The 285,391-nt window shown below is 38.3% G+C and overlaps 4 protein-coding genes across 14 annotated transcripts; 2 read left to right on the top strand and 2 right to left on the bottom strand.

Annotated features, from left to right (window-relative positions):
- Positions 1 to 4,295: 4,295 nt before the first annotated feature.
- Positions 4,296 to 91,860, top strand: fa2h (fatty acid 2-hydroxylase). Its single transcript, XM_057836320.1, has 7 exons — positions 4,296 to 4,744; positions 68,463 to 68,585; positions 76,664 to 76,806; positions 79,625 to 79,725; positions 79,845 to 80,017; positions 84,677 to 84,929; positions 90,505 to 91,860. The coding sequence occupies exons 1-7, from the start codon at positions 4,451 to 4,453 to the stop codon at positions 90,576 to 90,578; spliced, it is 1,161 nt and encodes a 386-aa protein (XP_057692303.1). The 5' UTR covers positions 4,296 to 4,450; the 3' UTR covers positions 90,579 to 91,860.
- Positions 91,861 to 100,228: 8,368 nt separating this feature from the next.
- Positions 100,229 to 139,935, top strand: ano10b (anoctamin 10b). The gene is made up of 16 exons (XM_057836355.1): positions 100,229 to 100,363; positions 100,448 to 100,536; positions 108,695 to 108,939; positions 112,254 to 112,427; positions 114,996 to 115,133; positions 115,438 to 115,554; positions 120,171 to 120,287; positions 124,563 to 124,901; positions 125,112 to 125,294; positions 125,454 to 125,509; positions 125,592 to 125,666; positions 130,713 to 130,877; positions 133,037 to 133,228; positions 133,301 to 133,438; positions 133,514 to 133,630; positions 138,376 to 139,935. The coding sequence occupies exons 3-16, from the start codon at positions 108,702 to 108,704 to the stop codon at positions 138,397 to 138,399; spliced, it is 2,073 nt and encodes a 690-aa protein (XP_057692338.1). The 5' UTR covers positions 100,229 to 100,363; positions 100,448 to 100,536; positions 108,695 to 108,701; the 3' UTR covers positions 138,400 to 139,935.
- Positions 135,907 to 186,333, bottom strand: snrkb (SNF related kinase b). Of its 3 annotated transcripts, none has more exons than XM_057836357.1 (6): positions 186,185 to 186,326; positions 179,446 to 179,622; positions 179,040 to 179,326; positions 178,563 to 178,957; positions 153,983 to 154,124; positions 135,907 to 144,669 (listed from the first exon to the last, which is right to left on the bottom strand). In XM_057836357.1, the coding sequence occupies exons 3-6, from the start codon at positions 179,258 to 179,260 to the stop codon at positions 143,661 to 143,663; spliced, it is 1,767 nt and encodes a 588-aa protein (XP_057692340.1). In that variant the 5' UTR covers positions 179,261 to 179,326; positions 179,446 to 179,622; positions 186,185 to 186,326; the 3' UTR covers positions 135,907 to 143,660. The 3 variants fall into 3 exon arrangements, with proteins under 3 accessions (XP_057692340.1, XP_057692341.1, XP_057692339.1); XM_057836358.1 differs by lacking the exon at positions 186,185 to 186,326 and adding an exon at positions 184,341 to 184,420; XM_057836356.1 differs by lacking the exon at positions 179,446 to 179,622 and having other exon boundaries at positions 186,185 to 186,333.
- A 21,597-nt stretch (positions 186,334 to 207,930) lies between these two features.
- wt1a (WT1 transcription factor a) lies at positions 207,931 to 262,484 on the bottom strand. Of its 9 annotated transcripts, none has more exons than XM_057837535.1 (10): positions 262,247 to 262,484; positions 261,635 to 262,121; positions 257,529 to 257,651; positions 250,170 to 250,272; positions 239,081 to 239,164; positions 229,960 to 230,059; positions 222,259 to 222,403; positions 218,341 to 218,430; positions 212,888 to 212,971; positions 207,931 to 212,692 (listed from the first exon to the last, which is right to left on the bottom strand). In XM_057837535.1, exons 2-10 carry the CDS (start codon positions 262,107 to 262,109, stop codon positions 212,571 to 212,573), a joined length of 1,326 nt encoding a protein of 441 aa, XP_057693518.1. In that variant the 5' UTR covers positions 262,110 to 262,121; positions 262,247 to 262,484; the 3' UTR covers positions 207,931 to 212,570. The 9 variants fall into 9 exon arrangements, with proteins under 9 accessions (XP_057693518.1, XP_057693517.1, XP_057693520.1 ...); XM_057837534.1 differs by having other exon boundaries at positions 212,879 to 212,971; XM_057837537.1 differs by lacking the exon at positions 239,081 to 239,164.
- Between the last annotated feature and the right edge of the window lie 22,907 nt (positions 262,485 to 285,391).

Here is a 285,391-nt window from a genome sequence, read left to right on the forward strand (position 1 = left end):
CCAAATGTGTTAGTCCACAATTACAGCTATAATCTAACAAGTATGAGTGTCACTTTGAGTATTATGTAATGTGTGGCAAAGCCCTATATAATCATATGTGTATGCTAATCTGACAGAAGACCTGGTTTGGCCTCCTGATCCCCCGATGTTATTTCTTTCATCATATCATTTACTGAATGACATTTAATGACATCTGTCATACGCGATCATTCATATTCATGACAGGTTGTCATGATTATGACAGTCTTATTACAACATCATTAGAAACATTTGTAGAAGGCAGGTATTATTTGTTGAGAATATTTTTATTTATTCAGTGCATCCTTCCTGCAAAGTGTAGTGCCACAATGATGAACATTTATGGCTTCGAATGTGCAAACTAAATTTGTATAAATTTACATATATGCAAAAATACAAATCCTTGTTCTTAATGGAACTTTTATGGAAACAGCCTGGCAGTGTGGATAAAACCAACATGTAACAGGTGCATATAAAAAGAGAAAAAAATCACAACACAACACTTAAGTGATGTTTTTTTTTTTTTTTTTTTTTTTTTTTTTTAAATTGAGCGGAAAAATATTTCACGGTATTTAAAATATTTTCAAAAAGACAAGTGTCCAGCACCAACAGTTAGGGCCAAGTGTAACGTGATAAGCGGTTAACCACTAATTTGCTAAAACAAACACAACAACTAGTGCAATGGCACCAATAATTTGATAGCATATCAGATGTTAAAGTAAAATATCACTTTTCTTAGTGATTAATGTTGCCTACCTGTAGCTGCTTTTAATGCAGCAAGCATGCACAAACAAACTCGAGTGTGTTGCGTCTAGGTCGAACTCCTAATCATGCACAAACAAACTCGAGTGTGTTGCATCCAGGTCGAACTCCAATAAGGAGGACAAATAAGTGTCCCGCTTGAGAAAGTGCAAGATGCAACTTGAGGTATTTAAATAGAGGATTGTCCTGCTTAATGCAGGACATAAGGCCACCATAACAGATACTGACTTGAGCATTTCCATCCCTTGCAAACAAATGTAGCAAAGGATATGTTGCACGCGATATCTCACAAAACCATTTTTCCGAGAGATTATCCCATGGTGTGTTGAGCAGAGGTGGGTAGTGTAGCCATAAAATTGACTCAAGTGAGAGTAGCGTTACTTCAAAATTATATAACCTCATTCACTCCCAGCCATTTTCACCGGTGCAACCCCCTTCGCTCCTGGCCGTTTTCCTGGATTTTGACTGATTTTGCAAGGCCCACAGAAAATTCTGTTCTATTGCTATATAAACATGGAACCCACAAAAAGAAAGATTACTCTCTCTTCTTTTTCCATTCTTTAGTAATTAGCATTAGAAAACAACTTAGTTTGAGCAATTTTCCAATTTCTGATGAAAAAAACAGAGAAATTGAGCATTTTGTAAAAGCATGCATTTCAAACATAACTTTAACAAAGCTATTTTTTGCTTTAGTGACATCCCAAACATTGAATAATGTTTTCCTTCTACAAGATAACATAAACAAAAAGACAAATAGAGCTTTTGTTAGCAAAGTAACAATTTATTTACACATAACTAAACTATTGAACTGAGAGAGGACGCTTTTGTGGCCGCGACAGACGGGTTAAACTTTTCCCTCATCGCTGTAATATATTGATAGGATGATCTATGTCATCCTAGATCGATTGGTTGGCCCGGGGAAGCACATCCTTGTTTGACATGTCATGTCTGGGTCTGCGGGGAATATATGTTTATGTTTGATGTGTGAGGCACAATGCAAAGTAGTGAGATTAAAGACGTGTGCTACACGGTGTTCACCCACAACGGCCTGAAATAAAATACCTGAAACAAATACGCAACAATCGCCGCCCGTCTCATCAAGATAGATTTTTTTGAGTCTTTCTTTTGTGGTGACCATTGCCTCGTGGCGAGTTCGCCTAGTGAACTTGTGTGGGGCATGTTGTGTTTCTGGGGGGGAACTGGTTTGGCCGTGCGCGTTTCTGGCTGAGTCGTGGGACACTGGAGTGTAGCGGGGGACGCGAGTGGCCGAGAACGGCAGCGCGGGCTCTGCTCAGCGAGCAGCACGGACTCAACGGCATCGTCCGCTGCACTGGTGGTCCTGGTCGTCCTGCTCGGACTTCCTGCGCCTGGCGTCCTGGTCGTCCATTCGGTCGTCTTCCGCCGGCGCCCCGGCCGTGCGGCCCGGCCATGCGGTCCGGCCGTTCGTTCCGTAGGTATCGGATCTTACAAAATGCGCTACTGTTCTCCAGTGGCCAGTTTGATTGCTTTAAAATGGATTTTCAGAATTGTGCTTTGGCGCTAAGTTGCATCAGAACCTAGAGATGTCTCTTGCGAAAAAAAAATGTAAAGACATATAAATACGTCTTATGGACACTGAAACAATTAAAAATAGAATGTATTTATACGTTTTTGGGAGCAAATGAGTTACTCAAGTAAAAGTAAAAGTAGTCATAAAAAAATGTAAAAAAAAAGTAAAGAAATATTTGGTGAAAAGAATATTCAAGTTTTGGGTTCGTGAGTAACTGCTCTCAATGTTTGATTTTTTTTTTCAAACAACAATGGTATTTTTTTCCCCTCAGCATAAAGGTGTCTATATGAACTGGTATTATTATACTTTGAAAAAGAAGAAGACTATAACCAACTACATAACCACATGAAACAAACAAACAAAAAAAAAAAAAAACCAAAAAAAATCATTGAATTGAAGGGGGGAAAAATACAGAAATGTAGCATCATTCATCCAAAGAGCATGAGTGCCCTCTTAAGAAGAAAACATATTTCCTATTATGAAACTAAAAGGATCATATCTCTGGTATTCCACAGACAGTTGGTGCCAAATAAAAACTGAGAGGGTTAAAATGCTATGTAAAATACTTAATTTATACAGTGCTTTGAAGATGCCATATGATTGAGCAGGCCAGCTGGCCATTCACGAACGGCAAGCTTTAGTCTGATTGGTATAATGGAGTCATGTGATTATTACTGTGTTGTCTTATTGGTGAAACTGGTAGCGCCACTGTTGACGTCTCAGATGAAAAAAGTAAACTCTAGTATGTAGAATAAAGAGGGAAAAAAATGTAACGACTAGAGTGTAACGCAGCGTTTCTTTTTCACAAATCTACTCAAGTAAAGGCAAAAAGTATCGGGTAATAAAACTAGTCTTAGGAGTACATTTTTCTCAAAAAAGTACTCAAGTAAATGTAACCGAGTAAATGTAATGCGTTACTACCCACCTCTGGTGTTGAGAGTGATTTTTCCTCACACGTCTACATGGAAACCGGTTAACCAGAAACTTTCAACATCAATATTCAACACTTGATTATAATGCTAAACGGGACGAAAGACTTTTTGGAAAACACCCAACATAGCCAGGAGGCGCTGCTAGACCAGTTAATGCATCCCAAAACGCTGTTCTGCAGTGCCAGACAACCCGCCATGGTAAAATAAATTTAAACAAATTGTAATAAATTCAAAAGGAGAAGAAGAATAAAGACATAAATACGTTTGGCCCGAGTTTATTTTTGCTCTGGGAATTTTTATTTATTTATCCAATTTATTTAGTTTTGTAAATCTCTTGTGACCTCACATATCTTTATTCTTTGGTTGCGTCCAATCCGTTTTAACTGATCATTCGATCGCTTCCAGCCCCTTAGTTGAGATGGATTGTACTCTTATTGTCGTCAATAGGTGTTCTCCAAGGTCAATTTCCATTTTTTCCCTCCACACCACATACGCTCTGACCTGAGCTGGCAGCGAATAAGTTCAACTATTGATAACAGATGTCCATTATAGTGATCACTGTGCTTGACAGTGTTAAAATTCCCATAGAGGGCAAAAGTCAGACATGGATTTTGAAGAAAAAGCCTCGTTGGCTTTCATAATGCAGCACAGTACACACTACAGTGCTGAATCCACAATGGGTGCTTCTCGTCAAACCCGACGAGCTGCTGCGTGACTGGATCATCGGTTGCCTCCTGAGCAACAGGTGCGGTTAGGTGTCATGCTGCATTCACTTACAAATGGGAATTAAGGGGAAAACTATCTATTGCGTAAAGAGGCGCTTATTCTCTTAAATACTTTAAGGATAGCTGCATTAAAAATACAAACAAATTTGTAAAACTCATTATTATAAGCTTCGGAAAAAAAAAAAAAAAAAAAAAAAAAAAAACATCAGCTAGACAAAGCGTGCACTTTCGAGTCATACTTTGCATCGAAAGTATATTTTCCGATCAGTGAACGCCTCACAAACCCCGCCTCTCTGCTCTGTCCTTCTATGTGTACTTTTTGTCTTGGAGCGACTGGGTGTAAACTGCCAAGTTGAACTCTGCAAACAGCAGGCCCTCGGTCAGGCGTGGAGGTCTTCCCCCCTCTGCAAAGTCCCTCTAGTTTTCCCCCTGGAACAGGTGGATTCTTAATACGCACCGACAGCATGTCTCCTTCCACATCTCCCCGGTTCTTCACGGAGAGGGAGGTGACCCGACACTGTACCAAGGACTCATGCTGGGTACTACTGGGGACCCGGGTGTACGACGTGACCGCCTTTTTGCGGATGCATCCTGGAGGGGAAGCGCTGATACTTCGCCGGTCGGGAAAAGACATAAGCAGGGAGATGGAGGGACCCCCGCATAGACACTCGGAGAACGCCCGACGGTGGATGGAGCAATACTACATCGGAGAGTTGGCCCGAGAAAGCGACAAGGACAACGACGCACTGGAGCTCACGGTAAGACGCAGCTGTCTTCAAAGAGCGAGTTTGACGACATCACTGGCGTTATAAAAACAAACAACGTCACAGCATATGCCTGACAGGTGCATTGTACATTTTCAGCCATGTTCCATTGAGACAACCAGAGCACATCCTACTTTCTTAAACTTAATTCCATCACCTTTTTCCTGCTTCCTTCACTCTCAATACGGAAATGCTGTATTTAGCATTCGAAACCAGTATTACCCAACCTCAAGGGCGTAGGTTTGGTCTCAATATTATACTCAATAATATACTGTTATAACAGCATAACCTGCATGTACACTGTTTGCTGGGGACGGGACTGGGGCCACTTCTCACCAATATGAACCGAATTAATTAATAGGCTAAATGATTAATGCAAAATAAATCTGTATTGACCTATCCTAACTTTCACACTGCAAATTTATAACGTCTTAATCTGATATATATATTTTTAAAAATCTAGTCAAATAATTTTCTCCCATCTTGTTTTGAGTCTTAAAGGCTAGTTAACAAATTAATGCCTCAGATTCTTCCACTTACTTTGAGTAAATATTACTAAAATACATCTAAAAATTGGGTCATTTTTCACCTAAATCAAGAAAAAAATGCTTTCAAATAATGTTTTGAACAATATTGTTGAATTAAGAACATTTCTGTCGAACAAGTTTTTCTTTTAAGATTACATATACAAACTTTTTGCTTAAAACAAGTCTATTAATCTTATTTGCAGCTAGCTGTTTTTCTTATGTCAAATTTAAGTGACTAAAATTGACTTGAAGCACTGTAGCAGATGCAAAATTAGTGGTGTGTTCCCCACATCCACAACATTGACTTAAAATTTTTTTTTTTTTTTTTTACATTACTTGCAGTGGCTGCTGCTGGCAGAAAAAAACTTCTAATATCCCTCGTCTTCGAAGGGGGCGGGGGAGGCGGCATGTTGTCTTTCTGTCGGGCTGTGATTGTGTGTGTGTGTGTGTGTTGGGGGTTCAAGTCATGAGACACTCAAACGTGCGTGTGAGGGGAAAAAATGGACTGGCACATTCAGTATAGGGGTCAATGTAAGTCTGAACATAATGGAAGTTTAGTTTATTTCTTTGTTAATATGAGGACTAGTTACATAGGGCGGACAGATATAATTAAGGAATAGAAATGGGGGGTAGGTTTTAATAAGCAAATGCTTCATACTACTCCTTTTGGACACAATGAATAAATTCTGATCTCGTTTATTATAATAATTATTATTGTCTTAACTATTGTTGCTGTTATCTCGAGAATATCATTGGTTCAGATTTTTTAATTTTGTTTTTTGTTATTTTTGTTTGTCTATTATTTTTATTTTCTTATGTCCAAATAAAGCATTCATTCATTCATTCATTCATTCATTCATTCAAAGTACTGTAATTCACTTAATAATGGTAGGATCAATTCTATCCTCACAACATATAGGAAGACAATCTAAATGCCCTATATAACTGAAGTCATAATGCAAATAAGGTTGCTTGAAAGTTGGTGGGGATAATTTCAGCATCCTGAAAAGTTGGTAGTGTTATGTCCCCACTGTCCCTGTGCAAATTTACGCCCTTGCCCAACCTTCACAGACCCAAGGCACTTGTTTAACAGTAGACAAATAGTCTTTCCAGACAGTTTTTTCCCCACCTGAAAATGTAAAAACAGTGGATACTCATTGCAGTTTAACCAACATCTTGTGGAAGAAATTAGAATTCTCTTCTTCTCAGATAAATGAACAAAGATACTATAACTTATTTGTAGGCAATTTTCAGATCAATTTAGGGGAATTGGACAACTTCCCACAGCGCACCTGAAGATCGCTGATGGCAGACTGGTTGGGAATCACTGCTCTATATCAAGTGGACCAGCTTACTGAGACCTGTTGGCAAAGCCATCCACCTTACAAGGCCAAAACTCAATCCTCAATTGAGACCACGTCTGCTTACTCTCTTGAATTATAAACTACAGTACTTCATTTAATGATCTGTGATCTTTCCATGTGCATGCAGTCAGGGTGGACCACACACCATAAGAAAATTTTAGCCGATCAAAATCAAGGAGCTATTGTACAAAGTATATCCCCACAAAGCAGGCCGACATTCAATAAACGTAGATTTTCCATCAAAATCATCAGTATGGTTGACATAGAAATTTTCGACGTCAAGTGACGTCGATACAACGTTGTTCTATGGTATGTCAGGTGATGGTTAGGTTATCATTGTTTTATAGTTGATGAACTAATGTTGACAAATACTTGATTTACAGTATGATTGACTGGGAAATATGATTGAAAAGTCATTCAATTATGGATGAGCGGGCGTTTTGATCGAAAACATGACATTGATTCAGCGTTGTTCTAATATTATTAATAATCGAAATGACGTTTAGGTTTTGTAAGGATTTCAACGTAGAAACAACATTAATTGAGGGTGCAACAATGGTGCGTTAATTCAACGATATAAGATCAACAGCAGAACGTTGCTCCAACATCTTTTCAATGTTGGTCTTCCCACTGGGTCTGGAAAAAGACACAATAGAAAATTTGAAAATTAAGGTCAGGAATGAAGTGATTATGTTAGTTTATTTCTGATTACAATTCAGGTTCTGCAACTAAAAACTATTTCTTGTAATTAATCAATCACTTGATTATTTTTACATTTACAATAATCAATGAAAATCTCGATAATACTTGTTTTGGGTTTAATTTGCCAGCAAACTATATAAGAAATGGCATTACAAATAGACCATGGACCACATACAAATGTACGCTATCCATTATATTCGAAATATAGTTGGGATTTTCTTTAATTAGTTACATTTTGTGGTGTGTAAAAGGCACCTGAGGTGTCAAAACAGTAGATGACAAAAAGGAAAGCGAAAGGAAAAATTGTTGAGCATGAGATGCTCAAAAGACTTACAACTAACCTAAAAACAGGCATGAAAATGGGTCAGGGGTTAAAAGGGTGAGAAGGGTGTAGAGGAAATATGTTCCAGTTCACTTTACAACCCAACAAAATATTGAGCTCAGTCGACCCACACTGTGTTTCAGTGATCTGCAGGAGGCACCCCATGATTCGATTCGATTCCGATTCAGGGTGCAACGATTCAATTATTGAACGGTGATCACGGTATTGACGATGATCACCATTATCATGATTATCGATGCATCATACATTACTAATTAACAAAGTAGCCAAATTCATGTCCATTATTTATTTAAAATATCCTAATGATGCAACAAGAACGATGGAAACATGCTCATACAACAAAAAGCTTCCCTTAAACTGCTTTGCTTAAAAAAAAAAAAAAAAAAAATCTTACAAGAAAGTGCAAAAACATTAACCATTTAAAAGGCAGTACTTATTTCTCTACATGCCTATTCAACACACAGCTGATCTTGAGATGCTCTTTTTCACAAGAAGGTGCAAAAACATTAGCTGTTTCAAACAGCAATACTTATTTCTCTCAACAATACAATAACATTTACACTGGTGGAATGAATTCTACATTTTCTGGAAACAAACAAAGTGTCTTTAGAAATAAGACTTCTTTTAACCAATATACCTTGTTTTCCCTTTGTTTGTTGGGGTGGTGTGGCTCAGTGGTAGAGTAGTTGCCACCCAACCCAGAGGTTGCGGGTACAATTCTCCGCTCTGATGAACACGTCAAAGTATCCTTGAGCAGGATCCTGAACCCCATGTTGCTCCTGGTGCTGTGTCACCAGTAGGTGGATGGCGATATAGTGTAAAGTGCCTTGAAATGTGGAAAAGCACTATATAAGTATAACACCATTTACCAGTTCACAGATTTCTGTACTATTTCGCATGTTTGTAGTGTTACCGCTGTACTTAATCCTGGTTTTACACGTACTGCATCTGGAATAACTTTTGTACACCACCAAACAAAGCACAATTTGACATGGAAATACATGTTTGCGAAGTCGCTAATTAGCATAGCGCTCGGCGCTAACTAGTAACATCTCAAAAACAACAGTAATAAAGGCTAAACAGTACAAGTTGGTTCGTGTACTTACCTCTTGTAGACGCACATGGGACTTAGCAACACACTAGGGACATTTTCCAATTAACACAATTTGAACCTACTGCTGGACAACTGAAAGGCAATATGCAACGAGTTATCTCTGTTCTACTCTCGTTCTAAAAAAAAAAATTTTTTTAAATCGAGCACAGAAGAAGAATCTAATCGATTTTTGGCACACCCTTACTAAGTGAATCACATGATAATAAAAATAGTAATAATATAAAAAATTTCACCCCCCCACCTAAAAATGTTCTCCTCGGATCTACACAATTCACGTAGGTCACCATTTTTTACTTCGAAACGGTGAATTTCGAGAAAGGTGCGAGATTTTCATGCCCACAAAAATGAATGTTCCAAGTATCCATGTCTGAATGCAGTCTGTTCAGTAATTTCTCCACTCTATCCTATATACCAACAGTAACACTTAAATCTTGAAGTAATAAATGACTATTATCACCATTGTAGGGACATCAAAAACAATGTTTATTAATGCATCATACACAATTTAAAATCACTTCAGAAGTATCACAGTCACACTCATCTTTGCAATCTAAAAAAATGTACATTGTCGAATATGTTGTGACATGAAAGTGTGAAAACGTGACAAGATAACCAAAACACATATTTGAAAAGCAGCACATATATTTATCTTTGCTTGACTGATTTTATGGACAGTTTGTAATAGCTTTGTTAGAAAATAAAGTTTACTTTTCAGAGCATTGATTGGTGATATGCCTGTTTTTAAATATGCTAGTATTGAGCATATGTTAAACTCTTAAATAGTTGTTCCATACTATAAATTAGGGGTAGGAACCTCTTGGTACCTCACGATACAATATGATTTGCGATGCAAAACTCACAATAACGATGATCTCACAATATGGCCATACAACGATTATCGATACATCGGTCAGGAAATCATTTTACGATATTCGACAAAACAACTAATAAACAGAAAAAATGTATCATTAGTAGATTTCCAATCCATTTGATCTGGAAGGGTGGCAGCGAAAGAACCCATCCCACTTCAAATGGGCCCCTCCCTCTTCTATGGCTGTCAGTGGCAGCAAATTCCAGGCAACAAAGTAATTTTGGGCCATTTCAGCTCATTTCCTGTTGATTTTCAGTCACCTCAGTTGATTTTGGGGCATTTTATGGGTCACCTCCTGTTGATTTTGGGTTACAGAACAGGAGCCGACCCGGGAATGAGTAGGCAGTGACTGAAACTCAACAGGAAGTGACTTGTAAATGCCCCTAAAATGAACAGAAAGTGCCTGTAAATACCCTGAAAATCAGAAAGAGTGACTGTGAATGGTCTGGTTTCAAATGAACGAATGTTCATTTGCCCTTCCCTGTCTTAATGGATTGGGTGTCGAGTGCTGTCAATGGCAGCCATAGAGTTAACTGAGACACTATTATGGTAGAAGATTTTGGTAGGAACTTGTTGGTTCCTCTTTTTTTTTTTTTTTTTTTTTTTTTAAAGATTGACACATTTTAAAAAACAATATCTCGATTCTTGGCATGAGCATATCGATCCCCATTTGGGATGCAAACTATCACGATATATCACCATTTTTGTATTTTGTCACACTCCATTATAAATAATATTGATTAATTTTCCAAGCTGCTTATCCTCACTAGGGTCATGGAGGTGCTGGAGCCTATTCCAGCTAACTACGGGCAGTACGGTAAAGAGTAGGCAGAGTACACCCTGAATTGGTTGCTAGCCAATCACAGGGTAGAATGAGACAAACAACCATTCATGTACACACGCATACAGTACCTATGGACAAGTGTTCAATCAGCCTACCACACGTTTTTGGCATGTGGGAGGAATCCAGAGTGCCCCAAAGGCACAGGCAGAACATGCAAATTCCACACAGGAAGGCCAGAGCCTGGGATTGAACCCTTTATCTCAGAACTGTGAGGCAGATGTGCTAACCACTTGGCCACCGTGCGGCAACTATGAATAATATATATTTTTTAATTCCCAGTTATAATGGCGTACGTAGCTATTAGTACATTCGTAGCTATATTTCTATTTTTTATTTTATTTTATTTTATCAATCCATTTTATGGCAGCGTTTTGCAGCTGGTATAAGGCAGAAAAAACTCAGGTGACTTGGAGTTCCGCTTTGAGACCCCCAATTTGGCCAAATTTCAAAATTGTCCAATATGCATGCGTGATACATCATTGGGAAGCTTAAAATCTCAATTTTCTGGGGGAAGAAAAATTTTGAACAGGAGGGCATTTAAAAAAAAAAAAAAAGTTAAACAGCAAAACCCTAACTGGAGGTGAGAGCACGCGAGAGCATAATTAAAGACGCCATGATTTTAACAAGATATTATCGCGTACTTACCTCTTTTCGATCCAAAAACTCCATGTAGCATGTATCACCGAGTGTCAAGAGTCAAGACACAGCTGTGAATGGCCACAGCTGGATTTCTGGGGGATTTTATGGGTGAAACATGGTAATATAACAAGGGTCGTGATGCAGAAATCGCAGACATGAAGGAGTAATCGAGAGTTTCATTTTCATATATTTACACTTTTAAAAGTTTTTTTTTTTTCAATTTTTCTTTGTTTGGATCGATTATTTATCATCTAAAATACTGGGGAAAATGCGACAGTCACGAAAAAAATACAATTAAGCGATAGTTATGAGGTAGATATCCGTGACTTTTTTACAGACGGCAATTTTTTCATTGTGACGTAATTTGTTTAAAAGTTTAAAATATGCGAGTGAATAAATTTTTTAAGTCTTTTTTTTTTTTTTTTTCAAACTAAATATTAGACATCAATTAATGATTCTAAGCAAAAAATGACAGACATTTCGAATAATAAATATGATTACTTACCTTCTTTTTGTGGCTAGGTTGAAACAAAAGCAGGGGTTTCCAGGGTAAAACGGACAAATTAAAAATAGTTCTGGGGCTTATTGCGCCATGAATCTGCAATGGCAGCATATAGACATTTTGTTCTATCAAACAGAACAGTTCTTTTGGCTTATAATACAGCAGTTTATTTTAAAGAGCGGTGCAAGAGCACCCCTCAGCCTTGTCTGTGCTTTCCGCCATATACTCCCCAGTTTGACAGGTAGTTAACGGTTCCTCGAAAGGATCCGACTTGACTTGACAAGTTGACAGTAAAAAAAAAAAAAACTGAGGGAACTCAATACGTTTTGCATGTAAACACAATAGTTAGAACTTTGTTTTACAAACATTGTCAGGTTGTACTAACTTTACAGCACATTGTAAAACGCCACTGATGGGCTAAAACAAATTTGTATCAAAGTATGAACATAGTAAGAACATATATAAGTAGTTAATATATTAATACTAACAGGCACATTCTTTCTTCCCTGTCAAAATGAGTAATATTTGTGAAATTAAAATAGGTCATGGGTTCTAATCTGGGCTGGGCTGCGCTGCTCTCTGTGTGGAATTAGCATGTTCACCCGGTGCTTGCGTGGGTTTTCTCCGGATACTCCGGTAAAATCCCATATTGAAAAATAATGCATGTCAAGCACACTGAGGACTTTATTTGACATAAGACTTGAAACACTGAATAAAAAGTTAAGAAAAAGTTACAGATCAGCCTAATGCCCCTGCCGCTCAACCCTAATCCTTTTTTGTTTTGTTTTGTTTTTTTAATGTCATTGACTTTAGACACATGACTTTAGTGGGCGTTTCTGCAAGGCTGCAGGGAGGATGTACATTACCTGTTTTCCTCCTTTTCACAGCTTGTATTGATTGTAGGGGTGGGAGTGGGATGTCGGCGAAAAGGCACTCACAAGGATAGGTCTGGTTTAAAACTAACGTAGCTTTAAAAAGGTGCAGGGAGGGGCGCCGAAGTGATATGGTAAACCTGTCGGGTGGGGGATGGGTGCTTGGATGTGTGGGGGAAGTGGTGTAAATGATTCAGGTGGGGTGTGTGTCAATGTGGGTGAGAGATAAAGAGTAAACGAGAGGAAAAAACTGGTTTGTCTTGTCCCAATGAGAGGAGGACAAAAAAAAAATGGATACCCACATTATGCTATTCAGTATGGCCTCAATGGTAAACAGATTGTTACTTTGTGTGTAATTTTTGAAAGGACAGTTTGGCAGTTTGAATAAGTGTGAGGGAATGATAACTAGGAGCTGGAAGTGGAAATTAGGAAACTAATAAAATATAATCAAGGAGGTCATGACGATTTTTTCCCTCCTTGTCATTTATCTTATTCCCTTCTTCTGAATTAATGAATGAAATTGTATCATTTTTGCTCAATAGAGTTACGTCCCTTGTCTAGTGTTGCATTAGCAATTAGTGACTTGCCAAGTCAGGTGCCTGAATCTTGAATTTTCTCCTCTCGAGTTTGTGCGGCAAAATGCCTTCCTCCCTGCTAAGTCATGCCAATAACGGCTGAAGCTCTCAGGAAGTACAAAGTGTGTAGTCATTGTTTAAAAGGAATGTGTTACACACATGTTTAAAATGATTTGAGCGCGAAATATTTGTGCCATCAATTACTCGGGAAAAATGGGTATCAACTGTTGTTAAAATGCCAGGTTTTATTGATATAAAATTACAACCGAGAAAAAAAATTAAAAAACATTTTTTCCAGCACTATGACGTGGACACTTGAATTGAAAAAACAAATTGAGAAGATGGGATCTCATTGTCCAAAGGTATCAGTTGGAGAAGGGTATAAACGATCTAAGACATTAAATATACATTGAAACACAGTTACATTGGATGACAGGTAAAGACAGGTACTGTCGCGTGAAGTTAACAAAATATGGCACAACAGTGATATTACAATGAATGGCATGGCACCTGAAATTGGGAAGATGAGTTGTCAGGTAAGCTGTCAAGAGTTCAACACCGAAGGAAGTGCAATCATTTCTAGCGAGTGCCGCTGTTTAGTACACTGGCCAACATCTCCTGCCTACTTCTTACGTCAGGGTTATCAGTGATGGAGGCAAGACAGAAGCCTTATCTTACAAAGAAATACATTCAAGCCTGGCTGCATTTTGCAAATTCACACCTCAATTCTGCCCTAAAATTTGTGATGGTGAAATGAAACCAAAGAAAAGATGAACTTTTTGGCCTTGCTTTGCCTTCATTTTGTAGGTGGCGTGATGGTGGCAAGACAAAAGCCTTATCTTACAAAGAAATGCATGCAAACCCAGCTACATTTTGCAAAATGACACCTCAATTCTTACCCAAAATTTGTGATGGCGGGTGAAATGAAACCAAAGATGAAAATTTTGGCCTTGCATCGCCTTCTTTTAACAAGTGGTGTTGTGGTGTAAAGATAAGTATTAGAGGCGTGCGAAATTTCCAATTCTTAGATTATTTGCGATTCGGCCGTGGAAGATTCGCGAATGATTCACAAACATCCAAGTTCTGATTATTGAATTATACCATGTAAAGGGGAACTAAAAGACAGTCAGCGCGGTCTTCGGGATGCAATGTAAATAACATGTTCAAAACTCATGCCGCTAGATAAAAAAAAACAATAATACCTGACTGTGGCCAACGCCCAGTTGCTAGTTGCTACAAACATACAGCCACATAATGCTGCAGTAGATACCACATATATGTAGAAGTACATGCAGAATGACAGACGGCGGCGTTAGAACATGTATAGAGAACTGGATGCGAAATGACACTTGCTGGCGTTAGTAAAGAGCCACCATCTTAAAGCTGTAGTCTTCTCTGGAAGGCTCTGTTGTAGCGAACCTAATTAACTTTTTATCCAAAATACTCCTAAATCAGCAAAATTTTGACTTGAATCCATCTTTAAATGATGAAACAGCTTTAAAACTTTCACATGTCGAAAATAGACAAAAGGGAAATTATGGAATAATGGGAGCAATTTTAACAACTTTAATGGTAGAGTCATAACATTAAATTAATTGAATGTATTTTATTTACATTTTATTTACTGTTTTTAACTGTTAACTTGATACTGAAATAGTAGTTTGGTTTAGCCCAGTGCTTCTCAATTATTTTCTGTTACGCCCCCCGCCTCAAGGAAGACGTAAACGTTCCGCGCCCCCCAACTCTCTGCCACCACTGTAAATATACCGTAGTATCATTTGTATACAAAATTCTTCTTATTATAAGTACAACTCTGCATAACATTGTGTTCTTTTTACTATTAAAGAAAAAGTAATATACTGTAGATCAACTTACATTAAAGCATAAAAAAAAAAAAAAAAATCTCCATTCTGTAAAAATACACTCAAGATACATTTTTTGACCGTTTGATGCTGAAAAATAAAATTTAATAACATCAATAAATAATAATAAATTCAAATTGATTAGCAAAATTAACTCATTAGGACAATATGTCGAACAAATAGACCAAAAAAACAAAAATTACGAAAACGAAAGGACAGTGTCATAATGTAATGGGACAGAGGGACAGTTTTTATTTTTGCTGCAGGCAGTATTAGCTCCTTTGCTATGGTGTGGGGTTATTTTGCACTGAGCAACTTGGTATGCCACCTTATATGATGCTTACAGTGCTCGCTGGTTTACTGATGTAACACTAACAAAGCGGGAGGATTGTTAGCAATATTTGGCACTCGCTGAAAAAAATAACTCCTGCTGTCCGCTGCGAAAGTAAACAGTCTGGTCTTTCCTCGTCTTCCACTGTACTAAAAGTCAAAGCCAAAAGCTAGATGCTACATATGCTATGTCATATTTCCTTGTCTAAGCTTTGCATATCTCCAGAGCTCTTTGCTGTGTGCTCTTGTTTTGTTCAAAAATACTGCGCACACGCTGAAAATGAAAGCGGCACTGCCAACCACAGAGTGGATGTTCAATTACACTTTATTCTAGTAGCCTATGCCAAAAATGTATGTTCCCCAAGGTCACATGCGCCACCCCCAGCATTGCTCTGTGTCCCCCTGGGGGGGCCCGCCCCACTGTTTGAGAAGTACTGGTTTAGCCTGAGAGGATTTTTTAACAATTTTGGAACTAATGTACGAAACATTAAAAGCAGCTAATAGCCTATATAACATGTAATTTTTCATGTTGTATCATACATGATCTATAAAAATTTTTGGACAGCACTAAATTTATTCAGACTTTGTACGAATAAATAAAAAATACACGTGAGTAAGCATGTGCCGCTATGATATTCTGACGTTATGATAACCTTAAACCAAAATATCACGGTTTCACAGTATCGCGGTATTGCATTTACAGCTCTAAAATGTGTTACTTTGAGATATCTGGGTTACAAAAAAAAGGAAAACTTTTCCATTGAAGAGGATTTTTAATTTTCAAAACATTAGCAAATTGAAACATAAGTATAATTTTAAGTTAAAAGAAATAAAAAAACAAAATATTCAAAATAAAATTAAAATAAATGCAGTCCAGTTCTTTTGGGTGGTTTGGTTGGTTCCAATACACATGATTAAAATGAGAGAACTGTACAGCGAATTGATGGATTGGTACGCTGTAAATCGCATAAGTCAGCGAATTTTAATGTGAATTTACTTTGTCCAGAGAAAACTCCAAGAAACAGTCCTGGTGAGAGTGCAAGTACGATTTTGCTTTCCCTGGCTGGATTCACCCCAATATGTCAGCCTCGGAAGTTGCGGCCACATCACCGCCAGTAAGTTAAGAAGGAGCATTCAGCAGCATTTTCTACCCCCCTAAAAAGGGGGTAACCAAATCATGTGTCTGTGTGACCAAAAGCTTGGTCGCTCTGAGTGGAAACATCCACGCAACCCAGTACCAAAGTCGCGCAAATGTTCTTTTACACCCTCACTGGCATGCTTCAGTTAACCGGTCACTGGCTCGGAAAATGAATGAATGAATGAATGAATGTCCTACATAAATTGATGGATTATATTTTTAAGCTTCGCCATTGAAAGGCAGAGCATGACGTCAGATTTCCATTATAATATTGGGTGCCACGGCCTGTTCATTGTTTCTAGCAGCTTAGGTTTATAGTTCTATCTGCTGTACCTCAACTTGCATGTAAACTGAAGAATTTTCAGCCCAGTAGCTCATGGTCTTTGCTGACAACCCCGTGATCTAGCGGAGGAAGTAGATCGCTTACGCAATTTTGACTTAAAGATGACAAAGACAAATTGAAAATGAGGAACTCAGCCGTGATCAGCTGCTGCATTAACGACACAATGCTGGTCATGACCATGAGTCACCGAAACATTCCAGGTTTAATAAGATATTGACCTTTCATAACTGTGGTGCTATTCTTCTGTGGCACACCTATATTGTTCATGAAAATGTTACTCCAAGATTTTTCAGATGACTTTGATGCTTATCTGTGAACTGTGTGGATTGAAAACAGATAGTTATAGTTTAGAAGGAGGATATAAACACGTAAAGCACTAATGCTTGCTTGTTTGTTTTACGATAAATTAGAATATGTGTTGAATTATACAATGAAAAGGAATTGATACAGAAATATGATCCCACACGACAGAAGAACAGCTACAATCACTGTTATTTTTTTAATTCTTGATTTGCGAATGCTCTTCTTTTAAGTAATACAATGTTGAGAATTGGATGTCTTTCATTGCCTTTGTGGTAAGCTGTATCATATGTAATAGGAGTGTAACGACATTATGTGTCCGTCACAAATCGAGACAATACGTACCCTATGTCACATTGTGGTGCATTCGGTATATGCTTGAGTGCATTGCAGTATTTGCGCTCCAAACCAAGTGGCGCTAATGCATCTAAAACGGTTTGCCAATATGTCAAAATTGTACCGAACAGTGACCTCAGAAACAAGGTATGTACAGGTACTGCAACTTACTTACTGTAACTCAGGAGTGGGGAACCTTTTGACCAAGAGAGCCAAAACTTCCAACATATTTTAAAATAAGATTCCAGAGCCATACAGTATGTGTATATATGAGGGCTGTCAAACGATTAAAATTTTTAATCGAGTTAATTACAACTTAAAAATTAATTAATCGTAATTAATCGCAATTAATCGCAATTCAAACCATCTATAAAATATGCCATATTTTTGTGTAAATTATTTTTGGAATGGAAAGAATAGACTAGATGGATATATACATTCAACATACGGTACATAAGGACTATATTTGTTTATTATAACAATAAATCAACAAGATGGCATTAACGTTATTAACATTCTGTTAAAGTGATCCATAGATAGAAAGACTTGTAGTTCTTAAAAGAAAAATTTTAGTACAATTTATAGAAATTTTATATCAAAACCCCTCTTAATGTTTTCGTTTTAATGAAATTTGTAAAATTTTCAATCAAAAAATAAACTAGTAGCCCGCCATTGTTGATGTCAATAATTACTTACACAATGCTGATGGGTGGCTGAAACCTATAAAATCAGTCGCACCCAAGCGCCAGCAGAGGGCGGCAAAATTCCATAAAACACAATTAACAAGTGGTGTTTCTCTGTACCGTCATTTAAATCTGTTTGAGCGGGTAATCTGCGTTAATTGCGTCAAATATTTTAACGTGATTAATTAAAAAAATTAATTAACGCCCGTTAACGCGATAATTTTGACAGCCCTAGTATATATATATATATATATATATATATATATATATATATATATATATATATATATATATATATATATATACACAGTGGTACCTCGACATCTGATTCGATATGACTTTTCGACGTCCGACGTAAAATTTGACACGCCATTTGTTTCTGCATCCGACGACATGCTCGAAATCCAATGATTTATGACAGCGCAGCAGTTTCTTTGTTTTCCCGCATGATCATTGAAATGAAGATGGAAATGATAGAAAAATATGAGCGTGGTGTGCGCGTCCGTGCACTGTGACAATACGGTCGTAGAATGTCTACGATCTTGACGGTCCTCCTCTCTCGTCTCTCCGTCTCTTTGCCATTCGTTATAAGTTAGGGTTAAAATTATTATTATTGTAAGATCGCCAAAGAAATCGCCAGCTTCGTCAGGTTTTTAATCATTTATTTCAGAACTCGTGCAACACAACACACCTACTGTCCGCCGCAGCTGACGCCAACAACAGAACATGAAAAGTGAAAGTAAAACCTCTACCGCACCTATTTCACTGTCACATCAGCCACACCTTGCATTCAGGTACACCAAGCAAAACACATCCGCCACATTAGAACCCAATTCGTTACATTATTGAGGAATTATTATTATTATTGCTATTATTATATTATCATTCCGATTTGTATTTATAATGTATTTGTTTTGCTCTGTGTAATTGCTATTTGCAATAGTACCAGCATTATTTATTAAGGATTTAGTGTAGGTTTTCGGGCTGTGGAACGAATTAATGGAATTATAATGTATTCATATCGGAAAATCCTGCTCGACATATGACCATTTTGACTTACAAACAAGGTGCTGAAACGAATTAACTTCGTAGAGGTACCAATGTAGATATATCTTTATAAACTGTATACAGTATATACACATGTTCTGTTGCCAGCTTGTCTGAATCCGTTTTGTGAGCTCTGGTCTGTTTGTGAGCGCATTTCAACGCATCATGCGGGAGCGAGTGTGAGGGCACGCTCGGCTTTTACGAGTAGTCGCCGAATTGTGATTGAAATAAATCTTTAGAAAACAACAACGAAAGCATGACATTGCTACTTGTGATTTCACAATCGTTGCTCAGGTGCGCACTCACCACTTGGAAAATAACAAATAGAAACATGGTGTGGCCCTGCGTATATTTCCTGGAAGAGGAAACCCCAACGGGGCGTGTGCATAACAGTGGCCTAGACAGATGGAGCCTCTCAGGGCAGCCGTTTCGTGAGTCTCGCTCTTCTAGAAGTGGCGATAATTTTGACAGGCTAAAAAGTTATGAAAGTGAAACTGAATGAGTGCCTCTGTGACTTGGGGTACCATGCAGTTCACTTTCGTGGTTTAATTTTCCCCTACGCATTTTTTTCATATATTCCAGTTCGCTCGGCATTGAGTTGGGAGGGGCTAGCCCCGCTGCTGGCTGAGTGGAGACTTATGGCGTGAGACGAGCTCTGTACTAATGCCAGTCTCTGTGCAATCCGCGACGGGAAGACCACCAATGAGCACTGAATTGAAGCATATTATTGCAATGTACGTTTGAAAGTCCAAGTAAAATGTGTGAATGCTCCATCAGCTCATTACAGCTCGTTCATGTCAAGTGAGCCGTCTGGTTCCACATTTAATATTACTGGTTGGCGGTGAGCCAGATGCACTCATCAAAAGAGCCAGATATGGTTCGCGAGACATAGGTTCCCCACCCCTGCTGTAACTGTTACACCCCTAATATGTTACAGTATTTGAATACATTTTGAATCAATATTTACAAAGGTGTTTCCTTGTGTACATAACTCAATGCTGAACTAAAGTACTTAAAAGATTATCAGTAAATTTGTAAAATATGCAATCAATTTTCCAAATGTAAGACCCAGAAATGTTTGTCGAGTGCCACGCCAACATACAAAATCAGTTGCATTGAAATTGATTTATTGTATGAGGAAATCAATTGTGCTGTTTACACAGATGCTAATTAGTTAAAGATTCCCTAAAATAGCATAAATTAATACATTTATTTATTTATTTTATTAGATGCAGTCATATTGATTAAAAATACATGCGGTGCCTTGAGATATGAGCGACCTGACTTACAAGTTTCTTCACCTACAGTCATGGGCTGGGAGTCGTGGTTGAAGCGGCTGAAATGTGTTTCCTCTGCAGAGTGTCCTAACTGTCCGTTGGGTGACAAGCTTGCTCCTCTGGGAAGGGCTTTGAGTAAAACCACTGATCCTCTGCATTGAGAGGTGCCATGTGGCATGGTTTGAGCATCTTATTAAGATGCCCGTCTCCCTGATGAGGTACACAGAAATTGTCCCCCCGGAGGAGGCCATGGGATGACCCAGGACACGAAGGAGGGACTACTGTGTTTCCCGGCTGGCCTGAGAATACCTTGGGACTCTGTCGGAAAAGCTGGACAAAGTGGCTGGGGAGAAGGAAGTCTGTCTGTCTTTAACCTTTAGAATTTTGACCTACTAATACTAAGGATGCAACAATACTCGGTTTTAAATTGAACCGTTCGATACGCCCTCTTCGATTCAATATGCAACATTCCATCCAAATGAAAAGCATTCCATCCAAATGAAAAGCTCCCAAAATATATTTTCCGAATTTAATTTTGTCGTTTCTCTCGCTAAATGTCCGACACAGCTTTGCCTTGATAAAACAAACTCTGCCGCTTGCAGCACCCCTCCTCCACCAACCTGCATGAAAGGTGGGAGCTGTGGCACATGAGGATCATTGCTCGTGAGGGAGGAAAGACAGAAACTTTAAGTAGGCGGCTTGCCGACTTCTATATCGTACAGATCCGTTGTTTGACAGCATTTTAGGTGAGCCGATATGCTATCCCCACTTGTATATATTAAACAAAGACTGTCTTTACGGATACGTATAACTAAGTCCGCCTATATATTGTAGCGACTTGGCTGCTACGAACAACCTCACTTTGACAAAAGACGGATTAAGACCGTGGGTCACAGAGCGCTAACTCACGGTTACATGATGAACAATGAGTGGTAAATTAAGGAGCAGTTTACATGGCGACTCTGCGACACAAAGACGCAATGACTGGGTTGCGGACTCGTCTTGCGTGCATATGGTGTCGGCGAAGACGAAAAATTCTGAATCCTGCCTCCAAAGTGGAAGAATCCGATTGTGGGGGATTGAGGGGGGCTTCCTCGGCATGCATATCAAAGGCTCCCGCGGCGCGAGACCGTGCCGATAACGTCAGCACTTGTACACGTCACATTGGGCGTGCGCAGCGGTGCTACCAAACATTAAAAACAGAAAATATGGCGGAATGTCGGCTTTAATTTACTTTATTAATCATATTTTAAAATTAAATATGTAGAATGTTTCCATTTTTGTGCCTTTTTGAACAAAAGAAAAATGCCATTGCTGCCATCCCTCCCACTTCAAACAGATTGAACATCTATGGACGTCAGTGGCAGTCAATGCCAGGCATTGAGGTGATTTTGGGCCATTTAAGGTGGCCAACAGGTTTAACCTGTTGATTTTCAGTTACTTCCTGTTGATTTTGGGGTATTTTATGGGTCACTTGCTGTTTTTTTTTTTTTTTTTTTTTTTAAAGTTACAGAACAGGAAGTGACCTGGGAATCACCCAAATAAATAGGAAGTGACTCAAACTCAACAGGAAATGACCTTGAAATGCCCTAAAATGAACCTGTTAATGCCCCGAAAATCGGACCGAATGACTGTGAATGCTCTGATTTCGAATGAACGAACGTTCCCAGTCTAAATGGGTTGGGCGTGGAGCACCGTCAATGCAGCCTTAGAGTTAACTGAGACACTATTATGGTGGAAGATTTTGGTAGCAACTCAATGGTTCCTTTTTTTTTTTTTTTTTTTTAAACATTGACACCTTTATAAAATGATATCTCGATTCTTGGCAGGAGCATATTGATAACCTTTTGGGATACAAAGTATCACGATATATCACCATTTCGATATTTTGTCACACCCCTACTGCAAATATTGTTAATTAAGCACGTATCAAAGATGGACTCGGACCACAAATAGGATGTTTTTCTCATGTGGTAAACATATCTGCCTAAGAGAGTAATAGCAATCAACAGCGTGCCCCGCCTCACTTTATAAACAGTGAAGTTCTCAGCACTTTTATACAAAATTTCTTCAGATCAGTAAGAAGTAAGCACATAAATATTATGCACTATAATGCATGTTTATATGATGGCATTGTTATTTTTGCTTGTTAGCAAAATAAAAAAAAATAAAAAAAAAATAAAGAAAAACACTTGTATTTTTTTTTTCAGAGCATTAATTATATTGAATTGAATCTAAAATCGTGTCCCTCGTTTCGAAAATTGTATCGAACCTTGACTTAACTGTATCGTTGCATCCCTAATACCCACCTTTTAATACAAACGGGATAAAAAACAGAATGGCTGTGTTTTATGCTGTCAATTTTAAAGGTGACTTAACGTCTACCAGCCCACTTTTTATCTGTTCAAACGTGACATTTTTTGTCTTTGTAGAGTATTGAATTAAATATAGTAGTTTGAACAGGATTTGCAAATCATTCTATTCTGGTTTTATTTATGTTTAACACGACGTCCCAACCTCATTTGATTTTGGATTTTTAAAATTTTTTATTTATTTTTTATTTTTTACAAATATTTGATCCAAAAACAGCTTTTTGAAAGGTAAAAAAAATGACAAAGTATATGTGACCTTGCATTTCTATAAGACCTGACAACTTCATGTGCAAAATCATCTGTGTCCTTTCATCTGATATGTCAGCTCTCGAGTTAAATCCCATTTTACTTCCATGATTATTTTTACAGCAAAGAGTAGCTGAATAAGTCACTGAAAATGTGATTAAGGAGCATTATGGCTGTAATGATAAACTTTTACTCCACCTGGCATCTCATGATAGAGTGGGGATTTGGACAGAGTGGCTGTTAACAGTGCATAGATAAGGAACTATTGTTATGTATACGGTTTAACTGTTTTATGGCCAAGGGGATGAAACTGTCGCTCAATCTGGATGTCTTGCAGTGGATAATGCATGATCTCCCGCCATAGGTTGGGGTCTGAGGAGATAATACCTGGGCTTGATGGAAAAGGCTGTGAATACTTATGTACTTGTGATTTCTTTACTTTTGTTCCCATTTCTTTTAAATTTGTGCTTAGTAACCAGTGTCATCAATTATTGGACAAGGGATGGAAGACTCATTTTCTATACTTTGCATTAAATATTTGGAAGTCATTGGTTTTACACGGTCAACACTGTCAGTTATTGCTATCATGATCCTCAAAACCGAATTTGAAAACACCCGTCGCATTATTTGATTTTAATTTACTAAGAATTATTTCAGTATTGTCCATTTCCTAAAATTGAGCGTGAGCTTTGCATAGTGTGTATGCATTCATGTACCCTGCTGAAGTTTACAGTCAAAAAGTACTGTTTTCACAGCTTACCACATGAGTATCTTATGATAAAGAGTAACCATTTGGAATATTCCCTCTTGCACATACTCAGCGCTCAAGAAAATCTATGCAGCACACAAAATAAAATTAAACAGAAAAGTATTGTGGCCTCACTAGGACTACTATCGGTGCCGCAGTGATGTGTCAGCACGATACTCCTATTGGTGCGTTTTATGCGACAATACGACGCTCCCATTAGTGGGTTACTACAACACGATTGTATATAGTTGTGAGGTGCATGACCTGGGTGGGTGCGGGGAAAAATTACCAGTAAAAAAGTTGTCACATTCTGCTGATGGTCAGATTTGGTTTGTTGCAGAGTGTGGGAGTGTTCCGACATTGTACCTGCAGCTAATCCCAGCTCATCAAACAGTAGTATATAAATGCAGGCCTCGCAAGAGAACGGCGGCAAGATATTGTCTTGCTGATCGCCATTTGAAATCTTGCACTATAATCTCGTTACATTTGCTTGTCACGCCCCTGCCTAGGGTTTTTTTCTGTTCGTGCGCTGCCCTCGTTTGTGAACCTCTACCTTGTGCAGGTATTCGAGTGTTTTATTTTGCCTTTTTCGGCTCTCTGCCTATCGTCTTAGTTTACCCTCGAGTTTGTTTTTTTGAGCCCCGTCGACCTATTGTCATGGAACCCTTTTGTTGTTTCTACTTTTCCGGGATAGTGTGTTTTTTTGGGGTTTTTTTTGTAATTAATAAACCCTTGTACGCATTCCCTGTTTGTTGTCTGCTTCGAGGTCCAAGGTTGTTTCCGCATTTGTGGACGCTAACAAAAGTGAGCTAGACTCCTGTGCTAAGTGACTGAAACAACACTCCGCTGCCAATTTTTTACAACCGCTACAGTATTGATTAATATCTAATATTAGAACTGATATGATCTAGTTAAATAGACCAACAAAATTGTTTTCTGTAACCATTTCGCAGCGTAACTTAATGAGCAACGGGTGTCTAGCCAATAATACGATACAGTTCACTTCACTTACGCTACGCAGCCAATTATAACATTAACATTGTTGCGCATATGTGCCCTGCGTATACGCGCCGCGCAGGTTAGCAAGCTAACAACAGTGCAGCGGAGTAAAATTAGTAAAATGCTAACTCGTGATCATGGCGAAAGGAACGAGCAGCGATACTAAACTCATTAAGGCAAAGTAAAAAAGAAATGTGGTTCTTTTAAGATGGAATGAATGGCTGTCGGAGTATGTGCAAATAGAAGAACAAGCGGTGAAACTGAGTGAGATTTTTTCTCTGTTTTTTTTTTCCCCTTAACCTGTCCTGTATTGCTGCTGAGACACGGAGAATAGGAATCTTGAGTGACCTTTATTGTCCGAACAGTTTTAATGTGTTTGAGTTTGATATACTTCTATTGTGGTTGTTCATAATGTTTTGTTTGTTAACTCACCCATGCCACAACTGGACCTTACCCAGGCAAAAACAGGACTCTTCCTATAGCTTAAGCAGAACTGTCACCTATAACATAGTACACTTCTTATGAACAATGGGATTTTTGTCTTTTTCATTTTAAGTGGGCCAAATTGATTATATTAAAAGTAAACAAATAAAAATTGCTGATGTAAGGTCATTCTTTTAATAAGCCATAGAACTTGCTATGATCCAAGGTTTTGAACAGGCGTGGTACTGGTGTGTGGCTACAGTGTACTCATCTGATGTTGCTCACAGTGGTCCTAAGTGTGGTCAGGGAGCTTGTGTGTCTGGTCAGACACATGAAAATTTAGAGGGAATATTGATTGTTTGTATTCACAATCAGAATGACCTAGTTGGTATATGACAATAAAAGGAGGAGGGTAACGTTCATTCGATTGTTCATAATTTTTTACTCAGTGTAAATGTTTACTATAATCACCGACACGCCCATTTGCCAACAGTCAAGCAAAGCAAAGAATTTAAAAATGTAAACATTCCTATTTTGTAGTGGACTAAATGGACAAAGAAATTCTAAGTAAAGAACTCGCAAAAACTGAAAAACTTGTTCGCCCTTTTTGTGGAAAACGACTGATGGAACAAACTTAGTTGTAAGTGGGGGAGTGATTCCACTTGCTGGACGGCAAAGTTTGTCATTCTGTGCCAATTTATCCAAGCCAAAATAATACAGGGAGCTGACATGTTGACAAAAATGTTTAACCCTTTAGAACTAATTATCCATTTGTGCTAGTTTTCAACTATTTTATTAATTGTTTACAAATGTTTTAAACTACTGTATCAAAAACCTTGGCATTGGAGAAGTTTGGTGACGCCAGTGAGATCGGCTCCAAAAAATTAAAATGTGGTTCACCATCAGTCTCAGGCTGGGCACTGCTGACCTCAACTCAGGATGTTGTCAACTCCACCGACACACCTTCCCATGAGAAAGCAAACCCGGGGACTCTTAGACGCGTTTTCCTATCTCTGGGCTGAGGTGCTTAAAAAGCTCCATGGTGGCAAGTGGATGAAATCTGCTCGGAGTTTTTAAAGGCTAAGGATATCTTGGGATTGTCTTGGTTGAGACACTTCAGCAACATCGCTTAGACTCCAGACTGGATGGTGTTTGTACTAAAGGGGATCACATTTAGCCTTCCTAGTCAGGTCTATTCAGGGAGACTGTAAAAGGTGGGTCTGTCGGGAAGTCAAATCTCAGATTTAGAAGGAGCAGTGTGATCTTCATCATGGTGGTGGAGCAGTGGACTAGGTCTACATCTTCACCAGGGTTCTTGATGATGGGCTGTGTGTAAATGTGATAATAACCAAATAAGAAGGTTAATTTAAATAGATATGTTCCATAACAGATTTTCTTTTTTTCCAGATTGGATCCTTTAAGTTCAGCTAAATTGTCGATCTGCGTCATCTGTTTTTTATTGGCTTCCTCTAAGTCAAAGGAAATGCGGTACCTGATCGAATGTGGACAATGTCATAGCGTTTCCACTTCATGACAGCCTTGATTGTTCTTTAGTTGTTCTTGAAACCTTTGACCAAAAAGAAAGACGGACTCAAAATTCTTTAAATTCTTTACAGATGTTTTTTAAACCCAAAAATGTTACATAAAGAGGTAAAATCAGTCAATAAAAGCCCCCTGATTGAAGCCCCCAAAATGATTTTTGCACACATACTGGACTGTCTCAGGAAATTAGAATATTGTGTATTCTAATTTCCTGAGACAGTCCTGTATATATACACAGGACTGTCTCAAAAAATTAGAATATTGTGTATTCTAATTTTCTGAGACAGTCCAGTAATGTAAGCTGCTCAACATTAAGCTTTGTAAATAATGAGGTAATGTACTGATACAAAGAAAATTTGATTTACGACAGTTTAAAGAATGTCCCAATCATTAGTGAGTAGTTATCATCTCCTGGGGAACTGTAGATATGCTTCACTAGCTCGATTCCTTCAACTCGATGCTACACAGCACAAACAAAGGTGTGTCTACGATGGACACAAGGATTAAGGAAACAAGCATATCTGTCGTCCATGAAAAATGCCTGGTAACACATAAGCACAATGCATGATAGCTGTATTTGTCTTATACTTTATCAGAAGCAGCATAGGTAAGTCCTGCTGAACATATCCTCACAGTCAGGAAATATAGGGCTGTACCCTTACAGGAACGTACTGTATCTGAGTGGCGTTTCCATGTTTTTGTGTTTGCATGTTTTGGCATGGGTTGCCTCCAGTTGCTTTGTTTTTCCTCCAGGTTAGTCAAAGATTAAAATTGCCCACTGGCATTAATGAGTGTCAATTGTGAGAAATACATTATTGGTGTCTTCACACACATTAGCTGAATACAGTTCATATATATATGTAAAATGTTGACCTTGTATTTGAGAAAATACTAGGGATTAGTGATGCACGATAATGCATTTTTCAGCCGATACCGATAACCGATAATTTCCTCCTCGTTCCAACCGATAACCGATAATGTGAAGCTGATAATTTTATTAAAGATTTATGTAAAATTTTAAAGTATACACACGAGAAAATATTGCTGTGCAAAAATAATATTGCTCTTTTTTTTTCAACATCAAATGTGAACAAGTAGTAGTAGTAGTAAATTCCAACATCTAAATAAAGACAGATTGTCTGACACTGTGTAATGTTAAACTTTTGGCAACAATTACTTACAGAGTAAATACATAAGTTGCACAAAAATGGCTTTAAAAGTATGCCATTCCTAAAGTATAACATTACTACACAGCAAAAACACAGCTCCTTAAGACTAGTTAAAGTCCCTTGTTTTCAGTGTAAATCTATTGGAAATAAGTTAAATTAACTGCCAGCACTTCAAGTATATTTCACTCAGATTTCTTGAAGAAAAATGGCCAGCTGAAAATAAGATTAACAGCCTTATTTTAAGCAATAAATTATTATACATAATCCTAAAAAAAAAAAAAAAAAAAAAAAAAAACTTGTCAGAAATGTTCAATGGTTCAAAACATTATTTGAAAGCAATTTTTTCTTGATTTAGGTGAAAATGACCTTATTTTTTTAGATGTTTGGGCTTAATAAGAACAAATTGCAATATTTAGTTCAAGTAAGTGGAATAATCTGGCGCATTCAACTAGTCTTCAACACTCAAACAAGATGGAGAAAATTATTTGACTAGATTTAAGAAGAATGATCTGGTTAAGACGTCATAAATTTAAAGCGTACTGAATGCATTACTGACTGGATGACATCTTTGTGTCGTTTGGTGCATGTTACAATTATCAACTAACCACTGTGCCGTCATGATAAACATGGTTTGTTGACATCACCTGTGTAAATGTCCGTGGTAAAACTGATGTGATCGGCATGTCTTTCACGAAGAATCGTGGTCGTATAAACTGCATTATTTTTTCATCCAGGGATTTGGCTATCGGGTCATTTCGGGAATTTCCTCCCGCCTGTGCCCTTCAGTCCGCCCGGCTGCCAAATTAGCACCCGCGCCAGGCCTCTGTCTTGAACCGGAGTGGCGGCGGCAGCTAAGTTCGTACCGGATATCCGCCCGCCCCGGCCGGCTCGCTGCGGCGCATTCGGTGCATGGCTCTGCTCTCATCCTCTACCCGCCTAGGGCGAGGTGGCGGCGGCGGCCTGCCGGCCGGCGGACATACAAGCTCCATCGGAACACAGCTACTTGTCAACTATCGATCTCGTGAGGTGTTTAGCCATAGATGGGAGTTTACCACTCGCTTTGGGCTGCATTCCCAAACACCCCGACTACGGGAGGACCGCAGCATCTCTGTGTCGTCACAAGCCCCGTAGCTTCCTTTATAGTTTATTTGTTAACAATAGCTTTAGCATTCGTGCTAGCAGCAGCCTCATATTCGTTCCAAAAATCATTGTGATGCAGTTTTAAATGGCTGCTGGGTTAGTGCTAGTGGTGTTCAATGAGGACGCTTTCTTTAGGCCTTGAGGAACTGTTTTGTAGATGGCGAGAACATCGTTTATTTCATTTCACACACGGGAAAAGCAACGCACGCTAGTGAGAGCGCCTCAACACTGATGTGTAACACCGCCTCCTCTATGACGCCGTACTCCTAAACCCCTCCTCCCACAGGGGCTTCAGAGAGGGGAGGGGTTGAGCAGGCGGCAGTGAAGAAGTAGAGAAAACTGCTTGGTTGCGCACATTTGGAGGCTAAATCAAGTATATAATTATCGGATTGCATTATCGGTTGATTTTTTTATTATCTGTATTATCTGTGTGACGTCATAATTGCCATTATCGGCCGATAATTATCGGTAGCCGATATTATCGTGTATCTTTACTAGGGATGTCCCCATTCGATCATGTGATGGAAAATCGGGCCATTTTTCAGAAGATCGGAATTGGATCAACAGGATCGGTTAATTAAAAAAAAGTATATTTACCGTAATTTCCGGACTATAAAGTGCACCGGATTATAAACCGCACCGGCCAAATTTCACAAAATTTTAGAAGCAAATCCACATATATGCTGTACCTGACTATAAGCTGCAGGTGTCCTTGTCTTAACATTGGACATTTACTTAGATGTTACGCAAAAAATTTTGATTGATCAAGAGTATAATTATCAACTAAATAAACATGCATCAACACCACCAACTCGTGTTGTCTGGATGCTTAAAAACTAACTTTAAAAATACAGGTCACTTGAAGATATACAGTGTAATCCACTTCACCTTGTCTTTTAAACTTAAAAGTGGATGAAATTCTCTTAAAAATGGCGCTAGCCCTTATGTAGCAGCTTTGTTGTAATATACTGTGGAAATAAAGTCCTCCAAGAGCCAGTTGAAAATGGCTAATCAACGCTAGCATCGTGTCTTCTTGTCTTAGCAAATAGTGGATGCCCATCAGTTTAAAACTGTTCTTTTGTAGCAGCAAATAGTATCAGATGGAGCCATATTCATCTATAAAATGCTTAGTTTTTTAGTAACTCTGACAAGTTTCTGGCAAGCTTTATCAGTGCAAATGTAACTGAGAGCTACAGTATTTCATGGCAAAATTTGGAAAGCCTTTTTTTTTTTTTTTTTTTTTTTGTAATGTCTAATCAATTTTTTCATTTTTAACAAGAAAATATGAAATTCGTTTGTCCCCCTCCCCCGAAAAATCAATTTATAAGCCCCTTCCTTGTAAAAAAAAAACTGCGAGAAAAAAAAGTAGCGGCCAGTAGTCCAAAAAATATGGTATGTTTTTCTGCTTCATGCTCGAAACGCTTCTCACCCTCTCGCCTTCTAAGCTGAACCTAGCGAAGCCTCAGTAGTTCCACGACCAAAGGCACAAGTGTGTTAATCACCCTTTAGCTTGTTCCTCGAGCTGTAGCCCAGTCTGTGGCAACTCATTATGTAAGTGAAAGGCTGTTCTCGGCAGCCTGAGCGTCAAAGCGTGAGTGAATTTCAGTGAACTCACTGATATGAATGATATGAATGTTAAGGAGACTGATTAAAAGTATGGCGTTTAAGGTGATGCAATGAAAAATGTGTGTGCGCCTACATTGTGTGCTGGTGCACCTTAAGGAAAAAAGTGCACAAAAGTACAACCCATGTAAGTGTGGATCCTTGGCAAAATATATCGCAATGTCAATTTTTTCCAATTTCGTATAGGCCTACAACAGCTATTCAAGGTATCTGGTGAAAATTCTTCTAGTTTTAATATTGCAATATAATTTAGCAATGTATCAAAACCACCCCAAAAGATCGCAACGATAGTTTTTCCAATATCGTTCAGGCCTAATTTATATATATATATATTTGTAATTTTTAAGGGCTACAGTGCTGGCCAAAAGTAATGGCAACCCCTGCAACTCTGTCAGATAATGCTCCATTTCTCCCAGAAAATGATTTCAATTAATGAATGCTTTGGTAGTAATATCTTCATTTATTTTGCTTGCAATGACAAAAACACAAAATAAAATAAAAAATAAAATAAAATAAAATCATTATCATTTTACACAAAACTCCAAAAATGGGCCAGACAAAAGGCACTGCCTATTGGCTCCCTCAGCCTAATACTTGGTAGCATAACCTTTCGACAAAATAACTGCGAACAGCGGTTCTGGTATCCATCATTGAGTTTATTATAACGCTCTGCTGGAATTTTAGACCATTCTTCTTTGGCCAACTGCTCCAGGTCTCTGGGATATTAAGGGTGCATTCTCCAAACTGCCATTTTCAGATCTCTCCACAGGTGTTCTATGGGATTCAGGTCTGGACTCGTTGCTGACCACTTTAGAAGTCTCCAGTGCTTTCTCTCAAACCATTTTCTAGTGCTTTTTGAAATGTGTTTTGGTTCATTGTCCTGCTGGAAGACTCATGACCTCTGAGGGAGACCCAGCTTTCTGACCCTGGGCCCTACATTATGCTGCAAAATTTGTTGTTAGTCTTCAGACTTCATAATGCCATACATACGGCCAAGCAGTCCAGTGCCAGAGGCAGCAAAGAAGTGGGATCTCCCTAGGTATCCTACCATAGAGTCCCTTTTCATTCAGACGCTGACGGATAGTGCGCGTTGACATTGTTGTACCCTCGGAATGCAGGACAACTTAAACTTGTTTGGATGTTAGTCGAGGTTCTTTATCCACCATCTGCACAATCTTTCATCGAAATCTCTTGTCCATTTTTCTTTTCCGTCCACATCTAGGGAGGTTAGCCACAGTGCCATGGGCTTTACACTTATTGATGACACTGTGCACGGCAGACACAGGAGCATTCAGGTCTTTGGAGATGGACTTGTTGCCTTCAGATTGCCCATGCTTTGGTCTTTTTTCTTTTCTCCATGCTCACACACAAGGACACAGGACAGAGGTTTAGTCAACTTTAATGCATTTTAACTGGCTACAAGTGTGATTTAGTTATTGCCACCACCTGTTATGTGTCACAGGTAAGTAACAGGTGCTGTAAATTACACAAATTAGAGAAACATCACATGATTTTTCAAAGGGTGCCAATGCTTTTGTCTGGCCCATTTCTGGAGTTGTGTGTAATGATAATGATTTTTTTCCCCATTCTCTTTTGTGTTTTTGCATTGCAAGCAAAATAAATGAAGATATTAATACCAAAGCATTTATAATTGCAATCATTTTGCGGGAGAAATTGAGTATTATCTGACAGAATTGCAGGGGTGCCAATACTTTTGTCCAGCAGTGTATAAAGTAACCAAATAATCCGGAGTTATAATAGCATTGCCAAAAGATAAAAAAAAAAAAAAAAAAAAAATACACGTTTTATATTCCCAACACTCCTGGGAAAAGCGGAAGAGGAAGTACTGTAAAAAGTATAGTAGTGTAACATGTTTAGAACTTTTGTTCGAAAGAAAAAAAAAAAAAAATTTCGGTATCGGATCGGGACTCTGTATCGGCAAATTCTCAAAATAAGGTGATTCGGACCCGGGTGCAAAAATATGCGATCGGGACATCCCTTAAAAATACCATACCAATTTAAAACTTGGGTCCCAAATTATTGTGTTAAAACAAAATTGAATTCATAATTCGTTCTATAAACATTCCCATTCCGGTTTTTGAATTGTTTGTCAAAAGCCCCAAACCAATGCTAAATTTGTCTAATGTAAGTTTTTTTTTTTTTCTCCACGATTCTATCTGTAATTACTATTTGCCCCTTGAGATTCAGAACATCTCTGCTGTCAGTGCATCCAGACAGCGTGGACATTGTGAAACGACCAGAATCACAAACAACCAGAATCACAAATGGTTAACTGTTTGGATGATTGAACAAATGACATAGTATGGAGAGCACAGCACGCATGTTATTAGGATGTTTTCAGTAAAGCACAAAAGATTGATTTGTGATGTGTTACATTCGCATTGTATTATATTTGTACCATCTCTTTAAAAATGACAAAAATCAGCAATTAACTCGGCAAGAGAAAAGTGTGATAAACAAAGTATGATATATTTGCAACTTTACCGCACGGGGTCAAACATTGATGTGTTGATGGTGGGTGTTGATATGTTAAGTAGATGGAATGTTGGGGGGCTAATGTGTCATGGAATGGAATGCAGACTTTCATCTGCAATAGCTCTTGTCAATGATGCAATTGTCTCTTGCACTGAGAAGAGAGACTGCTGAGTGTGTGATAGTATCCAAGTTTTAAGAATTTCACAATGAGCATCAACAGCCTTACACGAAATGCTAGTTATTGCCCAGTATAAATCCTTGCACATTGCAATGAAACATAGCTGGATTTAGAGCAGAAGCTGCAGAGTTGAAAATTAATGATTAATTGCGGTAACCTCGTAAAAATGTTAAGTCGAAAGGGAAAAAAGACTGCACAATTGAGCATGTCTTCAGCATTCATATTTCCCCTAGTAATGTGAACTGTCTCTTACAAGTCTAAATAGCAGCTCAGAGTTTGCGCCGTGGTGATACATTACCCATTGTATTGTTTTCCTTTGCTACTATGGAGACTGCAGACCTGACAATTAGCACTCAGGTGAAGGCCTCAGGTGGCTCAATTCACCGCCAGAATTAACACCTGGTCAAGGGAGAGAGGCTAAAAGCTGAGTGCAGTCTAACTAGTGGGGATGTTGTTATATTTATTTAACATATGTCGTTCAGGTGTAGGTCTTGTCCACATAGGAAGATGCCATCACTTCTTTAACATTTGTCCCTTCATGATAAATATTGTTTTGACTGCTGTATTTTACAATTCATCTTGATGGAAATTTTTCTTCGTCACAAATATAGACTTCATAATGTATGTATGTATGTGAAACCATGCTGCCTGCACCAAAGTCAGGCAAATGTACCACTTTTCCACCAGGTATTATCATTTTCTATTTTCAAGTTTATTGAATTATAGAGAAGGGAAACTTTTTTGGTTGGCTCAAGTAGTAAACAAATTGGGTTAAATGGCTGTACCGTAAAACTGAGCTTAAAGGCGTCATATAGAACTGGCTCAGTTGTTAAGGCCTGTGTTGTAACTTGACACTTTGCGCTCAAATTGGCTGGCTACAGACAGCCTCTGATTCTTTTACGTGTACACATGCAAACACATGCAGTGCCGGCTTTAAATCTGGAATACTGGTCATTCAGGTCAGATTGGTTTTTTCAGGTATGTGACACGAGAGCTCTTGTTATCTTCCTCTCACGTGCAGACTAAACCATGTTCTTTGTCAGCCCACATTTGGGAAACTGACATAGTACTGATGATTATACTAAACCTCATATACTCTGTAGGTTTTTTATTTGCAAATATCTACTTATTTAGAAATTGAAGTCTGTGAAATGTTCCTAAAAAGTGTAGACAGGGGCATGTTTGCCACTGTATTACATCACCTTTGCATTTAACACCATTCCCTTAGCGTTTAGGAACAGGCGGTAATTTTTGAATCTTTATTAGCAGGATTTCAAGCAATTCTTCCTTGATGTACAAATACATTTCCTTGAGCTCCTGTTGTGGTGTTCTGCGCTTCATAATGCACCACACATTCCCAATTGAAATTGAGTGCTGGCAGGCCAGTTTAGTACTCCCTCACTTTTAATACGAAGCTACGCAGATGTATCACGCGCAGAATGCGGTTTGGTAATGTCTTGCTGAAGTAAGCAGGGATTTCCCTGAAAAAGACATTGTTTGGATGGCAACACATGTTCCTCCAAAGCTTGTATGCACCGTTCAGCATTAATGTTGCCTTCACATTTGTACAATTCAGATTTGTACTAATACACCCTAATAACACAGTTGGTGGCTTTCAACTTAGCGCTGATAACAATCTGGATGGTCCTTTTCCTTTTGGCTCGAAGGACATAAAGTCCATTATTTCCTAAAACTATTTGAAATGGCGAATCATCAGACCAGAGCACACTTGTACTCTTTGTGTCAGTTCATCTCACATGAGCTCAGGCCCAGAGAAGCTAGAGGTAGCAGTTCTGGGCATTGTTCATTTATGTGTGCTAGATTTTTAACTCTCATTTGTAGATATGTTTATTATCTGTGTCAACTGACCTTGGTATTCTGATGTGTTCCTGAGCCCACGAGGCAATATCCTTTACACCAGTAGTTCCCAACCCTTTTTGAACCACGGACCGGTGCGATGTGGGCCGTTTTTCATGGACTGGCAATGTGTAGCAGAAAAATACAGTAGGGCTGCAGCTATCGAATATTTTAGCAATCGATTATTCTACTAAAAATTATATCGAATAATCGAGTAATCAGATAAAACATATATTTTTTCTTAGGTAAAGAACAATTACCGTAATTTTTGGACTAGAAGGCGCGCCTGACTATAGACCTCAATCACCAACGTCACACAATCACGTGATCGCTGTATTGTGCCGCCATATTGTCCGTCATTGTGTGTACGTATTGTCAATGGTAGTAGTTTCTAAAGGTGGATTCACTTGCAAATTATGGAAGCCCCGGTGCTTTCAGACGCTGTAAACTCATTGGATGAGTTGCATAAAAGCCGTTATTTGGAAAAGCTTCGGTCGATCCAGTCGCCAGATCCATATTTGATGCCCAAACCGATGTTTCCTCCCGTCCGGTCCCATCCCGTGCGTCAGAGCTCGTCCTGAGACCAAAAAATTTCCAATCATACTCCAGTTTATGTCACGATGAGGAGCCGGGTACCCAAAATCGGCACCGGCCCAAATATCAACCGACATTTGGTCAGCTGAGCGTCACCGTTGTCACGACTGTAAAATGAAACTTGATCGACAACGGGCCGGTGTGTGCCGAAAAATAGCTGCCCCTTGACGGGAGCGCTTATCTATAACGCTTTATTGACGTGAAAACATCAAATGTTTTCATGGACGCATTACAGTAATGGATTTACGACTGTAAGATCAGTTTTAAATAATTAAATTACACAAAATATTAGTACTGTATTTTAGTAAGAAATCGTGGACTGGGCCACATAACCATCTTTGAACAGAAATGTATTAGTCTACAGGTTTTCACGACTATATCCCAATGACAATCACACAGGTATGACATTTATTAGTTCAAGCAGAGTAAAATAATGCATGTTCACGGTACAAGAAAGTCGTTTCCGTATGGGCGCTCCCGTCAGGGGGGACATTTCACGCAGAGCGACTATTTTTCGGCACAACACCTGTTGCTGCGCTCACCTTCTTGCTGCGCGACCGTGGCGACGAGCTTCGTAGTCTCCGTCTGATGATGTCTCGTGTTGGCATCATATTGATGTTTTCGCCGCTGTCTGACGGCTGTCGACACAAACGCATAATGGACCAAGATAAACAAACTGTGCTGCTTTAGAGATTTGTCCTTTTAACTATGGGCACACAGCAACTTCTAAAATGACTGTTTATCTTTTCTGTTACTGCAACCAACCGCCACACATGCCTTCACCTTTTTGATTAATCAGTCAGATCAATCAATGTTAACGATTGTCAGGAAGGTTTTTGGGTTCGTTTGATTCCTTAGACAAGCAGAAAAACACGCATAAATAGGAGGAATGTACGTAGCGGTAATATGTAAACACGACGAGCTGACGGACAATATGGCGGAACCAGTCAGGGGGGCGGAGTTGTGACGTCACGTGATTGGGGTCTATAAGCTGCCACCCACCAAATTTGACACAAAAATGGCATTTGTTCATACAGTAGATAACCCACACTGGACTATAAGCCGCAGGTGTCCTCACTCATATTTACACCAAAATATATTAACCGGGAACATTTTATTTGACAGCGGCATCATAATGCTGTCATAAGACCAAATGAACCCCCATGAAGCTCTGAACCAATTGGCTGCAAAGCTTCATTGCTTCAAGAAGCTTCATTTGGCCATAACTACTCCCTTGGGGGAGACTATCAACCTCTGCTGCCACCTGCTGTCAACACTGTTGTTGTCCAACATGCTTCCTAGCATGTATTGCAGCTTACAGATGTAAATAACAATTAAAATTCAATGTTCTGTCCTAATTATTTCTTCAGTTACTGTTCCAGTTGTTTCATTAATAGCTAGTTATGGTATTTGGTAACACTTTATTTGACATAAGTACATAAGACTGTCATAAGAAATGACACTGCCATTAGCATTAATGAATGCTTATGACAGTTGTCATTTTGTGTAATCCGGCAATTTATCTCACTTTTGAATGGATGTAAAAGATCCAAGATGGACATAAATGGAGTTAGTGACATAATTTGCCGTATGACATACGTTATAAGCATTCATTAATGCCAATGATAGTGTAATTTCATAATTATGATGGTCTTTTGGCAGTCTTATGACGCCGCTGTCAAATAACGTGTTACCTATTAAAACAAATAAATTAACAAATAAGCCGCAGGATTCAATGCGAGGGAAAAAAGTAGCGGCTTATAGTCTGAACATTACGGTACAAATATACATGAGAAAACAAGACATTTCACTTAATATGGAACCATTTTTAGACAATATCTTTATCTTAGATGTATATTAACAGCCAACAATTGCATCTCAGATGTCACTAGAGAAAAAAAGGACAAATATAAAATGAAAAACTTTCAACTTTGTGTATTCTTGTAAGTACCAAAAACATTTGGCCTTAATAAAAATAGAAAAGTAAAAATACTTTAGATACAAGAAACATAATTTAAAGGCATAACAGTCTTCTCCTTTACAATTCCTTGTACGCGTGACATATACAGTAGGAAGCAAAACCATTTGAACTTAGAACAAACTTATACTAGTAAGGTACAGTAATGTTAATCTTACATATTAGCGCTACATTAACTTAATTTTACAATTTTTACCTTGTCTCGGGTATCGGTCTTCTACTCTCGCAGTACACAGGATGCCTTCAGAGAAGATGCTATAGCATTGAAGACGTGCTGTAATTGTATGCAAAGCACTGTCTTACAGTGAATACATGCAACAGTGTTCGACTTGGTGTCCAACTTGAAATGCTTCCACACCTTTGACATTTTCTGCCTTTTTTTGGTGCATTTGTCTTGGCTTTTGTCGGCTTCTTCGTCGTTATATTGATATCCATGCATAGTTGAAATCAAATATATCCGCTGGCTGTTTTCTTCTGGTACTTACAGTATGTGTCAGCGCATTGTGCCGGGCAAAACGTGATGCTTTGACCTGGCAAAATTAAAAGATCCCTCGAGGCGAATAAAATTTCTCGATGAATTTTTAAACTTGAGTTACTCGAGTTTTTCGAGTAATCATTTCAGCTCTAAAATATAGTAAATGCAAAATAAAATAACTGGACAAAAATGAACATTAAATGGAGGGAAGATGTAACGTAGCAGATGATTTTGATGGCGTCAACCTCAGCAGACAGTAGGCGTGTTGTGTTGCACAAGTTCTGAAACGAATGATTAAAAACCCGACGAAGCTGGCGATTTCTTTGGTGATCATGTTTCCACAATAATAATTGCCATCTTAACTTATAAAGAGGAGGACTGTCATAGACCGTCTACGGCTGTATTGTTTAGCGAGCCATATCACGGATGCATACAACACGCTCGTAGTTTTATATCATCTATTTTCATGTCAGTGGTAACGGTAAGCATCACCTTTTCCCTTTTTTTCCCACCACCTGCACTAACATTGTTGGAACCTATGATGATTTCTCTCACAAGAAAATCTGCCATGCGTCCGTCTTGCGGGAAAACAAAGAAACTACGGTGCTGTCATAGATCGTCGTATATAGAGCATGTCGTCGGATGTAGAAACAAATGCCGGATCAAATTTTACGTCGGATGACGAAAAGATCGCGCGTCGAAGTGATCGTATGTCGTGGAACCACTGTATATTTAGCCGTTTTTTGTGGGAATATATGTTTGAACGATTTGTTAAGAGCTATGTGAAAAAACGTTAGCAGTTTATAGATTTAAAGCTAGCGGACATTTGCTATGCAAATTAGCCACTTGGTCTTTTTTTTTTGTACTTCGCCGAGCCTCAATTATCCATTTCTTTTATACCATTTGAGAGGCGAAGCTCAGGTATTTTAATTTAGTTCTAAATGCATTTATTGCTCTTCTGAAATCAAAGTGCAATTCTAAATAGTTTGAAGAAACACTCTGGAATTTTATTTTGTATTGCATTTCATGCTCTTTTGCAAGTGCAGTTTTAGCAAGCCAAAGTAAATGTTATTGCAGGCTAAAGCACTTGTTTATTTGTTTTACATCTCTTAAAATTTATTCTGCTACGCATTAAATGTTCGAAATCCGATTACTCGATGATTCGAACTAATCGATAGATTAATTGATTACCTAAATAATCGATAGCTGCAGCCCTAGAACATTTTCCATTTTTATTGAGTACTTGTATTGTTTTATTTTGTATTCACCATTAATTGAAAATCAAACATTCGACAATGCTGTTAATTTAATGCAGCTGTTGCACAAACCTCAGGTGATGGTCTAATTAAAACATCATCCTATAGTCGACTACATCGTCTTATGGTCATAGTGTAATTTCAGGTACGCAGATGCTGGTTTGGAGATTTTCGATGTGTACTTTGTTGTATTGTTTGACTTTTCAGTACTCATTGATAAATTCATGCATCAAAATTCTCTCCTCCTCTGCTTTCAGTGGCTAAACTGCAGTGTCAGTGTTGTGATGGTACCAGGCCTCATCGCCACACTGTTCTCACTAGCGCCTTTGTTTTCTTTTTCATTCTTTTATATTTGTACGCCTTCTCCTCAGACAAAAAACAGTGTTGTTTCTCCCTCCACCCCCTGTGTAAATCCTTCTCATTGACCTTTTTCTCATCGGTGATATTATCATCCATGATCATTCAGTCAGTGGTTATTTCCTTCAACTGAAACATACACGTATGTTCTAAACTCGCCGTTATGTTGTATTCATTTCTTAGTCATTTATTAACCAAACATTAGACACATACGCGCGCGCGCACACACACAACACACACTCAGGAATGAAGTCAAGGTTAAAAAAAGACACTCACACACTCACACAAAAAAAAACATTGAACCTTTTAATAAGTAAGGACTAAAATTTGCTAAAAGTGTAGTACAATGATTGCTTTCATCCCTAGCATTACAATGGGTCTCATACGGGTATATGTGGGGTTTTACCTGTTGCCACACAAATAAAAAGTGTGCACAAGCACTCCTTGGATGCCAACCATTTGTTACTCAACTCCCTCCACCTGTTTGCCTAATGACAAATACTTGGCTGCAAAACTCAACTGGACAGACACTTTCACTCAAATATTATTTTAAGATACATTTTAAAATGTTTTCACTGTATTAACTGACACAGCTTTTTGATGTATTTGATATTTGACCTCATGGGCATTTGGAGGAATATTATAAATACTGTACAGTACCTGGAACACATTTAGTTAGTTAGTGCATTTGCAAATGTGAATATAAAAATTAATGTAAAATTAGCAGCCTTTCACCAACAACTCTTCTCTTATATATATAAATATTTGAAACTGCAGTTCCAAAATTGAAAACATATGTCTTGTCCAGGGAAACCAAGACAATGAAAGCTTTTTATAATGATGAGATTTCTTTTTTACAAACTGCAGTTGGGAGAAAACTTTTCCTAAAACTGCTTGTTTTACCTGACTCTATTTTTTATTTTTTTTTTAATTGAAATGACTCCAAAAAAATGTCATTTGAACATCATTTTAGCCCAGTGAGTGTTAACATGCGTCATTCACACTTGCCAGGGCGCATCCTGTGAAAGACAGGAAATTCACAAGTTTTTATGGTAAGATTAGCAAATGCGATTTAACAGTCTAGACTCAAAATTTCCATCACACATACAAAGTTAATATAAATTAAATAAATAATTAAAAAAAAACATTTAATATATAAAATAGGGAATTCACTCAACAATGCAAGGAATCTGATTGGTCCAGTAGCCAGTGATTATGTACAGAGTTTATCATCCTGACAGATTGATGGATGCTGGTGTTTTACTGTCTTAATTGCCTGGAGGCTCTTGTACCGAACCCCCTAAGGCAGCAGGCTCAAGAGGAGGTGTGAAGTACTGGCAGTATCAGCAGCTATTGTGAAATAAATGTCTGTTGTGGAGGACAGACAGGCACCTTGGATTTTGCTCGTTGTATTTACTTCGTGCCGTAGTCTTATGACGGGAAGTACGACATACCTGAATATGAGCCAGCGGGGAACTTTCAGGTCCTTATATGCCATCAGAGAAAAACCGAAAATAACTCTGTGCCATTTAAAAACGTTTTATATATAAACAAGGCAGGGCAAGGCAAATGGATTTGTCTTGCCTGATGGGAAAAGATAGAAAGAAAGAAAGAAAGAAAGAAAGAAAGAAAGAAAGAAAGAAAGAAAGAAAGAAAGAAAGAAAGAAAGAAAGAAAGAAAGAAAGAAAGAAAGAAAGAAAGAAAGAAAGGAATTTATTTGTATAGCACAATTCAACACAAGGCAATTCAAAGTGCTTTACATCACATGAAAATCCACGAGCAGAGATAAAATGATTTGTAAAAATCACATAAATCAAAAGAAAGTTAAAACAAAGGCAATCGAAACAGGAAATAAAATTATTCATAAAAATCACATTAAATCATCAATAGAATTAAAAAAAAATCTGAATGAATATGAATATGCGGTGGTTAACAAAAGGGTTTTTAGCCCTGAATTAAAGGAGCTAACAGTTTGAGGACACTTCAGACCTTCAGGTAACTTGTTCCAGAGGTGAGGAGCACAGTAACTAAATGCTCCCTCACCCTGCTTGGTTCTTGTTCTTGGAACATACAGCAGACCGGTTCCAGACGACTTTAGGGGTCTAGATGCATCATAGGGATCCGACAAATCAAGCATGTATTTTGGTCCAAAGCCATTAGGTGTTTTGTAGACAAGCAGTAGTCTATCCTTTGACTCACTGGAAGCAAGTGTAACGATTTCATAACCGGTGTAATATGGTCCTGTTTCCTTGTATTTGTAAGCACTCTGGCAGCAGCATTCTGTACTAGCTGCAGCTTCCTTACTGATTCATTATTAAGAGTTGCAAACATACCGTTGCAATAAACCAATCTACTGAAAATAAATGCATGCAAGTTTTTCCATGTCTTGTTTAGTCAGAAGCCCCTTAATTCTGGTGATATATTAGGAGTTATTATTACTGGCGAACTTTAGATGGCTGGCAAATTTTAGGTCTGGGTCTATTTACGCCAAGATTTCTGACTTGATTTGTAGCTGTAAGTGACATTGTGCAAAGGTGCATGCTGATTTTCTACCTTTCCTTTTTTAGGCCAAAAATTATCACCTCTGTCTTCCCCACATTTAGCTGGAGAAAATTCTGGCACGTCCATTTATTGAATTGATGAATGCATTTACTCAGGGAGACTAAGGGACTATAATCATATGGGGACACAGAAATGTAGAGTTGGGTGTCATCTACATAGGTGTGATAGGAGATGTCATACTGTTCCATGATCCATAATACAAGGACATAGGACCAATAATACATTTCAAATTTTGACAATTAAAAATGTATATTGCATTTCATATAATGAGAGCATCAACGTTATTTCCTCTTATCTGTGATTTAGTCATGTCTATTGTCATGTTTAAATCAGCAACGAAACGGTTAGGATCCTGAAAGAATATTGTCCGAACAGAATTGTCAACCTTTTATAAGACCAGGTTAGCAGGTTCATTTATTGGTTAGGAGTTGATGAATCTGAAGGAAGGCTAAGGGGCAGTTTACATGGCGACTCTGCGACACAAAGACGCAATGACTGAGTAGCGGAATCGCGTTGCGTGCATATGGTGTCGGCGAAGACAAAACATTCTGAATCCTGCTTCCAAAGTGGAAGAATTCGATTGCGGGGGATTGAGGGGGGCTTGCTCCGTATGAATATCAAAAGCTCCCGCGGCGCGAGACCGCGCCGATAACGTCAGCACTCGTACACGTCACATTGGGCGTGCACAGCGGTGCTACTAAACATTAAAAACAGCAAACATGGCGGAATGTCGACTTTACTGTTTTAATAATATTTAAAATTAAATATGTTGAATGTTTCCATTTTTGTGCTTTTTTGAACAAAAGAAAAATGCCATTGCTTTGAGTGGGCGGGCATATTTTTTTCCGGGCTGAGGAGCTTGTTGGGGTCAAAGTGCATCATTCGCTGTCGCCTTGTAAATCTGCACTGCCCTCTACGGCCTGGCATGAATACGACATCGTTTTCATGCGGAATTTCGACATTTTTCGAATGGAGACGGGCCCATATAAATGCAAATTTGAAATTTTTCGTCTTCTCGGAGAGTCACCATGTAAACGGCCCCTAAGCTATATGTGGAGAGTAATGGGGCAATCAACTAATCAATTACAAAAAAAAAAAAAGTGATTTGATTTTAAGTAGGCAGGACTAAAACCTAAACTAAGCGAAGTTCCAGATGATTTTATATTATATTTTACTATATATTTATATATCTATTTTTGTCTAGCTATCTTGTTGATACACCCTTCCCTGTACAAAACGCATGATCAAAAGCAAGATAGTGAAACATTCACAAAAGTTTCATCATCGGGTGTTTTGGCCATTACCACTCTTCATCCTCACTTAAGGCTCACTGGGATTGATCAAGTCCTAGTGCTTGTTCAGTAGCAAATGGACTTTTGAAAAACTCCACATACAATTGTCAGCACGTCAGTTTAGTCCACCAGTAAGACAATCAAGAAAGAGAGAGATCCCAAGACCCTTCACCTAGCCGCTAGAGCTGGCCAGGTGAGTCAGTGTTAAATCCTGGTTATCATGCAAAACCTAAATTTTAATGGCCAAAGGGTGACGAGCACGAACCCGCCTGGCTGCTCGGCGTGATCCATTATGGTTGTTTTTAGACATTTTTGGGATGAAATAAACCTCTGGGCATCCAAGCACTGCACAGCGCCTTGATGACCACCCAAGACACAGTATTTTCAGGCAGACACGTGGTGGATCCGTGTCAAATCCTGGTTCTCCGGCGAAACGTTCGTTAGCGCTTTTAGTCCATAAAGTGGCACTTTCAGATGGTGTGATGAGGACAAACCTGCCTGACTGTTTGGTGCGACCCATTATGGCTTTTATTAGGGATGTCCCCGATCCGATCAAGTGATCGTAAATTGGGTAGATCGTGCCATTTTTCTGAGGATCGGAATAGATTAAAAAGGATGTGGTTTTTAATTTTAAAAATATTATTTTAAAAAACATTTTAAGGGCTAAAAAGTAACAAAATAATCCAGAATTACAGTGGCATTGCCAAAAGAAACAATAATACAGTATATATACGTAATAGGTTTTATACTTTGCAATGCTCCCGGGAAAAGTGGAAGAGGAAGTACTGTAAACAGTACAGTACTGTAATATGTTTGGGACTTTAGTTAAAAAAACAACCAAAAAACTTTTTTTTCCCCCGTAATCGGACCGCGACTCAGTATCGGTAGATTCTCAACATCAGGTGACTTGGACTCAGGTGCAAAAATATGCCATCGGGACATCCCTAGCTTTTACTGTCATTTATTGAAGTGAAACAAACAAATAAACTGTCCAACCAGTCATTTAAGTCTTTTTGAAAAATCGAAGGAGAATGGATTTTGTTTTGTTTTGTTTTGGGGACAGCCGTTTTGGTTTGTGCAGTCTAACATTCTTAAAATTTTTCAAATTTATATTTTGTAATTTTGTTTCGTGAATTTATATTTTTCTAATACTGTTTACATGAATGTGACCATGACACTCAAATTTCAAATGAGTTTTAAAAATGTGGCAAGTGCTTACTGAGATTACAGCTCATGTGGTAATACAAAATCATGTGTCAAGACACGATGATAAACAGAAAAATGCTTTGTAACATAACTCTGATCTTACTTTCCCTGCTCTACTATTTCTGGTCTACACTGTTGCTATGGCAATGTATTTTTTGGACCATGGAAGCCCTGTTCTCGGTTTGCCACTGCTGTCAGCATGTTATTATTGTTGCCCCCGGTAGGACCAACACAAAATCTGAAATGGAACAGTGCATTTCTCAATTCACAATAACCGGGCTATTTAACGACTGGGCTGTGTCTAGGCCAGGGGTGAAAGTTGGGCATGATTCTCTTCTAGTGTGAGCCATAGACTTAAAAAATCTATTGACCTGACCCTTAGTCTTTCTTTGCGTCACGCCTTATCAGAGGGGGCCAAGCTTCATTTGGTAATAGCCGAAGACAGCACACGCTCATGTCGGATTTAAGGTTGGATATACTTACGGTTGGATTTAACTACGAAATCTGTACCGCATACAAACAGGAAGGAATGTCTCAGGAGTGATTTGTTCAAGGATTCAAGGGAAATATTATATTTTTTGTACCATGCATGCGTGATTGAAGCATTTTTTCGCAGGAATTTTCTTCTTTGTTTACACATGGAGGCGGCTAATTTTCGTAACTGACGAGCCTCATAGTTGGCAATATTTACGAGAAATAAATGCTACCTACATGGTTTCTTTGCTTTTAACCAAGAATCGAGATTGTTTTACATCCATATCTATGAAGAATTCGGGGATTTACGCATTTATTCACAAGAATTTTCGCCAGGAAAGCTCCTTTTACGCCAGGTGGCCGCTAGCCTCTTTCGCTAACAATATACAGGTATAGTGTATAATGATAATAACGTGCTATTCTATTCTATAATAAGTTGTGATTGTATATATAATTTATTAATAATCTATTTACATATTATTAATAATTGATTCTGCATGTTTTCCTCAAATATTAAGTTTCTGATGTGAAATTGAGTGATTTATTACCTGTTGAAAACTTGCAGTAAATAAAAAAAAAAAAATTAAGTTGTTATTTTGGTCAAAAACTTATATGATTATTAGAGGCGTGCGAAATTTCCGATTCTTAGATTATTTGCGATTCGGCCGTGGAAGATTCGAGAACGATTCACAAACATCAAAATTCCGATTATTGAATTATACCAGGTAAAGTGGAAATAAAACACAGTCAGCGCGGTCTTCAGGACGCAATGAGGAACGGACCGAGAGTAAATATCTTGTTCAACTCATGCCGCTAGATAAAAAAAAAAACAATAATCAAACAGCGCCCAGTTGCTAGCTGCTACAAACATACGGCTATGGTAGATATCACATATATCTAGAACTAGATGTGAAATGACAGACGACGGCCGTGTTAGATCATATACAGGGGTGCACATAATTTTTTTGCCCAGGTTCTCAGAGGAGGACCTGGAGATGTGACTTGGTCTTCATTGAGCTTGAGAGGCGACCCGCCTGATGCGATAAATTTATGACAAGCTTTACTTAGAGTCAATTAACTTTCATTAATTATATTAACAATTAATGCTTGATTAACATCAACTGGCACAACAAAATTGCCATTACTTTGAAGTGAAATGTAAAGAAATAAAAAGCACCAATTCAAAATAAAGGGAATTATGCGGCTCCCACATTAACTCCAAGCCTTTTTAAAAGTGGGATGTCCTCCTCATAAGACCTCATTGAACGTGCATGTTTAGCTTTGTAAAATGCGAGCAAAAACACGTTTGTCAGTGCATCTCGCTGTTTATTACCTTTATTCCGCCCTATTCCGCCACTTGTCCATAGGGCGAGTGGGGTCCTGTTTGACATCGATAGTTTGCTTAATTGCCACATGCTCTCTGTTTTTTTCGTGCTTTTCAAAGTTTGGATGGCTGAAATTCTTTGACCCTACATAAAATGCGCTGCTCTTATCGGCGACATTGGGATTCTCACGGCACATTTTGTACCGCATTTCCGTGCGAGCATCATTTGCTTCTATCCATGGTACCGCCTGTAGCCACTTTTCAGCAAAAGTCCTTTTTTTTTCGGTAGCTCCGGTGACGTCTCTGTCGTCTGTCTGTCTTTTGACGGGGGTGGGGGAACACGGAAGTAATTACTCAGTGTGGCCTGCCTCTTCGACATTTTGAGACGTTATTTTCTCGCGTCCGCCGCAAATACAGTGGTCAGCCATTGGTACGCAAAAGCATATGGAAGCCGTTGAGGGCCAGCGCGTTTGTCTACGTCCAGTACGCATGCGCGCATGCGGACCACTTATATGCACCCCTGATCATATACCAAGAACTAGATGCGAAATGACAGACTTTCCCGCGCTAGTAAACAGGCGCCATCTTAATGCAGTAGACTTCTCTAGAAGGCTCTGTTTTAGCAGAGATGGAGGGGTTTGTGGTGCATCAATAATCGATTTATAATCGAATCGGAGCCTCTGAATTGTAATTGTAATCGAATCGTTAGGTGCCCAAAGATTCCCACCTATAATGATTATATATGATTTTATATTATATGATTAAACATTGCTATTGATCCTGAAAATATAAGTGATTGTCTCTGCATTTGGTGATTTTTGTGGATCTAGTGTAAAATCTGAGACTTTTATAGCCATTTTTAGGATCAGGATTTTATAAGGAAACCACTTTGAATTTTTTGATGCTGCTGCGCATGGAGTCTCATATATGGCTAAGGTTGGTGCCTGTTTTGGTTTTAGGTCGGTAGCAGCTTTGGTTGTGTAAATATTTGAATTTGAAGTTTTTGAAAATAGGCCCTCTACAAATCGGCCCCGTTTCACGTGTCATGTCAATAAGTTACGAAGTCTATGTGTGAGCATAAAAAGATTCGATTTGAGCCTTGCCAGGTTGCTTGCTAAATATTCGGGACCTTTCAAGGATGCTCTGATCACTTTCAAAAATGTTTGATATCTACAGTATCTGGATCAGTCACTCTTGGAGCAGCGTAGTGGGTGACCAGGAGAAAGATAGTCGCTATTCAAAAGTATGGCGCAGGGATTGGATTGCTGACGGATGTTGTTTGTACTAGCTGATGGAGTAATTCCACGCAGTGAAAGCAATATTAAATTATTTTTTTCTCAGTCCGTTGACTGCGCAACCAACCAGTTGTCCAGATGACCATTTTGGAGTCATTTGATGGTGTATTTGATTAACTTAGAGATAGCAAGTGTCGTCCACTACAAAAAAAAACAAACAAAAAACAAAACAAGAATGAACCTCCTGCGGTGATGAAAGTGAAAGCACCATTTACAGAAATGTTGAACTTCTCCTTTAACGTAATGAGCGAATATCATCCTGTTCCTATATTTGCAGGCACCCGGATCAGAGGAGGAATGGTGAGGAATTGCCAACGATTACAATTGCCCGTAATTAATTTTTTTGTTTGGGCCCGACTGGATAGAATCATGTAGTGCTCGGTACGCTCACATCGCATATTTTGATTATCTGTCAAGAGAATGTGAAACGTTTGTCCCATAGTATCTCCTGCTACCAGATTTCAATGCTGAGACTTTCTTGTGGTTTAAAGGGATCCTCGATCTTAAAGACATGTAGGCCACAATTGTTCTCTTTTACTAAAATATGTTGTTAGAAACACATAAAATGTTAAATTAATGGCAATATTTTATAATGTTTAGTACATATTTTGACCGATAGTTGGCGCCATGTTTTGCGAGCTCTGAGTGATGACGTAAATGGGACGTTTCCAATTGTGTACAACAATTGTGTATTGCTGCCTAAACTCGCTAAGTAAAATGCCACGATGTGCTGCTTTTGGATGCAATTTCCAGTCAAATGAAAACAAGGAGAGTCTCCAAAGGTTTCCTATTTACAAGAAGAGGAGAAAGGTTTGGGAAAATGCCTGTAGACTGACAAAATTTCCCAAAGACCCAAGGCTTTGTTCACGCCCATTTTTAAAGTGAGTTGGATGTACAAGACATGGAGGACACTCGATCCCAGGATTTGTTACCGTCAGACAGGGGTCGCGTTAACCGGATATTTTCCGTCGTTGACCGGTTTTTCTAAAACGGTGACGGAAAAAACTGACGTCCGTCCGTCATTTTGACAGGTTGCAATTCACACCCCAGACCACAGGGTGGCGAGTTAGCATATTAATTAGCTATTGTCTCTCTTAATGCATGACGTCGTTGGCTCTTCTGTCAGAATATTGTAGCGTCACCGGGGTCTGGCGGCGGCACCGTGATTGACACATCAACGCGAGGTTCTTATTGGTGCACCCGGTGTGCCAGCGCGTCATCCAATTGATGGACAAGATTGCCGCCCAATCACATGACGACACAACTCCGCCCCCCTGACTGGAGCCGCCATATTGTGTGTCAGCTGTTCATGTTTACACATTACCGCTACGTACATGCCTCCAATTACGGCGTGTTTTTCTGCTCGTTAATATTAATAATCAAAATGGTGAAGGCGTGTGGCGGTTGGTTGCTGTAACAGAAAAGATAGACGGAGAGACTTGAAGCTCTACCGTATTCTGAGAGACCCGGGAGGATGAGAGCGAGATGGACTGCTGTAATTCGACAAGAAATCTGGGCACCAAACGATCACCACAGACTATGTAGTAGTCATTTTATATCTGGTAAGATGCATTTAATATATGTTTAGAAGATTTTGAGCTGACAACCACAATTAAGATCATTGTGTGACGTTGGTGATTGGGGTCTATATCGTTGGCTCTTTTTCTTTGGGGGCGGAGTTGTTGGCGGGAAGCAGAGTAAAAAGGGAGAAAAATACCACGACTCCCGTGTCTAATTTTTCGCCGCCAAGCAAGCGTTACAGTATTAATTAAAAATGAATGAAAACTAAATACTATTGAATATGTCATCATTATCATTTTAAAAATTTAAGTGACCGGTAAAAATAGACTATGACCGGATTTTTATGACCCTGTCAGTCAAAATGACAGACAATGAAAATGTCTAGCGCAACCTCTGCCGTCAGATGACGAATTTAATGAGGACAGTCAGCCACAACACAATTCCGATCCTGACTATCTCACGTGTGCATTCATAGTTTTATTACCTACAGTGACAGTTTATAACGTCAATAGTCAAGAAAATAAAAATGCACGATTGACAAGGTGTGTTCAAACTTTTGGCCTGTACTGTTTGTAAAGCACACGACAGCTCTGGATTCTAACAATCTACATAATTATATTGGAATAAGTTTGATCTCGCAATAGCTCACCTTGAAGGTCTGCTAACAAAAACCGGAGTTCTCGACAGCATACACTCTCTTGCTCCGTTGTCATTGAGATGCACTTGCCGCAAGTACACCACCAGTTTTGCCCAACTCTTGTCTCATCAGGTATTTCCTGCTCTACGTTTTGCCTTTGCTTGTGAACGACCGACAGTGCTGTCCTGCTCTTCACTGTTCCGCTCTGGTTCATATTGGAAGGGCAGAACCGACGACATGTTGTGGTAGCTAACGAGTGACACGCCGGAAGTTCAGGAGCGGGCCATGTGACGTCACCGCACTGCGACGTCAACAAGAATAAGAATAATTTTACAAATGTTATTAAAACGAAAACATTAAGAGGGGTTTTAATATCAAATTATTGTAACTCATACAACATTTATCTTTTAAGAATTACATGTCTTTAAGATCGAGGATCCCTTTAAGGCCACCCTTACTCTTCTTAATGAGTGATGTGAATTTCATATTCTAGAAAAGGTTCTCCGAGATTTGTACACCCATTGGCTTGGTTCTCCTCACTGTCTCAATGCCACAGCAGGCTCAGCAGCTCAATTTATTGACAGTAACACCCTCCACTTTAATTGTCTTCTACACTGAAGAAGAAATAATAATTTTGCATTTCTGAACCAACCTCACTTCCATCAGGTAGTCATTATTAGTAGCCCACCACTTTATGATATACAGTGGTACCTGGACATACGATCACTTCGACCAGAGGTTGCGCTAGACTTTTTCGTTGTCTGTCATTTTGACTGACAGGGTCATAAAAATCCGGTCATAATCTATTTTTACCCATCACTTAAATTTTTTAAATGATGATAATGACATTGTGGTGACCCTTTGTTTGGCATAATTCACCTTCCGTACTTGTGTGTCCATTTGGCCGAGCACGTTAGCGGCTACGACACAGTCACGTGACAGAGACACTTAAGAGCAGAGCTACAGCGGCTGGACACAGCAATTCGAGCTAACAAGACTCTTAACATTGCATACCGCTTCAACATATTTGATAGTATTTAGTTTTCATTTATTTTAAATTAATATTCTGTCCGAACAAGCTTAACAGAGAATCCACACCGTGCCATCACACATTAAGCAGATGAATATGTAACTTTTTCTCTGCAGTGACAAAAACAGCTGACTGTGGCCCTAGTAGGTAAGGCTACATGGAACAATGAAATTAACAGTTCACCTGCTGTGGCCTGAACGGAGTCTTACGCCTTCCTCCTGGTGCGCATGGACTTGAATTGCGTGCCCGCTTGTGCAGTCCCTGTTTTTTCACCTCTTTTATCAACACCATCGTCGTTTTGGGGCTTTTTGAAGAAACTTCGGACACTCAGTTGCCTTGACATTTTTCAGAGTAAGTCCAACGACGTCATGCATCAAGAGAGACAATAGCTAATTAATATGCTCACTCGCCACCGTGTGGTCTGGGGTGTGAATTGCAACCTGTCAAAATGACAGGTGGACTTCAGTTTTTTCCGTCACCGTTTTAAAAAATCGGTCAACGACGGAAAATATTCGGTTAACCCGACCCCTGACTTCGACACACGATCTTTCGACATACAATGTAAAATTTAACTCTCCATTTGTTTTTACATCCAACGACATGCTCGAAATACGACGATTTATAACAGCGCAGCATTTTCTTTGTTTTGACACAAGACGGACGCATGGCGGAGTTGCCTGTGAGAGATATCAACACGGGTTCCAAAAAGGTTAGTGCAGGTGGTGAAAAAAAGAAAAAGGTGCCACTTACCATTGAAATGAAGATGGAAATGATTGAAGAATATGAACGTGGTGCTCGCGTCCGTGAACTGACTCGACAATACGGCCATAGAATGTCTACAATTTTTACGGTCTTCCACCGACCTCCGTTTGCCAGTCTTTATAAGTTAAGATGACAATTATTATTGTGGTAACATCGCCAAAGAAATGTCCAACTTCATCAGGTTTTTAATTATTTATTTCAGTACTTGTAAAACACAACACACCTACTGTCCTACAGCAGTTGACGCCAAAAACAAACATTAAAAGAGAAAATAATATCCCTCCCGCACCTTTCTTACTCTGTGACGTCAGCCACGCGGTGCATTCAGGTACAGCATGCAAAATACATCTGCCACATTAGAACCCAATTCGTTACATTATTACAGGAATTATTGTTGTTATTATTATTCCGATTTTTATTTATAATTTATTTGTTTTGCTATGTGTAATTGCCTTGTGTAGTAGTACCAGCAGTATTTATTAAGGATTTAGTGTAGGTTTTCGGGCTGTGGAACGAATTAATGAAATCATAATGTATTATTATGGGAAAATCCTGCTCGAGATACGACCATTTTGATTTACAAACAAGGTCCTGGAACGAAATAACTTCGTATGTAGAGGTACCACTGTAATTGTCCTTGTACAGACCCGGGCTGGCTCCCCCTTGATTTTATTGCATCATACACCGAGAGTGGCGGTACCAACTTCCTATTTTCTGCGTTGTCCAGCGCAATCTAGGACTGTTGGCAACCTTAGTTTCAATTCAATATTGGGAAAGCAACAAGTGGACAACTCGAACACCGTATTTCATACTGTAACAAATCTAGTTTTGTGTGAACTGGTTGTTCACTGCTGTTTCCTATTACTATGCAAGGCAATTGGGGGGAGGTTGTGTGAGAGGGAATTGAGAGTGAAAGTGTTGTGTGCCTTCGTGCTGATGGTTAGTGGTTTTGGCACGAACAAACTTTTGGTTTCAAACACTTGGTTGGTTTGGAACTATTGACATATTTAGGATAAGCATAGAAGGAGTGATGCTTGAGTTTAAATTGACTTTGTGATTTATCTGGAAACCTAATCTGAGTGTGCTTTGCTGGAGGAATGTTGTTTGTATAGATATTGCACGGATTTTCTTAGACCACAGAAAGCCATGCTTATCATACATTACACATACATGAACGGAAGCGATTCAGTCAAGTTGGAGTTTGTGCATATCATAGTCAGATAGATCAAACACGTCAATAGATAAGATAAAAAATCCAAACGTAAGAGACTGGTAAGTATTTCCAGTGTGTCTTTTATTCATTATTGATTCTGACACTGTAAGAATTAAAACACAATGTAGCCTTTTCAACAGTTTTTTTATTGTCAAAGTGCATATCTGACGTGAAACTTTCTCCTGAAGTCAAACCATAGTACACGGCTCCCTAAACTAAATTGGCAAGAGTATCAGATATCAATATCAGACAATTGTCCAGGGTCCAAAAATGGGGAGGTGGGGGTCTAGAAATACTAGTTAAAACAAACAAACAAACAAACAAACAAACAAACAAACAAACAAACAAACAAACAACTTTTTATTGAATTAAAAATATATGGCTGAATTAGCAATTATACTTTTATCGTATTGTTTCAGCCGATTTTGCTGAACATTACTCAAGTACAGTGTTCATTTGTTTGTGCAAACATTAACACATCACATCCTAAAGAAATAACTGCACACTTGATATAGTAGGTGCAAATAATTCATCTGCACTAATAAAACAGGCAACAGGCAGCAAATAAGGTCCCTCAAAAAGCATACTTTACATTGTTTAACAATGACAAGAGAATCTGACATACTGTACCTTTTTTTTTTGAAATGCTGTCCTTTCCCCTCCAAAATCTGCCAATGCCTCCATACACTCATACCAGAGTCAGTAAAAGCCTTTTTGTGCTTTGCTTTTAACAAGCGCAACAGACTCTGTGCATATAAGACACACAGGCCTTGTGAAACTAGCTGATAGCAAAATGAAAGCATAAGCTTCACTCAACTTAACTTAGAGGAAGCAGTTTTCAATGCCATAATTCAGTCAAGTGTCTCACTGCATGTACAGTGTAAGGCTGTTCGATTAATTGTTTTTGAACCGAAACCGACTTTTCGCGTTAAAATGATTTTTAAAAAGTTCAAATCGTTACATAAAATTTTCAAAACCACAGACTTTTGGTTGATCTAAGCCACCATGGACTTTGCCATGCTTCCACCCACGAGAGGGTGCCGTCTTAAACAACTAGAACAACCACTTTTGCCAAGCCAACTTTGGATACAAATTGCATAACGCCATGAGTAAGTATATTATCTCATAATCGAGTTAAAGTATTGTTGTATATGGAAGGATTGCAGTGCACGGTCAAATAATACATGCAGCCTTGAAACGTTCAATCCTTCCTCTTTTACTTCGTCTGCACACTTTCATGTACAACACAACGACCGGCAGTAATATAGTGCCACGTCTGCCTGAGTGTATATTGCACTATACCACAAGAATGAAATTATGTGCGTGTGTGTGTGTGTGTCTGTCCCCCTGTCTTGTTTTCCTGTGAAGATTGCTAATATTAGATTACAGCAGTACTTCTCAAATGGTGGGGCGCGCCCCCCCAGGGGGGCGCAGAGCGATGCCAGGGGGGGCGCGAGTGACCTCGGGGAACATGCTTTTTTTTTTTTTTTTTTTTTTTTTGCCGTACTAGAATAAAGTGTACTTGCACATCCACTCCGTGGGTGGCAGTGGCGCTCTCATTTTCAAAGTGCGTGCAGTATTTTTGAAGTAAGCAAGAGCACACGGAAGAGACTCATGCAGAGCTGGACTCACGCAGCGACCCACTGTCTTTCTCACGTGTCCGGCCGAGAAGTGCCGTTTTCGGCTTGGGATCGTCACGACCACCGCCCTCACCTACGGTTCTCCCTCGGCCGCCGAGAATGCGCTTTTTTCGGGCCGTTTGCCTTTGACTTTTAATATAGTGGGAAATGAGGAAAGACCACTGTTTACTGAGTCTAAAAATGATTATAGCGGAGAAGCCAAATCAGTTAAGACGCCACTTAAAGACATTAGACCTCAATCTCATTGATAAACCGCTTGATTGTTTTTCAGCGAAAATGTGCCGAATATAGCCAATTGTCACAATCGTCCCGCTTTGTCAGTGTTATATCAGTAAACCAGTGAGCACTGTGGTGAATCAGCGAAAATAAAAACTTTCCTTCTGTCCAGAGACCTTTTCCCCCCCTTCTATTCAGTTTTGTTTTTTTTCGGTCAAATTTTTTGGCATGTTGTCCTGAAGAGTAAATGTTTCTAATCAATTTGAATTTGTTATTATTTACTGATTTTATTACATTTTATTTTTCAGTATCAAATGATCTAAAATGTACCTTGAGTGTATTTTTACAGTTTGGATGTGACTTTTTTTTTTTTTTTTTTTTTTAACTTCAGGCAAATTGATGCGCATTAAGTCTTTTCTGTTACAAGCAACACAATGTTAAAAAAGTTATACTTTATTATAAGTTGATCTATGTTACTTTTTTTCTTTAATAGAAAAAAAAGGACACAATGTTAGGCTGAGGCGTACTTATAATAGTAATATAGACGAATGATACTATTTACAGTGGCGGCAGAGAGTTGGGGGGGCGCGAAACATTTACGTCTTCCTTGGGGGGGCGTAACAGAAAATAATTGAGAAGCACTGGATTACAGTAACGAAAAGCATGCCATGTTGTTTTTTGTTCTAATACAACAAAATATTTTTGTAAAATGTGTAGGTCTGCATTTAAAAATTGAATCTATGTGCACATTGTTCATTGGCCCATTAATGTGTTTGACCTGACGTCTTTTTGTAACGATGACGTGCTTATAGACCTAAGGGATCATTTGTTTGTTACCTTTACTTGGGTGCATATTTGTTTTGTGTAGACAAGGTGATTGCCACCTTGCATATTGTTATTATTGAGTGAAAGTTTTGCTTTGCACTAATCATTAATTTTGTAACTAAGAACAGAGAGATGTGACAGCACATTACTCTGAGCCTGGCTGCTGTCTTCCTACTTCACCTGACTGACTTGTACATACGTATCTTTTACAGTATTGTATAGTATTTTTGCATCTTGGAACCTGAAATTTCTTTCTTAACAGGACGAGATAATGTCTCATTTAGGCGTTTCGTAACCTGAGTTCGTAAGTAGAGGTACCACTGTATCTTAGTCAGAGTAAGGACTCTTAACAGAGCCACCCTATAGGTCGTACCTCTTTTCAGTTTTTTGGTTGTTGATTAACATCTGTCATTTGAATTATTGTCCCGTTGCATTAGTTAACGCCTGTTGGGTTTGGGTTAGCAGACAAACTTTGTTAAATACTCCTGGGTTTCTGTCAATGGTAGCAATGTGTCCAGGCCCTGAGTTAGCAAAGCAGTCCCAGTCTATAATGAACACCTAACCATAATTTCCACTGTGAATGATGTTTCATGCGTTTGTGCTGTGGCTTTTTTCAAAGAGTTGTTAGTTTCCTTTCGCACTACTCAGTTTTTTGTCCAAAGCCCTCCAAACCTGCAAACTTCAAATGTATAGCAGTGTTTATCAGAACAACAGTGGCTTTCTTCTGTGTCCTCCAGTGACATTCATTATTTTCTATTGCTTTGTTTTATATAATGTAAAAAACTGTTAGAAGAGATGGTGGCATACAGTAGATATTTCTGCAAGTACTCACTCCATTAGAGTGTAACAACAGTGCATAATGTATTCTGAGCGCCCCTTTGTGCAAGGCTTGGCAATTTCTTTTGAGAAGAGAAAAATCAAAAGTGTTGTTTTTATAGGGTAGGGCAACATTAATAAACCACTCCATTCTTTTCACTTTGAACTCAGTTGGCTGTCTTCTGACTATGTTTACCTCCTTGAGAAAACATTAATCTTTTAATTAATTAATCTTGATTAATAATATTGTAATCACATAAAAATATTTCTCCCAAAAGTGATTTAAAAAAATCGTCATCTAAACGTGACCTTGCATGAAATCCCCCCACTACCCCACCACCACTGCTTCTTGTGAATTTCATCTGCGCTTCAAGAAAGTTAACTTTTTTTTTGTCTGCCACTAATGCCACATAAACGAATAGCGGTAATATATTGTGGTGCGTGGGACGAAACATGAAACAGGAAATGGAAAATCAGAAGTATTTCACCGGAACAACCCTTGTTCGGAAACTCCCCACAACTCTTAGTTTCATTAGTGCATCATGTAAAAACCAGCACAATATGCATTTTTGCATAGCCTATCTTTTTTTTTTTTTTTTTAAAGGGACCACGGACAGAAAAACTTGTAGTTCTTAAAAGATAGATGCTAGTATGAGTTGTAATTTGATATTCAAATACCTATTATTTTTTTCGTTCTTATAAAATTTGAAAAATAAGTTTAACGAGTAGGTCACCTTTGTTGTTGATGACCAATGCACTCTGGGTGGTGAAGTCACTGGGCAGTTACTTCCACAGTGTCACCCATTAGCTACATAAACATATCGTCGGTACTGGCCTTCCAATTTGAACCCGAGTGGAAAAGTGATGAGCAGGACAGCACTGTCTATATTTTACAAAACGAGCAGCCATATATATGAAGGTCTCCAGTGGGATTCGAACCTGTGTTTTCCGTGTGACAGAGAAGCACGTAGACCACAGGACTGTACTTCCGCGTCACGTTAGAGTCATGATTTTCCTTAGAGTCATGGTTTTCCTTATAAAGCAATCGCATCGCACATGCGTTGTCTGTCCGTGCGGGAACCTGAAAGAGAAACACAACCGAAAAGAAAGTGCGGCTGGCTTGACCACGGAATTAAGAAAACGCGGTGCACACAGCAAGCAGACAACAAAAACATAGGGTTTCGTAAAAGGGTTTATTGAACACACAAAAAAAACACACGATCGCGAAAAGGGAGACGCAAAAAGGGTCGGTGACAGTATGTCAGAATCAATTTAAAAGAAATAAAATAAAATAAAAGAGGGAAAATCGCGGTGGGAGGCAGACAAACTAAAAAAACAAGGCAATGATGCAACTAGCAACGAAGGGATATACAAAATGTCAAATGGCAGCAGGTCAACATCTCGGTGAGCAGCCGAGGATCGGTTTAAAGACACTGCTGATGAACTGGAATTGGATACAGGTACGGCGTCGGGAACTCAGCTCTGTAACAAAACCTGCAGAAGAATGTGACAAAATTATGCCAGTATTCATACTCGCTCAGTTTACTAGCTAACACAGCTAATCTCCCAGTCCATTCCAACCGCCTCATCACCCCCCAGCGTGCATTGCGCGCATAAAACATGGCGCCCTAGCTCAAAACATGTACTAAATAATATAGATTTTTAAATCAATGGTAATAATATACAGTATGTGTTTCTAATAACATATTTTAGTAAAAGAGAACAATTGTGGCTTATTAGAGCCTACAAGTCTTTAAGTCCGAGGTTCCCTTTAAATTAAACAGGCTCATTTAAACCTATTCCTCTTTATTGGTAGCCGTTGGCCAAGCACTTTGTGAATAAGGGCAATCGGTGTACTGGAAGATTGTGCAATGACAAAGGTTCTGTTGTTTAAAGCTTCTATGTTTGGAACATAACCTGCAATCAAAATGTGCGAATCTTTTTAACATTCGTTATTATTTAATCATGATTAACACTTTAAAGTACTACCCTTTATATTAAAGTAGTACTATACTGTACTTACACCTGCAGTATTTTGCACGGTACTATCAGCTAATACTTATTGATTAAGGGTTAATTTTTCTTTTGTTAAATAACAATTTAAACATGAATTTTTTGAAGATCTTTGTTAGGAAATAGACAGTTACGAAAGGTAATCATGTACTCATGCTGGAAAAAAAAGTGTAAAGCTCATTTGGTATCAGCACAAATAATGCAAATCACAGCAGACAAAATAATAATAATAATAATAATAAATATTTTAAGTTTATATCACCAGTCCTTTAGGTTTTTAATATTTGTTTCAGCAGATTGAACACTACAAAAACACACCTCCTTAAAACTAATTGAATTCCCTTGTTTTCAGTGTAAATCTACTAGAAATAATTGAAATTATCTTCCAGTGCCTCAAGTAAATTTTACTCACTTCGATTTCTTTAAATAAGACAAATAGCTAGCTGAAAATAAGCTTGACAGACTTTATTTTATGCAAAAAGTTAATATTTTTAATCTTAAAAAAGTTTGTTTGTCAGAAATGCTCTTAATTCAAGAATAGATAATGTTCAAAACATTATTTGAAAACAAATATATCTTGATTTAGGTGAAAAATGACCAACTTTTAGATGTATGGGCTTAAGAAGAACAAATAGTTATATTTACTTAAAGTGGAACAATCTGACACATTATTCTGTTAACTAGTCCTTAACACTTAAAACAAGATGGGGAAAGTTATGTGACTAGATTTAAGAAAAATATTCTGAATAAGAAATGAAAAATTGGCAGTTTATTGTGCCTGAGATGATCAGATCACATTTTGTGACTGAAAAGACCGAAGCCATCCAAATTCTGCCACACCTTTTCAGTCAAGCATGCAGCAAGCTATTATTTGATTTGTAGGCGTTTACTCGAACAAGCGACGAACTTGAGCAGAAATTCTAATAGTAATCAATTTGTAATGTTTAAGTTGCAAATACCATACCGAACATAATACCGTACTGATAAATGAGCCTACAAAAGTCAAAAATAGCGTTTCAAGTATTGTAATATTTTACACGTCCTTGTGAATGACGATCACACAATATAGATAGATAGATAGATAGATAGACGGACGGACGGACGGACGGACGGACGGACGGACGGACGGACAGATAGATAGTATCATATATTTTAGTAATCAACTATACTACTGAAAATTTCATTGATTAATCTTTTTAGGTGAAGAGCAATTATAAATACACACAAGAAAACAAGACATTTCACCTAATATTGAACCATTTTTAGACAATCAATGTCTATTTTAGATGTACATAGTTGAAAACAGCCAATAATTTCATCTCAGATGTGACTAGAAACCCCCCTCCCAAACAAATTCCCTTTCACTCAAAAAACTTAAGATCTTATTAAAAGAAAAAAAAAAGGGGGGGGGGGGAGAATCTTATTTCTTACCTACAGTGTTATGAAAAAGTATCTGAACCTTTTGGAATTTCTCACATTTCTGCATAAAATCACCATCAAATGTGATCTTTTCCTTGTCAAAATAACACAGATGAAAAAAGTCTGCTTTAACTAAAACCACCCACACATTTATAGGTTTTCATATTTTAATGAGGATAGCATGTAAACAATGACAGAAGGGGAAAAATAAGTGAACACTGCCTAAGGACACTTAACGAGCAATTGAAACCAATTTTCACCCCCAAAAAATTAAGTCAGGTACGTGCCCAATCACTGATGAGTGGTTTAAAGCTACCATGCCCACTATAAAACACATACCTGGTAAGAATTGTGTTGATGGGAAGCATTGTCTGATGTGCATCATGGCTCGGTGAAAAGAGCTGTGTGAAGACCTGCGATCAACGATTGTTGATTTGTATAAAGATGGAAAAGGATACAAAACCATATCTAAACGTCTGGATGTCCATCAATCGAAAGTTGGAGAAGTTGTCTGCAAATGGAGAGAGTTTGACACTGTTGCTTCTCTCCCAAGGAGTGGCCCTCCACCAAAGATGACGCCAAGAGTTCAGCGCACAATACTCAGAGCAGTAAAAAAGAACCCTAGAGTGTCAGCTAAAGACTTACAGAAATCAATGGCACATTCCAATATCTCTGTGCACACATCAACTACATGTACAGTGGGGCAAACAACTATTTAGTCTACCACTAATTGTGCAAGTTCCCCCACTTGAAAATATTACAGAGGCCTGTAATTATCAACATGGGTAAACCTCAACCATGAACGACAAATTGTGAACCCCCTTCCCCCAGAAAATCACATTGTTTGATTTTTAAAGAATTTATTTGCAAATTATGGTGGAAAATAAGTATTCGGTCTATACCAAAAGCTCATCTCAATACTTAGTTATGTACCCTTTGTTGGCAATAACGGAGGCCAAATGTTTTCCATAACTCTTCACAAGCTTTTCACACACTGTTGCTGGTATTTTGGCCAATTCCTCCATGCAGATCTCCTCTAGAGCAGTGATGTTTTGGGGCTGTCGTTGGGCAACACGGACTTTCAACTCCCTCCTCACCCCGTGGCGTCAAAATGATAACGAGAACGGGGAGCGAAAATCGCAGAACCATACGGGGGGACCTACAGAGAGCTGGGACCACAGTAACAAAGGCAGTAATACAATGCGCCGCCAGGGATTCAAATCCTGCACTGCCAGACGTGTCCCCCTGCTGAAGAAAGTACACTTCCAGGCCCGTCTGCGGTTTGCTAGAGAGCATTTGGATGATCCAGAAGAGGACTGGGAGAATGTGTTATGGTCAGATGAAACCAAAATAGAACTTTTTGGTAGAAACACAGGTTCTCTTGTTAGGAGGAAAAAGAATATTGAATTGCACCATACCCACTGTGAAGCATGGGGGTGGAAACATCATGCTTTGGGGCTGTTTTTCTGCAAAGGGACCAGGACGACTGATCTGTGTAAAGGAAAGAATGAATGGGGCCATTTATCGAGAGATTTTGAGTGAAAATCTCCCTCCATCAGCAAGGACATTAAAGATGAGACGTGGCTGCGTCTTTCAGTATGACAATGTTTCTAAACACACAGCCAAGGCAACATAGGAGTGGCTTCGTAAGAAGCATTTGAAGGTCCTGGAGTGGCCTAGCCAGTCTCCAGGTCTCAACCCCATAGAAAATCTTTGGAGGGAGTTGAAAGTCCGTGTTGCCCAACGACAGCCCCAAAACATCACTGCTCTAGAGGGGATCTGCATGGAGGAATGGGCCAAAATACCAGCAACAGTATGTGAAAAGCTCGTGAAGAGTTACAGAAAACGTTTAGCCTCCGTTATTGCCAACGATGGATACATAACAAAGAAGTGAGATGAACTTTTGGTATTGACCAAATACTTATTTTCCACCATGATTTGCAAATAAATTATTTAAAAATCGAACAATGTTATTTTCTGTTTTTTTTTTTTCCCACATTCTGTTTCTCATGGTTGAGGTTTAACCATGTTGACAATCAGGCCTCTCTCTAATATTTTCAAGTAGGAGAACTTGCACAATTAGTGGTTGACTACCGTATTTTTCGGACTACAAGTCGCACCTGAGTATAAGTTGCACCAGCCATAAAATGCCCAACAAAGAGAAAAAAAACATATATAAGCCGCACCGGAGTATGAGTCGCATTTTTGGGGGAAATTTACTTGATAAAATCCAACACATAGAACAGATATACAGTGCTGCTCGAAAGTTTGTGAACCCCCTCAACATTTTGGAATTTTCTATTATTTCAACCTGATTTCCTAATCAATCAATTCAGTAGTTTTTTTTTGTTTTTTTAACAGTTGTGTTGTCGAGACTAAATTAAAAAGAGTTTTCATCAACTGATGTAGGTGCAAAATTGAACTGTTTGGTCACAACCAAAACCGCCATGTCTGGCGAAAAGTCAACACTGCATACCACCAAAAGAACCTTCTCCCAACAGTGAAGCATGGAGGTGGGAATGTCAAGATCTGGGCTTGCTTTTCATCCTCAGGACCTGGACAACTCCACATAGTCCAGGGAATCATGAATTCTGAGGAATATTGTCAAATCCTAGAACATAACCTGACGCCATCTGTTTTGAAGTTAAAGCTTGGCAGAAGGTGGATCATGCAACATGATAATGATCCAAAGCATTCCAGCAATACAACCAAGGAATGGCTGAAAAAGAAGAAAATTCGTGTTCTGGACTGGCCCAGTCAAAGTCCTGACCTAAATCCCATTGAAATGCTGTGGCGGGACCTGAAGCGAGCAGTTCATGCCAGACGCCCATCAAACCTCTCTCAACTGACTGCGTTCTGCAAGGAAGAATGGGCAAAAATCCCCCAAAGTAGATGTGAGAGGCTGATTAGTCACTACAGAAACCGTTTGGTTGAGGTAATCTCTGCAAAAGGAGGCGCAATATCCTATTAACTGAAGGGGTTCACATACTTTTGCACACATGATATCTGAGTTTTTCTTAAATCAACCACTTTTGTTAAATAAAGAATGACAATATAACTATTTCTTTTGTTTCAGTCCATTATTTGGAATGTCAGTATTGTGGATTTGGGTATAACTTAACATTTAATAAGGTTATTTTCGTTTTTTTTACAAAAAATCTGACCATCGCTGTGGGGTTCACAAACTTTCGAGCAGCACTGTATCATCTTGAAAGGCAATTTAATATAAAAATACAATAGAGAACAACATGCTGAATAAATGAACAGTGAACAGTGCATGAACAACGAAATGAGAATATACTGTCCTTACCAGGACGCTACGGCTCGGTCCCGGCTATACAGCGAACTCCCAAATGACGATGCTGGACGTCCGTATAATGTGCTGAATCAGTTTGGTGCTTGATACCAAACAGGTTCGCATCAACTTAAAGAAATGATAATTAGAAGCTCTTAGAGCAATGACATTAAACGGTTAGCATGCGTTCGCTAGCATTAGCAAATTGTTCAAACAACCACACAACTGGCTCTAAGTGTCCGATCGCGAGCGGAAAACACACAACAACAACAGAAAAGATGATACACACAGGCTTTGCCTCTGTAGAGATATTTTGAAAGCATAAACAATGAACGTAGGTTCGCAGCTGTGTCTCTCTCTCGCTAACTCGCCCACTCACTCACACCTACGTAGCTGTCCGTCTTCTTCTGGCGTGAGTGCTCTTTTTCACGTAAACAAGTGCGAGTGCGCCCCCACGTGGGCGTGAAAGCGCCATAAACTAAAAGCATGCATTTCAATATAAAAAAAGTCAATAATACAATTGAACACACATTGCAAAAGGCTGAACGCGAACGTGGCCATAGCTATTGAGTTATTCAGATAACTATAGCATAAAGAACATGCTAAAAAGTTTACCAAACCATCAGTGTCACTCCAAAACACCACAATAACATGTGAAATGATAACATAATGTGTTAATAATTTCACACATAAGTCGCTCCTGAGTATAAGTCGCACCCCCTGCCAAAATATGGGGAAAAAAACGCGACTTATAGGTCGAAAAATACGGTAAATACTTATTTGCCCCACTGTAAAACTATGGCCAAGAATGGTGTTCATTGGAGGACTCCTTGGAGAAGCCACTGCTGTTTAATAAAAAACATTTGTCCCGTTTAATGTTCACCAAAAGGCACTTGGACACTCCACAGACGTATTGGCAACAAATTTTGTGGACTGACGAAACCAAAGGTGATTTGTTTTTTGAGTAACACACAACGTCATGTGTGGAGGAAAATGGAAAAGCTCACCGAAACCAACACCTCATCCCCACTGTGAAGCATGGTGGAGGGAGCATCATTATTTGGGGCTGTTTTGCTACCGCAAGGCCTGGACAACTTGCAGTCATTAATGGAAGAATGAATTCAAAAGTTATCAGGATGTTTTGCAGGAAAAACTGAGGCCGGAGGCTGTCAGACAGTTGAAGCTAAAAATAAAGGATGGATGCTGCAGCAAGACAAAAACAAAGAAGTTAATCAACTTCAGAAGGGTTTCAGAAGAACACAATACATGTTCTGGCCAAGACAAAGTACAGACTTGAACCCAATTGAGATGCTGTAGCATGACCTAAAGACAGCGATTCATGCCAGACATCCCAGGAATCTCAATGAACTACAGAAGTTTTGTAGAGAAGAATGGGCCAAGGTTAGTCCTGATTGATGTGCTAGACTGATCTGCAGATACAGGAAGCGTCTGGTTGAAGTCATTCAACCAGACGGGGTGGCCACAAAATATTAAATGTGGTGGTCCACTTACTTATTTTTCCCCCTTCTCTCATTGTTTGCATACTATTCTCATAAAAATATGAAAACCTATAAATGTTTGGGTAGTTTTAGTTTTGCATACACTGTTTTTTTCATCCGTGGGATTTTGACAAAGATCAGATCACATTTGATGGTTATTTTATGCAGCAATGTGACAAATTCCAAAAGGTTCACATGCTTTTTCATACCAATTTAAAAATGTCATTACGTTTGATAACACACATCACTTAAAAGTTAGGTGTTTTTCCCACGCGTTTCAATTGAATTTCCATTTGTGTCAAACTATTTTTAAGTTCTAGTGAAGTTTCAAGTCTAAATTGTAAGTCCTGATAGGATTTAGAGTTTTTTTTAGTGTTCAAAGTAAATGAATGATAGATCCTGTGCACCAGTGGTACTTGGTGTCTTATCCATCAATAACTACCGAGCTAAAATTCAAAGTTAGCTTATTATTTTTTTTAATTTTACACCCTCATCAATTTACTGCTCTGCGTTTTGACAGATTAAAAAAAGTATGAAAGACACGTTAGCCACGCATCGACAGTCGTCATAATTAATAGAAACCTAGCCCTCCGCAGAGCTAACTTTACGTTAGCAAGGTACAGTAACGTTAATGTTATTTATTAGCTCTACATTAAATTAATTTTACCTTGTCTCGAGTATCGCTCCTCTGCTCTCAGAGTAAACGGGGTGCCTTCAGCGGAGCGGGGGCCAGGCGGGTAGGTCGTGCGGTAGTGCCCGGCCCGGGTTTCGGGGGCAGTCATCGGTGGCGGGGTCCAGCCGGGAGTGCGGAAGCGTCGGCGGGGCTGTGGGTAGCCGAGGCCGGGCGGGGCTAGTGTTATGCAGATGCTGTCTTTGAGTGAATACATGAACAGTTTTCGCCTTGGTCTCCAGCTTGAAATGCTCCAATACTTTAAAAATTTTCTTTTTCATGGTGCCTTTCTTTTCGCTTTGGTTGGTTTCTTCGTCATTACCTCTATATTCACGCGTGGTTGAAATCAAATATATCTGCTGCCTCTCTCTTCTTCCTTTACGCACGTGACGGCAGCGGATTGTGCCGCAATAAAAGTAGTCCGGGCAAAACGTCATGCTTAGAGCTGGCAAAATTAAACGAGGCAGAGAAAATTCATCGATCAATTTTTAAAATCGAGTTCCTTGAATTATTCGAGTAATCGTTTCAGCTCTATTGGAAACCCATTACTCTCCAACAGTATAAAGCAGGGGTCCTCAAATACAAATCTTGAAGGTCCACAATAATTTTTTTCATACAAGCATTGGTCCGTTTATTAATGTCGGTCAAGTACAAGGCAGGCCGAAGGTGGTAAAGGTGGATTTCTTTTAACCAAACAAAAATGTACATTCTGATTGAATAGAAAATAAATTAACAAAACATTTTTTGACTTAAAATAGAAATACAAAAAAAAAAAAAAAACACAATGTACAGTGTTTACATATGTACACTAAATAATTGACAATATCTGTCATTAAGGTCCAAACTACTGGCAGTAAAACACTGCTGGACAAAAAAGAAAACATGTGCAAGTAGTACAGTGCATGTTCACTTGTTCAGAACATAGATGACAAGCTCTGTCATTAAGGTGCAAACATAACAATTGTATTATTGACAGTAACTTTAACTGTAAAACACTGCTCAATGAGAAAAAATGGCATTTGGGGGTCACAAAGCTGTTTACTCACATAATCAGCCAGTACTTCAGTGTGTCTTGTGGTTGATGAATCTGAGAGTGAGATTTGTTTTATTTTTGTAGCCATTTTCTCCTTTCCTTTCCCTTTGAACATTGCTGTCATTACTTCAGTCATACACGATTTTTTTTTCTCAATCAGAGAACTGCTTATTATGTTTGGCCAACACCCAGACACTCTGAGTGAGCACTCCGTTGCAATTTGTTGTTGTGTCATAGATTTAACAAAAGCCTTGCTTGACTCTTGATATGACTGCTTCAACCTGTTAATTTCTTGCCTTCTCAATTCTGATTTAGGAGGAAACATCTTCAAAAGAGCTGTGCTCTTTAACATAATGGCGTTTCACATTTTCACTTTTTATCAGAGCAACTGTCTTGAAGCATATTAAGCAAATCGGTTTGGTACTTGCAGTTGGTAAAATGGACGCATATTTGTCATTCCATTCCTCATTGAAAACGGCGATTTTCGTTGTCCACTTTTCTTCTCTTGGTAAACTTTGAGCATGCCATTTTGTTAGATTCGGTCTTCTCCTGGTGGCATGTGTGGTGTTAGTGAGCGGTGTTTAACGTTGTGATCTTGAACGTTGCCCGCATGCAGCGAGAGTAACACGGGGAAATAAGTAAATCACGTTTGCTCACAGTATGACTCACGTTCTTGAATGAAAAATAAAGTACACGACAGCATGTACAAACAGATTGCAAAGTGTGACTCTTGTTTGAGGTTGCTGACACTGCTGCGGTCCGTCCACGCTAGCTAGTAGCATGCAGGCGCTATCAGCCAGTCAGCGCATCCGTGCACGCTCTCTCAGCCAATCAGCGCATCCACGCAGGCTCTCTCAGCCAATCAGCGCATCGTTGTCATAGAGATGACAACAGAAGCGGGAACATGGAAGATATCTGACTAAAAATGAAACAGAATTTAGTGATGGAATAGTAGCGCATAGCGATAAATTGGCGATTAATACAAATGCTGTATGTTGAATTTGTTTCCCTCGGTTTTTCGTTCGTCCGTGGGTCCGCAGAGAGGTGTGCCGTGGTCCGGTCGTGGACCGCGGTCCGTTAATTTAGGACCCCGGGTATAAAGTCTACACTTCCTAGGGTCCTAATTAATAAAAGAAAATCATATGGCAGAAAAACTGGGTAAACTGCTACATGCAACACTTTATTTAACTTATTTTTTAAAATCCCCAAAAGCTAAAACTTAAACAGTTAATTCCAAAAGTTTACTACAAATATATTGTGGAATTGTTTCAATATTCCCTATCTATCCATCATCTGCCGCTTAATCTGGGGTCGGGTCACGCGGGCAGCAACTGTAACAGAGAAGCCCAGGCTTCCCTCTCCCTAGCTTCAACCAGCTCTTCCGAAGGAAGGCCTGGGGACGACCGAGGACTTGCTGGAGAGACCATTTCTCTCGGCTGGCCTGGGAACGAAAAACAATATGAAAACATTACAACATTACATTACAACATCACAAAAAAATGTTAAAATAATCAAGACAAAAAAAGGGGAATATATACAGTGGGGAGAACAAGTATTTGATACACTGCCAATGGGTTTTGGCAGTGTAACAACTACTTGTTCTCCCCACTGTGTGTATATATACATATATATACATATATATACTCACATATATATACACATTTTTTTAAAATCACAATTCACATATGGAATATGCCAGAATATGTCACTATGTCCTTTGACCATAATCTGCGCCATGACTTCCTAAAGAGAAATTATGTTTTTAGACTTTTCCTCGACATATGATTTCCTTTGTTTTTTTTCCCTAGTTAATCACGGTTTGTTCTTTGCTTTTATTTTTTTCCCCAGAATCTGACTGAGAGGAGAAACACCAGTAAACAGACGAAAGGAAAAAAAGAAAAGGCTGTCGCAACAGAGAAATATGACCACCAGAAGGTGGTCAATCTCTGCAGCTCTGTGGACCTTGAAAACGTATGTAAACTACTTTGTGTTTTTTATTCTTATTATAATCCAATTACATTCAGTGGTGTACATAACTGACTCTTAACCTTATGGATAGTTCTCAAGAAAATTGCACACATTGCTAAATGGGGCAGCATAAACCATCTTCAACGTCCAATTGATGTTTTAAAAACACTGGATTACATGAAGTAAGTAGCGAGTGACTGAGTGTGCTAAAGTGGACAAAGGGTAAATGGTCATCAGGTCATTCACCATGCTTTTTGTACACTTTGGAGTCTGTGAGAATGTTTCTCTCTACCTCACTATTTCCCAACATTCATTAAGCCAAGGCAAATATTATTGACATAAAAAAAAAAAAAAGAACAATTCCAAGGCACGTTGGCAAACCAAAATGTCAAGTACTGCATTTTTCTGACTATAAGTCCCAGTTTATTTCATTGTTTGGCTGGGGGTGTGACTAATACTCTGGCCGGATGTATATGTGAAATTACTGAAGGGACGACCCGCCTAAAATAACATCTTGGTTCTATATTGTGGTGCTCACGAAGCAGGACTATTTGAAAGTTAATATTGTAAGCAGAGCAACAGGCTTACAGTACTTTCACTTCCACAATAAATGACAAATAATTGCTGGTTATTAACTCAAATGTTCATGCACAGTCATGGTGTCATGACAAAACTGAAATTATCACATAACAACAAACTAAATAGTTAACTAGCAAGTAATGAAACAACTGGAACAGTAAGTGAAGAAATAATTAGCACACAACATGAACTTTGAATGTTATTTATATTTACATCATGAGTGCTACCACGCACGATTGGAGGCATGAGACTGTTGTTATTGATCTTTTTGCCTGCAGAAGTTGTTGGCTAATTTGTTAGAGCACCCCTACTGAGAGTAGTCTTGTTAAATAATGGCCTGCCTGTGTGCTGCGTTCAATATAGCGACCTGTTTCTCAGAGTTGTACGGTGTATTAGACTTAATGGCAGCCAGTAAAGGAAAAGGCCAGTGTCTCCCGACTTTGTCCCCTACGTCACTCGCCGCATTATTATAGGTTGCGCTCAAAATAAAATATCTGTTGTTGGGGTTGGATTTTATTACCGGTAAATAAATATTCTGCTGGGAAATAAGATTTCTTTAAAGAGCTTTTGGATTTAGGAATCAGAGTTCCCAAAGAAGATAATAGTTAAAGTAAATGTAAAATTACATTTGGTAGATTTGAAAGTTTCTCCTCTTCACTAAACTATACAATAGAACAAGGCAGCATAGTGCAAGGCAAGGCAAATTTATTTGTATAGCACAATTCAACACAAGGCAAGACCTCCTGCCTGGAATATGGAAATTTGCCCGCCGCGATAAGTGAAAAACTGCGAAGTAGCGCATTAAAAAAAAAAAATATATATATAAAAAGTATATGTACTTGTATACAGTATATATATATATATATATATATATATATATATATATATATATATATATATATATACACGTATATATATGTGTATATATATATATACACACACGTATATATATGTGTATATATATATATATATATATATATATATACTGGACTGTCTCAGAAAATTAGAATACACAATATTCTAATTTTCTGAGACAGTCCTGTACATTAATCCACCATTTAAAGCAGGGGTGTCCAAACTTTTTGCAAAGGGGACCAGATTTGGCGTGGTAAAAATGTGGGGGGCCGACCTTGGCTGACGTCCTTTACATAGAACAATATACAGGACTGTCTCAGAAAATTAGAATATTGTGTATTCTAATTTTCTGAGACAGTCCAGTATATATATATATATATATATATATATATACAGTGCCTTGCAAAAGTATTCGGCCCCCTTGAATCTTGCAACCTTTCGCCACATTTCAGGCTTCAAACATAAAGATATGAAATGTAATTGTTTTGTCAAGAATCAACAACAAGTGGGACACAATCGTGAAGTGGAACAACATTTATTGGATAATTTAAACTTTTTTAACAAATAAAAAACTGAAAAGTGGGGCGTGCAATATTATTCGGCCCCTTTACTTTCAGTGCAGCAAACTCACTCCAGAAGTTCAGTGAGGATCTCTGAATCCAATCCAATGTTGTCCTAAATGACCGATGATGATAAATAGAATCCACCTGTGTGTAATCAAGTCTCCGTATAAATGCACCTGCTCTGTGATCGTCTCAGGGTTCTGTTTAAAGTGCAGAGAGCATTATGAAAACCAAGGAACACATCAGGCAGGTCCGAGATACTGTTGTGGAGAAGTTTAAAGCCGGATTTGGATACAAAATGATTTCCCAAGCTTTAAACATCTCAAGGAGCACTGTGCAAGCCATCATATTGAAATGGAAGGAGCATCAGACCACTGCAAATCTACCAAGACCCGGCCGTCCTTCCAAACTTTCTTCTCAAACAAGGAGAAAACTGATCAGAGATGCAGCCAAGAGGCCCATGATCACTCTGGATGAACTGCAGAGATCTACAGCTGAGGTGGGAGAGTCTGTCCATAGGACAACAATCAGTCTTACACTGCACAAATCTGGCCTTTATGGAAGAGTGGCAAGAAGAAAGCCATTTCTCAAAGATATCCATAAAAAGTCTCGTTTAAAGTTTGCCACAAGCCACCTGGGAGACACACCAAACATGTGGAAGAAGGTGCTCTGGTCAGATGAAACCAAAATTGAACTTTTTGGCCACAATGCAAAACGATATGTTTGGCGTAAAAGCAACACAGCTCATCACCCTGAACACACCATCCCCACTGTCAAACATGGTGGTGGCAGCATCATGGTTTGGGCCTGTTTTTCTTCAGCAGGGACAGGGAAGATGGTTAAAATTGACGGGAAGATGGATGCAGCCAAATACAGGAACATTCTGGAAGAAAACCTGTTGGTATCTGCACAAGACCTGAGACTGGGACGGAGATTTATCTTCCAACAGGACAATGATCCAAAACATAAAGCCAACTCTACAATGGAATGGTTAAAAAATAAATGTATCCAGGTGTTAGAATGGCCAAGTCAAAGTCCAGACCTGAATCCAATGGAGAATCTGTGGAAAGAGCTGAAGACTGCTGTTCACAAACACTCTCCATCCAACCTCACTGAGCTCGAGCTGTTTTGCAAGGAAGAATGGGCAAGAATGTCAGTCTCTCGATGTGCAAAACTGATAAAAACATACCCCAAGCGACTTGCAGCTGTAATTGGAGCAAAAAGTGGCGCTACAAAGTATTAATGCAAGGGGGCCGAATAATATTGCACGCCCCACTTTTCAGTTTTTTATTTGTTAAAAAAGTTTAAATTATCCAATAAATTTTGTTCCACTTCACGATTGTGTCCCACTTGTTGTTGATTCTTGACAAAAAAATAAATTTTTATATCTTTATGTTTGAAGCCTGAACTGCGGCGAAAGGTTGCAAGGTTCAAGGGGGCCGAATACTTTTGCAAGGCACTGTACATACTATCTATATATACACACTATATCAGGGGTGGGCAAACCGGTCCTCGAGGGCCGCAGTGGGTCCTGGTCTTTGTTCCAACTGATTCAGCGCACACAGTATAACCAATGAGGTTTCAATGGAAACAAGGAGCACCTGACTGCAATCAACTGATCTGTATTTATTTATTTCTAATTGAAAAAAATAATCCGCCATGGACTGAGGGTGTGAAGTTTGAAGTATGAAGATGCCAGAGATCGGTGTATACTCACCATCTCTCCTAGAATAATATGACGCATTAACATCTATAAACTAGTCTTTAACACTCAAAACAAGATGGAGAAAATGATTTAACCTGATGGAAGAAAAATAATCTGATGAATACATTTTAAATTTGCAGTGTGTGCATGCCCACTTTTGTGTTAACTGCTTAGTTTGCATTGCAGCGGACAAAACTTTAAACAGAACCGAATTAAAGTACTTGCACCCATGTGTAAGTAGCCAATGGCCATTGGCTGTAGAGTTTACAAGTCTTGATTCACAACAGCGAAATTAGAGAAATAAATTCATTTGCTTTGAAAGTAATTACAGGCCTCCAATTTTCCTTCAAGTCTTTTGTACTTTTTTCCGGTATTGATGTGAAATGGGTCTTAAATTGTTTATATTGAGGTCTTTAAAAAGTCTTTAATTTGGCTTGTTGAAACCTGCACAGACCCTGAAAATATGCGATCGGGACTTCCTTGGTATTTCATGGAGAATTTGTCCTGTGCTCTTGTCAATATTATACATGAAACACAGCAAAGTTATCTTTGTTCTACTAAACCAAAGCATACGGCTGGCATTTCTGTCATTCAGGATAAATATTTACTAGTGGTAGCTTAAGTAGTCAGGAAAATAATGATACTGTGGGGGAAGGGGCAATGCTATGTATCTTCGTATTTTTATTTTCCCAAGTGCTGAACTGAAATATAAAAACGTTGGCTATTTTTAAAGGGAATAGTTTGAATTTAGTCTGCATCTTGTGAGATGGTTTTGTTAGCGATGATAATGTTATTCCTTGATAGCCAAATTTGTGTCTTAGTGCAGTGTCCTGTTTTTAGTGCAACATCTCAATCTCATGCTCATTTAGCATGTCAGTGAGTTAATTGAAGCCAGGTAACCATTCGGAAGCCTTACCGAAACATCCTACCACCGCTCCTACAAAAGCAGCCATTCAGCTCTTGTACAACACTCACATTTTTTTGCGTGACGTAAAGAAAACCAGTTTGTCAGGTGATTATGCGTGGATATTTGGCAACAGCTAGCACTAACCTGGTTTTATTTTTATTCTGTGATATGCAGGATGATCTTTTGCTGTGAATTTTTTGTACCGTGTGGATTTGGAATTTTCAAATAAGGAGACAAGAACGCGAGTAGTGTTGTCATGTCGTGAATGTGATATACTAAGTCTAACCTAAACTGTTGTTCATCAGTACACATTCACTGGGGTTCTGTAAATGTATAATGCATATTTCTTCAGTAATGCCACAACGTGTCACTTTTTAGCTGATTATTTCTAGTTTTGTGATAAGGGCTGTCCGTCACTATCAAATATTTCTAGAATCAATCATACTATCAAATGTATTATTATTATTTTTTTGGGGTTGATTAATGACGAACATGATCAGTTTGACATTATTGAGGGCTACAGAAATCTGAAATGTACTATTAAGGGACTGAAATTTGAAAATCTGGACAATTTTAAGTTGAACAATGGCTCCAAATAGGCACGTGCCGGTTACCGGTTTCAAGGTTTACTGTGGTATGAAAATGTCACGGTTTCAAAAGCACTAAAATTTTCCGTCATGCAGTAGCACGGTATTAGCTATTTTTTATTTCCCAAAAATGCAGCGCGAAATCCGTGGTTTGGAGCGGCAGCGCTCACTCCTCCCTCTCCGGTTGTTGCTCTGTCCTGTGTCTGTCGGTGACACTACACCTGAGCCTTTTCCCCCGTCAAAAAAGACAAAGTCGCTAGCATGGGAGTACTTTGGCTACCGAAAATAAACAGACAGTCGCGGCTTAGAGGAGGAAAAACAGCTGATGTGCAAGACATGCTTGCGGAGGACGGTTGCCAAGGCAACACCTCCAACATGATTTTACATTTATGTGACCATCATTCATAGGTTTACACAAAATTTAAGGTAAGTAAACGCTGTCATGAACATTTCCCACAAGCTACGGGAGTTCACCCCAGCGTGTTTAAAATTGCCTCGCGATGCTAAAACAAATACTGTAACGTAAGGTTGTTAACGGGGCCGATAACGTGGCTAGTTCACGTGCCAAGACGGCTAACTAGTTTCCTCTCTACCATTAGCCTATTTTTGTAAAGTCTTTGTAAAGTCTAAGTCCAGTTCTTTTTTGTTGTTGTTCTTGTTCTGTTGTTTAGCAAAATTGAGCTGTGGCTGTAGGTTTCGTCTATAAGTTCTATTTATTTCAATTTTATTTAAAATATTTCAGTTATTTATTTTCTGTTATTTTATTTATTTGAACATTGTATTCATGTTGATGTTCCAATTTGCAAATATGTTGTGCAAAAATTTTTTAAAATCCTGTTCAATTGAAAAAGTTTTTTTATTTATTTAACCCATACATCTCAAAATGACACATTTTAGAGCTATAATTGCAATACCGTGAAACCGCGGTATTTTTGCTTAATGTTATCATACCATCAAAATTTCCTACTGGCACATGCCTAGCTCCAAATGTTTCATCGACTATCAAAATAGTTGTCTCATAATTGAATAATCGATTAGTTGCCAATCAATGAATTAATTTTGACAGCCATAAAAACTTCATGCTTCATGGTGTCCGAAAAAAGTGGTGTAGGGTTTGGCATATCTGTGTACATTGTGGCTGAACATTATAGTTATACTGTATGTTTAATTTTTTAAGTATTACAAACAATGCACATAGGTGGGACTGTTGCTGACTGGTTGGCACAACGCCTCACACTTCTGAGATCAATGTGTTAATCCCAGGCTCCAGTTTTACTGCATGAAGTTTGCATGTTCTCTCTGTGCATGCGTAGGTTTACTCTGGGTGCACTGATTTCCTTTAAATCCTAAAAACATACACGCATTTGTTGAATTGAACACTATAAATTGTCCAGTGACTGTGCGTGTGATAGTTTTTTATCCATGTGTGCACAAAGTCTTCCACAAGATTTTTTTTCCCCCTGAAACATGAAAAGTTGCCTTGTCACTAAAATAAACTTGCTTGAGGAATGCTTCATCCTCAACAATGCATTCCAGCATATTGAGTGCAAACTTTCTTCGATTTGGCTTGTCATTTGGCTTAAGTGCTCGGAACAGTTGCATTTTGTTGCAGTTGTCTGGCAGCAGTGTGGCTGTAATTCATAGGCGAACGTGCAAAGGCTGGTGAAACTCCATCGATGTTCCTCAGACGTTCCTGGTCGCCCGCTTTTTTCTTTATCCAACACTGTCTCCATCTTCATAAATGTCTTGTGCCATACACAAATTGATGGACGCAGTTATGGATGTCCTAACCAATCGGAAATCATGCCAATCGCACCATTTTTCAGAGGATCGGAATCGGGTGAAAAGGATCGGGTTTTTACTTAAAAAATATATTTATGTTTTTCTGCTTCATGCTCGTACAGCGCCACAGCCCGTCTCTCAGACCATAAGATGGCTCCAGTAATCCATGTGCTTTGTTGACATTTCTTCAGCAAACTGTTTGCGAGCGTTCTTGTGTACCGTCTTCAGAAGAGGCTTCCTCCTGGGGTGACAGCCATGCACACCAATTTCAGATAGAGTGCGGCGTATGGTCTGAGCACTAACAGGCTGACCCCCCACCTCTTCAATCTCTGCAGCAATGCTGACAGCACTCCTGTAACGAGTCACATGAAATTTTGGAGGGAAAATGACAAGCAGTACTCAATTTGGACATTTAGGGATGTACGTTTTTTCAAAGGGGTGTACTCACTTTTGTTGCCAGGGGTTTAGATATTAGTGGCTGTATTTTGAGTTATTTTGAGGGGAAAATAAATTAACTCTATTATATAAGCTGCACACAGACTACTTTTCATTGGGTCAAAGTGTCATTTTGTCAGTGTTGTCCCATGAAAAGATATAATTAAATATCTGCAGAAATGCGAGTGGTGTACTCACTTTTGTGATACACTGTAGGAGCTTAATCTTTGACTGAATTCCTTTATTTTCAATCATTCAAATGTTGTATTTGTAGTATGATTATTTTAAAGCACTTGTTTCATAATCACGTGTGAGCTAATGACATTATTTTATCAATAACCCTTTCTTTAGAACTGCCAAACAGCTTGCATTCCATTGCCTGATCAATCATTAGTTAGTGTGTTCTCCTGTTACTCAATCCGCTAAACTGAAACACCACGTTGCGGAAGAGCGATTAAATTTAGCGGAATTATCTGCCGTGTCTCACATGTGACAATGGAATGAATAAAAAATCTGAATAAAAATGTTAACTATTGCCAAAGGCAAGTCAAGGAAAACCAGTTTCGACTCCCACTTGTCCCTCAACAAATACAGTCTCCTTTGCTAATGTTCTGATTCCACCTGCTGGTGGCAAAGTGAAATAACTCCCTCTTGTCTGTTCCCCTCAGGATTTGGTGGATTGGAGGAAGCCCCTGGCGTGGCAGGTAGGCCATTTGGGAGAGAAATACGATGCTTGGGTTCATCAGCCAGTCGACAGGCCTATCCGACTGTTCGGGAACCCTTTCCTTGAGGCGAGCACCAAAACGTCCTGGTAAAACTCTTTTCTAATAAGAATTCGTAACTGCTGGAATAGCCTAAAGGAGTTAGATTTTTTTTTTTTTAACCTCCACATGTGGATCTTTAAGGTCATTCCGTATTTGGAGGACATTTATACATTAAAACTTGTGATTTAATTTTTTATTTTTTATTTTGGTAAATTTAAAATTAGTGTTGTTTTTGGTAGCTCTTTTATTTTTTTCTTAGTCTTAGTCTTTTGGACAATAATACTAAACTAATACTAGTCTTAAATTATTAGTCATATTTTAGTCATTTCAAAATGTGTTTGTCTTCGTCTAGTTTTGTTGTGCAAAACGCAGACTAATTTCCTCTAGTTTTAGTTGATGTTTACTCAGTGTTTTCGTCTGTCAAGTTAGAAAAAAATAAATAAAGGTTTCCAACTATTTCGAATGAACACTGACAGACGAGTACTTATTGTAGCTTCCACAACAAAAATATCACAAACTTGTTGATAATACACACTCAGCAGGAAAACATTATTTTCAATTAATTATACCCACCTGACGCCATGAACTATATGTTAAAAAATGTTGTCCAAGAGTTGAAGAGAATGCTATGCTAAAGCTACGAGTTACATTTAGTGTGATAGTCACTCAGCACAGACCTTTAAAAGGTAAAGTAACATTGCATATTCTCTCCTGCCAAGATTAAAAAAAAAAAAACGTGTGTGTTTCAAAACAAGCAATAGGGAGACTGTAGATTACACTGGTGAGTTGGCGGGGACGCAGCACGTCACATGAGTGACACAACCAGACAGTGCTACGATGCAGTCTAACTACACATAAAAATGTCACACATTGTGAACATCAGACGAAAACTATGGCGAATTTTCATCTCATCAGACAAAAACTAATTTCGTTATGATTTAGTCTCCAAAGACACATTTTTAGCTCGTTATCGTCTCGTCATGGTCATGAAAAAAAAATAAAAAAATCATCCGTCAACGAGTGTTTTAGTTATAGTCATCGTTGACGAAAACAGGACTGTTTCAAAATATGCACTTTTAGCACCGTCGTGTTATTTTTTTATTTCCTGTAATTTTTTGTCACACATTGCCGGTTCGTGTTGCAAAAAAGGTTGGGATCCACTGTGTTGTAGTACATTATAATCAGGGGTGCACATAATTTTTTTGCCCAGGTTCTCAGAGGAGGACCTGGAGATGTGACTTGGTCCTCATTGAGCTTGAGAGCCAACCCGCCTCATGCGATAAATTTATGACAAGCTTTACTTAGAGCCAATTAACTTTAATTAATTATATTAACAATTAATGCTTGATTAACATCAACTCGCACAACAAAATTGCCATTATTTTGAAGTGAAATGTAAAGACATAAAAAGCACCGATTCAAAATAAAGGGCATTATGCGGCTCCCACATTAACTCCAAGCCTTTTTAAAAGTGGGATGTCCTCCTCATAAGACCTCATTGAACGTGCATGTTTAGCTTTGTAAAATGCGAGCAAAAACACGTTTTTCAGTGCATGGCGCTGTTCATTACCTTTATTCCGCCACTTGTCCATAGGGCGAGTGGGGTCCTGTTTGACATCGATAGTTTGCTTAATTGCCACATGCTCTCTGTTTTTTTCGTGAAAGTTTGGATGGCTGAAATTCTTTGACCCTACATAAAATGCGCTGCTCTTATCGGCGACATTGGGATTCTCACGGCACATTTTGTACCGCATTTCCGTGTGAGCATCATTTGCTTCTCGCCATGGTACCTCCTGTCGCCACTTTTCAGCAAAAGTCCTTTTTTTCAGTAGCTCCGGTGACGTCTCTGTCGTCTGTCTGTCTTTTGACGGGGGTGGGGGAACAAGGAAGTAATTACTCAGTGTGGCCTGCCTCTTCGACATTTTGAGAGGTTATTTTCTCGTGTCCGCCGCAAATACAGTGGTCAGCCATCGGTACGCAAAAACGTATGGAAACCGTTGAGGGCCAGCGCGTTTGTCTACGTCCAGTACGCATGCGCGCATGCGGACCACTTATGTGCACCCCTGATTATAATAATAACAGTTCAAAAAGATTAAGTTGTGCTGAGGAAAAAAATACTATTATTACATAAAAATCTGACATTGTAAACAGTTCCTCACAATGTTACTCATTACTTGAGTATTCTTTTCAACAAATAATGTTTTACTTGTATTTGAGTAAATTTTTGGATGACTACTTTTACTTTTACTTGTGTAATGTTATTAAGAAGTAACGCTACTTTTACTTGAGTAAACTTTTTTGGCTCCTCTACCCACCTCTGTTTAATACATAGATGAAGGCTTGATTAGCTCATTTTACAGATCAATGGTAACATCTTCATCACATGATTTATTTGATCTGGCATAATCACAGTAACGGTGTCGCAGGTAACATTGAAAATCTGTAGAATGTTAGCTTTTTCTCAGGATTATAAACTACCTAATTATTTAAACTTATTATTGTATGGATTTATTAGGTATAATTACATATTTTCAAGCATTCTCTCTCTCTCTCTCTCTCTCTCTCTCTCTCTCTCTCTCTCTCTCTCTCTCTCTCTCTCTCTCTCTCTCTCTTTGGTATAATCCGAAACTGCATGTTTTAATATTTTGAATGGAGATACTTCAAATTTGAATTGTGAGATGTAAAACATCTTCAAATTCTGGAATGACTTTTAATGGAGTAGAATGTTTGCCTCACAAATAAAGAGTCTTGACTTTTAAATCTGACTTTGCTTGGGTTGTCCCCTCGTATGCCGGGTAATTTTCTTTATTGTGATGCAAAGTTACAAATTATAACATATCATGCCACTTGCTTTTTTTATCACAGGTATTGGGTGCCAGTGGTGTGGCTTCCTCTTGTATGCTATCTTAGTTGGTCTTGCTACAGCACCCTGGCAAAGGGCACCGAGAGAATAGCGATCACCTCAGGTAACACACAGCAGTGCGTTCAATGTTCACAAACGCTCCAGATTGATATCGGCTTGATATCATATTTCATGCTGTACACGTTCATATTTTTGTGTATGCATGGGTGTGTGTGTCCATAGACTTCTCTTTCATGGTCCATAAGTACAGTTTCCCCCTGCTCTTCATGATGGGCTGGTTCTTGTGGTCCTTCATCGAGTACTGCATCCATCGCTTTGTCTTTCACATGAAACCGCCAGCTCATAACTACTACCTCATCACGCTACACTTTCTCCTACATGGACAGCATCACAAGGTACAAAAAACTAAGGCTTCCAAACTTGTAGACTGGAATCTGTGCAGTAATAGTTCATCACATGCTGGTATGAAGGTCCCTTCCTAAATATCAGCCCTCTTTGTCTCAGTGCAATTTAGTTTTATGAATATTTGTGTCTATAAATACTGTACAGTAATTTGCCATGCAGTATCACAATATGTAAATTACAATAAAATACGTACAGTATTCAGTGAAAAAAGAAAGTGGTACCAAAAGATACGAAAGCTTCGGGACACGAAAAGTGTTTTGCGAAGCTTTTTTCACTTCACATTCTGAACAAATTATTATTTTTTCTCGCCGGATTTTCTTGTGAGAGAAATCAACATGGGTTCCAACAATGTTAGTGCAGGTGGTGAAAAAAGGAAAAAGGTGAGGCTTACCATTAAAATGAAAATGGAAATGATAGAAAAAAAATATAACAGTCCGTGAACTGGCTTTACAATACGGCCGTAGAATGTCTACGATCTCGACGGTCCTCCTCTGACCTCCGCTCTCCAGTCTTTATAAGTTAAGATGACAATTGTTATTATTGTAAGATCGCCAAAAACATTGCCAGCTTTGCCAGGTGTTTAATCATTTATTTCAGAACTTGTGTAACACAACATGCTTACCGTCCGAGCAGCTGAACATGAAAAGTCAAAGTAAAAAAAGTCCTCTCTCATGCCGTCAAGTCAGCCACGCGGTGCGTTCAAGTACACCACGCAAAACACATCCACCACATTACAACCTGATTCATTACATTATTACAAGTATTATTATTATTATTATTATTACTAATATTATATTATTATTTCGATTTTTATTAATAATTAATTTGTTTTGCTCTGTGTAATTGCTATTTGCAATAGTACCAGCAGCATTTATTAAGGATTTAGTGTAAGTTGTCGGACTGTTGAACGAATTAATGGAATTATAATCAGGGGTGCACATAAGTGGTCCACATGCGCGCATGCGTACCAGACATAGACAAACGCGCTGGCCCTCAACGGCTTCCATACGCTTTTGCGTACCAATGGCTGACCATAAGCCTGTCGCAATATGCAATAATTCCATTTATCGCGCGATATATAAAAATGAAGGCGGTAATTTTTCCGCTGCGATTTATCGCCTCGCGTGCACATGCGTGCGCGCGTGCGGCAGACGTGCTGTTAAAAGTTCGGATTCCTCGTTACCAACTGCGCAAAATGCATCTTCGTTCCAAGTCCGGCAAAAACTAGCGCCGAGGCCAATCGTTCCCATCATATCCTGTTGTTCAATGTATACCGGCCGCATCAGTGCTCCGGAGTGACTGTGGACCATCTACAGCGCGCCGGTGTCGTTGACGTGTGGGCGCTCCCGTCAGGAGTGACATTTCACGCGGGTGGCTGTTTTTCGGCACAACGCCGGATATTTACAACAAAGTCCGCCAAAACATTGTTACCGACTAGGCTGCTACGAACAACCTCGCTTTGACAATAAACAGCTGATTGAAATTAAGAGCGCTGTGTCATATGCTGGTGTTGTGTAGTAATGAGCAGACGTTACTTCAGCGGCGCTTGTTAACTTTTTTAATGCGCGCACACACTAGATATCATGAAATGGCACACTAGATGTGCTACGTCCCATGCCATTGGCTACGTGAGCACAGAGTGATTATGGGTTACGTAGTCCATATACTACATCGATGAATTCTAAACTGTCATGACTGAATGGAAGTTAGGAAGGCCAAATCATTCCATACTAGTGACTACAGATAATGTTGCAAATATTGTTAATTCAGTACGTGACACAGATGGATTCGGACCACAAATAGGATGTCTTGCTCATGTAGTAAACCTAGCTGCTAAGAAAGCTGTAGCAATCAACAGTGTGCCTTGCCTCACTTTACAAACAGTAAAGATTGTTCTCAGCACTTTTGTACAAACATTTTTCAGATCAGTAAGAAGTAAGCACATACAGTAAATATCATGCACTAAAATGCATGTTTATATGATGGCAATTTAATTTTTGCTCGCTAGCAAAAAAAAAAAAAAAAAAAAAAAAAAAACGAAACAAAAAATATAATTGTTATTTTTACGGAGCATTAAATGTATTGAATCGGGTCGAAAATCGTGACCCCCGTATCAAAAATCGTACCGAACCGTGACTTAACTGTATCGTTGCATCCCTATGGAACACCATTGCAGAAGCTATGACGGGGAAAAGTTTTCATTTGCTTAAATGCTTAAGTTATTAAGTGTAATTTTTTTTTCTTTTTTAAATTTTTTTTTAACACATTTTATTTAATCTGTGGTGCTGTGCGGTATCAATATTGTTGTTTTTTATTGTTGTTATTGTAAATTGGTTAAAAAAAATTGGGGGGGCGCAATAATATCGCATATTGCAATAATTTATGAGAATAATTATCGCACACTAATATTTGTTATCGCGACAGGCCTAGCTGACCACTGTATTTGCGGCGGACACGAGAAAATCACTTCTTAAAATGTCAAAGAGGCAGGCCCCACTGAGTAATTATTTCCGTGTTCCCCCACCCCCGTCAAAAGACAGACAGACGACAGAGACATCACCGGAGCTACCGAAAAAAAGGACTTTTGCTGAAAAGTGGCTGCAGGAGGTACCATGGTTAGAAGCAAATGATGCTCGCACGGAAATGTGGTGCAACATTTGCCGTGAGAATCCCAATGTCGCTAATAAGAGCAGCGCATTTTATGTAGGGTCAAAGAATTTTAGCCATCCAAACTTTGAAAAGCACGAAAAAAACAGAGCATGTGGCAATTAATCAAACTATTGATGTAAGACAGGACCCCACTCGCCCTATGGACAAGTGGCGGAATAAAGTTATTGTAGAACAGCGCCATGCGCTGACAAACGTGTTTTTGCCCGCATTTCACAAAGCTAAACATGCACGTTCAATGAGCTCTTATGAGGAGGACATCCCACTTTTACAAAGGCTTGGAGTTAATGTGAGAGCCGCATATGAATGCCCTTTATTTTGAATTAGTGCTTTTATGTTTATTTCTTTACATTTCACTTAAAGTAATGGCAATTTTGTTGTGCCAGTTGATGTTAATCAAGCGTTAATTGTTTATATAATTAATTAAAGGTAATTGGCTTTAAGTAAAGCTTGTCATAATTTTATCGCAAACAGGCGGGTCGGCTCTCAAGCTCAATGAGGACCAAGTCACATCTCCAGGTCCTCCTCTGAGAACCTGGGCAAAAAAATTATGTGCACCCCTGATTATAATGTATTCTTATGGGAAAATCCTGCTCGACATACAACCATTTCGACTTACTAACAAGGTTCCGGAACGAATTAACTGCGTATGTAGAGGTACCACTGTACTGTAGTACATAATTCCCGATCGCAACAATATAAAAATGTAAGTACAGTATGTTGGACTATAAATGCAAACAAACAAAACATACACTCAACAAAGTGCTACACAATGCTCATGTATATGAAACAAAAGAAGAATATAACATACAAGTAGAATTGTACGATAATGACTTTTTAACAGATATTTCGAATTGTCCAACTCCATAAATCTCATACCAATATCAAACCGATACAGAAATATGCGGTCGTGGACTTAACATATTATGACTAATTGTATTATGATGCCCCACTGGATGCTTTAATAATGATAAATGTAATAATTTAAGGTTTTCCAAATACATTTTGTGAAAAATAAGAGAACAACTTCAACTGAAGTCATGGAAAAAGTTCATATATTGCACCACTATATTTATTGTTCAAATCAAAATAATGCAAACTTCAGTTTTTTTGGAGTTAAGTGCATGTGCAAAGTGCCAATAAGGCACTTATTCTGTCCTCAATGTGTGTGTGGTTACATAAATCGACAGATAGCGAACAAATCAGGCTCTAATGAGAAGTCAGACGCTGGAGTAAAGTTGAATTGGCTTGACTGTGGTCATCTTTCTCTTGGCAAGTGCACTGATACTTTTTTGTAAAAATGAAAACAACAATAATATTTATATGATAGTCTATGTTGTCAAAACACCAGACACACAGGCAGGCAATAAGTGGACATGGCAGCACTGCCATATGCATATTGGCCCAAAACCCATACTGAAAGAGCGATGTCCATATTATCCGATATCATTTTAATATGCTTTTATCGGCCACCCGATAATATCGGACAACTCCACTTACAAGCGATGCTTTATGAAGACACAAACAGCGAGGCAAAATAGCAAGCAATGACTACTGAAGTTAAGTGGTCTTCTAGCACACACGTTTGCTATGAGCTCGAGTAGTCATGTTATAACGTCTGTAGAATGGGGTGACATCACATTACAATAAGACAATCAGAGGACATGATGGTAAATTTTATGTGGTGTTTAAGTAGAGATAGGAACGAATTAGGCGATTTACATGTAAAAAGGCAATTCATTAGTCGAAAAAGTCATGATACAAAAGTGAATTAATTTCGCATCTTGAGGTGCCACTGTATCATATGTTGCATCATATTGATGAAAAGACAGAACATGTGAAGAAACCAATGAAACATGCAAATATGAACAAAATTACTGTAATTATTTCATTCTAAACATGGACATTTTTTGGCAATGTTTCCATATATTTTATTTTGATAAAGAATCTACGTCTTTAATATGTCCTATCTGTCTCTGTAGTCTCCATTTGACGGCTCCCGACTTGTCTTCCCACCCGGATTGGCCTCTTTTGTTGTTGGGACTTTCTACATGGTCCTCAATGGTCTGCTGCCAGAAATTGTCGGCATGTCCATGTTCGTCGGGGGGCTGTGCGGCTATGTGGTGTACGATATGATCCACTACTACCTTCACTATGGGTCGCCAAAGAAAGGATCTTACATGTACAGCTTGAAGGCCTACCACGTCAAACACCACTTTGAACACCAGAGAGCAGGTGAGTGACACAAGACCTGACAATCAGTGGTTCTGCTTTTACTTCTACTCATTCTTTAATTACCATTATCCCCAAAATGAGGACTTAGGGCTCTCTCTAGTGGTACTCCCAAAAATTACTGCCTGAGTACAATTGACTATTCTTAAATTCATTACAACTATATGTAATCTATAGGATGTTTAATATTTCAACATTTCATTGCTTTTTCATGGTCAGTACATTTGAGTTGAATTGTTTGTTTTATCCATTTTCCTTTCCTGTGTTTAACTGGAGATAGTTACTGCTTTACAATATTATACAGTGGTACCTGTACTTACAAAAGTAAAAAAAGTTGGTTCTGGAAGTAGTTTCGTAAACTAAAAATTCCATAAGTAGGGACACGTTTTCCATATAAATGCTCTTATCTCTTCAAAGCCCCCCCAAAATTCAGACATAAATGTTTTATAAAGCATAAAAATGCATCGTACTATTTGATTATTGCACACTAACAATAAAATGAGAGTTATGTATAATGTAAAAACCAGGAATAGAGTAAAGAACAAATGTTAATACACTCACGTAAAGCTGTCGGAAGACAAGGAGCGAATGAAGAGGACGCTTGGATACACACATACAGTAGAGGTCCCTCTTAGCCAATTGGCTGCCTGGAAGATGCTAGGCAATACCCAGTGGCAGAGCAGCTATAACTATGTTACATTCAGTACACTCTGGGAGCTGTGAGTAGCAGCCCGTAATGTATTTTTGCCTTTCGTATCCTGATTTCTTTCGTAATTAGAGGCAGTAGTTACACGTTCAGGCACGTCTTAACCTGAAAATTCCTCATGTAGAGACGTTCGTAAGTACAAGTACCACTGTATATACATTTCATTTTTAAATTTTTGATGAACACATAGAACGCTGCTAAATTTCAATGTAACGATGATTAGGGATGTCCCGATGGCATACCTTCCAGAACGTTCTCCTATTGGGGCTGTTTTTGTTTCTTTTTTCGGTTTTGCTTCCTGTTGTGTTGTATAAAACGTATATCTTTTTGTTTCTTTTGGCAATGTCATTGTATTTTTGGAATATGTTGTTACTTTTTAGTAGTGTTGCACCGATACCATTTTTTGGGCCCGATACCGATACCTGGCTGTGCAGTATCAGCCAATACCAATACCATTCCGATACCACCTCTGTTTGCAAAAAATATATATATGTGTATATGTGTGTATGTATGTATAAAGGATGCAACGATACAGTTAAGTCACGGTTCGTTAAGTCACGGTTCGGTACGATTTTCGATACAATTCAATAAATTTAATGCTCTCAAACAGAAAATACTTTTTTTTTTTTTTTGGAAAGGTTTTTTTTTTATTTGCTTACAAGCAAAAATAACAATGCCAAGCATTTTAGTGCATGATATTTATGCGCTTACTTCTTACTGATCTGAAGAAATTTTGTATAAAACTGCTGAGAACAATCTTTACTGTTTGTAAAGTGAGGTGGGGCACAATGTTGATTGCTGCAGCTCTCATAGTAGCTATATTTACCACATGAGCAAAACATCCTATTTGTGGTCCGAGTCCATCTGTGTCACATACTGAATTAACAGTATTTGCAGCATTATCTATAGTCACTGGTATGGATTTGGCCAGTTTAACTTCCATTTAGTCCTGGCAGTTTTTAATCCATCAATGTAGTATATGGACTACGCGTCACTCTGGGCTTACGCAGCTAAAGGCATGGGATCTAACGTAGCACATCTAGGTTGCTATTTGATGATATCTAATTTGTGCGCGCAAGAGTTGGCATGGGATCTAACGTAGCACATCTAGGTTGCTATTTGATGATATTTAGTGTATGCGCGTGAGTGTTTTCTGGGAAATAAGAAAGGAAGAAAGTTAACAATCGCCACAGAAGTCATTTCTGCTCATTACTGCACAACACCAGCATATGATAATCGACTTTCATAAACAGGACGAGTTTGAAGTACGGCTCTCTTAATTTGCCACTCATTGTTCATCATGAAACCGTGAGTCTGCTTAGTGTCCCATGGTCTTAAACTTTCTGATCCCAAAGTCGTCACAACAGCAGACGCTACTGAACGCATGTCAACCGATTGTGAATGCATTGTTTGAATTAGCAGGGCATCAAAGCGGACTTGCGTTGTTGTTAACTCACTGTTCGTTAAGACAGTTGTGTTTATTTCGTTTGGTAAATGAGAGACACAGTTACACGGATGTCAAGCATCGGGATTTGGGAATTTAGCTCTCTTGGGGAGGAAAGTATAGTTGCTTTCAAGTGATGCCAGTAAATGGTATCGGCGCTCTAAATGTTGATACTCGTCGATACCGATACCACCAATCCGGGCCGGATCGGCGCCCCCTGCCGGGACTGGTATTGGTGCAACTTTTTGCATTCTTTAAAATTAAAAACCCAATGCTTTTCAACTGATTCAAAAATGGCCCGATCGGGCTGATTTCAGATCATGTGATCAGATCGGGGACGTCCCTAATAATGATGGTGGTACTACTCCTTCTCAAAAACTTAGCATATCGTGATAAAGTTTATTATTTTCTGTAATGTACTGATAAACATTGTGTAGTCTATTTCAACCAATTCCGTTTCGTTTGCAAGTTATTTGTTAGTTTCAGGGCTCCGAAGTGGCTAAGCTAGCGTGAGTCAATAGCACCATTATAGCATGCCATTAAAAAACAACATATGCACACATGAAAATCACCGATGACCCATGCAATCAATACTGTTGTTTATGTTTTCAGGATAAAGTTATTAAAACATACATATGAACAGCAGTATTTGTAATCCAGAAGCTCTGCAGAGGAGCAGGGCGGAGTGGTATTACATCGGGTTTTTTTCACCGCTGATTTTTTTATGTCGTAGCCAGTAGCAAGTGACCAGTTTATATTTTTCCTCGTTTTTCATAGGGAATTTGTGGAAACTTTTCTTTGCCCGTTTCTTCTGTATGTTTCCACAGCCTCTAAATGCACATTTCGCCATGTCATGTCGTCGGCCGTCAGTTAACTCAGCAGACTGATGCTGCATTCGAGGAAGGTGTGAAGTCATAGTTTCCAACCTCTGATCTGGATCCGTTCGTAGATCTGTATGGTTTTTTTTTTTTTTTTTTATTGGCATGCTATAATAGTGTCATTGACTCGCGCTAGCTTAGCCACTCCGGAGCCCTGAAATTAACAAATAACTTGCAAACGAAATGGAATGTGTTCAAATCAACTCCACCAACTATCTTAACCCCTGTTAACTCGAAGATTAAGCCTAATGTCAACAATCCTGAACTTCTGCTTTAAGTGAGGGTGTCTTTGGGGCGGTTTACATGGCGACTCTATGACACAAAGACGCAATGACTGAGTAGCAGAATGGCCTCGCGTGCATATGGTGTCGGCGAAGACGAAAAATTCTGAATCTTGCCTCCAAAGTGGAAGAATTTGATTGCGGGGGATTGAGGGGGGCTTGCTCCGCATGCGTATCAAAGGCTCCCATGGCGCGAGACCCCGCCGATAACGTCAGCACTCGTACACGTCACATTGGGCGTGTGCAGCGGTGCTACTAAACATTAAAAACAGCAGATATGGCGGAATGACGGCTTTAAATTACTTTTTTAATAATATTTTTAAATTAAATATGTTGAATGTTTCCATTTTTGTGCCTTTTTTGACCAAAAGAAAAATGCCATTGCTTCGAGTGGGCGGGCATATTTTTTTCCAGGTTGAGGAGCTTGTTGGGGTCAAAGTGCATTATTCGCTGTCACCTTGTAAATCTGCACTGCCCCCAAGGGCTTGGCATGAATACTGCATCGTTTTCATGTGTAATTGCAACGTTGTTCGAATGGAGACGGGCCCATATACAGTGGGGCTAGTAAGTATTAGTCAACCACCAATTGTGCAAGTTCCCCTACTTGAAAAGATGACAGCGGCCTGTAATTGTCAACATGGGTAAACCTCAACCATGAGAGACAGAATGTGGGGGAAAAAAAACTGAAAATCACATTGTTTGATTTTTAAAGAATTTATTTCCAAATTAGAGTGGAAAATAAGTATTTGGTCACCTACAAACAAGCAAGATTTCTGATTATCAAAGAGGCCTAACTTCTTCTAACGAGGTCTAACGAGTTCTAACGAGGCTTCACTTGTTACCTGTATTAATAGCACCTGTTTTAACTCATTATCGGTATAAAAGACACCTGTCCACAAACTCAGTCAGTCATACTCCAAACTCCACTATGGCCAAGACCAAAGAGCTGTCGAAGGACACCAGAGACAAAATTGTAGACCTGCACCTGAATATGCAATAGGTAAAACACTTGGTGTAAAGAAATCAACTGTGGGAGCAATTAGTAGAAAATGGAAGACATACAAGACCACTGATAATCTCCCTCGATCTGGGGCTCCATGCAAGATCTCACTCCGTTGCCTCAAAATAACAAGATGGTGAGCAAAAATCCCAGAACCACATGGGGGGATCTAGTGAATGACCTACAAAGAGCTGGGACCACAGTAACAAAGGCTACTATCAGTAACACAATGCGCCACCAGGGACTCAAATCCTGCAATGCCAGACGTGTCCCCCTGCTGAAGCCAGTACACGTCCAGGCCCGTCTGCGGATCACTAGAGAGTATTTGGATGATCCAGAAGAGGACTGGGAGAATGTGTTATGGTCAGATGAAACCAAAATACAACTTTTTGGTAGAAACACAGGTTTTCGTGTTTGGAGGAGAAATAATACTGAATTGCATCTGAAGAACACCATACCCACTGTGAAGCATGGGGGTGGAAACATCATGCTTTGGGTCTGTTTTTCTGCAAAGGGACCAGGACGACTGATCCGTGTGAAGGAAAGAATGAATGGGGGCATGTATCGAAAGATTTTGATTGAAAATCTCCTTCCATCAGCAAGGGCATTGAAGATGAGACGTGGCTGGGTCTTTCAGCATGACAATGATCCCAAACACACAGCCAGGGCAGCAAAGGAGTGGCTTCGTAATAGGCATTTCAAGGTCCTGGAGTGGCCTAGCCAGTCTCCAGTTCTCAACCCCATAGAAAATCTGTGGAGGGAGTTGAAAGTCCGTGTTACCCAACGACAGCCCCAAAACATCACTGCTCTAGAGGAGATCTGCATGGAGGAATGGGCCAAAATACCAGCAACAGTGTGTGAAAAGCTTGTGAAGAGTCACAGAAAATGTTTGGCCTCCGTTATTGGGAACAAAGGGTACATAACAAAGTATTGAGATGAACTTTTGGTATTGACCAAATACTTATTTTCCACCATGATTTGCAAATAAATTCTTGAAAAATCAAACAATGTGATTTTCTGTTTTTATTTTCCACATTCTGTCTCTCATGGTTGAGGTTTACCCATGTTGACAATTACAGGCCTCTCTAATATTTTCAAGTGGGAGAACTCGCACATTTAGTGGTTGACTAAATACTTATTTGCCCCACTGTAAATGCAAATTTTAAGTTTTTTAAATGCTCGGAGAGTCACCAAGTAAATGGCCCCTTTGATGATACTTGGTGTGAAAAGTTTGAGAAGCACTGTAAAGACCCAATTATCCTTTTCCAGGTTTTGGAATCAGCACCGCATTCTGGGACCACCCTTTCAACACAGTCATTCCTGATGAGAAGTTTGAACCCTGAGGGTCTCCTGAAGACCCAAAGTACTGATCAAGCACCCCCCTGTCATGCCTGCAACAAATCAGACACCCAGTCCAGCCAAGATGGAGTTTAGATCTTTTTCCTATGCAACTAATCTACCCACATTATTTCAGCTTATATCCTCACTGCTCTTTCCATGTGTGTTTGTATATTCTTTTACTTGCTGTTGCAAAACAAAGGTCACGCCATTGCTGCACCTTAAACCACATTGACCTTCCCTGTCAGATTACCTGATTTTAAATTAGAACGCCGTGAGGGTTATCTGGGAGGTTAATGAAAAACATATCCAATACAGGTTTACATTGACACATCTAATACCGAAGCCTACTGTGATTTGAATGATGAATAAGCACAACAAAAATTTAAAAGAAAATTAAAATTTTAAAAAGATTCTAAATTGTCCCCTTCTTAATCTGTCCTATGAAATGTGGCTTTGGCTCCCTCAAAGCAGGAAAGAGGATTAAGGAAGTGACAGAAAGTGTGTGAATGTGAAAACCAGGCAGTGAAAGGCAGGATGAAGAGAAACAAAAGTATGTGTTACCTGGGGTTCTCCCAATTATGAGTTACTGGATAAAGATTTGTCCATCTGATTGGACACAACGCAAGTAAGATTATTCACTTTAGCACAAAGTGTATTATTAATGTCGGAAACATAAATGGAGATGCACTGTATTTTTGTAAATCTGTTCAAGGCCCTCCATTTACATTGTTCTTTGACCAATAATAATGCTATAACAATGTAAGAAAAATGTATGTTTTGTAAGATGCTTTGTACAGCAGATCCTTCAATTGCTCCAGCTTTACATCATCCCCAAAGGCAGTTCCCCAAAAGTTAAAAAAAAAAAAAAAAAAAAAAACAATGGATGATGTCAACGTTTGTGCCAGAGCAAGAGTGATGTGAGGGAATGAGGTCAGCTTGTCAGCCTTCCTGCTGTGGGGACTTTGGGGTTTTCATCTTATTTTTATATTTTGAATTTGGTCATTTGAGAACAAACTGCATTCAGCGACTGCTTGCAATGACTCCACTGCTCCCAGGAGGATGACGATGGACCGACCATCTGACTGGGCAGCAGGAAGTCTCGATAGCTGGCGGAGCCTCAATCGTCTCTTCTGGTCACCACTGATAACGAATGCAGAACAAACTGTTTAAAAGTCATATGTTTTAAGAGAAAGAGAAAATATACTTCAAGAAAGTCCACGGGTTTGAAGACTCACACGTATGTAATATATGCATAAAATGGAAAATAAAATAACATACGCATTATCCTCATGTTTGTACCATTTTTGCCATTAAAGAGGTAAATGTCAATATTTGTTGACCAATAACTTTTGTACTACAAATTTGTTCAGTGCGGCAATAAATGTCCAATAATGAGGCTGTCACTGAAAGACATTGGTCTATCTCACTCGTGTCAGCAAGGTTCATAATGAAATATTTAACAGCATTTTTACTCCATATGACAAATTGGTACTGTACTAGAAATTTTAGCATATCCTGAATATCCAATGCATGAAGAAAACTTTGATATGAATTTCCAACACAAATATGTTACTCTGTAACCCTTTTGGACAGCGATGATGATGATTATTATTATAATGTGTGTAATGATGGATGCTATACAGATACAGTATGGTGCCCACTTGGTGGAATAAAGTATAAAAAAAATCTTTATTTAATCAACATGAAAATATCTGGTCAGATTGATTCTGGCAGAAGAGTTTTTTAAATAATTAGAAAATTATGCTAAATATTTATATTGCGACACGTTTTATGTTATATATTCAAATATACTGTATTTGTAAATGTCTACGTTTCTGATGTTTTTTACGCAAACAATTTCACTCAAACCAAATAGTGTAATAATTTCAAGTTTACTGTTCACATAACAAAAATAAAATTCAATCACTGAAATTATTAAATATGAATGATGCCAGGGTCTACATGCATCAGCTCATGGTTTACATGGAAACTTTGAAATCAAAATACAGTACAGTACTATTCCTACCACTGAATGCCATTAATTTAGTGGGGTGCTGAGGGTGCTGCAGCACCCCCTGGTGTTGGGGAGAGAAAAAGGTTTTGGTAGAATTTTTTCTTTTCTTTTTTTTTTTTTTTTTTTTTTTTTTTTAAATAAATCAATAAATAAAAGATATTGTAACAAAAGCGTATTTTATTTTAGGGGATTAAAAACATGTTGAAAAGTTTTTTTGTTGTTGTCGTTGCTGATAGCATGGTCACAACCTGACGCCATGTTTGCTACTAGGTCAACTTGGATAAGGCCCTATTAGAACAGAAAAACTAACTGATGACAAAGGAGACGTTAACATGGCGCAAAAACGAATTAGCGTTTTTTTTTTTTTTTTTTTGAAACAACGAAATTTTATCAAATTCAATTCAAAGTCGACAACGAAGATGATTGTAATAATTTATAGTCGTGCCCAGCGAGGAAAAGTAAACTGCAGATGTAGACCATTGATAGTGTTGTTAGTATTACTTTTAAAAAGTAATTAATTACAGTTACAAATTACTTCTCCCAAAAAGTAATTCAAGTAATGTATGAGTAATTAGTATGAATGTAAGAGTAATTAGTTACTTGGCAAAGTAACTGGTGTGACCTTTCATGTTTTTTTTTTCCATTCCAAAAAAAAAAAAAAAAAAAAAAAAAAAGTAACCTTGCTTGGTTTGGAAGTCATTTATGTTGTGAATCAACCGATAAAGTTGTTAAAATTGCTCCCGTTATTGCATTAGTTCCCTTTTGTCTACTTTCGACATGTGAAAGTTTTAAAACTGTTTCATCATTTAAAGATAGATTCAAGATTTTGCCAGTTTAGGAGTCTTTTAGATAAAAAGTTACTTAGGTTCGCTAGGAAGGTTCTCTACAACAGAGCCTTCCTGAGAAGTCTACTGCTTTAAGATGGCGGCTGTTTACTAACGCCAGCGAGTCGATCATTTCGCCTCTAGTTCTCTATGCATCTGCTAACGCCGCTGTGTCTGTCATTTCACATCTACAATGTATCACAAAAGTGAGTACACCCCTCGCATTTCTGCAGATATTTTAAGTACAGTATATCTTTTCATGGAACAACACTGACAAAATGACACTTTGACACAATGAAAAGTAGTCTGTGTGCAGCTTATTTAATAGAGTTATTTTATTTTCCCCTCAAAATAAATCAAAATATAGCCTGTTAGTGCTCAGACCATATGCTGCACTCTACATCAAATTGGTGTGCATGGCTGTCACCCCAGGAGGAAGCCTCTTCTGAAAACGGTATACAAGAAAGCCCGCAAACAGTTTGCTGAGGACATTTCAATGTCATTTCAATACATGTCTGATGAGATGGGCGGACTTTCTTGTTAGCCAGTAGAGAGCAGTGCGCATTTAAAAATGGTAGTTGTAGGGTGCGAGATGCCTGTAGGTTCCAAGTGAGCTAGTAGAGGTCAGCTTTCAGCCTGTAATAGCACACACGTGCTTGTGTCCAGTTTTTTTTCGCCGCTTTCAGAAATATCAAAGAATGCAAGGGCCAAATTGATAATTGATATATTTATTTATTTTCAGAAATTTATTAACTAATTGGCTGCCATTGAAGATAATGATAGACGTCCAATCCAATTGGCCGTCTATCATTATGCCACCAATGGCAATGAAACATCACTCAAAGCCAGCCTTCAGTTTAATTGCATTTTATATCCAGAACTGTCAATGGCAGTGAATGAGTTACCTGTGTGCGGTCGGCTGCAGTCCGTAATACCAAGGGGTAAAAAATATGAATTTATTGCCAGGCCTGATAGATGCAGGTAGTATCATTCATCCATTCTCATGTATACAGTATTTAGATCCTCAAAAAAATCTTATTCTGACAAAAGACCGTATCGCCACTGAAACATTCTAAATACTCACAGACTTTGTGTTTCAACATCATGGAGACATTAACACTCTCTTAAAGCAAAAAGTACATTGATCAAATTAAGCCAAGTCTATCTCTCTTTGAGGGCACGGCTGGGCACTGTGTTTGACCTAGTCATGTGACAGTCCTAAAGAACTAAAGAGCGCTTCAAGAGGATCGTCCGGTCTGTGTGTGGGTGTGTGTGAGTGGGGTTACAAGTGGAAATTTTTTTGTGGGCCCCTCCAGGCAAACTGAGGGGGGTTCAGCCAGAAATATATATTACAGCTCCGCACATCATCTTACCTTTCTGTTTGACCCTCCTATTGCCCACGTCCAATTTAGACCCCCCCCCCCCCCAAGATCTGCCCCTGCGTCTACCATGAGGATGTTAAAATATACTGTAAACTATGACATTTCCCTTTGCCAGAAGGTAGCATTACGACTAAGAATGTATTTTTTTTTCATAGTTATTTTTAAGTCTGAATGCTCATCAATTGTGTGAAATTTGGGAGCAAATGCACACAGTGGCATGGGTGCTGAGTGTGCTTTTGCACCCCCTGGTGCTGGGGGTTTTTGGTAGATTTTTTTGTCGTTGATAAAAATAAATCAATGAATAAAACATATTCAAATATGAAATATATATTGAAATAGCGAATTTAACTTTGGGAATTAAATGTATATGTTGAAAAAGATTTTTTTCATGTTAATAATACGGTCACTACCTGACACGTTGCTTGCCACCAGGTCATGTTGAATAAGGAGTTATTGGAATGAAAAAGTTAACTGTTGACAGAAGAGGCGTTAACATGGCGCAAAAACGAATTAGCGATTTTTTTCTTTACAAAAACAGCAACATTTCCTGAAATTTAATTCAAGGTCAAAAATGAAGATGATTATGATACATTTTTTTTGTGCCCAGGGAGGAAAGGTTTGCTGCAGATTTAGACTGTGGAGAACTTCAAATAGTTTGTATTGTAGCTATACTATTGTTTTTTGTTGTGGTTTAGCTGCCGCCATGCAGAGCGCTGTTGGATATTGAGTGTTGTGAAAACTGGGTGTTAAACCGAGGCTTACTGGACCTTTTTAGTTTTCAAATGTGTTTGTGTGTCATTGCGCCGTCTAGCTGCTGGAGTTTGCATATAATACACGGGCGCTTTTATTTATAATAAAAAAACAACACACACTAAAGATGAAATAGAACGCTGTCTTTGTAGTAGCCTAGTAGTAGTACGTAAACTATCCGGCATGCATGTGTGCTGCCATTGTGCAAGCCTTGAAAGGAGACAAAGCGTGAGCATGAAAAATTTGGCTCGAAACGGTTTTTTTTGCGATGGGAAAAACAAAATAAGATCCGCAACACCCCTGCTGTGAGTGACTTCTAGCGCCCCTGTCTGGACTTAAATTCAAACAGTTTTTGTTATGACACATCATCAGCCACAGCCACACCCTCAGACCAAAAGTCATAATTTCTCGTGGAAAGCATGATGAATGTCGTGGGATTAAAAGGTCAAGTCCAATTGGTCAACTTACTTGGCGCAGTAGCCTACATTTAAAAGTACAAAATTACTTTTTGTCAGTTGTTGGTAGTGCTTAATCAGGGTATCCGCGCGTTCTTAAAAAGTCTAAAAATGTCTTAAATCCAATATTTTGAATTCAAGGCCATAAAAAGTCTCCTAAAATCTCACAAAAGGTCTTAAATAAGATTTTGAAAGGTTTTAAAAATCTATCAACATTTATTTTTATTTCGAAAAAACTTCAGACTGGCCTTTAAATGTTTCGAGTTTTGAGGACGCCAAAACCAACAACCTAGAGGAACTACCTGTACTACCCGCTTATTTTCCTTAAAGTTAAAAAAAAAATTTTTTTGGGGCTGGTATTAATGTGAAAGGGGTCTTAAACTGTATACAATACGGTCTTTAAAAATAGTATTAAAATGTCTTAAAATTGGCCTGTTGAAACCTGCAGAGACCCTGTTAATGTTTAAAATAAATTGTCTTAAAGGTGTCTTTAGGCCACCATTCTTATGATTCATGATGTTTTAATTTACTTGTGGACCATGTCCTCAAAGCTAATAAACAATTTCCTGATTCATCCACGCTGTGCCTGTAGGTGGCGTTATATAAGCTCTGAAAATGTGAAAAAATAGGCCAAAATTAAACATTCCCAAAAATAACTCCCTTACTGTCTATTTTAGGATATTGCGTCTGATGACATTTTCGTACATCTCGGGGTACCCTGACATTTTTTGCAAAAATATACTAGGATAGGGCTTCGTTTAACCTATGTAGGGAGTCGCCAAGGAGCCATGTTTTTTAAATCCTTTATGACAACATACAAAATATATAAAACAATTCACCAGACATTACTATCGATCATCTTGTTTTCACACTTATAACCCAAAGAGTGATCTTTATCAGTGATTCTCAAAGAATTGTACGAATATTACTTTCTCCTGTGGCATGCAAATGAGTAACGTAAAGAGTAGGTAAAGTTCAGTTGTATTGAACTTTTAAAGTGCGTATGACAGCAAAAAGCATGTTTATTTCATATTTCACGCCGTGTTTTATGCTCCTGAATGAAATGGACCGCTTGGACACGATCATTTGATATATTCAATTTTTGAATAGCGCGAGATGAAAATGAGTGACTTCGGGCTTTAGTCTCGGGTTTAGGATGAATGCGAATGTGACGTCACCCGAGTCAGCATCTCACAATACAGCATTGTTTTATAGCATGCAGACGGACTGCCGATTCAGCTGATTCAGGCATGTGAGCCTTTTTGGGTTTCAAACGGTTCCCGTTCAACGCGGATATTGGCCAAAACAAGCCCTACTGCTGTGGGACCATGGGACAAGGAAGTGAGTAAACCTCATATTTTGTATTATGTCAAATACTGGGATCATGGCACACGTTTTAATATGGAGGTGGCTTGCAGTTTGTGGCTGATTGTGCACCGAAAATGCCACTCAGCTGACGACATGCGGCTTGTATGCACCCTCCTCTATACTCGGTTTATTGCCCTCTTCGTGTGCCCGGTGTTCTGTCAAATTTTCAACCCCATCAGAAATTGCAACTTTGCGTTAAAAATGGCCGCGAATACAGCAATTACTCTCCTGTCCGTAGCAGGGGAACTAGCTATAACTTGCTCACCGCCTGAGGGGGTTGCCGATCGTCGAAGACAATCGACAACCCTGCCACTGTGTGATATGATCCGGGCTAGTTTTGTATGATTTTTAGCTTCGAAAAGCGAAAATAACATTTAAGCCGTCACTCGTATGTCAGCTACCTGTATTCGTTTGTTTACATTCTCCGAAGCCGGGACAGGGAAATGAAAAAAGCCTGACTAACTACGGTGGCATAAAATATCATTCGGGAGGTGCGACAATAAAGGTGAAGTCGACAGTTTTGACCATTATGTAGTAATTTTGCCATGTCGTACTGAATAAATGCATTTTTATTATTTCATATTCCATTAAGCACAAGACTGTTTTATGTCATGCCCATACCATTTATTTACCAATTGGGGAAAAATAATAAGAATATCCTGTAAAAATATTGGAGTAGAGACACTGAAACAATGAAATTTTTCGGCTCTCTTCGTCACATTTTCCCCATTCTAAATAATTCCAACCTCAATGGGCTGAATTCTAAATCAGGTGAAACCATGACCCTGCCGACATCATCCTCCTGCTGGGGACGCTGGAGCCTTATAATGGTAGGCATGGCTAAACGGCGGATTAAAAGACAAATTTCTCGTCATCTGTGCATTGCCAAATTGTTGTATAGTCACCTCAAAATATGATTCTAATTCACATGATAATGCTATTTAAGACTGTTTTTTTTTATCCTGTCGCACCAATCTTAAGTTCAGTGCATTTGCATTTAATGTAATGGCTTGTTTTGACACTTTTTTACTGTGGAACTTATATGCAAACATTTTTAACTTTTTCCCCAATGATGCTTCAAACAGTTGGACTTAATTCCTCCGTAACTACTGTTGTTAGATTGTTATCGTATTGTATTGAACTTCAAATGTTTTTCCTGTGAAATGTTATTTTTAGTTGCAATCAACTTTTTTTCCCTCTTTGCGCTTTAATCTCGGATAATTTTAGAGACGTGGTGTTTTTCTCACAATATCACAATTTATGCCTTATTAATATCACTGTATAGCCCCTTTCAGACTTATATCCCAGTAAATGTCAGGTGACACGGGATTTGATCGTGTCATGATTTTCAGACATGGGGAGATATCCCGGGAATAACGTGGGTCGGACACATTCACAGACTTCACATTCACTTCACATTCACAGTCCCGTGTTGCCGACTCGGTGCTCTCTGTGCGGTGCGGGCGGTTGGCGTGATTTTATAACCCAGACATTATGTCATTTTTGGTCGGCATCGGCAACAAAATAATCCACGCATTTCCAAATATGGACGATGGGCTCTCTTCATCGGTTTTACGATCCAGTTGCAATTTAATTTTGCTATGTTTTCAGTTTAATTTTGCTATTTCCAGTTTACCATGTTGATAATTGCGATTTTTGTTTACCACTTTTCATCTTACTGCGAAGAGAGAGGAAATGACGATCAGCCCGCCATGATATTTACGTCATCAGCCTGCTTTCACACGTATCACTTCCCGGGAAAGTTCCGGACATTATACGAAGACGCGACTCAGTAAACGTCTGCGTCATCTCTGTGTCAGTCGATCCGGGAAATTGCTTTCACACACATAAGGTGTTCAGATTTGCCTGAAGGGACTTATGAGTAATTTTATTCTTTTTCTACGTAAACTTTGGACTTTCTAGTTGAAAATGACATCTTGAAATAGCATTTTATGAGTTTAATCTGTATCTCATTTTTGATCAAAACTTGGTCCTACTGTACTTCTGTAATTGAATGTTATTCAATATTGTGGTACTTGAAGAGGCAATTACTTTTTAAAATGGCACTTTATGTAAAATTTTTTTAGAAGAAGTAATCTACACCCAATGGTGTAGGTTTGCATAGAGACTGTTGAGACATTACACTGCCAACTTTTCAGGATGCTCGAATTGTCTCCACCAACTTTTAAGTAATTTGATTTGCATTATATAATAACTCCAGTTTTATAGATAATTTCGATTGTCTTCCTATATGTTTTAGGGATAGAATTGACCCTACCATTACTAAGTGAATTATTTTCATTATGTTCCGACTTACATTTACCCCTTTTCACTTGCTGAATGTGCCAATTCATTTTATTCCCTCAAACACATGTTTGATTGGCTGATGCCGAGACCCACCCCACACATACACGCACTCACAGCCCCGATAGAAATGCAACATGTCAAAAACATGCCACCTCCTAAGCCCCCTTCAGAGAGGAGGGATATTAGAAATTCTTTCGGCCAGCAGCAGCAGCCACGTCAATGTTGTAGAGTTGGGGAACACTAATTTTCCAAGTGGAAGTCCGACCTGCATCAAAGTCATAACATGTAACAGAGTCATAGCATAACATTAAAGTGTAATCTGTTTGGTCTTATTAATGTCCCACCCCCAGCAAAAAGTGTACATGCAGGTTATGCAGTTATATTGTCCCTACCATTGTTGAGACCAAACCTACGCCCTTGTCTACACCCCAAAATGACAGCGATATAGGAGAGCGAAAGAAACAGAATGACAGTGTGATGCTAACCAATCAGACTCAAAGAGGCGGGTAGAGCAGTAGGACCCAGGGACTTAACAACAGCAGCAGTGGTGGCAAGCAAGCCTGAAGGAGGGGCCTGACTATAAACCAAACAAGCCTCCACACCCTGCAGTCCGGGGAAGTTCCTCTGCATTCCTGCCATACATGCACTCACACATAGCCAGAAAGCGGCGAGAACTCTGCGGACTGAGTGAGTGCAGAGTCAGATGGTGTTATTTTTGCTGTGTATTCAACAAAGCTAACTCTATGAAGCTTTCTTCCTGTTCTGCAACAGAAGGGGGTGTGGTGTGGTGTGGTGTGGTGGGCCTGCTGAGGCCTTTTGGAGAACTGGAGACCAGACGCTCATCATCCAGCCCCTGCCAGGTGTTGTATTTCCTAATTCATCCCTCTTTGTCACTTTTCCACGTCACTTTCTCTTCCTCCTGAGTCGAGCTGAAGGCATTGCTACTGCAATTTTTTCATCCTGTCAGTCTTTCAATGCAGCACTGGATAGTTTCATGTCTACCAAAACAGCTTCCTGCAAAGTGCTGCACATTTGGCCTCAAAATAAAATCTCCAAGTTTTGTTACTGTGTTATTATCATGTAATATACTATAGACACAACATTAGGTTGTTACTGCACCATATGAGCATTAGTAAAGTATAAAAAATCCTTCATATGTTGACATAATCAGTGATTTACAGCAAAATTTTGTATTTCTTACCATTATGGCAGTGTAATACTCCATGCAGTGCATCACACTGACTGCTTGGGCTAATATTTGTTTCACAGCGGGACATAAGTGACACAATTATCATGTCATAACCACTAGAGGTGGGACCACCATCAGTCATATGATTGCATAGTTTTCTCTTGAAGCATAGAAGCCAAACTGTGGCAATTTCAATCAAAGTGTTGATGCCAGTATTCTCAACAATGCATATATTGATCAGACAATATCTTGTTTTGTATTCCACGTCATGTAGATCTGCTTAACGATTTGTAATATCTTCTACACACTTCCCTGGTTATTTTTTTGAATATGCCAATTTTATAATAATAATAATAATGATGATAATAATAATAATAATACATTTTATTTCAATCATCTTTTAAAACACTCAAGGACACTGTACAAGGGATAAACAATATGAACAAGCGCAAATTAAAAGTAGAATAAGAGTAATAGAAAATTAAGAGGTCGAGACAGAACAGAGCTAAGGATCAAGGTTGGTAAGAAAGATTGAGCATGTATGTTTTGAGTCTGGATTTGAAAAGTGGGAGCGTAGATATGGCCAGGCCGTGAAGTGCTTTGAACGTGATGAGGGGAATAATTCTTTGTTCGATTGGGAGCCAGTGGAGTTATCGGAGGATGAGATTGATGTGGTGGGTGGTGTGGTTCGAGTGATGAGGCGTGCTGCTGACTTTTGGAGGAGCTGCAGTTTCTGGAGGGAAATTTGTTTGGGATACTGTAGAGCAGTGAATTACAATAATAAATCTGGGAGGTGACTAGACTGCAAACAAGAGTGGCAGCGGTGTGAGGGGTGAGAGAAGGAAGGAGACGAGAGATACTACAAAGGTGGAAGTAGGCTGACCTGGTAGTGTTGTTAATTCAGGAGTGGAATGAGAGCATGCTGTCGAGGAGATTTCTCATACATTTCCAAAACTTCTACTTTGTATTTTACTTTTTACTATTGTTGTTTTACTATTTTACTGTAGGTTTTGTACAAATAAAACCTGTGCTCCTACTTTGAAAACTCACATTTGTACAAGACTGCCCTGCCGTTGACCAATATCAATACAGGGTGTAATGCTGTCGCTCGCAAAGTCAGCTAGAAAGGCAACAACTCCCAAATAAGGCTCCCGAGGAAACTTAGTTAACACCAATTGTAAGTTACACTCTGATTCCCAATTTTTAATAAACAATATTTAATATATATGCAATGCAGTTATTCACTAATGCAAATAACAACCCAGTAATGGATGTAGTACTCACTTTTTTTTAACTTAGTATCTAAGAAAAAAATACTCACGTTGAAGTTGAAAAGTATTTTTCTCTCGATGCCAAAATATAATATTTATATAAATATATAAGTATACATATACATATGGCGAAAAACACTCAGGTGACTTGAAGTTCTGCGCTGAGACCCACAATTTGGCCAAATTTCAAAATTGTCCGCTTAAAAGCTTAAAATCTCGATTTTCTGGGGGAAGAAAAATTTTGAACCGCAGGGCATTTAATTTTGCATTTAATTTTTTTTTTTTTTTTTTTAACAGTGAAACCTTAAATGGAGGTGAGAGCATGAAAGAGCATAATTAAAGACGCCATGATTTTAACGAGATATTATCGCACACTTACCTTGTTTCGATCCATAAACTCCATTTAGCATGTATCACCGAATGCCAAGACACAGCTGTGAATGGCCACAGACGGATTTGGGGGAGATTTTATGGGTGAAACATGATAATATAACAAGGGCCGCGATGCAGAAATCCTAGACATCAAGGAGTAGTGGAGATGTTCTTTTTCATATATTTACCTTTTTAAACGTTTTTATTTTTCAAATTTTCTTTGTTTGGATCGATTATTTATCACCTAACATATCGGAGAAAATGCGACAGTAACAAAAACAAAATACAATTAAGCGGTAGTTATAAGGTAGATATCTGTGACTTATTTACAGACCCCGTTTTTTTCATTGTGATCTAATTTGTTTAAAAGTTTAAAATATGCGAGTGAATAATTTTTTTCATACGTTTTTTTTAAACTAAATATTAGACATGTATTAATGATTCTGAGCTAAAAATGACAGACATTTTGAATGACAAATATAATTACTTACCTTCTTTTTATGGCTGGGTTGAAACAAAAGCGGTTGCACGACGTCTGTAAATGGGGGTTACCAGGGTAAAACGGACAAATTAAAAATAGTTTGGCGGCTTAATGCGCCATGAATCTGCTATGGCAGCATATAGACATATTGTTCTATCAAACACAACAGTTCTTTTGGCTTAAAATACAGCAGTTTATTTTAAAGAGGGGTACATATACATACATACTGTTTATATTATATTATACTTCTTTAATGTACATAAATATATACATGCAGAGATCAGAGTCAATATCCAAAGAAAGTACCAGGAAATTCATTGACTGCTCAGTTTTATTTAAAACTGTGCAAAATGGAAAAACAAGCAATAAAATTGATTTTACTGTTAACAGAAGCCTAACAAGCTCCAAAACTCCAAAACCTAGCTCAGTGGCAGATTGCAAGCAACTATAAGGTGCATACCATCACCTACTGTACAGGAGTATACAGTACGCTGCTCTTATTGTTGGTTTTTATTGGTCAATATCTTGTTCACCAGCCTAATCTTGTACTCGTGTTGCTGCCTGCAGTGCTCAATTACACTAGAGCAGGGGTTCCCAACCTATTCCACTAAGGCACACTGTGGGTGCAGGATTTCATTCTTACCAAACAAGATGACAACACTTTTTCCCCAATCTGGTGTTTTACAAGTGCAATCAGTTGATTGCAGTCAGGTGTGGCTTGTTTTAGCAGAAGCCTCATTGGTTCAACTGTCTCTGCTGGATCGGCTGGAACAAAAACCAGGACCCACAGTGTGCCTTGAGGACTGGGTTGAAAACCCCTGCACTAGAGGCAGCTGCTGAAATTCCAGCAGAGCATTGCACAGGGCTTATCGATTGCGCCGGAAGCATGTAAACGAAACGATCCATTTACAATGATAAAAAAAGAAAACAAACAAAAGTAACGTGTAACGCGGACGGCCATTTGAAAAGTAGTGGAGTAAAAGGTACAGATCCAGTACGTGCTGTAAAATGTAGTGAACTAAAACTAAAAAGTACCTTTCCATATTTGTACTCAAGTAGAGATAAACAAAAATGTACTTAGGTGGAGTAACAAAGTACTTTTACCTCGTTACATTCCACCACTGCTACAACCCCAAAAACAAACCTATAAAATCCAATCAGGTTTAAAAACTTTAGTTTCAATTTTTAAGACTGAGAAAATAAACCAAAACATTAAGGGAGTGATGTCAATCCTAACCTTTGGAACATCCTTAAGCAAAACATGTGGTGGTGGGTCATTTCACTTAGTGTTTTTGGTGGATTTTCACACAAGCAACATTTGATGACAAAATGAAAATTGCACATTTTTCTGTAAATCACTGTAAGAGTGAGGTTTTACAAATGTGATCATGTCAAGAGAGTTAATCTTCTGTGATGATAAATCGCCAAATAAATACTGATGTGTTGCTGAATATTTGGATCATGAGGACAAATGTGCAACAATGGACATTCATTGGTTGGTCACAGGACTATAAACAACCAGACAGTCACGTATTTGCACAATCCCATGGTTGATACGGTCATGAAATAAACTAGAAAAGTTAAGAAAATTGAAAAAGAATTTTCTAGGTCTATGAAACGTTTTTGAAAAATAGCATTTTCATTCATGTTTTGTTATGAAAATTCTGACTGGATATTATACAGGATGCTTTTTTTCTCGAGGTCTTCAAAACTTTTTGAAATTTTCATTCATGTTTTAAAACATGACAATTCTGACTGGATATTACTTAGGATGCATAGCACATAAATAAAGGAGTGTAATATGCAATTAAAAAATAAAAATTCACATTTGTGCGACATCATGTAACATACAGTAAAGGTTAACAGTCTGTGGATGTCGGCGCCGTTGTTTGTTGTTTGAAAACTGAAACGTTTAACTTTGTTAAATTGAGTTACCAGTTAGTGCATTTGAAGTACAGTATAAAAATAAAATAAGTCTTTTGCCAATATTGAAGCAGCTAACAAGTTAAACTGGAACTCAAATGATGTGTTGCTGAAATGCAAATGTTAACATTAACATATTGTCACCTTAAAATAATAACATGTCATTTTTTTGTTACAAAAATGATTAAAATGTTTTGTAAAGACATACAATTTTAAAAATGGTTCAGTTTTCGTGTTTCCTGAAAAATCCCACAAAATATCTATTATGTTAAGAAGGTATCGATATATATGTATTTTACACAAAGCACCATGTGTGCAAGAGACACTCTGACATTGGCTGAAAAGACAGATCATTTTATTTTACTCAACAAAAACTCTTTTTCAGGTTATGGACAATACAGTACATGCTGTTGATGTGGACTGTGTTATTATGCGTACCGTATATTTCGGTCTATAAGGCGCACCATCAGCGAGTGAGGTTATTTTTACACACTAGGCGCATCAGTGTATTGAAGTTATCACTTGTTCTTAATCTTTTAACTTTGTAATGATTGTTTTATTTATTACATATATTTATTATTTACATATTGTCATTGTCACATTGTTTTATTTATGGATTTGATGAATGATGAATGGGTGTATTGAACACTTTACTGGAGAACTAAAATCCAGAAAAATAAGTTTGAGATCGTTAAGCGCCACCATTTTTAAATGACCTTTAGTCTGAAAAATACAGTAATTACACTGCTGGCCAAAAATATTGGCACCCTTGCAATTCTGTCAGATAATGCTCAATTTCTCCCAGAAATTGATTGCAATTACAAAGGCTTCGTTCATTTATTTTGCTTGCAATGGAAAAACACAGAAGAGAATGGGGAAAAAATTAAATCATTATCATTTTACACAAAACTCCAAAAATGGGCTGGACAAAAGTATTGCCACCATTTTAAAAAAAATTATGTGATGCTTCTCTAATTTGTGTAATTAACATCACCTGTTACTTACCTGTGGCACATAACAGGTGGTGGCAATAACTAAATCTCACTTGCAGCCAGTTAAAATGGATTAAAGTTGACTCACCCTCTGTACTGTGTCCTTGTGTGTACCACATTGAGGATGGAGAAAAGAAAAGACCAAAGAACTGTCTGAGGACTTGAGAAGCAAAAATGTGAGGAACCATTGAATAGAATAGAATAGAATAGAATAGGTCTTTATTGTCATTGTCAACAACAGAACATTGTGAACAACAAAGTTGGGCATGGCACTCCAGTATAAACATATGTATTAGATAAATAAATAGAAAAATATATTGTCTGGAGCTATAAGTGCATAATTATAGCTTACTTTGACTGAAATGTACATGACGGAAAGAGTGCAATGCTGTTCTAATGTTAGCAGATTCATTTGTGCAAAGAATACAATATAGATTTTAGAGAAAAAACATTCTATAAATAAGAGTGGTCCAAGTAATGTGCAGCTTCACGATTTAACCCAGTTAAAAAGTGTTTCTTAGGAGTTCATAGTTTTGTTGTGTTTAAGGTAGTAATGGCCCTGGGAAAGAAGCTGTCTCTCAGCCTGTTAGTCCATGTTTTGTGGGACCTGTAGCATCTGCTGGAGTGCAGCAGGTCAAAGAGGTGGTGGAATGGGATGAGAAGGGTCCTTAATAATGTTAACAGCTCTTCTGTGGTAGCGGGTGCAGGCAATGTCCTCAAGACTTGGCAGAGGGCAGCCGATGATCTTCTGGGCTGTGTTGATGACTCTCTGTAGGGCTCTCCGGTCTGTTGCTGTGCACTCAACATACCACACCGTGATGCAATATGTCAGTATGCTTTCCACAGCAGCTCTATAGAAGGACACCAGCAGCTTCTGCTCCAGGTGGTTTCTTTTGAGCACTCTCAAGAAGTGGAGTCGCTGCTGGGCCTCTCCTACCACTGCTCTGGTGTTGGCAAACCAGGAGAGGTCATCAGAAATGTGCACCCCCAGGATTTTGAAAGTATTGTCCCCATTGATGGTGAAGCATGGGCAATCTTAAGGCCACAAGTCCATCTCCAAAGACCTGAATGTTCCTGTGTCTACCGTGCGCAGTGTCATCGATAAGTGTAAAGCCCACAGCACTGTGGCTAACCTCCCTAAATGTGGATGGAAAAGAAAAATTGACGAGAGATTTCAACGAAAGATTGTGCGGATGGTGGATAAAGAACCTCGACTAACATTCAAACATGTTCAAGCTGTCCTGCAGTCCGAGGGTACAACAGTGTCAACCCGTACTATCCGTCAGCGTCTGAATGAAAAGGGATTGTATGGTAGGATACCCAGGAAGACCCCACTTCTGACCCAGAGACGTAAAAAAGCCAGGCTGGAGTTTGCCAAAACTTACCTGAGAAAGCCAAAAATGTTTTGAAAGGATGTTCTCTGGTCAGATGAGAAAAAAGTAGAGCTTTTTGTGAAAACGCATCAACATAGAGTTTACAGGGGGGAAAAAACAGGCCTTCAAAGAAAAGAACACGGTCAAACATGGTGGAGGTTCCGTGATGTTTTGGGGGTTGCTCTGCTGCTTCCAGTACTGGACTGCTTGACCTTGTGCATGGCATTATGAAGTCTGAAGACTACCAACAAAATTTGCAGCATAATGTAGGGCCCAGTGTGAGAAAGCTGGATCTCCCTCAGAGGTCATGTTTCTTGCAGGACAATGACCCAAAACATACTTCAAAAAGCACTAGAAAAGGGTTTGAGAGAAAGCACTAGAGACTTCTAAAGTGGCCAGCAATGAGTCCAGACCTGAATCCCATTGAGCACCTGTGGAGAGATCTGAAAATGGCAGTTTGGAGAAGGGACCCTTCAAATCTCAGAGGCCTGGAGCAGTTGGCCAAAGAATTGTCTAAAATTCCAGCAGAGCATTGTTACAAACTCATTGATGGATACCGGAAGCGGGTGTTCGCAGATATTTTGTCTAAAGGTTGTGCTACAAAGTATTAGGCTGAGGGTGCCAATGCTTTTGTCCGGCGAGTTTTGTGTTAAATGATAATAATTTTTTTTTTCATTCTCTTTTTTGTTTTTTTCATTGCAAGATATTACTAACAAAGCATGTTTTTTTAATGCAATCATTTTCTGAGCGAAATTGAGCATTATCTGACAGAATTGCAGGGGTGCAAATACTTTTCTTCAGTTCCTGGTTGTATTTGCAATTCAGATTATTAAGTGCCAAAGTTACTGTTTTTCATTTGGGGTTTCCAAACCTTTTCTCCCAAAGTTTGCATACAGAAAATCATCAATTTAATACAAATCAAATCCAATAGTAAAGGTAAAGTTATGTAAAGCTGTGGTATATATGCTTTCATTTGTACAGTATTTTATGCAACCAAGCAACACTGTCTGTGTCAAATTTGATCCCTGATCATAAAAGAATGGCAGCCGGAATTAAAACCAAATTCCTCCAAAATCAAGTTAGCTAGTTTCCGCTCAAGATAAATTCTCACACATGATTAAAAACCAACATAAATTAAAAAAAATAAAAAACAGCAGGAAAATGAAATTATTTTTTCAGTCTTGAAAATTCAGTAAAAGTCGTAGAAAAAGTTGCAGCATACCCAGGTTGCTCAAACATTTGCATTTCTTTATGTTCCCATAAGTCTCACATTCAAGTATGCAATGGCCTGCAAAACTTTTCCTGCCACTATTGTATATCAATATAAACTAATAAAAAGTCCAAAAGTAATTTTTTTTTGCTGTGTTCCCTGTGCCACTCCACCCCTACTCCTCCATACAAACTCTTTTCCGCTCAGTGCCATCATGAGTAAGGCAGGACCTGATGAAGGTGGTGGTATCATCGAGAGCCACCCAGAGAAGCCACCAAATGACAACGCACCCGGAGGTATGATGACAGGAGCCGGATGGACAAAAGTCAGCTGTCCTTGCTGCGTGTCCGAACGGGTTGAGCCTCTGGTTCTGGTGAAACTTGGTGAGACGGTTCGTCCTGAGACCAAAAGATGGCTCATCAGATTGATTGGAGCTCCTCAGAAAGACGGAGGTGAGACCGCATACCCTTGCACTTGAGCTTTTCGTGCATAGCTTAACAGAATTTGATACAAATTTTCATAGCCAAGAGGCAAAGGAAGGGACCGATTGACATTTTTAAGATTCATTGTAATGTAATGAGATGGCACAGTAATTTACACATCCTTTCCTTATTCTGAGGTCAGAGGTTCAATCCAAGCCATGACTCTTCTATGTCGAACTTGCATATTTTCCAAGGGCTTGAGTGACCTTTTTCAGGATATTTCATGCAGATTCCAAAAACATACACAAACATAAATCCTTGTTTCTTTATGTTTGTATATGTCATCCTGACCATTGGAGGCCTTCTTAAGACTTTTCAGCATCATCTCCAACATCTTAATTTTCATTTGAACTGTGTGATGTCTTTTTTATTGCGACATTGTCAGCATGGGAATATTTAATGACATTTAAAAGCAAATTACTGTATTTCATGGTTCGTGTTATGGTACAAAATAAACAAATGAGATAAGACATGTCAGAAGCATTAAAAAATAATTAGTTATCGTTACAAATTACCCAAAAAGTAATTGCGTTAGTAACTCAGTTGCCTTATTGTAAAAGAAATTAGTTACTATTCATGTTCTACATGTTATTACATAATACATTCTATAACATAGTTCACATGTTGCCCTGGGGAAGCTTGTCTGCGTGGCTATCGCATGTTTGATGGGATTCGTGCATGGCTGGACATAATTGGGCGCGCTCGGGTGGAGGACCTCGGTGCCAGAATTAGGGGGCGGCGTAGAGTGGGTTGCCAACAAACTCACTCTCGCAAGGGATTCACATGATTACTGGGTTGTAGATCACAGGGCTGATTTGTGTACACTCCACCCCTCCCAAACACTTATCTTCTAGACCTCCTCTTCTCTCTTTCCCTGGTTATCAGGCCTCCTTCATGGTGTCAACCGGAAATACATCTAGCTGACGATAGCACCTATTCATAGTTAGTGTAGGTGTTCAATGTACAGGTACAGTGGGGCAAATAAGTACTTAGTCAACCACCAATTGTGCAAGTTCTCCTACTTGAAAAGATTAGAGAGGCCTGTAATTGTCAACATGGGTAAACCTCAACCATGAGAGACAGAATGTGGAAAAAAAAAACAGAAAATCACATTGTTTGTGTTAGGTTTTGTGTTTGGTTTCTCCTTGTGTGACTTGTCCCTGTGATTACCCATTGCTCTCACCTGTGTGTGTTTTCCCAGTGTATCCTGCAATCTGCATCCACCTGTGTTACCCAGCTGTTCCTCGTCTCGTTACCCCTTGTCTGCGTATATAATGACCCAGTTTCGTGTCACTCCTTGTTGCGTCATTGTCTATGTCAATGTCAGTGTCTGCGTCCAAGTTGAAGTCCTTTCCAAGCCCTTGTGTATTAGTCCCTCCGGTAAAGTAAGTTTTGTTTGAACCTTGCCTTTTTGATCCACAGTCCTTTTGTTTGTACTTTGTGCCTTTGGTTAGTTATAATTAAAAGGTTTTTTTTTTTAGTTCATCTCCATCTGCCTCCTGCCTTGCATTTTTGTTTCCTGCGTTTGGGTCCACACACACACGCCTGCCCAGCATTTCCTGACAGTTTGATTTTTAAAGAATCTATTTGCAAATTATTGTGGAAAATAACTATTTGGTCAATACTAAAAGTTCATCCCAATACTTTGTTATGTACCCTTTGTTGGCAATAACGGAGGCCAAACGTTTTCTGTAACTCTTCACTCTTCGCTTGGTGTAAAGAAATCAACTGTGGGAGCAATTATTAGAAAATGGAACACGTACAAGACCACTAATAATCTCCCTCGAGCTGGGGCTCCATGCAAGATCTCACCCCGTGGCGTCAAAATGATAACAAGAACGGTGAGCAAAAATCCCAGAACCACACTGGGGGACCTAATGAATGACCTACAGAGAGCTGGGACCACAGTAACAAAGGCTTCTATCAGTAACACAATCGACACCAGGGACTCAAATCCTGCACTGCCAGGCTTGTCCCCATGCTGAAGCCAGTACACGTCCAGGCCCGTCTGCGGTTCGCTAGAGAGCATTTGGATGATCCAGAAGAGGACTAGGAGAATGTGTTATGATCAGATAAAACCAAAATAGAACTTTTTGGTAGAAACACAGGTTCTCGTGTTTGGAGGAGAAAGAATACTGGATTGCATCCGAAGAACACCATACCCACTGTGAAGCATGGAGGTGGAAACATCATGCTTTGGAGCTGTTTTTCTGCAAAGGGACCAGGACGACTGATCTGTGTAAAAGAAAGAATGAATGGGGCCATGTATCAAGAGATTTTGAGTGAAAATCTCCTTCCATCAGCAAGGGCATTGAAGATGAGACGTGGCTGAGTCTTTCAGCATGACATTGATCCCAAACACACAGCCAGGGCAACAAAGGAGTTGCTTCGTAAGAAGCATTTCAAGGTCCTGCAGTGGCCTAGCCAGTCTCCAGATCTCAACCCCATAGAAAATCTGTGGAGGGAGTTGAAAGTCCGTGTTGCCCAACGACAGCCCAGAAACATCACTGCTCTAGAGGAGATCTGCATGGAGGAATGGGCTAAAATACCAGCAACACTGTGTGAGAAGCTTGTGAACAGTTACAGAAAACGTTTGTCCTCCGTTATTGCCAACAAAGGGTGAATAACAAAGTGTTGAGATGAACTTTTGGTATTGACCAAATACTTATTTTCCACCATGATTTGCAAATATATTCTTTAAAAATCAAACTGTGATCTTCTGGGTTATTTTTCCACATTCTTTCTCTCATGGTTGAGGTTCACCCATGTTGACAATTACAGGGCGCTCTAATATTTTCAAGTGGGAGAACTTGCACAAATAGTGGTTGACTAAATACTTATTTGACCCACTTTATTTCTTGTTGTTGTTTGTGTTTCTTCTGTCTCTCTCTCTCTCTCTCTCTCTCTCTCTCTCTCTCTCTCTCTCCTTCTTTTCTTCCGTTCCCCCATAACACCTTCCTGTCCGCTGCTTTGTATTAATAAACAAGGTATGTTGAATGATCACAATGGGAGTATGTCATACTCCAAATGTGAAACATTAAAACAGTTCAGACCAACCAGACACTCAGATTTCCATTCTCCATGTCAAACAACTGAAGATGACAGTAAAAAAAAAAAAAAAAAAAAAAAGTAACGTTTTTAATGGCGTAATGGTATTTCCGCATATTAATTTTTTGTTTTTCCCACAGAGGAGCTCGAGTAACTCTTTGCCACAAAAATAAGCTCTGTCATTTGAGCATTTCTTTCCAAAATGGAGTGTGAATAACTGCTGTCATTTCCCCCAGGTGCAGCATTACTGGCCCATCCAGGTGAGGATGTAACAGGTGACATAATCATGGTCTCGGCCCCCAGATGCACATTGCTACAAGCAACCGAGGAGTTGGGTCTCTGTAAGACATATAACAATGGCGAAATGGAGACGTTCTCATATGACGACAGAGACAACTTTAGACACTCAGGTACACAAATGGAATGACAAATGTAAGACTTTAGAAATGATGACAGTTGATAGTAATATTCAAATCCCAATGAATTTGGATGTTTATTTAAAATGTACAGTCCCTGACAAAAGTCTTGTTGCTTATCCATTTTGTAGAAACAATTGCTAATATCCTGACTTTTAATTATTTAATTGGTTTCAGAAATGGCTCATATGAAAGCTAAGACCCTCCCAAATGATGATGAATGTACAGAAATATATTTGTTTCACTGAAAAAAGATTTATCATTTAATGAAAACATAAAGGTCAAATTTTGGCACGACAAAAGTTTTGTCGCCTACAGAAAGTAATGTGAAAATTGAACAAAAAATGTACTTTACGTACAAAAATATGTTACATAACATCAGCGAATTAAGCAGTGGTGCTGTGAGATCCAAATTCACTGTTTTCTGAGTGAATCTCAGATCCATGTGGGCTCCAGTAGGTCTCCTGCAATATTTGCGGCGACTGTGGTGTAATTCAATGGAAGATTAATCTGAAAAATCCACCTTTTGCAACATTGAAGTTTGGTGGTGGCAAAATCTTGGTCTGGGGTTACATCCAGTATGACGGTGTGCGAGATATCTGCAGGGTGGAAGGCAACATAAAAAGTCTGAAATATCAACAAATCTTAGCTGCCTCTTACATTCCTAACCATAAAAAGGGACAAATTCTGCAGCAGGATGGTGCTCCATCACATACTTCAATCTCTACCTCAAAGTTCCTCAAGGCAAAGAAGATCAAGATCCTCCAGGACTGGCCAGCCCAGTCACCAGACATGAACAGGATGAAAGAGGAAGCATGGAAGACGAAACCCAAGAATGTTGATGAACTCTGGGAGGCATGCAAGACTGCTTTCTTTGATGTTCCCAATGACTTCATCAATAAATTGTATGAATCCTTGCCGAACCGCATGGATGCAGTCCTTCAAGCCCATGGGAGTCAGACAAAATATTAAATTTGGATCTCACAGCACCACTACGTACTTAATTCGCTTATGTTATGTAACATATTTTTGTATATGAAGTACATTTTTTGTTCAATATTCACACTGCTTTCTGTAGGCGACAACTCTTTTGTCTTGCCAAAATTTGACCTTTATATCTTCATTAAATGATAAATCTTTTTTCAGTGAAACAAATATTGTTTTGTACATTCAACATCATTTGGGAGGGTCTTAGCTTTCATATGAGCCATTTCTGAAACCAATACCCCTTTCCCACTGGCCAAAAAACCCATGTCAACCCACTAACAATCGGCTTTTGGTGGCAGTGGGAAAGGTGCAGCGACCCGCCTCGACCCGTGTCAATCAACCCGCCAAGCAACCCGCGTTAAAATCACCTCGGCTCTGATCTGATCGTCATGCAGTGTGAAAGCAAAACCCCGGGTCAACAGTCAACACCCTAATCTACGTGGTGACGTAGGCTCTTACGTGATGCGTCATAACAACGTGCCAGTCGCCTCCCATTTAACACGCCCCACAACCGTAGTTTATTGATGCTCATAACAAAGCTAGTAGAAGAAGAAGAATTCACGTCGCCTACGTTGCCTCAGCATGAGCAGAGTGTTGATCCTTTGCTGCATTTCGATCATTTTGAGGGCAGTAATAAGCATGAAAACAGAGAACACAAATGGAAAGGAGGCTTCCATGTTGCTCTGCATTGTTTACTTCCTTGAACTGAATGAATTCGGTCGCACTTGTCGACGTGCATTTTAGCGTGGTGACGTCACGTAACCTTACGCACGGCTGAGGAAGGGTGGGGGGTTAGACGGGTGAAAAATGGATTTTTTTTTTGTCAATGGGAAAGTCAATTGCCAAATGCCAATTGCCAGTGGGTTGCATCGGCTTGGAAAAAACGCGCGTTGACCCACTAGTTTCAGTGGGAAAGGGACACAATTGAATAATTAAAAGTCAGGTTATTAGCAATTGTTTCTACAAAATGGATAGGCGACAAGACTTTTGTCAGAGACTGTACATAAAACAATTATACAATGATGAGCAACTCCTGTCGTTGATGCTCTAATAACTGGTGAACTTAATTTTATGTGTGCAACTTATTGTTAAAAAGCTCCGATATGGGCATGTTTACCACTTTATTACATCATTGAAGTGTCATTAGGTGTCCTAACCCTAACACTTCCCAAACCCTAACCTAAATACATTTGAAACAATGTCAACTTTGCATAAAAAAAGCGACATAATTTAAAAAATGACACTTAAGGACATCTGTCATACGCATCCATTCATGTTCATGACAGCTGTCATGCCATGGTTATGACAGTCTTTTGACACTCAATCATTCAAATAAAATGTACCATTTCATATTTGTACCCAAGTAGAGATAGACAAAAATGTACTTAAATACAGTTATGAAGTACTTTTACATTGTTACATTCCACAACTGCAGTATGATATGTTGCAGGTCATCCGCATCGCTTTCTCCAAACCTGACAGTGGGAAAATCACTTTACAGCCTAATGCGATGCTATGGTGGTAGATTGTTTTTACATAATTATCTAACTGCCTGTTTCTATCCTTGTATGCCAGACAACATGGACCTCTTCCTGACACTGGCTGAGAAACAATACATCGTGAAGTATGAGCTGGAGAGTCTGCGTGCACGGAGAGATGTTAGGATCCCTGGTCTGGCTGACAAATACACTCTACAGAACCGAGACAACATCTGTGAGTGTAGCCTTACTATAGACAAGACTAGACTAGATGGCATTCAAAAGTTCATTGGCATACACACATAACAATGTAATTATATTTTGTGCTGCAACAATAAGCTCTAAATTTCAATTAATACTCAGTTGTACAATGAGGTACTCACTGTTCTCAGTTGTCCTAGGCTTCTCACTTTCGATATTCAAAATGCTTCCCTCAGCATCCCTGTCACTGTATGTTACTGCATACTGTGTGTGTGCCATGGTAATGTTTAAGTTACAACAGTGTGTTGTTTTGAAGAAATACAAGCAGATATTTACAGGGCAGAAGATGAGCTCAGCTGGCGTGGTTGTGGATTCATTCCCTCTTCATAATAAGGCAAAACTGAAAGGGCTCAGTAAATCATGGTACTCTGGAAGCCAACTGTCACAACCACTGGGTAGGTAATGCGTGACTAACAGACATATGGTACATGCTATCATGCACACACATGCACTAATACAGCAATGGTGCTTGGTTATATTTTGTAAAACATTTACCAGAATATCTCTTTATTTGCATCTTAGTAATGATCCTAAAGCCAAAATAGAAGTGTTCTTCCACAATTTACAGGCATCGTTTACACCTTCTTTTTAGAGGAATCATTTGACGATAACTTGCCTACTAACTTGGCCCGCATATAAGACTGTGTTTTTTTGCATTGAAATAAGAATGAAAAAGAGGGGGTCGTCTTATATTCGTGGTCTAGACATTATACCAATTCACGACGCTAGATGGCGTCAGATATCATTGAAGCGATATTCTGTCATGACAGATCTCAGCTACTCTCCCCATTCACGACGCTAGATGGCGCCAGATATCATTAAAGCGATGTTCTGTCATGACAGATCTCAGCTACTCTCCCCATTCACGACGCTAGATGGCGCCAGATATCAATGAAGCGATGTTCTGTCATGAGAGATCTCAGCTACTCTCAAGCGTAACCAGTTTGCATTGTTTTATTGCAATGTTTTTCCTTATTCAGTGAGCATGGTGTAAATATTGACATCAACAATGGCGAGCTACTAGTTTATTTTTTGATTGAAAATTTAACAAATTTTAATAAAACGAAAACATTAAGAGGGGTTTTAATATAAAATTTCTATAACTTGTACTAACACTTATCTTTTAAGAACTACAAGTCTTTCTATCCATGGATTGCTTTAAGAGAATGTTAATAATGTTAATGCCATCTTGTTGATTTTTTGTTATAATAAACAAATACAGTACTTATGTACCGTATGTTGAATGTATATATCCGTCTTGTGTCTTATCTTTCCATTCCAACAATAATTTACATAAAAGTATTATTTTATATTTTATAGATGGTTTGAATTGCGATTAATTATGATTAATTAATTTTTAAGCTGTAATTAACTCAATTAAAAATGTTAATTGTTTGACAGCCCTAATATTGTTATAATCATTTGTTTCGGATGTACTGTCATTATTTTCTGTATAAAAATTAATTAGGTGTTCAAAGTCTTTTTTTCAAACTTGAGTCTTGAAAAAGAGGGAGTCGTCTTATAATCTGGGCCGTCTTATATTCGGGCCAATATGGTAACTCCACAGTAAGTGTTTACAGTGAGGAAAATACGTATTTGAACACCCTGCGATTTTGCAAGTTCTCCCACTCAAAAATTATGGGTGGGTTTGAAATTTTCATGGTAGGTGCTTGTCCACTGTGAGATACAATCTAAAGAAAAAAAAAATCAGGCAATCACAATGTATGTTTTTTTTTTTTTTACAATTTATTTGGATAATAGACAAGTTTCCTGAGCGAAAACACCGTCTTGGAAAATGTCTGCTCTGAACTTCCGGTTTGGAAAGAACAACAGGAATTGCGGTTGAAGTAAGCAGTGTGTTGAAAAAGTTAAAACTGCAAAATCAAGCCAAAGGAACTCACAGAATCTCCAAAAATGGATTCAGCATGACGTAGATGAGACGCAGATGAGATTGTATAATTGTTCTTATCACTTCGATGATCATTCGTGGAAAAAAAAAACAAAAAAAACCTGTCAGCCTGTGTTGACGTGAGGTACTGTATATATTGATACGCCGGTCACTTGAGTGATCAAAATGAGGTGAAATTACAAATTATATTACATTTGCCAAATGCAGAAGGGCTGACACGGATTTTGTTGTTACAAGGAAATACTTCAAGGTATGTATATATAAAAAACAATAGTATGTCCTTCGTAGAGTATCCTTTGGGCAACATGATTCCATTCCTTGTTTCATTTAAAACGATTGGTGCATGTGCAAAATAGGTCAATAAATCACAATTTATAAAATGATTGGAAAAATAGCTTATGAGTATGTGATATCAGACAGCAGAGCTTTGGAGCCTCGCCAAACTTTCACCCGACATTACGGCCTCCAGACGGGCTTTCTTCCACTGTCCTCGGTAATTCCAGCTCAATAGCGTAACATAAAGTTGCTGCAGTAGCAGCTGTAGTTAGATCTCGGGATCGAGCTGACTGTCTGCCGCGAGGCGAGCCACTGCCTCCAGCCTCTCGGCTGCCCCCGGGTAGAACGATGTAGTCTCGATATATGTCCATCAATGTACAGTAAGTGTTGCTGTGAGGCACATCAACTTATCTTCCCTTGCCTAACAGTGTTTTCCACCTGTAAACAAACGAACAAAAAACCTGTAACACTTGCATTTATGCGTTGACATAATTGTGCCATCCTACACATACTGATTAGCAATAGGCTAGCAGCAGATAGCATGTGTTGCAGCCACAGGCGTTGTAGTAATTAATATTAAAGATCATCATAATTACAATCATCATCGTAATAACAATATCAAAGGCAACAAGTCGTTTCATGCGCAAGATTTTAGCTTTAGTATTTTTTGTAAGCCGGACACATAAAAAATGCAGGGATAGGGAGAACATACCTTCCATAACACAGCGGCAACATGGCTACTAAAACACCTGGTCTTTGTGGTGGGACGAGCTTGGTTCCACATCTGCCTTCATGAACATGTCCTCCTCTGTCATGATGATGGCAGATGGATGCGGTATTTCCAAATTGTCTTTTTTAAGGGATTTTGATTGGCAATGTCACTCCAGCTTCACTGTTGTCTTGGATGGAGAAATTCTAAAACGGAAGTTGCTAGCAGACATACGGAAGTAAGGCGGAAGTGCCACGGAAACTTGTCTCTACTGCTGTAAATAAATATTTGAATACCTGTCTAACAGCTAGAATTGTGAGCCTCAAAGACCTATTAGTCGCCTTTGAAAAGTCCAGTGAATAAGTGGAGTGGAGGTGGATTTTTTAAGTTTGACTTTTTGACCTGTTTGAGGCGGTAACTGCATATAAACACCTGTCCACCCCATGCAACCAGGAAGGCTCCAATTCCTAACATGGTTGAGACCAAAGAGCTGTCCAAAGACACCAGAGACAGAATTGTAGATCTCTACAAGGCTGGACAGGTTTACGCAGCAATTGCCAAGCAGCTTGGTGATATAAGATCCACCAATGGAGCAATTATTAGAACATGGAAGCAGCTAAACATGATTGTCAATCTCCCTTGGACTGGGGCTCCATGCAAGATCTACCTCGTAGGGTCTCAATGATCCTAAGAATAGTGAGGAATCAGCCAAAAACTACACAGGAGGAGCTGGTCAATGACCTGAAAAGAGCTGGGGCCACCTTTTCCAAGTTTACTGTTGGGAATACACTAAGATGTGATGGTTTAAAATCATGCATGGCACGCACTGTTCCCCTGCTTAAACCAGCACATGTCCAGGCCAGTTTTAAATTTGCCAATGACCACTTGGATGACCCTGAGGAGTCATGGGAGAAAGTCATGTAGTCATATGAGATCAAAATGGAACTTTTTGGTCTAAATTTCACTTAAAGTGTTTGGAGGAAGAAGAATGATGAATATCATACCAAGAACACCATCCCTACTGTCAAGCATTCTTTAGGGGTGTTTTTCTGCACGTTACTGGACGACTGCACTGTATTAAAGAGAGGATGACCAGGGCCATGTATTGTGAGATCTTGTGGAACAACCTCCTTTCCTCGGCGTACAGCAAAATGGGTCATGACTGGGTCTTCCAACATGACAATGGTCCGAAGCAGACCGACTGAATAACTAAGGAGTGGCTTCGTAAAAAGTATATCAAGGTTCTGGAGGGGCCTAGCCAGTCGCCAGACAATAACCCAATAGAAAATCTTTGAAGGGAGCTCAAACCCTGTGTTTCCCAGTGACAGCCCAGAAACCTGATTGATCGAGAGAAGATCTGTGTGGAGCAATGGTGCAAAATCCCTGCTGCAGTCTGTGCAAACCTGGTGAAAAGTTACTGGAAACGTTTGACCTCTGTAATTGTAATCAAAGGCTACTGTACCAAATATTAACATTGATTTTGTCGGGTTTTAAAATACATATTTGCAGCAGTATAATACATATAGATTGTTAAAAAATTATACACTGTGATTTCTGGATTTTTTTTTCTTATTGTCTCTCACAGTGGACAAGCACTTACCATGAAAATTAAAACTCGCCCATCATTTCTAAGTGGGAGAACTTGCAAAATTGCAGGGTGTGTATCACTGTATATTAGCAAAGGGGTGTTAGCGGAGATTTTGTTGTCAGATGTGGGTATATGTACACCCGCTTAAACACAATGTTATAGCTCCGCGCATCATCATGCATTTATTTTGACCCCTCCCCTACCCCACTCGGGCCCCCTTTACATCCCCAAACAAAGTCACCTCCTCCACCGCCAGTTTATCTTAAAACTCCGGCCTTGGTCAGAAGCAATCCTTCCTTAGCATGCAGTGCATCACAGTTATGCAGTGTGCTATAAACAACATGTTATAACACATCGGTCAAAACTAGCTGGGCATTGTTATGTAGAGGTGGAAATGTGATCCTACAGTTTGAGGACCTAAAATTGTGTCAGGTGTTTCTACAAATTAAATAGTGTTATACTGTATGCTTTATCTGTTTAAGTACTACTGTATGTATGCTAAAGTTTCACTTCCCTATTTTAATTTCAGATTCAGTCAATGCATATTTTGGAAGCACAGTTGGGTATTACTTCAGCTTCCTTGATTTCTACACTTGGTCTCTGGTCCCACCGGCTATCCTGGGCCTTTCCATCACTTACTTCTCCAGTGAGCATATGACAACATTTTTGACAATCTCATTCATAGTGTTCAGAATACTAACCTTTATGTTTTCAATAGTGTTGTTGTAATTCATACGCTGATATTGAAGGGAGGCAGGTGGTGCACAAAAAATGTCATTAATTGACTTTAGTTTAATATAAAGACCTAGCCAGTAAAAAGTTGTCTGTAAAAGTCGTTGAGCAATAAAACAAACAACAACATGGTTGAAATAAACACGAATCTTACAAAGTACGTATTTCATAATGGGTCAAAATTGTTTTTCTAACAGATCATGTGACTAGCACCTTAGAGAACCTAACCCTAGTAACCGAGCATACAGTATATCTTTTAAGTTAATTTTATTACGTTTCAGGGTCATCAACACGTTTTTCACCACCCTCCCACAAACACTCCGCCTATGGTGTAATTTAAAAAAAAAAAAGGTCAACTTGTTTGATATATACATGGCGGAAAACACTCCCAACCCCAATTTTGCCAAATTTTAAAATTGTCCTACATACATGTATGATACATCATTGGAAAGCTTAAAATCTCAATTTTATGGGGGAAGAAAAGTTTTGAACAGGAGGGCACTTTAAAAAAAAAAAAATTAAACAGCAAAACCCTAACTGGAGGTGAGAGCACGCGAGAGCATCATTAAAGACGCCATGATTTTGACAAGATATTATCCCGTACGTACCTCTTTTCGATCCAAAAACTCCATGTAGCATGTATCACCGAGTGTCAAGACACAGCTGTGAATGGGCACATTCAGATTTTTGGGAGATTTTATGGGTGAAACATGGTAATATAACAAGGGTCGCAATGCAGAAATCGCAGACATCGAGGAGTGGTCGAGATTTTAATTTTTGTATACTAGTATTTACCCTTATTAAACTTTTTAAAAAAAATTTTTTCTTTGTTTGGATCGATTATTTATCAATAAAATATGGGGGGAAATGTGACAGCAACGAAAAAAATACAATTAAGAGATAGTTATGAGGTAGATATCCGGGACTTTTTTACAGACGCTAATTTTTTTCATTGTGACGTAATTTGTTCAAAAGTTTAAAATATACAAGTGAATAATTTCGTTTTAAAGTCGTTTTTTTTTTTTTTTTTTTAACTAAATATTAGACATCAATTAATGATTCTAAGCTAAATATGACAGACATTTCGAATAACAAATATAATTACTTACCTTGTTTTTATGGCTAGGTTGAAACAAAAGCGGTTGTGCGACGTCTGTAAACAGGGGTTTCCCGTGTAAAACGGACAAATTAGAAATAGTTCGAGGGCTTAATGCGCCCTGAATCTGCTATGGCAGCATATAGACGTATTGTTCTATCAAATACAACAGTTCTTTTGGCTTAAAATACAGTTTATTTTTAAAGAGGGGTGCAAGAGCAGAAACTGCTTTTTCAGTCTTGTCTGTGTTTTCCGCCATATATACGTATAAGTTGCTTTGAAACTCAAGAACACATTAGGTCAATTTGGTATATAAAAAAATGAATGAATTAATGTTTTTATTGTTATTATACCATGAAATTGAATAGCTCTTTACAGTGCAAAGAGCAAAGTGCAAAATAGTGAAATATAGAAATCTTAACCCTCCCCCCAAAAAGATGGAAATTTTGGAAAGAAAACTGCGAACAAACATTAACTTAAGAATCTAATAACATTTCAATGATAACATAACCCCTGCCAATAACCCATAATTATAACAACAAAATTATTTGATCTTCCAAATCAAATTCAGAGATGTCTTTCCCTCTACAAATTATATAAAGTCATCAATATGTAAACAGTAAAGCATGAATCTTCATTGAAGTCTGTGCGTGAAAATTTCAGAGAGGCAACCATTTAACACAATGGAAACAATTTTTACTGCACTCTAAAAAATGATTCATGAGGGTAGTTGGTATGACTTGAAAACATGAGCTTTTTCAACATAAAAATGACTTTTTTTTTTTTTTTTTTTTTTTACTATTCATTGTTTTATTAAGTTGGTAACTTCTTTTATGGAGTTAATCAAAATTAAATATTAAGAAAGACGTATTAACTTAAAAGTATATTGTTTTTGAATAAGCTTTTCTGCTTTCACGTAACAAAGGGAAAGATTAAGTGAGTGAAATTTAATTTCTATTCCATTATTAAGTTGGTGCAACTTCCTAAATTCCCATCACATGTGTATATTACCACGGGAAAAGAATTGGCCATTTTCTGCCTCGAGCTTGCGCCAGCCAACAGGTGGAAGAAAACGGCAATTAGGACGAACCTCGAATTCACCCTTGGATAAACTTCTCTCGGTGAGTAAATATATTTTTTATTTATTTTCTGAACTTTATGTACAACAGTAACCATCAGTCCACTAGCACATATGCGAACATTGTCGTTTTGTGTGTGCGTAAAGATATTCTTTGTTAAATTAGCAAGTTTAAGTCGTATAATCCTCGACTTCAGATATCACAACACCACACTGAATAAGTTACCCCTGACAATAAAATTAATGGAGTAGGTAAAACTGGCTATCCGTTTGTTTGTTTGTTGTTTTTATCCAGAAAATCGGTGTTCAAATGAATTTATCTAGTATTACAAAGAATGTCAATGTTCATATTTTTTGTTTGTGCGAGTTGTCTGTGAAAGCAATGTCCAAAAAGGGTTCTCCATTATTGATCTTACCTTATTAAGTGAGTCAAACAGTGTTTGAGTGATGTAAATAAAGGGTATGCAAAGTTGTTTGAAAATAATTAAGCCACTTTGTTTAAAGATTTGTATAGCTGAGAAAGGAGTGCTTTGCAATTTAAAAAAAAAAAAAAGGGGGAGTATCAAACTTTTGCAATAATTGTCTGTTATTCATCCATGTTTTCCGGCTCTCTGCTCAGTGGTGGCAGTGTGTAGCAGTTCTTTACCACAGTGTGTACTGTGTAGTAGGTTACGGACAACCTCCAGACTATGGTAAACGTTGAACAGTTGATATATTCTGCAAATAAAACTAGAGCAACTGCTGATTCTGCAGTGATCGCCTGTTTTTCCTCTTAACTGTTGGTCAACAATCTATTTGGATCATATAAAGGGACTAACTTTTTTTCCCCCTTCTTTTGCAGAAACAGCTGAACTGGTTTGAAACAACCTGGCAATATTTGCAATCAACTGTTCAGAAAGTTTTAGACAGTAAGTTATCACTATAAGACTGCTGCACTAGACATAGCTGCCCACCTGTGATAGCTTGTTTTTCTTCTAACTGTTGGTCAACTATCTATTTGCATCATATAAGTGGACTAATGTTTTTTTCTTTTGCAGAAACTGCTGAACTGGTTTGAAACATCCTTACAATATTTGCAGTCAGAAAGAAAATGAAAACAGATTTCATTGCCATACATCAAGCAGCATACTCAAAAAGTTACAAAAATGTTTACAACATTTAAATAAATTATCTTAAAACAGGAGTTACTTTTCAATCACCCTATATTGTTTGTACATTTGCAAACATTTTGTTGTACACTTGTTTTGCACTGTGTGTTGTTGTGCCATATCTGTGTATCAAAGTACTGGAAGTACACTTTTCGTTTATACCTGCACCTGAAGTGAACTGTTGACAATGTTTAGGATGTTTATATTGGTTTTGCTCTGCACTTTTATTTTGTCCATTCTTTTGAGTTTTGAAATATATATATTTTTCCAAATAAAACTGAAGTTGCCATGTCCAATTTATTTTAGAAAAATAAGTTACTCTTACTCAATAAATTTAAGTACCATTTTGCATCAACTTTTGAGTTGAGAAATGAAAATGAAGGAGTTATAGCAACCTAAATGAAGTAATTTTACCTCTTATTAATGCTTAAACTTGGACTTAAAAATTGAGTTGGTTCTACACAATAAAGCTTGTGGAGGACAATAAATAATGATGGTTCAACTATACTAATTGAGTTAGTCCAGTTATAAAATTTATAAGGGAAGTACATAATCATGGCTTAGTTGAATTTACTTAAAAAATTAAATGCAAATTGTTACAACAATTTTTTTAAGTAGAGCCAGTGGATTTTTTTTTAGAGTGTGTGTGCATTTTAGACCACTGCAAATTGTTAGCACAATAAAATTCCTTCTAGTATTAACACAAACTACTTTTACTGTACATAAATACAATATAAAACAGCCTTTGTTAAGGCTGAATTTGTGTTGATTTCAATAAATAGTGCAGTTGGTTGAGGAAAAACGTGATAAAATTTATGAATTTAGGACCAAGACAAGTCCAAACTTGTCAACTTGTCTTATTCTCAGGTGAGGTTCAGAAGGAAGCGGTGGAGGCAGTGGCTGGCTCACAGGCTGAGGTTCACGAGGGGGATGCTGGACTCGCCGTCAGTGGTCATATGATTCAGGCTGTGTTCAGCATGCTCTGGTCCACTGTCTTCATGGAGCTGTGGAAGCGTCGCAGCTCCTCCACGTCTTACCGCTGGGGGACCCTCCACCTCGCTGAGCGCTTCGCTGAGCCTCGACCCGCTTTTCACGGTAGTCTCGGCGTGAACCCTGTCACTGGTCGCATGGAGCCACTGTTTCCTGAATGGCAGAGGGATCTGCGGATGGCGCTGGTCTCCATCCCTGTGGTCATACTGTTTCTGGGTATGATTGTACTTGACACCTGAGTGGGTTGAAACTTGCAAAATATTCATTATTCTTCCATTTTTAAATATGGCCCTGTAGCTATATCAATGCTTATCAGGTCCGAACATAATTGCAGAAATCTGTCAAACCTGGTAGAGGCTGTGTGTTGGCCAGAGTAAGAACAAGTTTATATTTTTTAAGCCACTGATCATACATGTCTGTCTACAGGGATGGTGGTCCTTGGTATGCTGGTCTTCTATTGGGGCGAGACCCAAGTGATGTGGCTCCACGAGGAGTGGGACTCAATGGTATCTCAGACGTTGCTCTATGCACCTTCTGTGCTTCACATTGTCTACACCAATGTGCTGGCTACAGTTTACAAAACGGTGGCACAGTCACTGACTGAATTTGGTGAGTGGGCAACATGGCATTGTCATTATTTAGCATTAGTCATTTCAACCATATACAGTATACTATTTTTCGAAAGAGAAGGGGATGTCCAGAGTGCTAATGAATGGCACTTGGTGTGATGACACCACTGGCATCATGTATGATAATGTTTCGTTTCAGAGAACCACAGAGAAGAGTCCGCCTTCCAGAACCACCTAACAGCCAAAGTATTGGTGGTGAGTTTGTCTCTTTCTCATGGAGCAGCACTATAAAATCCTACAGGCAGAACTTGATTCTTGTTTTTATCTTTATTCTCAGTTCACATTCTTCAACTACTTTGCAGTGCTCTTCCACATTGCATTTGTCAAGCACGATGTGCCTTTGCTTCGCAAGGTAAACTCTACAATAACAAATACACAGGCCCGGCCCGGGGTGACTAGGTGCCCTAGGCGACGTCTAGCGAAGAGCCCAACCCCCTTCAAAAAATAGAACAATATATATTTCTAAAAAAATATATATTTTTGCCAAAACACTCTATAAGCTATTGTTTCTAAATATAAACAAATAGAAAAGTATCCTTATAGTACTTGTTGCATTTTGTTCATTCAGTAATACAATCACATTCATATCATTTTCTTGAACAAATCGCCATAGAATTCTCAACAGTTTGCCTCTTGGGCTTCATGACCACTTGATAGCAGCATAGAGCAAATGAACCACCATGAAGCTTTGAATAAATTGGCTGCAAAGCTTCCTTGCTTCAAGAAGCTTCATTTGGCCATCATTGATCAATGTAATCTCTCACTTCCCTTGAGCGAGAAAGACAACCTCTGCTGCCACATACTGTCAACACTGTTGTCATACAACATGTCTCATGCCCCCCTCTATGCATTGCAGCACTACATATGTCAATAACATTTAAACTTGATCTTCTGTGCTAATTAATATTGTTTTTAGTTATTTTTCCAGTTGTTTCATTAATTGTTAGTTATGCCATTTAGTTTGTTACGTAATAATTTTAGTTTTATATTGAAACCCTGAGCATAGACTCCACCATCAGTTGACAAGACAACTCCCACCGACTTTGCCTCACGCTTTCCTGTAGGGGGCTGACCCATAAAGCGATGAGGTGGCTTTCACTATCCACTGTGATAAACTCAAACACATGCTGTGTTCTAACGCCAGAATTAGGTGGAAATAGGATGAAGGTTTTACTGCATACAAGCAGGAGTGATTTGGTCGAGGATTCAAGGTAATTATTATATTTTTCTCACCATGCATGCACTTTGAAACGTTGTGAATACAATGAAATGAATGGAAAAAATTAGCCCAACTTTAGCTTGAAATATTTACGTAAAATGAATGATAACTCCCTGGTTTTTTCTTTTAACCAAGAGTCTAGACTTTTTAACGATCATATCGACAGAATTTCCGCGATTTAAGCATTTATTTGCAAGAATTTTAAATTTAAAAAGCTATTTGTTCCGTGAAGGCCGCCATGTTGGATTAAACAATACTGTAACTTTGGCTTGAAATATTTACGTAAAATGAATGATAACTGCCCGTTGTTTGCTTTTAACCAAGAATCTAGATTGTTTGACGTTCATATCTATAGAAATTCAGCCATTTAAGCATTTATTTGCAAGAATTCTTAATTTAAAAAAAACTCTTTGTTTTGTGACGGCTGCCATGTTGGATAAACAATACCGTAATTTTGTCTCGAAATATTTACGTATAACGAACAATAACTGCCCATTTTTTGCTTTTAACCAAGAATCTAGACTGTTTTACGTTCATGTCTGTAGAAATTCTACAATTCAAGCATTTATTTGCAAGAATTTTCTACTTAAAAAGCTCTTGACGGCTGCCATGTTGGATTTTGTATCTCTACACAATAGCGGAATTCAACCTAAATAAGCTGTGATTGTACATAGCAAAATGCAAATTTTGCTTTTGTTAAGTAAAATTAAGAAGATTCTGCATGCTTTCCTCAAGTATTAAGTTTCTGATGTGAAAATTGAGTGATTTATTAGCTGTTGAAAACTTGCACAAAATTTAAAAAAAAAATTAAATTGGTATTTTGAGCAAAAACCGCTATGATATTTTAAATATTCCTATTGATCCTGAAAATATAGGTGATTATCTCTGCATTTGGTGATTTTTGTGCATCTGGCATAAAATTTGAAAATCTTTTAGCAATTTTAGGTGTTGTTATACTTGTATCAAAAAATAAATAAATCGGGAATTTAGTAGGGAACGACTTTGAATTTTTTTTACGTCACTGCTCATGAAGAGTCATATATGCTCAAGGGACGTCTCTGTTTTGGTTTGAGGTCGCTAGTGGGTTTGGTTTTGAAAATATTTGAATTTTAAGTTTTTGAAAATAGGCCCCCTACGGATCGGCCCCGAGCCCGTGTCCCGTCAAATGATAGTGAAGTCAATGCCCTGAGTTTGAATGACCTTTGATTTAATCACCTGCCATAATTTGTATAATTCAAAATGTAAAATGTATAATTTTTGTGAAGTGGATCTGCTTACATACTGTAAGTGTGGACTGTTCCTCCCTTCCTCATATATGCCACAAGATAGCAGGTGGCTAATACAATTCAGGTTGGAAATGGCAACTATTTTTCATTTGCTGCCTGTTTAAATGTACAGTGGTACTTCTACATACAAATTTAATTCGTTCCCGGACCTTGTTTGTAAGTCGAAATGGTCATATGTCCAGTGGGATTTTCCTACAAGAATACAATATAATTCGATTAATTTGTTCCACAGCCCAAAAACCTAAGTTAAATTCTTAATAAATACTGCAGGTCAGAGGTTGCGCTAGACATTTTCGTTGTCTGTCATTTTGACTGACAGGGACATAAAAATCCGGTCATAGTCTATTTTTACCGGTCACTTAAATTTTAAAAATGATAATGATGACATATTCAATAGTATTTAGTTTTCATTCATTTTTAATTAATATTGTAACGCTTGCTTGGCGGCGAAAAATTTGACACGGGAGTCGTGGTATTTTTCTCCCTTTTTACTCTGCTTACCGCCAACAACTCCGCCCCCAAAGAAAAAGAGGCAACAATATAGACCCCAATCACCAACGTCACACAATGATCTTAATTGTGGTTGTCAGCTCAAAATCTTCTAAATATATATTAAATGCATCTTACCAGATATAAAATGACTACTACATAGTCTGTGGTGATCGTTTGGTGCCCAGATTTCTTGTCGAATTACAGCAGTCCATCTCGCTCTCATCCTCCCGGGTCTCTCAGAATATGGTAGAACTTCAAGTCTCTCCGTCTATCTTTTCTGTTACAGCAACCAACCGCCACACACGCCTTCACCATTTTGATTATTAATATTAACGAGCAGAAAAACACGCTGTAATAGGAGGCATGTACGTAGCGGTAAACATGAACAGCTGACACACAATATGGCGGCTCCAGTCAGGGGGGCGGAGTTGTGGCGTCATGTGATTGGGCGGCAATCTTGTCCATCAATTGGATGACGCGCTGGCACACCGGGTGCACCAATAAGAACCTCGCGTTGATGTGTCAATCACGGTGCCGCCGCCAGACCCCGGTGACGCTACAATATTCTGACAGAAGAGCCAACGACGTCATGCATTAAGAGAGGCAATAGCTAATTAATATCGCCACCCTGTGGTCTGGGGTGTGAATTGCAACCTGTCAAAATGACGGACGGACGTCAGTTTTTTCCGTCACCGTTTTAAAAAACCGGTCAACGACGGAAAATATCCGGTTAACGCGACCCCTGCTGCAGGTACAATTACAAATAGCATTTACAAATAAAATATCAATACAAATCGGAATAATAATAATATAACAACAATGATAATATAATGAATTGAGTTCTAATGTGGCAGTTATGTTTTGCATGCTTTTCCTGAACGAAATATGTGACTGAGAAAAGAGTAAGAGAGGTGCGGAAGAGTGGGAAGTTTTTACTGTCTTTTTTCATGTTCTGCTGTTGGCAGGGGTGGGGGGGGTGGGGGGGGGGGCTAGTGAGCCACGCTGTCTAGCCAGTTCACTCACACGCACACCACACTTCCTTCTTAATTACAATGGTAAGCGTCACCCTCTTCCTTTTTTTTGACCACCTGCAATAACCTTGTTGGGACCCATGTTGGTTTCTCTCACACAAAAATCCGCATTTTCTCTGTCTTGAGGGATAACAATGAAATTGGGATGTTGTCATAAATCATTGTATTTAGAGCACGTCATCATATATCGGGGCAAATGACTATTCAAATTTTACGTCGGGATGATCGTAAGTCGATGCGCTCATATGTCGAGGTACCACTGTACTTGATTTGTTAGAGAACAGTCTGGCAGCGTAGCATGAGAATTTTTTTTCAGGATCAGTGTTGTTTTTGTCAGCCATTTTAATTTTTTTGTCTTAGTCTTTTGGACGAAAATAGTTATTAGTCATATTTTAGTAATTTCAAAATTTGTTCATCTAGTTTTAGTTAACGAAAACTCAAGACATATTTGTCTAGTTTTAGTCGACAATTCTGAAAATGTTTATAAACTTCAAAAGTTTTAGTCCATGAATAAATAAATAAATAAATGAAAGGTTTCCAACAATTTCAAATGAACATGACAGACTAGCACATAACTGTAGAGTCTACAAGGACATCACATCATATTTTCACGATGATAATACACACTTAGCGGGAAAACAGCACATTATTTGCAATTAATTACACTCACCTGGACACCACGGACTGGATGTAAAATGTTTTCCAAAAATTTAAGAAGACACCGAGTCACCACGCTACATGCTAATGCTAACAGAAACGCTATGCTAACGCTAAAAGTTAGTTTAGTGTGTGATGATCAATCAGCACAGACCTTTAAAGGCTAGAGCAACATTGCATATCATGCAAGATAAGAAAGCAAAACTTACCAAACAGCTGGTAAGTAAGCATGTGTGTGGGGCAGGGGGGAAGGTGCAGCACGTCACATGAGTGACACAAACAAACACTGCTAAATGCATGCTAACTACAAATACAATAAGAAAATGTCAAACATTGTGAAATTATGACGGAAACTACAGCGAATTTTCATCTTGTTCTTGTGTCATCAGACAACAACTGGCATCCATCTCGTTATGTTTTAGTCTTCCATGACACATTTTCGGCGTGTCATTGTCATGAAAAAAATAGTTTGTTGACTAAATATTTTTGTTTTCGTCATCGTTACCGAAAACAACACTGTTCAGGATGTTTTTTTCCCTTCAATTTAGCGCCCCTGTCAGTAGAAGGCACCCTAGGCAACCACCTAGCTCGCCTATGCCCAGGGCCGGGCCTGCAAATGCAGATCCTCTCGAAATATTGCAATCTGTAAAATTGAAACACTCCCAAAAAAATCTAGTCTGGTGACCACATGACTCACTTCTGGATGTGTGTAGCGCCTGGCCTCATTGCTGATCATAACCCAGTTGGTGAACCAGGTGACTGAAGTGGTGGTACCCTTCCTGGTGGACCGTTTCATTAGTGCTCCACACAGGACGGAGACTGAAGATGACCCAGAGGAGGATAAATTTAGGAATCAGATCACCCTGCCAGTGTTCCCCGTGAGTGTTCATTTTAAGTATTGAATTACCGCAGAATATGGTAAAAGTATTTTGAAAATGGTGAGATACAAACTACTTAAAGGGGAAATACTTTATTGTGGGAAAAAAAGTACACTTTGGCTTATGATTTAGTATTTCGTTAATTGTCCAATTGGTCAATAAAAAATTAGCATGTGAAAAAAATGTGTTTATTTTATAGTTGAGTCAATGAGCCAAAGCTGATTGTGAAATATGTGTGCACAAGTTTTTGCTTTTCCATACATATTTTAGGGGGGAAAATGAAGTCAATTAAATTGAGTAAAATGAAGATTTTTCCCTCTGGAAAATGTTGTCTTTTTTTTGTGGCTAATTAATGGCTAATGGCTAGTGGGGAGTGGGTAGAAGTCACCCATAGATGGCAGTGTTACCTTAAGGGACCTACAGTATAGTAGCAGTTAAGTAAGACCGGTTGCTCTACCTCCATGTTTAGCTTGCTGAAGCTTGTCAACTGATTGAAGTTGGTGCTTGATTTTATACCCTACAAGCAAAGTTCATATGTAAAAGGACGCCGTGAATTCTGGCTGCCCACCTGTCTCCATTTTTCTTAAACTTTTGCTGAGCTTCATGTGCAAATAACAGTGGCCAGCAAGTCTACACTATGCCCTGGTTACCATGGAACAGTCTGCCCGCTGGGTTCTCGCTTGCTGGCCCACGCGATGTCTGGCGCACGTGAAGCTCGGCAAAAGTTTAGTTTGAAGAAAGTGATAAGATCAAGGGTTTCAAGCCCAGGCTCTGGCTTCCCACAACCCAAATACATGCATTGTACTTTGATTGAACACGCCAGCTTGTTCCTAGGTGTGAATGTGAGGAACCAGAGATTGTTTGTCAATGTGCATCCAGGGGTGAAAGTGGGCGGGAACGGTCAGGAACGCAGTTCCGGTATAAGATTCAGGGGTGGAACGCAGTTCTGGTATAATTCTTTGATTCCGAAAATATGACGGCAACTGTCAAAACGCTATGTAACAAAAAAAAACAAACAAACAAAAAAAAAAAAGCTAAACTGCCACACATGCATTTAATCTCCAAGAAGAAAACAATTTACCAACATGAGATTTATATACACATTTGTTAACAACAAGCATAATAAAGTGCTTGCGTAAGGTAATCCGTTTCTATCGCTATTTATCATTTATTTTATTCCACGGATGGCATGGAGTTTTCTCCAGCTGCTGCAGTTATCTGAGTCTGACGATGACGAGTCACGTCAATGTGCGAATGCAATGGATCAAATCTTTGAGAGCAAGGATCATCTTTAGTTTTATTTGCTCTGATGGGGAGGTTCAGAACATCTTAACTGTCTATGTGCACTTTGGACTTATATTTGTTCAATTATGTTAGGCTACTTATTCATTTCCTTGTGAAAAAAAAAGTAAATGTTTGCGCGATCTTCAAAATATATTCCATTTCACTCTGCATAATATAAGTCACTTGTACTTATTTTTCTGAATGTATGTTACTTATATCTTTATTATTAAAAAACACAACAAAAAATACATGTTTACATTATCTTCAATTTTAATATACTAGTACGTCCTATGTTCTTAAGTAGTTAAAATAAAGATTTGGCATTTAGTATGTGAAAAAATAAGGGAAAATAAAAATTAGGAGATGGAGGTTGGGGTTATAGCTGTTTTTGTTAACTTTTATTTTGCAAATCATTGAAAAAACAATTTTGAATGAAAATCAGTTTTTGTTTGTGTTATAGAAATGACCAAAACAGTTTTCTTTGCATTTCAGTAGTTTTGACAGCCCCCCCCCCCCCCCTCCCACACACACAAATAAATAAATAAATAAAATTTCTGGCTCCGTGGCGACCTTCACGTCGGGGAGTTCCGGCAAGAAATTCTAACCACTTTCACCCCTGGTGCACACTGCAATTAGCTGAGAACCAGTCCAGGGTTTATCCCACTTTCTGCCTTATTCAGATCAGAGCACCTCTGAGACACTGGTGAGGATATGCGTATGGATAATGAATGAAAGTCTTTGAGACTGAAAATGACAACTCAATTTCAATCAGGTTTTGGCCACCGAATTTTTGATGCACCTTGATTTTAACCTACTAAATTATGCTTAATATTTAATAGCTGGTGTGTATTTGACAACTTCATTTTTTAAACCAGGGCCTGTTTGCAGAGTACATTGAGCTCCTGGTGCAGTTCGGCTATCTGAGTCTTTTCTCGTGCATCTACCCTCTGACGGCCGTTCTGCTGCTCATCAACAACGTAACGGAGATTCGCTCCGACGCCTACAAGATCTGCAAACTCTTCCGCAAGCCGTTCTCCGCCCCCACGGCCAACATGGGCGTGTGGCAGGTTATCAGCAAGCGCGGCATACAATGTGCGCAATTGTGAGTAGATAACCGGTGTCATTGTCTTGTCGTCCAGATTGCGTTCGAGATACTGAGTTACGTCGCGGTTGTGTCAAACTGCTGGCTGCTGACGCTGTCGCCACAGTTGCAGAGGATGCGTCACGAGGGTCGCATAAGCAACACCGACATCGTGCTTTTTGCCATTGTGGTCGAGGTACGAAGGATCATCTTACATGAGAGACATGTGACCTGATGGTTCATGTAAAACTCGTGTTCTTTATCTTTGCAGCACATTCTCATCATAGTCAAGCTGATTGTGGCTGCCCTGATTCCAGATGAACCTGGTTGGATCAGAAAAAAAAGAGCCCGCATGCAGTACACATCCATGCAGGCAATACGACGGCAGGTCAGCGCCGTTGTTGTTCCAAGACAAATGCAGACCGAAGCCGGGAGTTGATATCATTGAAACGTTTCTGAGTTGGCATTTTAGACTTGATCTAGCAATATAAAGCCCAAGGAGATCTGAGTATAGGTGAGGAAGGATATTGTCAGCTTGGTTAAAACTAGGCCTGCACAATATATCGTTTGAACATCGCCATCGCAATATGCACAATAGTCACATCGTGGGACGTGCAAATGTTTTTTGTTTTTTTTTAACGTGTAAACTTTTGTTTTACTTAATATAAGCACCGAGTGTGCAGATCCCTGGATCCCTTTTATATACAGCAAGCCTGGATTAAATGGCATTATATAAATTAGGGATGTCTCTGATCCGATCGGAAATCGGGCCGATCGTGCAATGTTTCAGAGGATCAGAATCTGGTGAAAAGGATCAGCTTCATGCTCGGACAGCCTCTCACCCTCCCTCCTGCCATGCAGCGCGACAAAACTGGTTTTCTTGGTTACAAGTGCAGCTGGCGTTTGCTACTTAAAGACAACGATGATTGACAGGTTTGTAGCTTTGATCTGGCCAGGGAAGCCTCTGTAGCTCTACGAATAAAGGCACAAATGTGTTAATCATCGTTAAACTCACAGCCCAGTCTGAAGTGTGCTGTTGCAAACTCATTCATTGTGTGAGTGAGAGGCTGTTCTCGGCAGATTGAGCGTCAAAGCGTAACAGAATTTGAGTGGACTCACTCAATGAAGCATTTCATAAAGACAAGCATTTTTCTATGTTATTCTTTTTTTTAAAACTTCACAGAGCTATTCAAGTTATCTGATGAAAATTCTTCAATTTTAATATCGCAATATATCGCAAACCCCTTCAAAAATCGCAATGATAGTTTTAGGCCTGTTGCGATAACAAATTTTAGTGTGCGATAATTTATATAATAAATTATTGCGATATGCGATATTATCGCACCCCCCCAATTTTTTTAAACCAATTTACAATAACTCAGTGAGAGTACAGTATATATTAATAGATCAAGTTGACCCATTTATATGCGATAAATGTTTACTCTTAAATTCAAAAAAGTTTTTAAGAAATCACAACTAAAAACAATAGACCATGCATCTTTTAAGTATAAGACAACAATATTAACACCGCACAGAAACACAGAATAAATAAAATGTCTTTTTCAAGAAAAAAATTAAATTGCACTTAACAACCCTTTCTTGCCAAATGTCTCATATTTGATACTTAGAATTTCATGATTTTGAGACTAGTTCAGAATTTTAAAATATTTTTTCTCAAAAAAAAAAAACAATGGCTGCAACTCATGCATCTGCAGATTCCATGAGAAAAAAAACAGGATTTAGCAAGGGTTATTGATATTAGAGCGCTTATTACACATATTGTTTTTTTCTTTTTTACAAATTTGAAAAAAGGTTTCATTAGACCTTATTTTTCAAATTTTGTGATTCCCTGACAATTGCTTCATATTGCAGCCATTAAAGGGTTAAGCATTTAGGCAAATGAATACTTTTCCCCTCGTAGCTTCTGCTATGGCGTTCCATGTGTAATATTCTGATTGAATGTTTTCCGAGGCACCCTGAAGCGCACGCAACAGTGACGTTGTTTTGTTCATGTGACGCGGTAGTGAGAGACACACAGCCTGCCGAGAGCCTCATGTTGAGGAAGTGTTGTTAGCGCAGTGTGTTAATAAAAAACAAAGTTGTCAGCACGTCGTGTGGTTATATAATTGCCAGAAAAAAACACATAATAGGACACCATAGAGCTTCCTTTTTAATGTTGTCCTTATAATGATGATCTGCTGCATCATAAATCATTGTGACTTTCCACCTCCATGATGGAGCGTTCTTCTTCAATGCTCGCTGGTTAAACCGTGGATAAGCAACTGAGCTGTTGACTCCAGGCACGGCTCCGCCCATTTTGACGGATGCGTCTCCGGCAAAAATAGAAAATAGCCTAAAGTTAGTACATGATCATACACTAGCAGTTCACATGTTAAGATGGGCAATTAGGACACTCCAAAGAAGCTATTCAAAGCTTTTAGCAGGGGCCCAGAACTTTTAGCAGGGGCTTAGAACTTTGTTTCCAGTTCAGCACAACAACACCGCCGTTTTCAAACATTAGCAAACACCTTCTGTGTCACCTACGCTTCAACATTTGTTGTTCAATATTGATTAGCTGCGGCTGCAAATGCACACCTTCCATCTCTGTTGCCATTGCTGTTAATGACCAGAGGAAAACTAAATGACAAGAGTCCCCTAAAACTGGGCTCCCCAACCGTTTTTGTATCACGGAGCTGTGTGATTTGGGTCTTTTTGTCACGGACTGGTGCTCTGTCAAATTTTGCACCTTTATAAAATTTTGCTCCAAAAGCTTTTGTGGCGGTGAAAAAGCTCTATTCTACCATCCATGATCAAACCTAAGTTAATATTCCTTTCTTTAAAGAAAGTTTGTAGTGTTTACTTTGGAATTGCTGCATTCGCGGCCATTTTTAACGTTACGCGCATGCAAAATTTGTCAGAACACTGGCAATGTGCGGCAGAAAAATACAGCAAATATAAAATAACATTTGTTTTTAGCCCCGTTGTGTTAAGTGCAGGGAAAATATAACTCACCCGCTGAATCAGTGGGAGGCCTGAGCTTGTTTCGTTGAGACGAGATGGTCCCATCTAGTTGTGATGGGAAGGTGAGAGAAGCCCGCTTTACAAAGATACAGTGTTTGAAATTGTAGCACGGTAGCGCTCTCTTAGCGATGTCAGGATATTCCGGAATGACTTTAATCCGGTACAGTACGTTTAAGGTCACAGTCATTTGCAATTTCTACAAGCTGATCCTTCTGTTGCATAGACATGCTCAAATCATTCGGTTATTCACAAACGGGTCACGAATCCACTCCTTCGCAGTTCGTGGGTCTTTAGTGATTGGGAAGTAGCGTAGATTTTGTTTTCTTCGAGGTTGTAGGCTCATCTTCTGGCTCGTCAGGTGCCTTTTTCCCCGTAAAAAATCTGTCCAAAGACGTCTTTTTTTTTTCAGTCATTCTTGTGTTGGGGCTAATTATTTCCAAGAACAAATGTGATGTGTCCGCCCTACGTCATACACCACGTTATTATCGAGGACAAGCGCACATAGATATGACGGAAAACATTCAGGTGACTTGAAGTTCCGCTCTGAGACCCCCAATTTTGTCAAATTTAAAATTTTCCTATATGCATGTGTGATACATCATTTGAAAGCTTAAAATCTCAATTTTCTGGGAGAAGAAACATTTTGAACAGAAGGGCATTTTGAAAACAAAATTTTTTTTAAACAGCAAAACCCTACCTGGAGGTGAGAGCACGCAAAAGCAGAATTAAAGACGCCACAATTTTAGCAAGATATTATCGCGTACTTACCTCTTTTCGATCCAAAAACTCCATGTAGCTTGTATCACCGAGTGTCAAGACACAGCTGTGAATGGCCAGAGCCGCATTTTTTGGGTATTTCATGGGTGAAACATTGTAATATAACAAGGGTCACGATGCAGAAATTACAGACATCAAGGAGTGGTCGAGATGTTCTTTTTCATTTATTTACCCTTTTAAAAGTTTTTTTTTTCTATTTTTCTTTTTTTGGACCAAATTATTCATCATCTAACATGTCGGAGAAAATGCGACTAACAAAAAAAATACAATTAATCGCTAGTTATGAGGCAGACTTTTTTACGGACGCCATTTTTTTCATTGTGACGTTATTTATTTAAAAGTTTAAAATATGTCAGTGAATAATTTTTTAAAGTTTTTTTTTTTTTTTTAAAACAAAATATTAGACATCAATTAATGATTCTAAGTGAAAAATGACAGACATTTTGAATAATAAATATAAATAATTACCTTTGTTTTTTGGCTGAGTTGAAACAAAAGCGGCTGTGCGACGTCTGTAAACGGGGGTTTCCAGGGTAAAATGGACTAATTAAAAATAGTTCGGGGGCTTCATGCACCATGAATCTGCTATGGCAGCATATAGACATATTGTTCTGTCAAACACAACAGTTGTTTTGGCTTAAAATGCAGCAGTTTCTTTTAAAGAGGAGTGCAAGAGCAGAAACTGCTTTTTCAGTCTTGTCTGTTTTCCGCCATATTCAAAACAAGATGTACTGCTAGCAGTCCAATCAATGGATTTCTATGATGACATTCTATCCTGTAGTATTACGTATATCTAGAGTAGACAGGGATATTGGTGTGTTAATGAGCACAGGCCAAAGTTAATTTGGCCAGAATGCAGTTGTTAATAAATTATTATTTCTGTGCGGCCGGGTAGCAAATGCGCCACGGACCGGTAACGGTCTGCGGCCTGGCGGTTGGGGACGACCGGCCCCAAAACACCCCACACCCCTCTAGTGGCTTGGCGGTGAATTACAGAGGAACGCGTTCCTTATGCCGTCGTGCCGCTGTCACCGGAACGCAGAAGCATAAATAAATGCCTTAGCCAATTAGATGCCAGGAATGCTCGGTAATAGCCAATGGTGGAGCATCTATAAGTATGTTATGTTCAGTAAACTCTGGTAGCTGTGAGTACCACTCATACTGAATTTTTGCCTTTCGTATCCTGAAATTTCTTTTGGCAATAGTTTCCCGTTGAGGCGTGTCTCGACCTGAAAATTCTGTATGTAGAACGTTCTTAAGTAAAGGTACCACTGCAGTTAGCTTTTAGGGGGCTTTGGTTTCATATGTGAAATGGATTTTTTGTCTCTCTTTCAGAATCTGTCTTCTGAGGAGTCCTGAATTGGTTTCAAAATATGAGGCAATGTGATACGACGGAAGAATCTTTGAGCTTCAACAGCATGTTTCTGTGCCTAGATACTCCTCATACATGCTTTCAAAGATGCCATTTTACACTTTGGATTCAAGTCAAAGGCTGTTTAGTTTATTCAAATAAAAAATAATTTATTTTAAATCCAAAAGGGGAAAATGTCTTGTCATCTTTAGATGAAAAAATGCTATGGAATTTAAATTAAAAAAAAAAAACCAAAAAATCCTTGAGACTTTCAAGTGTCTGTCTCAATTGCAGAATTGTACCCAGACTTCAAGTGATGAGTAGCTACAGTATACAAGAAAAAGTATGTTGTGTTTTTTTTGTTTCTAATAAATTATTAACCATTAGGAAGGGTTCCCACGAGGCGTTTTAACATTGACAAATACAGGATTAAGTTATTGATTTTTAAGTTTTTAACCAGTAACCCCCGCTCTTAAATTTAAAGGGTCATTGGCAATACACACTTAATGGTTGCTAGCGAGTCTTAACAGCAGTAGTAATTTCAAAGTTCCAAATGGCATTTTTGATTCCGCAAAGCTTCTTGCTAGTAAGCCACATGGTGCTTGTACAATGTACTCATTCCTGCCATATGATGGAAATGCAAATCAAACATAATTTAGAATATTTCATGTTTCTTTGTTGCACCATTTTATCCAAACTGAATGTACAGTGTATACTGCTTGTTGTATAGGAAAGGAGATTTCATGTACATATGTTTGTGTTGGTGGTTAAAGAGAATAATTTATCTGGGATAGGCAGAATATTTATGATGACACTGTATTCTTGACAAGATTTTATGAGTATCTTGTTATAAGGTGCCTACTATAGCAGTGTTAGGCAGTTAACATTAAAAAAAAAAAAAAATCTTTCTCAGTAATTATAAACCAAATTCAATCTATCAAAGTACTTTAAACTACTGCTCATTATTTGCTTTGGTGGTTATTCTGAAGTAGTTGGTACTAATGTTGGGCCAGCTCCCTAACGAGATTATTTAATGGGGACTCCGAACATGATACTTGCAAATTGCACCCAATAATATGAAATGTGGATCCTGCAGCTGCCATTTTTAAAGTACACAATATGCAATAGTTAAAAATTAGTGTTGTGAGCAATGTGAGGAAAAATGCCAAAAGACCACCTGTGCTCTTATGCCGCTTTTTGCTGTGGTGTTGAACGCTTTTATACTCTGTATTGTGCCTCTGATGGCTGCTTAACTCAGCAGTATTACCGCTAATTTGCCTTTTGCTACATTATGCTACTCAGTGCTGGCAGATTGTTGCATACAGCAAATGAATATGGCAATCATACTCTTGGGAGGGTTCTTCTTCCAAAAAATTGCATAACAGAGTCGCCTCTCTCTGTTTACAAGAAAAAGTAGTTATCCCGCATCTATCCAGCAGTTAGTAGTGTTTACGCCTAGCGTGTGAAAGTGTTTACTAAGATTGACTATCTCCTTGAAAGCGGGTGTGACCACAGTTTGTGTCCCAATAAAAGACTTGTCAATATGGCTGTTTTTTTGTTTTTTTTTTTCTTCTTAACTAACGACACCGAGCACATCCGTTGGACTGATTGGATCAATTTTAATAAATAAATACAGAAAAATAAGTACATTGCTTCAGAGACTATAGGTCCTATGATTACAAAGCAGCGGACATACGTAACACACCAGGGAGAGGCAGGCTGCAACTGTACAGGAATAACGGCTATATTGACCGCATTTTTCAGATTATAAATCGCACCATCAAGGGATGAGTTCATTTTCAAACATAAGGCGCACCTGATTGTAAGGCGCTTTAGTGCATCAATGTACTGCATTTGTTCACCTTTTAACATTGTAATTATTGTTTATTAATTTATTTGTTGTATTTATGAGTTTGATGAATGTGCGTCTTGAGCACTTTATTGGAGCAGTATAATACAGGTGATCTAAAAACATACACTGCTGGCCAAAAGTATTGGCACCTCTGCAATTCGGTCAGATAATGCTCAATTTCTCCCAGAAAATGATTGCAATTACAAATGCTTTGGTAGTAATATCTTCATTTGTGTAAAAAGATAATTTTTTTTCAATTCTCTTTTGTGATTTTTCATTGCAAACAAAATCAATGAAGATATTACTACCGAAGCATTTGTAATTGCATTTATTTTCTGGGAGAAATTGAGCATTATCTGACAGAATTGCAGGGGTGCCAATACTTTTGGCCAGCAGTGTAGGCTCGACCTCATTAAGCACAACTAAAACCCATACATAAATCGCACTGGATTTTATAGTGCACTGCAGAGGTGGGTAGTAACGCATTACATTTACTGTTACATTTACTTGAGTAACCTTGAGAAAAATGTGCTTCTTAGTTGTACCACACATAGGTTTTACTTCTATTTGAGTATACTGGACTGTCTCAGAAAATTAGAATACACAATATTCTAATTTTTTGAGACAGTCCTGTGTATATATACAGGACTGTCTCAGGAAATTAGAATACACAATATTCTAATTTCCTGAGAAAAATTAGAATATTGTGTATTCTAATTTCCTGAGACAGTCCAGTATTTGTGGGAAAAAAAACACTACTCTTACTCCACTACTTGGGGGTACGGTAGTCATTACATTTTCCCTCTTTATTCTACATATTGACTTTATTTTTGCCAGAGATGCCTACAGTAGCTCTACCAGGTTCACCAATGAGCTGTCGCAACATGCCTCCATTATTCTATTCAACGGTAACAATGTTTTTTCTCCTCTAGAGATCAATCATGCTCTTTGGACGGGTAATGTTCATAGTGTTCTGGTCTGAATTTGATGATTTTTGAATCATCAAATTCAGAGGACTGGCATAATGCGGTCATGTAATAGGCTCAGCCTGGGATCCCCAACCAGGCCGGTGACCGGTATTGGTCCATGGCGCATTTGTTCGACCGCAATCTGACCTGTGCCGCTTGACTAATCCGAGTAGAAATTTGCGTACGTTGCCCTCTAGTGGTTAGCCGCCATTACTGGGGTGTTTACACACCTTTAGCAGTCCAGTGTCAATGTAAACAGTAACGTCAGCTGCTGTTGGCTGTGTGCTGCCGGCGACAATGTCATTGGACAGCTTTTTTCTTTTTTTTTTTGTTACAGGGAAAGGGCCACCTGTTGAGCCAGAAGAGGAGCCAACAACCAGGTCCGTTCTGCATAATATGTGGCTATAAGCTAGCAGGTTGGGGATCACTGGGCTATAGTACAGTATAATAATAACAGTTCATATAGGTGAATTGGGCCGAGAAAATAAATACACCATTATTTAAACACCAAAAAAAAAAAAAAAAAAAAAAAGGACATTGTAAGCTGATGCTCACAATGTTACTCATTACTTGAGTATTCTTTTCAACGAATACATTTTTACTTGTACTTGAGTAAATTTTTGGATGACTACTTAAACTTCAGTAATATTAATTAGAAGTAACACTACTTTTCAGTAAAATTTTTTTTGCTACTACAGCCACCTCTGTTGCACTGCCAATTTTTGTTGTGCCTCGTCAGAAAAATACGGTACTGTATTTTCCAGAATACAGTATAAAATCACACTCTTTTTCATAGTTTGGCTGGGCTTGCAAGTTATATTCAGTTGCAACTTGTATTTTTTTCTCCCCCAACATTGACAACCACAAGAAGGGCGATCTAGGCTTGCCCTCTACTACCAGAGTAGGTGGAGTTGTTCAGAAGTGATACTGAAGATGAAGACAATAATAGATTTGGTAGAGATTTGGAATGAGATCGAGTTATAAAATTAAATTGTTAAGCTGTGTTGTTAGACTACGGTTATCTTAAAAACAAAAAAATGTTACATTAGTAGATGCAGATTTAGCATGTAGCGTGTTGTTCTCCATTTCATTTCTATAATGCAATGGTCTCCAAACTATTCCACATAGGGCCGCAGTGGGTGCAGGATTTCACTCCAACAAAACAAGACCACACCTTTTCACCTATCTGGTGTTTTACAAGTGTTGATTCAGTCAGTTGATTGCTGTCAGGTGCTCCTTGTTTTAGTACACACTACATTGGTTAAAAGCTCTGTGCTTGATCGGTATGAACAAAAACCAGGACCCACAGCGGCCCTCAAGGACCGGTTTGGAGACCCCTGCTATTATGAATAACATTTTTCATGCGGTCTACCTCCCAAAGTGCGACTTATACTCCAGTGTCACATATATATATATTTTTTCTTCTTCAATGTGTATTTTATGGCAGGTGCGACTTGTCGTCACATGCGAGAAATATGAAAAATAATCCGTTATTGGTCCAAATTATAGGCTTACATTGCTGAAATACAAATGATAATAGGTTTCACTCTTGCTTGGATATCATCCATGATTTAAGCATTTAACTGCAGAAGGAAACACATTAGCTGCACTGCAGGCTACAGGAGAACTATATAGTGTATGTACAGTAGCTTATTCTACAGCTTTGGCCCTTGTCACTGTACAAAATGTATCTACATTTATCATCTCAACTTCAAATAAGACATGAGTGGATGTGAAACTACACAAGAATATACCGTACATGGAAAAAACAAATCCGCATGGAGTTTCTCCTCTGCTTATAGGGAACACATAATTCCTAGAGGAACAGTAGTATTATGTGCGTTCAATGTAACAAAAGGACAACAGCAGTGCCATAACCAAGACACAATCTGGAGGTATATGGTGAGAAATAACAATAGCATGCACAGCTAGTCACATGGTTCCCATGACGATGAGTGATAAATCCGTACATCCCAAATACTTAAGTGTTGTCACGACAACAAGAAAGGATGAGGCAGAGTGATCGATGGACTGAACGTTGAGAGGACGGAGAATGATACAATCATCTCAGTCTGAGGCATATTAGAGCGTATAGCATATAACATATATTAACAGTCTCTCAGCTTATATTTAGAGGTTTTGAAACAAAAGAAGCGAGTTGTGCAAAGGGAAGGAGAAGAAACAAGTGCTTTTTATCTGTGGATTCATCGAGACCATTTTCTTCTCTTCTTCAGCGCGGTTACAGTGTGCTCGCTCGTTGTTGTGCGCTCAGTGCTTCACCAGGCAACAACGTGGATGATGTACTACACTAAAGTCACGGTGCTGTCGACAAACAGTAGCTTTAAAACCGTGTTTTCACTCAGTGTGCACTGTGCACTTTGAAAGTCTCCTGTGGTCACCACGTTCAGTCGGCTGGGAGCGTGTGTTTGTGTGTCTCAAGCGGTGTCATTCAGAGCACATGGCAACAGTTGTACTGAGCCAGCGGGAGGATCTTGGCTTTGTTGTTTGTGGGGATGTTGAAGGCCAGCGCTTTCTCACACAGCGGCAGCTGGAAGAGTCGCTCGCGCAGCTTGAGGCTGTGCCGTTTCCCAGCAGGCTCCACCCTGGCAGCGCCCTCGTCCCAGGACCCCGTTGCGTTGTGGGACTGGGATCTGTCCGTCACAAAGTCGTTCCTTGCGCCCGTGTCCGTCCTCTGGTCCTTTTTCCCGATGCGGCTTGTTTTTTGTTTCTGAGATGTCGCGCAGGCGGCAGATCTGTTGTTGTTTGGTTCTGGTTCTCGGTGGTGGGCTTTCTCTGGGCTGGCTGGTTCCGTCCAGCCCTGACAGCAGGGGACCCTCAAACCGGTCTCGGCTTCGCGAGGAGCGGGGGGTTCAGGAGCGGGGCTTACGAGATTGTCAGCGTGACCGACTGGTTGGTATGAAATCACACAAGCGCTGCGTGTGTGTTCTACTTCTGTCTCCGCTTTGTCCTCATCTTCCACTAACATCTCCTCTATTCTCCCTAGCTTGGCAACCCTTTCCTCTTGATTGTCCGCTCCTTCGAGCGCAACTTCAGTGTCCTTCTGTGGTTCACTTACCAACAGTGACAACAAACCTTCACTCTCTTTGGCCAGGTTACTTTCTTCCTCTTCCTCTTCTTCTTCTTCTTCCTCACAGATCCGAAGGAGAGCAGGGAGGTTCTTGGTGACGGGGGGTTCCTCGACGGGGGGCGGGTGGAGGGAGTAGGTGAAGTTAACCTGCCGCGGCGCCGGTAAGGACTGCGACTTGGCAGCGAGCAGGTCGCCAGACTCGACCGTTCGGGAGAGGGGTGAGGTTGAAGAGAGGGCCCCCGACAGCCAATGGGGAGGGGCCTCTGGGCTGAGCAGCACATTGTCCAGTCCCTGTAGCCAGTGATGAGCCTCAATCTCCTGCAGCGAAGCTCGCAGAGAAGGATCCTTCTGGAGCATCCTTGAGATCAGACTGACAGAGAAATGACAGTCAATAGGAAAAAGTTAGAATTAGGAGAAATTGATGAATTGTAAATAACATTTTTTTACCCTACCCTAAATAAACTGGTGATTGTAACCTGCACATTAATCGGACCACTTTTCTATTTATAGACATTTTTATTCATATTTTTACTCTTGTTTTTGCACAAATGACGCTGCTAATTTTAGGACTGTATCGCACTATTCCTGTGTTGCACACGCAGTATTTCAGTCCAAGCAGGCTATAATTTCTCACTTATTGCCCTAGAGTATATATTTTCCTATTTTTTTTCAATACATATTTTTATACTGGAGTGCCAAGTCAAATTTCGTTGTTGACAATGACAATAAAGTTCTATTCTATTCTATTTAAATTTCCGTCCTTTAAAAAAAACAAAAAAAAACAACAACTGACATTAAGATTGACAGGACAAAAAAACGCTATCACACATTGACTAAGTGAAGGTTTTGGTTTGTAACGTGAGAAAATAGGCAGAAATGTTGATCATTGTTTCTCAAGTAAATACTAGTGCTGTCAAATTTATCGCGTTAACGGGCGGTAATTAATTTTTTAAATTAATCACGTTAAAATATTTGACGCAATTAACACATGCACGGAATGACCCGTTCATGCGTTGCCTCAAACAGTTTACAATGACGCCTTTTTAGCACACTGAGAGTGAAAAGGCAGAGAAATGCGAGTGGACACAGGGGTTCATTGGACCGCGCCTTTTATTGGCTTAAGCTTTGGCAACTCTTTCACAACAAATATAAGTATTGTGGCGAATGACGTGGGGAAGAATGCCAGGAGACGATCTTTTTCTTAACTCGCTTAATTGAACACGCGCAGATCATACTGTATCCCATTTGCAGCCACCACTGACAGTCATGGTTGCCCAACTTCCCATCATGCATTTGGGCAGAATATAAGTCACTACAGTATCATTTAGTGAAAGCACAACAAAAATAATATTCCCATCTCTCAAAAAAATAATGTTCACAAAAAGAAAAGCGCTCAAAGCAAAGAGAACTGGCATTCTCAATCAAAATAGCTATGCAAAATACACATATACTGTAACTTACTCAGACTTTGCCTTGGCTAGATCTCTAATTAATTTAAAACTCGCCAGTGACACCTTGTGGTGAATTTCAATCAGTACCTTACGTGGTTAAAGACACTAGTTTATTTTTTGATCGAAAATTTTACAAATTTCATTAAAATGAAAACATTAATAGGGGTTTTAATATAAAATTACTATAAATTGTACTCAAATTTATCTTTTAAGAACTACAAGTCTTTCTATCCGTGCATCCCTTTAACAAAAAGAATGTTAACAATGTTAATGTCATCTTGTGGATTTATTGTTATAATAAACAAATACAGTACAGTATGTTGAATGTTTATGTCCGTCTTGTGTGTTATCTTTCCATTCCAACAATAATTTAAAGAAAAATATGGCATATTTTAGAGATGGTTTGAATTGCGATTAATTACGATTATTAACTTTTAAGCTGTGATTAACTCGATAAAAAATTTAAATGTTTGACAGACCGAGTAAATACGTGTTCAAAATGTCATATTTATTAACAAAGATCATTGGTTTGCTCTTGTGGAGAACAACTGAAGTAAGGGAACATTTCCTGTTGAGACATTACAATTCACAGACTTTGGACAATTTAGTTAAATAACGCTACTACTTTGAGCATCCGTAAGTTGTCAATTAATTGAGTCCTCGTTACACTTCCAAGTAAAAACTCACAAATTTAATTCATCTTCCATTCCGCTTATCCTCGTGAGGGTCACGGAGGTGCTGGATCCTATCCCAGCCAACTATGGGCAGTGGGCATGGTACACCCTGAATTGGTTGCCAGCCAATCACAGGGTACAATAAGACAAACAAGCATTCACAAATTTCACACAAACTCTCATACATAGGAAATTTGGAGTGTCCAATCAGCCTACCATTCATGTTTCTGGGTTGTGGGAGGAAACAGGAATATGCAGAGAAAACCCAGGCAAGCACAGGGAGACACACAGCAGTGTTGTTTTCGTCAACGATGACGATAGTGAAAATATTTCGTCAACGAACACTTCTTTCATGACGACGAAAAGATGGTAACGTGCTAAAAACATGTTTTGAGAGACTAAAACATAACAAGATGAATGCCAGTTTTCGTCTGACGAGACGAAAACACACCAAAAATGTGCAATCCAGTGTTGTTTGTGTCAACGACGACTATAACGAAAATATTTCGTCGACGAACAATTTTTTTCAAGATGATGATAAGACGATAACGAGCTAAAAATGCGTCTTGGGAGACTAAAACATAAGGACACGAATGCCAGTTTTTGTCTAACGAGACGAGAACAAGACAAAAATGCACCATAGTTTCTGTCACGTTTACAATGTATGCTCAATGTAAACATTTTTATGTGTAGTTAGCCTGCATAGTAGCGGTGTCTAGTTGTGTCACTCATGTGATGTGCTACGCACCCCCAACCCACCTACAGTACTTCTGTTCTCTCCAGTCTCCCCATTGCTTGTTTTTAGACACACACGGTAAGATTTGTCTTCCATCTTGGCAAGCGAGAACATGCAATGTTGCTTTAGCCTTTAAAGGTCTGTGCTGAGTGATAATCACACAATAAATGTAACTCACAGTGTTAGCATAGCATTCACGTTCGCCTTAGCATTAGGCTATTGCTAACGGAAAGCGTCCTCTTAAACTCTTGGACAACTTTTTAAATAAAAATTCCTGGCATCCGGGTGAGTATGATTAATTGAAAATAATGCGCCGTTTTCCTGCTGAGTGTGTATTATCACGTGATGGATTTGTAGATGCTCCAATATGTGCTCGTCTGTCAATGTTCATTGGAAATAGTTGGAACTTGGTAACCTTTCTTATATATTCATTTTTGGAGTAAAACTTTGGAATTTTACAGACGAAAATAATGAGTAAACGTCAACTAAAACTAGATGAAACTAGTCTGAGCTTTCGTCAACAAAAACTAGACAAAGACAAACACATTTTGGAATGACTAAAATTTGACTAAGACTAATAATAAGTATTATCGTCCAAAACGCCAAGAGTAAGACGAAAATTAAAAGGGCTGCCAAAAACAACACTGGTGAAATTGTTTCTGTCACATGTTCTTAATGTGTGAAATTTTATGTAAACCTTAATTTTTGGACTATAAGACGCTACTCTTTTCCCTAATTTTGAATCCTGCGGTTTATAGTCTAGTGTGGTTTATTTGTTGATTTATTTGGGTTAATAGGTAACAATTTATTTGACAGTGGTGTCATAAGACTGCCATAAGGCAGTCATAATTATGACATGACATTATCATGGGCATTAATGAATGGTTATGACAGATGTCATTAAGTGTCATCCGGCAAATTATGTCATAACTCCATTTAGGTCCAGCTCAGATCTTTTACATCCGTTCAAAAGGGAGATAATTTGCTGGATGACACAAAATGACATCTGTCATAAGCATTCATTAATGCTCATGGCAGTGTCATGTCATATTTATAATGGTCTTATGACAGTCTAATGGCGCCACTGTCAAATAAAGTGTTACCGAATTCCATGACTAGCAATAAATTAAACAACTAGAACAGTAACTGAAGAAATAATTAGCACAGAACATGAGTTTTGATTTGTTATTTACATCTGTAGCTCTGCAATACATGCTAGGAAGCATGTTGGACGACAGCAGTGTTGACAGCAGGTGGCAGCAGAGGTCTCCCCCAAGAGAATCAAGCTTTGTGGCCAGTTGGTTTAAAGCTTAATGGTGGTTCATTTGGTCTTATGATGCTGCTGTCAAACAAAGTGTTACCGGTTGATATTTTTTGGTGTAAATATCTCATAATACAGCGAGGACAGCTGTGGCTTATAGTCCAGTGCGGCTTATGTATGAAAAAAAAAAAAAAATGCCGTTTGTATGTCAAATTTGGTGGGTGGCGGCTTATAGTCAGGTGCGCCTTATGGTGCGAAAATTATGTAGTTAGCCTGCATCGTAGCAGTGTCTTATTGTGTCACTCATGTGACGTGCTGCGACCCACCCTCTCCGACCAACCAGTATGTCGTCTCCAGTCTCCATGCAGGCTTGCATACACAGTAAGATTTGTTTCCTTAGAGTATCCCAGAGAGAAATGCAATGTTGGTTTAGCCTTTAAGGTCAGTGCTGAGTGATCATCACACACTATATGTAAGTCCTAGCGTTAGAATAGCATTCATGATTCGCGTTAGCATAGGCCAATGCTAATGGTGAGCATCCTCTTATGAAACTCTCCGACAATTTTTTTTTTTAAAAAACACAGTTCGTGGTGTCCAGGTGGGTATAAATAATTGAAAATAATGTACTGTTTTCCTGCTGTGTGTATCATCACCAAGTAGTTTTGTCCTTATAGACGCTATAATATGTGCTCGTCTGTCAATGTTCATTAGAAATAAATGTTAATATTCATTTTTTTGAGTCATTTTTTAAAATATTACAGATGAAAAGTTTTTTTTTTTAATAAAAGTTGACTTAAACCAGACAAAATTAGTCTTGAGTTTTCGTCACAAAAACTAGATGAAGACATACACATTTTGAGATGAACACTAATAAGTATTATCGTCCAAAAGACTAAGACGAAAATTAAAGGGCTGCCAAAAACAGCATTGCCACACAGGAAGGCTCCAGCCCGGGATTGAACCCTTAAGCTCAGAACTGTGAGTCGGATATGCTACTCGCTTCATTACTGTGCTTCCACTGACAAAAGTATCTGTAAAAATTAAAAAGCATCTTTAAAAGGTGGTCTAAATTTGGATCGCACTATAAATGTAGTCCATTGTGCCTTGAACACAAATCAATGTCATCCCGATTTCTTCGGGGGGGACCACGCAAACTCATGAGGTGCGTTAGGAATATCCTCAAGGTTGTTCTGTTCGTCTCAAACACAAAATCATGTGACCATGTGAGCGCATATTGTGTTGCATCACATCTCCAAAAGTGTTTGTGGCCAAAACAACCAGCAACTGGGCCCACGGTGTTTATGCTTACTCAGTGGGAAAATCAATGAACAGTAACTTCAAAACATCACATCAACGTTCACATGGACATTCAACTCTGGTCCATTTCTCTTTTTCTTGTTCGGAAAAAAAGCATTCTTTGATGGCACAGAGAGTACACTGGGCACCAGAACTCTTTTGGTTTGGTTTAAATTTACAGCGGTAACTCGACATACGATCGCATCGACATCCGACGTAAAATTTTACTCCTCATTTGCCTCGACATATGACGACAGCATCGCGATTTCATTGTTTTCCCGCAAGACGGACGCACGGCGAATTTTCTTGTGGGAGAAATCAACATGGTCCCAAGAAGTTGGTGAAAAAAGGAAAAATGTGACGCCTACCATTGAAAATAAGAAGGAAATGATACAAAAATATGAATATGGTGTGCGTGTGAGTGAATTGGCTCGACAATATAGCCGGAATATGTCTACGATCTTAACAGTCCTTAAGCAGATGTATTGTCTGTCATCCACTCGCTGTCTCCTCAGTCCTCTGATCGCCAGTCTCTGTATGTTAAGGTGACAATAGAGACGCCTTTTATTTCCTATTTCTTATTATTCTAACATCGGCAAGGAATTCATCCGCCGTAGCCGACGCCAACACAAATATTAAAAGAGGAAGTTAAAAACTTCCCACTCTTCCACACCCCTCTCTCGTCAGTCACACAGTGTGTTCAGGAACAGCATGCAAAACACAACTGCCACATTAGAACCTAATTTGTTACGTTATTATTATTATTCCGATTTGTATTTATAATTTATATGTATTGCTATTTGTAACTGTACCTGCAGTATTTATTAAGGATTCAGCGTAGGTTAGTGGACTGAGGAACAAATTAATGGAATGATAATGTATTCTTATGGGGAAATCCTGCTCGACATCCGACCATTTCAATTTACAAACCAGGTCCTGGAACAAATTAAATTAGTATGTAGCGCTACCACTGTTGTTTGCATGTTATTTTGGACCTTGTGGTCTTCGTTTTTTCCGACAGTACCTTGTTGTTTTTTCAAATTTGAAACCACCTTGAAACTTTGCCTCACTGGATCCACCCTACCTCATTTCACCACACATTAAAGCAAGCAGACGTACCACATTGTTGGAGTTGTTAATACACGAACAAAATACAGTAGTACCTCGACATACGATCGCTAGGATACACGATTTTTTTCGACATCCGACGCAAAATTTGACTCGCCATTTCTTTTCTACGTCCGACGATATACTCAAAATATGACAATTTATAAAAGCGCCGCAGTTTCTTTGTTTTCCCAAAGGACAGACACACAGCTGATTTTCTGGTGAGAGAAATCAACATGGGTTCCAAGACGGTCAGTGTAGATGGTGAAAAAAAAGGTGACGATTACCATTGAAATGAATATGGAAAAATATGAGCGTAGTGTGCATGTCCGTGAACTAGCTCGACAATACGGCCGGAGAATGTCTAAGATCTCGACGGTCCTCCTCCGAAGTTAAGGTGACAATTATTATTGTGGTAACATGGCCAAAGAAATCGCCAGTTTCGTGGGGTTTTTAATCATTTATTTCAGAACTTGTGCAACACAAGACGCCTACTGTCTGCCGCAGTTGACGCCAAAAACAAAACATTAAAAGAGAAAGTAAAATCTCTTACGCACCTATCTTACTGTCACGTCAGCCACGCAGTGCGTTCAGGTACACCACGCAAAACACACCAGCCACATTAGAACCTGATTCGTTACATTATTACAGGAATTATTTATTATGCTATATTATTACGATTTTTAATTATAATTTATTGTTTTGCTAAGTGTAATTGCCATTTGTAATAGTACCAGCAGTATTTATGAAGGATTTAGTGTAGGTTTTCGGGCTGTGGATCGAATTAATGGAAATAATATGTATTCTTATGGGAAAATCCTGCTCGACATACGACCATTTCGACTTACAAACAGGTCCTGGAACGAATTGACTTCGTATTAGAGATGTCCCGATCCGATATCTGGATCGGATCGGACGCCGTTATGGGCAAAAAAATGCGCATCGGTATCGGATCGGCCAACACGGAAAAATTCCGATCCAGACTTCCGATCCAGTTCCGGTCCGGGTTTTCCAGCGCACCGATTTACATAATCCATTCCACTTTTTGCTAGGGTTTTCCTAAAATCCGGTCCGCATTTTACGGCACACCTTCAACACACTACATTTACATTACCGTCTCCCAATTTACCGAGAGACTTTATCGGTAAAAATGTCAGCTGTGTGGGATCATTTCACCTTAAAGGATGTCAAAGACGAAGAGGCAGAGGGCAACATATGCCACAATAAAGTCAAGCGTGGTGGTAAAGCTCTAAGAAGTTTTAATACAACCAACCTAATCAAGCATTTAGCGAAATACCACCACAAACAATATAAGAAGTATATTAAGAAAACCGAAGACAAAAAGAAAGGTCCTACACAACTGGCAGAAACTTTTGCTATGCGTGACAAACTGGCACTCGACAGCCCCAAAGCCCAAGGAATAACAAGAGTCATTGCCGAAGAATTCATTCTGGATGACGAGCTATTATCTCTCGTACCTAAGGACGCACCATCCAACACTTAGAACCACGGTACAACATACCCAGCCATCATTACATCCTTGAGCGATTCAGCCGTGGAAGATTCGAGAACGATTCACAAACATCCAAATTCCGATTATTGAAATATGTCAAGTAAAGCAGAACTAATACACAGCGCGGTCTTCGGGACGCAATGAGAAACGGACTGCATTGCATCCCGAGAGTAAACATCATGCTTGTCGTAGACCCGGGTAATACCAATGCTCAACTCATGGCTTTAGCTCAACTCATGCCGCTGGATAAAAAACACAAGAATACCTGACTGCTGCTGACAGCCGCTACAAACTACGTCAACATTGTTTTACTGTAGATAATAGATATCATATGTATATAGAACTAGATGCAAAATGACAGACTCGACGGCGTTAGCAACACAGAAGTATTGAAAACTAGTTGCGTAAGTAAACAGCCGCCATCTTAAAGCAGAAGACTTCCCTAGTAGGCTGTAGTGAACCTTCCAAGCGAACCTAATTAACTTTTTATCTAAAATACTCCTAAAACGGCAAAATCATGACTTGAATCTATCTTCAAAACAGTTTTAAAACTTTCACATTTCGAAAGTAGACAGAAGGGAAATTACGGAATAACGGGAGCAATTTGAACAACTTTAACAGTTGATTCGCAAAATTAAATGAATTGAATGTAGTTTAAAGCTGCTGATACAGAATGGGGACTTGAGTATTTTATTTACTGTTTTAAAATGTTAACTTGATACTGAAATAGTCGTTTATTTAAACCTGAGAGGCTTTTTATACAATTTGTGTAACTAATGCACGAAACATTAAAAGCATCTAATAGCTTGGGGGGTTTGTGGGATTTTCCACTGAGTTGTTTGTGTGTTTTGCTTTTTTAAGACAGTTTACAATATTATTTGCACGTTTTACTGACTGACTATGCCATTTCTGTTTGTTATTTATAATGTTTTGTGTTTGTCACTGAATAAACAGGTCAGTTTCTTGTTACCAACCGTTGTGTGTTATTCAAACTCACCTAATTCAGATGGCTAGTTGTTATCAAGAGTACTAAAACCTTTTTCAACATGAGTCTGACAACTAAGTAAGGAGGCTAAATAACTTTAAACTTTAACACATGCTCAGATAGGCCGGTATCGGTATCGGCCAGTATCTGTATCGGATCAGAAGTGGAAAACAATATTGGTATCGGATCAGAAGTGCAAAAACCTGGATTGGGACATCCCTACTTCGTATGTAGAGGTGCCACTGTATTTATAACATCATTAACATATTATAATGTTATGCTGCATTTATGATGTATTTTCATAGTACTTGTATTAAGTTAAAAAAATGGGCCAGAATAATTTAATGGTGGAGCTTGATCTTTACAAAACCCCAACCACTCTACCACCTGAGCCATGCCACCCCAGTAAGCCTAACCCAGGCAAATGACCGCTGCGTGTCTAATGAAGCGCTTCTGTGCACAGGCCCAACTAGAGCATCAAAATTATTCGCTGAAACTAATGAGATGCTTTTCCGGTCAGTAGCTATTTAACACAGGGTGGCTCACCACATCTATTCAGCAAAATCCAAGATTACACTGTATTTAATAAAAGTAGCACAACGATGAGGAAGTAATAGTGTTGCGTTTTGTAGCATCATTTCCTTCTGTGGTTAATCTTACTCTCTGCAGTCGCTTGAGACGCGTTCAGGGATGGAGTAACGACAATCAAGAATCATCACCAGAGTCTCGCTGTCGTTGGTCTCCTGGAAAGGAGGAACCCCACAGACCAACATATACAAGATCACACCCAGGGACCAGATATCTGCAACACAAAACATAAAACAGAATAAATATACACACTACATGAAGCACCTGAAATATGAGAGCAGCGAATGTGAAAAAATTTGAGACTGCAGATGGCAAAGCTTTTTGGTACTCTTGACTTCTGACCCACACCCACACATGCTTCCTGGTGCTAAGCACTTCCTCCTGTTGTCTCCCTCCCTTTCCTTCCCTTCCACTTCGTCTCTTCAAACACATCAACAGCAAGACAAGAAGATTGCATTGCAAATTTATAACGTGTTAATCAGATACTTTTTCTCAAATCTACTCAAATAATTTTCTCTATCTTATTTTGAGTGGTAAAGACTAGTTAACAAATTAATGTGCCAGATTATTCCGCTTACTTTAAGTATATATTACTATTTGTTAGAGGTGCAACAATTAACCGATTAATCGACAACTATTTTGATAACCAATTAATCGGTTAGGACTTTTTCTTCACCTTAAACTTGTCTAAAATCTTGAAATTATAACATACATATAACTTCTCAGTTGTAATTATTATCAGATTTCTTTATTTTGTTATGTCAAAGTAGAACATGAACAAAAATCTGCTTTACTTTGAAAAACAACAATTCACGTTTTTGCCAATTTTCAGACATCTTATTTTCTAAACTGGCATGTTAATAAGGCTGCGACAACTAATCGATTAAAATCGATGAATTATTAGTTGCCAACAAATTTGGTAACCGATGCAGTTGTAGAATACAGTTAAGTCAGGAAGCTGTAATAAAATATATTTTTTAAGGAAATAGTCATACATTGCTCCTTCATTGTTACTTACAACAAGGCTAAAACAACTTCAAGGTAAATTGTGAAGGTAATTGAAAAAAGTAACATTGTCCTAGTAATCGTTTAATTAATCGACCGAATAATCGATTATGAAAATAATCGTTAGTTGCAGCCCTACTATTTGTTCTTATTAAGCCCATACATCTGAAAGTTGGTCATTTTTCACCTAAATCAAGAAAACTTTGCTTTCCAACAATGTTTAGAACAATATTTATTCTTGAATTAAGAACATTTCTGACTCTCAAGCTTTTTTTAAGATTAAAAATACTAATGCTTTACTTAAAACAAGTCTGTTAAGCTCGTTTTTCTTATTTCAAGAAATTTGAATAAAATTTATTGACGCACTGGCAGATAATTTCACTTATTTCTTGTAGATTTACACTGAAAACAAGGGAATCAGTGTTGTCAGTAACGTGTTATTGACAACTAAATAACGCGTTCCTGTAATCTAAATACTTGCTTTCAGTAACGAACAATCTAATGCGTTCATTTTTCCAAACCAGTAATATGATTAAAGTTAGTTTCCTTAGTGTCCCTCATAATGTATGTAGAATGAAGAATATTGTAATCATGTACGAAGAGGATTTTGAAAGGTTCCCAAAAGGTTCGTTTCCATGGTAACCACTCATAGTTACTTCCTGTTTTGGTCAAGAGTCACACGCGCTAAGTGTTTTGGGACTGAGATAGGCATGACGAACGCGGGTGCACATTCAAGCCGAGTGCAGCCACCTGTTGAGATGTGTGAGTGAATGTTAATCTGTGTGCATCCATGAATGAATGTGAGTATTTTTCCTTCATTCCGGAGGGTTCCAGCGATAGGTTGAAGCCGCTACATGCGGGGCCGTTTCATAGCTCTGCCATTGCAACGGCGGGTAGTCATCGCCTCAAGTCGGCAAGCATTGTTTACATCATATTCGTGTTGCGCATTTATGCCGTGATGTGACGTCTTTGTTTAGCATCTTTGGAATGTGTTATACTGTAAGTGCGATTGAGTGTAAAGTGCTTAGTTGCCACTACGTTTTGTCGCCAAATTGATCGCGTTTGTGTAAAGTGTACTTCAGGGTTGTGCGCGTGCAATCGCGCCTGCCCCAACCTTTGTGTTTATTGCACTGTCTACTGCACAATTCATTTGTGTGTTGCTGATTATTGCGCAGTCAATTTGCATTGTTTTACATTGGCACTAATATGCTGTTAACCCCAACCCCTAACCCGAAAAGTTAGCGGGGGTTTAATTAGTTGGTGGACTTCATTTCAACACATTCCATGCAGTTTGTCAGTTATTTGTTAGTTACAGGGCTCCTGAGTGGATAAGCTAGCACGAGTCAATGGTGGTTGAAATTAACTCCATCGACCAATTAAAACCCTGCTAACTCGAAGATTAAGCCTTATGTGAAAAATGTTGATCTTCCTCTTTAAATTAAATTACCGGAAAGTGTATTACATGTGATGACATTTTTCTGTTGTCATTCTTATGTTGAGGAAGCAGAGGGAGGAAAATTGGTCAAAAGTAACCTCTAAATTTCTTTTAATGTAACTTAGTTATTTTGATAATAAAGTGATCAATAAAGTAACAATCACTTTTTGAGGCATAATCAGTAATTAAATTACTTTTTCAAGTAAGCTGTGACAACACTGAACGGAATTGAACTAGCTTTAAGGAGGTGTATTTTTGCAGTGTGCCTATGTTGTGCCTATGTACTTTATGTGCCTATGAATCTTATTTTGCTCTTTGCATTCTGTCTTTATTTCGGCAAATAGGAGCTAATTGCACGTCAACTTGTCAAGTTTGATAGATTTCAGAGTATATCTAGGTCGTCAAGGAAAAAAAAAGATTAAAAAAGGCAGTAATATAATGTGACTTGTCATGAGATTGGCCTTTCAAATTTATTTGATTGAACTGTAAAATACAGGAAGTGGCCGAGTCTGTCCTTTCCAAAGGCTCACCTTATGAAAGGCTTAGATTAGCATGCATAGATTTGAAGGTGCAGATCAGACGGAGACCAGAGGAAAGATTTTTGCATTGTGACCGATAAAGATATCCAAAATAAAGTGTTATATAACAGCATATGAAAATGTACAAAAGAGTCAAATGATATTACAACTTTAAACCCACTACACACACATACACATGCAAGTCTTTGATTTCATTTTAGTAATGTTTTAATCTGTTGCTTCTGAATTCCACACGATGCTCCATTATGACAGCATTTTTTATAAGATACCCCCCGCCTTCCGCGACGCTCAAACTTACCCTATTCTTATTTAAGGAATTGTCACACCGACCTGAAGCCTTGTCTTCCCTTCTTTTTTTTTTCCTCAGTGTTCCTATTTTTGGTTTAAAGATGAATTCCTAAAAGATTGAAAAAGGTTGAATTCCTTGTGTATTACTGAAAAAGAGCTAATATGATTCTCATTCTACCCATGCTGAATTGTGATGCACGTGAAATGACTGGACTTCATAGTATTGTTTCATGGTAGTCTAACAGCCGTCGCCTTCAAGAATGAAGAGTAGAAAATTTCTGGAGCTAAGCCGACATAGCTGAGGAGCAAAGGATGTGAAATGTTTTCTATAAAAATAAATCTGGTGTCATGTCAGAGATGAATAACAAATACAAATATGTACGTATGCACTATACTAACGACAAATGGGACGGGAATCTTCAACAGGGTTTCTACACGTATCGGCAAATCTCATTAAATGCTTTTTAATGCCACTTTAAACAAATTTAATGCCCATGCACAACAGCAGATAGTATCACATACACAAATTGTAAGTAGAGTTTTCCGATAGTGACTTTTTAACGTATATCTCGATATTGTCCAACTCCAAAAATCCGATACAGATATCAAAACGATACTGATATATGCGGTCGGGGACTTAACTTATTATGGCTAATTGTATCGTGATGCCCCACTGGATACTTTAATAATGATAAATGTAACAACTTCAAGGTTTTTCAATAAAGACTGTGAACAATAAGGGAACAACTTCAACTAAAATTATGGAAAAAGTGCCTATGTTGTACCACTATATTTATTTTTGAAATTAAAATAGTGTAAACGTCAGTTTTTTGCATCAACTGCAAGTGCAAAGTGCCAATAAGGCACTGCCATATCACATATGGCTCTCACAGTGCTCCTGGCTCAAAATAACAACAAAAGCACACAGATTCAGTACAGTGAATGATGGATGTAGTGAGTTTATTATACTTCATGATTTTTTAATCATTTATCGTTCACTTAATTTTTGCACCATGAATGCAAATGGTATTCTCACATAACAAATCCCAAGCATCTTAGTTTAGAGATATCTAATGGTCAATAAGCATAACTGCGGTGCTAGGCTGTGACCAGCCCTTGAACAAAGGCAGCAGGCTTTTACATTCAAAGCAACATGCATACATACCCAAAACCATTAATGAAAAAAAGATGTCAATATTATGTGATATAATTTTAAACTGATTTTATCAGCAGATACTATCGGCTACCCAACAATATCGGACAACTCAAATAAATTATGTAAAAACAGTTTCTTTAACCGTCAAGTTCACATAATTTTTAATGCCTCAAAATTTAGTTTAATACTTTCAAGGCCTGAATTTTGACAAAATACATTTAATGACTTTTTATGCTTTTTAATGTCCCACATACACCCTGTTCAAGATTGGTAGAAGTGAACAAAAATGACTCCGATACATAAGTTACGAATACAAAGATTTTAATAAAGATTATTCAAAACTTTTTTTAAAAAATGCATCGATTTGATGAAACATACTGTACTACAGTGAAAATACATCATTGAGCCCCGTGTGTCTCCAGACATAGCACCGCAATGTGTAATAAACATACAGCCATTGTATGTCCTTACAGTCCAAACAACTGCACTCAGTTGTCGCCACACAATATACACAGTCACGCTCGTCTCTGTTTCGAGCACTTACGCAACAGGATGGACAAGCCATGAACTGCTGTACTTTTCCCAGCTCACTGGAAAATGTAACACATACTCTACATACTGTAGCAACCATTTGTGGCCTCCTCACAACTTAAGACACTTTTTCCAATACAATAGCTATTCATACTCAAATTTTCAAGAGTTCTCAATTAACTTGGTTTAATTCAATTAAGTCCAACTTTGAATTAACCACCGATATTAATGGCTATATTTTGAGTTATTTTGAGGGGAAAATAAATCAAGTCTATTATATAAGCTGCACACAGACTACTTTTCATTAAGTCAAAGTGTCATTTTGTCAGTGTTGTCCTATGAAAACATATACTTAAATATCTGCAGAAATGCGAGGGGTGTACTCACTTTTGTGATACACCGTATACTGGTCAGCCGGACTGTATTGCATATATGTATTTATACTTACTAAAAACTAGTGTATCATTGCAGAAGGGAATAACTTACTGTTACGAGAAAATATATTTGGAATCAATTATCGATTCATTCCATAGATTAATTCAACAGCAAGATGAAAATGTATTTTCCATTCAGGTTGTTAGCTAAATCTTTGTACTTTTCCAATTCCAACGGTTTATTCCAAGTCAAGTAAATTCAAGTAAAATGTAGGGATGTCCCAATCGCATAATTTTGCACACGAGTCAGAGTCACCTGATTTTGAGAATCTGCCGATCCCGGGTTCCTGATCCGATACAGAAAAAAAAAGGTTTTTATCTGAGCAAAAGTTCGAAATATGTTACAGTACTGCACTTTTTATAGTACTTCCTCTTTTTCCAGTGTTGTGGATTATACTATATTATTTTTATCTTTTGGCAATGCCATTGTATTTCTGGATTATTTTGTTACATTTTAGCACTTAAAAAAAACATATATATATATATATATATATATATGTATTAGGGGTGTAACAGTACACAAAAATCTCGGTTCGGTACGTACCTCGGTTTTGAGGTCACGGTTCGGTTTATTTTCGGTACAGTAAAAAAACAAAATGCAAAATATAAATGTGCTAGTTGTTTATTAACACACTTTTGTGCTTTCAACAATAGGAACATTAGCCTATACAAAGCTAGAATTCTGCTCAAAAAGTTGCGGGTATTTAAAGATAATACAACAACAATTTGCCTCTCAGACCCCGCGTATTGGTCAGCTTTCTTTCTGAAAGAAAGAAAAAAAAAAGAAGTCCTGTGCTAAAGAGAAAAGCAATCCCAATGACAAAGATTTTAACATGTATTTTACAAATGAAATGCCTCAATGAAACATTTTTTTTTCTTATGAACGGTTTTCAAAAGCTTTATTGGTGGATTTTCTCAAGTCAAAGCGCCACATAGAAATTAATAAATTTAATTGTGTAAGCAGGATGTGTGTATTATTATTATTATTTAATTACAGGTGTTTTAGCTCATTTCAATTTTATTTAAATGGGCTATTATTTATATTTTACAAATGTGATGTATTCATTTATATTGTATATTTTATGTTGTATAACTTTAGTTCCTATGTGAATATTAGTTTCTACTTGTTTTGTTGCGGTAGGAGTGTTTTGTATTGAACACGGGGCCGTGTTGGTTATTATTATAGCAGAGAAGACAGCAGTATATCAACAAAGACAAGTCAACGGTGCCCTGATCTACCACTCAAGAGATCTGATGGACTCAAAAAGTAGGTTACGATTGCATATTAGTTTGAAAATCGACCGGATCCACCGTATTATTACACGAGTGACTTCCGGCCCGATCCTACCTAGTAGTATTGACGCAGGAGGGGCGCATCTTGCGTCAAATAATAAACTCTGCCGTTCTTTTCGCGTGCGTTGCGTTGAGCCGCTTCTGGGACGCATCTAACACGCGGCCGCACTGCGACTGGTGTGCATTGGCTGATTGACTCTAACGCTCACGTTTCACTACGTTCTCGCGGCGGCCACGTTGTCGCGCCGTTGACGTTTCTGGACTGTCCTACCGTGTTGGTCCTCATTATAGTAGAGAAGACAGAGTAAATATAATCTACACAAAGAAACTGTAACCCGATCGACTCACAGCCTCGAAAAGTAAGGGTTATATTATGTCAGAAACTCGTTCGGTACGCGTCCGTTCCGAACCGACTACCACGTACCGAAACGGTTCAATACTATTACATGTACCGTTACACCCTTTATATTAGGGCTGTCAAAATTATCGCGTTAATGCGCGGTAATTAATTTTTTAAATTAATCACGTTAAAATATTTGACGCAATTAACGCACATGTCCCGCTCAGACAGTATTCTGCCTTTTGGTAAGTTTTACAGCAAGGCTTTTTGTGCTGTCTAACAGCGAACTCTTGTGGTCGCTTTGCGACATGGTTTATTTTTTTCTTGCCAGTTCAATATGGCTGCACGACGTCTCGGGCTGATGCCTACGTTGTAATGTTGTGCTTATATGATCCTTGGACAAGATTTGTCCGTAAGTATGGTTGTTGTAAAGAATGTACATATTGTGTTAGTAAGCGAAATGTTATATTTTTTGTATGATGAGACGCTTTTTGTTTATGTTTAGTGAACCTGTATAGCGTGCTAAGCTCACGTTGTTGCTAATGCAATGCTTGTGTACTTTTTTTTTTTGTAGTTTTACGACGGTCTAAAGAGGACAATGGTTTGAGGCTATTTTATTAATAAATCAGATGAAAAAGGAAGAAGTCTGATTATTAAGGCGTCGTTCACTAGCTGTCTAGCTTTGGAAAAAGTAGACGCTTCGGAGTGAGGACAGCATAGACAGATTTAAATGACAGTAGAGTGAAATGCCCACTACAGTCCTTATGTACCGTATGTTGAATGTACAGTGGGGAGATGGTATATATCCATCTTGTGCCTTATCTTTCCATTCCAACAATTTATTTTACAGAATATATATATAATTTACAGAAAAATATGGCATATTTTATAGATGGTTTGAATTGCGATTAATTGCGATTAATTATGATTAATTAATTTTTAAGCTGTAATTAACTCGATTAAAAATTTTAATCGTTTGACAGCCCTAATATATATATACATACACATTATATACTGTATATATACATATAAATTAGGCCTGAATTATTTTGGTAAAATTAACATTACGATTTATATTGCCAAGGCTCCACACTATACTTACACATACTTTTTGCAACTTTCTTAAGATGCACCAGTACAAAATGTTGGCGCACCCACATTTCATCACCTTTGACGCCATACTTGTAATCACTCTCTATAACCTTCATATCATTGCAATGAGTGAGTCCAGTCAAATTCTCACAAAACTCACACTTTGACGCTCACACTGCCGAGAACAGCCTCTAGACCAGTACTTCTCAAATAGTGGGGCGCGCCCCCCTGGGGGGGCGCAGAGCGATGCCAGGGGGGGCGCATGTGTCCTCGGGGAACATGCTTTTTCTTTTTTTTGCCGGACTGGAATAAAGTGTACTTGCACATCCACTCAGTGGGTGGCAGTGGCGCTCTCATTTTCAGAGTGCGTGCAGTATTTTTGAACTAAGGAAGAGCACTCAGCACACAGAAAACAGGTATGAAGAGCAGTGCGCCGCCGCCGTTTTCGAAAGCCGTTTTCCGACCGGACTCACTCACGCAGCGACCCACTGTCTTGTCCGGTTCTCACGTCGCCGCCCGAGAAGTGCCATTTTCGGCTTGGGATCGTCACGACGACCGCCCTTACCTACGGTTCTACCTCGGCCGCCGAGAATGCGCTTTTTTCGTGCCGTTTGCCTTTTAGCTTTGACTTTTAATACAGTGGGGTGATGAGGAAAGACTACTGTTTACTGTGTCTGAAAATAATTATAGCGGACTGCCAGAAGCCAAATCCATTAAGACGCCACTTAAAGACATTCAACCCCAATCTCATTGATAAGCCGCTTGATTGTTTTTCAGCGAAAACGTGCCGAATATTGCCAACAATAGTCCTGCTTTGTCAGTGTTATATCAGTAAACCAGTGAGCATTGTTAGCATGCTCATTGCAAAATGACTCCACACCATTGCAAAGGATGTAATACTGAGTGTGAGCAGCAAAAATAAAAACTGTCCTTCTGTCCAAGGACACTCTTTTTTTCCTTTATTCATTCATTTTTGTTTTTTCGGTCAAATTTTTTGGCGTATTGTCCTCATGAGTAAATGTTTCTAATCAATTTGAATTTGTTATTATTTACGGATTTTATTACATTTTATTTTTCTGTATCAAATGGTCAAAAATACCTTGAGTGTATTTTTACAGTTTGAATGTGACTTTTTTTTTTTTTAATTCAGGCAAATTGATGCACGTCAAGTCTTCTCTGTTACAAACAAAAACAATGTTAATAAAGTTATACTTTATTATAAGTTGATCTGTTACTTTTTTTCTTTATTAGAAAAAAAGGACACAATGTTAGGCAGATGCGTATTTATAATAGTAATTTTATAGACGAATAATACTATTTACAGTGGCGGCGGAGAGTTTGGGGGGGCGCGAAACATTTACGTCTTGCTTGGGGGGGCGTAACAGAAAATAATTGAGAAGCACTGCTCTAGACAATGAAGATTGACTAAACCAGTATTTTTCAACCTTTTCTGAGTAACTGCACGTTTTTACATTGGAAAAAATGTCACGGAACACCACAAACAAACAAAAAAGTTCCAAAATTACTTTCTGTACAGTATATTTAATTATAAAATCATCTCTCAGTATTTCTACTTACTCATTGCGAAACGAGCCTGCTTAGACGAACACAAAGCAGATATCCTGGCAGGAATCTTCTTCAACAGCTCTCAGTCTCTCTCAGTTTTTTAAAAATTTTTTTATAGCAGTTAGGCTTGGAAAGCTCAGAATTATCAGAGAGTGGGACTTTAGCAATGTCTTTAACCACATCATGGCCGAGCATCTCGCTAAAAATGGCTTTGCAGGCAGGTAGTTTTAATGTCTCTGCCACAGTGTGGGACTTTTTGGATTTAGCAACAAGTTCAGCAACAAGCTTGCTGGCTTTGAGGGCTTTCTCATTTTCCTTTGTAGTTTTTCCAATTAAAAAAGTTGTGTGTTTCTCTGTGTTTTCACGAAGGAGAACAAAATGTTCCATAGTTTGAAGCTACGGGTGTTTCGTTTGGAGATGACGTTTAAGCCTGCTTGGCACCATGGAGCTGTTGGATAGCTGCTCGTGTCGCGTTCAAGACCTGCTCGCATTTCATCAGCCACCTTGCTGTCCTCGACAATGTGTTGAAATAAAACACAGGAAGAGGATTGACGGTCGTCATATGTTTCTAAAACGGAAAAGGACACTTTTGTGTATATCGATACTTGACTAGTCTAATCAAATGACCCAGTACAGTACAGTAGACGTGCTGGGGTCCACATTGTCGTGGACAGCAGTCGTGGACAGCAAGGTGGCTGATGGCTAGAAATCTGAGCAGTTCTTGAACGCGGCACTCATCTGCACATGACCTAGAAATTTCTACCTACTCCTTCCTTTCTACTGCAAGTCCACCCGACGACGTAAAACAAAAAATAATAATTTTGTGCCACTGTGTAAATTTGTGCCTTTGATCATAGATCAACGGTACAAACCTGTCAATCATCATTAACTTTAAGTAGCATTGTTTTCTATTATGTATGGAGTGTGTATAAATAAGTGATCAAAAATAGTGACCAAGGGTTGGCTGACATCTAGGTAGATACAACAGTGAGTAGATGGTAGATATAAATTTTTTTACCGGTAATATGTTAGAATTGTTTTTGGCATCGTAGCATTTATCCTACTAAAGTTTGTTGACTATGGATAATTTCAAGTTTTGACACGCCACAAAAAATGTGGGGTCCACGCTAGAAAATTGAAACTAAAATCTTGTATGTACTTGGATCCAGGCCTAATAAAAGCCTTTTAAAATTTAAGTCTGAAGCGGATTTTCCACATTAAATTGTAAAATCTGGACATGGAGATAAACTTTATGACACTTGTTAGAAAAAAAGAAAAAATGACATTTGTTGGAATTTCCCGGGGCCATTTATTGTCTCAATATAGACTGTATGGGACAGTGTGTGTTGGTTGAGACCTTGTTGATACACATTGATGCAGTGTGCAGCATGATCTAAAAATTGAGAAAATGTTTTTTATCTTGCATGCTCTAAAAAGATCCACTTTACGGCGGTTTCTTACGTGTGATTCCTTGTTACGTTACGCCTTAGAGCAAAGAAGTTATGTCAGACTCCCTTAGATAACGCAAAAGCACACAATTTCTAGGCAATGGTATCAGCGGTTTTGGTGCTTGCACAACAGAAACAAATAATTTTTTTCATGTCAATTTTTGCAGAACACTAGTGAGGTTCGAGTGTCAATATTCTCACAATCTATTCTAGTTAATCCCAGAAAATGTGCTTGAGGACATGTTCTTCCTGAGTACACACAGCCATCCTTTATGAAAACTGTTTTGCACATGCTGGAACAGAAAATGGCCTTTACCACAAGCAAGTTAGTGTGGAATTGTTGTGGATTCGTTGAAGCAATAAAGGGGTCCTTGCGAATCCCTGACACAGTTTCAGGACGTGCATCTCAATACTTTTGTCCGTACAGGATAACGTAAAGGGGTTCATTATATATCCAAACCTGTTTTGTTTTGATTTTTAGGATTGTTCATCTATAAAACTTGAAAAGCTCCAAATTTTAATCAAGTTTGAGAAAGTGTTTCTCAGTTGTTGTGTTACAGCCGTCTTACAAAGTTTTTTTTTTAACTTGAAATCTTTATTATAGATACAGTGGTACCTCGACATACAATCCCATCGACATACGATCCTTTCGAGGTCCGACGTAAAATTTGACTCGTCGTTTGTCTCGACATATGACGACATGCTCGAAATATGACGAATTATGACAGCGTCACAATTTCATTGTTTTCCCGCAGGACGCACGGCGGATTTTTCTTGTGTGAAGACCCTAGCCAGTATATCTTTTCCCTGACTTACAAACCAAGAGAAAAAGTTTTAATTAGGGATGTCCTGATCGCATATTTTTGCACCGGAGTCCGAGTCACCTGATTTTGAGCATTAGCCCATACTGAGTCCTGATCGGATAAAAAAAAAAATAATAATAATAATGATACATATATATATATATCTTTTTTAGGGCTGTCAAACGATTAAAATTTTTAATCGAGTTAATTACAGCTTAAAAATTAATTAATCGTAATTAATCGCAATTCAAACCATCTATAAAATATGCCATATTTTTCTGTAAATTATATATATATTCTATAAAATAAATTGTTGGAATGGAAAGATGAGACACACGATGGATATATACATTCAACATACGGTAAATAAGGACTGCAGTGGGCATTTCACTCTACTGTCATTTAAATCTGTCTATGTTGTCCTCACTCCGAAGCGTCTACTTTTTCCAAAGCTAGACAGCTCGTGAACGACGCCTTAATAATCAGACTTCTTCCTTTTTCATCAGATTTATTAATAAAATGGCCTCAAACCATTGTCCTATTTAGACCGTCGTAAAACTACAAAAAAAAAAGTACACAAGCATTGCATTAGCAACAACGTTAGCTTAGCACGTGATACAGGTTCACTAAACATGAACAAAAAGCATCTCATACAAAAAATATAACATTTCGCTCACTAACATAATATGTACATTCTTTACAACAACCATACTTACGGACAAATCTTGTCCAAGGATCATATAAGCACAACATTACAACGTAGGCGTCAGCCCGAGACGTCGTGCAACCATATTGAAGAAAGAAAACTGGCAAGAAAATAATAAACCATGTCGCAAAGCAACCACAAGAGTTCGCTGTTAGACAGCACAAAAACCCTTGCTGTGAAACTTACCAAAAGGCAGAATACTGTCTGAGTGGGACATGTGCGTTAATTGCGTCAAATATTTTAACGTGATTAATTAAAAAAATTAATTACCGCGCGTTAACGCGATTATATTGAAAAAGATTAGGGCTGTCAAAATTAACAAAAGTTCCAAACATGTTAAAGTACTGTACTGTTTACAGTACTTCCTCTTCCGCTTTTTACGGGAGTGTTGCAGAATATATAAAAAAAAATTATGTTTCTTTTGGCGATGCCATTGTAGTTCTGGATTATTTTGTTACTTTTTAGCGTCACAAAAAAAAAAAAAAAAAAAAAAAAAAAAAAAAATTAAAAACCTGATCCTTTTCACCCGATTCAGATCGGATTGGGAACATCCCTAGTTTTGATATAGTCAGTTAAAAAAAGTTTAATTAAATGTTTGCATTGCGCACTAGCCACAGTGGCCAGACATGTGGAGTGTCCCTCGAAAGCGTTTTTTTAGAGCCCCGCTCCCCTTCAAATGGGGCCAATTTGACAGCCCCCAAACATCCTGCCCGATGAAAATTAAACCGATCTATTCTGGCATGTGTGTGACTTGGGTTACTAGTACTACACAGTTCATTTTTCCTCTGATTCCTAAAATTCAGTTGGGAGTAACCACCACTGCCCCCACACAAGGATTGACATTTTGGTGGGGGGGGGGGGGGGACCCCAGATATTTAATTTGGGGTGTTATAACTCAGCACTAACTGAAGTAATTTTGAGAAACAATGATCAGGTGATATGTTCAGCCTAATGATGCATGTAATAGACATTTTCATTTTTCTTTTACACAGATTTAGGAATCATCAAATGAATGAATCATCATCTTTGATTAAATAAAAAAATAAAATGGAAATAAAAAGCATAAAGGCATTAACAAAGCAGCAGCACATCCTCTTTTGAGTACACTTAATCTGTGTACAGTACACACAGTATGGGTAAATATTATGTAACAGGAAGCTATGTTTATCTTCGTTAAAGACAGACGGCCCTGTAGACAAGCCTGTGTCTATTCATCATTATCAACATCTGTTTTCTATTTTATACATGGACAAATGTGGCTTGATTCCAAAGTACTCCTTGGAGTAATCACATGTCAATCACAAGACAGACAAAGAGACAGATAACCATTCCCAACCTTCTTGCTGTGAGACGGCTGTGCTAGTACTGACTCAGCCTCTTCTATTAAAAGCACACGATATTCTAATAGAATACACAAGACAGCACTTCATTCGGCACTGATGGTAATGCTTTGAATAAAACAGTAAACCTCTTAAAATGTGTATATAGAGCACTTTAACTGATATCTTAGGGAATATCACTGATAGACCTTTCTCTTTAGTGTAGTGTTCAGTTCCATATGAACTTTTACCAATTCGGTTATCTTTAATGTTTCTTGTAGACTACGATTTGTAGAAGAACTGAAAATCAGAGTCTAATTGACTTAATAGTGACTTTAGTGAGGATGGCGTGGTACAGTAGTTGTCCCCCAACCCAGAGGTTGTGGGTTCGATTCTCTGCCCTGATGAACTCGCCTAAGTATCCTTGAGCAAGATACTGAACCCCACATTGCTCCTGGTGCTGCGTCACCAGTAGGTAGATGGCGATGTAGTGTAAAGCACTTTGAGCGCCTTGAAAGGTGGAAAAGCGCTATACAAGTATAACACCATTTACCAATAACAGAAAGATTGATCCCTATAAAGAATGCTGTCCTTTAAGGTCTGGGCACAATTTGTCTTTAAAAAATTACGACCGATATATATATGCAAAGTCTTGAACTAAACTAACAGAGTGGTTTTGACCATACAAAAAAAAGAATTTTTGACTGCCACTACACAGGGAAAGTGCTATCATAGCCATCTCTCCAGGTGCATTTTCGGTTTGGGGAGGCAAAAAATGCAACACCACAAAAAAATTCTGGGCATCTGTAATCCGACTAGCTACCCCACTACATGCAAAGTTTCAGCAATTTGCTCGAGAAGGCAAAGCTTGCTAGGGACATCTTTCTTAGTTATCGTTGCTTCGATCGATCACTAGTTGTTCAATGGAAGGACATGGCGAGGGTAAATTCTGCCTTTGCCAGTGCTAAATTGAGATATTTTATCTTTTTAAGATCTCATTATCAATACATAACTACCGTAATTTCCCGAATATAACGCACACTCCCCCCCCAAATCAACTTGTAAAATCATGGTGCGCATTATACACGGGTACAGGGATCGAGACAGAAATATATATATATATATATATATATATACAGTGGTACCTCTACATACGATCACTTCGACACACGATCTTTTCGACATCCGACGTAAAATTTGAGCCGCCATTTGTTTCTACATCCGACGAGTTGCTCGAAATACGACGACATGACAGCACTGCAAACGAACGCACGGTGGATTTTCTTGTGTGAGAAATCAACACAGTTTTCAAAAAAAGTTGATACAGTTGGAGAAACAAGGAAAAAAGTGATGCTTACCTTTGAAATGAAGATGCAAGTTATAGAAAAATATGAGCTTGGGGTGCGCGTCCCTGAACTGGCTCAACAATACAGCTCCATGGTCCTCTTCCGACCACCGTTCGCCACTATTTATAAGTTAAGGTGACAATTATTATTGTGGTAACATTGCCAAGGAAATCTCCAGCTTCGTCACGTTTTTATCATTTATTTAAGAACTTACCCAACACAAAACGCCCATTGTCTTAAGCAGTTGACTGCTCTCAAGAAAACGAAAGTATTATCTCTACCGCACTGACCTATCTCACTGAGACGTCAGCTTCGCGGTGCGTTCAGGGACAGTAAAAAGTGTCCGCCATATTAGAATCCGATTCGTTACATTATTTACAGGAATAATTATTAATTATTCTTCTTATTATTATATTATTCTGAATTATTTATTTATAACTTATTTGTTTTTCTATGTTTAATTGCCATTTGTAACAGTGCCAGCAGTATTTATTAAGAATTTAGTGTATGTTTTTAGGCTTTGGAACGAATTAATGGAATTATAATGTATTCCTATGGGAAAATCCTGCTCGACATACGACCATTTCGACTTACAAACAAGGTCCTGGAACGAATTAAATTCGTATGTAGAGGTACCACTGTATATATATATATATATATATATATATATATATATATATATATATATATATATATATATATATATATATATTAGGGCTGCAGCTATCGAATATTTTAGTAATCAAGTAATCGACTAAAAATTCTATCGATTAATCGAGTAATCGGATAAAACAAATATATTTTTAGGTGGAGAGCAATTATACATATACATGAGAAAACAAGACATTTCATCTAATCTTGAACCATTTTCAGTCAATCATTGTCTTTATTTTCCGATGTATATTGTTGAAAACAGCCAACAATTGCATCTCAGATGTAACTAGAATTAAAAAAAAAAAAAACTAATTCACTGCTTTCACTAAAAAAACTTTTAGATCTTATTAATATATATATATATATATATATCTTACCTAAAAAGGCCGTTACGCTTGATAACACACATCACTTAAAAATTAGGATTTTTTCCCCACGTGTTTCAATTGAATTTCTCTTTGTGTCAAGCCATTTTTGAGTTCTAGTTAAGTTTTAAGTTAGTCTAAACTGTAAGTCCTGATAGGATTTTGAGTTTTTGCAGTGTTCAAAATAAATGTATGATACAGGCTGTATTGGAGCACATTAGGGACCAGTGCTACTTGGTGTTTTATCCAGCAATGACTACTGAGCTAAAATTGATAGTTAGCATTATTGAGTTTTTATTATACACTCTGATCACTCCACAATGCTATGTTATGTTAAAGCCTGTATGTAAGACACGTTAGCCACGCATCGACAGTGGTCATAATTAATTGAAACCTAGCCCTCCGCAGGGCTAACGTTACGTGAGCTAGTAGCGACAGTAACGTTAATCTTATTTATTAGCACTTAGCGCTCTTTATTAGCGCTTAGCGATGTACTGCTTTAAGATGGCGGCTGTTTACAAACGCTGCCCAGACGCAGCCGAGTTTGTCAATTCGCATCTAGTTCAACATACATGTGATCTCTATGAGACGCACCAGACGCTACCTGTTACCAATGTAGCATTGTGCGGGCTAGTATTTAGCAACGTCGGCGTCGTTTGTGGCGGCTGTCGGCTGCGGTAAGTTTTTTTTTCCCCCTTCTTCCTCTCCGCACGTGACAGCGCGCTGTCCCGCATTAAAAGTAGTCCTAGCAAAACGTGATGCTTAGAGCTGTCAAAATAAACGATTACTCGAGGTGAATAAAATTACTCGGATCAGTTTTTAAACTCGAGTTACTCGAGTACTCGTTTCAGCTCTAAGATTGGATGGATGGATGGATGGATGGATGGATGGATGGATGGATGGATGGATGGATGGATGGATGGATGGATGGATGGATGGATGGATGGATGGATGGATATAAAGACCGATTTAAAAAAAACAATTTTTTTTTGACACGGCCATGTTGTGTTGAAGAAAACGTATGCAGCGATTCGTTGCCGACCATTACGGTACATGATGTCACCATTTTGTTTCGGTAATACTTAACTCTGATTGGTTGAATGATTTCATCTGTGTTAAATTCTGCTTTTACACCCCTGATAAAGCACAGAATTTAGTTTCTTGAACTCATTTGAATCAACGTTTATTGCATTTCGGCAACTCTGACTATAACAAACGTAACACAACACAGACTTCCTGTGTCCGTCAACTATATCTGTCCCTCGGGAAACTAAAACCCTAATAACATTAGTTCCTCTTGTTACAGTAGTGATGCGCTCGTTCCGATTTCCGGCTTTGGTCCTCACTTTTATTTTACCGTATCAATCCATGGAAGAAACATTTATTCGTCATGATGAAACGAGCAAGTTATACAGCAGCCTTTAAAAGAAAAGTTACATCTGTTTTGTTTTCTCCTGGATTTTGGTAAGTTGGAGAAGTTGTCAGATCATATTATTACCGTGCATATTGTCAGTTTACGGTAATGTTTTGAACTACCAATGTGCTATGCTTGTGCGGTGTTTCACCAGTCAGTAAAATGATATTTCTGTATCTGTACACGAGCTCTATTTTCTTGTATTCTTCTATTTATTGGTGCTAAAATTAGGGTGCGCGTTATACACGGGTACAATAATTTTCCCTAGATTTTACAAGTAAATTTGGGGTGCGCGTTATACACGGGTGCGCTTAATATTCGGGAAATTACGGTATATTTAACTTAACAGTTATATGACAGTGGAAAAAGTTAATGTTACAACAAAAATGTTTGTAGTTTGAATAAGAATTATGATGGACGAATACATTATTTCTACGTATTTTTAAATTCTTGATGAGTCAATGACTGTAGCTGCTTACATGCCTGACAGGCAGCGTGGGTTCAGTTCCTAGTCCGTGAATGTGCGAATGTGCTTGTAAATGGCTGTTTCGATATGTGCCCTGTGATTAACAAAACAGTAGTTTCCCTATTATATTAACATCATTATACTAATTTCCAATACAGTGATCCCTCGTTTTTCACAGTTAATGGGGACCAGAACCCGCCGAGATAAGTGAAAAACTGTGAAGTCCAAAAAAAAAAAAAAATTGTGTGTTCATTGTGTGTTTATTCAGATTTATCATTGGAAAGAGACACAGTGCCTTGCAAAAGTATTCGGCCACCTTGAATCTTGCAACCTTTCGCCACATTTCAGGCTTCAAACATAAAGATATGAAATTTAATTTTTTTGTCAAGAATCAACAACAAGTGGGACACAATCGTGAAGTGGAACAACATTTATGGGATAATTTAAACTTTTTCAACAAATAAAAAACTGAAAAGTGGGGCGTGCAATATTATTCGGCCCCCTTGCGTTAATACTTTGTAGCGCCACCTTTTGCTCCAATTACAGCTGCAAGTCGCTTGGGGTATGTTTCTATCAGTTTTGCACATCGAGAGACTGACATTCTTGCCCATTCTTCCTTGCAAAACAGCTCGAGCTCAGTGAGGTTGGATGGAGAGTGTTTGTGAACAGCAGTCTTCAGCTCTTTCCACAGATTCTCGATTGGATTCAGGTCTGGACTTTGACTTGGCCATTCTAACACCTGGATACGTTTATTTTTTAACCATTCCATTGTAGATTTGGCTTTATGTTTTGGATCATTGTCCTGTTGGAAGATAAATCTCCGTCCCAGTCTCAGGTCTTGTGCAGATACCAACAGGTTTTCTTCCAGAATGTTCCTGTATTTGGCTGCATCCATCTTCCCGTCAATTTTAACCATCTTCCCTGTCCCTGCTGAAGAAAAGCAGGCCCAAACCATGATGCTGCCACCACGTTTGACAGTGGGGATGGTGTGTTCAGGGTGATGAGCTGTGTTGCTTTTACGCCAAACATATCGTTTTGCATTATGGCCAAAAAGTTCAATTTTGGTTTCATCTGACCAGAGCACCTTCTTCCACATGTTTGGTGTGTCTCCCAGGTGGCTTGTGGCAAACTTTAAATGAGACTCTTTATGGATATCTTTGAGAAATGGCTTTCTTCTTGCCACTCTTCCATAAAGGCCAGATTTGTGCAGTGTACGACTGATTGTTGTCCTATGGACAGACTCTCCCACTTCAGCTGTAAATCTCTGCAGTTCATCCAGAGTGATCATGGGCCTCTTGGCTGCATCTCTGATCAGTTTTCTCCTTGTTTGAGAAGAAAGTTTGGAAGGACCGCCGGGTCTTGGTAGATTTGCAGTGGTCTGATGCTCCTTCCATTTCAATATGATGGCTTGCACAGTGCTCCTTGAGATGTTTAAAGCTTGGGAAATCTTTTTGTATCCAAATCCGGCTTTAAACTTCTCCACAAGAGTATCTCGGACCTGCCTGGTGTGTTCCTTGGTTTTCATAATGCTCTCTGCACTTTAAACAGAACCCTGAGACTATCACAGAGCAGGTGCATTTATACGGAGACTTGATTACACAACGGTGGATTCTATTTATCATCATCGGTCATTTAGGAAAACATTGGATCATTCAGAGATCCTCACTGAACTTCTGGAGTGAGTTTGCTGCACTGAAAGTAAAGGGGCCGAATAATATTGCACGCCCCACTTTTCAGTTTTTTATTTGTTAAAAAAGTTTAAATTATCCAATAAATGTTGTTCCACTTCACGATTGTGTCCCACTTGTTGTTGATTCTTGACAAAAAAATTAAATTTCATATCTTTATGTTTGAAGCCTGAAATGTGGCGAAAGGTTGCAAGATTCAAGGGGGGCGAATACTTTTGCAAGGCACTGTACATAAAAGACATGTTTTTTTCACTTTTTCCCCTCAAAGTATATTTTTTAATGTATATACTGTATATTGTATATATTTTAATAAATTATTCTTAAGCACTTCAAATGAAATAATTATGATAAGTTTTAAACATGTTACTGTCCCACTGAATTATTTTTAAACAAGAAACAATGTAGACACCCAATCAATTTTAAAATGGTTTAAAAATGCTTGTCTTTATTAAATGGTTCGTTGAGTGAGTCCACTCAAATTGCTCTCTAAAACACAATAAGTTTCCACAGCAACTGTTTAACGCATGCGGCGCTTTAAACTCTCGGCTGACCGGCGCCTCTGGCAAGATCAAAGCTTAACTATCTGTCAATCATCGTTAACTTTACCATGCAACTCCAGTACACTGCCTGACCATCAAAGAGCAGGGAGTGGGAGGGAGGGGGGAACGGAGAGTAATACTGCGCGATCGGCTCCAGACAGCTCATCTGTTTTTATTTTTTAATTGAAAAAAACACGCGATGGACTGAGGCCGCAAAGTTTGAAGCGTGAAGTAGCGAAGGAACACTGTACTACCCTGGTGGAAGGTGGAGGACATACACAGAACCTACACAAACACTGACACAATATGAACAAAACACAGAAGAGACCCAATCGACAGATTTGAACCCGAGCTGTACTTGAATCACTTCAGAGGACATTACGCCAAACACCACCAAGGACATTTATTTCCTCTCATCAAAAAGTGAGTTGAGTACCACAAAAGGTACCCCTGAAGATGAGAAATACAGACAAGACACCAATTTACACTTACTGCAGTGTTTGGCTCCACTGCAGAACGTGCCCAGTTGGCTGGCTTGCAGAGACTGACCCAGATACACACGCTAATCCTTCGCAGTCATACGCACCCACACACACTCCTATCGTACATTACACAAAACCACACACAGGCAGATGAATGTGAAAGGACAAATAGTACGAGGACTCCTTATTTAGGACATGAGGCACTGAGAAAGGGGTTCTTAATAGTCTCGAGAAGACACACTGACACAGAGAGGTGCTAGATGCTCATCAGGGTTATGAGAAGGGGGAAAAAATCTATAAAACTGACCAATGTGCCGCTCAATTGTGCAGTATTCTCTGCTATCTATTTTGCAAAAGCAAATGTAATACCCGTTCTGTTATACCGTAGTATATTCACAGGGTAGTGAAATCATTATTGGTATTAAACTGGCAGTCTCAGTGATGCCTTTGCAACAAAATACAGCGAGCAGCTCTGTACCAATACATCGATCTGGATCACTATATGAAGTATTTAAGCAACAAATTTAATCAAAAGGAATAAATATGGAAAACACTATCGACGTCGTCATCTTTTAAATGTTCTGTTTTGGTCAAAAGACGGTTCATTTAAATGTAACAACAATGTTTCGTAGGTTTGATTGACTGCACTGGTTCTGAAAATTGGATCCAAATTGATTCGTAGCAGACTGCAATATCAGCAAATATCGTATTGCTGACCAAAGAACTGATATTGTATATTATTTTCATGAAATTGACACCCCAAACAGTGAATATTGATAAAATGTCATTGAAATACAGTACTTTTGCCGTAAAGGAATAAAGAATTAGAGCACACTCGTCAAACAATGGATCAAATATCAATTTTGTGTTTCACTGACAAGGCTAGATGATGAGCAGACGGTAACCATTCTCCTGGAAGTCTCCAATCCAATAATAAATTGTGGTGACAGGTCAGGAAAACAAAAAAAAAAAAAAAAAAAAAAAAAAAAAAAAATATTGGAAAATTTGAATGTGGGGTTGGAAAAATGTCGCAACATACTAACATAGCATTATTTTTGTTAATGTGCGTCGTAACTTATTGTTGTATTTAGGTGTTCTGTAGACTTTGTAGACTTGGCACTCTCTCCAGAGAAGATATTGATCCTTCTGCATCCAGAGTATTTAATGGGTGAGCAGACCATCGACACACTCAACTACCAATAGCAGAGGTGCCCGATGCGTCAATCGCAATAGGGTAAAGGCCGGGCCGATTATCGGGGCTGATATTTGGAAATTTCCCATATATTGTATTGGACTTTTTTTTTTTTTTTTTGACCGGCCGATTTGAAAAAAATCCATTTATTTCGACTCTGATGCAGCCGCGCCTCTCTCTCCTGCCTGCTGTCTCCTGCACTAGTATTAACTAGTAACATTAAGTAGTAACTTTGTATACTATTACTTTATAAAAGCTCTGAAAACAAGTTTTTATTTGCATTTACTAGAGATAACATTGAGCCTGAGAAATCCTGCACTTGGTTTTTGTTTGACGTTAAAACAAAGTTCAATTATTTCAGTTATATTGAAATTTTATTATTGTAAAAAAATTCAGGGAGCTATTATCTAAGTTGGTGGCCGGGCCTGTCCCCATGGGGCCCGGCCGGGCACAGCCCAAAAAGGCAACGTGGGTTCCCCTTGACATGGGCTCACCACTAGAAGGATGGGCCAAAGGGGTCGGTCTGGTGCGTAAGGAGTTGGGCGGCAGCCAAAAGCGGCGGCCTTGGAGGTCCGACCCTCAGCTGCAGAAGCTAACTCTTGGGACATGGAGCACTGGTCTGCAGTGGTAAAGAAGGAGCTGAGCCGAGAGGCGAAGCTCTCGATTTACCTATGGTCACGAGCTGTGGGTCGTGACCCATGAAAGAACAAGATCCCGGATACAAGCTGCTGAAATGAGTTTCCTCCGCAGGGTGTCCGGGCTCTCCCTTAGAGAAGAAGTGAGAAGCTCGGTCATTCGGGAGGGATTCGGTGTCAAGCCGCTCTCCTCCATGTTGAAAGGAGCCAGCTGAGGTGGCTCGGGCATCTGGTGGCTCGGGCATCTGGTTTGGATGCCTCCTGGACGCCTCCCTGGAGAGGTGTTCCGGGCATGTCCCACTGGCGGGAGGCCCCAGGGACAACCCAGGACATACTGGAGAGACTACGTCTCTCAGTTGGCCTCGGAACGCCTTGGGATCCCGCCTGAGGAGCAAGTCGAAGTGGCTGGGGTGAGGGAAGTCTGGGCTTCCCTGTTAAAGCTGCTGCCCCCGCGACCTGACCCCAGAGCAAGCGGAAGATGGATGGATAAATTGTTGCGTCTACAAGTGCAACCGGTCTGCATAGAGCCGCGTCACGATGCATCTCCCGCATCCAGGTTAGGTGTTGCACCCGCGCCACATGACGCAACCAGCACGGCAGGCGAGCGCGCTAACCTCCAAGCCAAAAGCCTAGGCTAGCAGCTTTAGCTGCCAGCGCACCTTTTTGAAGGCATCGGGAGGGAGTTTTCTATGCACTGCACAACAGACGTGCTTACACTCGTTACACTTTGCATCTACAAGAATAATGCCAATTTCGGGTTTTCGAAGGTTTACTTGCAAGCGAGTGCATGAACGCAACTACTCTTAAGCCTTAGGCAATGCCAACAAATTTAAAACAAATCAACATCCTTCACTCCCTCTCACTCATCCACCCTTCCCTCCAGTTTCTCCAGTCAATCAGACGGTGAGTTTAGGGACAGAATGTAAAACACAACACTACACACATCAACATTGAAACCCGAAGTATACATGCAAACCGATCCGTTACCACAATATTAATAACACTGTGTGTTGCAATAACATTTAATATTGTGTTAAAATTTAATGGTAAGAATTTTGAACTCTAAAACAGGGTTTTAGTCACATAACGTGTATTACAGACACACACACACACACACACACTTCAATTTTAGATGTGTAAGGGTTTTGTTTATGCATTTAGGTAATTAGACATGTTTGATCAGGGAAACCTTGGACCGAGGTTGACAGGTATATAATAACAAAGACAGGAGAAAAAGAGAAAAAGGCCTTTGATTGACATACAGTATATAAGAGCACGTCTGTTTTTGCACAGGTCACAACACATGCAGTCAACCCTGTCTGCTACTGCAAAACACAGCCATCTTTGAGTGTAAAATACGAGAGCAGGTACATGATAGAATGACATTTTCCCCTAATACGTCAGATTGATGCATTATCATACTTTTTTCAACACAATGACACTAACTTACCATTAAGAAGTTTAGACAGAAAACGGCAAGAGTGTGAAAATCGCATTTGCTTGGACAGCAGTCAGGAGGCAGATAATTTAAAGCAAAGGCTTCATTCCAAGTCAGTTTGCATTCAGTGCAAGTCATCAGAGGAGATGACTGAAATGTTCTCATTTCTAATGTGCCAAAATACAGTATTTTATAGTATATCCTGTATCAGGAATACAGTGTATTACATCTAAAATCAATAAAAATTGATAAAGCGAAGCTCGGCTAAACTTTAGGTTTCAGAAAAAAAGGGAGTGAGGTGACCAGACAGAGTTCCACCCAAAGTTTTTGACCATTAAACTTTCAGTGGATCAGTAATCCATAATAAATAATAACTTTTGCTATAGGTAGATTAATTTGGGTTAGTTATTTGAAAGTAATTTCGTACCACCTCTAATCTGATCTATAGTACACAATAATCGTCTGAAAAGATTCTTACCCACAGCTGGAGCATCATACTCTTCTCCTAGCAGAATCTCAGGTGCAGAATATGCCAAGGATCCACAACTGGTGGCCAACATTGTCCCAGGTTTGAATAAGTTACTGAAGCCAAAGTCTGTCAGTTTCACTGCCCCCTGCTGAGGAAAGAACACCACATTCTCTGGCTTCAGGTCTCGGTGGACCACGTGGAGCTCATGGCAATAAGCCACGGCGCGCACAATCTGGGCAAAGTGGCGTTTGGCAGTGCCCTCGGCAACGCCCGTTTCATGGCGGAGGATGTAATCGTACAAGTCACCCCCCTCCGCCAGTTCCATCACCAGGTAAAGGGTGGTGGGTGTGTCAATGACCTCATAAAGGCGAACTACATTGGGATGTTGAACCCGCCTCATGCATCTGAAAACAATAGGAATAAAATTCAAGCATTGTATGAAGTAAGTGAATTCCATTCATTTTCTGCAAGAAGAAAACTTTATACCTGACTTCCTGTAAGAGGTGGCTTGTTGCCATGACATCAAGTTTGGTCTTGTCAATCATCTTGATAGCAACCAGCTGCCCAGTGTTGACGTGGCGAGCCAGTTTGACCACAGCATAGTGGCCCCTTCCCAACGTCCGACCCACATGGTATAGTCCATTGAGATTCAAGCGGTTTGATTTGAGATCTTCATCTAGAGGCGGGATGTTCTCTCCACAGTCCATGTTGACATCTAAATTGGTTTGATGTGAATGCAGGAAGAGGGGCTTTCTTGGTAAAAATCCTCTTTACTGCAAAGCAAAAATGAGACAAAGGTTCAGTATTTTTCATGAGGTGGTAGTGTTTATTTTACTTTATACAGTTTCAAATTCCAAGTTGTGATTATGGTCAGAAGACCATAATACATTACCTTACAGAAGCTGGCCTAACAAAGGCAGTAGAAATTCCATCAATAAATCATGTTGTGATTCTTTTTGTCCAAAATATGTTCAAACTGCAAGTCTGCACAAATGCTATTTTTTTGTCATATCTGATCTTTTTGTGTGGCTGTTCACCCTGCCGTTTTCATTTTCTGTCCTTAGTGGCCCTAAAGACAAACAAGTGTGTAGAATATCAATGCCAAGACACGTCACTCCATGTTATTAGCTAAAGTGAACTGCATGCACAGATGAACACCCAAATGTCGTCACATGCAACCTCAGTTCGAGAGGGTGACAGCTAGAAGCTCATTGTGGAACGGAGATGATGTGGGTTCCGGACCGCTTGGCTGAATGGAGTCTTTCGGCTCTTTATTTATTTATTTTTTTTTTTATAAGTCAGGTTCTTTGGGCTATCTTGCAAGAAATATTCAATTTCTAATACGAATACCGTCTGGCCAGCCTCCATTTGGAAAGACGAAGTTAGGCGGACTGTTATGATGGCATCCCTCAAGTGGCTTTTGATATGTTTCTTCCGGTCAAATACTGATAAACTATCACTTCACTGTCCCTCCATTGCATACCTCAGCCTATGCCACAGGTGTCAAAGCAATTCCACAAAGGGCCAAGGGGGTGCATGATTTCATTCCAACCGATCCAGCAAGGACTGTTTGACCAATGAGGTTTCTGCTGAAACAAGCAGCACCTGACTATAAAACAGAACCCAAATTGAAAAAAAAAAATCCCAGAGCAAGATATACATGGGCCACACTTATTTTAATGTATTTTCTTACAATTTGTTTTATTTTTTATTTTTTTATATCAGTTATATTTTATTTTGAATTAATTATATTTTTTTATTAATCATGGCTTGTTTTTTATTTGCCTTTTAAAAAAATAATTTATTACTATTTAAATAATATTTTTGTTCTCCCCAAAAATCTTTCAGATGATTCATTCATTTTATTTACCATTACCGTATTTTTCGGACTATAAGTTGCAGTTTTTTTGTCTCGTTTGGCTGTGGGTGCGACTTATACTCTGGAGCTACTTGTATGTGAAATTATCAACACATTATTATATCATTTCACATGATATAGTTATCTAAATAACTCTTAATAGCTATGTACGTTAACATACCGGCCACGTTCGCATTTCGTTGTTCATGCATCATGTAGCATTATCATTAGAGATGTCCCGATCCGATATTTGCATCGGATCGGACGCCGACATGAGCAAAAAAATGCGCATCGGTATCTGATCGGCCAACACGGAAAAATTCCGATCCAGACTTCCGATCCAGTTTTTTTTTAAATCCGGTGCAGGTTTTTCAGCGCATTGATTTACATAATCCATTCCAGTTTTTGCTTCGGTTTCCCTAAAATCCGGTCCGTATTTTACGGCACACCTTCAACACACTACATTTACCGAGAGACTTTATCAGTAAAAATGTCAGACGACAAAGACGAAAAGGCAGAGTGCAACATATGCCACAATAAAGTCAAGCGTGGCGGTAAAGCTGTAAGAAGTTTTAATACAACCAACCTAATCAAGCATTTAGCGAAATACCACCAAAAACAACATAAGTATGTTAAGAAAATCGAAGACAAAAAGAAAGGTCCTACGCAACTAACACTGGCAGAAACTTTTGCTATGCGTGACAAACTGGCACTCGACAGTCCCAAAGCCCAGGGAATAACAAGTGTCATTGCCGAAGAATTCATTCTGGATGACGAGCCATTATCTCTCGTAAGTAAAGACGCACCATCCAACACTTTGAACCACGGTACAACATGCCCAGCCGTCATTACATCCTTGAGCGATTCGGCCATGGAAGATTTGACAACGATTCACAAACATCCAAATTCCGATTATTGAAATATGTCAAGTAAAGCGGAACTAATACACAGTGCGGTCTTCGGGACGCAATGAGAAACGGACCGCATTGCGTCCTGAGAGTAAACATCATGCTTGTCATAGACCCGGGTAATACCAATGCTCAACTCACGGCTTTAGCTCAACTCATGCCGCTGGATAAAAAAACACAAGAATACCTGACTGCTGCTGACAGCCGCTGCAAACTACATCAACATCGTTTTACTGTAGATAATAGATACCATATGTATATAGAACTAGATGCAAAATGACAGACTCGACGGCGTTAGCAACATTGAAGTATTGAAAACTAGTTGCGTTAGTAAACAGCCGCCATCTTAAAACAGGAGACTTCCCTTGTAGGCTGTTGTGAAGCTTCCAAGCAAACCTAATTAACTTTTTATCTAAAATACTCCTAAATCGGCAAAATCATGACTTGAATCTATCTTCAAAACAGTTTTAAAAGTTTCACATGTCGAAAGTAGACAGAAGGGAAATTATGGAATAACGGGAGCAATTTTAACAACTTTAAAATTACAAAATTAAACTTACAAAATTAAATGAATTGAATGTAGTTTAAAGCTGCTGATACAGAATGGGGACTTTTTATACAGAGGCTTTTCATACAATTTTTGTAACTAATGCACGAAACATTAAAATCATCTAATAGCTTGGGGGGTTTGTGGGATTTTCCACTGAGGTTGTTTGTGTGTTTTGCTTTTTTAAAGCAGTTTACAATATTATTTGCATGTTTTACTGACTGACTATGCCATTTCTGTTTGTTATTTATAATGTATTGTGTTTGTCACTGAATAAACAGGTCAGATTCTTGTTACCAACCGTTGTGTGTTATTCAAACTCACCTAATTCAGCTGGCTAGTTGTTATCAAGAGTACTAAAACCTTTTTCAACATGAGTCTGACAACTAAGTAAGGAGGCTAAATAACTTTAAACTTTAACACATGCTCAGATAGGACGGTATCGGCCAGTATCGGTATTGGATCGGAAGTGCAAAACAATATCGGTATCGGATCGGAAGTGCAAAAACCTGGATCGGGACATCCCTAATTATCATACTGTACAGTTATTCAGCATGTTGTTCTCTATTGTATTTTTATTTTAAATTGCCTTTCAAGATGACATATCTGTTCTATGTGTTGGATTTTATCAAGTAAATTTTCCCCAAAAATACGACTTATACTCTGGTACGACCTATAGACCGAAAAATACGGTACTTATATATTTTTAATTGCACATCACAAAATATGAGCAGAGTTGGATATCAAATGGGGGCCGCAATCCATACCTGTTTTAGAATCCAGAATCGGAAAATAAGTTATTTCATTTCTCGTTTTCAAATCCAAAATCGGATAACGACTTGTCATTTCATTTCACGTCTTAGAATCCAAAACCCTAAAACGTGTAATGACTTATTTCATTTCTTGTTTTCAAATCAAAAATCGGAAAACAAATAACAAGCTTTTTTGGTGTTTTGATTTTGTTTAGAAATGAAAAATAAAATATGAGGAAATTGAATTACCATGGTATTTTTGTTCTATTTGTTTTTAGTTTGTATGATTTTTGATGCGTCGACCCGGAAGTTATTGACTTTGTTTTTCTAAGGAAGGTCAGTCCGTCTCTACCGGGTGACTCTAATGATGGGTCAATCGAACAGCATGCGAGCTAACGTTTTACATTTATTGTCACGGATGGCGGACTTGTACATGCTTTTTAAAGAGGGAAAAACCCTGTTTTTGAACAGCGAACTCGTATCAGTGTAGCAACAACTTCCAGATCACACACAACACATTGAAAACGTCAACAGATATGGAATGACCAGATAATACACTGATATAGACAAGTTTCTGAGGTACTTCCGCTTTACTTCCTTATGTCTGCTCGCATCTTCCGTTTTAGAATTTCTGCATCCATAACAACAGTGGAGATGGAGTAACATTACTCATCAAAATCCCTTAAAAAGACAATTTGGAAATACCGCATCGATCTGCCATCATCACGACAGGGGAGGACAACATGTTCATGAAGGCAGATGTGGAACCAAGCTCGTGCCACCACAAGGACCGGGTGTTTTTGTAGTCGTGCTGCTGCTGTGTTATGGAAGGTGTGTTCTTCCTATCCCTGCATTTCATGTGTCCAGTGCTAAAAAAAATACTAAAGCTAAAATCTTGCGCATGATAAGACTTGTTGCCTTTATTGTTATTACGATGATTATAATTATGATGATCTTTAATATTATTTACTACAACTACTGTATCTGCTGCTAGCCTGATGCTAATCAGTACGTGTAGCATGGCACAATTATGTAAACACATATATGCAAGTGTTACAAGTTTTTTGTTCGTTTGCTGACAGGTGGAAAACGCTCTTAGGCAAGGGAATACAACTTGACTTGTACGCTGAAGGACATATATCGGGACTACGTGCGTTCTACTTAGATGATGGAAGGCTCGACTCCCGGGGGTGGCCCAGAGGCAGAGGCTGGGACAGACGGTGGCTCGCCTCATGACAGACCATCAGCTCGATCCTGAGATCCAACTACGAGCTTTTTAACTGAAGCAACTTTAAGATACGCTATTGGAGCTGGAATTACCGGGGACAGCGGAAGAAAAAGCCCGTCTGAATGCCGCCGAGGGTCTCTTAATGTCGGGTGAAAGTTTGGTGAGGTTCCCTTAAGCTCTGCTGCCTGATAAGACATTCCTCATATGCTTAACCTTCGTTGATATTTTTGTAATAATTTTATAAATTGTGATTTCTTGATGTTTTGCAGATGCAGCAATCGTTTTAAATCAAACAAGAAATAGAATGATGTTGTCCATATGTTTTTGTCAGGGAATGCGCGGGCAGGCAGGTTGTGTGGACCCAAATGCAGTGAAACAATAATGCAAGGCCGGTGGCAGAGACCTCAAAAAATGGTTTTAATTATAACTAACAAAAACACAAAGTACAAATAAAAGGACTAGGGATCAAAAGGCAAGGTTCAAACAAAACTTACTTTCAAAGCAGGGCGAGTAACACGAGGAACTGGGGGGGGACGCAGGCATGAACGTGGACCAGTACATTGACAATGATGCAACAAGGAGTGACAAGAAACTGGGTTTTTATATACACACACACGCAGACAAGGGGTAACGAGACGAGGAACAGCTGGGTAACACAGGTGGATGCAGATTGCAGGACACACTGGGAGAACACACACAGGTGAAAGCAATGGGCAATCACAGGGACAAATCACACTAGGAGAAAACAAACACAAAACCTTTTTATTGCGACTAATATCTGCAATAATAAAGAATGACACACTATTTTTGTTTATATGTATCCTTGTAGTATTTCCTTGCAACAACAAACTCCATGTCAGCCCTCCTGGGTTCAGAAAATATAACATAATTTGTAATTTCACCTCATTTTGGTCGCTCAAGTGGCCGGCATATCAATCTACACTTCACATCAACACAGGCTGACAGGTTGTGATAATTTTGTCCACAAATGATCAATGAATTCATAAAGAACAATCATACAATCTCATCCACGTCCCATCTACGTGGTGCTGAATCCATTTTTGGAGATTCCGTGAGTTCCTTTGCTTTAATTTTGTAGTTTTAACTTTGTCAACACACTGCTTACTGTAACTGCAATTCATCTTGTTCTTTCTAAACTGGAAGTTCGGAGCAGACATTTTCCAAGATGGCGCCGTCCATATTTCGCTCAGGGAACTTGTGTATATTTTATTTGAAAACGAGAAATGAAATAACAAGTCGTTATCCGTTTTCCATTTTGGATTTGAAAATAAGATGAAATAACAAGTCGTGATCCATTTTTGGATTCTAAAACACATATGGAATAAACGAATGATACACGGATAAATCTGACCCCTGAGCAATAAATTTGAGAGTGAGACTGCCGTCCTATATGAATGGGGAAAAAATAACTTTTTTAAAAAAATCATTATTTGTGCATTAATGGATTAAAAACACCTATTGATGATGACATACGTCCAATCCATTTTGACTGGGAGAGCTTGGCAGCGATCAAGTAGCCAAAGACAAAAGACACTGTCAACCAGAGAAGGAAAAAAATGCTATGCTAAACACAATTTAAATAATGCTTCCAATAAAATACAGAACAATAGTAAACATGTCTTGCCGACATTTTCCATGATCTCATGTGCAAAGAGGGAACAATGTTAGGCTTTCTCAAATTACACTCACCCTGCACAAATGGCACGCTTGATCAATATTGTAAGAGGAAACCTTAATGTATGCCACTGGTTGTGTGTCAGTGCGTTTATGTGTGTGTAGGGATGTGTAGATGTATACGTGTGTGTGTGTATATGTATGCGTGTGTACGCGCGCGCGTGTTGGTGTGTGTCAAAAATGTATGAATGTGTCATTTACGCGGATGATGTCATCATGTGATCTTCCCAAGGGTAACAAGTCCATCTGACATCAGGATCCGTCACTCTTCTGTTACCGCTATTTTCTTTCTCACGCGAGCATCTCATCATCCCCATCCATTCTCATCACTAATACATCTCAACACGGCCAGCAGGCTCACTGTTTACATGTGGCCGATGCTGCAAACTGGCTAAATGGAGGCCATGTCGTGTTAATAGACGCAGTATTGATTGTGTCTGGTCGTGGTGTCGCAAACGGAACTGCCAAGTGTGGTGTCACGGCCAGCTGTCCATACTTGGGGCCGACCCAACAACTGCAGTCCCGACTTGGCACATCCGCCATCCTGCTGGCTGGCTCTCCTTTCCGCCGTTCACCTCCTAGCGGAGCCGAGTCGTACTAGCGATGGCGAAAATGAAACAATAACAACACAAATAATACTTACCGTCAGAGGTAACATCCCGCGACGTTCAATTCGCGTGGTCCAACACCACCAACGAAGTTAGAAAAAGACAACGTCGACGACCGCCACTCCGCTGCCTCCTTTTAGCTCCATGTTGTCTTTTTTGCACACTTCCCTCCTCGTCCGCCAATGAGGGCGGAGAGAGAGCGAGAGAGAGTGAGAGAAAGAGAGAGCGAGAGAATGAAAAGCCATTTTCAGCATTACAGTGATCCCTCGTTTTTCGCGGTTATCGGGGACCAGAACCCGCGGCGATAAGTAAAAAAACGTTTTTTTTGTGTGTGTGTTCAATGTACAATAGTACCATTGGCGGAGTTTGACTTTTGGAGCATGGGGGCACAACATGTCGATGACCCCGAAACGCAGCGTCAGCAATAAGATTAACTTACAAGAATATTTATAATAAGTTGAAAATGAGCGTTTTTTTGTTTCCCATCATTCTTGAGGGGAATTCTAAATCAGGCTGCTGGCAGGACAGCTATACTTTTCGCCAAGATCACCATCCATTGAATATGGTACGCCCGCTGGTGTCGTGCCAATGTAGTTACCTCAGTCAAAAATTGTATCCACTGGGGGGAGCCATATGGGGGTAGATTTGTATCTTCATTATTCGATCAAAAAAAAAGTTGCTTCAATCAAAATATGTATTTTCAATTAAATAAAAAGTCACTTCAATTAAAAAAAAATAAATGTGAACGCAAAAGTAAATTTGAAATTAAAAAAATGCTTTTGCAAGTTTTTTTTTTTTTGATTGCAGTAATGTTGTTTTGTGTTTGGAACACATTTTGGCTAGGACATTTGTGTCTTTATTATTCAATCAAAAAATAAGTTGCTTCATACAAGAAAAAAAAATCAAAAGAAAAATCATTTCAATCAAAAAAAGAAAATTTAAATAATGGAAAAAACGTTTTTGATTTGCGAAAAAATATTTGAGACTCAAAAATTTGCATTTTGACACATACTTTTTCATTAAAAAAAGTTTTCTTTGATTTTAGCGATCCTTTTTGTGTTTGGGCCATATTATGGGTTGGATATTTGTGCCTAAATCATTCAATTCACCAAAAAGTTGCTTCAATCATAAAAAAATATTTTCAATCAAAGAAAAAAAATCATTTGAAAAATAAAATTGGCCTCTTTTTTTTTTTTTTTTTTTTTTTTTTTTTAAATAATATGTAAAGCAAATTACCGTCTAAGGTGCTAATCACATGATCTGTTCGAAAAATAAATTTGACCCATTATAATTTTTTTTATTTATTCATTTCATTCATTTTTGTTGTTTGTTTTCTTGCTTTACAACTTTTATATACTGTATATAGGAAAGTCAATTACATGCAATGATACTTTTGGACACCAGGGGGGGCCTGGCCCCCCTAGCCCCCTCCTCAAACTCTGCTTATGAGTGGTACCTCTAGGTACGAAGTTAATTCGTTCCAGGACCTTGTTCGTAAGTCGAAATGGTTGTATGTTGAGCAAGATTTTCCCATCAAAATACATTATATTTCCATTAATTTGTTCCACAGCCGGAAAAACTAAACCTTAATAAATACTGCTACAAATGGCAATAACACATAACAAAACACAAAAAAACCCCGTCCTGCTTGCAGGGCAACGTGTCATTCATTCATTCATTCATTTTCCAAGCCGCTTTTTCCTCACAAGGGTCGCGTCAACTCCCCAAATTTTATCGCTCACTGTATGCATGTGTAAAATTTGGTGAGTTTTCGAGCATGTGCAGGCCTTCAAATTGGCCATTTTCATTTGCCATAAAGACGAAGAAGAAGAAGAAAAATGTCCGATTTCCGGCTGGGTTTGGAACATGGGAGCAAGAGACTTTTTTGAGCACTTATGCAAAGGGTATCAACTGCCCTAATTTCATCGCTGTACGTTGGAAAAACCTAAATGTAGAGGCCTTTTTGAAAATTTTAAGGGGGAGCCACTGAGTCATTTTGTCACATTTTTTTTTGCAACGTTGCAAAGTTATCGAAATTTACGCAAAGCCCCATGTATGTGCAAACTTTAATGAGTTTTCGAGCATGTTCAGGCCTTCAAATTGGCCATTTTCATTTGCCATGGTGAAGAAGAAAATTTGGACCCCGGCACTTCAACGAAAACTCAATACTTTTCATCAGATACCTGAATACATGTCTTAGGGCTCCCCTGATGAAGGTTTGAGGTCAATTGATTTATTTCCCGACGCGGAGGAGCCTTTGTCGTAAAAAATGGGTTTATCCTGTCCCCACTTGGGGGCTCCAGGCCTAGTGGTAATATTTCAATGCAGTCGTGGTTAGGCTCGGATACCTGACATGCATGCCAGATATGAAAAAGATTGCACCTTGCATCAGGAAGTTATTAGTCATTTACTGAATTGGCCAAAAAAATGCCCGACTTTGGTACCCCGCCCAGGTCAGGCCCGTAAATGAAAACTCACCATTTTGATAACATAACATCTCGTATGTCTCATGAACAGTCTCACCAATTTTGCAGAGGATCCAACTAACTGCCTCGGCTAAATGGTCTTAAACGTGGACGCTGGTTTTCGACTAAAATTGCATGTTATTTAACATTCAATCCAAAATACCCCCTTTCCTGTTTGGTTTGGAATATAGGTGCAAGAGATTTTTTTGAAGCAGTTTTGCACAATATATCGACTCCCCAAATTTCAGCACGCTGCGTTGAAAAAACCTAAATGCAGAGGCCTTTTTTTAATATTCAAGGGGGTGCCACTGAGCTATTTTGTGACAAGCCGCATGTATGTGCAAATTTTGGTGGGTTTTTGAGCGTGTTCAGATCTCCAAATTAGCCATTTTCATTTGCCATGAAGAAGGAATAATAATAATTCTTTGCAAAACTCGCGCCTGTTGGTGCTTGGGCCCTAATTATAAATGAAAATCAGAATAACAATAATACAATCATAATAATGTAACAAATCGGGTTCTAATTTGGCGGACGTTCTTTTCAACGTGTTTTTGTTTTTTCCCCCACCTGCACTAACCTTCTTGGAACCAGTGTTGATTTCTCCCACAAGAAAATCCGCCTTGCGCCAATCTGCAGTGCTGTTATGTCGTATTTTGAGCATGTCGTCGGATATGGAAACAAATGACGAGTCAAATTTTACGTCGGACGTCAAAAAGATCATGTGTCGAAGCGATCGTATGTCGAGGTACCACTGTATTTATTCAGATTTAGCAATGGAAAGAGATACATATAAGACGTGTTTTTTCACTTTTTTTTCCCCAAAGAGAAATTAAAAAAAAAATATATATATATGTATATTTATTTTACTAAATGTTTTTTAAAGCACTTTAAATGAAATAATTATGATATGTTTCAAACATGTTACTGTCCCACCGAATTATTTTTAAACAACAATAAAGTAGTAGAAAAATGCTTGCTTTACTCAATGCTTCATTGAGTGAGTCTACTCAAATCCGCTCAGAGCTGCTCAAACACAATGAGTTGCCACAGCAACTGTTTAACAAGTTAAACGATGATTGACGCATGTGGTGCTTTTGAAGATCGTGACCGTGGCAAGATCATACACATTCATCTGTCAGTCATCGTTAACTTTAATAAGCAACTCCAGTGCACATGCACTGTCTGCTTGACGAACAAAGAGCAGGGAGAGGGATTGAGGGAGGGAGTGAGAGTGAGAAAACGCGATCGGCTAAGGACAGGTCATCTGTATTCTTCTTCTTATTTTCTTTTTATTTGGAAAAAAACAATCTGCGATGGACTGAGGGTGCAAAGTTTGAACCGCGAAATAATGAGGGATCACTGTAATTCAATATTCAGAAGATCCAAAGCACCAGCCCCCTCGTGAGGAGAAGCGGTTCAGAAGATGAATGATATCAAGTTTAACCCTGTCATACACGTACAATATTTTTTCCCTGCACGTATTTTGCGATGGCAATAATAAAAAAAAATCAATAATTTTAAATAGAATAAATGAATTAATCGATGGATCCATTTTGGGGTCAAATATATAAAAACAGGTAGTCCCAGGGTTACGAACGAGTTCCGTTCTTACGCTGGCGACATAACGCGAATTTCCATGTAAATCTGAATTAACCCTTTAAATATCCCAAAATCTCAAAATAACGATCCAAAAAGTCCAAGACTATTGGAGTGATGGAGGGCGAAAGATGGAGCAGACTCTTGTCTGACATGAAAAAAGGACAGCTCTGTTCTGGTTTGGCCCACATAAGGCTGTAAGTTGTTTCAACTAATACAAGTTTGTGTATGCATTTGGAATTAAGTTTAGAGCTACAGTTTGTGTGAGCGATTTGCTACGTGAATTGTAAATACGTTGGCATTCGTAGCATTTAAGATAGCAGACTTTTGTTAGGCAGATTAGGCTAATTTAATTTACTAAATTTACATATTGATCAGACTAGATGGTCGTTTGAACACCAATTGTTTAGTGTCAAGTGTTTTATTGTTAAAATGTTTGTCGTTTTGAACATAAGTGTACATATGTGTGTTACAGCTTTACAAATTGTCAAAGTGAAGGAAGTCAAAAGCTTAAAAAAACCACAATTGCCTTGTTTGGTGTCTGTCAAACTGAACAACTTCATATCTCACCCGTACAGAAAGTGTCATATTAATAAAGTAAAGTAAAAAAAAAAAAAAAAAAAAAGTTACTGTGAGGTACAATAAGCTACTGTTTATGCGACAAAACAAAAAAACAAAACAAAACAAAAAAAAAACGACTAGAGATAAAATGGCGGACCAGAGTCCGGCATCATAAAATCCATATCACATAAGTAAGTCAAGTACGTCATAACCAGGGCACTACCTGCAGTTGTAAAAAGGAGTTAAAACAAGCCAGAAGTGATGCAAAAACATAAATTAATAGAAATTAATGTAATTAAAACAAATAAGAAAAATAAAACAAATTACACTCAACTGAAAAACAAAGAAAGACATGAATCCAAATAAGTGTCAAGCGTGTTTATTGCTCTGAGAATGTTCTTTAATTTATTTTTTGCTTTATGAATCTCTTTTGACCTCAACTGAATTTTACAAAAAAAAAAAAAAAAAACACAACAAAGAGTAGCGTTACATCAAAATAATATTACTCAAGTAAAAGTAGTCACCCAAAAAATGTAGTCAAGTACGAGTAAAATAGTATTTGGTGAAAAGAATACTGAAGTAATGAGTAACATTGTGAGTAATTGCTTACGGGGTTTGATTTTTTTCTCTCTCTCGTCGGAAGAAAAAAAATACCATTGTTTAAAAAAAAAGTTTTTGCTCAGCACAAAATTATATATATGAACTGTTATTATTATACTATACTATAACGTATTACATAACCACATAAAGCAAAGAAAAAAAAAATCATTGAATTCTGACGAGAGAGAAAAATTACATTAACAAAGCATTATTCGTCCAGAGAGCATGAGTGCCCTCTAGTGGAGAAATATCTATATAATAGTGAATCACATTTCCAGTTTTCCGTGATTAATTGGTGCCAAATAAAAACTAGGAGAGAGCTTAAAATCTGCTGGCATCATCTCTGGCAAAAAAAAGGAAAATCTGATATTTTATGTAGAATAAAGAGGAAAAATGTAACGACTAGAGTCGCCCAAAGTAGCGGAGTAAGAGTAGCGTTTCTTCTTTACAAATCTACTCAAGTAAAAGTAGAAAGTGTGTCTTAGAATTACTCCTAGTAGTACTTGTTTGTCAAAAAGTTACTCAAGCAAATGGAGTAAATGTAACGCCACCTCTGCACATAGCTTAACTAGCCTTTGACAGCAATATATGTCCAATCCATTTTTTGGTTGGAATGGATGGGATGATTTCAACATCAATTTGCTTATTTTACTAAGTACCACAACACATCCTTTGACCTGGGCTGGCAGTGAATAATAACTTTTGAATAGATGTCCACTGTAGTGACCACTGTAACTAAAAGGGTTAACTCACTGCCTGCCAATGGACAATGATGGACGTTCAATTATTTAAACTGGGAGGACTGACTGTGAATGCTAATGTTTCAGTGCCATTGACAGCACTAGAGGGTCCAATCCATTGTGATTGGAGATTGCCAGCCTCTCCCACACAAGTAAACGTAAAGTATTGTGTGGTAAAACTACTCTAAGAAGTACATTTTTACCTACCTCTAATATGCTAAGAGAGCTCAGTACAGTTTGCCCGTAGGATTTAATTGTTTACCATTGTGCTAAAACTGGAATTAATTAAATAAAAGACAATACTCATGTTGTTCAAGTGCACTTATAAAGGAGCGTAAAAAAAGTGTACTACATGGAGATTAATTCTTTGGCTGCCAGTGACGGCAATAGACGTCCAATCAATTATGACTGTGGTACCAGCCTTTCCCAGTTCTCAGCAGCTCAACAGCAACAACAAACAATATTTTGGCTACAATGCAATCATATCTTAACTATTATAAGATACCAATGGCGGGGGCATGCATTGTTGGGCTCAGGTGTCGTTGGTACGTTGCTCCCGCTTGGGCTATTGATTCACCAGAAACATCTCAATGGTCTAAATCTGCCGCTAACTTTTCCTCACTGGGCACTATTATAGGACTATCATCATAAACATCTTCATTTTGGACCTCACATTAAAATTTTAGAAAAGTTCGCTGTTTTTGTAGCGAAAATAATCGATAATTCGTTTTTTCTTCCCAACACCAGAGGGTGGTGCAGCACCCCATGTCCTGCGCCACTGCTTACTCCGCTTCTCTGGGCTACACTAGAGTCGTTACCCTCTTTTTTTTACATATTGACTTTATTTTTGCCAGAGATGCCAACAGTAGCTGTACCAGTTTCACCAATGAGATATCGCAACAATGAACACATAACTCCAGTATCACATTCAGATGTAACAATGTTTATCTCCACTAGCGGGCACTCATGCTCTTTGGACGGGTAATGGAGAGTACTTATATAGCGCTTTTATTTACATTGTTACAATGCCTAAAGTGCTTTACATTAGCACACATTTACCCTTTCACGCACACATTCACACACCAATGGTGCTGCTGCCATGCAAGGCGCTGCCAACCCATTGGGGGCAAATTAGGGTTCAGTGCCTTGCCCAAGGGCACTTCGACAGTGGGCAGTTGTAGCCGGGAATCAAACTGCTGTACCTTTGGTCCCGGGACAACTCGAGCAATACCAACTTCGCCACCGCCTGGGTTATGCGTCAGTGTTCTGGTCTGAATATGATGATGTTTGGGTAATCTTTTTGGCATAATACGGTCATGTAATAGGGAATAACAATTCATATATATGCTGAGAAAAAAATATACAATATTAAAAAATGAAATAAATAAAATAAAATCAGAAATTGTTGGCAGTTACAATGTTACTCATTACTTGAGTATTCAATTCAATGAATACTTTTTTTCACTTGAAATTGAGTAAATATTTGGATGACTATTTTTACTATTACTTGAGTAATACTATGTAGAAGTAACGCTACTCTTACTTGAGTCAAAGTTTTGGCTACTTTACCGACCTCTGATAGTGGTCCATGTTCTAGTATGCTCCTTGAACCCCCAGGTAATACAGTTCACCTCTCCAGTGCATTATCTGTGTGTTACTAGTAACTTTTTCTACACTGATAGTGCAACTTTTGCAGTTAATCTTTACTCTTGAACTATTGCGGTGCAATAAGTGGGATACAACTGCATTTTGTGAGGACTGCGGCCTACTAGTATGACTAATATTTTTGTTAAATTGTACTCATAGCTGGCCATTGACATATTGATAGCATAAGCAGAGTTTAAGGGGGGCGATGCCCCCAGTGGTTGAAAAGTATCATTGCATGTAATGGACTTTCCTATATATGATTCTAAAGTGAAGAATTTTCCAGTAAAATAATGTCTATAAAAGTTGTAAAGCAATAAAAAACAACAAAATTGAATGAAATGAACACATTTTTTAATAATGGGTCAAAATTATTTTTCGAACAGATCATGTGACTATTGTGAAGATATGAGCAAATCGTATCTGCATGTTCGGTTAGTAATGTCTGCCAATAGACAGTTAATGTTGACTCTCCCTCTTCTGTTCTGTAACTAAAGATCTGTCGGTAAAAAATTCTTTGAGAAAGTTGTCTTATTCAAAAAACACACATATCCAAAGTAACACAACTAGCACCTTAGACGGTCATTTGCTTTGCTTAGCCAAAACCACCTGAGGAACAAAGGGGCAAGATGTTCTGCCAGATTTTGAACCCTTATAATATTATGCTCCCAAACCTGTTGTGGCGGAGAATAAGCCCTCTTTTACATTCAGTTGGACTCTCAATGTTATCCACAGGTGCTAAATAAACAACTAACATCGTAAACATACATGTTCAACACGAATATGGCATAAATTCATGCTTAACTACACGGCAAAGACAAAACAGTGAGAGAGCGGTGTGCAGTTGTTGTGTGCAGCTAACATGGCAGGATGTGTCTGAGGAGAACTTTTGTACATGTCCGTCCATGATCAAACGTAAGTAAATATTCCTTTATTTAAGGAACGTTTGTAGTGTTAATATATTCCTTTATTTAAAGCAAGTTTGTAGTGTTTACTTTGTAACGGCTAGTATTTGCGGCCATTTTTAACACAATGTTGCAATTTCTGATGGGGTGCAAAATTTGACAGAACACTGGCGGGCGTACCATATTCAATGGATGACGATCTTGGCGAAGTAGTATAGCTGTCCCAAGCAGCCTGATTTAGAATTCCCCTCAAAATGATGGGAAAGAAAAAAACGCTTACTTTCAACATATTATTATGAATATTCTACTAAGTTAATTTGATTGCTGATACTGCGTTTCGGGGTCTTCAAAATGTTGTGCCCCCCTGCCCCAAAAGTTAAACTCCACTTATGGTTGATAGTAGTAAAATGTGATATCCTATTATCAGGTCAAAAGTGGCGTGAATAGTGGGTGAATTGTCTTGCTTACTGGTGAGGACAAAGGCCATAAAAGTACATGGACCTTTAAATGGTTCTGAAGGATCTTGAATTAATGCTAAAAAAAAGCTTTCCATGAGAGAGAGAGAGAGAGAGCGAGAGAGAGCGAGAGAGAGAGAGAGAGAGAGACAGAGAGAGAGAGAGAGAGAGAGAGAGAGAGAGAGAGAGAGAGAGAGAGAGAGAGAGAGAGAGAGAGAGAGAGAGAGAGCATTTCCTTCCTTCCTTCCTTGTGACGTCAATACATTCCGTCTCGCTCCCGCCGGCTCAATGGCGTGGTTATATAACATGTCCCTGTGTTTTCTCTCCAAACAGAGAAGCAGTACAAGGACCTGAGTTGTCCTTCATTCCCGAGATGCTTCTCTAGTAAAGACTGCCACTACAGGAAGATTAAAGGGTTTAGGACGAGGATAGTGTTTCCATTTATGTCCCTAACTCGTTGGAAACTCGCAAACAATCATAACATGTTGCCATAATGGCTATTTTGTTAAAATGGCCCGCAATGTAGGCTACTTCTCCATCTTTTCTATTATAAATTATGACTATTTAATCCGTATTCTAATTGATGTAATGTCGTAATGGAGAAAAGAATGTTAACGAGTTCGAATGGTCAATCGCCGAATCTGTTTAGATTTCACTTATATATTTTTTTGTTTAGATTTTGCTTTGGCGTCATCTGGTGGTGAATTAGGAACTGCAGTCATTTCTTTTTTAAACCATTTTTTAATTGAACAATTCATCAACAAAGGCACCGTACTTACACATTCAAGACAAATATACATACATACATACATACATATATAAATATGTAACTGAAGTTAACTTCAAACAAATTCAGCGAGCGTAGCTGCGTCACCATCGACAGCTATCGTAATTTTCGGACTATAAGCCGCTACCCCCCCCCCCCCCCCATTTTGAATTCTGCAGCTTTTCATCAAATGCGGCTTATTTGTTGATGTATGTGGGTTAATAGGTAAAACTTCATTTGAAATATGACTGTCATAAAACCATCATAAATATGACATGACATTATCATGAGCATTACTGAATTCTTATGACAGATGTCTTTAAGTGTCATTCGGCAAATTATGGCACTAACTCCATTTATGTCCAGCTGGGATCTTCTACATCCATTCAAAAGTGAGACAATTTTCCGGATGACACTAAATGACATCTGTTATAAGCATTCATTAATGCTCATGACAGAGTCATGTCATAATTATGATTGTCTTATCACAGTCTTGCGACACCACTGTCAAATAAAGTGTTACCAAATATCATAACTAGCAATTAATGATACAACTGGAACAGTAACTCAAGAAATAATCAGAACAAAACACTAATTTTAATTGTTATTTACATCTGTAGCGCTGCAATGCATGCTAGGAGGCATGTTGTATGACAACAGTGTTAAAAGCAGGTGGCAGCAGTGGTTGGCTGTCTCCTCCCCCCAAGTCAAGAGCCTGGGTGTCACCTGGTCAGTACACTTTCTTTTCAATCCCACATCAATAACATTATCTGGATTGCCCATTTTCACCAACGCACCATCAATTTCACTTCCCGCCTGGAATATTCCAACTCTCTCCTCTTTGGCCTCCCTCAAAAAACCCTCCATAAACTCCAACCGGTCCAGAATTCAGCCGCCCGCATCATAACCAGTAACCCCTCCTGACACTACATCACTCCAGTCCTCCAAAAGCTCCATTAACTCCCAGTCCACTTTGGCATCCAGTTCAAAAGTTCTTCTCCTCACATTCAAGACCATCCACAACCTCGCTTCGTCGTACTTGTCTGACCTCCTCTATGCTACAACTCACTCCCGTGCCCTCAGATCCTCTTCCTCCATACACCTTTTTGCACATACATACATGCGGCTTTGCGTAAATTTCGATAATTCTACAATGTTGCGAAAAAATTTACCAAAATGGCTCAGTGGCGCCCCCCTTAAATTTTTCAAAACCAACTCTCCTCTTAGGTTTTTTTCAACACAGAGCGATGAAATTTGGGGAATCAATACGTTGTGCAAAACTGCTCCAAAAAGTCTCTTGCACCCATATTCCGAACCCAAAAGGAAATTGGATATTTTGGATGAAATGTGAAATTTTTATCGATTTACAGGGTGCACTTTTGAGACCTTGGTGGCTAGGGAGTTAGTTGGATCCTCCTCAAAATTGGTGAGACTGTTCATGAGACATACGAGATCTTAATTTATCAAAATGGCAAGTTTTCATTCACGACCTGACCCGGGCGGGGTGCCAAAGTCAGTCATTTTTTCGGCAACCCGCCAAATTAAGTCAATGACTAATAACTCCCTGATACAAGGTGCAATCCTTTTAATATGTGGCATGTATGAGAGGTATTCCAACCTGAACACGACTGCATTAAAATATTACCCATTAGGCCTGGCACCCCCTGCTAGGAACAGGAAACGGCCTTTTTTACGACACAGGCTCCTCCTGCAGGGGAAAAAAAAATCAATTGACCTCAAACCTGTTTCAGCGGAGCCTAATACATGTCTTCAGGTGCCTGATGAAAAATATTGAGGTTTAGTTGAAGCAGAGGGGTCCAAACAGGAAAGTTAAAATGACTGTCGCCATTTTGTCTTGCCACAAATTTTGAAGAGTCATAACTTAGCAGACATACAACATATCCGCGCCAAACTTCCTGTGCTTGTTGGACGTCATACCCTGAAGGGTCCTGTAGGGGTCATTTGCATCAAACCTACAGCGCCAACTAGTGGAGACAGAAAATAACTCAATTTACTTATACATGTCCAGTTCTTTTCAGGTTGGTCAGTGTAGTTTCAAGACCTTTTGTAACACTACATTTTAAGGCCCATGTCCACTTCTCTGTCTGTTGATGTGACGACCCTTTGTTTGCCATTCAAAGTGGGTGTATTTTTTCAGTGATTTAGGCAGCCTATAGAGCCACGGAATTTGGCACACTTGGTTGAATTGGCCAAATTAGAAGATTAATTTTGGTTTTGAATAAGGGCATAGCTGCACCACTCAGTAGCACCTCCTTTTTTTTGTAGGACTCTCTTAAATAGGGTTTTTTTCTCCTAAGTGTGTGAATGTATTCCTGATCCCAAAAAAGAGATGAGTTTCGAGCAAGTTAGGTTCCCATGAGATGATGAGAGGGTGACGATCCGCCACCACCCTGACCTGCGGGCCATCCGAGTTGCGACAAACTGCGGTGGCTCGCTCAGTCCTGCTTGCAGTCCTAGTTATCCATTATTAATTTTAATGTTAATGTTTTTAGATTTGTTTAGAATTTTAAATCTGTCCTAAATGTTTATACTTTTATTTCCACTTATTTATTGTTTTTTTTGGTTTTGTTTTGTTTTCAATTTAAAGCTGCCTAAATGTTTATAAGATGATTGTTCGGTGACCTTGAGTGCCAGAAAGGCGCCTTCAAATAAAATGCATTACAATATTATTATTATTATTATTATTATTACTCAATATTCTGTGTAAAAAAATGAAAATAAATGAGAAATATACCCAACTATGTCAACTACATTTATGACCATCTAAATGTATTGTAGCATACATATTTTCAGTTACAGCAATAATAAAATAGTCAGAAATGCTGTTCCGCGCAAAGTTATAACCACAGAAGAAGGTGTTTCTTTTTAATGGTCCACACGGTTTAATTTTTCAACAAGCATGGTTCTTTGTCGGACAAATGTTTAGGAAATGTAAAGTATTTTACAAGTGACATTTTTTCTAATAATGTAATTGCATCCGACGTGGTATTTTGCCATGATGAGGACAAAGATCAACCACACGATGGCAGTAGAGACAAAGCGACTGACCAGCAACCGATCACCTTTGAACTGATTCATACATTGTGCCATTAGGAATATGTTGACCTGAAGCATTGGGAACGTATAGCGCATTGAATAAATATTTTTATATCTGTAATTGCATCTTAGCTAGTAAATTTTATATTTTACTCAACACACCCTTATCAGATTATATCATTCCCCTATATATACTGAATAAAACATTGGGAAATTAAAGTGTTCCATAGTTTTCTTTTTTCTAAATTATTATTTTTTTTTTTAAAGAACAGAGGCATTCTAGTGACTGTTTAATGAGTCTGAAACACTCAGGACTTGTATCCCTCCACAACACAATCAATAACACACTTAAGGATAATGATATTGTATAATATACAGAGATGGATACATACTATGCACCGACATACTCTATTAAGGATAGATAGCTCAGTCCAACAGTTTCAGTATTTTAGTCGACAGTACTGTAATAAGCACAATGGGATAGGGAGTTAGAGTGGAGATGTGTATGTGTTTGAATCTGATGTAATAGGACTAGAACGGACAACTCGACTCTTTCACCATCAACACACACAAACAAAATTCATTCAACTTGCCACTACTGTGCAGAATTCTAGTCCATGGTGATTCCTGCCTTTTGTCCATTGACAGCTGGATTGGGCTCCAGGTCACCCATGACCTCAATGAGGACAAATAGTATAGAAAATGAATAAAAAAAATATAAGGCCTCCAATCATAATCAAAGTACAATTACATATGATTTGTCATTTAAAGAGATACTAAACACGGATCTAGGGCTGCACTCAAATATCTAATACAGTACTGTGTGAAGTATATAACAGCTTTTAACATTTGTTTTAAATAATTCTTTAAAAAAAAAAAAAAAAAAAAAAAAAATATATATATATATATATATATATATATATATATATATGAGTATTTAATAACTTGAATACCTGTCAACCTGTTTATTGAAAAAGGCCCACTGTTTGTATTTCCTGCACTCTACTACACTAGTATGGTCTAGAGAAGACTGGAACTGAAATTCTCATGTCATTCATCACGGGGGAGTATATCTTAATGTCGTTTTATTCCTAATGTGCTGTTGTTGTTGTTTTTAATTTTATTTTACTTCTTGCTAAAAATATGCATTGAAAAGCCTCACAATTATATATACATAAACTATATACAGGGGTTGGACAAAATAAATGAAACACCTTTAAAAAATCAACAAAAACTAATTTAAAAATGGTGTAGGTCTGCCTTTTGTGGCAATTACAGCCTCAATTCTTCGAGGTATTGAATGATACAACTTGTGAATTATTTCCAAAGGAATTTTAAGCCATTCTTCAGTTAGAATACCCTCTAACTCTTTTAGAGATGATAGCGGTGGAAATCGACGTCTTACAGTTTTTCTCAATTGCTTTGGTACGTTTCTCAGATCAGAATTGAAATTCTCAAAACTATTTGTTCAATCCTCAAAACATGTCGCACAAGCAGCAAAACAACATGGATTACCTGTAAAAGCCCTTTTTTTGTACAAAATAGTGTATCGCTCAAAATTAAATTTCTGTATCAATCAACATGTCAGTGCTGTCAGAACGACAAGTCCTTGTTTCATTGTGTACAGACAAGACAGATCAAATGGCTTACTCAATTGAACAGTTACTCTGGTGGAAAGCTCTGATGCTGAAGATGGTGTACATAAGTTTTGATGAAAATTGCAAATTGCACCTTTGTGTGTGGGAGATTGATTGCATGAGACTGGACAAGATTCTGTTTACACTTTTATTGTTTTTACAATTTCTTGACAGACCATGTCACTACAATACAGAAAGCAAAAGACACCACTGAGTATCACAAAGAAAAAAAACATTGACTTCATAATTAATTACAGTATATTATGAAGTCTATGAAAAATCAGCAGCAAAATTAGAAATGTGAACATAAGACAATCGGCACAACTAAACTTTGATTGCTACATGTCGAGTTTTTTCCCCCATTCTTCTTGACGTTCCTCCCTGTAGGTCAACACATTTTCATCCTCTTCACAATGGATGTCCTCTCTTGCTATATACAGCGTGGAAGGAATCTTGTTGAATGCCTTATCCAGCCTGTGCAGGTATCTTCGGTGATGTAACTGCATGCTGCATTCATGGCATCCAGAAGAGTCATCTGAGTGTGAGGCTGGCGATCATACACTTTCCATCTCCATGTGGAGAAAATTTCTTCAATGGGACTGAGGAATGGGGAGTATGGTGGGAGGATCTCCATTACCATTCTGTTGTGGGTTGCAAACTGTTCCGCGATTATGTTGTGGTGGAAACCCACATAGTCCCAAACTATCACCAATTTTGGTGGTTAAAATAAGTTACGTAAACTAAGTAACTAAAATGCTTAGAAATAAGCACACACATGTTGACATATTCTGACAACACTTTCATAAATTTCGCATGTAAAGACTTCAGCAAAGAAGTAATGACTAAATGTTGTAGGTGGTGAGACTATTCAATAGAGACCCATGATCATCCATGTTGACCATCCTGGCAGATGCAACTGATAATGTAGGAAACAGCAGAGAATTGTATAAAATCATTTGCATGCATGCACAAAAACATCTACAACTTGCTCAAAGGAATGAGAAACTGTTTTTTTGACGTGCACTAGTGATGCGATGTTGTGAGGACTGAACAAGTAGTTTTGAGAATTGTGCGTCTGATCTAAAAAATGTGCTAAAACAATTTAAAAAACTGCATAGTAATTGAATCTCTAAAAGTGACAATAAATGCTCAATAATGTTGACGTCTGGGGATTGCTCCGGCCATACGAGATGCTAGGGTTGTCAAAATTATTGCTTTAACGGGCGGTAATTATTTTTTTTAAATTAATCACATTAAAATATTTGAGGCAATTAAAGCACATGCCCCACTCAAAAAGATTTAAACGACAGTGTCATTTGTTACTTGTGTTTTTTTGTGTTTTGTATCCCTTTGCTGGAGCATGGGTGCGACTGATTTTATGGGTTGCAGCACCATCCATGAGCATTGTGTAATTATTGACATCAACAATGGCGAGCTACTAGTTTATTTTTTGTTTGATAATTTTACTAAATTTATTAAAACGAAAACATTAAGAGGGGTTTTAATATAAAATTTCTATAACTTATAACTTTTAGGAACTACAAGCCTTTCTATCCATGTATCGCTTTAACAGAATGTTAATAATGTTAATGCCATCTTGTTGATTTATATATATATTAGGGCTGTCAAACGATTAAAATTTTTAATTTATATATCTATTAGGGCTATCAAATGATTAAAAATTTTAATCGAGTTTATTACAGCTTAAAAATTAATTAATCGTAATTAATCGCAATTCAAACCATCTATAAAATATGCCATATTTTTCTGTAAATTATTGTTGTAATGGAAAGTTAAGACACAAGACGGATATACGTATACATGCAACATACTGTACATAAATACTGTATTTATTTATTATAATAATAAACCCATAAAATCAGTCGCACCCAAGCGCCAACAAAGGGATACAAAACACAAAAAAACACAATAATATATACATAAATTAGGGCTGTCAAACGACTAAAATTTTTCATCGAGTTAATCACAGTTTAAAAATTAATTAATCGTAATTAATTGCAATTAATCACAATTCAAACCATCTCTAAAACATGCCATATTTTTCTGTAAATTATTGTTGGAATGGAAAGATAAGACACACGACGGATATATACATACAACATACTGTACATAAGTACTGTATTTGTTTATTGTAACAATAAATCCACAAATGCCATTATTAACATTCTTTCTGTTAAAGTGATCCACGGATAGAAAGACTTGTAGTTCTTAAAAGATAATTGTTATAGTTACAAGTTATAGTAATTTAATTAATTAATTTTAATAAAATTTGTAAAATTTTCAATCAAAAGTAGAGTTAATATAATAATAAGAATAAAAATAACAATAATAAAAATAGAGTGAAGTCTAAGTTTTACGTGTATTTTGCATAGCTATTTTGATATGGGAATGCAGTTCATTTTGCATTGTTGTTTAACTGTGTGTCAGAATAGGGCCTCATTACTATAGACTGAAGTGCTTTTCTTTTTGTGAACATTATTTTTTTTTTTTGAGAGAGGAATATTTTTGTTGTGCTTTCACTAAACGATACTTATGTTTGTTGTGAAGGAGAAGCTTATGCCAATAAACCGTGCGGTCCAAAGAACACCTGTGTCCACTCGTCTTTACTGTATAACATATATCTGTACATATCTTAACCAAAATACAACAAGAGACACATAATTGCCACTAAAAGAAAGAAAACTTACCGAAATATGTGTGGAGCACAAATAGCAATTTGCATTGCATTGTGAATGCAGCATAAACGTCTCACAACTACTAATTCTCCCACGTTCAGAAGAAATAACATGAGTATGGAACGGCGCTGCCCCCAAGCGGCCGGTGGAATTCTCTTCAATCTTAATGTCCATAAACGGCCTCATTGTAATCTGTTTGAGGCAATGTGCGAGCGGGTCATTTAGTGCATGCGTTAATTGCGTCAAATATTTTAACGTGATTATTTTAAAAAATTAATTAACGGCCGTTAACGCGATAATTTTGACAGCCCTAATATATATATATATATATATATATATATATATATATATATATATATATATATATTTATACATACAGTTGTGGTCAAAAGTTTACATACACTTGTGAAGAACATAATGTCATAGCTCTCTTGAGTTTCCAGTTATTTCTACAACTCTGATTTTTCTCCGATAGAGTGATTGGAACAGATACTTCTTTGTCACAGAAAACATTCATGAAGTTTGGTTCTTTTATGACTTTATTATGGGTTAACAGAAACAGTGATCAAATCTGCTGGGTCAAAAATATACATACAGCAACACAAATTAGCAATTTCTTGTGAGTGATTATTGACTTGAACAATCATTGACTTGAACAAGTCAGGAAAGTCACTTGGAGCCATTTCAAAGCAGCTGCAAGTCCCAAGAGCAACAGTGCAAACAATTGTTTGTAAGTATAAAGTGCATGGCACTGTTTTGTCACTGCCACGATCAGGAAGAAAACGCAAGCTATCACCTGCTACTGAGAGAAAATTGGTCAGGAGGGTGAAGATTCAACCGAGAATCACCAAAAAGCAGATCTGACAAGAATTAGAAGCTGCTGGAACACAGGTGTCAGTGTCCACAGTCAAGCGTGTTTTGCATCTCCATGGACTGAGAGGCTGCCGTGCAAGAAGGAAGCCCTTGCTCCAAAAGCGGCACCTTAAGGCTCGACTGAAGTTTGCTGCTGATCACATGGACAAAGATAAGACCTTCTGGAGGAAAGTTCTGTGGTCAGACGAAACAAAAATCGAGCTGTTTGGCCACAATGCCCAGCAATATGTTTGGAGGAGAAAAGGTGACGCCTTTAACCCCAAGTACACCATGCCTACCATCAAGCACAGTGGTGGTAGTATTATGCTGTGGGGCTGTTTTGCTGATAATGGAGCTGGTGCTTTACAGAGAGTAAATGGGATAATGAAGAAGGAGGATTACCTTCAAATTCTTCAAGATAACCTAACGTCATCAGCCCGAAGATTGGGCCTTGGGCGCAGTTGGGTGTTCCAACAGGACAATGACCCCAAACTCACATCAAAAGTGGCAATGGAATGGCTAAATCAGGCTAGAATTAAGGTTTTCGAATGGCCTTCCCAAAGTCCAATTGAGAACTTGTGGACAATGCTGAAGAAACAAGTCCATGTCAGAAAGCCATCAAATTTAACTGAACTGCAACAATTCTGTCAAGAGGAGTGGTCAAAGATTCAACCAGAAGCTTGCCAGAAGCTTGTGGATGGCTACCAAAAGCGCCTAATTGAAGTGAAAATGGCCAAGGGACATGTTACCAAATATTAGCGCTGCTGTATGTATATTTTTGACCCAGCAGATTTGATCACTTTTTTCTTTTCACCCATAATAAAGTCATGAAAGAACCAAACTTCATGAATGTTTTTTGTGACAAAGAAGTATCTTTGTTCCAATCACTCTATGGGAGAAAAATCAGAGTTGTAGAAATAACTGGAAACTCAAGAGAGCTATGACATTATGTTCTTCACAAGTGTATGTAAACTTTTGACCACAACTGTATATGTATTTATACACTGCTGGCCAAAAGTATTCTAACCCCTGCAATTCTGTCACATAATGCTCAATTTCTCCCTGAAAATGACTGCAATTACAATTTTTTTAGTAGTATTATCTTCATTTATTATGCTTACAATGAAAAAACAGAAGAGAATGGGGAAAAAAATCAAATCCTTATCATTTTACACAAAACTCCAAAAATGGGCCAGACAGAAGTATTGACACTCTCTGAAAAATCATGTGATGCTTCTCTAATTTGTATAATTAACAGCACCTGTTACTTACCTGTGGCACATAACATGTGATGGCAATAACTAAATCACACTTGCAGCCAGTTAAAATGGGTTAAAGTTGACTCAACCTCTGTTCTGTGTCGTTGTGTGTACCACACTGAGCATTGAGAAAACAAAGAAGATCAAACAACTGTCTGAGGACTTGAGAAGCAAATTGTGAGGAAGCATGGGCAATCTCAAGGCTACAAGTCCATCTCCGAACACCTGAATGTTCCTGTGTCTACCGTGAGCAGTGACAACAATAAACGTAAAGCCCATGGCACTGTGGCTAACCTCCCTCGCTGTGGACGGAGAAGAAAAATTGATTTCAACGAAAGATTGTGGACGGTGGAGAAAGAACCTTGACTAACATCCAAACAAGTTTAAGCTGCCCTGTAGTCCGAGAGTACAACAGTCTCAACCCGTACTATCCGTCGGCGTCTGAATGAAAAGGGACTCTATGGTAGGATTCCCAGGAAGACCCTACTTCTGACCCAGAGACATAAAAAAGCCAGGCTGGAGTTTGCCAAAACTTACCTGAGAAAGCCAAAAACGTTTTGGAAAAATGTTCTCTGGTCAGATGCAACAAAAGTAGAGCTTTTCGGGAAAGGGCATCAACATAGAGTTTACAGGGGGGGGGGAAACGAGACCTTCAAAGAAAAAGAACACGGTCCCCACAGTCAAACATGGCGGAGGTCCCCTGATGTCTTGGGGTTGCTTTGCTGAGACCTAGAGCAGTTGGCCAAATAAAAATGGCCTAAAATTCCACCAGACCATTATAAGAAACTCATTGATGGATACCAGAAGCGGTTGTTCGCAGTTACCTTAAAGGTTGTGCTACCATGTATTGGTACTGAGGGTGCCAATACTTTTGTCAGCCCATTTTTGTAGTTTTGTGTAAAATGATAATGATTTAATGTTTTTTTTTTTTCATTTTGTGTTTTTTCTTTGCAAGCAAAAAAATGAAGATGTTACTACCAAAGCATTTGTAATTGCAATTGTTTTTCGGGAGGAATTGAGCATTATCTGACAGAATTTGAGGTATATATACTAGTATATATGTATATATGATATGTTATCACCACACAATGAGACACTGAATGCTAAAATGATCCAAGTCACAGTTACACTGAGCAGTTACCTTGCTTCAAAGGCACTGAGCACTAAGACTGGACCAAGATGAAACAGTGAAGCACGCACATAAACACGTACAAAGCAGAGAGATGGGAGATAGAGGCCTTGTCCGACAGCTGAAATATTGCACAAAGGCCCTGGGGAGTTTTAGGGGAACTCCACTGAGAGAATTGGACATGTCTGATTTACACTAACACTTTGGCTAAACTTGCGATAAAAGTTCACAAAAGAAACATTGCCGGATCTCTCTTGATCCATCTAGCCCTCTATTGCGCTTTTTTATTTTCTGTTACAGTCTGTATTCTCTTGAAAATGAAGTGGCTGTTGGGTAGAAATCTGCAAATATGACTATTGTGAAGCTGAGACTTGTAAATTTATGCTATAGGAAATGAAAAGTTAAGAACTATGCGTCCAAGTGTACAAGCATGAACAGGGAGGGAGAGGAAAGGAAGGAACACAAGGGGAGTGAAAGACATTTGAGAGACACTGAAAGAAAACATGTTCATTTTTATCAGCACTTTTCACCCAATGGGGAGTCAAGGAATGCAAAGAAGAATCTGGCAAAAGATAGAGACCAAAGTGGTTGGTACTGTACTATGCTATGCATGTGTGTGTGATAATGGATCCGACAATATTTTCAGAAAAAAAAAAAAAAAACAGAAAAACACTCGTTGGACACATTATTGGGTACATCTTAAGTTCATTGTGATACTATAGTAGCTGTGCAAAAAACATTGTGGATTAGCTATTCTGTTTGAAATGTTTGTGATCATTGCAAGAGCAGTTTGCTGTGGTTCAGACGTACACAGCATCATTTTGATTTCTTCATTCTGCATTAGGGAGCCAACATAATAGAAATAGCTGGAGTATGATGTAATGCAGTTCTTCATGTGTCAATCAAAATTGGTTCTTTGTATTGTTAATGTTGATAGTTTCTTTTTTTTTTGTCAAATAGGCAGAGTTAAAAACAATGTGACAGTGGAACTGTATAGCAGTTTGCTTGTGCCAATTAGTTTATGGGTGTGAAGACAAGTTGACAACATGAGTTTCATTAATCGCTATTACAGAATGACTTATAACTGAATAAATAAGGACACCAGAGACAAACTGCCCTTGTGTATACGTGGAAATATAAAACATTTACACAAAGAGCTCATCCTTATGAGTATAATATTTCACTGGCATTTACTTTTTACAGCTTAATTGTTATTACATGTCAAGGAAGAAACAAAAATAGTTCCAGGATACATTCAGAGGCAGCCCACCCCTCCCGCCAAAAATATTAAGTCACATGTTTTCCCCCATGGAAAGCTCAGTTCCCATGGCGAAGCAGAATTATTTACATCTTGACTTTGTCCTGGTCACAGAGCCAGTGTGACCTAGCAGACATTTGAGAACATGCAGTTTGTTTAAAAAAAAAAAAAAAAAAGGCCAAGTCCATAATATTTACACCCCTGCACACAAAATACCATGTGTTGTTACCCCAAAGTACTGGGAAAAAAAAACAAAAAACAAAAGGTTTGTATCACAAATATGACCACACACACAAAAAAACGTTTTTGCTTACATTGTAGGACCTAAACAAAACACAAAAATACTGCCTGCCAGATGCAAATCATCCACTATATTTCACGTTTATTTTATAAACATGATCTTTGATGACTTTTTTTTTTTTTTTTTTTTTACAGCATTACAAAGGTAAGAAGTGTATATCACCTCCGCCCCTTGAACTAATTCCAGTGAATCAATCCATGAAATTAAAATAAATACTTTTAACGCGAGATATTTACAACAGGATCATTTACACAGAACTGTAGGGCCATGCTTATTTATTGTAAACTAATCCTGAACTTTGACATCACTTGTTAAAAAGATATATTGAAGAGATTTGTACAAAACACTATTCCGAATGGTTCCCTATTAAGTTTTTGAAAGCCATCTTCAAATGAATTGAAACTCATTATTTGAGGTGGTCCGGTTTCAACTTATTTGACGATTCCTTGATTGTCAAGGTATGACAAACATTTTCTAAAAAAATAAATAAAATAAGAATTATACCGTAGGACTGTTCTATCTCTTAGATGGTTCCTCAGCAAAAGGTGCCAAAATGTGGTATGACACAGAAGCAGAGGTGGGTAGAGTAGCTAAAAAATGTACTCAAGTCAGATTAGTGTTATTTCAAACAAATATTACTCAAGTACAAGTAAAAGTAGTCTTCCAAAAAATGTACTCAAGTACAAGTAAAAAGTATTTGATGAAAAAACTAATCAGGTACTGAGTAATTCCTTATAATATCTTATTTTTAAAACAATAGCACATTTTTCTTTCTCAGCATAAGGTCATCTTTATAAACTATTATTTTTATACCATAAACTATTAGATGACCATATTAAGGCAAAAATATACCGGAATCATCGACTCTCACTGAAAAAAATAGAAATGAAAATCACCCGTCCCAAGAGCATGACTGTCCTCTAGTGAATAAACACATTTTCCACCATGAAACTAAAACTTGCTGTGCTTTTCCGTGGTCTATCAGTGCAAATAAAGACAGGTACTTCCCGGGTTATAAACGAGTTACATTCCTACGCAGGCGACGTAACCTTAATTTCTTCATAATCACTAAATACCCCCTAAATCTCAAAATAACTATCCACGCGTGGCGTGGCTCAGTGGTAGAGTAGTTGTCCCCGAACCCATGGGTTGTCGGTTCGATTCTCCGCCCTGAAGAACTCTCTTAAGTATCCTTGAGCAAGATACTGAACCTCAAGTTGCTCCTGGTGCTGCGTCACCAGCAGGTGGATGGCGATGTAGTGTAAAGCGCCTTGAAAGGTGGAAAAGCGCTATACAAGTATAACACCATTTACCAAAAACATATTATACGTCGTATTCATAAAATAAAGTAAAAAATTAGATATCACTTCCGTCTGGTAACACCGATCACACCATAGTGCTAAAAACAACTGATATTTATTAATTTGTCACCGTCAAACTATTAACACACTATTAGAAAATAAAATACATTAATGACAAAGAGCATACAATAATGCTATAAAGTAAATCAATAGAAACATATTTGCTTACAAAAACATACCTCAGTGGCTGCACAATAATAAGGAGGGAAATAAGGTCCAAATCTTCAATCAAATTCAACAAAGAAAACGGCAGCTATTAGTGGCACCGGTCCAGCGGTGAAAACGAATGCTGCTCAATAAGCTAGCATGCTAATAAAAGCTAACAAGGGAAGAGGGTGCATCGGCGAGCCCACACCGTTTACTGTTTCTCTGCCTTCGTGAAATGTTATAACTGGCGTTTACCCGTGCTTCCCAACCTGAAAGCAACGCTCGAAACTAACAGAAAATAGCTTGACGTCAAAGAAGTCCGAGTGCAACAGAGGAAAGCGGACCTGACATATACTGTAGTACAGTGGTATGAAAAAGTATCTGAACCTTTTGGAATTTCTCACATTTCTACATAAAATCCCCATTAAATGTGATCTGAGCTTTGTCAAAATCACACAGATGTAAAAACAGTGTCTGCTTTAACTAAAACCACCCAACCATTTATAGGTTTTCATATTTTAATGAGGATAGCATGCAAACAATGACAGTAGGGGGAAAAATAAGTAAGTGAACATTCTGTCTAAGGAGACTTAAAGAGCAATTGAAACCAATTTTTACCAAACAATTTAAGTCAGGAGTGTGCCCAATCACTGATGAATGGTTTTAAGCTGCCCTGCCCACTATAAAACACACACCTTGTAAGAATTGTCTTGATGAGAAGCATTCTCTGATGTGCATCATGGCTCAGTCAAAAGAGCTGTCTGAAGACCTGCGATCAAGGATTGGTGATTTGTATAAAGGTGGGCAGGGATACAAAACCATCTCTAAAAATCTGGATGTTCATCAATCAAGTCAGAGAGGTTGTTTACAAATGGAAAGAGTTTGGCACTGTTGCTTCTCTCCCAAAGAGTGGTCGTCCACCAAAGATGACGCCAAGAGTTCAGCGCAGAATACTCAGAGGTAAAAAAAAGAACCATAGGGTGTCTGCTAAAGACTTACACAAATCACTGGCACAGTCCAATATCTCTGCACGCATCAACTATATGTACAACTATGGCCAAGAATGGTGTTCATGGGAGGATTCCACGGAGAAACTACTGCTGTTTAAAAAACCATTGTCTGGTTTAATGTTTGCAAAAAGGCACTTGGGCACTCCACAGTAGTTTTGGCAAAATATTTTGTGGACTGACATAAAAAAAAAAAAAGTTGAATTGTTTGAGAGTACCACACAACGTCATGTGTGGAGGAAAAATGGAACAGCTCACCAACATCAACACCTCATGCCCACCATGAAGCATGGTGGAGGGATTATCATGATTTGAGGCTGTTTTGCTACCTCAGTGCCTGGACAACTTGCAATCATTAATGGAAGAATGAATTCAAAAGTTTATCAGGATGTTTTGCAGGAACACCCGAAGCCGTCCGTCAGACATCTGAAGCTAAAAAAAGGATGGATGCTGCAACAAGACAATGATCTAAAACACAGAAGTAAATCAACTTTAGAAGGGTTTCAGAAGAACAAAATACATGTTCTGGAGTGGCCAAGTCAAAGTCCAGACTCGAACCCCATTGAGAGGCCGTGGCATGACCGAAAGACATGAACCTGACTGAGTTAAAGCAGTTTTGTAGAGAAGAATGGGCCAGGATTCGATGTGCCGAATTGATCTGCAGCTACAGGAAGCATCCGGTTGAAGTTATTGCTGCCAAATGGGGGGCCACAAAATATTAAATGTGATGGTTCACTTACTTATTTTTTCCCCCTTCTGTCATTGTTTGCATACTATCGTCATTAAAATATGAAAACCTATAAATGCTTTGGTTGTTTAAGTTAAAGCAGACACTGTTTTTTCATCTGTGTGATTTTGACAAAGATCAGATCACATTTGATGGTGATTTATTGCAGAAATGTGAGAAATTCCATGAGATACTTTTTCATACCACTGTATAATAAAATACCAGATATGCATAGCAATTACTGTAGAGATCACCAATTTAGATTTATTAGCCCTAACAAATAAGAAAATTAAATGATAAATAATATACTGTAGTTACCGTCAATGCTAAGAGGTGGCGGAGACACAGTTACGCGACTTAACACTGTTGGAGAAAAACAGCGGATGAGACACGCGTTGTAAAGTCAAAATCATGTATGTCGGTTACGTCACCCGGGGACTACCCGTACTAGGAAAGTTTGAAATACGCGCTTTTATTTTTGACAATGCTCTATCTGAAATACTTTATTTTTACAGCGCTTTAAAGACGTCACCAGTTGTGATGTTAAAACATCGACGAGATCATAAGACTGGACTGCAAGCTTCTGTTGTTTGTGGTGATGTATCTGTATTGTTACGTCTAGTTGGTATAATGGAGTCATGTGATTATTGTTGCTGCGTCTTATTGGTGAGCACCACTGTGCTGGTAAAAATAAAGAGAGATAAAATAGTGACTCTAGTGCAGCCTAATGTAGCGGAGTAAGAGTAGTGTTTCTTCTTCACAAATCTACTCAAGTAGAAGTAACAAGTATGGCGTGGTAAAACTACCTTTAGAAGTACATTTTTCTCAATTGCAAGTAAATGCAACACATTACTACCCACCTCTGCACAGAAGAGTATTGGACAACTTAAAATTAGATAGTGGAATTCGGTTCAGGTTTTAATTATATCTTTAAGGTGCAACTTATCCTAGCTCATTAAATTGTTTTAATTGTTCTTGGGAAGTACTACCGTGAAAAATGTGGTGAAATCTCATTAAATGGGCAGAGTGTGTCCCGTTCAGGTTTACTTTCAATTTTTACAATATAGCGCTTCAGTTACTTTAATCCCTACAAGGAATGCAAACATTCATTTGATGATAGGATGTATTTGTGAAAGGAAAACAATGAAATGTCCTTGAGAAAACCTTGAGATCTACTGCCGTGATTTTGACAAATAGAAGAACAAACAAGCAATCTGTTAAACGCCCCCGTGTTTTGTGACTGTAAGGGAACACGGATTCAGATAGCCAGTTGGAGCTTGGTGAGGTTCCTCTGGTGCATGTTGTGGTGCCTCACCAATTCATCACTGCGAGCAAACTTCTTCTGACAATTTGGCCAACGGCAGTTGAACGGCTTTTCACCTAAGAGGTGAGCGGGAGACAAACACAGAAAAAAAGAAGAGAGTTTTAAAAAGAAATAATTATTAGAACATTATTGCTATTCATCCATATTTTAGTTGCATGTTTCTCTCATAGCTTATCAATTGGACCTATCATAATGTGAACATGAATATTGAGGAGGTATAAAAGAAAAAAAAGTTTACGCACTTGTTTTACCTGTATGAGTCCGGGTGTGTGTCTTAAGGTGGTCAGATCGAGAGAACTTTCTCTGACACGTCGCACATTGGAAGGGTTTATCACCTAAACACATGTACAGTTTGCATGCACACAGATGGAAGTTCACACACACAAAATAAATATTTATCACACACACATACACACAAAGAGGGAGACAGAAAAATAAAGTAGAGCTGAGGCTTGCAGGAAAGCCAATCCAAAGTTTTGTCAGTTTTTTGCAACTTCATCCAAGATTAGGGGTGTCCAGACTTTTTTCACTGTGTGCCGCCCAAAACACATTTGCGCAAATGTAAGCCAGGAGCATTCAATTTCTGTGCATAATTTGTCCATGTTCTCTAAATCCTTTAAAGATAGTTTAGGTTGTAGACGGTTAGAACCTTAAATTCCTTGTTTTGCATGTGTAGAGATGTATTGCTCTCAAACTGTTGGGACTCTTTGCTCACACAGTTGTTCACAAAGTGGTGAACCGCAACCACTGAGCGTTTTGGGGATGTTTACAATTAACCTGTTCACCTGTAAAATGTTTCAAACTGGTGTTTTAAAAGGGATCCACAGATAGTAAGACTTGTAGTTCTTAAAAAAATAAATCTTATTCTGAGTTAAAATAATTTGATATTGAAACCCCCCTTGATGTTTTTGGTTTTATAGAATTTTTATAGTAGGTCGCGAATGTTGTTGACGTCGCAAGGCGGTGACGTCACATGGCTACGCTGCCGGGCTTCCAGAGTATGACTCTAGTGACATAAACATGTCATCTCTTCAACCCTTTCACTTTGAAGCCGAGAGGAATATTAATGAGAATGACAGCACTGCTGATATTATACAAAACGAGCAGCATAAGCAAAATGAACAGGAAAGGCAGGATGAGACGAGTGTAGGGGAAAAAAAAATGTTCTGCCAAAATGTGCTACAAGAGGCGCATTTGATACCCAAAGTACTACCTTGCGCTATCATCTTGTTTTGTTTAGATGCATACAGACAGAACATACTAAAGGTGCCTTAAGAAATCACTTAAACGCGGTAATATGAAATAAGGGTGGTTTGAATATGCTATGTGACTAAAGGTGTGAGAAATTTCCGATTCTTAGATTATCCACGTTTCGGCCGTGGAAGATTCAAGAACGATTCACAAACATCCGTATTCCGATTATTTAAATATGCCAAGTAAAGCGGAACTAAAACACAGTCAGTGCGGTCTTCGGGACGCAATGAGGAACGGACCAAGATTATACATCCACAAGTGATGCCGCTAGATACAAAACTGCAACAAATATGGCTGCTCTAACCACCCAACCTCTCCGTGAAATCAGACCTGCGTCCATTAATTCAAAAGCAGACGTATGGAATTATTTTGGATTCTACAGGAAAATGTTCTTCTATAAAATAGGGGATTTAGAAGAATGTTGAAAGCAAGCCGAGGTACGTCATCTCATCCCGACCCGTGGCAGTCCCATATGGCGTTATATTGCTAAGCAGATGAAAGTAGAAATCATGTCAGCGCTGTCAAATGTAGACAGAGTCGCTCTTATGTGTAATGCGTAGACATCTGTAGCCCCTGAATTGTTTGTTTCAGTAACTGCCCATTTCATAACCGATGGGAGCTGAAAGCGCACACGCTTCAAAAAGGAGCAATGAACAAGGTTGCTAATATGGTTGAGCTGCTAAGCAGTGCTGTAAATGAATGGAACAAAAAAAGACGTTTCTGCTGTTATAGACAATGCAGCTATTATGGTTGTCGCTGCCCATTGCATCAATAATCAATTTATAATCGAATCGTAGCCTTTAAATTGTATTTGAATCGTGAGGTGCCCCAAGATTCCAACCTCTATAAGTGACTAATGTGGTCAACAGGTCAACAATCTGCTTTAAAGTTACCACAAGAAAACAATGCGCAAAAGTATGAGAGGGAAACACATGCAAAAAGTATTTTGAGTCACTGAAAAGGTAATAAAACCGATGAGTCGATGAGCACATGTGAGCACATGTGTTGGACGTCTCACCGCGCAGAAGGAATCGCAGTAACACTGTAATATTTGTCAAGTGACAGTGACAATCTACGTCATTACAAAGAGCGTCCATAAAACATGGCGCCCTCCGTAGGTCAAAACATGTTCTAAATATTACAGATTTTTATTTTTATTTATTTTTTTATTTTACAGATCAATGGCAATATTTTATGCGTTTAGCATATTTTAGTAAAAGAGAACAATTGTGGCTAATTAGAGCCTACAATTCTTTAAATCCAAGGTTTCCTTTAAGGTTTGGAATTAGGGTTTGATTGAAGGAAATATTGATCAATTAAGTCAGGCTTAATCGTGGCCTTCAAGATGTCAAATGTCAACAGCATGATGGAAATGGGGGTTTAGATATTAATTATAATTAAACGAGGATAGTGGTTCTCAAACATTACATCAAGTACCACCCCACATTATAGCTAACGTTAAAATACAGGAGTGTAGTAGGTCAAAATGTTCTGAAAAGAAGGCGCACTTTTTTTTATAAGCCACAGTACTTACCTATTTATTAAACTCATGAGCAAGCATTGATGGCGATTCACATCTAATCCATTTTGAATGGGAGAGGCTGCCAGCAAATCAGCCCTTCCAGTCAAAACGGATTGGACATCTATTTCTGTCAATGACGGCCAATGAGTTGAATAAGGTAGTTCATGAGAATGTTGTTGTTGGAATGCAACGTTTGAATTGTGGTTGACAAGTTTTCTTGTCATTAGCATTGAAAGTGTTGAAATTGAGTTAAATGGTACTACACTTCGAAGTTGTTCCTAACTTATTTGAACGAAAACATTTTTTGGTAGTTAAAGTTGAATGCACTGTAAAGAATTTAAAAAAGGGTTTGTTTGTTCGTGTCACTCATGTGACTTGCTCCGCCTCCCCCCTGCACCCAACACTCCCCCGGCAAAACACACACGCTTACTCAAGGTCTGTGCTGAGTGATCATCACACACTAATCTAACTTGCAGCGTTCGCATTGCCTTCGCGTTAGCATTAACTTTTCGCACGGTGACTCGGTGTCACTTTTGAAAAACATTTTACATACTATTTATGGCGTCCAGGCGAATTTAATTAATTGCAAATAATGTGCTGTTTTCCTGCTGAGTGTGTATCATCAGAGAGCAGAGCAGGAGTGAGGAGAAGGGAAGGGAGTTGTGACGCCATTGCAAACGTGATGCTAGGTGGCTTCAATAATACTTGACTGTAGCTAATAACCTACAAACTATGCCCACATGATGGTACGGTAGATATCACATGTATAGAGAACTAGATGCGAAATGATAGACTCCCAGGAAGGCTCTGTTTTAGAGAACCTTCTTAACGAACCTAAGTAACTTTTCATCTAAAATACTCCTAAATCGGCAGAATCTTAACTTGAATCTATCATTAAACGATGAAACAGTTTTAAAACTTTCACATGTCAAAAGTAGACAGAAGGGAACTAATGAAATAACGGGAGCAATTATAACAACTTTAACGGTTGATTCACAACATTAAATGACTTCCAAACATAGCAAAGGTTACTATCTAGCAATATCTGCAATACCCCTGTGTCTAGTTAAGTTTATGATAAAGAATTGGGTTAGGGCCAATTGTGCCAAAAACCCTTTGAACTTCACATAGTGTGACCTGTTTTTTTTTTTTTTTTTAAATGAAAAAAAAACAAAAAAAAAAACAACAGTGACAGGTATTGTAACATATAACCTGGTGCAATCAAAGAACAATCAATATCTTCAGCTACATCATGATTACTAAAATTTAACTGACTTTTGTTATAATTGTATGTAGCACTTTTGGCAATTTCTATCGTGTCTTTTGATGGCTGCACTTCATGGCACTTCAGCTCACAATTAAGTTCGATTTGAAGGTAGTTTTAGCGTGTTCAATTATAAATTAAAAAGGTCAATTGATAAAATGAACTTACCGATGCAATCTTTGAGTCAGGGAACATTTCTTTTGCTAATTCTGAGAAGTGATCAGCAATTGTTGCAAGCAAATTGTGTTCAGCAACAAACTGGCAGAATAAAATCTCTGCTTTCGTTACTTTTCATTCTGCAGACTTCATCTTTATGACCAGTGTTGTTAATCTTACTTTAAAAAAGTAATTACAGTTACAAATTACTTCTCCCCAAAAGTAATTGAGTTAGTAACTCAGTTACCTGAATTTAAGAGTAATTAGTTACTTGGCAAAGTAACTGGTGTTACCTTTCATGGTTTTTTTCCCCTTCCTTTTTTCAAAAAACAAAACACAGTAACTTTTGCTATGTTTGGAAGTCATTTAATGTTGTGAATCAACTGTTAAAGTTGGTAAAATTGCTCCCGTTTTTGCATTAGTTCCCTTCTGTCTACTTTCGACATGTGACAGTTCTAAAACTGTTTCATCATTTAAAGATAAGATTCAAGTCAAAATTTTACCGATTTAGGAGTATTTTAGATAAAAAGTTACTTAGGTTCGCAAGAAAGGTTCACTACAACAGAGCCTTTCTGAGAAGTCTGCTGCTTTAAAATGGCGCCTGTTTACTAACGCTGCCGAGTCTGTCAGTTCGCATGTAGTTCTAGTATATGCATGTGATATTTAGGTGTTGATTGTAGGCTATCGGCTACAGTCAGGAAATATTGGAGCCACCTAGACTAGCATCGCATTGGCTACAGCGTCACAACAAACACTCTTCTCTCTCTGTGTCTCTGACTTTTCTCGTAGTAGTAACGCATAATAACGCATATTGTCTCGTTGCCGAAACGGTGACAAAATCCGAACGTACAAAAAAAATCTTAATGCATGAAAAATGTAAAGATTTTGAACGCACAGCGTACACATTTAAAAATTAGTGCTCACTTGTACAAATTACGCCGAAACCGTACAACTTGACAGGCATGAGAATTGTCGACTAAAACTAGACCAAATTTGTCTGAGTTTTCGTTGACTAAAACTAGAAGATGAACAAATTTTGAAATGACTAAATTATGATTAAGACTAATAAGTATTTTTGTCCAAAAGACTAAGACGAAAATTAAAATAGCTGCCAAAAATAACACTGCTTCACGCATATATTTTTCTTTAATGACTGCAATATGAGCCATGCATATTAAACAGTGACTAGGTTTTGAACCATGCTTACACCCCTATACACTTTTTATATTAAAACTACTGATGCCACACCCAAAGTCCCTCAGGTGATTGTTGCTGATTTATTAGAACAGCACCACCCAGTGTCAAAAGTAAGAAGTAGTGGCATAAACTTTGTAGAAGCCGTATAAAGACGTAGAAGGTTGAATATGCTGCACGCTGGTACTGTGGACATGCCTGATCCAAGGATAGCACTTACAAAAAATGAAGGCAGTCATGCAAATAAGCAGTTAGGCTCAAATAGAGAGAGCAAAGAGATGGAGTGAACTATTAAATTCAGGCAGTAATCAAACCTGTATGCCTCCTCTGGTGTCTTTTGAGCTGGTCCGATCGAGAGAAGCCTCGACCACATTCTGCAACATCACAGTGGTAAGGTTTCTCCCCTGGACAGAGAAAAAGAAAGAGCATTGAACCTCTCTGTGTCTACTACAAACCATACACAGTACAGAGGGGTATGTCTTAAAGTAAGGATAGAGTTTTTAAAAAACAATAACATACCCCACTTTGGGTACAATTGCAGTAGAATACAATAAACACATTCCTGAAGTTTAGTTTCTCAGTTATCAACAGTGTCATCAGCACCTCAAAAAAGAAATCTATTGAGATAAGGTCTGATATTTATGGCAGAAGATATTTGCACAATAAAAAGTACGTAAGATAAAATCACAATGTTTGGTTTGATTTAAAAACTGTCCAAAATGTACCATAAAAACTGTGGCGTTTCAACTGTCATGGCACATAACATCAAATGAGACATCAGAATATAACTTTGGCAATTGTAGCAAGCACATATGCTTGATCTTCAACTAGAGGCAATTACTAAGTAGGAAAGTAAGCAAACTTAAAGTCTAGTAATATTACAGTACAGTGGTACCTCTACTTATGACATTAATTGTTTCTTGAAGTGGTCTCGTAACCCGAAAATTCTGTAAGTAGAGACGCTTTATCCCTGTAAATGCCCTAATCCGTTCCAAGCACTACTGAAACGCCACATTAAATTTTCTAATCAAGATAAAACCGGAATAAAACCACAGCCAAACACATTTCAATCATTCCATATATCTAACCTAACCATCAATACCTGTAAAAAAAAAAAAAAATCTTTAGAGTTGGGCAATGTCCTCTTTCACGTGCCTTTAGCCTATCTCACTCTTCATGACATAAAAACGGAAGGTGACCTGTGCTCTAATGTGCTACTAATGTACTGAACCATGTGTGGGCTTAAAACAACTCTTTGTGAGACAAAAACACGAGAATTGTGCTCTTTTGGCTCAGGCCAAGGGCATTGGTTTGCATAGGGATGGTAGGGAAAAACACTACCAACTTTTCAGGATGCTCAAATTGTCCCCGCCAAATTTTAAGCAACCTTATTTGCATTATACAGGGTGATTCAAAAAGAATTTCAAAAAGAAATCTGTTGGTGTAAATATCTCATAATACAGTAAGGACAGTGTCGTCTTATAGTCCAGTGCAACTAATTTATGAACAAATGCTGTTTTCGTCTCAAATTTGGTGGGTAGTGGCTTATAGTCAGGTGTACCTTATTGTGCGAAAATTACGGTAACTTCAAGTTTTCAAATCAAGTGCTCAACGTGGCCATCAACGGCACTTGAAATACATGAAATCATACTTGAAGTTATGTTCAACATATTTGCCTATGCCAGAGTTTTGTAATGTTTTTCATTTTTGACATATCACATGATGATTTGGGCACATTCTTTTTGAATCACCCTATAATGAGTTCAGTTATGCAGATAATTTAGATTGTCTTCCCATATGTTGTAAAGATAGAATTGACCCTACCATTATTAAATGAATTATTTTCTTTACTTTATGTTCAGACTTACAGTTACGTCTTTTCACTTGCACAATGCGCCGGTCCGTTTTCCCCCCTCAAACACACATTTGATTAGCTGATGTCTTGCATTTATTTAAAAGGAATTTATTTATTGTCTACATTATTTATGTTAAAATACTTTTATTTGCAGCCACGCAGACATTTTTTTTCAGATGAATCTACATTAGTCATAATCGAGGTAAAAAGTCATTCATTTTTTGTTGAGTTTAGTTGTGCTTGTGGACAGAAGCAGTAGTGTTTTACCTAAAGGAAGGTTCCATTTTTATTTATTTTTCTTATACCCTAACCAGGGGTCGCGTTAACCGAATATTTTCCGTCGTTGACCGGTTTTTTAAAACGGTGACGGAAAAAATTGAAGTCCATCTGTCATTTTGACAGGTTGCAATTCACACCCCAGACCACAGGGTGGCGAGTGAGCATATTAATTAGCTATTTTCTCTCTTGATGCATGATGTCGTTGGCCTTACTCAGAAAAATGTCAAGGCAACTGAGTGTTTGCCTGGCACGGCCAGACTGTTCTCCCTGTATTTTTCAAACACTGAGAGAAAAGTCTAGGACCCAGCCCATTAACGGCCTCTCAAGTAGGTACAAAATCAATCGACAAATCAGATTTGTTTATTTGCGTGACGTGTTCTTCACGAGCAACGTCACTCTTGCGCGCCGAAAGTCGTCTCTACAACAACACGGATGGCGAACGGGAGAGCCGAGAATATGTTCCAATCCGCGGTAAATTCAGTTTTAAATGAGCTAAAACACATCGACACGTGTCATTGACAACAGTCTGTCTCGCGCTAGCCATGTTGAATAAACTCCGCTCTCCACCTATGTTTACTTCCGCGCGCAAGTCCCTCGTCCTGCCCTCGTCGCTTTGCTAACGGCACGTCTGCCCGTCGCTGATTGGTGCACTCCGCTGTCTGTTTGCCTCTTGTTAAGCTTGTTCGGACAGAATATTAATTAAAAAATGAATGAAAACTAAATACTATTGAATATGTCATTATTATCATTTTAAAAATGTAAGTGACGATAAAAATAGATTATGACCGGATTTTTATGACACTGTCAGTCAAAATGACAGACAACGAAAAAGTCTAGCGCAACCTCTGACCCTGACAAAGGAGTTTTTGAGTGACATTTAATTTATTTATTTAGACAGACGATGTTGAGTGGTCTTAAGACAAATGTTTATTTTTTTGCGTTCCTGGATATTTAAGAGATTATTAACAAGTTTGTATTAATTGTATATGTTGTAGCTTAAGAATTGTTCAAATATTGCAATTTAAATTTGCTAATAAAATCCAGAAGTTTATTCTGGAAGTTTTAAAAATGTTTCGTTTTTTAAAACAAAGGTTTGAATCGAACGGTGTAACGATTAGAAAAAAAAAAGAAAAAAATTGAACGGTGTATCACCTGAACCAATTCACATGGAAGTTAGTATAAGTCAATACAGATTTATTTCGCATCGATCATTTAGCCTATCAATTAATTAGGTTCATATTTGTGAGAATGAAGACCCTGACCCCCGTTCACCCAATCTCTTTGGTCTGTTCCCAGCCAATGTGTAAATGCAGGTTATGCTGTTATATCGTCCCTACCAATGTTGAGACCAAACCTGCGCCCTTGGCTCAGATGACGACCCGCAATAGTAACACCGTCGTGCCTGTGCATGTCATCATACTGCGGCGCCCAAATTGAAATGTCATCAACAACAGGCCTATAGGACAGCAGAATCCCTTTACTGAAGCATGATGGAAAAGATTATGACCAATAGGGCAGCAAGATGGCGTGACAATAAAAAGTAGGATGTACACACGTATCTTTTACTGTATCGCAGAGTATTTTTGCCTCTCGTAACCTGAAATTTCTTAACAAAAGGCAATATTTTTCCGTTTAGGCGTGTCATAACCTGAAAGTTTTTGGAGACGTTCGTAAGTAGAGGTACCACTGTATTATTCAACGTACATGGTAAAAATGCAAAAATATGATTTTGTTGGCAATTATTATTGAATATGATGCAAAAAAAAAAAAAAAAAAACTTTAACTAAAGTTGGCTGGGCCCATGAAACCCCTACTTTCAGATTGTTCTAATTTTCTTTTGCTTTCATTACATTATCTAATGAAAACAAAGAAAAATCAACAATATTATTTCCTGCACTCACATCTTCTCTCCTCCCCTATTATTCATAAAATCTCAATGGCTGGCGCTACAGTTTGATGTTGTGTGCATTTCGTTGTGAGTTATTCTGCTCTAATAAAGTAAAGAATGTGTGTAGGAGGGACTTGTGATAAAACGGACTGAAAAAGGAACAAAGAAATAGTTCTGCGATAACTATGGGAATGGCAGAATGGCTTTTACCTGTGTGTTTGCGGCCATGCATCTGCAGATGTGACAGCTTAAAGTAGCGCTTGTTGCAACCCGGGTGTGGACACATGAATGGACGCTTTTCGTTGCTCTCTGATCGGACTATTGCCGGAGCAATGCTTGGTACCCGCCTTACATCCTGGGCACATACACACAAAAAATTCAGTCAGTTATATCTGTAAAGTGTAATGCACAGACAACATAATTTAATTTATTAAGTTTAAAGGATTAATGATATAATTTAATCAGCTTTGCTCCCTTGGGATCATTATAATATTGGATAATAATTAGCTGTAAGATGACCCCTGTTTGACTGCAGCCCATGGGGAGCTGTTAGTCACGCCTTTTAGACATGCCCCCTCGTGCCTCATGAGAACCCTGTTGTTCAGTGCAACGCTCTGTGGGGTATAGATATATATGCACGTTCGTGTGCACACACACTTACCCACAATGCATTTATGCACGTGGACCGAATTGTTAATGAAAGAAAAACCAGCAGAGCTCACAGAAAAAGACTGACCGAAATGAATGAATTAAAAACATATTTAAGCTGCTTATGCTCACGAGGGTTTCAGGTAGGGTTGCCATCTTTCCCTTGAAAAACCAGAATCGTCGAGTAGTCAGAAACAAAAGTACACGTCCCTTATTGAGCTTTCAAGGGACACGCTTTGTCCCTTGTTATAATCAAACTCGAAAATATTTGTAGAAACAACAAATACTGGTATGGTGCTTTACAAGAATATGCAGGGAAACGTATTTCCCCGCTTACCCTGCTTTTTGACCAACAAGCTGACTGAACAATGACAATACGAAATCCCACTCATCTCGAGGTACTGTCGCTAACAGAAAACGCATGAAGGTACTTTGAACGCACCTAAATTAAGAGAAAAAAAGAAAGAAGAAAAAACATTACCTGAGCATTAGCAATTGTTTTAAAAAGTATTTAAAAAAAAAAAAACAACACACACACACCTACACACCTAAAGGCTCAGGATCTAATGCATTAAATTATACAATTTTAAATTTAGCAGGACAGATTATTTTGTATTAAAAATACATTGCTGATCATTTTTGTTTTTCCATGTGCTTATAAAACTCAAAATGTACCTAATTAATTCAGTTTTGTGTAAAAATATAATAATAATTAAAAAATAAATACATACAAAAAACATAATGAAAGGGTGACAGTTATTGGGCTGGCTGGCTTTACCAATTAGGTGTCCCTCATTTTTTTTCAGGGCGTTTGCTGGCGCTTATCCCAGCTAACATCGGGGAGGAGACAGGGTGCACCCTTAAAGACCAAATGTGAAGTAATTTCATAACATGCCAAATAGGGTCACAATTAATGTAATTAAACATTGTCCAACAAATAAAGCATGAAAAAATAATTTATATGTTATATATTTGACAAAATAATTTTCCGAATTTCGAGCCTGAAAGGGGACGAACCTGGAAGTCATACATCACACCGAGAACAGCGATGGCAGCGCTCCATACGGCCGCCATACAAAGCCGTTCAAACAATGATTCAAACAGCGATATAAGCGATAGATCGAGCGCAAGGGAGGAAATCCAAGTTTTTGAAGAGTTGGAGGAAGAAGAGGAGGTTGGAATTTTATGTTGGACCTTACATGTATTAGCCAGACGCTAATCAGGATGCAAACAATGTGCCTAGACAACCTGACATGGAATGGATACAAGACCCATCGAGATTACAAGACTGGTAAGATATAGGCTGTTATTATTTTCATGATTTGAAGATGCAGGCATTTCCACATAATTTTATGTTTTTGTCTATCTGATGACATTGTTAAAAAAAATAATAATCAGACTTCATGTTCATTTTGGCAGATCCGGCAGCTCTCGTGCATATAAAATAATATTATAAAAACGTTGGGGGGAAAGAAGGAGATGAGTCTTTGATGGCTTTCTCCACTTTATTGTGGCAACAGTAGGAAAACAAAATAATTGCGGACTGCCACCACATTCGACCGTGAAGTTTTGCTTTTCGCTCATCTCCCCCTCGCCTCCCACTACTCACTGCTCTCCAGTCCCAGCGTCTCTTAAACGGATCGTGCATAGTGTCTTGTTATGAGCTTTTTGTTGACAAAGGTATCGAACACACGACGCGCTGACAACTTTGTTTCTTTATTAACACATGGAGCTAACAGTATGAACACAGCTTGGGGCTCTCGGCAGGCTGTGCGGAGCGATAGATCGAGCCTGTGCCTCTCTATCACACTCCTGCGTCACGTGACCAAAACAAGAGTGACATTGCGTGCACTTCAGGGTACCTCGAAAAACATTATATCAGAATATTACACGCAGTTAGGACATTACAGTATAAAAAAAAATAATATGCATAAATTCATTTACACAACAAATCCCAAGAATTGCATGTAGTTTATGAAAATTAACGTTGTATGAAAGAGTCGGAGATTTGTTGGTGCACTGAGAAGCTGGACCAACAAATCACCCACCTGACATTAAAAAAACAACAACAACAAAAAAACCTTGAAATTTGCGGCATCTTGGGAGCAAGCAGCCAGGATCAAACGGTATTTCAACATGCCAAAAAGACTTGCATTTACATTCTTTTTTCAAAAAGAAGGAAGATGGTTCAAAACGAGTCAGAAAAGCAGATAGAAAAGAAAGAAAAAAAGGAAAGTCCCACAGCATGGCAAGTAGGCATTTGTGTTTTGTTTTCAGCACCATTTTCTACATAATGTAATGTCCGTATCTGGGTGCGGGCCCGAGAAGGGGCCATTGGACAGCAGAGTGGTGACGTAGCGGGAAGTGAGGAGAATAGTGCGGCGTGAGAGCGAAGTTGGCGGTCGCATGTTGCAGCAGTCCGCTGTTATTTTTGTTATTTAACCGTTTCCACAATAAAGTGAAGGAAGCCATCATTCACTCCTCTCCTTTCTATTTCCCTATTCGGGCTATTACAATATGTTCCGGGACCTGTTCGCAAGCCATCATCCCTGCGCTGTCATATGTACTTTGCGTTCCGGCACCTTATGATTTACAAATTAAGCAATGTTCCACAACAGTTGGCAGCTCCGCTTTGACAAAGTCATCAGTCATCTATCCAAAAATCACACTTTTTTGCAAATCCTTGATCATAAGCAGACCGGTTGAGGAAGCAGACATCTTCGAAGTCTTTGTAGCAGAGAACACGACTCGATGATGGCGTGAAATTCATTCGCTTAGTGCGAACAAAAGATGTCCATTTACGTGCCCTGCTATCCTTCAGCCACTCACACAACTTTTCTTTAGATTGAGAACAAAACATCGCCACACTCCGCCGTGGCATCTTACCGAGAAGCAATGCAACAATACTGTGTGTATGGCGGACATCCCTCCCAGTTCTCGGTGTGACGTCATTTCCGAAGATTTCCGAAGGTTGTCGAAGAAAAGCATTTTCGTTGTCAAGGGCGTTGCTATGGGTTAAAGAATCTGGAAGGGTTGCGTTAAAAAAAATAACGAAGATATGCTTAAAATTGTTTAGCCATTGATATTATTCAAAAACATGGTTGGCCAACCTTACTTCACATTTGGTCTTTAACAGGTTGCTCGCCAGTTACAAGGCACCCAGAGACAAGCAACCATTCATGCACACACTCACAATAATTTATAAGCAACCAATGAAAATAAGAGATTTCTTTTGTATTTGGATCAAACAGAAAAAAAAATTATAACGAAACAGGCCTGAACAAAAAGGATGGCAAATTGTGTTAGGCTACTCTTGTTTTGTTGCACAACCCTTGAGACAATCACTACAATCAAAAGATTGTTGTAACTTTTAATGCGATTTTAGCACTTTAGAGGAGGTATTATAGCCCAATCTTCATGAATAAACCACTCATGCAGTTGTCTCATGTCTCAGACTTGAAGGTTACTTTCTCCAAACTGCATGTTTCAGCTTCTGCCCCAGATGTTCAGGAAGATTTTGATCCGGGTTTATAGCAGGCCACTGCGATAGATCCAATTAGACATGTGCCGATTACCGGTTTTAAGGTATACTGTAGTATGAAATCCTCAAGGTTTAAAAACCGCAAAATTTTTCCATCGTCCCTAAAGTATTACCGTAATTTTCGCACTATAAGGTGCACTTGACTATATGCTGCCACCCACTAAATTTGACACGAAAACGGCATTTGTTAATACAAAAGTTGCACTGGACTATAAGCCGCAGCTATCCTCACTGTATTATAAGTGTCTGTCATAAGACCAAATGAACCACCGTGAAGTTTTGAACCAATTGGCTGCAAAACTTCATTGCTTCAAGAAGCTTCATTTGGCCATAAGGGGGAGACAGTCAACCTCTGCTGCCACCTGCCAACATTACTGTTGTTGTCAGACATGCCTCTAGCATGCATTGCAGCGCTACAGATGTAAATAATCAAAATTCATGTTCTTTGCTGATTATTTCTTCAGTTACTATTCCAGTTGTTTCATTAATTGCTAGTTATGTTATTTGGTAACACTTTATTTGACGGTGGCGCCAAAAGACTGTCATTAGACGATCATAATTATGACATAACACTGTCATGAGCATTGTGGTGGCCACCACTACCACCACAATTTAGTGTTTCAAGATTTAGTGTGTTATGTGATTTATTTTGGACACGAACACTTTGGTTAACATTTGTCTGAATGTTTATGGGATCTAATTTTCTAATTTGAGGTAACGACCACAGCTGTTTAAGATCTGGCAACTACCATTCTGGAGGGGGGATATTTAAGTTGATTTAAATATGGTTTGGGGTAGGGTTTTCACTGTTTGTTTATATGCACATTAGTCAATTATTGTTTTGAGTTGATGTGTGTGTTTTTTCCATCTGTTGTTGTTTAATTAAGTCAATGTTTGGTTAATTGGTTGTCATGCTGTACCTCCCTCAGGTGGTCATTAGTAGAGTCTGTCTTTATTTAAGCAGCTCCAGAGATGGGTCTAGCGGTCAGTTTGGTTAAAGCCTCTTGTTATGTTGACCTCTGTCATGTTGGGCCCAAGACATTGTGTTAAACGTTTTGTTTTGTGACTTTATTGAATTGGAATTTTCACTTAAGTTTAATCACCAGTGTCCATGTGTATGTTTGCTCCACTATAAGCATGAATGAATGCTTTTAACAGATGTCATTCAGTGTTATGCGGCAGATTATCTCACTTTTGAATGGATGTAAAAGAGCTGGGCATAAATGTTAGTGACATAATTTGCCAGATGAAACTTAATGACATCTGTCATAAGCAATCAATAATGCCCATGATAATGTCATGTCATAATTATGACGGTCTTATGAAAGTCTTATGATGCCGCTTTCAAATAAAGTGTTACCTATTAACCCAAATAAATCGACAAATAAGCCGCACTAGACTTTAAGCTGCAGGATTCAAAATTAGGGAAAAAAGTAGCGATTTATAGTCTGAAAATTACGGTAACTATTTTTTATGTCCCAAAAATACTTTGGCTACAGAAAAGTTACAGATGGCCGCGGCTTAGAGGAGAAGGGCTAACTGACATGTAAAACATATTTGCGGAGGTCGGCTACCGTGGAGGCAATACCTTCAATATGATTTCGTATGTGTTCGAAATAAAGGGTTAGTAAATATTGTCACGAACGTTTCCCACCAACTACAAGAGTTAACTCCAGCATGCTTAGTGTGTCTAACAGTGGCAAAACATGTTCTTTTCTCTCTGGCAGCTGTCTGTGTTGAGAAAGAGTGTGTGTATAATGTAAACATAATACGAGTCATACACACGTGCTTTTTATAGAAAATGATTCAATTATTTTTGCTCTGATGGTAATATTGTTGAGCTGTGGCTGTGGGTTTAAGCTCACCTAAAGGACTGCATTTATTTTATTTAGAATATATAAATAATTTTTTAAAAAATGTATTCTTAACTTAACATTATACTTATGTTCCAATTTGCTTATATGTTTTGAAAAATAAAAATCCTCTTCGATGGAATTTTTTTTTTTTTTTTTTTGTTAAACCCAGATTTCTCTAAGTAACACATTTTAGAGCTGTAATTGCAATACCGTGATACCGTGAAACTAATATTTTCGTTTAAGGTTATCATACAGTCATAATATCATACCAGCACATGACCTATTTATTTCTGTTATTTATTTCTGTCTAAAATACAGTGATTCTCTAAAAATGTCTTTGCACTTTGCGGATTCAAGACAGCCTGTGCTAGCAAAGCAGCCCTAGAACCATAAAGCACTATGTTCCAAAGCAGTGACAGCCAATGTATCATTAGTCTACAGAATGTGTAAATCATTGACTGAAATTTGCCAAATTGTATGTTCACAAGCTACAAAAGGTCTTAGAGAATATTTGTTGGTTGTAAATTGCTCCAATCCTTCCAGTTATTGCTAGCTGTTACCAATCTTAGATTACAATAAGAAAACGTTTAATATTCCTTAGATAATTAAGAACTATATTAAGCATAGCATTGAACAAACACCACTAACCATAAATGAATGCATGGTCCGTGTGACAGAGAAAACGTGGGAAAACAATTGTCTTATCATTAACATGTCACGTTTGTCACAAAATAGCTCTGCTCCTAAGGTGCCATTTTTTGTGTTCAAACATTGTTCTCTCCATCATCAGAGGCTTAAGAAACGCACGATTTACTTGTGAAAATCCTTTGTGATTTCTTGTTCTGTCTGGGAGATGGCCCAGCAGTAGCTCTACTTGTCTATCAGTTACTTATTCTTCTAGTTTCGGCAATGCTTCTTAGTTTTTTCTGTGCATATAGACCATCTGTGAATTGCACGAAAAAGACCGTCCCATTTTGGAATGGCTAATTCAATAACTTGACCTGTTAGCTAGCTGATACAACAGCGAGGGAGTCAACCAATTTATTTCAAATGGCAACAAGCAGAATAAAAAATGAATGTGGTGGAAGCTCACTGCCATTTTATTTTAGTGATTCCACAAGATTCAGAAACAACATAGTGACTTACGGTTTGCTCCGGTTCTAAATTAGACATCTGCTGAGAGGGTTGAGTGGAAACAAAAGATTCAGATGGTAGATTTCCAGACTTAACATTCATATTCGCTTTCATTCTGGCAAGAAATTTATTTTGAGTCTAAAAATATATACTGGGTGATGACAAAACTAATCTTGATCCAAGAAGGGTGATCTTTTTCATGCAGGGCAAGGCAAAGCTGACCTGCAGATGCTGAGTCAATCATATCTAGGCTATGCTTAACCAGTTTTTAGAAAGTGCAGCTCCCTAGCACTGTTAGACAGTCCACAATTGGTGCAAAGACATAAATTGTAGTCAAAACCACTGAGAATTCTTGAGAGGGAATTATAAAGAATAAAAAGATTGCAAGAATCGTAGGCCTATACAAGAGCGTGACAAATATCTAAAAGCATCGTTCATATCGCATCATAAAGGTAACAGAACGTCATAAAGCATGGTTAGCCACATAGTTCATCACCAGGTCAACAGACAGAGCATGAGCAGAAAAAAATCTATGCCGCTTGACAGACCTGTTTTAATCATAATAAAGTACTTGTGTATTTTCCTTCTAAATTCTCTTGAGAACACATAGGCTTACTTCGTCCTCAGGTTTACTGTTTTTAATCTTCCTAGCGTATAGAACATATACGGTACTGTATCTTCCCACGAAATAAAGTGATTTTGAATGGTTGAATAGTGAGCTCAGAGACATACCTGTATTCCCCTGAAGACGCCATGCGTGTGTATCCGGTACTGTGTACTGCAACTGTACACCATGGGTGCGCTGGGGTCACTGTCGTAGCCCCCTGTATGACTGACAACACACAAAGAGAAGACAAGACTTGAGTAGGGACAAATCAGTACTTCGGGACACTAAAATGGACCAGAATATCACTATTCACTAGGCATACAATTTGAGTGCATAATACGGAATACATCCAGCCTTTATCCCCTATGGAGCCCCTACATGCAAAAGAAGAATGTACAAGGTTGACAAAGACAAGACAAAAAAAACTTTTGCAAGAACTAGCAATTATTTGCCTCGTTTTAATTTAACTTCTGTTTACGGCAATTTGCAGGGTCTAAGCGTATACCACATGGAACTTAGTAGCAAAAAGCTAGTAAAAACACTTCCTACTTGAGCCATCACCTCAAAATTGTAAGCGTTTCTCAATGATTTGAGGCACACAACTGAACTACTCCCTGGTAGGGTCAACAGGCCAAACAGATCCTACGCCAATAGCAGGCATCTGCGTGCTGGATCCGGTCTCAGCTCGCTAAGTCCGCATAGCAATCACACCCGCTTAACATCGGTGCGCCAGATGCGGCCCGGATCAGCATTATGACACTCCAAATGATACGCATTGTTTCGGGGCAGACTGTGCACTATGACAGTTTTGACTCAATTGTCGCCTTGATTGCACAGATGGGTGAGCCTGGGACCAGGTGCCGCTGATCATCGTCAGCAGCTTTCTTAAACCGGTCATTGGCCTCACATCATCGCTAGATCAACAACTCAACTATAGGTATGTGACTTTCAGCTAACAAAGAATCTTGTAATCCTGATACTGAGCTCATTTTGTGTTTTTCCCACCATGATCCTCTACAGCTTGTCTGGATTCTTTGGACATCTACCATCTATCTACCAGTCCCTCTCACCGTCAATGAATTACGTCCCCCGTTACACCAGCACCTTAACAAATACAACATGTTGTTTACAGTCTAAAAAATGGGTAGTCTTTAATGTTGAGTTGCTTGTTCCAATTAAGATATTTTGTGAATTTTTTTTTTTTATATTGTTTTGTTGTATGTTGCATTAATATGTTAGCATTAATAAATTGCATTAAAAAGAAGTGTTGTAAGTTCTGGTCCAAAAACTGGTTGTTAATCTGGCAAGTGAATCCTGAGTGAGTTTGGGCCATTGTTCAAAAAGACACTGGGGCGGATCTGTTTTACGAAGTTGGGTCAAAATTTGCAGTACATCTGGCCCATGTCTGCTTCAGTTATATTTTGCTATCTGGGTAGTTAAACAACAAGACAAAGAATGGCTTAGAAACCTCTCGTAAATAATGAAATGATTAGAACATGTTTTCACTTGCTCAAATGTGGGTCAGTGGGGTCTACAAGGCTAGAGGTGAGGCTCAATGGCATGAGCTGGATGGCCATGTCTGATCCCATCGAGTTTACTTTTTACTCAGGAAGATGGGCACTGACTAATTTGTTTGCCTTTGCAATGAACAGCTATAAGTACCCTTTGTAAGTGGATACTGGAGCGCATTGCAGTTGAGGACTCCTTGGTTCTGCGGGGGGACTTCAGTGCTCATCTGATTCCATTGACTTCATCAAACCACAATTCTTAACTTCCACTGTAGCACTTATCAGCCAAATGTAGAGTAATTGGGTAGAGAATCAGCACCTTTAAATCTGAGATCACGGTCCACAGTTAGAAAAGGTTGGTATTGTCCTTTTCTGTTTGTAATAAGTAGATTTCAAGTAGTTTGTCTTGAGTGAGGGAGGCTGGTACAGGCCAGGCAGATGAGTGTATTATCTGAAATGATGTGGAGTTGTTCTCAGGCGGATGAGTGTAGTATCTGAAATGATGTGGAGTTTTTCTAAGTCAGTACTTCTCAAATAGTGGGGTGTACTCCCCCCAGGGGTGCACAGAGCAATGCCGGGGTGGCCATGTGATCTCGGGGAACATACTTTTTGCTGTACCACAATAAAGTCTAATTTCACATCCACTCAGTGGTTGGCAGTGCCACTCTCATTTTCAGAGTGTGCGCGGTATTTTTTAACCAAACAGGATCACACAGCAAAGAGCACTGGAGATATGAAGATCTAAGAAGCTATGATGAAGAAATATGATATGAAGCTTTTGGCTTTGACTTTTAATACAGTGGGAGACGAGGAAAGACCAGTCTTTTACTGCGTCTAAAAATGATTGCAGCGGACAGCAGGAAGCCAAATCAATTAAGACGCCGCTAAAAGGCATTCGACCTCAATCACATTGATAAGCTGCTTGATTTTTTTTCAGAGAAAACGTGCTGAATATTGTCAACAATTGGGTTGTCAGTGTTACTTCAGTAAACCAGTGAGCACTGCGACCATCATGCATACCATGTTGCGCAGTGCACAAAAAACCCTACACTATAGCAAAGGAGCTGATACTGCTTGTAGCAAAAAATAACAACTGTCCCTCTGTCCAGTGACACTGTTGTTTTTGCTCAATTAATTTTTGTTTTTTCGATCAAATTGTTTGGCATATTGTCCTCATGAGTTAATGTTTCTCATCAATTTGAATTTATTATTATTTTATGCAATTTTACTTTTCAGTATTAAATGGTCAAAAACTACTAAATAAGTAAATAAACTAAATACTTTATTGCAAGTTGATCTATTCCTTCCTTATTCTTCCTTAATAGTAAAAATGACACAATGTTACGCAGAGGTGTACTTATAATAAAAATTATTAATAATAATAATAATTTTATACACAAATGATACTATTTACAATTACGGCAGAGAGTTGGATGGTGTAAAATGTTTGTCTTCCTGGGGGGCGTATCAGAAAATAATTGAGAGGCACTGGTCTAGGTGAAGAGGAAGGTGAGCCAAAAGATAAAAACTCTCAAATTTTCGGTAGTTGACATTAATAGCAAACAAACAAAAAAAAAACAAGCTCACGGATCACAGATTTAAAAAGACAAAATAATTTTTTTTTTTAACCAGGGTGTATAGGTTTTCTCTTACAGGTAAGTAGAGTGTGAAACTCGGTCATTCAGGAGGTCCCAGTGTGGAGTTTCTGCACCACCACATTGGGAGGACACTGCGTGCGCGCTGCCTACAAGGCACCAGTGGCCTACAAGGCCAGGTAGTAGGACCCAGGTAGGAGATACCACAGTATGTCTCCTGGCTGATCCCTTTGGAAGACATGGACAATGTGACCAAGGAGAAATTCTGGGAAATGACCCAGTCCCCACAATGTGACATTGCATAAGAGTAAAAAGATAGCTGTTAACTGTTAAATGGCTTATCATTAGAGCACTCACATTTGGCAGAGCAGAACAGTGCTTTCATTGTGAGACACATCTGCAAGACTAACTTTCAACACCTTTGTCTGATAACATACACAGTGAAAGCTCTTGTCTTTAATATGTGTGCACAGGTACAGCTGCTACACTGGGAACGTCACCATCATAATGTATTAAACAACACAACTGTTCACAAAGAGTACCCTTTTTGTCACTATGAGTTTCTTTTAAAAGCAGGGCTTAGTAGCCTACAAACCACTCGGATTGTTGAATTACAACCATGAATGAATTTTTAAGGGGCACCATACAGTAACAAAATAATAAGCTTTCTTCTAATAAATCAAACAATTCACAAAACTATTACAAGAAACTTTCAGTGCTCTGAGACTGTTTCACTGTGGTGATGCAGTGGTATGAAATACGTATCTGAACCTTTTGGAATTTCTCACATTTCTGCATAAACTCTCCACCAAATGTGATCTGATCTTTGTCAAAATCACAAAGATGAAAAAAAGTGTCTGCTTTAACTAAAAACAACCAAACATTTACAGGTTTTCATATTTTAATGAGGATGGTATGCAAACAATGACAGAAGGGGGAAAAATAAGTAAGTGAATCATCACATTTAATATTCTGTGGCCCCCCCTTTGGCAGCAATAACTTCAACCAGAGACTTCCTGTAGCTGCAGATCAATTTGGCACATCAAATCTTGGCCCATTCTTCTCTACGAAACTGCTGTAGTTCAATCAGATTCCTGGAATGTCTGGCATGAATCGCTGTCTTTAGGTCATGCCACAGCATCTGAATGGGGTTCATGTCTGGACGTTGACTAGGCCACTCCAGATTGTGTATTTTGTTCTTCTGAAACCATTCTGAAGTTGATTTACTTCTGTGTTTTGGATCAATGTCTTGTTGCAGCATCCATCTTCTTTTTAGCTTCAACTATCTGACAGATGGCCACAGGTTTTCCTGCAAAAAGTCCTTATAAACTTTTGAATTCATTCTTTCATGAATGATTCCAAGTCGTTCAGGCCCTGAGGCAACAAAACAGCCCCAAATCATGATGCTCCCTCCACCATGCTTCACGGCATGAGCCGTTCTATTTCACACCTTTCACCTTTCACACATGATGTTGTGTGTTACTCCCAAACAATTTAACTTTGGTTTCATCAGGCCACAAAATATTTAGCCAAAGTGTGTTTTTGCGAACATTAAACGAGCAACAATGTTTTTTGTTTTTTTTTTTGACAGCAGTGGCTTCCTCCGCGGAGTCCTCCCATGAACACCATTGTTGGCCATACTTTTACATATAGTTGATGTGTGCACAGAGATATTGGACTGTGTCAGTGATTTCTGTAAGTCTTTAGCAGACACTCTAGGAGTCATTTTTACCTCTCTGAATATTCTGCGCTGAACTCTTGGCGTCATATTTGGTGGTCGGCCACTCCTTGAGAGAGAAGCAACGGTCCCAAACTATCTCCATTTGTAGACAACTTCTCTGACTGTTGATTGATGAACATCCAGACTTTTAAAGATGGTTTTGTATCCTTTCCCAGCTTTATACACATCAACAATCTTTGATCGTAGGCCTCAGACAGCTCTTTTGACTGCGCCATGATGCATATCAGACAATGCTTCCAATCAAGACAATTCTTACCAAAGGCCAGGGCAGCTTTAAACCACTCATCAGTGATTGGGCACACACCTGACTTAAACCGTTAAAATTGGTTTCAATTGCTCTTTAAGTCTCCTTAGGCAGAGGGTTCACTTATTTATTTCCTTCCTTCTGTCATTGTTTGCATGCTATCCTCATTAAAACATGAAAACTTATCAATATTTGGGTGGTTTTAGCTAAAGCAGACACTGTTTTTTCATCTGTGTAATTTTGACAAAGATCAGGTCACATTTGATGGTGATTTTATGCAGAAATGTGAGAAATTCCAAAAGGTTCAGATACTTTTTCATACCACTGTACCGAAAGCAATGATTGGACGGAAAAAGCTTTCAGTACTACATATGCATTTCAAAACCTTTGCAAACTACAATAAAAACGAAAATACATAGATTGAAAAATAAATACCTCCCCGACAGTGCCAATCCAGGTCATACAGCACAAACACTGAAAACATAAATCCCTGTAAACCATTTCAATCATACTGCAAAAAAATTTGCACCACGTAGAATAACCATCATTAAACTACAAAACAAGAATGTATGTTCTTGAGTTCACAGCTAGATCCCCTAAAATTTATTCCTAATTTATCTTATATGTAAATATAAGAACAGAAAAACAGCACTTAAATATAAGGTTGTCAAGAATAATCGATGCGGCGGTGCATCCCGATGCAGGGCATGGACGATTCGTTTCGATGCGGGCAACAAGCCGAATCGATTCAGCGCATTTTAAAATATATAAGTACGTTCAAAAATCTTCCCTGCGCAATTCCTGTGATGCAACGGATTTGGTTTCCCCATTTGTATTATTATTCTCATTTTTCATTTTTTTACACACCGCATAACTCTGGTCAAGTTTTCCACCAACCTCGTGGAAGCCAAAATGTCTCCAGATGTCTGCTTTCAATGTGTTAGGTGCATCAATAATCTTTTTCGCTCCCTCTTTCTCCGCTTCAGCCATTGTTATGTTATGTCCTATCTCTCTGCTCTCTCGATTAGAGCTTAGTTCGGGCCTAAAAAATCCAGCCCGAACTGAACCAGCCCGCGTGTATTAAAGGCCGAGACCCCGAAAATGTACGTTTCATTTGTAGGCCCGAGCCTGTTTGACTTGTGAGGGCTCAACAGGAGGAGCAAATGGGGGGATGCAATGCGTGGTTGTGTTGTGTGATCACAATTGTGACGATGCCTATGTGCATAATGATAAATTAAAACCTGTCTTTTGTAACAAATTCTCCAAGATAAACAAGACTATAAGATGCATATTCAATAAAAATGTATATTGTTTATATTTGTGTGTCTGTTCTATCAGGTGGATAGTTCATGCTCATTTACTTGGCAAAATGCAGCAAAAGACATTTATTTTAATTTCTTCGAGTTGGCAGGAAAAAAACGCAAGTTTTCTTAATGTTTAAAAAATCTACATTTTTTTATGATCATTATAAATGCATGTACACAACGAAATAACGCTGGAAATGTACAGTATGTTAAATATATTTCTGTTTGGGATATTGTGCTCACATGAACGCGCCTCTCTGACGAGGAGAGGAACAGCTGCATATACAAAAATAAACAAAAAACTTTTAAATAACATTCTTTATTTTAATGACTTGCATCAAAAGAACAAGCTGCCTTAAGGAGCACTGAAACAAAATAAATAATAACATTTTAAGGAACACCATGCACGAACTCCACGATGTCCTGCTTAGCACGAAGAGGTGCAGCCCTCGAAACAAATGATAATAACGATGTGTGACTAATATCATCTTTTAGGCCAGCACAGTTTTTAAAATGTCTGCTCAGCGTGAAGATGCCAGTCTTTCTGCTCTCGTACGAGAGCAAAGCGCGCGCCACATTTGTTGCATTCGGCAAGGCCGACACAGTTTTCTGTATGCATCTTCCACTATCAATTTAAATCCTTTCCACACACCACTCGTGGATTCTTGCCTTTTCAATCCCCCTGTCTTTAGTTTGCTTTTCGCCTCTTGGGGCTCTATATCGAAATTCGAAAAGAAAATACCAGGATGCAGAGTTGCAGACTCGCTGAGAGCACTAGAGCGCGAGGGGAAGATTAAAATTAGGGCGGGCCCACGGCATTCATGTGCGCAACCAATGCACTGGCTAAATTGCGGCTCATGTTTGGGATTACCAAAGCGCCTTCTGTTTTTTTCAATTTATTTATTTTATAACAAGTATTCCTTAGTTTAACATCCATACATCGTTTTAGTTTACAAATATATATTTATTTAAAAAAAGTTAGCCAGAAGTCCGGCCCGACCCACACGTAAATGATTGACATTTTGTGATAAAGATGCTGCTGCACTACAATATTTTCTTTGTCGTTTTCTTTAATATTTACTTGAATATTTTTATTGATGGGTCGTTGTGACTAAAATACAGTGACTGTTATTTTGCACAGGAGTTCAGATGTTGCACTCTGTGAAAGGCTGCTACTGTGTGTAAAAAAAAAAAAGAGAAAGCCCTGGTCTCATTCAAAGCACTAATTAAATGCTGTGATCTGTTTTTTTTTAATTAAAAAAAAATATATATATATCTGAAAGTATACAATTTTCATTTGACTTCAACCGGGAGTGACACAAGAGGCAATAAAAAGTTGTTTAATGTCTGACCGCTTGTGTTGCCTCATGATTCACGAAAAATATGCTTTGCTTTAGAATTTTAATGCATCCCAGGCTTTAATGCATCGCGATGCATTGCCGAATCTAACCGTATCGAATCGTGACCCTCTGAATCAAATCGAATCGTGGCCCTCCGAATCATAATCGAAACGAATCGTGAGGGCAGTGCCGATGCACACCTCTACTTAAATAATAATTCCAAATTAGACATAAAATCAAGTACACATTCTATCTAAATAAATGTTTAAGACTCACCATTCAAAATTATCAATTGCATTTTTTTTACTTCCAAGTTAAATACAATTGCACTGTAAAGTAAAAGTTTTCAATTTTAATTCAGTTTCTTCACATAGCACGAGAGGTAGCCCCGTAACACCATTTGTACTTGTACCACAAGACTCACTGGTCCGCATATATGCTACAGCCAGTATATGACGACCATGTTTCATGTCCTCAAAAATTCACAAAAAAAACACACAGTGTGTGTTTGTGTGACCTAAACTAAAAGTGTGCTGAACTCCCCAATGCTTCCTCTTCCTCCATTGGCCCATGCAGTTCCTTTTTATCTCATTCTCTTCCATCGACTCCCACCTCCTCCTCCCTCTCATCTCTTCCTCCTCAACCTAACTCCCTCATGCCTGTCTGAACGCATATTGATAGAGCACAACATATGAACAGCTTGATAGAAGACACTTTTTAATCAGTCTTTCAGCATCAAACCTGTTTAACACACACATATACTGTACATACATGAGCAAACACACATGCACACAAGCACCCACCCACTGGCCCCCCCAACACTCACACACATTCATCTGCTAACTATGATGGATGCCTGCTGACTCTAAAGGCATTTGCAGGTCATGATGACACATCACAGTGGAACAGTGTGGGTGGACCTTTACACTGCATTTTATTGCACGTTTTCAATTTCATTTCAGTTTACCATGAAAAGAGCATATACTAGTACTGTAGATGTATCGGCCTTCTCAGAAACTTTACGTCAAGTTTTTCCATTTTGTAATGTTTTTTTTTGTTCATTTGTCATAGGGTACTTGATGAAGCATGATGGTATGGAAAAAACTACACTGCAAAAACACACCTCCTTAAAACTGGTTAAATTCCCTTGTTTTCAGTGTAAATCTACTAGAAATAATTGAAATTATCTGCCAGTGCTCTTAGATTTCTTAAAATAAGAAAAATAGCTAGCTGAAAAAAAGCTTAACAGACTCGTTTTAAGCAATAAGCTAGTATATAGTATATGAGTGAAATTTATTTAGTAATCTACAAGGAGCACTCTGAGCTGGCTGCTAGCCACAATGGATAATCAAATGTGAATAACACCACCGTCACATGTACTTCATCTTGCTCATAGTAATTTCACAGTGTAAAAAGCAGATTGCACAACCCACTGTTCCTGCACTTTATTTTCTATTTTCAAAAAGTCTACCCGTCAGTCTGCTTCGTAAAGAGTGCGATGGATGAGTCCCTACCTCTTCACGGTGGATGCCAGTGTATTGACAGGGTTCCAAGCCACACACTCCAACTGTGAGGTCATTTGATATAAATTTTCACCACTGTGAACGACAGACAAGACGTACAAGAAGACTCATGAGCTCAGCAAATGACTCCGAATTAACAGGTCTTAAGGAGGAGGTTATGTGTGCCTTTGTAACTTTCTGTAGCTTCATGTTCTACCAAAAAGAAGCACTCCAGTAAAACATGGCCCCAACATACACACTCACGCTTGTCACACACACCCCGACACAGGCAGACACAAAGGTTGAAAAAGATAATATACTCATCAAGCAACACAGTTGGAACAAAGCCAAGCGACATCACTGTGACCTCCCATACTCGCACTTACAGTGGGGTAAATAAGTATTTAGTCAACTACCAATTGTGCAAGTTCTCCTACTTGAAAAGATGAGAGAGGCCTGCAATTGTCAACATGGGTAAGCCTCAACCATGAGAGACAGAATGTGGAAAAAAAAATAGAAAATCACATTGTTTCATTATTAAAGAATTTATTTCCAAATTAGAGTGGAAAATAAGTATTTGGTCACCGACAAAAAAGCAAGATTTCTGGCTGTCAAAGAGGTCTAACTTCTTCTAACGAGGTCTAACGAGGCTCCACTCGTTACCTGTATTAATGGCCCCCGTTTTAACTCATTATCGGTATAAAAGACACCTGTCCACAATCTCAGTCAGTCACACTCCAAACTCCACTATGGCCAAGGCCAAAGAGCTGTCGAAGGACACCAGAGACAAAATTGTAGATCTGCACCAGGCTGGAAAGACGCTTGGTGTAAAGAAATCAACTGTGGGAGCAATTATTAGAAAATAGAAGACATACAAGACCACTGATAATCTCCCTCGATCTAGGGCTCCATGCAAGATCTCACCCCGTGGCGTCAAAACGATAACAAGAACAGTGAGCAAAAATCCCAGAACCACACGGGGGGACCTAGTGAATGACCTACAGAGAGCTGGGACCATAGTAACAAAGGCTACTATCAGTAACACAATGTGCCGCCAGGGACTCAAATCCTACACTGCCAGATGTGCCCCCTTGCTGAAGCTAGTTCACGTCCAGGCCCGTCTGCGGTTCGCTAGACAGCATTTGGATGATCCGTAAGAGCACACGGAGAATGTGTTATGGTCAGATGAAACCAAAATAGAACTTTTTGGTAGAAACACAGGTTCTCGTGTTTGGAGGAGAAAGAATACTGAATTGCATCCGAAGAACACCATTCCCACTGTGAAGAATGGGGGTGGAAACATCATGCTTTGGGGCTGTTTTTCTGCAAAGGGACCAGGACAACTGATCTGTGTAAAGGAAAGAATGAATGGGACCATTTATCGAGAGATTTTGAGTGAAAATCTTCTTCCATCAGCAAGGGCATTGAAGATGAGATGTCGCTGGGTCTTTCTGCATGACAATGATCCCAAGCACACAGCCATGGCAACAAAGGAGTGGCTTCGTAAGAACATTTCAAGGTCCTGGAGTGGCCTAGCCAGTCTCCAGATCTCAACCCCATCGAAAATCTGTGGAGGGAGTTGAAAGTCCATGTTGCCCCACGACAGCCCCAAAGCATCACTGCTCTAGAGGAAATGTGCATGGAGCAATGGGCCAAAATACCAACAACAGTGTGTGAAAAGCTTGTGAAGAGTTACAGAATATGTTTGGCCTCCGTTATTGCTAACAAAGGGTACATAACAAAGTATTGAGATGAACTTTTGGTATTGACCAAATATTTATTTTCCACCATGATTTGCAAATAAATTCTTTAAAAATCAAACAGTGTGATTTTCTGTTTTTTTTTTTTTTTTTTTCCCCCACATTCTGTCTCTCATGGTTGAGGTTTACCCATTACAAGCCTCTCTAATATTTTCAAGTGGGAGAACTTGCACAATTAGTGGTTGACTAAATACTTATTTGCTCCACTGTAAGTACACACACGATTAGTGGATTTATAGCCTCCCATGACCAGAATCGATGTGTGGCACATTGCTCAATGCCCATTGCATACAACGCAGAGCTTCTTACACTGCTCCAAACGCAAATCCCAAACACAGCAGTTGTCAAACTCAAAACAGTGCGTCATTCTTGTGATTTTGTTTGGAACTGTTTTGATGTCGGATCCCATTTTTACGCAACCCACTCATTTTTATGTGGCCTTAAAACCTGCAGTGCCTAGATATTGCTGAACTGACAGTACATCGATTCCGCGCCATCTGCGATATAGACGCACAGTGTATCACAAAAGTGAGTACACCCCTCGCATTTCTGCAGATTTTCAAGTACCAGTATATCTTTTCATGGAACTACACTGACAAAATGACACTTTGACACAATGAAAAGTAGTTTGTGTGCAGCTTACATAATAGAGTTAATTTATTTTCCCCTCAAAATAACTCAAAATATAGCCATTAATATCTAAACCCCTGGCAACAAAACTGAGTACACCCCTTAGAAACTACGTACATCCCTAAATGTCCAAATTGAGCACTGATTGTCATTTTCCCTCCAAAATGTCATGTGACTCGTTACAGGAGTGGTGTCAGCATTGCTGCAGAGATTGAGGAGGTGGGGGGTCAGCCTGTTAGTGCTCAGACCTTACGCTGCACTCTATATCAAATTGGTGTGCATGGCTGTCACCCCAGGAGGAAGCCTCTTCTGAAGACGGTGCATAAGAAAACCCGCCCGTTTCATCAGACCATAGGACATGGTTCCAGTAATCCATGTGTTTTGTTGACATGTTTTCAGCAAACTGTTTGTGGGCTTTCTTGACCCCCCCACCTCTTCAATCTCTGCAGCAATGCTGACAGCACTCCTGTAACGAGTCACATGACTGAACTGTTTTAACTCACATGAAACTTGACAAACTTGTTTTTTAAACTGTGCATATGCAAGTGAAACCACTTAACCAACAATATTATGATATGCTAAGTGGCTCGGAAAATGAATGAATGAATAAATGAATATACATAGAGGGTGCTGCTCCTGCAGAAACACACTGATGTTGCTTATTGAAGACATGAAATGTTTTTTCGGTAACACTTTACAATAACTATCTGTTATAACTACTTAATAGATTGTTAGTAAATTGTTAATATATGATTAATTGTTGACTTGTTAAGTGTTTAACAGTTTGTTAAACATTTATAATGATGTCTAAAGGAATCAATGACTTACCTGTATGTCAATCATTTATACCTAGACCTTATAAATTAGTAATATACTGTACCATTAACAAGCAATTTATAACTTACTAATGACTTATTAAGTATCAGTTGATAGTTTATTTATGTTATTGGAACCTTATTCTAAAGTTGCAACTACTCATTCCTTAATTGTTAGTAAATGAGGAATACGTGCAACTTTAGAATAACGTCCCAATAACATACAAAAGCTTATAACTAATACTTAATATATAAACTTAACTTTACAGATCACTTGTTAATATTATAATAAATACAATTCTTAATGATTATTATAAAGTGTTACCGTTTTTTCTCTTACTCTTATTGGAGTGCACACATCAATGAGTCGCTGAAACAAGTTCCAACATTTTTCTGCACTCGGATCCAGAGTAAAAGCTTGGGTTTCATGATGTGTTTCTATGCACAGTATACAAATTAATCAAATAATATGTGCCTGACCATCACAGCAACTCTATAGATTAGATTACAAACCCTGGTGGGCCGGTAATGGCCAGCTGACCGCATATTTGACACCCTTGGTATAAAAACATGCTGCGTTCAAATGCCGGATTTGGGTGGAAACAGGACGAATGCTTTACTCTATACAAGCAGGCAAGATTGTCTCAAGAGTAATTTGGTCGAAGATTCAAGGTAATTATTATATAAAAGAGCCCCATGCATGCACTATGAACTTAAAAAGCTCTTTGGTTTGTGACGGCCGCCACATTGAATTACACAATAGCGTAATTTTAGCACGAAATATTTACGTATAATGGATAATAACTGTCCGTTTTTTTTTGTTTTTTTTTTGTACTTAGACTGTTCTATGTTCATATCTACAGAAATTCCGGTGATGTAACCATTTATTTACAAGAATTTTTAACTTAAAAAGCTATTTGTTTTGTGATGGCTGCCATGTTTTATCCATACACAGTAGCGTAAGTTTACATTCAAATGATCAGGTGATTTTCGGCTAACTGCCCGTTTTTTTGGGGGCAAACAAGCAGTAATTTTGACATTTCTGCGTCCATACAAAAAAAAAAAAAATCGCGTTTTACGTGTTTTATTTTATGCAACATTTCAATCTAAAAACGACGAGGGCCAGATAGTCGGTAGGACGTGCCTCTGTGCTGAGGCAATAGTGACATCGGAATTCAACCTAAATAAGTTGTGAGTGTATAAAGAAAAATGCAAATTTTTCTTTTGTTGGGTAAAATTAAAATGATAAAATGATGAAGTTTCTGTGAAAATTTAGTGATTTATTAGCTGTGTAAAACTTATATATGTTAAATATTGCTATTGATCATGAAAATATAGATGATTATCTCTGCATTTGGTGATTTTAGTGCATCCAGCGTAAAATTTTAGAATTTTATAGCCATTTTAAGTTTTGTTATACTTCTATACAAAAATAATAAATCAGGATTCTATTAGGGAACGACTTTGAATTTTTTGATGTCGCTGCTCATGGAGGCTCATATATGCCTAAGGGAGGTGCCTGTTTTGGTTTTAGGTCACTAGCATCTTTGGTTTTCAAAATATTTGAATTCTAAGTTTTTGACAATAGGTTCCCTACGGATCAGCCCAGAGTCCCGTCAACTGATAGTGAAGTCTATGGTATTCTATTCTATGCTGTATGTTGCTTTCCTGCCCCTCCCATCCAATTCTCTTCCCATGAATAAAGAAGGTTGCTATCACAGCAACTAGGGCAGCAGCTACCAAGCTCAACAAAGACTTGCGCGTTCTGTTTAGCTAAGCTGGGTGTACATAAACCTAGCTTCAAATCTAACATATATGATCACCAATATTTCAATAAACAGATTAATTGCACCCTCTCACTAGTAAAAGGGCATTTATGTGACAGTCAAGATAGGATTACTGGAATAAGTAAATTCAGTAGATGAGCACATTATTTGAAGTAAAAATCTATAAATACATTTCAATTTCCGTTTTAGAAATCAAACCTGATACTGTCTTAGAGCACAATTTTAAGCAGCACATTTTTTGCCAGCCCTTTTTATTTTCGTCTTGGTATCAGTCTTATTCTTAGTCATATTTTAGTCATTTCAAAATGTGTTTGTCTTCGTTTAGTTTTAGTCGACAATTTCTAAAAATGTTTTAGTAAAATTCAAAAGCTTTCGTCTAAAATTAATTATTAATAAAGGTTTTCACATTCTTAGAACGAACATTGACAGACGGGCACATAATTATAGAGTACAAGTCTACAATTCACACTCAGCAGGAAAACACGACATTATTTTCAATTTATTAAACCCACCTGCAAACCACGCATGTATGTAAAAAAAAAAAATTAAAAAAAAAATCTTCAAGTTTAAGACAAGCCTCGCCACACTAAATGCTAATGCTAACGTGAATGCCATGCTAACGCTACAAATTACATTTAAGGCCAAATTATACCGGACGCGTTTGCAGTCCGGGTCAGGCAAGATATAGCGCCGGAGCCAATCCGTGTCCGTTCTATTTTATCGTTCAAATTATACCGGATGCGTCAGCACCACAAATTGACTGCGGACCATCTCCGACGTGCTGGAGCCCGCTGGATGGTTTGGGCTATTTTCTATTTTTGCCGGAGATCAATCCGTTAAAATGGGCGGAGCCAGGCCTGGACTCAAGAGGCCAGGTGCTTATTCACGGTTTAAAATGCCTGTGACAGCATAAAAAAATCTTAAACAGCATTATTATGTGAATTACAATCATATTTTGAGATGATTCGACTACAACTGCGTCTTTTAATCTGCTGGTGAGCCCCGCCTGTCATTAGCGCTCTAGCATCCCCAGCTGGATGATGACGTTGGCAGGGTAACGATTTCAGCCGATTCAGAATTCAGCCCATTGAGGGGGAAGATTCAGAACAAGGAAAATGCGACAGAGAGCAGCAAAATGTCATCATTGTTTCAATCACTCCAATATTTTTACAGGATATTCTTTTTATCCAAGTATTTTTCCCCAGTTGTAAAATAAATGGTCTGGTCATGACAAATAACAGTCTTGTGCTAAATGGAATATGAAATATCAAAAATGCATTTATTCAGTACGACAGGGTAAAATTAATGCATGATGTTCAAAACTGCCGACTTCTTAACCTCCCGAACGGTATTTTATGCCACCGGAGTTCGGGGACGGAGGAAGAGCGTAAACAAAACAGGAGGCGTGACAGCTAGCGGATGTGCTAACCCGAACCGAGCGGCTTTTCCATGTCTTTTCCTCGCCTTTCGAAAACGAAAAATCACAACAAACTACCCCGACTCATGTCACACACGGTGGCGGGGTTGATTGTCTTCACCGATGGACCAGCCGTCAGCGGCAAGGAAGTTAAGGCTTGTCATTCTGCTGCGGCCACAGTTGGCTGGTAGTGCTCGTCGCCGGGAATGAACACCGAAAATAGCCATTTCTCAGTGGACAAACAGGCCAACATCTGAGCGAGAGGCTGCTCGTGGCCAAGCCGAGGAAAGCGCATTCTCGGCGGGCATGCAAATAGGACCGAGCGGGCTGGATCGGTGGACAAACCGGCCGATGTCGGAGGACCGCTTGGCTGCCCGAGCCCAAGCCGAGGATTGTGGTCTATTGGCGGGCACACGAAGAGGACCAAGGGGGTGGAAGTGACCATGGAGTGTGACAAGCCGCCGGTCGTCGGCCGAGTGGCCTTCTCGGTGGACAGGGAGCATTGTCACCCACAAAAAGCAAGCCACCTCCTTATTAAAACATGTGCTATGAACCCAGTATTTGACATAATACAAAACATGTAGTTTACTCACTTATTCGTCGGTCCAATAGTCCCACAGTTGTTTTGGCCATTCTCCGTAGTGAACGTGAACTTTTTGAAATCCTAAAAGGCTCACACACCTCTCCCAGGTGCAGCAACAAAAGCCTGCAGCACGTTGGGCTGGCGTGATGTGAAAAATAAACGAATTAATCCGCAAAATCAGCTGAATCCGCAGTCTTTCTGCATGCTATATAGTAATGGCTGTATTGTGAGATGGTGACCCGGTTGACATCACATTCGCATTCTTCCTCAATCCAGGAAGTCACTCATTTAATGGCGCAGGATTAAAAAAATTGAATAAATACATCGATCACTTCCATACACATCCAAGCGGTCCATTTCATTCAGGAGCATAGAATACCACGTGAAATATGAAATAAACATGAACGAAGAACACTTCATCATGGAGGTGGAAAGTCACCTCCAAGTGATTTATGACGCAGTGGATCCTTTTTATAAGTACAACAAAAGGAAGCTGCATAGAATGCAATAGCAGGAGCTATGAGCATGGACGGTGAGTTTTTATGCAAGTTGTGTAATTTAAAATACTGAAGTAATAAAATGGTGTCACAAACCCATGGTAAAAGCAAAAAAAAAAAAAAAAAAAAAAAAAGGGATTTAATGTTAAGTCAAATCAAGTCCACTGCTCTCTTTGCTTCTCTGTTGAGTACAAAAACAGTGTCTTTGTTGTTGTTATTAATGCCACATTATCATGCGCGATCACACGAGAGCTCACAATGGTATGGAACTAAATTTGTGCACAGCCGGTATGTTTTGTCCTATTTTTTGACGTACTGCTGAGCATGCAGTCAACACAGATATTGGCGGACGGTATAATTTGGGCTTTAGTGAGTGATGATCATTCTGCACAGACCTTTAAAGGCTAACATGGCATATTCTCTCTAGCCAAGACAAGAAATCTTACCATTCATTTTCAAAACAAGCAAGTCTGGAGCCTGGAGAGGACACCAGTGAGTAAGTGTGTGTAGGGCGGGGTTAGGGTTAGCGCAGCACATACAGTAACATGAGTGACATGACCAAATACTGCAACGATGTAGCCTACATATACGATAAGAAAATGTCGCACATTGTGAATTTATGACGGACACGATGGCAAATTTTCATCTCGTTCTCGTCTCATCACACAAAAGCTGGCATTTGTTTCATTATAGTGTATTGTCATCTCCCAATCGTCATCGTCATGTCATTGTTAAGGAAAAAATTGTTGTCGCTGAAATATTTTCATTACCGTCATTGTTGACAAATACAACACTGCAGCACACATTGTTTCACTGAGAACACTTCAGTCTCAATTTCACAAAAAACAGTCTTTTACCCTAATATCCAGTCCTCATTAGCAATAAATCACTTTCATCCAATGAAAGTTTTTCTAAAAGATTACATGTTTTGAATGGGAACTGTCAAAAAAGTCATGTATAATGAAGTTCACCATTGCACGAGGCCCTGTCTCAGAGCCCATGCCAACACAGAGCCTCACATTGAATTAAAAATACGTTGCATGTTTTTCTTTCAACTGACAAGTTTGACAACATGCAGATTAAGTACAGTCCTAGTTGTACCAGGCTGCAAGATTAGACAACCGCTTCTACCCATGCATTGCGTGCTTGGTCGTGTCTGTGAAAGAGAAATGGGGGTGAACATGAACTTGTAGGTCTGCTGGTTGTCTTTGTCATAAACATAAGCGATATCTTCTCAGAAACACTCACTCACGCACACACGCATGCACACACACACTTTCACTCATGCACACACATCATGATGGTATTCACAGAGACTGCTGCTGTTAGATTAAAGCCAAATACTATCATGTGAGGGATGTTTTGTTTGGAAGCAACAATATGCACAAAAAGAAAAAGTGGCAAACTTTTAACGCTGCATTTATTAAGTAATTATTTTGTTACAGTAAATCTTCCCAAAAAAATATTTCAAATAATGCACCATCATATTTTTGGTGGTAGTTCACCACATACTTAACCCTTTCTTTAGGACATGTTTGGGAACATGTTAACCCTACAATCAAGATACAAGATTGACGTTAAAATAAATAACTGAAAGTGAAAGTTTTTTTTAACTTACAAATTAGATTACCTCGTTGAATTGTCTGAAAATGATATCGATCCAAGAAATTATTGTATCATGATTATATAAATTGCTATCCTCCAACCAATATTAGCTACAGGTGTTATAAATAAACACACACATCTCACTATGAGGCAGAATATATATTTCTTGCAACCATTCAGGAACAATGTGTGGTTAAAATTGTCCTTTAAAAGGGTTGAATCAGTGGATTTAATAGTCTACAGTGGTATGAAAAAGTATCAGAACCTTTGGAATTTCTCACATTTCTGCATAAAATCGCCATCAAATGTGATCTGATCTTTGTCAAAATCACACAGATGTAAAAACAGTGTCTGCTTTCCCTAATGGTATGCATAGGAGGACTCCACGGAGGAAGCCCCTGCTGTCTGAAAAAACATTGTTGCTCGTTTAATGTTTACAAAAAGGCACTTGGACTCACGAAAAAAAGTTGAATTGTTTGGGAGTAACACACAACGTCATGTGTGGAGGAAAAATGGAATGGCTCACCAACATCAACACCTCATCCCCACCGTGAACCATGGTTGAGGGAGCATCATGATTTGGGGCTGTTTGTTGCCTCAGGGCCTGGACAACTTGCAATCATTAATAGAAGAATGAATTCAAAAGTTAATTAGGATGTTTTGAAGGAAAGCCTGAGGCCGTCTGTCAGACAGTTGAAGCTAAAAAGAGGGATGCTGCAAGAAGACAATAATTCAAAAAACAGAAGTAAATCAACTTCAGTATGGTTTCAGAAGAACAAAATACACGTTCTGGAGTGGCCAAGTCAACGTCCAGACTTGAAACCCATTGAGATGCTGTGGCATGACTTAAAGACATCAATTTGTGCCAGACGTCCCACGAATCTGACTGAACTACAGCAGTTTTTTTTAGAGAAGAATAGGCCAAGATTAGTCCTGATTGATGTGCCAGACTGATCTGCAGCTATAGGACGTGTCCGTTTGAAGTTATTGCTGCCAAAGGAGGGGACACAAAATATTAAATGTGATGGTTAACTTACTTATCTTTCCCCCTTCCGTCATTGCTTGCATACTATCCTCATTAAAATATGAAAACTTATAAATGTTTGGGTGGTTTTAGTTAAAGCAGACACTGTTTTTTCATCTGTGTGATTTTGACAAAGATCAGATCACATTTGATGGTGATTTTGTGCAGAAATGTGAGAAATTTCAAAAGGTTTAGATACTTTTTCATACCGCTGTATCAATAGGTGTCGTTTAAAACCATGCACTGTACAACAAAGGCAAACCTAAAAGAAGATTTCATACTTCGAAAGTCAAACTGTTCATATCCTGGCACAAGCAAGAATGTAAAGCTCGATTCACACCATGATGCTTCAAGGGCCAATGAAAAAGATACAATTTTCTGATTGTATATTTTGTCTCTTGAACTAACAAAAAATGATAGCGAGAAAATCACATTGAAATACATCCTCTAGTTAAAAAAAAAAAAAAAGTGAAAACATAAGTGACAAGAAGTAGTAGATAGATTACATCGTTTTATTCTATCACCATACGCCAATGGCTTACTTGATAATTAAGTGGGGAAAAATATTATGCATTTAGTCTGCACAGTTAAGGTAAGTTATGTCTGTGTGTATTTAGTCTCAATTTCCCACCAATGATGCCAGAAGCGCTACTACAATCTTGCAATGTTTGAATCCACATTCTAAATGACTTTTAAATATCATCCATCATGTCAGAAAAGGAAATTGAACAAAAACGAGAGGAAAGCTGCTGCAATGGCACTGAGACCTGTCCTGAAGGTGAACATCCTGTTCAAACTGCATCCTGCCACCATTCACTGAATTACTGCGTCCTTGTATGAAACAATAGTTGCAAAACATTCCTTCTTTTAATTGCTGCTTTCTCATAAAAATAGATTTTGCACATCAGTTCAGCCTCTAGAAGCCGCACGTAATCGATGTGTCTTTTTCCGAGGGGTTTTAAGTATATTTTTTAGTATGTTACCTGTTGTAGGGGTTCCTCAGCAACAGAGCCTGGCTGCCTGTACAGCTGTCTGAAGGGGTGTGACATCCATACATCGAAGGGGGCACAGAATACTGTTGCTCTGCTACACATGTACGCACACATACGCAGACACAGAGAATATAAACTGTATGTTAGCCATATGAGATCCTTGGAAACAACAGAATAAATCCACAAAATAAATAAATAAATAAAATGTCAGACATTTTTATTGCGTATTCAGTTAAATTGCACGAATAACTTCTAACTAAATTTGGAAAACAAATCACTCTTGAACCAATCGCTCTACATATACCTGAGTTCAATGATGTCATGCATGGCGTCATGCTAATAAGCAGCACACAGTAACACTTCGACTCACAAGTATGATCCCCCCCCCCCCCCCCCCCCCCCCCCCCATGAAACAAACTTTTATCCAATTTATATACTGTAGCCAATTGAGGGTAACTGGAGTTTATCCTAACAAACTCATAGTGAAAGGCAGACCACACCCCGGACTGGTTGCAAGGTGCAATCAAGGAAGATGAGTAACAATTTACATTACAGGAGATTACATAGTCCAGTTAGAAAATGTATTTCAGTGTATGTATTTCAAATGTATTAATCAGTGTTGTTACTTTAAAAAAGTAATTAGTTAGAGTTACAAATTACTTCTTGTAAGAGGTAATTGAGTTAGTAACTCATTTACCTCATTGTAAGAGTAATTAGTTACTCAGCGAAGTAACCGACATTAATTTTCATGTTCTAATCGTTCTTACATTACCGTATTTTTTGGACTATAAGTCGCACCCGAGTATAAGTTGTACCAGCCAAAAAATGCGCAATGAAAAGGAAAAAACATATATACAATAAGTCGCACCAGAGTTTTGGGGGAAATTTACTGTATTTGATAGATTCCAGCACCAAGATCAGACACGTCATCTTGAAAGGCAATTTAAAATAAAAATACAATAGAGAACAACAGGCTGAATAGGTATAGGGTATGCTAACATTACATGACGCACAAACAACAAACTGAGAACGTGCACAGTTTGTTAATGTAACATAGCTATTAAGAGTTATTCAGATAACTATAGCATAAAGAACATGCTAACAAGCTACAATGATATAATAATGTGTTAAGAATTTCCCAGAGTATAACACGACCCTCTGCCAAACTATGAAAAAAACTGTGACTTATAGTCCGAAAAATACGGTGTGCATTATATATCATCTTTCACATAGGTCACACTTTTGACATTTAAATTTTTTTTTTTTTAATTTCACTTACATAACAGTGAAATGGTATCCAAACTTTAACTTTCAAATGCTGTGAGAAAAAAGCCTTTTTGTTTAGTACTGCATGTCATGAACCGTGATTTATGTGTATCGTCACGCCCCTAATATACAGTTTATCACAAAAGTGAGTCCACCCCTCACATTTCTGCAGATATTTAAGTATATCTTTTCAAGGGACAATACTGACAAAATGACACTTTGACACGATGAAAAGTAGTCTCTGTGCAGCTCATATAATAGAGTTGATTAATTTCCCCCTTCAAAATAACTCCAAATATAGCCATTACTATCTAAACCCCCGACAACAAAAGTGAGTACACCCTTTAGAAACTATGTACATCCCTAAATGTCCAAATTGAGTACTGCTTGTCATTTTCCCTCCAAAATGTCACGTGACTCGTTACAGAAGTAATGTCAGCATTTGCTGCTGAGATTGAAGAAGTCAGGGCTCAGCCTGTTAATGCTCAGACCATACACCGCACTCTACGTCAAATTGGTGTGCATGGTCACGCATGCATGCATGCACGCGTGCATGGTGTGCTGTCACCCCAGGAGGAAGCCTCTTCTGAAGACTACACAAGAAAGCCCGCCCGTCTCATCAGACCATAGGACACGGTTCCAGTAATCCATGTGTTTTGTTGATATGTCTTCAGCCATGCACACCAATTTGATGTAGAGTGCGGCGCATGGTCTGAGCACTAACTGGCTGACCCCCCACCTCTTCAATCTCTGCAGCAATGCTGACAGCACTCCTGTAACGAGTCACATGACATTTTGGAGGGAAAATGACAAGCAGTACTCAATTTGGACATTTAAGGATGTACGTAGTTTCAAAGGGGTGTACTCACTTTTGTTGCCAGGGGCTTAGATATTAATGGCTATATTTTGAGTTATTTTGAGGGAAAAATAAATTAACTCTACTATATAAGCTGCACACACAACTTTTTATTGTGTCAAAGTGTCATTTTGTCAATGTTGTCCCATGAAAAGATATACTTAAATATCTGCAGAAATGTGAGGGGTGTACTCACTTTTGTGATACACTGTACAATATATAGATATATATTTTTAATATGCAGGTGAGGCTCTGAATCTCCCCCCGCTCCTGTTTTTGCGCTAGTTGTTTTGATTGAAAAACATCAAGCAAGGTTCATCGATACGTCATTCAAGAAAAGTTTTGGGCAAGTAACTATTTTTCGTAATAAAAAAAAAAAGAAATTATTATTAGCATTTACAAGATGAACGCAACTTGGTGATGATAATGCACACTGAGCAGGAAAAGAGTACATTATTTTCAATTAATTGTACTCACCTGGTTGCCATGAACTGTATGTAAAAAAAAATGTCAGAGAGATTAAGATGACGCTCGGCATGCTAAATGCTAATGCTAACGAGAACACAATGCTGTGCCGCTCCCGCTCTGCACTCTTCAGGGCAGGCAGGCAGGCGGACGTGTGAAAAAAATCAGACAATTTGCGCTTCATTCAACCAATTTGTAGTAACACGCCCCTTCATGATGGTTAGAATTTGAATTCCATTTGCTAAATCGATGCAAGAGCTCAGTTCATCAAATATACTGGACTGTCTCAGGAAATTAGAATACACAATATTCTAATTTCCTGACTGTCTCAGAATACACAATATTCTAATTTCCTGACTGTCTCAGGAAATTAGAATATTGTGTATTCTAATTTCCTGAGACAGTCCTGTATATATACACAGGACTGTCTCAAAAAATTAGAATATTGTGTATTCTAATTTCCTGAGACAGTCCAGTATATTCAGTGGTAAAATTTGACTCGTCATTTGACTTGAGATATCTGGCATGCGCGAAATAAGACGATTTATGACAGTGACACAATTTCATTTCTTTTCCCGCACGATGGACGCACGGCATATTTTTTTGTGTGAGAAATCAACATGGGTCCCAGGACGGTTAGTGTGGGTAGTGAAATAGGGAATAAGGTGACGCTTACCATAAGAAATTAAGACGGAAATGACAGAAAATTTTGAACATGGTATGCTTATCAGTGAACTGGCTCAACAATACGGCTGGAATATGTGTACAATCTCGACGGTCCATTATTATTATATAACATTACATTATATTATTATTATTGTAACATTGGCAAGAAATTCACCGGCTTTGTCAGGTTTTTAATCATTTATTTCAGAGCTTGTGCATCCCAACACTTGCCACCTCTCTCATTCTTGTCAGTCACACGGTGCGTTCAGGATGTTCAGCATGCAAAACACAACTGCCATGTTAGAACCCGATTCGTGACATTATTATTATTAAATTATTATTATTCCGATTTGTATTAATAATAAATAATAAATAATTTATTTATTTTTCTATGTGTCATGGCTATTTGTAATTGTAACTGCAGTATCTATGAAGTATTTAGCGTAGGTTTTTGGGCTGTTGAATGAATTATTCGAATTATAACGTATTCTTATGGGAAAGTCTCATTTGACATACGACCATTTCGGCATACAAACCAGGTCCTTGAACGAATTAATTTTGTATGTAAAGGTACCACTGTATATTTTTTTGCCTCTTTGACACTTTTGACTCAAAATTGTAATTGCTCTTGTGCAGTAATGCCCCTCTACTCAAATGACTAGTTATTAATACGTGAGTCAGTCAGCTGCAAGTTTTCAACAATGTTGCAGAGAAACAAGAATTTCCAAAGTTGGAAATATAGTAAGCAATTCAAAGATAAAAATTAATGGTTGGAACATGTCAGTGCGGTGCAAAGCAAAGGTCGTCATAACAGTGGATTTTCAAACTGAGGTACTGCGCTGCTAAAACAGACAGTAAAGGCCAACATTTTGTCTTTTTACATCTAGAGGTTTAAATGATGATGTCAAAGTCAGTTTCTGTTCAATATCATTTCTGATGCAGGATCAGTGTTGCGAATTAAGATGTAGCTTTTCTCTACTCAGACATTGAAACACTAATGTGGTCTAATATACTCAGAATTTGAAAGCAAATATGAAAAATTAGACCTCATAACTGAACAACAAACATTGAATTTGAACAGTTTCATAATCGTAAGTTTGGCTTTTTCCTTGAGCATTAATGCAATCACTTCTCTATAGGTTGTTTATATGATAATACTGTATGGTAGTAGGTGATGTCTAAACTGCACATTTGTCATTACTCTAGGTTGTTTTCCACAAATGTACACATATCAAGTAATAAACACTTTTATTCAACACTTTATGTACATAACTCAGTGTTCTTAGGGTACAGTGTTGTTTTCGTCAACGATGAGGATAATGAAAATATTTCGTCGTCGTGTTTTCGTATGACGCGCTGAAAAAGTGTCTTGGGAGACTAAAACATAACGAGATGGATGCCAGTCGAGAACGAGATCAAAATTTTCTGTAATTTCTGTCATAAATTTACAATGTGTGATATTTTCGGATTGAATATGTAGTTATAAAGCATTTAGCAGTGATTGGTCATGTTTCTCATGTGACGTGCCGCCACCCCCTCCTTCCCTCGCCCCACACATTAGCGTGTGCCCATTCGAGGGTCTTTTTGTGAAATGTGTCAGGTGCTGCTTGCTCTTGGTAAGTTTTGTTTTTTTATCTTGGCTGTGCCATGATGCTTTAGCCTTTAAAGGCCTGCGCTGAGTAATCACCACACACTAAACTAACTTGTAGCGTTAGCATAGTGTTCGCGTTTGCATTAGAGTTTAGCGCGGTGACTCGGTGTCTCTTGGAAAACATTTTACATACAACATTTTACATTCATGGCGTCCAGGTGAGTTTAATTAATTGCAAATAATGTGCCGTTTTCCTGCTGAGTGTGTATTATCATCAGGAAAATGGTGATGCCCCTGTAGACTCTACACTTATGTGCTCGTCTGTCATGTTCATTCCAAATTGTTGGAAACCTTTTATTTATTTATTCATGGACTAAAACTTTTGAAGTTCATAGACGAAAAAATTCTGAGAATTTTCGACTAAAACTAATTTTGACGAAATTTGTCTGAATGTTCGTTGACTAAAACTAGACAAAGACAAACACATTTTGAAATCACTCAAATATGACTAAGACTAATAAGTAGTTTCGTCCAAAAGACTAAGACGAAAATTAAAATGGCTGCCAAAAACAAGACTGTTAGGGCATCACAACATTTTTTTTTAGCAACCTACAAAGACTAATGCCATGCTATTGTTCAGATAATAAATAACACACACAGTTAAAATCATAAATCATTTAGCGGATCGTTGCCCGCTTCTCTCATCTTGACAACACCACGGTTTCCTCAGATCCTCAAGCCAAGAGCGAGCATTAAAGTTTAAAGCAGATTAGACGCACGTGCAATGTCACTTTCTCAGTGTAATATTGAAAGTGAAAAACATCAACTGTTGCCCGTTTTAATTTTAAATTCCCTTTAATAGTTTTAAATCTGTTTTTGTTTTGTTAAGTTTTTTTTTTTTTTTTTTTCTTAAATATGATTGTTCCTTGCCCAGCGATTGGCTGGCAATAGATTCAGGGTGTACCCTGCCTATTGCCTAAAGTTAGCTGGGATAGGCTCCAGCATCCCTGTGACTCTAATGGAGGATAAGTGGGATGAACTAATGCTTGTTCCTTTTGTTTTACGTTCTTGTAGTTCGTATTCATTGTATATTTTTTAACAGCTTAAGTTTTTTTTTTCAATAGAAGCTAACTAATGCCTTACAGGCATTTGTGAAGAACATTTATTGACCTCCCCTTAAACAGTTTTGCTCTTTTTATATTGTTGTCAATGTCAATTGACTTTATTCTATATAAAACAATACAACAAAGTGGGGTCCTAATAAAAACACAGAAATGAACAAAAAATACATATACGTACAGTATATATCCAAACGCTACTTTAAACGGCTAAAATTTAGTTTCACAACATAAAGCAAAAAAATTAAAAAAAAAAATATAAAAACAAACAAACAAACAAACAAAAACAACAACTACCACTGTACCTCATAAGGCATCTGCTCAGTTGGTATCTGAAGATTAAACATGAATGTGTTTTTTGCTATTTCTCATTGCTTTGTGAGCCTTTTTAAAATATCTGAAGTAAGCATAAATAATATACTGCATATGTCACCATTTATCACAAAGTTCGATTGATGCGTACCATCATTTTACAACACAGTGGCGACAACCTAGATATTTCCAAAGGTCATGATAACAGCGAATATTTGTATAGGCCATAAATATTGAACAATTAAATAAAAAAACAGTAAATCTAGTGACTTTTTGTGCTGCTTGTTGAAACATTCAAACTAATTTATTGTGCTCTCCTCATAAACTTGATACCTTGAACCAGGAACACTATAAACTAAGAACTTCCATAAGTTTAATTATTACGTTATTAAAATATATATTTCTTTCATTTACAATGTAATACGGTTAAAAAAAAAATGGATGAGGCCCATCCAGTCACCCCAAATTATACTGTACCCTTATCATCAAAGTCAAAGCTGTTTAATTTAAAAAAATTTTTTTTTTCAAACCACCCGATTCCTCTTGCTCTCCCCAAAATTTTTAGTTATCAAAATATGATTTTGTTTTCTATTTGAGAATTTAATTGAAAATTCGAACAGATCATTGTTGCAGCTCTTTAAAGTCCTTTTCGTTTAAAATTTTTATCCACAAATCTTTTTTTGTTTCCCTGTGTTTGCTGCCCTTTAAGAGAAAATTGCTCCCTTGTTATTTTCATGCATTCCAATTGCTCGCTCATCAATGCCTCAAAATACTTTGGAACAATGGAACACACATACGAGAACACAATTTTAACTAATCACCAAATTCTATATCATATTATTTACGGAATGGGTGGATGAAAGACTTAAAGAGAGCAGAAACCGAAGGAGATTGTGAATCACGATGTGGCTGATTTATCCTCATCAGGCCAGGTCGTTGTAGAGACCTCCCCATGGTGAGGTCAGCCGCTTTACGAATGTGCACCCACTCGCGAGATATACATATTCAGCTAAATCTGTTTTACTCTCTAGAGGTTTTTTACGCATTGATTTCAAGTTCCATCATAGCAAACATACCAATGACGTTCTGATGACTTAATGTGTCTTCATGTTTGAAGGAGTGATTGGAGAACTGAGAACTGGGGTGAGATGGAGTGTGACCGTAATTGCTGGCGCCATCGAACGCAACTGTGTTGTAACCTGCAACACACAAAGAAAGGGAAAGATTTTACATACAAAATTAATGTTAAATGAAAATTTGAAGTGATACTAGGGGTGAAAGTGGCTGGAATTTATTGCTGGAACTCCCTTATATGAAGGTCGCCAAGGAGCTAGATTTTTTTTTAATTGGGGGTGGAGGTGGGGGTGAAACCTCCTAAAACAACAGAAACGCAAAGAAAACTGCTTTTTGCGGATATACCTATAAATCACAACATGTTTTACACCTGCATTAGGCTACTGCATTGCACTTACTGTAACAAGGCATACTGTATATTATCAAATGATTTTCATTCAAAATTCTATTTTTTCAATGGTGTGCAAAATAGTTTAACAAAAATACCATACAGTAACCCTAACCTCCATCTCCTAATTTTTATTCTCCTCATTTCTTCACATCTAAATGCAAAACCTCAATTTTAATTACCTAAAAACATATGTACAGTTCATTAAAATGAAAGATAATCTAAAGAATGACATGTTATTAAAAAAAAAAAAATAGTACCACACATTAAGAAAACCAAGTACAAATGACATTATGCAGAGTGAAATGGAATATATTTTGTCAAATTTAACTACAACGTTTCATAACATTGACTTTTTTTTTTTATATAAGTAGCCTAATATAAGTAAATGAACAAAAATAAGTACAGAGTGCACATTTACTATATTACCAAATGTATCACATTTGAGACAAGCATTTCTGGACCTCATATCGGTTAAAAAAAAAATGGTTTAAAACCTTGTGTTCAATCTCACTTTAGTTATATTTGTTTTACAACGAGAACTGCATGTGTAATTTATGATGCCAATTAGAGAACATATATACAAATTACATTTTTAAAAAATGTTTAAAAAAAATATTATTTTATGTTTAAGGACCACATACTGTAAATCTGAATTTTCTGTTTATTATTTCTGGGGTCAGGGATGAGAACATGGAAGATTTTCTAAACCTCCCCATTAAACCAATTGAAATAAAAAGAAATAAGCCTCTTCAACTCTTTCTTAAATCAACAAGCTTGTTATTATCATTATTATTATTTTTTACCTATGAACAATTGCATTTGAACCAGTCAGAGCTAACTATCCATGCTGATCACATGTCAGTATGTCAGCCAATTGAACGGACAACTGGAGTCCAGACAGGGTGATTTGCTGTGCGCATTTGCCCATCGACGTGAGTCGACTGTCTCGTCAGACTCAGATACACATGCTCCGGGAGAACTCCGTGTTGTTAACATTTGTGTATGTAAATCTCATTTTAGTAGATTGTTTTCTTCTTGGAGATGCGTGTGTGGCAGCCTTGCAGGTTTTTTTTTTTTTTTTTTTTTTTAAACATGGAGGTTTGACAGTTGCCGTAATATTTTCGGGATCAAAGCACTGTTACGCCCCCAATTTTTATACCGTAACACCGTTCCGGACCACTATTACTCCTGAGTGATACAGAATTATTATGATTTTTTTTTTTTACTAGGTGCACAGTTGACCTCAACCTAAAAGTTCAGGGGCACTACTAAAAAATTTAGGAGTGCAATCATTAGGGGTTTTACTCTATTACTCATGAACACATTACATTCAATTGGCAATATTGTAATGCAAAAATAAGATGAATTTGTGCATTATATGTAGCGCACAAATTAAGTAAAATATTCAATTCAAAATTTTTTTTTTTTTAATTCGCAAATTTACTGATTGCACGAGCACGAAAAAATGCACTTTGACAAATTTTAAGGACCAAAATGCCCCAACTAGGAGCAGTCTGCAGCCCTATATTGTGATTAGAACCTTTGAGAGCATAACCAATGAGTCAATCCGTATACACTGACATTTCTCTGTATGTCCATAATGTACTGTACATAGTGTGAACAATATCAAATTACCATTGGTGTTTCAATCAATCTGAAGTATTATTACACATATTTAGTTTTAGAATCTAAAATAAAATACACACACACCCCTGCACACACTCACTAATCGGTGTTGGTGTCTGACACTCAGATGTGATTCATGACAGGACTGACTAAAAGGCAGAAGACATTCCCATAAATCACACTCACATATAGACACACATGCGCAATGCGTGCAAACTTACAAACATCAGTTATTTATATATTTTTTAAAAAAATTGTTATAGATTTAGTAATGGAAATGACAAAAACAGCTGATGTTTTTTTTAATTTAATTAATTTCTGTTTTTGATCCTGTGTATGTGCTTTCGCCTTAGGAATTTAATGCATCCATCAATGTGAAGATCTTAATTAATTAGACATATGAATCAGCGGCAGCTCAAAACCGTGACAGACACATGTTGTCCCCAATAAACTATATACACCCTTGGGTGCCATTTCACAAGGGCTTGCAGTGATGCGTTGGTCCCTGAGTGACCCTGCGCGGCTATCAGCTCGACTGTGTTAACCTGAGTCTCACTGATGTTAGTTTGTTTGTGGTGCTCGTCCAGTCACAGCAGGGACCAGATAAAAAAGGTCAGAGGTCAGCTCAATGCTTTGATTATAATGTTATTCCTAAATTATCTGCTTGATAAGCATGTTATTACTAATTGATCTACTGGGCACGGATAAACACATCTATTATCCTGCATGGTGGGGTCTGGAGAATTAATGAAAACGGGTGAAGCACAACATAGGACAATATGAATCTCATTGTCGATATTTTATACGTATAGCCGCCAGCAATAGAAATGTTATATTCATTAAATAAAATCCAGTTGATTTAGTGCACGATAGATAAAATACATGAGAGGCAATAGTTTAAATACTGTTATTAAAATTCAAGAAAGCGCTTTATATCTTAACAAATATTTCAGACTTTTCTTTAAAGCTAGCTATCTGTTCTTGTGAAGAAAAACAAGATGAAAGTAACATGCAATTTATTAGTGAAAATGTTAAAATTATTACACATAAATCATACCTTTTTATTAATACTGAATTTTTTTTTCGTTGCCGATGGATATGCTTGGAGACGGCATAACCTTTCGTGTTAAAAGCTGTCTTTGTCGGGCTAAATTCACTGATCTGGCTAAACATTGTCTCTTACAAGATTGACATTTAAGAATGTGGATTAATGCTAGTTGACTGAATCTTCAGTGACATTATTTCTTACTAATAAATATGTTTTACAATAAGTAAAATATAAAACCGTTAAAGAAAAAGTAAAATCTCAAAAGAGGTTTGGGGTTAAAAGAAGGTCAAAACCATTTTTAGACTTTCTAAAAACTTTCTTTTTGGTTTTAATTCTCAATGCTTTCATTGACTTTTGTCTTAGATTGCAACAAAATCACATCTTCAGTTAAAAATTAAAAATCGCATAAAATTCTACATAAAATCTAAATACATTTGCATATTTTACTATTCATCCGAAAAACTGTTTTTGTTGTGTCTGAAATTTCCATTGATGAAGAATTCTACTCGCTCATATTGTAGTCAAACAATAACAAATGCATACAGTATTTGTTAAATTTGCAGTGCTACATCAACTGCAACTCCATTATGAACCATATTGTTGAATTAATCCCTTTCTGACAAATCCTTAAGTGCCATATTTAGACATATAATGTATATTACGCCTGCATGACTTTAAAGGTAAGTGTGTAGCTAAAATTTTGCTCATTGTTTACAGTTCGGTTTAGCTTCAATTTTATGATTTTTGTGGTGCAAATTATTGTTCACGCATTTTTGAAATCTAAACGTATATTTTTGTCGTGACAGGCCAAAATTTACATTACAAACTATGATGTAAGGTTTGCGATCATCTTGCTTCTCACACGGTCAATAAAGTTAGTGACACGTTGGAAAATTGAGGTGAACAAGGGACTCTAGGCCCTGAGGGCAACATGTCAACATGAGTCACAAATCAAATGGATGTGATGTTAAGAGAATGTGCGACATAATCTGTACAGATTGTGGAAGACACATTCCCATACTAAATAGAGCTGCAAATTATACCTGTCTGGCTTCGGGGGGCAGGTTGCGTGTCCATGCAGTTGGTCAGGTATGGTGGGTTGCTGAACATCCTGCTGGGGGGTTGATGATGATGGGGGGCGCCGACTGAAGGCGGTTGGCCAGAGGGGGCGGGCGCAGGAGGGGGCGCTCCGAATGCAGCCCCGTAGCGACAGGCTCCCGTGCCCGTGAACTGTCCCGAGAAGTGGACGGTGAAGGCGCTGAGGCCGCAGTGAGGATCCGCATCAAGGTGGTGAGGGTCGCTTGCGCTCCCCCAACTGGGCTCCTGTTTGATGAAGGAGTGCGGCCCGAGGGACGAATGAGGGGCTCCCAGAGACGAATAAGGGGAGGTGGCATTGTGGAAGTCCAGGACTGGGGCCCACTGGGGAGCCGTGCTGACCGGTAGGGCAGGGCAGCTTGGATTGGGCCCGGCTGGGACTGGAGGTAACAGGGAATTCAGCTCACGGACATCTGAACCCATTGTGGTCCAGGACTGAAATTAGAAAGAAAAACAAAAGACCAAAAAAAGTTTAAAAAATTTTAAAAAGATGTAATTTGCCCTTTAATGTTCACAGGTCCCTAATCAATACGAGTGCCCTTTTGCCCCCAAATATCCACCTCGGTGCTGAGAAGTCGGCCTCAGTTGATGTTCATCAGATATTTTAAAATACAGCACACTCGGCAGAAGCTCCTCAAGTTCACGGTGAAGTCGCCAATTTTACTACGGGCTGAGTTGAAAAGACAAATGGGAGAGGACAACGGGCTGTGCTCTTCGTTTTGGAGTGGAGGAGTGTTTGGTCCATTCAAGGAGTAAAGAGGTTGTCTTCTGTAAGAGTGTTCCCTGTGAATGGAGGAAGAGGAGTGGACCATTGAGGAGGAGTAGCCCTCTTCACCCTCCATGCATGATCTCAACAGTGTGTATCTGTAGGCGGAGTCAAGAGGTGACACCATATTTATTAACAGATATACTTTAATTTATTTCGCACATAGCATTAGGAAGCATGAATGATTTTCTTTATCTTGAAAAAAATTAAATGTGAATTGCATTTCAAACCATGACAACATGAAATTATCTCAAAATTTTAAATATTCAGTTTGATTATTATTTGAATCATATAAATCAAGATTAATACGAGCTCTATTAAAAGAAAGTCGCTGTGATAGATAATTAATATTTACCCTAAATTACATATTTCACATGCAAAATGTTACACTAATTTTAGGACTATATTAGTATCATGACTTTCATCACTTTGCTTAGTTGTTTTAATCTCAATTGAAATATGTTAAAAACTTACTTGGAATATTGAAACACATGCCTTAATCAACCTTGGCATTACAAACAGATTTTTTTTTTTTTTTTTTTTTTAAAGTAAATGCAAAATATGCTTAGAAATAACTAAATTACGGTTTTACTATTGTCAGCAATCGTTGGAGAGTTTATGCATTTTCTTTTACTCTTTTATTTTACAGATTTTAAAATATTAAAGTACATTAAAACTAAATTATCTGTATGCATGCATATATATATACATAGAATGGTTACTTCACAAAATTATGGAAATTAAAAATACTATTGTCAACAATCATTGGAGAATTTAAGCATTCTTCTTCATTTTACACATTTTAAAATAGAAAAGTAAATTAAAACTTTAGATTAACTGGATTGATGCATATAAAAAATGTTTATTGAAGACTAAGCTCAACCTACAAAGACTGAAATGTGATTGGCTGGGACTCTGGGAGACATGTCAATTAAGCACATTGGTTGGGAAATTAAATCTAAGAAACCAAGGGGAATTTGTCTAGCAGACTTGAAAATATTTCGTCAACGAACACTTTTTTAATGACGATGATGAGACGATAATGAGCTAAAAACAAGTTTTGGGAGACTATAACATAATGAGACGAATGCCAGTTTTCATCTGAGATTAAAATGCGCAATAGTTTCTGTCACGTGTTCTTAATATGTGACATTTTATGTATAGTTAGTCTGCATGGCAGCAGTGTCTGGTCATGTCACTCATGTGACGTGCTGCACCACCCCCCCTTCCCTGACTCACCAGTGTGTCTTCTCCAGTTCTCATGCAGGCTTGCACACATGGTAAGATTTGTTTTCTTATCCTGGTAAGAGAGAATATGGCGGAAAACACTCTGAGACGCCCAATTTGGCCAACTTTCAAAATTGTCCGATATGCATGTGTGATACATAATTGGAAAGCTTAAAATCTCAATTTTCTGGTTGAAGAAAATTTTTGAACACGAGGGCATTAAAAAAATAAATAAATAAACCGGAACCCTATCTGGACGTGAGACCATGAAAGAGCAGAATTAAAGACGCCATGACTTTAACGAGATATTACCGCGTAATCACTGAGTTTCAAGACACAGCTGTGAATAGCCACAGCTGGATTTTTGGGAGATTTTATGGGTGAACATGGCAATATAACAAGGGTAGCGATGCAGAAATCGCAGACATCAAGGAGTGGTCGAGATTTTCTTTTTCATATATTTACCTCTTTTTTTTTCAATTCTTCTTTGTTTGGATCGACTAATTATCACCTAACATATCGGAGAAAATGCGACAGTAACAAAAAAAAAAAAAAAAGCAATAGTTATGAGGTAGATATCCGTGACTTTTTTACAGACATTTTTTTTCATTGTGACGTAATTTGTTTAAAAGTTCAAAATATGCGAGTGAATAATTATTTTAAAGTCGTTTTTTTTTTTAACGAAATATTAGACATCAATTAATGATTCTAAGCTAAAAATGACAGACATTTTGAATAATAAATATAATTAATTACTTTCATTTTATGGCTGGTTTGAAACAAAAGCGGTTGCACGATGTCTGTAAACAGGGGTTTCCAGGGTAAAATGTACAAATTAAAAATAGTTTGGGGGCTTAATGCGCCATGAATCTGCTATAGCAGCATAAAGACATATTGTTCTATCACACACAACAGTTGTTTTGGCTGAAATACAGCAGTTCCTTTTAAAGAGGAGTGCAAGAGCAGAAACAGCTTTTTCAGTCTTGTCTATGTTTTCCGCCATATGCATGTTGCTTTAGCCTCTAAAGGTCTGTGCTTAGTGATCATCACACACCAAATGTAACTCGTAGCATTAGCATAGCGTTCACGTGACATTTGGCTAATGCTAACGATTACCTTTTAAACTTTTGGACAACGTTTATTTACATACAGTTGGTGACGTCCAGGTGGGTATAATTCATCGAAAATAATGTATTCTTTTCCTGCTGAGTGTGTATTATCAGGAAATTGGCGACGACACGTTGTGGACGCTATAATATGTGCTCGCCTGTCAATATTTATCCAAAATAGTTGGAAACGTTTATTTATTTTGGGGGGAATAATTTCTTAAAATTTTACAGACGAAAACATTTTTATAGCAAACGTCAATTAAAACTAGATGAAATTAGTCTTGAGTTTTCTTCAACAAAAACTAGACGAAAACAAACACATTTTGAGATGACTAAAATATGACTAAGACGAATAAGTATTCGAAAATTCGAAAATTAAAAGGACTGCCAAAAACAACGCTGGACTAGACCAAAAGGCATGTGTGCCTGTGTCTTGTGTATGTGATTTCCCTATGTGGACGCCGGAATTATTGTTTCCAACATGGCCTTAAGGCAGGCCTACTAAAGGTTTGTTGCATTGTGGCATCTCAAAATGAAGTCATCTAACTAAAGCAATGAACAAAAAAAAAAAAAAAAAAAAGAATGTAGAATTTAATTAATAATAATTTAACAAGCCACCTGCTGGTTAGAGTCAATAATTCGTCCCTTGGACATTTCTAGGTGTGTTGGTGCTCAAAGTGGCATGTAGCACTGGTGACTCTTATTTGAGGATCATTTGTTGTTTGGAGAGGAGGAATGTGTTCCACTGTCTGGGGAACAGCCATCAATCTTTAGCGATATTGGTTGACCAGTCAGATGCACGAGTGATTTTCAAGAATGGTAAGTGATGTTAATATTGAGAATGTAAGTGTGTGTGTGAACGTAGGAATAAGAGGGGGCGGGGGGGGCGTATCGGGAGAAGAGTGTGTGAGCATGTGCATTTGAGATTGCTGGTTTATTTCTTAGTTTGAGACCTATCACAGATCAGAAGACTTATCATGATGGATCAGTGGATCATTCATCAGCCAAAGCAGAGCAAAAAAGACATGTCTTAGAGTCCAAACGTCACCGAAGTTAAAAAAAATTAATAAATTATGTGTTCGAATATGAACTAATGACAGACTTTGTGTTGAAGCATTATTAGCGTGATAAAACTAACTTGCCAAACAATTATGACTACATGGTATATTTACAGTCAATGTAATGATGCTGAGCTTTGTTTGACACTGTCTCATAAGAATCAATTACAAAAAAAAATATTATTGTGGTCACAGTTTGCGTTGAACAAATTATAATTATAAAATTGCATCATATTGAAAGTTGTTTCTAATTTGAGTTACCTTGTATGAAAATAATCGACATTCACTCTGTTTAAATGGAACAGTACAAACAATCATATTATTTCACTTCCACTCGGGAAAAACTGTTTTGCTAAAAAAACAATTAAAAAAAATGTTTTTTAAACAACGCAAATGCTTTCAACGGAGTAAAACAATAAAATCTATAGTACAGCAGTTATAATTTGCAGTATTAAACAAAAATACAGCACTTATTTCTTTAAAACTTTGTTGAAGAATGAGGCTAAAACTATCAATAACGATGACAAATATCCCTATGGCACCAATGTAAGCGTTCACTCTCTAGATTCATAATGGTACCACAGAATTGTCCGTCATTCTTAAGGAACCAGTCTGCTAATTGCAAACATTTGTAATGAAAAAACAAATATCAATGTGTTTTCAGGCTGAAATGGATGTGGTCACGCTTCATTACAGGGACTGTTGACAACAAATCTAACTTTGCTTTTGGATCACTGGTCCTTGGTTTTTAACATAAAGTATGACATGAATAAAAACTTAACCCTATCATAAGTATCAATAAAATAAAGGACCATAGTAGGCCTATGTGTTCATTAAAAATAGGTTTTACTCCTAAAAAGTTCATTATTGGTATTGTAAACTATTGTTAACTAATTGGACAATTTTAACGTAAGCACTGTGCATAACCTGATAAAAGACATAATGTTGAGTAAATATTTTATCAAAATAAATATTTAAAAGCAAATCATTCTTTTAAAGATTGGACGGGATTTGACGGGGTTTAGAGAGAGGCTGTTCTCGGCAGCGTGAGTGAATCTGAGTGGACACACTCATATGAATCATATAAATCTTTTGGAGAGGAATTAATTAAAAGTATGGCGTAAAGGTGATGCAATAAAAAATGTGGGTGTGCCTTTGCCCTGTAAATTTTGTGCTGATGCACCTTAAGAAAAAAGTTAGGTGCACCAGTGCAACCAATGCAAAAGTAAGTGTGGAGCCTTGGCAATATACTGTATATCGCAATTTTAAGTTTTTCCAATATTGTTCAGGCCTATCCCAAACAGAGCTATTCAAGTTATCTGGTGAAATTTCTTCTAGATTTAATAGTGCAATATATCACAAACTCTCCAAAAATCGCAGTGATAGTTTTTTTCAGTATTGTTCAGGCCTTATATTTTATTTATATATATATTTATTCATTCATTCATTTTCCAAATCGCTTATCTGCTCAAGGGTCACAGCAATGCTAGAGCCTATCCCAGCCAACTATGGGAAGTAGGTGGGGCACACCCTGAATCGGTTGCCATCGAATCGCAGGGCACAAGGAAACAAACAACCATTCACGCAAACACTCACACCTATGGACAATTTAAGTTCAATCAGCCTACCATGCATGTTTTCTGGGATGTGGGAGGAAACCGGAGTACCTGGGGAAAACCCACGCAGGCACGGGGAGAACATACATCTCCACACAGGAAGGCCGTAGTCCGGGATTGAACCCTTGATCTTAGAACTGTGAGGCGGACATGCTAACCACTCGACCAATGTGCCTTTATTCATATATATTTAAAATTTTAAGGATTTAAAAGTAACAAAATAATGCAGAAATAAAATGGCATTGCCAAAGGATACAAAAATATGTTTCATACTCCGCAACATTTCCAGAAAAAGAGGAACAGGAAGTACTGTCAAACATGTTTGGAACTTTTGTTAAAAAAAAAACAAAACAAACAAAAAAAATAAAACACTTTTTATTCCGGTATCGGATCAGGTGCAAAAATATGCGACCGGGACATTGCTACTTCAAATTGTCTTTAAGTATAAATGAGAACATTAATTGTTGTTTGTCTAAGTGGCCAGTAGGCAACCAGTTCACGGTGTATCTCACCTCCTGCTCCGAGTCAGCTGGGATAGGCTCTCGCACCTCCGAGACCCTCGTGAGGATAAACAATGTGGTAAATGAATTAATGAATGTACTATACTTTACCAATAATTCTTTTACATGCCACTAGAGGGCCTATAGACTTTGAGGGAAGGCAGGATTTGCCCAAAGCCTTGAATTTGACCTGTTAAACAAATAAAATATCACGCAAGTACATATTTGCATGTATGTACAGTGTGACTTTCTATTTTAAGCACATTAATTGACAGTTTAACAATGTCGGTCAACACAGAGATTTTTCTCCTCATGACAGGCACATTTAGTACTATGTGCCTCCTCCTCCTCTCTCTTTGTGTTTCTCCTCGAGTTGAATCATGGGTCAGTAATCCCTTGCAAAGAGAGAGAGCGCAAGACTGGATTTCCAGATGGTGGAGTCATCATTTATCTCTGCTCATCTATGTAACAAATTACTTACGTGCACTCAGACACTTTTGGGATTACTTTCAAACAATAAAACATAGAACCGTAGTCAACATCCACTCATCATCAACGCAATCGGCTTCTTCTCCTACTGGACATGACAGTGATGTAATTAGTTACAGAGAAAAGAGATCGCTGATCAGACATTTCTTTTAAGAGAAAACAGCATTTTATGGGACAAACTAAAATGTGAGTGTGCAATTTGGATACCGACAGCTAAACTATTTAACATTATGAAGAAATGAAGGATTAACAATTGTGGAAGAATGGCAGTAAGTTATCAAAAGTTGTTAATAAATAAAATGCGACTTTTTAAATTAATTTCCTTGGATTTAACATCTACTGAAGGGAGAAAAATTCACTGCCAAAAGAAGCTTAACTGGAGTTGAAGTACTGAATCTCTTTGAAGCCTTGGGAGTTAATATTTCACATTTAACATAGTATAATCAGGAACATTTATTGCTTTCAAGATTGATTAGAAAAGAAATAGAGACGGATATTGTTGCTCAAGTGCAAGAGCACATAGTTCATTTACTTCTATTTTGAATGCAAGACTTAATTCAAACATTAGCTTTCCAGGATTTTTTATTTACAAAAATGCCAAACATTGAATATTTTGTGGTCATGATTGGCACATCATTAACTATTTTTTGCCACTTGTAGCACACAAGACAACCACAATAGTAAATATGATTAAACGTTGTCTGCTTTGTTACGAATAACAAAAGCTTCTTTTGTCAGAGAATTTCTTTAGACATCGATATTATTAAAAGTGTGATAGAAACACAATTTTAAAACTTAAATATCGCAACAGCTCACTACAAAATCAGGACAAGACGGTTACAGAATAATTAAACATCCAGAAAAATAGAAGGAAAATGCACATAGATGAGTTGGCTTGCTATCTGCTCTGTGTGCACTGAGTTATGTTCTGGCTGTTAAACTGAATTCTTCAGTGATAGTATCTCAGACTGTTAGTGGACAAGTGAAGGCAGAGCATTTCACTGAGTGTTCAGAACACAAAAGTACATTTACAGATAGACACTGGAGTAACAAATTACAGGTCTTTCCTCAACGTTGTGCCAAATCCTCCAATTCAGACAAGACAGGAGTTGAACCTTCTACAGTATATCTGTATATATCCCAACATCTGTATGAGATCAACATCATGTCAGAGACATTTTGTGCTTGTGAAAAAAAATGGTGCTTGCAAAAAAATGTTGCGATTGTAAAAATAATTTGTGCTTGCAAAATTGTGCACTTGCATAAAATATTTGCGCTCGCAAAAAAAAAATTTAGTTGCAAAAATATTTTGTCTCTAAAAATATTATTTGCGCTTGAAAAAATATTTTGTGTGAATTTTTTTGCACATTTAAAAGTAACAAGTGCGACCACTTTTGTGTGAGTGTGAAACTGAAAAACAATCATGATTTTTTTTTTTTCTCAACATTAAACTTGTCAAAACACTGCCATAACCAACAAATCAGAGCATGGCCTATTGGCAACCCAGTCAGCAGGGTTGTCAGTAATGCGTGTAATCGGATTACTTTTGTTCAGTAACGAGCAATCTAACGTGTTCATTTTTCCAAACCAGTAATCTGATTAGTTTCTTTAGTGCCTGTGCGTTACTATTTTGCTGTTGCCTCAAAATTTATGTAGAATGAATAATACTGTAGTCATGTACGAAGAGCATTTCGAATAGAAAATGTTTCTCCTTTCATCAACAGTCACGTTTTCTCATCAGTATAAAAAAAAAAAAAACAGGTCACGTGTGTTACAATGCTGTGTGAGCGCTTTTTGGTGTCTGCGGCAACATAGCAACCAACAACATAGCCTGGCTACCTCGTCAGGATGCTAAAAAGAGGCAGGATAAATACCACGGCTGCAATAAATAAACGGTTGCATTTGCTCACTGGAAATACAGCCATTACTTCACATTTCTGTCTAGTAAAGATGACAAAAATATCACTGTGCGTTGCCAACTTTGTGTTGGCTCAAAAAGACTGTCGACCGCTAAAAACTCCACATCCAATTCAAGGAACCACTTGGAATTACAGCACAACGCAACAAAACTAGAAACAAAACCTACAGGTAACGAGACAGCCCGCACTTCTGCAGTTTATAACCAGACTTTACGTACATTTTATAGTTATAGTTTGTAACCATAGGCGTGGGAGGAGGGGGCAAAACATGTTGATGACCATGAAACACAAGTCAAAAGTTTGGACAAACCTCATCAATTGTGTGTTTTATATATTTTCACTATTTACTTTGTAAAGTCTCACTGAAGATATCAAAACTATGAATGAACATGTGGAATTATGTACTTTGCAAAAAAAGTGAAATAACTAAAAACAGGTTTTAAATTCTACATTCTTCAAAGTATCCACTCTTGAGGTGTGTCCAAACTTTTGGTCTGTACTGTATATATATATATATATATATATCAGGGGTCGCGTTAACCGAATATTTTCCGTCGTTGACCGATTTTTTAAAACGGTGACGGAAAAAACTGAAGTCCATCCGTCATTTTGACCGGTTGCAATTGACACCCCAGACCACAGGGTGGCGAGTGAGCATATTAATTAGCTATTGTCTCTCTTGATGCATGACGCCGTTGGCCTTACTCTGAAAAAATGTCAAGGCAACTGAGTGTCCGAAGTTTCTTCAAAAAGCCCCAAAACGACGATGATTTTGATCAAAGAGGTGAAAAAACAGGGACTGCACAAGTCCATGCGCACCAGGAGGAAAGTGTGAGACTACGTTCAGGCCACAGCAGGTGAACTGTTAATTTCATTGTTCCATATGCTACATATGGTAGGCTACCTACTTACTGGGGCCTCAGTGACGTTTCTTATTCTCGCTATATGATTATACAACTTTAACATTTGTTAATAATACGCTCTGTGTGTAGTATCATCCATCGCTTTTCCTTTTTTTTAAATTTTTTTTTATTTTTTATTTATTTATTTATTTTTTTTAAACCTGTCCTGTTCAGCTGTTTGACACAGAGAATGGAAGTCTAAGTGCCCGGATTCTGAACAGTTGTAATGTTTCACATGGAGAGTCTGACATACTCCCATTGTGATCCTTCAAAATACCTTTTTATTATGACAAAGCAGCGAACAGGAAGGGATTATGGGGGGACAGAAGAAAAGAAATACAAGAGAAGAAAGAAAAGAAACACATACACAAACAACAACAAGAAATACATTGAACATCTAAACTAGTTACTAATATGCTGGTGCTATCGTCAGCGAGATGTATTTCCGGTTTACACCATGTGGGGGCCAATTGGCCAGTGAAAGAGGAGAATGGGGGTGGGGGTGTCTATAAGACTATAAGCTAAGTGATTGAAAGGGGTAGAGTGTACACAAATCAGTTCTGTGATCTAGAACCCAGTAATCGTGTGAATCTCTTATGAGTGTAAGCCCGTCGCTTTTCCTTTTTAAATGGGCACTTATAAGCGAACGCAAGAAGTAACAACGGGAACATTTTTAAACAGGCATTTCACGGGAGAGCATTTCGACTTTTCGGCCAATCATATAGCGAGAGCGAGTGGATAGTGAGGGGACCGCGCGCGGCTCTTAAGTGTCTCTGTCACGTGACTGTCGTAGCCGGTGTTCTGCCAAAATATCCTACATCAGCGAAACGTCGTACATTAGTCGAATTTGACACCTAAAGTACTACCGTGCGCTCTAAACTTGTTTTGTTTAGATGCATACAGGAATAAGGTACTAAAAAAATGCCTGCAGAAAATACTTAAATGTAGTTATATCAAATAAGGAAGGTTTAAACACGCTACGTGACTAATGTGGTCAACTGCTTCAAAGCTAACACAAAAAAACACAATGGTTAAAAACGAAATAAAAACAAAAATAGTGAGTAATCGCCGCCTCTAACCGATGCGCGCATGCGTGTGAGCACCGGTGTTCGGCCATTCCTTACTACGCGGTGAAACGTCCTACACAATGCTCAGCACGCTTGCGCAAGCATCCGCACGCATGCGCACATCGGTTAGAAGCGGCGAGAACTCACTATTTTTGTTTTTATTTAGGTTTTTAGAACCTTTTTACTGCCTCAAAGATACTTTTTGCATGTATTACCCTCTAATACTTTTAACCATTGTTTTTTTTGTGTGTTAGCTTTGAAGCAGTTGACCACATTAGTCACGTAGCAAATTTAAACCATCTTTATTTGATATGACTACATTTAAGTATTTTCTTCAGGCATTTTTTTAGTATGTTATGCCTGTATGCATCTATACAAAACAGATTTAGAGCGCACGGTAGTACTTTGGGTGTCAAATTCGACTAATGTAGGACGTTTCGCCGATGTAGCAGATTTTGGCAGAACACCGGTGTAGGCGCTTGAACCTACACCGGTAACGCGCTCGGCCAAATGGACACACAAGTACGGAAGGTGAATTATGCCAAACAAAGGGTCACCACAATGTCATTATAATCATTTAAAAAATTTAAGTGACGGGTAAAATAGATTATGACCGGAGTTTTATGACCCTGTCAGTCAAAATGACAGACAACGAAAAAGTCTAGCGCAACCTCTGATATATATATATACATCTTGACACTGTTCGTGTTCAATCCTCGGTTCAAGCTCAGTTGTTGGTAGCTTTTGAAAGCTCAGGTTTAAAGAAATTCTAAATGTCCATCTTACCTCCTTAGGTGTAGTCTTGGCTAAGCAAAGCAGAGGACCATCTCTAATGTGCAAGTCACATGACCTGTTCAAAAAATATTTCTTCCCCCTTATGAAATACCTTGTAGGATTCTTGTTGATTTAATTCATTTTTGTTGTTTGCTTTCCAACTTCTATTGACAACATTTTAAGGGTTATGTTCTTATTCTTAAGGGGAAGTTCAGAATTTTTGACATTAGGCTTAATCGTCGAGTTAGCTGGGGTTTAATTAGTAGTTGGAGTTGATTTCAACAAGTTCCGTGCAGTTTGTCAGTTGTTTGTTAGTTTCAGGGCTCTGGAGTGGGTAAGCACGAGTCAATGGTGGTTGAAATCAACTCCATCAACTAATTAAACCCCTGTGAAAAATTCAATTACATGCGATGACATTTTTCTGTTGTCATTCTTATGTTGAGGCAGCAAAGAGAGAAAAACTGGTAAAAACAAAAACAATAACTGATGGCTCACTTTTAAAGTAACTTAGTTACTTTGATAATAAAGTAATCAGTAACGTCAGCCGATGGTTGTGTGGTGGGTGGTTGAAAGGTGTTCCCCTGCACAGCACAAATGGGAACCGCTGACTAGATTGGAGTCCAGTGCTTGTGGTCTAGAACGCTGGTAATTGATATGAATTAAACTTTTTTTTTTTTTTTTCACTAAAAAAAGTATTTTTGCAAGAGCAAAAAATATTTTTACACATCAAAAATAATTTTGCAAGCACAAAAAATATTTCTGCGATCACAAATATTTTGCAAGTGTACAGAATATAATCTGAGCACAAATTATTTTTACAAACACAATTTTTCCCCCTTTTTTTACAAGCACAAAATGTATCAAGCATGACTACCAGCATGAAAAACAGTATCTAGTAAACATAACATATCCGTGTAGTAACAGTTGACGTTCAAGATTGTATAAACAGAGTCAAAGGAACCAAAATCAACATCTCCGATAGGGACATTCAATACTACATATTATATAAAAAGGCAGATTATTCGTGGAGGTTCGTCTTTTGATACAGGGTTCAAACCTTAGTGTCTTTTGTGAACACAAGGTGCCCAAAACATATCTCCTTACAAAAAAAAAAAAAAAAAAAAAAAAAAGTTCACTACTCTGCTCACTTAACATATCAGAGAATGTATTCCCTCTACTGGCAAATTCAGTACCTAAAGGCAACAATAAATCTGCAATGAATTAATCTGCCCTGAGACCAAAATTTTAAAATTGGGCTCCGAGGATAGATGCGTATGCATCCCTAGAATATACCTTCCAAATTTCATTCTGATCCATCCAAAAATAACGGATGAGTAGCAGTTTTAGCAAGTGTACTCACCAAGAAGAAGAACAAAATGAGTGAGAGCTTCAGCCCTGCCTCCGGCTGTCTAAAGAAACAGATACCGCCCTCACAATGAATCATAGTCATGATTATGACAATGACACAATAAACCAAACAATCTTAGAAGAAGGGCTTCACAGAACTCAGTGATCAAACACTGATTTTAGTCTTCATCTTGTCCTCATCACCCACTCGTTATGAGCAAGTCAGTCATCCAAACAGCAACTGTAACTAACAGTATGGTGACTGTGATGGCAAGAGAATTGAGAGTAGATATCAGACGGAGGAAAGACAGCATGTACGAGTGTAAAGTTTAACAGCTCTTCAATTGAAATTGTGTCATAAAATGAAGAAAACATCGTCACTCGTTTCCACAAAAATGAAAATTTTAGTAAATTTTAAATTATTTAAAAGCCCACCCCGACCCATTATTGTTATTCTTTAGTAACCTTTGACATCCCTGAATCAAAATTGCAAGATTAATATGAAAATGTCCAGAATGTCCTATAGTTGGTCTAATTACCGCTACAAGCAATATGTGGCTGTCTGGATTATATTTGAATAATTATTGCTGTACTTCTACCTAAGAACGTCTCTACATACAGAATTTTCATTTCATTTTCGTTATGAAAGAAATTTCAGGATACAAATTGCAAAAATACAGTATGGGCTGCTACTTGCAGCTCCAAGGGTTAACTGAATGTAACATCCTTATAGTTGCTCAGCAGTTAGCTATTGCCTAGCATCTTCCTGGCATCCAAGCGCCTAAGAGGGACCTCACCTCTTCTGTATGTGTGTATCACAGTGTCCTCTTCATTCACCCCTTGGGCTATGAGGTGCTCCCACAGCTTTAAATGGTAACTTAAGTGTATTATATTCTTTACTCTCTTCTTGTTTTTTTACATTATGCACAACTCATTTTATGTTTATTGAGTGTTAATCTAATTGTAACATGTATTTGTTACATGTGTTGATGTGTTTTTATGCTTTACAAAATATTTATGTCAGAATTTGGGGGGGTTGGAATGGTTTAGGGCATTTACATGGAAAGCTCTTATGGAATTTTCAATTTATGAAACTACTTCAAGAACTAATTAATTTCGTAAGTAGAGGTACCACTGTATAAATTTATTTAAAGGCTTCAATCTTTTTGGCCGTTGGTGAGATCTCGCTTGGAAATTGTTAGTAAGTGCTCAAATTTAATCTCTTGACACTTGACCAACTGCCTCTGTCCATCTCTCACTCAGATATGACATCAACAGACCCTTCACCAGAAATTGATCTTAAGGGGGACATATGAAATAATAATTATTACTGTAATCCTATCTTTTCAATAACCCTACAGTATACGCCATTCATACTCATACAGTACGTAATCATCACGTCCAAGGTAAAATTGATATTCCTGATCAGCTGCAAAAAAATAAAAAATGTGAACATTGTTTTTAAAATAAAGTAGTAAAGCAGCAACTGCAGGATTTGGACAATGGACAAAAAGGTGTTGTGTCATTACCTTTTTGCAAATGTTTAACCACAGTATCACAGCCTCCTATGTGAAATATAAATCTTCAGGGGTTATTTTCAAAGTTAGACAATTTAAAAGATTTCGGCTGAAATGGTGTATTAAATTACGTTTATGGAAAATTTTCTTTCTGCTTAAAACAAGGTGGATTAACAGCTCTTTGTTTTTAGGGTAGGTCTTAATGGTCAGTTCCGATTTTTTGTCACATTTGATTTTTTGGCGTGCCCGTTCAGACTGCCTTTGTCCATTGAGCCCGTTCAAGTATTACGCATACGCACTAATTCGCAGTCCGAGATCTCCTGAGCAAATTGACCCGCATGCGCAGGAGCATCAAAACAAATGACTACACATGCTGGCTCAACATCATTCAAGCTGATCATATTTTGATTTACAAAAAGAGGACACAAATAATAGACATAAAATAATTTAGTCTTATATTCAAAGTTTATATGGATTGATAGCATGCACGCACTGTGCGTGCATGACGCGCACACTCACACACACACATATAGACAGTTTGCCCCGACTGTCAGCCGTGTAAGCAATCTTCAAATACTGCTCATTTGAGGCACAGAGAGAAAACCGAGATTTTTAGGGCTTATCCCACCGCCCATTTTAATGTTTATGACTGTTGTCTAGCACACCTCTTCCTTAGAAGCAGTGCTCCAGCTAGGCGCTAACGCTATTGCACAGCTCCATCGCTACCGCTACCCTGTCTCTCTCGCTCTTTGCTGCCGTAATTGCTGCTGGTACATGACAGTTCAGACCGCAGCCATATTCTGGAAAAATGTGGCCCAGATCTGATTTTAACCACAAACGAAGGTGACCTAGATCGAATTTCAAATGGTCCACTTTTATGTGACTTTTCCCATTGAGACCATCAAGTTAATGCCTCACATGAGTCGGAAAAACACGAAAACATCAGATTTGTGCATTAAGACCTGCGGTACGGCTTCGTGGTGCTGGTGGTACAACCCTTTAAGGAGGCAGGCATGGCTCCCTATGGCTCACTCATTGTGACGGATCTGGGCATCAATGACCGCACGTTTCACAATTTAATCCTCAATTATGTACAATATTAAGTATTGTACCCTGGTTTAAGTGTTAAACAATAGAATTGTACAATAGGTAATCAGTTTTGTCCTCCAGTGTCATACTCTGGCTTTTAATAGGGAAATGCCAGTAATTTACTGTTTCTGTGCTTGTCTACTCACAGGGCCTGATTCAAGTAGATGTAGAGTATGTTTGCCAAATGCAAAATTGCAATGAAATTCATTTTGAGCCTTCACGAAGCAGTGTCTCCAAACTAATTTAGCAAACTAAATATGATTCTCAACCCTAAGACAAATTGCAATGGCCAATTGTGCATGTGAATATACAATATTTCATGTTGTCTGAGTTGGTTGCTTTTGTAGCGATATCAAACCAGTCAATGGTAATCTTAAACTAAATCGTGTTCTTCTTGTTCTTATTTGGATTTTTTCTGGGCACTCCAGCGTCCACCTACTTTTCAAAAACATTAATGCCAATAAAAGGCCAATAATTGTGATGGAGTGTCAAGTTCAACTGTAATTTTATTACTTGGGTCAAAGGATGTGAATGTACTGTGAAATTACCATGATATAGCAATCTGATATTAGACAATTAATGCCTTAAAGATTTGCAGACATCCTACAACCATTCTACAATCAAGACATAATTATGCATATTTATCTCTTGACCACCATCCCTCTGTGCGTTTGTGTTTATTGTACATATGCATTTGAAAAACAGTGTTTTGTGGTCAGTTGTGTGTTGAATAGGATAAGTGTCCTTTTACCAGTTGACTGCTTGCCATGATTAAGTACCAGACACATTCCAGCACTTATTTAACAAATGGGCTGACAAAGAATGATGATGGCAAGGTGTGGGTTCATTCATCAAGGGTTGATAATTTGGGAGATATACTGCATAGTTGCGTAATGTATTTTACTCACTGACATATTTCTGATGAAATGGCATTGTATAAAATTAAGTGAAACATTCGTCGAGCCCTGCCAAGTCATTTTGATGTAAGACATTAAATATACTCAGACAAATTTAGTAGCGTGAACAGCAAAGCAAGATATTCTTATGTTTTCTTTGAATCAGAAGTCCATTGGTACTGCAGTCTAAATAATCTATTTTCAAGGTCCACTTGTTGCTTTTGGAGAGCGGCCCGAATTACTTCCGACATGAAAAAGCACATGGAAAAAAAACAAACATTATGAGACGAGACACAGAAACTGAGAGATGACCACAGTGGCAGTGGGCAACGGTGGGGTTAGACCTCTGCTGGTCAGAATCAGATGAACTGTGACCTCATTTTTCCTGCTGTCTGACAGGTCATTAAAGGCTGGACTGAACATCATCAATCTGCAGCTAACAGATTACCATCAACTCACATTATTGCTTACCTCCGCATAGTTATTTGAAAGTAAAAACACTTAATCCATCATATTTTCAAAAAGTTACTGAGTGACTATTTTTTGGACAACACACTAAACAAACAATGTAATAAAATGATTATTAATTTTCAAAATTATTGTACCATCATTTAAATTTGTAAAAGTCTGATGTTGAATTTATGATTGCATAATACAGGACGGTGCTTTATAAGATAGATAAAAGTTGGGGGGGTTATACCACAGGGGAAAAAGTTGCTGGACTTTGGGGCAGACAGCATGGGTTCAATTCCTACTTAGCGAAATGTGACAGTGAGTCTGAATGGTTGTCTGTCACTACAGTATATATGCACTGTGAATGATGGGCGACTGACCATTTTAGAGCCTTTTGCCCAAAGCCAATTGGAACAGTCTCTGTGGTGGATGGATAATCACCTACGGTAAGATTTTTTATTTTTTACCCTCAAAATGTTGCTAACAAAAAAAAACAAAAACAAAAACAAAAAAAGGAACTCTACTTACACAAGGCTACGATTGCCACTAAGCGAAATGGCCATTAAGATTTGGACTCCAAATTGGACTCCAAATTCCATTTAACACCAAATGAAAGAGAGAATATTATATAAAAAGTTTCTCTCCAACATGTGAGTGGAGTTCACATGACCACCCTGAAGCTAAATATGCAGTAACATGTAGGGTGCAACCATAACAACTCACAGTATGAGGTGGTGTTTTAAAAGAGATGAAATAATGAAAAATGGATTTAGGCAGGATAAGAGTTGAGTTCAACCTTACTTTTAGACTTGTGTCAAGTTTGAGAAAAAAATGGATTAAGTAATAGTCTATAACAGTGGTTCTTAACCTTGCTAAAGATACCGAACCCCACAAGTTTCACAGGTGAATCCAACACTTTGGAATCAGATTTCAAATTCAATACTGCTATATCTAAGCTAGCAAGCTAACATCTAAGCGAATTCATGTTCAAATTTCTTCACATTTTGACAGCATGTTTTTTTTTTTTTTTTTTTTTAAATTTAAATGGATCAAAATTTGAGTCCATGCTGCCCATAGGTCTGGTATACTTCTTCATATCAAGTGCAAGTCAACCTTCCACTGCGCAAACCAGTTTTTGCTACAATCCGATCGTCAACTGAAAGAAATGGAATCAAGCAAGGGTGTCAAACTAATTTTGTTTTGTTCATGTAGGCTTTACTACTGTAGCCTGGAACTCCAGACTCACCGATGTTCCAGCTATAGAGTCTGGCGACTGTTCAGCGGCTCAAATTCCCAGGGCGGAGGAAACTACAGCAAACAGACAGCGGAGTGGACCAATCAGCGACAGGCGGACGGGATGTTGGCAAAGCGTCAAGAAACTGAGGACGTAAACATACGAGGAGAGCGGAGAACGGAAAACTACATTCAACATAGCTAGCGCGAGACAGACTGTTGTTTTTAGCGACTCAATGTGTTTTTAGTCATTTAAAACTGAATTTACCGCGGATAGGAACATATTCTGGGCTCTCCCGTTCGCCATCGGTGTTTTTGTGGAGACGACTTCCGACGCGCAAGAGTGACATTGCTCGTTAAGAACACGTCACGCAAATAAACAAATCTGATTGCACGGACGATTTCGTTCGGGCTCGAGAGGCCAATAAGGAGCTGGGTCCCAGACTCTATAGCTGGAACAGCGGTGAATCTGGAGTTCCAGGCAAGGACCAGTGTATTTTGGACCAATCAATTTAACTCAATGGCTGTCATTGCCGGTACTTAATATCCATTATGCAAATGATGTCAAAATGGATTGAACGTCTAGCGCCGTCTGTGCGACTAGAATATGAGCGTTCACAGCCAGGCTTTCCTGTGTAAGTGAATTAGACGTCTATCGTTGTCAATGGAAGCCTATGAGTTATAGCGCATTTATCTATATTGTTGTAATGCCCAAAGAGCATACATTTACCCTTTCACACACACATTTACACACCAATGGTGCTGCTGCCATGCAAGGTGCTGCCAACCCATTGGGGGCAAGTTAGGTTTCAGCGCCTTACCCAAGGGCACTTCAACAGTGGGCAGTTGTAGCCGGTAATTGAACCTCTCACCCTTCGGTCCCAGGACAACTCAAGTTACCAACTGCGCCACGACCACTCATTATTTTGGGATCAATTCCTGGACATTTTTGGCCATTTCAAGGTTATTTCTTGTTGATTTCAGGTCATTTTTGGTGCATGTTTGGGTCACTTCCTTGTTACCTCATTAGCGACCTCATTAGCGGCCGTTGACTGGGAGGGGGCGAGTAAACATATGTGACTGCAGACGCAAAAGAGACCCAAGTACAGTAATGCACTCGATCAAAAAAAAAAAAAAAAAACCTCACAAATCTCCAGTTTTAAAATGTAAAATAAAAGCATGTAATTCACTATGTGGGCCGAACATTTAACGAAAGGAAAAAATGTAAATTGGGGGCAAACCTGTCCAAAACTTGGTCTAAATGTCAGTTTGTATAGAATTAGACAGCGTATTAAATTGGGGCCTTGCCCTGTCTTACTTGCCAACCCCTGACAATCTCTCACCGAACCCATGGGGTTCGCTTGAACCCAGGTTAAGAACCATTGGTCTATAATTGTATTACATCTTTAGAGCTATAGACATTCTCAAATTATTTTTAATTCTCATCATCCCTGTTCTGAAACACATAGAAACAGATTTGCATAATTTACTAATTTATGCACGCTTGCTTGATATTTCTATCCTCTTGTCTTGGTAAACATATTATCAACATATATGTGACCTGGTATGAGCATCTCATGACTTTAAAGTGGGAGAAAAAAGGCATATACGCCATTAATGAAAACATATTTAGCTAATATTGATAAACTGATTAAAAAACAACAGCTGTTACTGTTTTTTAATAGCTGAAACGGCTTTCTACTCTAACTACACTCTCCCCTTTGTGATTCATCTTCTCTTGAAAAAGACCAAAATGTAACTTTTTTTTCTGATGCAAGTTTGAATTTTTTATCTGCTTATTTAACCCCATGTGTTGCTACCATTTGAAAGGTAATGTACTGAAGAATAGACAAATCACAGTAGCCGCAATCACTGAGTTCAAAGCCATGATTCAACTTTAGAAACAAATCATAAATGTGTTGCAACAGTGCAGAGGTCTCACGCCTTTGACATTTCAAAGGCAATAACAAATTACATTTATAGAACTTGACATGTTTTTTGGGTCAGCAATTTTGACTGCAGTGATCATGTGTATGTGTCAAGTCCTGATCTCAGAAAAATCGAACATATTTGAATGATAACATTTAAGAGTGTACATGACCAATTTTATGTCAATACAATTACCTATCGATTCTTTAGACAGCAATATGATATTTGGCAATTTTACAAAATCTACCACGATTTGATTTAAATCAAGACCCATCAATTTACGGTAATGGTCTTTTTTAACACATTTAACACAATCAGTTCCATTTCTCCTAGAGCAATCAAAAAATACAAAGCAGTTGTTTTTGACAATTTTGTTGCTGAAACATTTCAGACAATTTATTGAAAAATCATTCTTAGTTAAAAAAAAAAAAAAAACAACAGCAAAAAAACAGCATATCTAAAAAAAATGACAATATTGGTTGATGTTTTGGGTTTGGCTTATCTTGATTAGATTGTGCTTAACCAATTGCTATATCAGTCATGATCAATTAATTTTTGCACCCCAGGTAAAATTTTGGATGGTACGACATCAGGAGACAAAGAGACGGTGACAAAGATGTTAATAGAGTATCTATTCTGATGAAAGAGCTCTTTATCTTGTTGACTACAGGCAACAGGATAGGCTTGCGGATTGACACGCACTGTGTTTATGTGTGCATGCAAGCGTTGGTGACCCTGGCCTAAAAATTTAGGCCTTTCTACCATCAGTAACCAAGTGGTTCTACTTTCTTGAGCAACCAGACACGCATGCCGCAGTGCACACACACATTCTTGTAGATATATAGGTATCAGTGTCCATCTGTGGGAGGACCATGTACACATAAGTAAAAGCCTTCCCAGGAAATCAGAAACCTATGTTGGCTGTCATGGTGGTCCTCCTGGGAGGATAATTTAATGGCAATGACATACTGGTGACTGGTTCTCTTTTATGTATCCTAGTCACTTACTGAGTTAATGCAGCCAATTATTTAAAAATCAATGACTATTATTTCAATTATATATAAGGATGTTATTTTTTTCTTATTAGTGAGGCCATAATGCTACTTGTTTGCAATTACACAATCAAATAAACTTTATTCATTTGTCTCAGCAAGCCAGTCAGATTTTGGATAAATTGAAGTAAGACTTCGCCTACATCTAGTTTCTCCATCTATGACTATTGGCTAGGTTGGGTGAGGATCCACCATGGCATCCAATGACAAGGTTACATGAAACATCAAATCTACTTAAGTTTTCTAAATTCAGATTCATTGTTCAAAACAGACAAAACCACAACATTAAGATGTTGACAAATCATAAATAAGTGAAAATAGCTTGAATAGGGAAAGCTGACTCAATTTATTCGGCATCCTCTAAATGACACGATGCAAATGTTCCTCTTTGCTGACCTTTGACAGGAAGGGAGTAATTTAGACGATTATTGTCTTGCTGTGCTCTCTCCATGAAGGTGAAAGAAGATAGGAGTTTAAGCGTACGAGTGTATAAATGCATGGCATTTAAACGATTGACTCCTAACTCTCAGCAAGACTATGCAACTCTGCTTTCAGGCATGTTGAGTACTTTTTGAAGAAAAGGGCACCGATGATAAAAAAGAAAATTATTAAATGAATAAATAAAAATTCATAACGCTGTTCTGGTGTTCAGAAAAAAATTAGATGTAAGAGATTCAAAGTAATGATAGGCAATGTGTGAAAACCAGTTGGGTGCATTGTTTCAACAGCTAATTCACATCTTATCGTACAATTAAACACATTACTTCAAATGTTTGATGAAATAACAGTGTCATAGGTTATTAAAAAAACTAGATGGGACAATAGATATAACAAGAATCAACACTCCCCTAACTGTTCTCCTCTAATTCAAGTATTTTACAAGGACAATGAAGCAGCTGGACTTCTTCAACTCTTGAGTAGACTCAGAGTGCCAGGATTGCACTTCGTGTACCGCTCCGTATAATACGACTTCCACATTTGATTTATAGTGATGCGTTTTGTGGCAAGAGCTATAATATGACAAAACACGGCCCTATAACCCCAGGATATTCAACAATGTTTAGTGCTGAGACGCATTTAACCGGTGGATTGACAAATATACTGCTTCACTCCCTTCTTATGTACAGAATTTCAATAAAATAGACCAGTAAATCAGAGCTGAAGTTTAACTGCTCTCTTTCTGGACAGGCATCTGTATGAGAGGAGAATGTTTATATGTCCAGCACTATTTCAGTGTATTTTGAAGGACCAAATACCTGTTCAGGGGTGAGACAATGAAAAGGGGTTCAACTGAGTTAGGGGACAGGTCAAGTAATGGTATGACGTTAGGGAGTTAGAAATGACACAGTGGTACCGCTACTTACGAATGTCTCTAGATACATAATTTTCAGGTTAAGACACACCTCAACGGTAAAATATTGCCTTGTCACGAACAAAATTTCAGGATACAAAAGGCAAAAACACAGTATGGCTGGTACCCGCAGCTCCCAGAGTTTGCTAAATGTAACATACTTATAGCTGCTCTGCCATTGGCTATTACCTAGCGTTCTTGGCATCCAAATGGCTAAGAGGGACCTCTACTGTATGTGAGTATCCCAGCGTCCTCTTCGTTTTTATCCTTCACTCTAGTCTTGTTTTTTTTTACATTATGCACAACTCTGATTTTAAGTTAATTGTGCAATAACCTAATTGCAACATGTATTTGCTACATGTGTTTATACATTTTTATGCATAATAAAATATTCATGTCTGAATTTTGCGGAGCTTGGAACAGATTAGGACATTTACATGAAAATGGTGTCTCTATTTACAGAATTGTCAAGTTACAAAACTACTTCCAGAACCAATGAAGTTTGTAAGTAGAGGTACCGCTGTATTAATGCAAAGTTACTGGACTCTATGCATGCTGCACCTCCAATGTTTCGGGTATTGTGCTAATTGTAATTTCCAGGTGCCAGGCAAGCAGACAATGATAAGAACATTGAACTCAATGTATAATCACTGTCTGCTGGAACAACGTAAAATTACTAAAAATGATGTATTACCTTTATGATTGGTATTCAGAATTCAGCTTGAGATCAAAGGATCTCTATTTATTTTAATGTGCCAATTACAGCTTCACAGTGCATTCAAGTCCTTGTGTGTAGTAATTTCAAGACACTTAACTAGTGTTGGGCATCGAGTATCGATGGGATCCGGTTCTAGAAGAAGAAGCCACATGAGATGTGTGTTTGTGCATTGCAACTTGATTACAACCATGGACACGGTGTGGCGGCACTCAAAGGTTTGGCTCAACTTTGCAAAAAAAAAAAAAAAAAAAAAAGACCAGTCAGCCCAGTGCAACATTTGCAACACAACTATATCATGCAAAGGTGGCAAGTGCCAAGTGCATAGCTGAGTGCTGCGTATTTATTTGACCCGCTGCGCCAGTCCTCCAACCAGTCAGAACCAGGTAAGTAAAACAATAAATTACGTCTGTCTCCTGCTGCCCCTGCGACCCGACCCCGGATTAAGCGGTAGATGATGGATGAATGGATGGAATAGTATGACAATAAGTAGTATTATTACATCGGGCTAATGTAGCTATATAAGCAGCTACGTACTTTACATAGCGTGTTGCCACCTCCTTTAAAATCAACAGTATTAAAAGCATCTTTTGTTTTAGAATTTGTTGTATTGCTTGTTTAGAAATAAGTAGCCATATGACGCATTCGATTACTATTTTAATGAACTCCTAGCTGTGAGCACATGCAGACATCACA

Source organism: Corythoichthys intestinalis, chromosome 5 (genome assembly GCF_030265065.1).
Source record: "Corythoichthys intestinalis isolate RoL2023-P3 chromosome 5, ASM3026506v1, whole genome shotgun sequence".
Taxonomy (NCBI): Eukaryota; Metazoa; Chordata; class Actinopteri; order Syngnathiformes; family Syngnathidae; genus Corythoichthys; species Corythoichthys intestinalis.

Bases quoted from the DNA above. Each gene is read 5' to 3' on its own strand.
- fa2h (XM_057836320.1), top strand. From the start codon at position 4,451: ATGTCTCCTTCCACATCTCCCCGGTTCTTCACGGAGAGGGAGGTGACC. The intron at 68,586-76,663 runs GTATGTAAACTA...TGTTCCCCTCAG, and splicing joins GCTCTGTGGACCTTGAAAAC to GATTTGGTGGATTGGAGGAA. The intron at 79,726-79,844 runs GTAACACACAGC...GTGTGTCCATAG, and splicing joins GAGAATAGCGATCACCTCAG to ACTTCTCTTTCATGGTCCAT.
- ano10b (XM_057836355.1), top strand. From the start codon at position 108,702: ATGAGTAAGGCAGGACCTGATGAAGGTGGTGGTATCATCGAGAGCCAC. The intron at 108,940-112,253 runs GTGAGACCGCAT...CATTTCCCCCAG, and splicing joins AGCTCCTCAGAAAGACGGAG to GTGCAGCATTACTGGCCCAT. The intron at 124,902-125,111 runs GTATGATTGTAC...GTCTGTCTACAG, and splicing joins TGTGGTCATACTGTTTCTGG to GGATGGTGGTCCTTGGTATG.
- snrkb (XM_057836356.1), bottom strand. From the start codon at position 179,260: ATGGACTGTGGAGAGAACATCCCGCCTCTAGATGAAGATCTCAAATCA. The intron at 154,125-178,562 runs GTAAGAATCTTT...TTTGTGTTGCAG, and splicing joins GTATGATGCTCCAGCTGTGG to ATATCTGGTCCCTGGGTGTG. The intron at 144,670-153,982 runs GTAAGATTAACC...TTTCTCTGTCAG, and splicing joins GTCTCAAGCGACTGCAGAGA to TCTGATCTCAAGGATGCTCC.
- wt1a (XM_057837534.1), bottom strand. From the start codon at position 262,109: ATGGGTTCAGATGTCCGTGAGCTGAATTCCCTGTTACCTCCAGTCCCA. The intron at 250,273-257,528 runs GTATGTTTGCTA...GTACATGTGTAG, and splicing joins AAGTCATCAGAACGTCATTG to CAGAGCAACAGTATTCTGTG. The intron at 239,165-250,169 runs GTAACATACTAA...TGTCGTTCACAG, and splicing joins CTGAGGAACCCCTACAACAG to TGGTGAAAATTTATATCAAA.